This window comes from Centropristis striata, chromosome 5 (genome assembly GCF_030273125.1).
Source record: "Centropristis striata isolate RG_2023a ecotype Rhode Island chromosome 5, C.striata_1.0, whole genome shotgun sequence".
NCBI classification, from domain to species: Eukaryota; Metazoa; Chordata; class Actinopteri; order Perciformes; family Serranidae; genus Centropristis; species Centropristis striata.
The window spans coordinates 24,766,539-25,034,227 of NC_081521.1; the positions used below are offsets into that span (position 1 = coordinate 24,766,539).

The 267,689-nt window shown below is 40.2% G+C and overlaps 6 protein-coding genes across 9 annotated transcripts; 5 read left to right on the forward strand and 1 right to left on the reverse strand.

Annotated features, from left to right (window-relative positions):
- The first annotated feature begins 34,576 nt into the window (after positions 1-34,576).
- Positions 34,577-169,583, forward strand: prdm16 (PR domain containing 16). Its single transcript, XM_059333675.1, has 16 exons — positions 34,577-34,704; positions 73,078-73,125; positions 143,204-143,344; positions 148,478-148,580; positions 152,545-152,746; positions 152,850-152,997; positions 153,182-153,335; positions 154,172-155,813; positions 155,950-156,034; positions 157,868-158,040; positions 158,174-158,251; positions 158,965-159,134; positions 160,600-160,771; positions 164,094-164,351; positions 164,794-164,971; positions 166,186-169,583. The coding sequence occupies exons 2-16, from the start codon at positions 73,078-73,080 to the stop codon at positions 166,318-166,320; spliced, it is 3,687 nt and encodes a 1,228-aa protein (XP_059189658.1). The 5' UTR covers positions 34,577-34,704; the 3' UTR covers positions 166,321-169,583.
- Positions 169,584-199,714: 30,131 nt separating this feature from the next.
- On the forward strand, positions 199,715-205,572 carry tprg1l (tumor protein p63 regulated 1-like). The gene is made up of 6 exons (XM_059333662.1): positions 199,715-200,097; positions 200,271-200,362; positions 201,153-201,203; positions 201,291-201,416; positions 201,813-201,966; positions 203,816-205,572. The coding sequence occupies exons 1-6, from the start codon at positions 199,870-199,872 to the stop codon at positions 204,008-204,010; spliced, it is 846 nt and encodes a 281-aa protein (XP_059189645.1). The 5' UTR covers positions 199,715-199,869; the 3' UTR covers positions 204,011-205,572.
- An 18-nt stretch (positions 205,573-205,590) lies between these two features.
- On the reverse strand, positions 205,591-219,831 carry wrap73 (WD repeat containing, antisense to TP73). 2 transcript variants are annotated; one of them, XM_059333647.1, is made up of 13 exons: positions 219,673-219,831; positions 218,968-219,056; positions 218,687-218,824; positions 217,103-217,219; positions 210,100-210,172; positions 209,223-209,326; positions 208,986-209,072; positions 208,750-208,884; positions 208,019-208,096; positions 207,838-207,940; positions 207,598-207,723; positions 207,157-207,348; positions 205,591-206,408 (listed from the first exon to the last, which is right to left on the reverse strand). In XM_059333647.1, exons 2-13 carry the CDS (start codon positions 219,037-219,039, stop codon positions 206,296-206,298), a joined length of 1,338 nt encoding a protein of 445 aa, XP_059189630.1. In that variant the 5' UTR covers positions 219,040-219,056; positions 219,673-219,831; the 3' UTR covers positions 205,591-206,295. The 2 variants fall into 2 exon arrangements, with proteins under 2 accessions (XP_059189630.1, XP_059189629.1); XM_059333646.1 differs by having other exon boundaries at positions 218,687-218,839.
- A 3,417-nt stretch (positions 219,832-223,248) lies between these two features.
- Positions 223,249-247,441, forward strand: tp73 (tumor protein p73). Its single transcript, XM_059333635.1, has 13 exons — positions 223,249-223,375; positions 224,169-224,319; positions 230,886-231,134; positions 239,636-239,822; positions 240,315-240,430; positions 240,996-241,105; positions 241,232-241,374; positions 241,572-241,660; positions 242,303-242,430; positions 242,684-242,838; positions 242,996-243,128; positions 245,161-245,254; positions 245,539-247,441. The coding sequence occupies exons 1-13, from the start codon at positions 223,317-223,319 to the stop codon at positions 245,938-245,940; spliced, it is 2,016 nt and encodes a 671-aa protein (XP_059189618.1). The 5' UTR covers positions 223,249-223,316; the 3' UTR covers positions 245,941-247,441.
- Positions 247,442-248,194: 753 nt separating this feature from the next.
- Positions 248,195-255,829, forward strand: rer1 (retention in endoplasmic reticulum sorting receptor 1). 3 transcript variants are annotated; one of them, XM_059333667.1, is made up of 8 exons: positions 248,195-248,270; positions 249,800-249,881; positions 251,255-251,359; positions 251,701-251,797; positions 252,160-252,238; positions 253,124-253,259; positions 253,796-253,850; positions 255,307-255,829. In XM_059333667.1, exons 2-8 carry the CDS (start codon positions 249,801-249,803, stop codon positions 255,315-255,317), a joined length of 564 nt encoding a protein of 187 aa, XP_059189650.1. In that variant the 5' UTR covers positions 248,195-248,270; position 249,800; the 3' UTR covers positions 255,318-255,829. The 3 variants fall into 3 exon arrangements, with proteins under 3 accessions (XP_059189650.1, XP_059189648.1, XP_059189649.1); XM_059333665.1 differs by having other exon boundaries at positions 253,796-255,829; XM_059333666.1 differs by lacking the exon at positions 248,195-248,270 and adding an exon at positions 248,686-248,826 and having other exon boundaries at positions 253,796-255,829.
- A 124-nt stretch (positions 255,830-255,953) lies between these two features.
- Positions 255,954-267,128, forward strand: LOC131971937 (taste receptor type 1 member 1-like). The gene is made up of 11 exons (XM_059333623.1): positions 255,954-257,066; positions 257,369-257,666; positions 257,765-258,490; positions 259,206-259,418; positions 259,647-259,767; positions 263,529-263,631; positions 263,819-264,125; positions 264,291-265,013; positions 265,133-265,339; positions 265,683-265,803; positions 266,200-267,128. Exons 1-11 carry the CDS (start codon positions 256,837-256,839, stop codon positions 267,126-267,128), a joined length of 3,978 nt encoding a protein of 1,325 aa, XP_059189606.1. The 5' UTR covers positions 255,954-256,836.
- Positions 267,129-267,689: the final 561 nt, after the last annotated feature.

The window sequence follows — 267,689 nt, forward strand, 5'->3', positions numbered from 1 at the left end:
TCAAGATGATTGTGAATGAATGTTTATCTCATTACAAAGTGAAGCAGTTTGGAGGATTTATCAGGTTTTTGGCAACTGATGACACTGAAGTGGCCTGACTTTGTCTTTATCGTCTCTCAAAAATGTATTTTTCTGGTGCCTTCTCTTTATCCTCTTCACTATTAAACTCTTTTTTTCCCCCTCCTGCATCAGTACGATCTCAGAGCACAGATTTTAGACGGTTCATTGGCTGCCCATTCCCTATCCCCTGCTGAATGCAATCAGTAGACACCGCTGGTAATACCTTTAATGCACACACTTTTTCCAACTCGATCTTCTTGTCTTTGCCTCCCTCTCTCTTTCTGTTTCACATCCCCTACCTCTTTTTCCTCTGATTATATCCTGCCTACCTACTCTTTTGGACAAAGGTGGCCGAATGAATGGCTGCTAGCCTCAGTGTGATAAATCACTGCTTAAAATTAACTTTACATTCAGCAAACACGTTGTGAGAAAAGGAGAGAAAAGGAGAGTAGAAAGGTGCTGGCTTTGATGCAGAATATAGGAATTATGATTCAGGTTGGAGAGTGGTGCAGCATGCAAGATTAAATGAGACACACTATTGACTTCACCCACATCTGCTCGTATAAGCAGATTATTTTGTCATTTTATATTTTAACATGGAAATTGTCTAGCACTGAGGCATCTGTTTTCCTGTTGACTGTCTGACATGATCCAACTGATGTCATTAAAACAACAAAACACAGTAAATGCGGCTGCCTCTCAAGCTGCCATTTGCCCCAGCCACAAGATAAATTGCACACTCAAATTTAGCATCAACGCAGGGGGCAAAAAAGACAAAAGCGACCAAGGGCCCAATGGCATCAAAGCGATTAGTGGCTGCCCAGGTAACCCCCCCAATTCTGCCCCACCCTCGTCCTCTCTCCTCTTATCAGGCTAATTGAAGACAAGCTCTTTGAGACGGACGCACAATAGGGCCAACGGTAGAGTGGCATTTGAGACTCAACGGGTGGACCGGAGAAAGGGAGATGCCGGGGTATTCTATAAGCACCCCCACCCACCTCCCCGTCTAAATCCCTTTCTCTGTCTTTCTTTTATCCCATGGCGTCTCATTCAGCGGCCTACTTGACATAGCTCGACCTCTGAACCCAGAGTTTATGAACTGAAGCAGCAGCTATTTATTTGGTGTGGAACTAATGTGTGGCCGTACCATTGAGCGGAGATTTGGAGCAATGTTAGCATTGTGTTGAGTTGCTGTGTGCTTGGATAAGCTGGTGGTCAGCAGACTTGGGTGCTAATACCATTTCAAGACCGCTGACAGCTTGGGTTGAATTGTCATCTGTCAGAAAACCAATAAACTTAAAGCAAAAGGACAAACTTGAATATTTTTTCCGATTAGAAGAGTTGGAGAATGCAGACCTTGTTCATTTTTCTGGTTTACTTGAATTTTTCCAGTTGGGAACTCATTTTTCTGATTATTCCCGACAGCATATTAATGCCCTATCTCACATTGTTAGCGTAAGTGAAAAATAACTTACGTACATCTGCCCCATAATTTAGATCAGCTCCAGAATGTCCTGTTCTTCACCCTTCCACTAAGTTTAATGGAAATCTTGCCTGTAGTTGTCTGTAAGCCTGCGTACACACAAAGAGATAATTCCTCCTATTGGATTGCTGTTTTTAACATTGGGCCAAGTATAGGTCTTAGCTTTCTGTCTTTTAATCGATATACACATATTGTAGTAAAAAGAAACATTCAAATAGACACCTGCCTTTTTGAAAAGTGGAAGGCATTGCACCATTCTGTCACTTTCAGAGAAATGTAAGCCTCCACCCGCTGAGTAAACAGCGGTAATCTTCATAAAAGATCAGTGTTCATCATTCATAGTTCAAAGGTGAAATTGTCATTTCCTCTTGTGGGACTATTTATCAAATCTCTATGTGCTGTTTTGAGCCAAGTCAACTTTCTATGTACCAATTTATTTTGAGAGATATATCTTCACTGCTAAACTTTTCAACAATTAACAATACATTTTTTCCACCCACTCAGCTCTTTAATGTATACCGGTGTAGTTCGGGGAATTTAATGCTTTGACCCCAAGTTATCCTGCTGGTGACATATCGCAATGTGGAATAATTTTGGATTTGATTGCAATGTCACTGCAATTTTAGAAAATGGTGACAAAAGGCTGCAGCAAAAAATCTTGAAACCTTGAATAGTTGCCTAAAACCGTAGGAGGATACTCCTTGACAAAATCCCTGGGTGTTTATCAATAAGAAGGGTGCCTCAAAAAGACAAAGTCACAGATTAACAAGCCATGGCCTGTCTATGTGATACCTGCTTGTGTTAATGTGTAGTTGTAGAGTGTGCATGTGTGTGTGTGTGTGTGTGAGTGTGAGTGTGAGTGAACAGGTTAGGTTTTGAAGTGGTTGCGTTGTAGCAGTCTCTTTGGAGGACATGCAGCTCCAAGCAAACACAGAGCTCTGCTTAAACAAACAGGGGAGGACAGGAGAGCAAGACTAATGATGGGATCCACGCAGCTTACACACACATGTATAGACACACAGATGCACGTATGCACTCCCAAACTCGGTAGAGCAAAGACAAGAGGAATTTGTCCCCGGAAGAGGAGTGGTGGAGATAGACCTGTGATCTGAAGAAGGGGATGAAAAGAAGGAAAAGACACATCCCGCCTCTCTTTATTCACTTCTGGATGCCAAAGACATTACTATATCAATTTTTGTGCTACAAATTTAAAATATTTTCGCCGTTATCTGTACTCCTTTTGACGCCATGTGCTCAGTGTAACCTGCATTTGTGTGTGAGTGAGCATGTGTCTGCACGTGCACGAGCCTGTGGCTGCCTGCACGCCCTGACCGCATTGTGCAGCAGAGTCCTTGACAGAAGTGAATTAATCAGACCCCTCTGGCCCATTTGTCTCTATTTGGAGGGCTAATTGGAAAAGAAGCAGGTGTTAATAGAGAGAAGAGAGAGCCACAGTAAGAGTGTGTTTCTCTCGTGTGTGTGTGTGTGTGTGTGTGTACATGCGTGTACATGCGTGTAATAGAAGTCTCAGAGCTAAGTTAACCAGACTTAATTAGGCTTGTTCAGGCTCCAGCAAACCTTACATCTTTCTCTCTCCTTATCTGAGGTGAAGGCCATGCAGCGGGCGAGAGATGGAGGGATGTGTGTGTGTGTGTGTGTGTGTGTGTGTGTGTGTGTGTGTGTGTGTGTGTGTGTGTGTGTGTGTGTGTGTGTGTGTGTGTGTGTGTGTGTGTGTGTGTGTGTGTGTGTGTGTGTGTGTGTGTGTGTGTGTGTGTGTGTGTGTGTGTGTGTGTGTGTGTGTGTGTGTGTGTGTGTGTGTGTGTGTGTGTGTGTGTGTGTGTGTGTGTGGGAGGAGGAAATGAAGACTGCAGCGAGGCCTCTCGCATGTTGGTTGGCTACATGTTCACACAGATGCTGCAGTAAACCTACACAACCACACAAAAGTTTAATTCATGATGCCGCCTGCTGTTTAGAGTGGGCATCGTGTGACGGTGATGTATCGAGGATGGGAAACACCACTCTCCTCTCTGCAGATTTTACCTCTGCTGCTGGTGTCTGGGGTTGTTTGTTTGAGATGCTCAATTGCGAGTGTGTGGCAGGCCTGTGTACTGTCCCGCGGGTAGCTGCCGATAAAGCTTGAACCTGTTTGGAAGCTCAATCAAAGGCCCCACTAGCTCGTTAGCTCCCTGCATATTTAGCCGTCTAAGTGATGTCAGCAAGTTTTAATGGACGGCAGCTTTTCTCAATTATGCAGGAGGGAGGCAAGCAAACTGTATCCAGTGCTATATGTGTATGTGTGTGTGTGTGAGAGAGCGCGTGTGTGTTTGATGTGGTGTTTACTCAGTTGAAAGCTGTCTCCTGTGTGGTCTCGCCACAAAGTTATCCCCCTCCAGATCACACACACGCTCACCTGAGGCAGTGTATGTTTGTTGTGCGCGAGTGTGTGTGCATGTCTTGGAGACGAGTAGGTGTAGGTTCAACACGTGACGCATCTTTATGAATTTTTGGGAGTGCACGCTGCTCTTCCCACCGATGTCCAGTACACACATGTACACACATGTACACACACACACACACACACACACACACACACACACACACACACATATACAGAGATTCAAGACATAAACATACAACAAAATCTTCCATAATATTTAGATATTTCTTTATGCACACAACTCCAGCCATGTGCTCCCCCATGTATATACACACGAAGACACATTGTTCTTGCTTTTTTCCGCCTGGCTTCATATCTGTTTTTGTTTCAGTCTCACACACACTGGAGAGTTTGACTTTACAGCAGTTTTAGTGCTTCGTCAGTCAGAAGACCAATTCTCGATCCAGCCATCCATAAGGCTCTATTGCAAACATCATAAACACGATAATACATTTGAAGAAATGTAAACAATATCAAGTCCCATCCATCCATCAATTCATCTATCTTTATTTATGCTCTAAGGTGACAATAAAGCCTTTTTAAATCATTAATTCAGTGATTAGATTAAAGGAATACTCACCCAAAAAGATAATCGTTTTTATATCAGTCACTCAACTCATGTTAACTTGGATATTTCAAGAAAACTTTGTTATTGCCTGCACCGTGAATGAAGAAACTAATAACTGGAGTAAATTATTGATGGACAGGGGTTGTGTCTAGCAAATTCAAAACATTTGTTTACATCAATTTCACGGACAAGCAGTGCGCCTGCGCAAACGTCAAAATATTTATGCGGGAATGTTTTAAATCATAAGGTTTTAGCAGAAATGCACATGTTTGGGAAGTAGTGAGCATACGACTGGGGAGTTTTGTTTGTAAAAAGATGTTTGATATAGGCCCGTATTTACTTCAATTCATGAAGGATTTCTCTCTCTTTGGATTCTTCTGTAATTGTAGATGCATGTGAGAAAAAACAAGTTTTCTTTTGAAATTCAAGGTAACACAGGGTGAGTTATTGATATAAGTATTCCTTTAAGTGTTTAATGTTACAACCACTTTCAAACTCTCCCACATATCTCTCATTATTCCTCCCTTATCTTTCTCTCTGTCCATCTCTTCATCCCTCCCTTCTTCCCTTCCATCTGCCAAAGTTGCTTGCAGCTACTTTTCATCAACACAGACAAATCCAATGCGTTGAACACAGGCAGTACTTTATTGAGCGGAGTGGAGAAAGCTGTGAAGGAGGAGTGTTATGTTTATTTATGTCTGTGATTACACATTTATTTATTTGAGGGAAGTTTTGTATAAAATGTTCAAAGCTTGTGTGTGTGTGTGTGTGTGTGTGTGTGTGTGTGTGTGTGTGTGTGTTAAAGGGTGTGTTAATGTGGCAAAATATGCATCTATGTGAACATTCTGCCCTCCTGAACCTGGGATGCCCCCTGACACACACACACACACACACACACACACACACAGATACACACAGCAGTCAGAGGTGGGATGGCTGCAGGCAGGGAGGCAGGTCGGCAGCGATTAGAGGGGCTGTGTGTGTAATGGTTGCCATGTGCAGACCCATCTCATCCACCATTACACACACGCACACGGCGCCCACCTCCCGAATCCCTCCAAGATACCGTACACTTTTAAAAACATTAGCCACTAATGCTTTAATGCCCTCGCGTCGACGTGGGGTTTGACTGGAGCTAAAATGGCAGACACAGAGGAATGCTGGCTTGTGTTTGCTTAGTGTATGAGGAAGGGCTCTGGCTTACTTTTGATTCAAACATGATGGAGCTGTAGCCCAGCTGCATACTGAAAAACTGTCATGGAAACATTAAACACAACTATCAAGTAATTTATGTTTAAAATGACATTTGTTGTTTCATTTTCAATCCACTAACGCTGCACCTACTGAAGTAGCTTTTTCTTTGGGTTTGATCATTAATCACATGCAAAATGCCGACTGGACTAGTGTGGATATTTACATGTGAATGGTGGGGCCACGCCGCCCAGCCAGTGACGACTAACGAACGGTGGGCACGGCTAGTGGCCTGTCTCTGCAGCGTGCCAGGTGCTTGTTCCGGGCCAGGCTGCATGAAAAGCAGCATCTGACCTTGGGACGGGGTGGGTGAAACCCGAGTCGCCTCCACTACGTCTAAATGTCGGGCACCTGAGAGAGTCTGAAGCTCCTCCTCTTGTTTGTTCGCTCTTTCTCTCCTCTGTACCTGTCGTTCCGCCCTCCGTGATGTAAAAAAAAAAGAAAGAAAAAGAAATGGGGAAAGTACCAGGACCCTCCTCTGGTCCGCGTCTCTTCCCTCTTCTCCTCCCACTTCCACTGCACGCACATACAGAACCTTTGGCCATTGGACGCTCAACAGCTTCCTTGTCTGTGAGCTTGGTGAATGTAAACACGACCGGAGAGGGCGCAAAAACAAAAGTGTTATTGCGAGGGATTCATTGTGTCAACATCTTAGGTGGTGAGCTCCTGAAGTGAACAGGGGGCACAGTCTAGACTATTTACTGACAAAGGGAGCGTTTTACAAGGGAGTTATTTAATGTACACTTCACCTTTACATGCACCCGGCTAACTAATCAGTAAAAGCAACATTTTTGGCACGGAAGGGAGATTCTGCCCTGTAGGTTTCTTACAGTGATGTCGCTGTGTCACGTTTACAAGACAGGTATGAAAAAACACATTGTTCCTCCCAAGAGTGGGTTAGGAGGTCAGGAAATTGATGTTAGCTGCTGTGAATATCGGCATTGAGGAGTTAAAGACCAAGCCTTTCAGGTGTCCCCTCAGCTGCTGAACATTGTTGATCTGTTTGGCACAAAGTAGCATTCCTTTAAGCATGAATGCTTTTCTTGAACTTGTTCCTGGAAGGCAGGACAGCGAGATAGACATCTTGAGAGAGAGAGAGAGAGCGAGAGACCCCTACCCGACCCACGACACACACTTAGACACAGCAGAATGAATAAGGTGTGGACGAGGGTCATTATCACCACCACGTGTTTTGGCTCTCAGCTAAACTGTGAAAAGTAATTGTTTCTCAGATCTTGATTTGTAATTTAGAGAAATGGGTGATAATGAGACTGCCGGTAACTTGGCACTTGAGTGCAATTAGCAAAATCAGATGGAGGTTAGTAAAGTCATTACAAGGTGCTCGGTCAGTTTGTCAATAGAATAGACCGACTTCTCCTGAACCTCCTGTAGCTGAATACAATGGTGTGTTTACATTTAAAACCAATTAGCCGGCACACCTGTAGTTAAAAACACCATAACCAGGTAGCAAATCTGTCTGTCAGCACCAGCTTACTAATGGGCTTAAGCTATTTTAGCGCTTATAGCGCTTATAGCATTGTTTAATTATAGTTATAAAACTCATAATGTCCTATAACAAGAATCACAACACACTATAAAGCATTTTATAATGACTAAAAAGTTCAAGTGTCATAATACTTCATAATTTCTGATCACTCACCATGTCTATAATGCATTATAAACATACATACATGATGTGTCATAAAGCTACCTTAACCATATAATGACATAATAATTCATTACACAACAGTGATTATGTTGCATGATAAAATATCATATTTTATTACGACTATGAGAATAATAATAATTGTCATCTTCGCAAAAACAATGTCTGTAAGTGATCATAAATTATGTTATTGTATGAAGGTTGACCTTATAAGTCATTATAAAATGCGTTAAAATGTGTTACAATTATTGTTCTAAAGCATTATGAATATAGGTTATTTTAGCTATTGTTATGCAGTGCTATAAGCAAATTATAATGTATTATAAGTAGTAGCTGTTACCATTCTTTCAAATACTGTTGTCACTTTGGCCTGCAGGTATAAAGAATTATCAATGTTTAATAATGCATTATATCCACCATTTTCAATAATATATAAAGCCCTCATGCATGATTATAAACATTTAGTTTTATAAAGCTTTATAAGTGCATTATAATATATTATGAATGTGCTCAGGAGCAGGACCTGCACAGAAAGTGTTAAATTAGCAGCTTCATTTCATCTTTGCTCAGAGTTTAGTGGCCTACTGCGTTTAGATCTTCTGCAGCGTGATTTTTGATACATTAAGTGAATGAACTTCTCACCTCTCTCTCTGATCTTTCTACTGTTTGCTTTAATCTATCACTGTGAACCCTTCGCCTTTAAACATTGACCAAGTAGGGATCAACTTGATCAATATAGAAAGAGCACTCTCTTTGTTTGCCTCTGTTTCTCTCTCCTTCACACTTGACTTGTCCCCCGGGTATAGCAGATTAATAATGCTTGTTCTTTCACCATTCAGCGGAATGCGGAGGGAGACTTGAATAGCGGTCCTTAATGAACTGGGTGGCCAGTGTTGGCCTCAACACCAATTAACACAGCTTTTAATTATGGCTCTAATCAGAGCAGCTGATGGCGAGAGCGCCTGCAACCCTGAATGCGAGCGCCCTGCTGAGACATGCAGATGCACACGAGCACATGCACACACTCCGACTGCTGAAATACAAAAAAAGGCTTTATGAGAGAGTATGTGTGTTCCCTACCCAGCTTCCCTCCTCATTTATCTCCAACGCTCCTTCTTTTATTGGCGACCTTAGACCTGTCTGCTCCAGCTAAAGAGGGTTGAAAACATATCTGGCCCCAAAATAGCCCAAACACTTTTTATTTAGAATCTCTAAGGCAGCGAGTCAAGGGTACACGCTGCCCCCATCCAAAAACATGAAGCAACAGGAAGAGAATGTCTACTGGAGTAGTCTGCCAACTTCCCAAGCTGAGGGAAAAATTGGTATTTTTATTATGAAGAGAGGGCGCTGACTGTTTGACTTGAAGCGCAGAGAAAGGTTAATTCCTGTTACAGGGGAAAGACAGAGGACACATATGACATTAAAGAGGTCGGTTATTAACACCAGTCCCCCAACTTAAAGCACTGTTTTGTCCGAGTTTGCTTGATTTCAGTTTCAGTGTTTCAGCAGCTGTCTAAGGAGACGACTGGCTGCCAGCTACAGTGCTTGACTCTAGTAATACGGATGGAAGTAAAGCTCTTGAGAAAGTAAGTGCTGTTCTGGAATCAGTTTCTTTTGGATCAGGGTCTCAGCAGGGGCCTGGAAAGGAGGGACCTAGATCAGCAACATTCACGCTTCCCAGGAAAATTACAGGAGAATATGTCATTTTTGGCAAAGGCGAGAAAACAAGTAGTAATCGTTGCCTTCTCCCACATGCATTTGATTTAATACAATTATGCATGTACTGTAACACGCACAGCACGCTGTGTGGTTAAGTGGTGAAGGATAAAAAGTGAAAACACAATGCTTTATGGCAGTAAACTTTTTTTTAAATCAAGTTTCCTGTTGAGCTACAGAAAGTTTACTAAGAGTTGTCAGAGGGGCGTTGATATCACTGATGGAAAAACAATACCATGTAGTATGTTACAGGGTGTGATGCTGTGAGGGTCAGTATAACCAAGGTCATGTGGTCCAATTATTTCATCACCTTAAAGGCCTAAAATATGGACGTCTTTGTAGCAATCTGGTTCTGTGCATGTGTAGTAGGGGAGGCTGGGGGCAAGTGCAACATTTTTTCATTAGAAAAAACAACTAATTTAGACTTCTTTAAATACACGAGTTATCTCTTGAAATAAGAATTGTATATGTGTGCACTAATTAATAATAAAGTTAATATATTTTAACTAATAAGGACAAGGCTATAATATCAAATTTAATGTAGGAGGTCAGAGGGTTACAATTGCCCCTTTTGTTGGCCATGAAATCCCACTAAACAGACAAAGTGACCATGAAAGGAACTTTGCATTTGCAGACATACATAATGTTCAAACTTTCTGATTTCTGTCAATGTCTAATATTGTTTGAAGACATATAAAACGTTGTAATAATTCAGTGAAATACGTTCATTTTTTAACAGAAAAGTAAGTCCATACAGAAAACAAGGTGCTTACATTGGGCCATGTGGCTCAGGGGGAATTGTAACACAGTATTATGATTGCCCCCGATCTTGCAGCCATGATAAATTATTACATTTTTAACCAATAACTGAAAGATAAAATTGATGTTAGTTTGAATTCACAGTGATCTTAAGTTCAGACAGCAGAAGAAGAACATCTATATCAAAAAACAAATGTTTATAGCTGAAATTTTTTTGTGGAAACTTCCACTACAGAAAATCCGACTGAGCATGTGCAGAGTAGGTGTCATCACTCTATCCTGTGTCTGATTGGAGAGATTAAGTTGGTACAGTTTCCCCCGGTCTCCCTTACATTGTTTTCCCTACAGTGTAAGCTGTCTTGTATCTGTGTTTGCATGCATGTGTTTGTGTGTGTATGGGCCCGAGTTGTTTTGTGAAATGATGCCATATAAGGTCTCAGATCTCAGAGGAGTCGAGAGTGAGAGAGAGAGAGAAAAAGCACTGAGCTTGTCTCGTTTTCCTCTGGCTGAAATCTCTATGCATCCCTGCTACTTTTTTCCCCCTGTGATTCCTTTATTCTCCGTTTCATTATTTTCATCTCCACCTCTTTCTTTCTCCTGTCTCTTTTTGCATATTCACCGGGAATTGTTAGCAAAGCTCACCTACTGTTTCTAATCAGCTGCCTTTGTAGAGTGCCCCAATACCAGAGAATGGCTCACACTGGCAACACACACACACACACACACACACACACACACACACACACACACACACACACACACAGATTAAAAAAAAAACACTTTTAGAACATTTATAAGAATTGCTTTTTTTTTTCTCAGTTCGTCTCAACACTGGCACAGATATACATAGATACACACATGCTATCTTGTGCACATACAGACAGCCAGATAGCAGGGCAGACAGAATGGCATTAAGAATGACAAATAGAGGAAGATAGATAGTAAGGTAGACAGACAGAGAAAAGCAGAGCCCAGAAAATGACCCTCTTTAAAGCCTGTTAGAAATCACGGCCGTCAGCACGCTCGGCTCTGGCATGGCAAACTGTCGGGAAACAGCCCGTCCGTCTCTCCATTCTCAAAAGCGGCCCTTCTTCTTCTCTTTCTCCTTCCTTCACTCTTTTCCTTTCTGTGTCTCTTTGTCGCTCTCCAACTTGGTTGTACTTCCTGTAACCCTGGTAGCCTTTATTCCTTTCACTGAGAGAATTGGTTTGTAGTTGTGCTGCAGTTCCCAGCACATTGTCCCGCTTTAGTGTCTGTGGTTCCTTTCAAGCTGTGGGCAGGGAAGGAGACTCAACTGGACTCAGTGCAACTATCTTCCTCTTCTTTACCTTAAGCTACAATTGTAATTTACAACACGTATTAAATGTGAATGACGTGTATGTGCCATTATTTTTTCTCTGGGATTATATTGGGAGTTGTTTCTTGGTTAGGTTTAGTAAAAGATCATGGTTTGGGTTAAATATGTATGTAAGTTCATTGCATATGTGCCAACCTGCAGGGCTAATAAATAGATATATTCATGATCATTTTTTTTAATGTTTGTTTTAACCCCTGGCCTCCGGTCATTTTGCAAATGTGGCCCCCAGCCAAAGCAAGTTAAGTTTCCCTGTCCTATATTTAGATCCTTGGTTTAAGGGATATGAATAGCTCAAGCAAAAACCCTTTTTAGCAGTAAAAAAATAGACAGGGAAGGGCAACAGAGGAGGAATCTCTCTTATAGACAGACAAACATGCAACAGATGTTGTTGAGACTGGATAAAAGCAGCAGGAGAAGAATCACAAGAATCCTTACCAAAAAAATAAATACAAATAGGTTTAATATTGAATGCATGACGTATATGGAGAATTAAACTTTAACTCATGTAGAATATGTTTTAGAAGGCAGAAAACATATTGGAAGCACATAATATTTGTTGAGTCTCTACACAAATTGAGTTGGTTGATTTCAAAGTGGTCTTGATCTTTTCAACACCTGCTGTGTTTCATTATATCCGCTTGTAAGTCTACGGGGTCCTGATGCTGACACACACACACACACACACACACACACACACACACACACACACATCTAACCTAATTAAAGTGGCCTGGTTAAGCACCATGCGCCAGGGCCTAGCAGGGGTAGGTGTTAGGCATGTGGAGAAGGTGGAGGTGCTGCATGGTGGGGGCGCACAAATCTCAACTTAAACGCAAAGAGATTAGACAACTTTTGCAAGATATTAGCTGTTCAAAAATGAGAAAAATGTCCCTAAGCCTCTTGTACAAGCGCTGGACCAGGTCAGACAAGGCCTGCTTTTGTTTCACAGGCAGAGGCATGGGGCAGTGTGTGATTAGTGTGTGTCTGTGTGTGATGGTGGAGAGTCATCAGGCCTGTAGTGTGCAGGACGAGGGGACAAGACTGATCCTGGCCTGTGTGTGTGTGTGTGTGTGTGTGTGTGTGTGTGTGTGGTCAGGTATTAGCAGTCATATTAAGGTCTTCCCCACCTTTCATGTGCCACAAAACACAGAGGGAGAAAAAGATGTGATAGTGAGATGGGAAACAGAATATTTACAATGAATTAAGCTGTTTACATCATGTGACACCTTTGTGAATAATCCTAATAATCAGTTTTAACAGCGACATGTTTAGAGTGTATTTAGAAGTACAGTGTATACACGTTCTGATTAGCATCTATTAATCACTGTAAACCTGAAGTATGCGGCTTATGTTACAGTGTTAAAGCTTACTTTGACTAAGAATAAAAGTGGGCTAACTAGAGCAAAAGTTTGGTGTTTACATGAGTCTGGCGATCATGTGCTGGTCTGACTTATGAGGCCAAAACAGGATTGTTTTCATGTCAAAAAAATTAAACCTGGAGCACAGATGATGAGCAAACATGGATTTTCCAAAAAGAAATGTAACTCATCAGTGGGGGATAAATCACAATATACCAATTTTTGGATAGCGATACAGTGTTAAATAATATCACAAAGTCTGCCACAATAAGGCCTGCAATCAGTATACCCTTTTAAGAGAATCAATCAGTCCTTTTAAATGAAAAGTTTAAATAAAGGCATATTTTTAAGATGTTTATGTCTCAAAATTTTCACTTGTTCAGTGATATTGGATCATTCATTTTTGAATCGAGATCCAGATCAATGTATTATTACACCCCTAGTTATGATGGTTGCTTGGAACAACAGCTACATTTTTATAAATGACCGAATAGTTTTATGGCATTACATTTGCAATATTAGAGCAAAAGAGATTAACAGAGCTGCCACCCACAAGGCCAAATCCAACTAAATCTATTAGAGGAGGGGGAAAAAATTGATACAGCTTAGTATTGCCATATTTTGTGTGGCAATATTATATCGATTCATGGCCGCTAAGTATTGATAGTTAGTGTTCCGACTGCCCACCGTTTTTGCCATTCCAGAGGCCGTAGCAGGCTTACTTTGAAGAATATACTGGAATCATATTAAACTAGTAGATCTACCTTCTAGTAGAACCTCTGACGTCACGCTATCTTAATGAAAATAGGCTCTCTGGGTTCCCACAAGTCTCCTCTTAATATACATGGCTGCATCCCAGTTCGGAACTGAGAATTTTCTCTTATTTGACAAAAGAAGTCTTGATTGAATGCTTAAAATTAAAGTTAAATTAGAATATAATGTATTGCAATGCTCACCATATTGTTTGCAATAATATTGTATCTTGACCAAAGTATCAGAAAAAGTCGTATGGTGGGGCCCCTGCTGATTCACACCTCTACTATCTATCCAATGGAAGTGAAAGTTACGCTGCATGAAACATGAAAACATCACCCTCCCGTCTTACTTATTGAATCTAAAACACTGATACCATGATAGCATGACTAATTCTCCATCATTTATCATATTTTATGTGCATAGACATGCATCATATTGGATGATTTGTGGACCCACAGTGAGCGTCCTCAGCAGCAGTGTGTTGTTTTTGTCCCGCTAAAGAGACAAAGAGAGATAGGGAGGCAGAGGAGAAGGGTATTTGATGAAAAGCCCTCTCTGCGTGATAAGGAGAGCAACTAAAGTCCCTGGTGTGTGACAAGGCCTGGCCCCTGTCATCACAGAGCTCCTGTTGGGGCTGAGAAAACCCCACCTCCACCCCTCCCTCACCCTCACCCTCACTCCCACCTCCTCTCCCTCATCGTCAGCCCAGAGAGAGAGAGGTGGGGAGACAGTCAGTCAGACAGACAGAAAGTGAGAGTCCAGACAGAGGCCATGTGAGTGTGTGTCATATGGAACAGATTTAGTGCTAATGACCCCCTCCACACACCCAAACCCTTTTCCCCCCGCCCGCTCTGTGCCCACCCTGCCACCCATTGCTCCAACCCCCACCAAACATCACTCTGTCCTGGCCAGTATCATCCCTTCATAAGGAATGCTGGTCTGTTCCAGCTCCAGTGTCCCATGGCTCGACCCACCCAAGCACCCATTCACCCTTCTCTCCCTCCTCCATGCCTGGTCATATCCTTACACAGCTTGTACCTGATACTTGAGACTTGGACTTGAGTTGATAATTTAAATGGGTGAGTTATATATATAAAAAATCACGCCCTGTAAAGTTGTGATGAACCTTTTTTGTACCATGTTGAAAAAATGTTTATTTCTAGAGGTTAAAGTTAGATGTATTTACATGGGGTTCTATGGGGATTGACTCACTTTTGGAGCCAGAATCAAGTGACCATTTAAGAAACGGCAGTTTTTTGCTCTTCTGTGCCATTTTACAGCCCTGTAGGTTGCCACTTGGTTAAACTCTGACAGACAGACTGAAGCCAGGACTTGGTCTTGTCTCAAAAATACTCGAGGACTGACTTGGGATCATCTTCAGCGACTGAAGGCTGAGACCTGGACATTTCTCGAGTGACACGAAATTTGACTTCAGCTTGCCCCGTCTGCTGCCGTCACCAAAAGACACAGATATCAGCAGGAGCAGTGAGTGCAGACTATGTGTTGGAGTGAGCACATACTTTGTCAGGTGTAGATGGATGAATAAAACGAGAGGTGTTTCAGCGTCAGAGAAAGGAAGGATTATGGGAACGGAGGTGTTTCCAGGAGACAGTGATGAAAAGGCTTCAAATAATGTGAGAAAGTGACGACAGAAAGTGGATTTCACCTGAAAGTGCTGCTCTCACAGCTGAACAAACCTACTTTACTGAAAGACACATTTAAGCATTAAATATCAACAAAATAAATCACAATGTGAGGGTTGTCAGCACTTTGGAATCGTATGGCGGTCGCTGGAGTGTCCACCACTTTAGGACTTGACCTCGACATCAACCTTCACCCGGCCCATCGGCCCCCTGTACTTCCCGTATCTCTGTCACATTGACACTGGCATTCTTTCACGTTAGCGCATCGCAGCGCCGCAGATAGGCCTGCCAGACACCCCTATGCTCTCCTAGTATCTCTGTCACACACACACACACACACATTCACACACACACACACACACACACAGGGTTAATTGGTAACTAGAGTTTATGGGTAGCCGGGAACTTATAGTTTGACTACGCTGAAGCAAGAAGACGCGTGAGATAATATGTCGGCTTTTGGTGAGTTATGACCACACGTGGGTGTTTTAAGATGTGTGTCTGAAGTAGGGCACTGTGTGAGATTAGAGTCACTGAATGTGGCAGTTTGAATTTGAGGTTGTCTTGTCATGGCGTCGTCTTTGTCTCATGGCGGTGTTTGCTTAGAGAGGCGACTATTTTAAAGGTGGACAACTTTGGATAATGCTAAATATTTGTGTCTTTGTGTGTGTGCTTCTTTTATTCACACGTCGCACTAGCAGCTCTGTTGTTGCCAGCAGTCACCATTTCTTATTACCATTTATATAAAACATTTATCTTTATTTTTTTCCTCCGCTGAACCTAATCCACATTCATTGCACAATAATTCAACAAGGTTTTTTTTCGTTTAAAGGAAGTTATTTCCCCCCCTTTGACTCTTCAATCAATACCAATAAAGTGGTCTAGTTATCTATTTTACCCTCCTTCAACAACTAGCAGATCAATACCCATCTGTCATGGTTTCACCCGCTGAATGTTATCGCTTGTGTCGGAGATTAGCCCGCTGTAGCATCTTATCCTGACGTTTTCTGTTATCCTGAGTTATGTAGGTTAGAAGGAGAGGTCTATCTCGGTGCTTTTCAGACTTTACTTGCCCAGTCGCCTCATACCGAACATTTTGAGAGTTGTTGAGCAGGTTTGTTGCATGTTGAGCACAAATAGATTTATTTTAGAAAAGCTTAAATGTTAGTTTTTTTATGATTTCAAAATTAATATATTTGATTTTCTCACCAATGGTGTTTATACAGCTTGTAAGAAAACATTGCACTTCTTTTTGTCATTTTATGGTATTTGTGACAATAATGGGTAATCTTTGTTTGTACATAGAGTTGTAGTTTGAAATAAAACCGTATAATACATTGAACAGTTTGACATGTGAAAAAATAGCCCTTTTTGGAGGTGTAATATCTTAACACACACATTTATAGTTCATGTATCGCAGCCGGTGTTTTGGCCGAGTGTTAACTGTGCTGCATGCAGTTACTTGGTGTATGTTTATAATTATGTACCACCATACATTTTCAATTTTTGTGTTGTTTGAGTGGAGAGTTTAAAAATTTAGTATTTAATTTGGCTGTTTTCCTGTTCTATTCTCCACAGCCCTCTAAGCCACCACTAAATGAGTAATAAATAAATATATATCCCTTGTTAACGTGGGGGCCTTTCTCTGTCACATTGGTGTGGAGGGTCATCCATATCCCAGTCTGTCACAGCACCCAACCAGGTCCATCCTTCATCCCCCTCTCATCCTTCAAGTCCTGACCACTCTCCTCCATCTGTCTGTCAGGCCAGGACTTGACCTCTCACCTCGGGGGGCCCGCCCATCTTGTTACCCCTAGCCCTCAGTTGATTGTGTCACTGACCGGCAATGGTTAATGTGTCTTTTTCCAGAAAATGTATGGCCCAGGGTTCAGAGAAAATGTTTTGGAGCCACCTTTTAAAATTACACAAAGAGTCAAAACTAAATTAAAGGCACAATGAGCATGATTTAGAAAAAACAAAATACAATGTATAATATCTATACAAATGTAATCCCTATGGATCATATACAGTATGAACCACTATCAGTGTGGTGGTCTGTGTGCACAGATCCTGCTTTCTGTCTTTTAATATTGTGGTGTTTGGATCTTTGGCCATTTTGTTATAGCCCCAAGCCAGTGGCAGAATTATAACATCTCGACCAAGAAGGGACTATGAAAATGGCGGTTGCAGTGCTGAAAAAAAAAATAGTAGCCCAGTAGTCTGAAAAAATATTGTAGCTTTCTGCAAACCATATACATTGAGACGTACTGGAGTGGTGAAGTCCTAAACCCAGATTTCAAAAAAGTTGGGACACATAAAACGAAAATAAAACAGAATGCATTAAAATTCACAATGAGTGTATATATTTACAAAACGAATGTTTCCTAGTTTGAGCTAAGATATCATGTCTTTGTAGTCTTTTCAATGGAATGCAGACTGCAAATGATTTGCGAATCATTGCATCCTGTTTTAAGACATTTTTCACAGCATCCCAATTTTTTTGGACTGGTGACTGGGTTGAATATAGTGAGGTGAATGCCAAGTGGACAAAGCATATTTTACAAGCAGACTGAATCTGGACTTAGCCAACTCTGAGTGTTGCATTTACAAACTTCAACAGACAAATCCTACTCATTGTGCCTTTAAGGTTCTTGTAATATTTAAAAATACAGGAAGATAGGGCGAAGAATCTTACCACAGAATAGGATGAACTCGAACTGACCAGAGGTCAAACATTCATTCAAAGTAACAAGATAAAATTGAACTCAACAGCAGGACCTCTGCCACAATGTGGTCCACAGACCACTGATAGCCTGATATCTTGCATGTGTCGAGGCGTGAATTGTACCGCAGTCAGTTCTGCTCGCCACATCTCAAGCAAGATTCAGTCAGGAGTCAAAAATCCTAACATGAAGAGATCATCATTAACACAGAGGAGCATTATTCTCTCGAGAGGAATGACACCATTACAGAGGAGCATAAAAGTAAAATAGTGTAGATTTAAATGTCCCCCCCTCCCTCATCCTTCACCTTCCCTCCCTGTCTACCCCTCCCTCTCCCCGTCCTTGTACCTTGATGCCTGCTTAATGCCCAGACTGATGAGCCCAATTTGGACTGGTTCTGCAGCCGGCCCAGTTTGATTAATGGCTCTAGGTGAGGTAGCATCAGCGCTGCCTCGTCCTTGTTTCATCACACACACACACACACACACACACACACATACACATAGCCACTCATTGCCACCAGACCAGCCTTGTAATTGATGACAGAGGGCTAGCCATTTGCAAACCAAATGTGGAAAAGGGAGACAGAGCAAACTCTGCCTCTAACACCTCTCCACCTTCTCTCGCTCTCTCTCTCTCTCTCTCTCTCTCTCTTTCTCTCTCCCTCTCTCTCTCTCTCTCTCTCTTTCTCTCTCTCTCTTTCTCCCTCTCTATCTGTCTGTCTCTCCACCTCCTCTCACTGTCTATACACCCACTCTTTCATTAGGTATTTGTCACGTTGATATGAAGGGCCAGGGCAGCATTGTGACATGCTCAGAGGGCAGTATAAATATTTGATTAGCCCTAATGGAAATCGTCACAGCGCGCTAATTGCGCCACACATTATCTGAGGTGCGGTATCAGCGGCGGACATCCCCTTTGATCCTCCCTCCGTATCCCCCCCCCCTTCCCTCTCGTCTTCCTTTAGCCCATCTCAGCCTCTCTTTCTTTTGTTTATGCAGTTTATTTTGGGTCATATGCCATTATCTCACCCCAGACCCCCACCCCCTTCTCCTTCCTGCCTTCTCTCTCTCTCTCTCTCTCTCTCTCTCTCTCTCTCTCTCTCTCTCTCTCTCTCTCTCTCTCTCTCTCTCGTCATCATTCTCTCATCGCACTGATGTCTCTGTCTGCCTCTCCTGTCCTCCTCACTGTATGTCTTCTATGTTGTCCTCTGGTGCCCTGTTTGTTTCCTTCTGTGACGGAGCTGAGGCTAAATAGCTGCAAGGGCCGCATACGCACACAAATAGACGCACTCAAGGGACCAGAGGACAATACACAGCAGGGAAACCACATGCACACTTGTTTTGCACGTTCTCATCTGCAGCTCATGATGCAGCACTATTACATGTGATACACACATCAAATTACACCATAAAATCACTATAAAATCGACAGTTTGACTTAAATGAAACCAAATGAATACTTCTGTGAGTAGAATGACATGTTTTTGACTGGACATCAAATCATATTTGTGCTGATATTTGGGCCATTAAGTCTACAAACATCTGTGTTAAATAAGTTGGTTATAAAAGAAAATCCTGCTTGATCTCTTTACCAACTGTAAGGGAAACGGCCACACAGTTGCAGCGTGTTGGAAGTCTGTTGACAATTACTATTTTCAATCACATATTTGGAAAAGTTTTGTAGTAAGCTTTTCATCGCTGCAGTGTGCACCTACATTCTGCCTGCAAAATACTGCTCTGAATTCGATTCACGTCTCCTTCGCTTTTTATGATAAATGTGTATCCTCTAAGTAATCCTTTCTGATGTGCGCACAATGAGTTTTTCTTCCTTTTTCTTCCTAAAATGTCCTTCCTTAACCTCCATCCTGTTTGTGTTTACTTGTTGTTATTTACGGTGCGTCTCCCTGCGACATTGTTTGGTGTCGCTCCTCTTTTCTTCTCTCCCTCTCTCTCTTTCACCCTCCCTCGGACGTTTCCATTTAGCCAAAGACAAAACAAGTTAATTAGATCGGAAGTGCGGGCCTATCAATGGGGAATCAGTATTCAAATCAAGGCCTTGTCTGGACACAAACAGCAGGAAGCCAAACAAGACCCCGGCGCTGCTGAATGCGAGGACAGGAGAGCGAGAGAGAGAAACAGAAAAAGAGAGCGAGAGAGGCTTGCACTGGCCAACACAAACACACACTGTTTAGGTGCTGAATCAATTGTATTTCAGTGCTTTCCTTTCATGTCGGCACTTATTTGAATGTGTGCTGTCCCTTTAAGAAACTCCACACATAGAGTATTTTCTGTTCAAACTTGAAAATGTGATGTCAAACATTTCAATTATTTAATTCTTACTTTGGTTCTGTGTGAACTGCAGTTGCCTTCATTTATTCCAGCTTCGCTCTCTTATTATGTTGTTACAACTCAGTGTTGTAAATGAGAGCTCTCCACCGTCAACATGTTCTCTGTGAGTTAAATAAAGGTTAAGTTAAACTCAGGGGTCCATAAACTGGGCCACTTCCACTTCACAATTAGACAGTGCATGCCGCTGCTTCATAGACGAGAGATACGGGCACTCTAAATAGCATGTGGCTCACTGTAAAGGTCAAACATGTAGCATTTAAACATTGATGACAGTGAGTTAAATCATGATTTGTAGGGTAATGTTCAGCTTGGTAAAGTAGCTTTTACCAGACTGACTTACTGGTGTTGGTGGCACAAACAGAAGCTGAATCATATTTAACACCTTTACTTTTGTAGTAATGTAAAATTGAAAGCAAATGCATGCAAAGCAATGCCAGAGGAGGGAGGGGCTTGGTAGAAGTAGTACCATCCTGTTTGTAACAGGAAGCAAAGGAGTTTGTTCAGGGAAACATGATCATGGTAGAAACATTACTGGAGTGGGAGAGAGGACAGCAGTCCACCTGGTTTCAGTAGAAAACAAAGAAACACAGTAATCACAGTCACATGTGCAGTTTACAGATCTTTAAAAATCTTTAAAAATTTTGCATCTTTTAGGATCATTTTGTGCATCATCTTAATATACAAAACAAGAAAAAAGCACCCTTAATACGCTGATTTTTGTGCTTATCTGTGGTTATGGTTGTCTTTATGTAAATAAAGACTCTCTGGCTTTCCGTCCCTCCCTCCTCTGCCTCAGCCCTGTAGCTACTGTACTGTGGATGTGAATGCAGTATCCACTAGAATATCACAATATGTGTAACATGTTTCTGGCGGTCTAACTAATAGAAAAAGTTGTCTATTAGGGCTGCTCAATAAAAAGAGTGGCATGATAAAAAACAAGGGGAAAAAATTGAGATTATTTTTCACTGATATTGAAATTGCAATATAATTCATGAAATGTGAGAGAACGATCTTTGTATTCGACAGACTTATTTTCTTTTCAATTAAAGTGAAAATAATAATGACGTTTGTTGGACTGGACATCACCACAGCACTGTAATACTTAATTCAGAATGGTATTTCTCAACTTTTTTTTCCCTTTCACAAATATTGGGCCTCTTGTAATTTTACACTATAGTCCATATTGGGATTTTATGAAAATCATTTTGGGATTTTGATAAAATAATAAGATTAATTGTTCAGCCCTACTTTATATTGCTTTTTAGTGTTTAGTCACTTGCAGGGTGTCCGCATAGCTTTGTTTTTTTTGTCACATACAGCAGCAGATATGGAAGTCAGAGAGACGGACAGGAGAGGAGAAGCAGTGAGGAGGGGAGGGGAGGGGTGGTAGGGAGGGAAAGGTCCCATTATCTCATGTGGAGGGCCACCTGAGCTAAAGACAGCCATTTGTTCCCAAATCGACCTGTCGACCCCCGCCTAATTACCAGCCAATTATTTCCAAATGGACCGCATTCACCCCACACCCTGCACACTTAAAGAGGAGAGGGACAAAATTGCCTCTCTCCCTCTCTCTCTGTCTGCCTGTCTGAGTCATTCGTTCTTCTAGTCCCATCCTCTGTCTGTCTCTTTTTTTACCCTCTCTTTCTCTTGTTTCTGCATTTTTACCCTGTGAGAAAAACTTTTGCACTTATTGCTGCAGGGTTTGCAGTTCGTCCAACCAACCGCAATCACCCACTCAACCACACACACACACACACACACACACAAGGCGACACAAACACAGGGCGACAAACGCTTCATATTTATTCCTGGTTCTCTCTGTGGTTCTTTGGTTCTTAATTAAGTGGCCTAATTATGGGAAGATTTGACACTGAGCCTGTGTGTGGGTGTGTTTGTGATCATTGCCTCTTTCACGAACACACACACATTATGATCCAGCTCTCATACAGCTGCAAAATCTCTCTCTCTCTCTCTCTCTCTGTCTCTCTCTCTGTCTCTCTGTCTCTCTCTCTCTCTCTCTGTCTCTCTGTCTCTCTGTCTCTCTCTCTCTCTCTCTCTGTCTCTCTGTCTCTGTCTCTTTCTCTCTCTCTGGCACCGGTCAGTCTCAGCAGGCCGATGTGTATCGATGGGTCCGGCATGCAGGAGCCACCCGAAGGAGAAGAAGGCTGTGCCCCTGTTCCCAGAATTCTTTGTGGTTGGCCTCCATTGTTCGCCACCACTTGTATACAGTATTGTCAGACTGATTGTGAGCCTCCGCTCTCTCTCGCTCTGCGGACGGCTGCTAGAGAGCGAGCAGAGTGGAGGAGACGGAGGGAGCGGGGACGAGGAGGAGGAGGAAGGGAGCAGTAAGCATTGTGTCCCTTGCTCGCCATTCTCCTGCCTTCCCATCTGTTTCCCTCTCTTCCTTCCTGTTTCTGTGGGATAGTGAACAGATTAGTAATAGCATGGCCACGGCTCCTAATAGGGGAAGTCATGGTCGGGAAATACGATGGATCGGTTCGAGATATCATCTAGCTGAGTGGCGCAATAGTTTTGAACTCTGACACCTCGCTGCTCGCTGGCTGACTTTGATCACTTTGGTGCAGTGTGTGTGTACGTGTGTGTGTGTGTGTGTGTGTGTTTGTTCAAGATGGAATAAATTGCATTTTTATAATTCTCCATCTCATACTGTTTTACTCATCTTGTTAATGTTTAAATCAACCTTTTTTTGCACTTTTATGCAAAATATGTCAGAGCTGTCAGTGGATGTTTAAAGAGCCTGTACTTGGTTGCGTTCTCATTTACATGGAGGGAACATAATATCGCCCGCAATTACCATGCTCTTAAATAAAGTAACTTGAAAAAAGAGCACTAGGTAAGCCTATTATATTACTGATGTGTTGAGACTGTGCTGCTGATGCACTGATTTTAGGACTGCAATGAACAATTGCTTTCGTTACTGTGTTTCAGAAAAGTTTTTGACACAGGCCAATTCTTATATTCAGGCTGTGATCACGAAATGTTTTGACCAACAGCAACAAAACAAAACAAAACAAAATATCAGTTAACAGCACAAACGAAGAGAAGCATCCTGATATTTCTAAAAAGCTTTAAAGGATGTTTTGCACTTTTTGCCTGATAAATGAGCAAATAGCTGATTTTTAAAATGTTTTTGAATAATTATTTTATGACTTAAACAGCCCTGAAAACACCACAGAACCGAATGACTTAATCTTAACAAACCCTAAACAGTAAAATCTCCACAAAGCTAGTATTTACTTAAGGGCTATTGTGTTGCCTTGCCTTATGTTTACAGGTGTTTTTGTTAATGTGTCCACCCCTTTTATAGCCTATTCTTCTCCTATAATATATATCCTATTGAGCTCCAGCTTAATATCCCCACAGGGATCATTTAAGCTACATCTGATCTAATCTAATATACATATTCTGGAAAGTTCAGTGTTAAATGGCTTAATGTGTCCGCCTCAGATGTGTGTGTTCTGCTGTGTGTTCTGCTCGTTGCGGGCTGAGACAGGGCTGCGTATCGGCCTCCTGGCTGAGTTTGAAGCTAAGTGGATTAGCATATCTCCCATGTCAGCTCCATTCACTGTGACAGCCTGATGACATGGGACTGTGTGACGGCCGCGACCCACCTGACGTCCACGGCTCAGGCCTCCCAGCAGGTGGTCTGACTCTGGGAGGGAGGGAGGGAGAGAGGGTGAGAGGGTGGGAGACTGAGCGAGATGTGGGGAGTCACAGATGGGCTTATAGGAGCGAAATTCATGCTCTCAGCAGTTATAGGAGTTAAAATAGTTGTTTGGTCTCTGATATGAGATGTGGAGAATGGATGCTTTTATTTTGCCTTATTAAATTAAGCAAGAATCTTATGGAGTTTTACTGTAGGACTGCAATCCATCTCTGGGCACATTATTGGTTATGTTAGGCCTGAGAAAAAAATCATTACAATCACAAATGTCATACAAATGTGCATCAAGCATGCAACATTTTTAGTAGGTTGTTTCACAGGATCCATTTCATGCATATTTTATACTTTTTATTAAATATAGACATTTTCATGGCCAAAAGAATTATTGATAATGACATTATCTTGATATCTATTGGACATTTTTTGAAAGAAGAAAGAGGCTAAATTCATCATTAAATTTGTTTGTTGTACATTTTGTCTCTTTTTGTGGCAAATTAATTACACTCATAATATGACTATACTGAAATAGAGAGAGTCTGTAACCATAACTGTACAAAATCATACAAAATAACTGAAAATAAATAAATAAATAAAGGGGTGCTGGATTATTTACATTATATTATAATTTGTGAAATATGAACAAAATCTCAGTATTTCCTTTTTCAAATATCACAGTTATTACAACGGTATGTCATGACAGCACTAGCCAGATGATAAGAGTATACGTCGACAGTATAACGCCAATGTTTTGCATGTCCGTATGGAGCATGTAGGTAAAAGGCAATGATCATGTAAAACACAAAACCAACAATGGCTGCTGCTGTAACAACATACATACTGCCATCCATCATTTATGCATGTGAATGTAACCTTTTTCATTGGATTTTATTTTACTGGAAGTAATTGAAAAACTCCAGTTCTACACTGAACTAAAAATAAATGTTGCTGAGTGGTTCGCCTGAAAATAGGTTGTTTTATTTTGAGGCTGGAACTTCTAATTGCAGCAGCTCTGCCCATTGAACTCCACAAGGACACTGCTGGTCAACTGCTTCATTATTTTTGTTCACCTTGACTACAGTTTGCATTCTGAAACTATATTCAACTCCAAAATAAAATACACTCATGCACTCAAAAGACATTTTCCTTGCCTTTATTTGTTCGTGCTCACGCTGACCTTCCTCTTTCCTAAAGTACTTCTTTGTCTTCATCTCATCTCCTCATCTTCTCATCACTACCTTACCATGCTTTTCACTTCTCCTCTGCTACCCCACGGACCCTCTATAGTCTTCCATGACCCACCTCACTCTCCCCACCACCTCCTCCTCCTCCTCCTCCTCCTCCTCCTACACAGTCTCGTGCCGGCCTAGCCAGGCAATACTAACACTTTTGTCAGGGTGATTAATAGCACGCTGGATTGTCGTTAATTCACTGGCTAATGACTGGAGGGAGCAGGCGAGAAGAAGAGAGGAGCAGAGCGGAGTGAGGCTGGAGAGTAATAGACTGATGTATGGGTGGAGGCTGCTTCCAGTGGCAGAGGTGAATATCATCACCCCCTACCTCCTCTACATCCACATTAACAACCCCCCCCCCTCGTACCCACCGATACAAGCTCAGCTACTGTATAGTAACCACAAGAAGCTGGGGTGTAGCACACACACTCACATATGCAACCACGCATGCAGGTACATGTCAGTCAGGTGACATTTTGCTGGCATATGTGCAATTCACATAATTTTGCATGACTAAAGCCTGGTATAAAATACACATTGGGCTTTCTATGTTAATCTTGTTGCTGCAGGATCTCACAGCATTTTTTACGGCTGCTAATTTGTGACTTTTTCAGAATATTTCACCCAAAAAAATGCAATTAATTTGTGTTTTTTTTATCAATTGGTTTACGTTCAAAAGGACAGCTGGCAGCGAGAGTAAAACTGAGTTGTAGGAAGCTTCGATTCTTGAAGCTTTTTGCAGACTTTCATTTGACTATGATGCATAAAAGTGATTTGAAAAGAGTTACTGGACCCACCACTGATATTGCAGGGATACAAGATCACAAATTGCCCGATAGTTCTGTCAGACTGATTAATTTTTCAATGAAATTGAAAAAAAATAAAAAATAAATATGTGTGCAATCACACACTAGATATGCACCAATACTGATTATTAGAAATGTTTTTAAGTTGGTTAAGAGCGAAGACATACAGTGCGTAACTCATCTGGATGTGACAGGAAGTGATCAAGACGTCATGGCATTTTATTGAATTAAAAGAAAAAAATGCGTCTTCACATTTTCGAATTTCGACCATACACTAACACAAAAGATGTCTCCCTTACACATATGCACACTGACGTGCACAGAGATAGTCACACAAGCAAACCCTTTCTCCTCCCTGGTTAATAAGAATGGATGGGTTTGTTCTGAATGCTGTCTGCCTTAGTGCTCCCCTAGCTGGTTGTCTGGCCTCCCGAGTGGCTTGCTAAATGAAGTTGCACCAGGAGTGGGTGTAGACACACACACACTGAACAGAGAAGAGAAGAAACACACACTGAGGAGTAGTGCAGTAGTTTGTTCCTACATAGTGGAATGTGTTCTCTGTTCAGCCTGACTCTATCACTTATCTTTATATTGCATTAATGCTTTTGTGGGTCATTTTTCTTTTCCTTTCTTTTCTGTAATTATGCACCACACATTCGACTTCACGTTGTTGAAAAATTGTCCGAATAGTAAATTATGGTGAAAAGATCTTTATTGATTTCCTTCACTCCTCTGGATATTGACACATGGCCCTCTCTGTTCCTCCCCCTGACAGATGTGTTCATAAATCTGAGGTTCCACATCAAATAGTGAAGTAGGACAGAAACTATAAAATTGATTTATGAATTGTTTTACATCGGGGGAGAAGATTTGACTACGGTGGTGGACATTCAAACTCTGCTGCACCACCTTGTTTGTGTGGGTGTTTTCAAAGGTTGATGATGTCACTGATCTGGCGCTGCTGTACCACAAATGTTTCCCATGTTCAGGAGCGTTGCAGAAATGGAAATATATAGTATTTACTCTCAGTAGGTGACAGTGAAGATGGGAATTGTAGATGTGAAAGTGAGCGCCATGTATGAAGGTTTTAGTGTCTATCATCATGACGTCATGTAGTTAAATAACATTTTTTTTATTTCACTCTTCCCACGTGATGACTACTTTTCAATTTTACTTGCTTATCCCTTCCTTACCTCCTCCCTTCTTTCTGTTTTATCCTACTCCTTCCTCCATCCATCCTCTCAGTTCTATCCCTCTCCCTCCCTCCCTCCCTCCCTCCCTCTGGGTGATGTTTGCAACTCAATTTGGCAAATGTAACTCGATATTGATTATTATTAATATTTATCATGTTTGTGAACATGTTTTCTTCTAGTGCTATTAATCTGCCCTGTTAATAAATGTCTGCAGCAGCCTGGGCCCCGGGGCCTCTGTGGACCACAGGGCCACCACAACACACACACACACACACACACACACACACACACACCTGCTCTCAGCTGCAGGAGGTTGCCTGCTGTCTTCTCTTTGCCTAGAGGCTTCAGTTCAGCACACACACACACACACACACACACACACACACGCACAGGCAGACACACATATACATGCACGAACACACGCGCTATTGGAGGACAGAATGCCTTTAGGCTGCTCAGCACAAATAACACATCAATACATCAGCCGTGTTGTATTGGCACTACACACAAACACAAAAGTGCACACTCACAAATAAAAACACACACAGCGGCTGTGTGTTCCTTATTGAGCTGCAGAAGCCAAATTCTGTCCAGTTTTCTGTTGTTTTTATGTGGAAATGTCGAAATGTTCACAAGTGCTGTGATTATAGTTTTTTTTACTGTTCAAATACTTCAAGAGAAAAGGAAGTAAGAGAGAAACCAACTAGAGAAGAGAACAGGATAGAGACAGCACCCCCTAGCAGGTTTTATAGACTGAAACCAGACAATGACAGTAACTCGTACACACACACACTTGGCACACACACACACTGGAGACTATGCCCTTAATTCTGGCGAGGAATGCGTAGTACAGTTTGTATCAACCTTTGTACACATTCATGCAGTGTGTTTGTTCATAGATCATAAATCAAAACACTATTTCAGTTTTGTTTATGCGTCATTTTTGGTCATGTAAGCACTTAAAGTAATAAACACAGTTTTACCACACATAAGGACAGAAGCAGTATGAACCATGACTCACAATAGCATAAACTTAAATGTAGCAATAACCATAGTTAAAACACGCTATGGTTACTGTATAATTATTCTGCAGAGCAGCAGTGCAAGTCTTTTTCACTCCTTTCTTTCTATGCTCCTTTTCTGCCGCTGTGATCCTTCTTTACCTACTCTGAAGAAACCATGTTGCAGTTTTAAGTGTTGCTTGGAAATGTTCCCTGGTGCTTTTACAAGGGGAAGTGTGGCGTTCTCGCTCAGAGAGGCTTGCTGGTATTGTAGCTGACCGTGCCCCCATTGCCCACACACACACACACACACACACACACACACACACACCTTCTCCGCTGAACGCTCTCCTTTGGCTGCCTCGTCACATGCTTCCATTTATACGTCATTTTGAATATAGTACCCTCGTGCCACTGTGGAAAAATACACCATTGTACAGTTTTTCACCTCTGCTCTCACTCACTCTACCTTTGATTTGCACTCGTTTGATTTTTACAGCTGCCTCTCTCCTCCGCCCCTCCTGTTTTAAAGCAGAGGGTGTTTTGGGCTCTTTTGTGTGGAGACAGAATCATCAAAGGCCTACTTAATACAGAGGAACAGGTACCAATATCACTCTGTTGCCCAATAATGCAGCTAAGTGGGACCATATTGATGCAATATAGCGGCACAAACAGCAGATTAGGCTTGGGGTCTGAATGCCACCCCTCACACACATGTGCACATGTACGCACACAGCTCCCACATCAAAATGTTTGGTCATTTATTGCTCAACCAGCTACCCATTTTTCATATCTGTCATGGTCCACACATTCTCCCTCTGCCTTCCATTTTTTTTCTTTCACCAGACGATCTTTTCTCCCCATATTTGGAGACGGTGCAGAATTTTGCATAGTTTTGCCTTTTCCCTGGATACTGTCTTTTCATCAGTGGCTGGCTTTCCTTTTGAATTGAACCAGATCAATTTACGGGCCAGACAAAGATACAGTCTCTGTGTGCGTTGGAGGGGGAAGGCAGGGAGGGGAAAAAGGACGTGTGTGCTTTATGATGGCCATCATTGGCACACTCTTCCTATTTCCAGCTCTCTTTTCTTGTTATCATAGTCACAGCCATGGCTCCACTGTACTGCCTGCTCTCTACACCTGGCTCTGAAAGCTCAGGCTATTGTTGGCATCCATTATAGCCTGCAGTCTGCACGATGTGCATCCCTGTATACAAGCAAAAATGCTTCCTTAACTACAGTTTTACAAAAAAAATTCTCAATAAAGGCATGACTGCAGTATTTATAGGTTCCTTCCCAGAATTCCTACATGCAGGCAGTGTTGGTTCTTTCTACCCAGACTACATCGACAATACAGCTCAGTCTATATGCCACAAGGCACATGTGTTTGTGTGCGTCCAGGCAGACGGCAGAAAATGACTCCAGATCTCTATCTTTCTGCATTTAAGTCTAGAGTGCTCTGATTAAACACAACCACAGAACAATTTGCCTGTTGTAAGGCCCTCCGATTAAACCGCTGATTTTCAGCACCGTGTCAAGTTATTTTGCCATGGCAACGCTGATTACAATGTTATCAGCATTTCATATTTTTGTATTTTTTTTAAACCTTGAAAGGAAATGTATCCAATCTTTAAAAGCATGTGTTATGTGCTTTCCTTTTGATGTATTTGACATTGTTAAATGTGTATTTTAAAGGTTAGTGTCTATAAATGTCACATCTATGTCAAATCTTGTAATTTCACTGGGACATGCAGTAATTATGAGATATCATCTTTACCTACAACACCATCTGATCTCTTGCACATGTGTTTAGAGTAGAGTAACAGCTCCTGCAGTTGCAAACAGATGTGTGTTTGTGTGATAGCCCGCATCTGTGTTCATACGTGCCCTAAAATCTTTGTTATTGCAAGCCTTGCTACAAAGCAAAGAGCTCCGTTTATGGCACACATTTACAATTTATCAAATAAATGGGATGCCTTCATGTGGCCTGGGCCCAGGCTCTCAGGCAGAGCAGCGTAGTTTTCCACTGGAATAACAGCCGCTGAACAAGCAGCCCATTGTAGCGGCAGCCAGCACCGGGACCCCCAAGGTGCGAATTAATGATTGACCCCTGATGTAATCAGGATAAATAGCTCCCCGTAAAAGAGAAAGAGATGGCGAGAGGAACAGAGAGAGAAAGAACAACATAAGGAGCCAGGGAGAGGAAGGCACTATCTGGGCCGGGTGTTTTTTAAGAAGCCCTCGGGGAGACGAACCTAACATCTCTTTCTGGGTCTTTGGAGACCCAGAGCTAACATACAGCTGTTAAAAAGCACCTCGTCGTCAGTTTTTAGACTCTTCGCCTGAATTAACTAAGTTACAGCTGAGAGTTGAACTTGTTTAATCTCACACTGCGTTTGCCATTTCTACCTCACTTTACTGCTTAATGTGTCTCACAAAAGATGTTTTGTTCATTAACATTAAGAGGCTTTTTCTCTCTCTTTTTTACTCAATTACTTGACGTAGCAATCTGTGCATTTTTTTGTGCACAGAGGCTCTTAAAGCGAAATAGTATTTAATAGTTTTTCCGAGGCTGTCTTTCTGCTTGTCAAAATTGCTCTCAATGGGTCAAGTGCCAGTGAGAGTGGGGGAGTGAAGAGGGAGAGCGAGTGAAAAAAAAGTGTTTAACAGCCTGAAAACACTTTTGATTGTGCAGAGGGAGCAGCAGATAGGGCTGAGTTATAAAACTTTAATTGATCTGTGAAAAGTGGAAGCTACTGCTGGCTCACTTGTTCCTATGCTTAATTGCACGCCTGTTTTGAGCCCCTATGAAACAGTGATCATTAAAAAAATGGGTTCTTTTCCAGTCGAAATCACTGGATGACGCAGAATCAGTCATAAAAGGCTGGATTTTACTGCTGCAGCTTTATATGATAAGTTTCCCGGATCTGCGTGGACATGCTGCAGGTTTGCCAGCCACTGAAAAGCCCTTGTCACATGCTTTCATAGTTTCACATTTCACATTTAAAACGTACGTATGTCAGTTAATTTAACAAGTTTCACAGTCCACATCTGTCACTGGGCAGAAACCCAAATATTTATTAAGAACTGATACGATTAATGTGCTTGTTTCCAATTTCAGTGGTTACTTTCTGTACATTGAATTTTCAGTTGGCTCATTCAGTCTTTCTACAATTTACAAGCCTCAGTGTTTCAGGCCTCACCTTACCAAGCATATACAGAAAAAACCCTTAAAAAAGGTATTAATTGTTGGTTTAGATTAAGTTCTAAATGATGCATGTCCATTTTTATTAAAACGCAACCAACAAACTTTCATTGTGACCTAATAAACCTCCTAAGTACTAACAAGCACATTTTTAAAATGTCATGTTGCAGCTCCAGCTAAAATCTGGGAAGCTGTGGCAAGCTTGGCAGCAGGCTGGATGGAGGCTAACAGAGGGAGAGAGCTTGATTGGAACCACTCCTGCTGTAATTTTGGGCCTAGTTAGCCTGCTGATTGCCAGTCCCTGTGTTTAGATAGTAAAACTGCAGTGGTGCTTTGACTAAAGACACCAGTATCTGTCCTGAGAGGAAAACAAGGAGACACACATCGATGTGCTGAGGCTAACACACATACACAAACAAATAAGGACAGATTAGGACTGGGTATTGAACCTCTTTACTTTTTGGAACTGACTGAAGTGTATTATGGTTGCACTCAATTTTTAAAAAACTATTCTTTTACGGTTGGACCTTTTGTAAATTTCCTCGTCCAGACACATTTTAAAGTATGCAAAAGTACTCTGCTGTGCTTAATATTTTGTTTAACACAGTTTTCCCACATAAAAAAACTGTGAAAAGGGCTACTCTTTCTACCTCATTGAGAAATTCTGAATATGGGCTCTGCGCTGCCCACCACCGAGCAGTGCATATTAAGATGCCTAGCACTACAGGAAACATCGGAGAGATTCAGCCAAACTGACACAATGGGCCTCATTCACGAACCGTTCTTAAGAACAAATTTGTTCTTAAGTCCTACTTACGAAGATTTTACGAAGATTGTGGCATTCATGAATTTTTTTCTTATCCAGGATTTTTCTTAGTTAAGAACAAATCCTACGAACACTCAGGAGTACTCTTAAGCACATTTCAGTGCTGACATGTTGGCAACGCTTTAACATGAATCAAGTAAATTGGAAATAATGCCGTCAATTAGTGATACCACACATTCAAGGACAGTTTGATTTCACAGAAGTGTGATTGATTTGGAGTTACTGTACATTGTGTTGTTTAAGTGTTAGAACATCATTTTCTTCAATTTCTTGTTCATTTTAATGCATCCACGGCATGCGTAACTGCCTCCCAGGCCTCCTTTTTGTTTGTGTTGGTTCAACCTGCACTAAGGCTGCTAAATATAATCTTCTTCCTCCGAGTGATCTCTTGCAGCAGAACTTCTAGTTCTGAAGCTTTAGGCATTCTGTTACCGTTTCCTCGTGTGGCGCCCTGCAGTCCTTTTTACAGACCCTTTTATGGACATTAATGGGCGGTTACCTATGCTAATCCTATGTTAATTAGACTCACCTGGCACGCCCGCTCAATTTACAAGGAGATGGCATTCATCAATTTAAGAACAAGGCTGCGAACAATTCAGCGGCTTAAGAACACGTTGATGAATCTGACGTAGGGTCTTCTTAGAAATCTTCTTGAGAAGGACTTAAGAAAGAATCTAAGAAGATTCTTAAGAAGATATTGGTGAATGAGGCCCAATGTTTGTGCCTCCAGACTCAGATAAGGAGTCAGTTATGCACCAAACTTGGGAAATAGCTAGCTTGTTTGCTAGCTTGTTTGTTAGCTTGTTAGCCTATAACTGACTGTGGCTGACACAGTTCTAGTGGTTGTGAAACATGCAACTGTATCTGCTTTGATGTTACTGTGTGTTTTCTCTCTCTGTGCTGAGAAGTGTGGTTAAAAATCCCACATGCCCCACATGGCGAAGCAGCTCACTGAGATGCTTTTGCTCAGGCACATTTACAAACCTTCACTTTCCTCAAAAAAAAACCTCATTCACACAATAAGAGCAATGGGATGAAACTTAAATCCAAATGTTATGTATCAACACACGCGCATACACACTTGGAAGTACTCATCATCATTTTCACTCATGCTGCAATGGTGGGATGTTTGAGCACAAGCACAATCATATTGTCAATCTCTGGACGTGACAATAATGCTAGGTGACGAGGCTAACCAGGTCAGTGATAGACACAGCCATTATCTGTAAGATGAGTCCTGGCAGTAAGCAGTGATTGGATGGAGTTGAAAACTTTTCCCATCAACGACTTGGCTAACCGAGAGCTTCTTCTCTTCGTCTGTCTGGCTCTTCTCGCAGAGCCTCTGGAAAATTTATGAACTTAGCAGCTTGTAGCTGAAAGCCATGAGATGGATAGGTATTCTTTTCTGAGGACCCCCCAATTCTCTCATCACACAGAGTGGTTTTCTTACAGTTTAGAGGTTTGGCGATTGAAGTGGAGTGTTTTTTTAAATTCAGGGTCAAGAAGTCATTGAATATGTGTGTCTTCGTCTCTGTGCTTCAAGTTTGAGATAAATTGTATAAATTTGACTGCATAACACAGGACTTTTCACGACCTCCATGGTGTGAACTCCTGAGAAATGCTACCTTGTGTTGTACCCAAAGGCTAATCTCCAATCTCCATGCCTTAAAATATAAATAAATAGCCAGCAGGGGCTGACCCAACCTGTTGTAAAAAATAAAATAAAAAATTGACCCAACTTCAGTAAATTTTCCTAATGAGTTTATGGTCTTAATTGTTGGTTTCAAGTCTTCTTCAATACAGCATGATGTTAATTTCGTTTATTATTGTTCCATTTAGAGTAAAATAGACAATAATGAAGGGTATGCTTAAGGGTAATTGACAGGGTGCTCCTACAGTGCACTGCATGTATTCTGACCCTTTTAGAGCATGCTTGCAAAGTTCATGAAAGTTAGCTGAAACATTTTGGTTGCCTTAAAGTATCCTGTTCAGCGTTCGGTTTCTAACCAAGCTACAATGCTAAGGCTCGCGTTAGCTGATCTCTTAGCGTCTCTTCCCCAGCACCACCTTGCTTTTGTCCAAATTTGGTCACTTTTGGCTCTAAAAAAACAAGATTGGGATTTTCTGCCTAATAACAATTGTTTCTGTATTTGTGTTTTGTCTCATAGATGACAATGAGCCAGTGGACAGCATGTACGACACAGAGGCCGACCTCCCAGGTTTAGCAGGTGGAGGCGGAGCCGACAGCCCAGAAGACGACGCAGAAGACGGCGTCATCCACATGTCCCCCCTGCCCTCACCGACTCCCTCCCATCCAAACAATAACCACCACCACCTGCTGCACCCCCACATCTACGCCACCCACCACCACCACCACCTTCACAACAACAGCAACAGCAGCAGCAATGACCAGGACTTCACCACACCCAAGGAGGGCTCGCCCTACGAGGCACCCGTCTACATTCCCGACGACATTCCCATTCCAAGTGAACTGGAGCTGCGGGAGTCCTCTGTACCCGGCGCTGGTCTGGGCGTTTGGGCCAAAACCTGTATTGTTGCTGGTGAGAGGTTCGGACTGCACAGCACGCTGCATCATGAGGCCACGGGCAAAGACGGCTCCTTCGGATGGGAGGTAGGAACCATCCTGACTTCTCTTTACATTGTTTTTTTTTTTTCTCTTTTCCATTCATTGTCCATCACTTACACAATTGTACAGTAAGATATGAGATGAAAGAGTGATCGAAAAAGTGAACCAATGCTGAAGGGGATAAGTGAATTGACGAGCCGATCTCATTCATTCACATTTCCAGCCATCACTTTTTATCCACAGGCGATCTCATCATCAGCAAAGATGCTCGTTCCATTTGCATTCCCTGTGTGATTGGACCTCATCCTTTGATCCTGCGCACACACAAAGACATACACACATGTAGAAAACACACTCGTCCAGAATTCCAGCAGCACAGCGATGTCAGATGGAAAAATCTGGCTGATTAGTGGAGGTATCAGCTTTTCTGGGCGTCGATCCGAGCGAGCACACTCATTTGGTCACGCCACCCGATATGGAAATGGAAGAAGCATAGCCCAATGCGGTGGCGGCATATTGAACTATTAATTTTCATTTCAACATGACATTAGAGGATATTGAAGTTGCTTCAGTAAGCTCATTAGGAAGAAAAAAAAGAAACTCCCGATCTCTGTCTCTCTCTCACTGTCTCCATTTCTCCATTTCTCAGGGGCCTAATCAGTGATGAAATTTACTGGCCTGCTTTCCATTTCTCTGACTCCTGGACTCTTCATTTTTAGGGCGCCGGTCATTCACATGGTCTTATATTACATTTGTTTGTAATAAGGAATAGAGACTTTGACAAGTTAATCATTGGAACACCATGTTGGAAAGAGCATGATGTGCTTGATTTGGACACCACCAGCTGATGTACACAGTTACAAGATTTTAAAATTTTAGAGGCAAACAGGCCATGCAACAATTTTGAGATTTTTTTTTAAACTGTAGTTTCTGGTAACTCTAAATTTAGAAGACTATAAAAATTGGGGCATTTTAAGCAAATGAAGAGTTCATTCACAAATAATAAAAGGCTTTTCTTAAAATTGGTTAATGAATTCATTGATATTCTTTTGACTACACAATAAAAAAATATTTAAACATTATTTCTGAAAGTTATATTTTATAACATACTTTGCCAAAAATATGATTGAGAAAAATATCTAGGAAATATAAGTTGCCAATAAACCCTTTAAATATTTCATATTGCATGTTAGCATGGTGGAAATATAATTTGATGAGAAAAGAAGAAGTTTACTAGAACAAGCTAGAAAAAACTTTATGGTATTCATAACATCACTGATGCCTGCTACTGACCTTTTCTGTGAAGTTTACAAATTCAATTTACATTAGGCATCGATATTAGAAGCTATATAAAGGATGCAGCATTTTTTTCACAGTTTCTCTTGGGAAAATATGTGTATGTTTTGAATCTAATATCTGTGACAAAAACTAAAAGCATGATATCTTAGTGACAAGATTTCAAAGAAATCCCTTAATGGTTTCAGTGTGAAGAACTCCTGGTGATTTTCACCAAAGCCTTCATTTCTCTTTTCACCCTGTTTTTTTCCTAACAGTTGTAGGAGCATGCAGGCGATTAGAGCACACAGGCACACGCTATGTGGCAGTGTGCCAGGCTGAACATTTTCCTTTTTAAAGTTCATATTATGGCTAGCCGTTTGGGGTGCAAAGGGCACCTCTCCAAAAGCTACACTCTCCCTGTAGCTCTCATGTTTTCTCTCAGTTTTCCTCCTCCTTCCTCTTTTCTCCCCAGACACCCCAACTCATGCATATTCATCAGCTAAGCTTTAGCTCTCTGGCTGTTGGGGGGAAAAAAGGCCACCTTCAGCTCTAAAGAGATACATTCACACATGTGCTCACAGAAATGTTCGGGCATATGCAACCAAAAGAAGGACAGATTTAGCATATTGTTGCAAGTTGAATATGACTTGTTTTTTGGCCACTTTAAGATGAAATGAAAATGAAGTTTAATACCACGTGGTAAAGTATACTGCACTATGTACACAAACACAGCCCACTGATTTTAACTTTATCTTTTGGTGACAATATTTTTTCCTGTTAAATAGTGTGTTGTTGTAAGCTTGAGGTCAATTTTGTTTCTTCTCAAGGTAAAATGTTTGGCCTTTGCTTCCAAACATGTCAAAAGGGAACGATTGATCCGCCTCTTTTTACCTCCTCCTGCTGAATGGTCTTCAGAGGACTCACTCAGGGTTAGGCTATATTATTTTTTTAAGATATCCTGTCTGGTTTAGGGCTGGAAGGCTTCGGGGGCTCTCCTCTCCCAGACTCTTATCACAGATAGTCATAACAGTCAGCCTGTTGATAGTCATCAACAGACTCCCCTAGGAGTCCCGTACACCCCCTTTCTCCATCTACCCCTCTACTCATCTACTGCCTCTGGTCTTAGACAAATAGACAGGCGAGGGAGCGACAGAAGAAGTACTGAGTGAAGAAAGATGTTGAAAGAAACCAGAGAGAAACAAGGATTAATGGGGATGGATAGAGTAAGAAAAGAGGATGCAAAAAGACATATTTCACACAGTATTAGAAACACTGGAGGAGCATAATACACTTCATGGAAAGTCTGTGAATGTGTGTCTGTGTGTTACACCAGTCCCCTGCCAAAACAGGGGGATGTGTTATGAGAGATAATAAGTGAAGTCATCTGAGATCTCTGTGGTGTAAATGTGATCATATCCAACCAAGGCCTCACACATTTTGTCTGCCCTTCTTGGTTGAAGACAAAATTGGATTAAGTGCTCAATTTAGTTATCAGAGTGATTAGTGTAACTGTGCTTCCACTTTCTAATAAATTGCAGTAGACTGTACTGCCAGATCTTCCTCACAAAAAGAAACAGCCGTATAGGTCATCTGTGCAAGTAGCTTATTACGACCCATATTTACGTTTGTTGTAGGGCTAAACCCAACAAAGTACTTCAGTTTCATAATGTTAACCATGTGTTTAAAGGCTCCGTTTACCATTTCACAAAGTTAAAAGAACAGTCATTTATGTATTATTGTGTGAGTTATTGGCAAAAAGAAATATTTTGTTGTTTAGGTGTGAGGATATGCTGGTATTGCTGATGTTAGGGGAAGACATTTTCTCCCCTAAAATGCTCCAAAGGGCTGAACAGCCTGGTTTTGTTCTAGATGGCCACTTCATTTTAAGTTAATTGAATGATCCTAAAATCAGAAGTTGTAGACTATACTGATCATGTAGCCCTATAATCCTTAAAAACATGAAATCACCAAAATTGCAGTTAAAGGGTTTTTTCTCATCAACAATGATATATGCCGTCTGCAGTAGTACACTCGAATCCAAAACAGTTTAACTACGCTGACTGCATTTTTGTGGATTTTTTACTAAGACTGGCAATAACTCATTATGTTGGCTTTGCAAGCACCGCGGTCTACCAACGAAGCCAAGCGGCTCTAACAATCACATGGCGGAGGCTGTAGTGCTTTCTGGGTATCTGAGTGGAAGTGTAGATTGGTGGAGAGAAACAGGGGGAGTAATAGAAAGAGAGAGTGAAAGAGTAGCAGTGAGAGAAAGCAGAAAGAGGAAGGCAGAGAGGAAGCCTACTATTGTCTGTCCTGGGGCGCTGGGGACTGGAAGAGGTGTTAACTCAGACTCATTTCAGCGAGACGGACAGCTCAATCTAAGAGCTGCTTTGCTGCAGGCCATGGCCATTCTCTTCTGTCTCAGACTCCCTCTCTGGGCCAGCACCGAGTCATCCATTTAAAAACCATTATGCTCCCCCTTTAGCACAACATGATAGAACGCCAGGGCCCCAGGTCTACCATATGTGTGTGTGTCTCTCTGGTCGTGTGTGTGTAGGGCTGCCAGCCCCTCAGGATAGGAAGGCCTGAGCAAGCAGAGTGAGGCAAGGCCCTCAGAGAGTCCAGTGTGGGGATCTGCTGTCAGAGTGACTGCTGCTATTATCTGGCCGCTAGATTGGCCTGACTTGCCTATTGATAGAGACATGTCACCATACAATGGCTGGAGGTATTGTGCTCTATGCACTGACTGGCATTGAATGGACTCACTGATCTAACTCCCTCGGGTGTTCAGATGGCAGGAGAGAGGGCAACACATCTGTGGATGTGTTTGGAGGAAGCAGTGCATGTTAATAGGAACAAATTTACAGCTTGGATCTATGAGTTACGACTTTGCCTTTGATCCTGTTGGCTTGGGTGGTATCAAGGTATTATGGTATACTCGGATATTTAGAAATCCTGACTGTATGATTTTCAGAACTGTCAGAAGAAACAGACACTTTTTGATGATGTTGTGTCTAGGTCAGTCTCTGCTATTTTAACTTACTTAATTTACTGCAACTGGCAAGCTACCTAGCTAGTTTGACGACTTCCATAGCTGCCGTTGGCCTTCCTCCTGGTGAAGAAGTCTCCTAGCAGCGGGGAGTATAAGGACCTAGCCCGCTGATGGGCTCATTTTCTGTCACCAACGTAGCTTGAAAGCTAGCTAACTAGAAAAAAAAGCTGTCTAACATGTGCTTATGCTACACTGGTTATAGCCAATGAGACAACGTTGATAGCAATTTGATTTTCTATGCTTTGACAAGAGGGTGTGGATGAATCATTCTGTTGTTCATATTTACTAATTTAGCGGCTGGCTAGTTAGCTAGCTATCTTGCTTATTCAACCATGCTTTTCATGCTACACTGGATGAAGCAGAGCTCTTGGCTCCGTTTATATGCTTGTACGGTAAAATAGTATTTAAACATAGCAAGACTTGTCTTAGTAGCACAATTGCATATTAGACACACAACTGTGCATGGTAGACAATGCCATATGTGCTACATGACCTCTATCACCAGCGGCTCAGCTTTTATCTTTTTTTAAATGTATTTTTTTTCACAAATTAAGACATATCCCATATACCCTGATAAAAATGTAAAGAAGGGATATGAAAAAAAGATACTGCCAAAGTCTAATAAGTCTAAGTCTAATCCCAAGAGGAAAAACAAAATGAAATAAAGTCACGCTGTTATGTCTGCATTAAAAACATTTGTGAAGCAAACAAACAGTATCACCAAGCCCTCATGAAACAATATTAATGGTGTTTACTCTTACTTCTCCTTACCCTGTGACCACTGGGCGTGTCTTTGCACCTCTGAATCATGCCTTTTGAAACTCCTCGAGGACCTATTAGCTTTGTCTTTTCTCACTATCTTTTGTTTCTCTAGCTTGAGTGTTTGTTATCTATTCTTGCTTAGAGGTCAGAGCACATCAGGTGCACAATCTCACCAACCATGATGAGGAGACGGAGTCATTGCTTGTCATTTTTGAATGATATATTGGCTGCTAAACTTACCAATTGCGTTATTCTTCCATTGTCAAGTTATGGGATATAAATGTTACACAGCACCTTCAGGCCATGGTTTATTCTGAGGCATGATAAAGGGGATATAAGAAGGACATATAGTGCTTTTTGATTTCAGGGATGTGCATTGATGTAGACCCTTCAGACAAGGTTAACACAAACACTCACAAAAACATGTATCATAGAGTCCATGTCAGCCCTGCAGCCATATTTGTCTTTTTGCCGCAGTGGACCTTGGGATGACTTTGTTGCCAGGCAAACTTCTTTTTCTCTGTCCCTCATTCTTTTTCTGTTTACTTTTTGTGGGGTGATTTTCCATATCAGTATCATTCACGCAGTGATGTGTTGAAAGAGGCGAAAAGTATGCTAGCTCTTCTGTTTACCCTGTTATTGACTTAGTGATAGGCTAAGACGTCTGGCGGGCACTCTCATGTCGCCAAGGTCCTACGTGACAGATACCCATCTGGCCATGGCATCATGAAGCTCCCTCGCCCTGTGTCAGACGCTAAATCTCCAGCATGACAGCTCGCTTTTCACGCCGACGCTGTGCTTCTTTTGTTCTCTGCGTCCTTGTCTCCAAACGTTAGAGAGAAGAAGTCCTGGCGCACCCTGACACTTATCTGTCCTGACCCACCTCTTGCCTCCTAAAGTGTTTGCTCGCCTTTTGTGTTTAGCCTGAGGAGGGCGGATGGCCAAGTTCTTATGCTGCGAGATATCCCTATAGGGCATTCAAGGTGCAGCTTGGAACTTGTCTGATCTGTTTGCCTTCCACAGAAAGGTGTTCTTTATCTTGATGTTTGGCCCTTAAGGTGACTGGTACCGAACTGATAGGGCAGAAACTCCCTGGGACTGCCAGGAGACAGTAGTCACACCAAGTGAATGGATAGTATGAGACAGAGAGTGAAAGAGAGCGATTGAGATAACAAGAGATAGAGTTGTTTCCTGCATGATTTAACTAATGTGCTTTGCAGTGTTCTCACGGCGACAGTCATGTTCTCCCACCTCAATTATGAGTGTTGGTTAAGGTCAGAGAAAGTAAGCTTTCACCAGTCGAAACCCAGGGATCCTATATGAATCCATTTGTACGTCATCTAATTTTAGTCACTCTGTCCTAACATTACTCCTAGTTGACTTGAACCCCTACTGTGTAGACTATTGTATACCATGAGTGAAGCTCTTCATGTAAATGGGGTCATTATCATGTCTTTTAGTAATCAAATCAGGACCATGCTCTGATGAGCATGGTCTTGAGCTGAGGCTGCTTCTTAAAGCCACTTAACAGGAAAAACAGCAGGCCTTCGTAGTTGTACGTCCTCAGATCTAGTAGAGGATAATTGTATATTAAAGGGTCAGTTCACTTAGATTGTACACCAAAAAAACAACACAATTTTCCATTTCACCCTTGTAGCTATGCATCTAGTTTTGATATATCGAACACTGGGACTCCTGCTGCTGCCCTTTTATAACATATAGGGGCAGAGGTATAGTAAATAAAATTCACAAATAACGCAAAGACATGATTTTACATCAGCGCTGTGATGAAAGGAATCTTATAAACTTTTTTAATGGTAGATTACAGCTAACTGCATATTTTGCGGGATTAGTTATATGAAATTATGTGTTAAGGTAAGGAGTTCCTTTGGCACATGTGCGTATAGTCCCACATTGTAATGAAAGGGATATCAAACCTGTGGTTTCTAATAACAGTATTGACCAACAGCGTGCGGTTTTCTGTCATCATTATTTGACTTTGACAGAAACCCCAAGTTTACACACAGAGCAAAAACACCAGAGAGAGAGCGTAACACCACAAGTCCCGGGCCTGGGTGCTGTAATATCTTCCATTCACGTTCATTTTATGTAGGTTTTAAACATGCCATTAGCCAATTTAATCCAATTTTCCCAGCTTTCGGAGCACTCCAGTGGAACAGATTCCATCTAATATTAAACATATGGTCGTCGTTGCCCCTGGAAACACCACAGCAGCGCGGGGCTTTTTTAAGGAGCTGTTAAAGACAAGCCTCCTGTGTCCCAGTGCAAACCGTTGTCAATTATCTTCAATGAGCACGGTAATTGATAACGAGGAAGCAGGGCAGCAAATTAAATGCCAGGTTTGATTAGAAGCCTGATACCTTATCATTTGTTCATAACTCATTACCAACATCTGTTAATTAGTTAATAAATTAATCTGCAGGGCTCAGATGAAAGGTGCCAAGCTCCCGAGGAAGTACATCGGGCAAAGTCATCCATCTTTGAAGAGAGTGGAACTTGACAAATATTGTCCCTGGGATTTGGGCTGTTATTACTTGGTCATTGGTTTCAGACCTCAGCCACTCCAACCAGCCATTCTCAATGGAACCTCTTGTTTGCCTGAATAACCCCCCCACAGTCTCCTCACGCATCTCCACCACAATGCTGTCCTTTATTGCAGGGGGTTTCTCTGAGCAGACGTGCTTTAAACATTAATTTAAAAACCCTCACATTGGCCTATCAGTCCTCTGTGGCAAAGCGCAGGTAACTCCTCTCCGATCCCCCGCTCCCCCTCTCTTTCACTACATATCTTGTGAAACCCCATCGTTCATCGTTGCCCTGATGAATAGTCCCATCAGTTCGTGCCTCAGGGCAGGAGCAGACAATGACACTGCTCTTTGCCACAGTGGAAGATGATGACATTTGTCAAACGCTGTTTATATTGGTGATTAGATTTATGCTATTATGTAGACATACCCTTTTTCCGCCGTCCCAGCTCTCGCTGCTCGGCTATGAATTAGTCATGAAACAAGGCTCATATTATCTAAATGCTGTCATATCTTGTCAAATGTTTATAAAAAATGTATTTTGTGCGCCTATAAGCGCAGAGGTGCGAGCCCTCCAATGCCAGACTGTGCTTAGTCATAGATCACTGACTCTTTCTTCCATTTTCACTCACTTTCCCCTTGTCCCTCGCTTTAAATCTCAATCCCTTGTGCTGCTTAACATTTCTGTGACTCAAGCAGGAGGTGGTGACCTATTAATCAGGTTCCCGTGGCTGTTGTGATTGCCATTTTCCATAATCAGATACACAACACGGCCTAAAAGCCTTGGCTGTAGAAAGACTTATTTTCGTTAACTCCTTGCAGTTCTTGTGCCGTGCTGTGGACCTCAGTCCATGAGTGCTGGGCCCAGGAGGAAAGTAGAGCACATGGCTGCGCCTTTTAATTACTTTTTATTAGGTATAAGGGCTAACATTTCGGCACAGTGTGTGTCTTTGTCAGAGTCAAACAGTCATGGTACAAACACAGAGTATAAAGCCCTCATAAGCATATGATTGGTTTTAGAAGGAGAGGGAGGACTTGCTCCAACCAATCGTCTTATAAAAGTGCAGGTAACCTTCACATTTTCTGGTTTTTTACAAGTTTATCTATTATGTTAAAAGCTCCAGATAAATATGGTGTTAATGTACTGTATGTTTGTGTGGGTATATACTGTAATGTGGTTCCAAATGAACATGCACAGGCATATAAACTGTACATTACCACACGCACGTACGTCCGCACGAACATAAAGAGACACGGTCAGGCAGGAAAAAGATCCCTGTTATTCTTTCCTCTACTCGGTCATTTAGAATAACAGGGTAGAGTGAGAAGCTAAGCACGATGACGACATCAGATCTAAAAACAGTGTTGAATTGTTAAAGTGTCGAACACGCCGAGACGTCTTTACTTTGGAAAGCCTCTGGAATCGCTCGGGTGATTTTTGCTCATTTTCTCCACCACTGTCACTTGGAGCAAGAGCCGAGGTCTCGTCTGCATGAGACAACAAGGAGGTTTTGACAGAGTCAAGATTTGTATAGGTGCGCTCATGTGCGTGAGTGCTTATGTGTGTATCTTTGTGCACACACTGGTCCATATTTTGTCTGTTATTCATCTTGGGCACTGGTCTGCCCTCCACATAATCCTAAATCTGTCACATTTCCCCAAATAAAACAGAATCTCAGCAGGAGTTTGGTGTAATATCTTAATTTAGTACAAGAGCTTGTGTCAAGATGAAAAATAGCAGTTTAAACAGATGTTTCCCAGACCATTTCTTTTATGAGATATCATTGCCTCACTTTGTTTGCATTATTCTGCACAATAGTCACTGTGACAGTGCATTTTGATGTTTGATTGCTGTAGTAAAGCATTGGTGCAGTGGTATGTAGTTGATTTTTTGATGTCATTATTGCAGGAGTTACTGGAATATTTATTAATTAGGTTTAAAGATGGCTTGGAAAATGACAGCATGAAAGTCTTTGAAAGTTAATGAGACCTCAGACACCATATTAAATAATTCTTTAATCACAGCTCAGGAACTGCATAACATTTAAAGGAAGTGATGACATCCACACAGCTGGATGTACTTTGCCACTAAAGCTGTCACTAAGACGTTTATTTACATGAAGGTGTGAAAGAGACTTTTTATATTTTTATTATGCTATTGCTTCATCACTGCTGGACCCTTAAGAGGGGCTGACATGTAGTCACTGTCAAGATAGATATATGAAATATGTGAAATTTAAGCAAAGTTTGTGTCAAAAATTTCACTGACTAAACAAATAAATAAGCAAACAAACACAAATAAATGTAACTTTATTGTCACCATGGGGAACAATAACCTGACCATTACAAGGTCGCCCATAAAGTTGGAATACATTTTTTTTTTTAACCTTTTTTTAATGAAATGATCGTGACAGTGTGATTTATTCTTGACAGATAAAGTGTATATCTTCTCAAATATGTATTAATCAATCTCTGCCAACCATATCAAAATTAAAATTAAACCACAATTAACAGAGGATTGTGTCTGAACACAAAATTATTCAAACTTTATGGGCGACCGTGTAGTTCAGGTGTCAAGAAAAGAAGGGGTCTGCAAAATCTTCTTAACCCTTCTGTTATGTTTGTTTTTTCAGGAACAGCAATAACCCAGGGCATGTTTAAGTATCCAAATGCGTCAGAAACTAAAAAATCCCAATAAACATTGTTTATATTCATTAATAACTCCATTACTAACAATTTCAATTAATATTTAGTGTGTTTAGTGTTCTTTACCTTTCAAAGATCATGGTTCAATGAGGATAATTCACTCTTTTTTAAAAATGCAGGTTTAAACTTTTTTTTATGTACATTAGAAAGACCTACATATAAAATACAATAGTTTTACATGACTTTAATTTTAAATGTTATTTTACATTTTTAATTTTTTTCTTATGAAAAAATACTCTTAACTACTTATTTTTTTAGAATTTTAAACTTCGAAATGGGTCATAAGAGGAGGGTTTATAGTATGAGCAGTGCACTGCAAGCCCCTCAGTCATCCTGTCCTCGATAAACGTCATATGATTCTGCTCTGTGTCACTCTTTCTACTGAGGAGGTGAGCTGATGTTGGTGCAGCTGGTACGCAGCGGTACCCAGCATGCCACCCGGTACCACAGAAGGGTGGAGGAAAAAAATCCTCAAAATACTCTGTGAGACTCTTAGGCCTGAGCCATGTGATATGAAGTGATGCCAAACAAAAGAACAAAAGCATTGTCATATTGTGTTTGGCTGTGATTGCATATGCCCCTCTCATAATATAAGTGTTGCACTTTTATCTATCAGATCAACTTATGGTTATTTGCCAAGAAAATGTCACCATTATGTTGGGATGTTCTTTCCACCTTTCTTATTTTTTAATAGTTGAGCTCAAATGCTGGAAAAATGTCCTAGTTTATTATGAACCTCTCCATATGTCATGTGAGTGTTTCTGGTGACAAAGCCTGCTCCCCTCTGCTGGCCGAGAGCTCACAATGCCACTTTCTGAATCACTTCTTTTAATGTTGTGTGGCTGGTGATGTTTATCCAGGGAGGGAGAGACGTTCTAATACAACTGTAGAAGGAACATACAAGTGTAAAGTATAAGAGCACAACAGCAAACTCACAGTCTATCACACACTTGTAGCACGACGGCAATGGAAACTACTCAAGTGCAAACTTTACTTTTTTCCAACCTTTAATCCTCTCCTGCAGAGTAGATGTGTGACAGGCTTCTGCATCACTCTCTGTCTTCATGCCCATTTCCATTTCCTATTTTCCTATTTTCCTATTTTCCTATTTTTATCTCTTCACCACTGTTCTCGCACATCATATAATGCAACACATAATGCTCACAGATAGCAGACTTTGATGTGTTTTTCCTTGCACTGTGATGTGTCTGTGAATCAGACATTATGTGCTTTCTTGACAAAATACAGGCCATGTGCTTTAATTATACCCAGATCACACACTCAAATCTTTTCCTTTGTGATTCATTGATTTTATAACCTCCTCTCTCAATCTTCTGCGCCATTCCTCTCTATTTCTCCTCTCCCTCTTTTCTTTTTTGCTCCCTTCTCCTCTTTTCCTGGCCTCCGGGGTCCCAGTGCTTCTAATTCGGCCTTATCAGTGAAGTAATTTAGCTGCCACAGCTTGGGTTTCTGTTGCGCGGCGAGCGGCCCCATTGTCCTGCCCTGCTGTTGCTGAGATAAACCCTCAGATTGAACAAAGTCCGCGCTGACCTTTACAAACTCCCAAATCTCGCTCTGTACACCCCTCCAACAGAGATTCTCTCTGCCTCGAGCTCTTTTCTTAGGGCGGGAGGGGCGGTGGGGGGAGCATCAAGTGGGAGGGAGAAGGCGAATGAGTGTGTGTGCATGTGTATGTGTGTGGGGTCAGGGTGGATTGAGTGAGCGTGAGATGGACAGGGGAGAGGGATTAAGATGGCTGACTGAGCCTGTCTATATTTCCAATTGCACTTCGCTCTGAGAGGGAGGCCGAGGAGGAAGAAGTGCACTGCAAGCAAAGCATTCAAGTGTCCTTTTTTCTGTCTCCTTCTCCTTCTTTTGTGAGCCACAATCTCTGACCTCCCCGCCTCCAACCAGAAATATGATTTCTTTGACGTAAAAGACGGTTTGTGTCTGAGTTCCCTCGTACTTGATGTTGATGTCTCTGAAACGGCTCATTGAGAGAATCCTGACAAAAGCGCTGTTGAACCCCTCGTCTTACCTCCATTGTTATCTATCATGTCCTTCATTCCTTGGCAGAAGGCCCAAAAGGAGTCTGTTGGGATTGTTGCTTTGACACACACTGAAACGGCTAGAGAGGAACGGTTGAAGCCAAGTGGCTGAGGCGGGGGTCGATGCTGTGCCGGGGAGGTTTGGGGCACAATGCAACAGGAGTACCCTCACCATTGTGAACCACTGTCATCCTTCAGAAGCCACTCGACGAGCTCTCCACGCCGCAAATCCTCTCCGCTCTCTGTTCCAGCCGTACGCCAGTCAGGCAGGGAACCTCATCAAAAGGTCTTGGAGTTGGGGATTGATGCAGAGTGGGTGGAGGGGGGTAGGATGGTGGAGAAGAGTAGAGGAAAGTGTTGTTAGTGTAGAGTCAGGGTGGTAGTGTGTTGGTGGGGGAGACGTGACGGTAGACGTTCCAGTTCTAGTAGGTTCAGGTGTGGGCTTCAGAGTCAGGGATTGAGTATTGGAGAGAATCTACACCGCTCTATCCGTTGGTCAGGGTGGCCCGTGTTCATCCCACCCTTCATCCCTCCATCCATCCCTCCTCCCCCACCCGCCACCACCTGCCTGCAAGCCACCACCAGTGTTCCCAGGGAGATGAGCGCCACGGAGAAGAAGGCCCACAAGGGATTAACTTTTCACATGGCTGGGAGTCCTCGTCTCAAAAGACCTGACAACCCCAGACGGCTTGATTAAAAAAGAAAAGAAGAGAAGAGAAGAGGAAAGGAGGGAGGGAGGGAGGGAGGGCACAGGAGGAGGAGAAGAGGGGGAATTCTTCACATGATGGCCCTGAGAGAGGGATTTTGGATATTGGGTGTCTTTTTTTCCCTGTGTCCAAAGCCCCCATGTCTTGGTTGAGAATGAGCAAATTGTTCCTCCTGTTCTCTCGGCAGTCCCTGTGTTGCGGGGCCTAAGATGTGGGTGGGCACCAGCACACATTGTTGACTCCTCACAGGAAACCTAGAGATGTCTTCTAATTTACAAGAAAAAAATCTAATGTGGAAGTGATTCCACAGTTTTTTTCCTCTTTCGGTTGATAAATCCATCAAAAACAGAATATTTATTTCTCGCTTCCAATTTTCTACAATTACATGATTATGGCATGATGTTTTATTTATGACTTTGTCATTAATGTCCTATCAAAAGCCCTCTGTTGTTCTGTGTATGTCAGCGTTGCATTACACTCAAGGAAGACATTGGCAGAGAGAGTCGCCGAACCGTTGCCGGCTTAAAGTTCTAGTGTTCAAGTGGCAAGGCGCCCTATTTCCCCTCACTCTATCCCAGATAAATTGGGCCTCTCAGGTTTGTCTGTGAGAAAGAGAGGACAAAAATCAAAACAAACGCTCCCACTGAAGTGAAGATGGGAGAAGGGGTTGGCTTTCCTCTCTGGCTAGCGGATCAGCAACTCAACCTAGCGGGACAGCAGGCCACTTAATACCTCCCATCTTGTCCAGGTAACAGAGTGGCCCGACAGGGGGGTCAGGGAAGGTAGCAGGGTATCGTCTTACAGATCACCACTCACCCTCTGGCTTCCTCCACATGGCTCACTTACCCTCTTCTCATCTCCGCTGCTGGGACACACTCACCTTCTCTTCCCATACCCCTCAGCGAGGATACAAACATCCATTGAGAAAGTTTTCGTGGATGTTTACGCTCAGTTTTTCACTCAAGGTGCGCTGAGATGAAGCAACATTTATAAAAATTACAAACTCAAAAAAAAGTTTTACTTCAGCTGCCTGACAGCTTATTCCAAATAAATAAACATGGGAAACAGATATTTAATATTCATGTAATTCAGTTGAGTTCAACTTTATCAATTTCCATGGGAATACATACAGGCAGTGAAAGGAAAGGGGGGAAAGATCAAGCACAGAGAGGGAGAAACTACAGTTTAAAAAGGAAATATGAAAGCAAAAATACTACCACAGTCGTGACGAAGATTATAAGTCTGTGTAGTAACTTCTGCTGTCAACACTTGTAGTGCAAAGGACAAGAAACGCCATATACAAGAAGTGGCTAACAGCCAGTTAACCCTAATATCGGCCCAGATTTCTCATTAATCATGCTGCTTACCCGCCATATGCCCCCAGACTCCGAAGGAGGCTCCGAACCTATTTGCTGTGCACTTGACCTTGCTGATGGACCCAGGGGAACGCAGGAGTTGATTTCTGTCCTCCACAAGATGTTGTGGGCCTTCTTCCCTGGTCTGCTGGATAAATAGGTGAAACGAAAGATGAACAGAGCTCCAGCAATCTTACAGTGACCCACAGGTGGTTTGTGTTTTTCAAAACAAACATACAGAAGGAATATGAAACAGAGTAGACATCGAGTGAAGGATACGAAACAGTTGTAAACTATGATGATATAGCAGCTTGCAACTTGCAAAGCCATCATTGTGAAGTTGTGCTGGAACGATTAGCCAACTGATTCAATAGTTTATTAATAGAAAACCCACAATTCTCATCATGGATCGTGATTACATCCACTCAAATGTTGAGATTGGCTTTTCTCTGTGTTTTATATGAATAATAATAAAAAGGAATAATAATAAAAGACAAATTTACAGTATACCCTGGGGGATTTTCTAAAGATATTTTTTGATATGTTGTAGACTAAAGAAACTGCACTTGTATTGTGTTCTTCTACCTTAACGGACAAAGTACTTAACAATCATGTTAGCTGATAATTATAATATGGGACGGCTGTGGTCCAGTTGGTAGAACGGTCCCACACTGATCGGATCCCACCATGGCAGCCTACATGTCTTAGGCCTTGGGCAAGATATTGAACCCCAAAGGGCTCCTGATGCTACGTTCATATGTGTATGAATGAACTCCCAATGGTGGCAGGTGGCACCAGTGTGTCCAGCATGAATGTGTGTGTGAACGGGTGAATCAGTGCAGTCTGTAGTGTAAAGCACTTTGGATAAAGTACTATATAAGTGCAGTCCATTTACCATTTACAATAAATGTTATTTGCAGACGTAGAGACAATAGGGAAAAAATAAAGGAACCACATGTTGTAAACTTATGGAGATTCTAAAGGTTTCTACACGTGAAGAATAACACGCATACACACACACATACTATTGCATTTGTTATTGTTGGATAAGAAGTAAGTCCCTCTGGAGGTTTGGTACATGCATAAATGGTAGTCTGTTCCATAAAGACAGGTTGTGGAAGTTGTGGTCAAAATTGAAAAGCACATCCAGTTTCAGCGGGCTGCTCAGTGTGTTAATGTGACAAAAAGTAACAAAAAGTATGTAAGATATGTGATCTCTAATAATAGGCACTCAAAGCTGGGACCCCTGCTGTTCCTGAAGTGACAAAAGTGACAGAACTGATATGATATACTGACTCATATTCTTCTGACCCTCGCACTAAATCAGTATCCAATCAGTATTTCTTTGTCTGAGCACTCCTTCCCTGCAGCACGGCTATCATTAAGTGACTCATTTAGGCCATCACAGGTAGGCCCACATCATAGCCTGCTGGTGGCTTTTAATGGAGAGTGGAGTTCTTTCTTACTGTAATGCATGCTGAAGTAGCCGGGGCTAATGTGACCCCTATAGTTTGGCACTGCATTAGTGCCAGAGGACCCAGCAGTGAGCCTTTAACCTGGGGACGACAGGGCCATGATTATGTTCACCGCAGGGTAGGCTTGGCCAGAGGACACTCACAAAGGGGCACACGTACAATGACATATATGGACACCGGGGCAATTACCGGCTTATATTTTTTTTCACAAGTTGGTTACATTTTTAGACAGGTTTCCGTTTAAGATTTTAGGTTTGATTGCATTCGCACTTTCAATATTTTTTATTTTCAACAGTAATAAAATTAAATTCAAACAGTAGAATGACAAAAAAAGGACTAGAAAAACAACCAAAAAAGTGAGCTAAAGCGGCAGACACAAGTGTATGGAAAGTGGTTTGTACGCATTTATTCTGTTATAGTCTTTACCCCCATATTTATAATTGTTAACCATTGCTCTTAAAGGTAAATATCTATTGGGGACCAGTGCCTTACAAACACCTCTGGAATACATTTTAACACATGTGATAGTCTCTCTTATGGCAAAATGCAAATACATTTTCCTGCTAATCTAACCATTATTGTAATATTGTGAGGCGTGCAGTGTACAAAGCTGCTCTAAGAATGTCATTACATTCATAATTGGAGTATAATCTCTGTAAAATATATTGTGAGTTTGAAAGTATATCTATCCCAAATACTGTCTTAATCTCCTCTGGAACTGACCACCAAAGAATTTTATTGAAAGATTTGATTTGATTCTATTTTTGTTGTTATGTTACCAAGGTATCGTTGCTGCTGTGTGCAAGCAAAATTCCTTCGCTTCCATTGAATTGGTAAAGAGACAGAAATCTCTATGATGGATATCTCAGAATCAGGCTCACACAGACGTTATCTGCAAGGCTAGACGGCATTAGAGGTGTGAAAAAAATGTTGTTTTGTCTTTGCTTTTTTTATTGAGTGAAGTCATTATTTGCACTTAAATTGATTTTAATTGTGGGATGCTCATAAAGCAGTACATAAGCACAAACACACATATAAAATGTCAGGTTCAGACAAAATAGGCACACTTATTCTGCCTGTCCCGTTTCCCTCCTCTCGACTATATCAGCTCCAGTTACCATGTTTACTGTCTCTGTTCACTTACTGACTTTCTCTCAGTGTCTCTTTTGCACACACTCACTCACTCACACACACACACACACACACACACACACACACACACACAGACAAACACACACACACACACACACAGGATCCAGTCTTATTTCAAGATAATTCTCTCTCCTCTCGCTCCTCTTGTCTCAGTATCCTGAGCCACTAGACACTGAATGGACCACAGGGAAAGCTGATCGCACAGACACAGACAGACACACACACACACACACACACACACACACAAAACTGCGTGTGGTCCCACCATTTCAGTCCTCACCGTGTTTTCTAATGCTTCATCAGGTCCGAAGGTCAGGGTTTTTGACTTAAGACTAATCTTTTAAATTCCTCACTATTTCAGTCCCTTTTGTCTCATCAGAAGTCACCATCTTTATTGCTTTCACTTCTACTGTTCCTTTGTTTGCAAGATTTCACCTCTGTGCCACTACAAAAGCTTGGTTTGTTTTCTTTCCCATCTTTCCCTCTGTGTCTCTCCTTCTCTTTCTATTTCCTTCCTTCTTTTCCTTTCCTCCCTTTGCATAATTCAAATCAGAATCCCCATGTGAGCACCTTGCTCTTGACCTAGCTTAGAAAGCTCCTGATTGCTTTAATAGCAGTCCTTGGACCTGGAAGGTGGGCGTCTTTAAGGAACTCTGGTGAGAATGGTGTGTGTGTATGTGTGTGTACAACCGAAGGGTGGTTGATTAGAACTGACCTCAAGAGTGTCAGGAGAAAAAGAAGTACAAATATGCAAAGTGGATGTGTGTGTGTGCATAATTGGGGCAGAGAGGAGTGCAGAGAGGTCAAGTAGAACAAATGGTCAGCCGAGTGAATTCAAAGTCTATAAAAAACACACAAACACTCCCCACGTATATATATCTAAGGAGCACTGGTCACTTTGAGGTTAGAGAAGTGAGGCTGTGATGGAAAAAGTTGCCAGTTCCACTCCCCAGTCAGGGATAGCAAACAGTAGAGGCCTGTGGTTTGTAGTGGGAAGCTCCCAGATGGAAATGAGTGTACGCGTGTGAAGCATTACATTACTGAGAAAGCGCTTATGTGCTCCGTCGGCTTACCCTTAGCAAGTAAGATTTAAAATATCAGTTGGCACACACAAAAGTATAAATGCAAGCTGCCATGTTTTGCAGAAGAGGCACAAATGTGCACAAGGCTAAGTCCTTCAACAGTGGGATTGCCCTAGCATTAGCCAAAGTCAGGAGCTCTAAAGTAAGGCCAACTAAGGTTGGGGTGAGGCCTGGCAAACCCAAAGATTGAGTCTGAATTAGGCCCACCATTCAAAGCTAGTGAAAGGAGTTCCTGAGCCTCCTATTCTCTACCAGCAAATTGGGAGGAAATCTGGCTATTGTGCAGAGTTTTGAAGAGGCTGGTGGTGGGGAGGGGGTGCACACTGTGCTTACCTATAGATGAGAGGGGAGACAAAGGATCCTGGGACATCCAGGAGAGGCTTTGAAATCCCTCTTGGCTGGAGACGGAGGCAGCCTGGAGTAGCTCCTGGTGTAGAAAAGGTCAACAGTGCTTGGTCAGCATAGACACCAAATAGAAGGGGATTCACCTTTGGAAGGTTGGAAATATTGGAGTTAAAATTAGATTTCCATAATTTTAGAAGAGTTATGGTACTCTACAAAGAGCACAAAAAGTAGTGTAGTTTTGCTACTTTTAACGTCCTTCCTGTGGTCAGCTTGAAATAACTTCCCTTACAATTTGCCTGTGGAAACAAGTCCCAAAATGTCCATTGAAACTTTTTGCTCATCAGTATTGTTCAAACTATTTTGACACCATTAAAAATACCTTGATTTAATACTCGTTCCTTAACCAAACTTTTCTGATACCAATTTTCTAAAAATCCATTTGAACCTCTTCTGCTCCACCCCTCTTTTGACTTTTTAGACAGACAGGGGATCTTCAGTGTGATAGCAGGTCAACAGTAGTTGTTTTTAATACCATTTGTTACGCAGATTTGGTGCAAAATTACCATTTTTGACAAAAGCATCATAACACATGAATATAATTCAGCTAATTTAATCAAAAAGAGTCTTGTCTTTCCAGTCATATCCACACTGCTCCTCAAATGCGAGTCTACACTGCAAAAACCAACTGACAAAAAACAAGAAATAAATAACTAGAATTGAGCAAATACATCCTCGAAACAAGTAAAATTATCTGCCAATGCAGTAGGTAAATTTTTCTTTGTAAGAATTCTTTAAATAAGTAAAAAATATCTAGGCACTGAAAAAAACAATTATATCTTGAAATAATACGTCCAAATATACTTATTTTGAGCAATTGTGGCTTGAATAGTCCAACTGTAGTAACATTAAAATAGGCCGGCAATACTTGAAACGAGCACGTTTTTGAAATAGCATTCAACTACATGCTACTATATATATATACTACATGCAACTAAAACTCTCAATTGGAACCAATATTTTAGTTAACAACTGACCATATTCAACAGTTGAATAGCTTGAAAAGCATGAACAAGCTCACAATGTCAATTCTAAAAAGAAGTCTTGAAACAATAAGATAATCAAATAAGCACATAATAATACTAATAATTAAATAAGCACATAAAGCTGTGGTCAGTAGGTAAATTATACTCAAATCAATATAATTAAGATACTATTGCTAGATATAAGAAGGAAATACTTGGTAAGCTTCATGTTTCAGTGTATGAGTTATACAAGAGAGTTTTTATTTACATTTCAGAGTTCAGCTATCCATAGCAGGTGTTTCACAGCAAGTATGAAATATTATTTAACATAAATCAATTATAAACTTCAGCAACAAGTTCCATGCGCTGTAGAGTTCAGACTACTGCTGTTTTGTCTTTCCATGGAGCAGCTGAGCTTCTTAAATGTGTGTGACAACAAAGCGACTTCTAATGATGATGATGATGATGATGGCAGTCTTTTAGGAGCCCTGTGATGGATGAGGATTGATGTGACCTACGTTGAATTGTGTGTGACTACATGTGTTTTGTGTGTATGAGAAAAGACAGACAATCCCTCAGGCTATAAAGTCAGGGTATCACCACACACACACACACACACACACACACACACACACACCAACACACATTTTGTGATGGGTGGTGTTACACTGTTCCTGATCAGCAGTGCAGCCCGGGGCTCTTCCGGAGTCCCTCACCCCTACGAGAGTCCCCCCCCCCCCACATGTCTGGCCTACTACACCAATGCCACCCCTCTCTTCTTATTTTCTCTCTCTCTCTCTGTCTTTCTCTCTCTCATTAATCAATGTCAAGCCGTCCAACAACAAGGCCGGCATTCTTTCCCTGCCTGCCTCCTCGGTTCCTCGTATATGTCATTGTGCCCTGACCCTCCCCCTCCACCAACTCAGCGGCCACCACCATCCTTTCACATGGCCGCAGATCCCCAAACCCAGGCCCACACTTCCAACATGAAAGGTTGTTCAGAGGCAGCGTAAGGAAGAGAAAAAAGGAGGAGGCATTTCTGTAACTTCTATCTTTTCTTCCTCTCTTCCTCCGGCTTTGACGAAGAAAGGGATTCCATAGTCGTTTACATAATTCATGGGACACACAGGAAAAAAACAGGCTATTGAGTAGTAAAAAAAAGTTTGGATGGAGCAGTCGTGGGGGGGCGGAGGGACATGTATGCCAGTCTTTGTGCCCCCAGACCCATCTTCCCCGCTTCTCTCCATTCATCACTACTCCCACACACACAGCGATTGTCCCATGTTCGTCATTAACCTCTGGTAAAAGTCGGCTGTCTCTCTTCCGATCGAGATGTGTCTCCATGGGAAAGAAATCATTTCATAACGCCCTGGCAAAGCAGGCAAATAGATGTTTTATGGCCATTTTTTTGCTGATGTGGAAATTTTGATGGACATCGCAGAGGCAAAAGTCATTAACCCGAACGTACTGTAGCTATATAGGCGGAGAAAGGGAGAGGCGGGGCTTTGCTTAGATGAAATTGAACTTGATTAAGGTGAGGTGATGCTGACTTTCTCATTCTCAGACATGATATTCATGCGTGTAAGACACTCACATACACACACAAACCTTAAAATCAGCACCTTCAGCAGTTCAGCAGACGTCCCATGGGCACTTATCAGTTTACCTTCACTCCTGGGTGTCCGTTTCATTGTCACATGCAGCATTTACTCTTTTTTTTCCATCCTGCATTTCCACTATCAACCTGAAAATAAGAAAAGCAAATCACAGACCATCCTATCACTAATACCCTGTTTAAACACTTAACTGTCCAAGTTTACATTGAATAATGAGACCACTTCTCGCATGAGCTCCTCGGCATGCCGTTTGTTTACAAAGAAGCGGATTGTCTCCAAATCAGCAGTTGTTTTGGGGGGGAGCATGTGCTCAGAAATCCTTTCTCTCTCTGCGTCCTCCTTCCCCAAGCATCTGTATGTATTTGTTGTACTAATGAACGGAACAAAAGTTTCCGGGGGCCCTGTGGGAGGGGGGTGGGGGGTTTCGAGGGAGAACAGAACCATAGCTGGGCTGAAGTGGAGTCTGCTGAGTGGTCAGTCGACATGAGGTTGACAGTGAGAGAACAGAAGACAGTGAGAGTGATGGAGACTTGACCCCGCAACCTCTTCTCTCCTTTCTCTTGCTTTTTCCTCCAACCCCTCCTCAACCCCTCTCTTTAGATGATAGATGACCCTCCCTCTCATTCATGTCAAAAGCTCTTGTCCCCCCAAGACCTCCAAAGTCACACAACCGTTGTCTACGCATGTGCACATACACACATGCACGCGCACGCCACATACACACACTGCCAAAGCCGTCTAGCCAATCTCCTCGTCAACCCAAAGACAATCAGTCTTTTTCATCTGTGCCAGTGGTTACCGAGACTCCAACCTCTCAACCTTACATGCAGACCTGCAGACCTTGTCATAAACACACACACACACACACACACACACACACACACTCACTGTCACTCCAGCTGAGACCTTTACCTCCAGGCAGCAGGTATGGATTTGTAAAGACGAAGGAATGGACGGATAGACGGATCAGGAGAAGGGCAGGGAGAGAGGTGGAGAACGAGGAGTGCAGAATGGACACTGGGCAGTAAATTACTTTGCCAATCAATCTTCCCCCTGGGTGCGCTTGATGAAAGCTGTCCAAACTTTCCTTTACTACTTTAAGTAACCCTCCTACAGTTTGTCAGCAGAGGGGCTGGGAATCAGGGTGGACAAACAAGTCGCAAGATTAAATGTTGCTGGGAGGAGGAGAGAGGAAAAGACAGAGAGGACCTCAGGAAGCAGTGAGAGAAATTGGGAGGTCAAGTTCGGGAGAAAATGTGTGTGTATGTGTGAAGGGAGTGGGCGGGGGCAGAGTTTGGATTAGAGACGAGGGAGAGATGTGCTGTGGGGACGGAAAGGGGCACTCATGCGGTAAAAAAAAAAAAGTAAAACTGTTCGGGAAGGTTTGCACCGAGGAATGCGTCCTCTTCCTTCTCACTTTAGGTCCAGTAGCTTCTGACACACACACATAACTTGGCTCATGGGTCTTCATGGGTGGCATGACAGGATGACACGCTGCGACTTAAAACATGTGACACCTCCCTATTACAGCACAGCACAGTGCAGGGCTAAGGCTGCAGGGATCTGCAGAGACGCACTTTTTTAACTTCTTTCGTTTAATTTTCCTTTTTTTAGCAACAGAGTGGAGATCTCTCTGACCACACACGCATGCAAAACATGCATAATACACACAAACAGCCACATACACCCACAGAACGCTTTCTCTTTTACACTTGTTTTCTGGCAAGTTTCAGAGTGTCTCTGCCCGGAACTGTGAAGGGAGAGTAAGGGCTGTTGGGAATGTTAATTTGGTAATTTGTTGTTTTATATAAGCAGGGGAGGGACGGCGGCGATGGCGGTGGTGTGTTTGGGTCTATTGGGGAGGTCGTGTTGGAGGGCGAGGGTAATGCTGGGTGACAAGGTCCAGCTCAGTGATGCAGATGACTCCCAACCAAGTTATTTTTCTACGAGAGAATTGGGCAAAAATACCATGACGGTCGGAGAGCAAGAAGCGCCCCATGCCCATAGAAGGTATTAAGATGTCTCTGATACATAGCTGCCCTCCTCCTCCCCCCACTCCTCCTCCTCCTCCTGTTCCCCATGTCTCTTACTCTCAGCCACTCTCTCACTCCTAATTCTGGGATGGTGGCCAAGTGCCACCAAGGACACTAAGGCTAATAAATCATCCTCATTTCAACATCTGCCCAGTCCCAAAGGGCTGCCCACCGCCGCCGCCACCCCACCCCTTGTGAAGATGGGTCCTTGGCTTTATTCCTCTTTCAGCATCTCTCCATACTCTCCCACCGACACCCCCTCCCTGACTGACAAAACGTCTATTGTCCCATGCCCAAGTGAAGAAGAGACCCTCTTTTCCCCTCTTTGACAAAAGCCGTCTGAAGCCAAGATGGGGACTGCCAGCCGAGATGCCTGGGACCCGGCAGGGGTGCCCCTTCTCCCCCTTCTACTTTTCTCCCGCCTTCTGGTTCATCCATCCCTTGCTCTCGCTCTCTTTTTTACTTTTAATACTCCCCTCCTGTGGGGGTCACTCACTCAGCTCGCCCCCGCCCTTTTCATCATGGTGAACTCTCAGCCTTGCATAAAGACATCAAGTGACAGCAGCGAGAGAAAACAGCCAGATTTGGCAGAAAGAGATATTCGACATGGCTGTCAGTGGCCATTCTGCATGCCTTTTGTTCCCTCGGGTGTAGTTGAAATAGATAAATAAACAGTCATAGGCTGAAAAGCCGGGATCAGAAGCTTGTCGCATTTATTCATATTGAACGGAGAAGAAAAAGAGGCAAAAACCTGCTGCTGCCAATTAAGAAGAATGAGACAAAACTCAATTCACAGTGTTTAGATTTGTTTTCATGGCTGAGGGTAAAACTAAGCCATTCAATGGCTTTCTGTGGTTTGCTCTAAAGATGGGAGTAGGTCTTTAGCATTGTGGGTGTCTCCATGTGGCAGAGAAGATCTGGGAAGTTGTCTCTGGACTCATCAGTTAAGAAGCACTCTCCACGGTTACTCACAAGGCTTCATTTACTGTGAATGCACAGCCCTTTTTCCCAGCACCTCAAACTCACCCCCGACAACGGGGAGTACCGCCCATAACTGTGCACGGGCCAGCCTCTGGCCACATTCACAGGACCGTCTACTTTAAGAGAACAAAGTCACACCATTTTGACTTGTCAAGATACTTTGAGGATGATGCTCGCCAGGAAATTTAGCATTGCAAAGCTGTGTTTCCATTATTAGTTGCTGTTTAGGGTAAAGTTAGAGTAATTCTTTGTTATAGTAAGTATTAAGGGCAGACACAACAAGCCCCAGCTTTTTTTTTTTTTCGGAATACTGTGTTTAATGTTTTGGTTTTATTTGATACAATGATTTTTTATTATTTAACTACTTTCCAACTGTATAGTCAGTTTGACGAATTGTGTATAAATGAACCGAAAAAAAATATTTTAAGACATCACCTAATTATTTTTCTTCCCAATTTTGAACCATTTATCAAACAGACTTATTAAATGAAGATATAATATACATTCTTTGTGTCACATGTTGCATCTGTGCAACAGCAACATGTTTTATATTTTATGGCATTAATCCCAAGAAAGTCGCTATTTTCCTTAAAAAGAGATCCACCTATTTATTTTTTTTAGCTTAACCCATAACTGAATGATTAGAACAGTGATGTTCATAACTATTACACCAAGAAATGCTTCATTGTTTCACAATATTTTGTCTCACTTTTTAGTGGTTACTCTCGGGCCTCAAACCTTAACTTTATGCAAATGTTTTCATTTTGCTGAAACTACTCAAGCAGGGAAGAACATTTACCAACAAGGTCCTGTGATGAATTAGTCAATTAGTGTTAGTGGCATTTTTTGTTTCATATTTTATTCTGAATTATGTAGATGGAGGCACTGTAATTAATGCCTTTTTTTCTTTTTTGTGCTTGGGTCATTATGCATGGAAATGTATTTGCCTCTAATTCAGAGCTTTGAGTGTTTGCTCATTAAAAGTGGCAAGGATTTCAGGATGGGAATACGTCTCCACAAAGGCTTCTTGATAAACATTGTTCACTGCATTCCACTTTCCACTATTCACTAAATGTGTTTTGTTCTATGCAATTTCCCTCAACATAGCGATGATCAGAGTAAATTCAGATCAAATATAATATAATTGAATAGAAATATTGGAAAAAAAAAATCTCTAATCTGATTTTCCGCTCCCAGGCAGACCACATTCCTTCACAGCTCTTCTCTCCCCCTGCAAAACATTTAGATTTCCAATTAGCCCCTGAGAAGAATGGCTAATTTACCACAGAGAGCAGGCGCCTGATGTCTCAATCTGCCGGGTGTCAGCACTGTGAAAAGGAGTACTCTCATGTAGGCACACACACACACACACTTACAGGCCTATAAAAGAAAGCATGCTGTACGGAGTGTGAGGGGTGAGAACAGATCAAATCCAGCATGGAGAGTAGAAGAAAAAGTCATTTTTTGAAAAATGAATGCAAAACAAATAAGGGAAGCACTTTAAAAAAAAAGGAAAAATCAGTGAAGAGGGGTCTTATTGAGGCACTAGAGCGGCAGGACAGGCAGCAGTTCAGCAGTGGCCCCAGATTGACTCGTCTGTGAGTGTACAGCCAGCCAGCTCCTCCACACAACACCCACATTGTCCGCTGTGCCAAGGAGCCAGAGCCGCGCTCCGCTCCTCAGGGGGCTTCCTGAGACGAACACATTATAGATACATGTTAGCCTTGGCCCGACCTTCTGTACACTGTATGGTGCGCTCAGTGGAAAGGAGACAGAGGAAAGAGGGAGTAGATGAGAAATGAAACACACATGGAAGTTATTGAACGCTACAGAAAGGATAAGCCTATCCGACAGCTTAACAGCCTCAAAAAAGTCTTAAAAAGTCTTATAAAGAGAGCACTCCTGTCACTCCTGCATCTAGTGAATTGGGAATGCTGTGAAGCAATATATAGTGTATCTAAACAGCGGGTGAGACGAGATAAAGCAAGAGAGATGAGATGAGATGAGATGAGATGAGATGTATGAAAGACTCCGTTGGCTTCATGAGTTAGTGGTTTTGGCTTTGGTTATCTGTCAGACTCAGCTCACTACATCTTCCATCTTTTTCTTTGTTCCATATGAGGTCTCCTGCTTGTCCTGATGGGAAACCTCAAAGCTGCAGCACTATCATGCTGCGTAATGGTCACGACTACTAGCCAAGGTACCTCCCTCGGCCCTGATAGGGAGAGGGGAAAGAGATTCCTGTCTGGCCTCCAAAACCCAAACAACATTAGTGGCACTGTCCTTTTTCTCCGGTTCTGACTTTCCCAGCAGCCTGCTGTTAAACACACACAGTTCCCCACAAAATGTTGTTTCAGCTTCTATCTCTCCACTGTCATTAACCAGAGGCAGGCTGACTGACACTCCCCCTCTGTCTATGTGTCTGCAGCCAGTCCCTCATTCACTTAAGGACCATCAGCGGCCACAGTCTTTATCTTGCCCAGGGCAGCCCTGTGATAACACTGTTAACAACAGTAATGTGTGGCGCGAGGGAGCCACTGGAGCTGCCACCGTCAGGGTGAGTAAGTGAGGTCAAGGGCTTTTAACATGTGGTGACGTTGCACCAAATCTACTCCGGCTCCACTTAATGCTCCACATACTTTCTGCCTCTTCTTTTCTCTCACTTCAAAACTCTTGTCCATCATTTTAGTTTTCCAACCCCTTCCCCCTGTTCTCTGCTCTCCAATGTTAACAGTGTGAGGCGAAAAAAGAAAAAAAAGGAAAAGCTTGATGGACCTCGGCAGGACTGAACAGGGCCTTCTCTCCCCACGTGCCTTAGGGAAAACACTGGTGTTATTTTAGAAATCACACTGTTAAAGATTAATGTGGGCCTGGAGGAGTGTGTCATCGTTCCTTAACGACAGGGCCGAGACGCTGAATAAAGCCGGCACTGTGTTCTGTCCCACAGCCCAAGGACAGATAAGTTTCCTCTCACCAAGCTCGCCCCTCGCCCTCCCTCCTCCTTTGTCCAATAACTCTCTCCCTAAGTCATTTATTACAACCGCAGGGGCCAAAATAAGAAGAAATTTAATGAGTGAACGGCTCCAAAATCAGTTTCTTCTCTGCTCTTAGTTTGTTTTTGTCATTTTTTGTGTTATTTAAATAGACTATAGGCGTGGGTGAAGGATAGCGTACTTTCTGGCTTTGCAGATAAAAACACAACAACAAAAAAAAGGGGTCGAGAGGGTGTTCGCAAACGTTTTCCATGCTGATTGCTCTAGTTAGATGACTAATGGAAAGTCCCGGCTCCAAGTGGTGACCATGCAACTCCCCCAATAAAGTCATCTGTCATCATCCCATGAACTGGCCAGACAGACAGACAGCTATAAACCAGGGTTCAGAGACCACGGCGGAGCATCCTATCTGTACACATCATACCGTTGTTATTCTAACAGCCAGGATGGTGCCGATAGCTCTACATTAAAAAAATGAAACTGCTATCACTGACACCAATGAAGATAATAATGATAAGAGGTTTTAATGGTTGGTGATGACCATGATAAAGAGCTGTGAAGTTTGATGAGTCTCAAGTCTGAGGTGTGCGAATGGGACTTAGTATCCATTGCTGAAGGTTTTTGCTGATAACGGAAGCACTCGATAAGCCGGGGAACATCAATCTTAGTGACAGAGATAGTCTGCTTCTAACTGTGAGGGTTGTAAAGAGCCTTCACCTTATATGGCCCGGCTATAAACTCATTTGTGATGAGCCCGAAGTTCAACTGAATGGATATTTGCATTATCCTGCATATTAGAGGTGAATTTAGTCTTTGATAAAAGTATAGAACAGTTGGCAGAAAGGTGTGATGGAGTGCTCAAAGTTGTAATCTACAATATTGGGGTAACAGATCTAGGTTTATGTGTCATCCGAGAGATTGAACTTTGGAATGACATGAGGTGTCTGTCAGACATTCAGATTCTACTTGGCAGTGTCTTGCACCACAAAGTCCACTGTTTTTCCATTCAGTGCCTCAGGACAGCCAGCAGCATCATATCATCGCTTTTGCAACATCATTGCCACCATCATCATTACACAGTCTTTTGAAGTCTGAGACCATCCCTGAAATTATCAAAGTCAGTGACACTTCAACTCATCTTGGGTTTTGATGGCCAAAACATCAGACAATGGCCTTTGTACAAGGGAGTGAAACTGCTACATTATCTCCACTCCGTTATATCTTCTCCGAAGAGTCCTCAAGGCCAAACCATAAAGAGTGATGACAGGCTCCAAAGATGTTACTGTATCATTGTCACGGTAGCTGACAAGATGTCTGCTAAATTGTGTTTACCACCCAGTGCTGGTTTCATCCTAGACACACAGATGTTGATGTTGAGTTGAGTTGAGTAAACAGGACAGTAGTGAATCACGCAATTACAATGTTCTGGGACATTGTAGCCGTCTAATCAATTTCATTAGCTGCATAAATCATGACAGCTTGACATTTATTGTGGAGGTGATGGGTTGATCCTGTGGACTTGGAGACAGCTCTCGTGGTGATAAATGTTGCTATCTCTTGAGAGCCAGGATAAATAGAGTGTGTGTACAGAAAGACAGAGGGAGGGTTGGAAAGAATAAAATGGACACAGAGCATGAGAGCCCCAAAGAGGTTGCTGTGCAGCAACAAATGTTATACTGGGTGAATCAATGAGAGCAGAATGGTGGAGGATTCATTTGCACAATGGGTTCGATCAATAATTACCTCCAACAAGGTTTTCAGTGTGGATAGTCTGTCTGTCAGCAGATTTACAGAAAAATTACAATCCCCGTTTTCTTGAAACTTGTTGGAAGTTTGCAGCAATGGAGGGTCAAACTGATCCATGAATTGGCCGCTATGGCTGCAGGTTTTCCTTCCAACCAAGCAGACACACACCTGACTCAATTCTTACAATCGCTTGAACTCTCTATCAGGTGTGCTCTTGCTTGGTTGGAACAAAAACCTGCAGACATATTGAGCTGCCATGGATTATCTTCACACTCCAGGTGTAGCATGAGGAAGCCGAGGAAGAACCCAATACATTTTGGAATGGATGCGAATCACAGAGCGGATATTAATTTTATTTTTCACTTTTTGTTAGCATTGTGCTGCATTCAAATGGTGTAAGAATAATCTGAAAAATGTGTGTTCCAATCCTATTTCATGGCTTAGCTGATCCATTTGTCTGAGCTTTTTGTAATAAAACCATCCAGGGAGCATGTGAATGCACCATTGGCCTTGGCGGAAGTTTCTCAATATTACTTTGGTGTTTTGAATTGTTGCTGCGCTTCGAATAAGTGCATTTTCCTGTAAGAGTGTGTCATTTTGTTTTGGTTGTTGAGGTTGGCAATCTACAACAATATTGTAGTCTTTGTATTCTTCATAATTCATCTGTTATACATCTATACTTCCATGACATTATTAAGAATGTATTACAACCCTGATTCCAAAGAAGTTTGGACGCTGTGTAAAATAACAGAATGCAGCAAATTCAAAATTCAGTGTATATTCACAAAAAACAAAAGTGTATCAATATGATATATTGTCTTCCCGCTAATATAAATTAAATATATGTCAAAAAGGATTAGCACATGATCACATTCTGTTTTATTTTCGGTTTAGACTACAGTGTTGCACTTTTTTAATGGCTGGTGGAAAAACTGAATCTGAAAATAACCAGTCATCATGATTTAGGGACCATTAAATGCATTTTTCCTTTGCATAAAAGCCATGCAAAATGTGTTCCTCACTGGCCACCAAAGTGAAAGAAACCATTTGAGGCCAGTATGTCCAGACAGTATCTTTTGGCAGTAGCAGCCGGCTTAACTGCTCTGGTCTTTATATGTTTCCACCGTGCAAGTAATCTGATTGGCCACCAAAAGAAATCACAAGAATAAACAGGGCACTAGTTACAGTCCATTTGTGAAACATAAACGCTTTTTTGTGTTTTATCTCCACATCATACTCAGAATAATACACATGCTAATCGCTGCCATTACAGCTATTAGTCAGTCATTATTATTGTTGGTATTTATATGGTGTACGTGCTTCAGTTAGTGGTACTTGAGTTTTTTCGATTGAAGTTTTTAACTCTGCTTGTTGATGACATTGTCGGACGCCAAAATAATCACATTATGCAGAAACACACTCTGTATTCATACAGTTCAAGTAAAAGAAAGGACAGTGTCATGTTTACCAGATGCAGTGTTTAGTATGTCTCAGTCATCTTAGTTACATGTTTGTTGTGGTTAATAAAACATTTGGGAAAGAGTGTGCGTTAAAGTGTTATGGTGCAATAAAAGCAACCAAAAACAGACTACCTACCTAACAAAGAGTGTCTTATAAACATTGGGATCTGTTTGCTCTTTCCTCAGCACACGCCACGCCATTCACCTCTGTCCTACTGATGACCTGACACGCTAAGCTCTAAGTCTTCCTTGTAAACACGAGGCCATACCGATACAAAAAGACCATTGAAAGAGTTAAGACAGGCTAAAGAACTAAGTGCATAGACTCTACAGAGGACAGAGGAGCTGTGGGAGGTGTTTGATAGTCGATAACTGTTACTACTGTTAATATATAATGGTTGTGTGTATAATGTGTATAATTCGTCTCAGATCAAACTCATATCTCCAAAGTGCCCTGTTGCATACAAACACACTCATACCCCAGAGCAGGAAATCCATGGTAAGGCCTTGTTTATTTATCTGCTGGAGAAATCTCATCAGCGAGTCACTCGGCATGGCTTCGGCCTTCTCAAGCATCATCATCATCATCGTGTGTAGGGCTTGACCTTGGTATAAACCCTTCGGAGCCCTAAAGAAAGCCCCTGCTTGTCCCAAGCACTGACCCATATATACATGCACTTAGCCTCCAAGTCACTAGAGACTTTTCACTTCTATGTTTGGGCCCGCGCCCAAACTCCTAGTATATGTGTGTGTATGTGTGTGCGGTCAAAACTGCAGAAAAGCCACAGGATGGCTTTGCAGAGGGATGCCTGACCGACTAACACACTCAAGCACAGATACCAGCTTTCCCAAAATATATTTTGCTTTCTCCTAATTCCTCTCCGTCTTGCTGTCTGTCCATATTCAGTCTTCTTGTTTGAGCCAGCTTGTCCTCTTTGTACATATATTGGATTTGAAGAAAGAGGGAGAGTAGCGGAATGAAAAGCTACCAAAACCCCTCTGTTTATGTTGAAATATGCAAACAGTGTAAATATTTAGCCGGACCCCGATAAACGATATGCAATTTACTCGCCAGTTATCCGTCGTCACGTGACAATATCTCAGTGGCTGCTGTCCAGAAAAGCCCCGATGCGATGAGAGATCCCCCCTCTCTGTGTTTCCGCGTCCTTTTCTACCTACCTAAAGGAATTCCTGGTTTGAATTAGGGATTCTTATTGGCACTAGACAGAGGGACAGACAGTGTGGTCTGGTGTATGTTTCTAAATACACAAATTCAGTTTGCAAGGGGAAATGGAGATATGAAACATATGACATTGCTGAGCTGAAAAGCCAATATCAGATTTATGTAGTGCATAAATGTAAACATTCATATATGCAGAGGCTGCGCAGGCATCTCGCTCAGCTGAAGTATGTGAAATGAAAAGTATCCGTGGCGTGACCTTTGATTCGATCTATATGCCCTCAAGTCAAGACCCTAAATCTTACTCCCATAAGCCCCTGCTTACTCAGAGGCAATATGTGTCATGGGAAGAATAGGAGGTCATTAGACATAAGGCGATATTATTTTTCTCCCTGCTGTCGATAAACTGCAACCTTTATCAAAATGAAGAGGGAGGACGTGATATATCATTATCCGAAAGGCATGCGGCGGCAGCTGCCGATGCTGTGTAGGCAATCCTCTTAGGCCAAAAGGAAGGGTTATTTATTGGGCCTCAATCCTGCGGCTGTCACAACATCTGCTAGCAGGAGATCTATCGGCACACCCTTATTCACTTATGATTATTACTGATCATCTGCCCAAATGACTTATCAATAAAGCGAAGGCCAAGCAGATAATTTATCTGTATGGCTCTGTCGATATCAAGTTCAGAGTCAACGGCCTTAAAAGGATAAGGGGCCTTGGATGCCAGGTGATGGATGGTCATACAAGGCCCCCATGAAAATATGACCCTTTTTAATACATTTGCAGAATCCAGCTCTCTTCCTCCTCCCTCTACCTCCCTCTGGATTCCTCTCACTCCTTTTTCATGAAAGTGAGCTTCTTTCCCAAGGTTTGTTTGCTGACTTCGTGCAAACCTCACCTTGTCACATCACTTTCTTTACAGAGAACCGGGTTCAAACGCTGCAAGATGTATGAATACAAATAATCTGCCCATTTGTACCATAATGTGTGGCACCGATCGCACATGTCTATGCAAGACCTGTGAATCATACAAGACATTGAAATGATGAGACAAGCCTGTCCCGAGTCAATGCGAACCCTGCCAGGATATCTCACTATGGTATTTTCTTCATAAATCAAACAAAGACTCTTAGGACATACGGGGTCAACGCTCGTTCTGTAAATATCAGCCGTTTGTATTTGACAAGTGGCCGTGACTTTCCAGAGTCGCACAATAGTTCTGAGTGTTTGCCTTCCAAATCTAACCTTTGTGCGCTAAGCTCTATCTCACCAACAGTTCTCAGTTCCGTCACAGGCCGCACCCTGCATAGACCCATCTGGATGTAGGGTTGGGTAACAGTGTTAGCTTTAGCGTGGTGTGATAAGTGTCAAGCTAATCTGATCTCTCCTCTTTCTTTCAGACAATGGCATCTCTTGCATTCCTCTGGCCTCAGCTTTTTCTTTTTCTTTTACTAATGAACTGTATCATTTTCTCACATTAAGCTTCACAGCAAAGTGGAGATGGAGATAAGGAGCCAAACAGCGATTATATTCATAATTACCTTCTCTATCAACTAAGACAGAGAAAGAGAGGGAGCAAAAGAGAGAAAGTTTCCTATCAGCACTCCCCTTGGTGTTTGCTTTGGCCAAAGCACCTCAAGTCTCCTGCTTATTAAAGTCATCATGAATATATTTTATCTGATGGATGCCCGGTTTCCTGGTATTTAGCAGTGCAACTTTGTGCCCTGTTTCCTCCTCTCCTGCCTTAGTCTCCCCACCTCCCTACTTAAGCTCTGTGGGCAACCTCATTGTTGAGGCATGTTTTTAAGAAATCATAGCTCTGGTCTTGTTTTGGGTCAGCTGTCAAGGCCCCTATCTCTGGGAAGTCCCGAAATAGCCCCATTTTACACCCTTTTAAAGGACAGGCTAGGGAGAGGACTTGGAACTACAACCAGGCAGCGTATGACTTAATGCTATAAAGCAGAGTGAATCAGACGTGTATCCTTAGTCAAACAGTCTCTAACAGATTCTGGCAGGAACGTGTAAAAGGTTTGTTATCAGGGAGTTCAGATGATAGCAAGAGACCTGTGAGAAAAACACTGGAGACTTGATGTATCCCCACTTCTTTTTCTTCCTTTTTTGGAGCAGTCATGCTGTTTCATTGATTGTGAAGTGTTCCGATCAGATTTGCCAGTATCTGGGAGTCGGAGGAGTCAGATCCATTTGTTGAGATCATGTTTGACATAATGGTTAGCTCTTATTTTAAAGGCTCAAGCAATGAGAAACAGAGCCTCCCCTTTCATTTTTCTTTCTTTTTTTCTTCTTTTCTTGCTCTCTGACACAAATACACTTTCTCTGCAGTTTATTATTCAACACGACCCACAGTGAAACACCACTTCCTTTCCCATCTATACGTCAAAAAGATCAATAACCCATCCAGGACATTGCCACCACAATGAAATCCTGTCAGCGTGCCAAGAGGCTGCAAAAGTTCCCAATAAATGCGTAGCAAAACTTTCAATTTGTGGCTTTCTTGGTGTGGCTCTTGCAGCCAATGGGTTGTCAGTCAGAGTCCTGGTTCAAAAAGCCCTGAGGTTTGTTTGCTGCTGGTTCTTTTTGGAAACTTGTGGCTTTGTGACATCCGCAGCCATCCATTGGGCCATGTTGCTGTATTGCCTCATATTATCCAGAGTTGAGGAGAATTGTTTTTGGCAACAGAATGCTAAAATTTTCCTACGGCGCAAACGTCCAAGTGGGGCCCTCTTCTTCTCCTCGCGCCCGAGGATGATGATGAGCAAGCTTTGTAACGTCCTCCTCTTGTTGCTATGGCTACTTGCTTGGCCATAGTCATTCTATGAAGGTTTGACTTGAGCTGTAAATTCAAATCCACACATATGCTTTACGGGCCCCTCTTGGGGCATTTCTGCTGTTTTTTCATGTTAAATGAGTTGTGGAAATAAACTGAGCGGGATTTCGCTCCGTCATGTGTTTTAGGCTGTGACAGGTCTTGTAAAAACAATGAGGCAGTCCACTCACTGAGTGTCTCTCCCCAAGTCGTGTTTTCTTTTGTCTGCTTGGTCATCATGGTGTGTCAATACGAATGGTGCTAAAGCGGTGTTGAAAAACTCCTGACTCTGTCCAATAACAAAAGCTGTGCTATGAAACACTAATAATGGTGGGGCTTTCCCTCCCGCCTAGTGTGAAAGCACACACCACACTCGGTGGGATACACACATTCGCACATACACAAACACACACATTTACGCACACCCCTAATGAGGGTCTGGACAGCTCTTGGTGGAAGATTTCTGCAGGTGGCTGCACTTTCATCAAGCCACGACTGGATTTGTTTATGTTTGAGGTCATATGGGCCAGAGAGAGAAGTTTGTGTGCCCAGACACACTCTTACACACACTTTCTAATTACCCTCGCTTCGGTGTTTTCTCTTTTCCATAAGACATATTGACATGTCAGCATTCAGCAGGGTAGATACAGAACAAATGGACAATTTTACCTCTCCCTGTGTAGTGGAAAATCTATCCGTCTCAACATAGGCCAGTCTCTATTTGGACCTGTCTCACCAACCCAGAGTAAAAGTCACTTTGAGATGACGGTGACACGTGCAATAAATCATAGCACCGCCAGTCAGTGGCCAATCACATTTTCCTTCCCTAATTAATAGCTTATTTATTTGCTTGGCGGGATCCTGCTGCAAAGCTAGGCTATTCTGTGTGTGTTTCTGTCTGGTATAGTGTATATATGTGTGCAATACAGTATGCCAGTGTTGAAAGAGCATCTCCACCTGCCGTTGTGTTATAGTTATTGTCATCATTGCACAAGCCCTTGCTTTTCGCCACTGGAAACCCTATTGGCCACTGATCTTTAACCAAAAAAACAACCTCATTGGGTAACTTTTCAACAGACAAACAATTTGGATTACAGTTGCATAGAATTCAAAGCCAGGAAGCTTTATAATTAGCATTTTCCTGACAGTCAGCTCAGTGTTTCTGGACCCAGGACTGAGGTTTGGACGACAGAGAGCCCACGCTGTCCCGACCCCCCACCTGAAGCTGAAAGACATTAAGGCTTCAGTAAAACCACTGATGTCTGCTTGCATGTCTTCTGCAGTTTTAGGTTACTCTTGCACAATTTGATACACACACATATTTACACTTGGCATGTTGCTGAACAGAGCGGGGGGAAAGTCCAGAAATTGTCCTATAGTTGTTGAACGCCTGGTAGCATTTTAGACGACCCAGCCAAACTGTTGGTTTTGTAAACTGTTGCAGCTGGTCTTGTGCATTACAAGAAAGGGGAAGTCCTCTCTCTCTCTCTCTCTCTCTCTCTCTCTCTCTCTCTCTCTCTCTCTCTCTCTATTCCACTATCTGCTCTATCACCCTGTTTAAAGTTCATGAGCACACTTTTACTTACAGAGCAGATAAATTAACTTGATTTGTTTTTACTTCTGCTCAATCAAGTAATCCTGAAACCCCTTCCACTTTCCCCAACACAGCAAATGCACTAAAGGCTTCTACAATGTAATCCGTAAAATAAATAAGTAAGCAAAAAAAAACTGTAAAATATTGTGTTTTATGCAAATGACCACTTTGTCAGTCTCTTTTGTTCGTTCAGACACATTACAATCTGTGGCTATTTTTCCAAAAAGCACAGCCATAACACCAACATAATCAAAGATTCCTGCAAACTTTTGATCACTTGTACCCACTTTATTACCACTCTTTTAATTATCTGCTGTCAAGAGTTTCCAACCTAGTCACCAGCATAAAATGTTGGCATTGTATGTTTCTGCAAACCCCAGATATGTTGAATGTCTTCTGAACTGCTGCAACTAGTTCTCCTTCCCTACTTGTACCAACACTGTCATGACCCCTTGGTGTCACTTTTTGATGCTAGTTTGGATAAAAGATAGGTTATTTATTTTTACGTAAATAAAGTTTTACTTTCACTTTCACACATCTGGGGTCTGCTTGAACCAATCATCCAACCCAACCTACCCCACATGCGGAATTTGTCACTCTTTATACTATGTCATCTGACTTCTGGAGCACTTGTCCTGAGTGTCCAATACAAATGTGAATAGTTTTACATTGGAGTTAGTTTAAAGCCTGTGTGTCTCATACAAAAGATAGAGGGTGCACATATGTGAAATATCAACATATTTGGGGTTTTCAAAAATATGCTCTTCCCTATGTGTGTGTAACTTAAAATGCACAATAGAATCATGAACACACACTATGATGTATCATAGTGAGTGTCATAAGAATGGAGAAAAGCTGACCAGACTGTTCATCTGTCCATATCATGGACACACACAGATTTTGATGAAACTTACTGCACCTCACTCCTCTATTAGCATGTTTTTTCAAAATATGGGCGCTACAGTTAAAAGTCAAAACGATGTGACAAATTTGATTGGCCATGAGGGACCAGCACATCTTGTGGTGGACAACATGTTGTTGCCTTGTTTGAAGCTGATTTCAGGAACAGGATGCTTCTGTAAAGGTTTAGATGATGTGTAAGTAGGCTGAGAACACTGTTGTAAGTATCTGTGGTGTAATTGCTCCCATTTGCTGAGGCTGAGAAACAGATCCCTTGACAGCTTAATGTAGGAAACCACTCGGTACGGCACACCAGTGCACACATGGCCCATCTGGTTCACTGTTTAGTGAGAAGAGAGAAGAATTGAGAGTGAACTTGTATGTGCTGCTATGATTTCAGATAACTGTTTTCTCTATTTCACTGACGAATAATTAGTCTTGCGGATACTTGTGTGAGCACACATCCGCAGGCTCATACTCACCATTCTTAATCACGTACTGTGAATTGAGGCCTTGTACAGAAAGGTGCATAAAAGAAGTTGCTGTATGCCAGAATTGAAAGAATGGCTCCACAGTTTCCATGGCAGATTCCACAGCAGATAAATGTCTCTTTCCCAATCATGGTGGGCCACGCTGGTTTAGGAAATACAAACTTTAATATGTCAGCTCCAATGTAAAGGCAGCCAGTCTTGTCACAACACCCAAACAACACACCTACTGTGAACGGGCAGATGGGGAGGATAGGGTGCAGGAAAAGGGAGGCTCAGATACGCCGTGTGTCTCTGCTTGAGGAAGTTTTATAGGCCTAATTTCACTTAAACTCACTAAAGTACCGCACCGATCCCCAACCCCACCTAAAACTGCTCTGAAAACAGTCTGCATCTCGTCTTTGATCCTCAGTTGCCATCAATGGGCTTCAGAGAGGGAGAGAAAGAGACGGACAGACGCAGGGAGACTCTGGGTTGCCATTATATGTGAAATGCCCCCTCATTGCAGCAGGACAGCCCCATCTCTTCATCATTCCCCCACTTCCTTCATTTCCTCTGGCAGACACTGGGAGCATTCTACCACCCATCTGCCCCCAGTAAATATTGCTTGAAGGCTTAATTATACACACACACACTCACACACACGGTCTCTGCGAAATTTCCTGCAACGCTGAAGCGGAGAATTAACGTCAAATCTGTGGGGCATTCATTCATCTGTGTGTCTGTGTGTGTGTGTGTGTGTGTGTGTGTGTGTGTGTGTGTGTTATGTTTGCTTCTGTGTGTGTTTTTGTGACCTCTCAGTCCATTATTATATCCCTCTGGTCACATTTGTAGCCCACAGGGTCTGTGTGATGAACTGTGAACACCCTGTGCTTGTGTCATCAAGTGGCGACGGTCACAACCCGCGACATAATCGCAGAATCAATATTCTCTTTTCATGCTTTGATACACATCTCCTCAATCAAGCCAAATGTTGCCTTGTTTATTCTTGTGTTTCTTTATGACTCATGGGGGTTTTTTGTACCGTTAAGGGCTTAACAAATGTTTATCTCTTTGTGTTTTCTTAGCAGATGATGAATGACCATGATGAAGCCTCCCCTGACAGCTGCATCAAAAAGGTAGCAGAGTCACACCTGTTTGTTATATGTTACGCCTCTTTTCACTTTGCCTCTGCCTATCCTGTTGGTTTACCTTCACATCAAAGATATCCAAAGTCATTGTAAGGGTGAAGCAATAAATTGGCAGTTTATCGCATACAGAGTAGGACATTTATCCTACATTCATAACTACCAAAACACTTCCTGGGGTTTCATTTCTTTCATTTTCTTTCTCCCAGCGTGCTCATGTTTTGTTGTTTCTCCCAGAAAACTGACAATGTACATGGCCACCAAACTTTATTATTAGTAATCATAGTGGATCCATAAGTTTTCTATGTTTGTCTGACATCACCCAAATTGCCAGATTATCTATGAAACACAATCTATCTTTCGTAAAGATGTCTCCCTTCTCTTGAATATAATGGAACTAGATGGCTCTTGACTTTTGGTACTCAAAAATACATTTTAAAAACAGCAATGTCTTTTACCATAAATCATGAGTCGATTACTCCAGATAATCCAGAGACCTACAGGGACTATACTATAAAGGAAATAGTTACAACATTAAACTGCTCACAAAACAGTCACAACTGTCCCTTTAAGCAGAATTGGACTGACATTTCTATTTATATCTAAGTCACCAGCATTGTGTCCTTTTATTTTGTAAAGCCAAATAGATAAAAACAAGGCTTAGTCTTTAGATATTGTAGTGATAGCCCACATTTCCCATCATGCCTTGTACTGGACTAAACAGTTTGTTAAGTCTGGTGGTTTGGTATTTGTCATTTTTGTGCTGTTTTGTTATCCATCAGTGAGGTGGCTGTTACATTGGTTTATTTGTGACTTCAATATTAGGCACGGAAGGGTACAGCGGTTAAATTGACCTTCATCATTATTTATTAACCACCCCGCCAAAAAATCTTGAAATCTAGATGTGGGCAGACCTTTTGTGGTTAATCTGCATGCTTTGATTGGTGCTGTTTTAAATACCTATAATAATCTAACATCATGTTTTTTATCAGGATTCAGTTTACTAAAAAAACTTTAGCAGAGCATCAAAGGCTGGATTTAATAAATAATCTTTTAAACTGGATTAATTGCCAGGTGTTTCCGTAACTTATCAAAGAACAGAAAGCCTCTCTTCACTGACACATGCACACACACTGTGACCGACACGTCCCATTGACCAGTCACTGACCACTTTATGAGGTGATAAATTTATTGAAGAGGCTGGGCAGTTTGCTTTTATAGCCAGTGTCGCCGGGTCAAGAAAGGACAGCGAGAGAGTTCATGTCCATCTAATGGTCCATGAAAGAACAATGGCTGCTGCAGAGTGGACATTCTCTGAGAACGACTGAAGCCATGCAGGCGGAGCTCCACTTCAACTCAATAGCAGGGTGAAAACTAAATCAATGGTTGAAAATGGGAGAGCAGTAAATTATGTTGGGTTTTTTTTATCAGATTTAAGTTTCAGAGAAGAAATCCATATTTGCAAAATGGCACCAGTATTTCAAACACTCCAAAATCCTTTAATGGTATTGTCTTGATTTTTATTTGATTTTTTTCACTTGAGAAGTGATTCAGTAAAAATACACTACAATAATGGTTAAAAATGTGTTTTAAATGGAAACATCTGTTTACAGTCTTAAGAGGATAAACAGGAAGGCAATTCAGGCACAAAAATAAGAAAGAATATGCATATATAAAATGTTCTATATATATATATGCTGAATTAATGCAGAAAACTAGGTCATTTCAAAGGGTTCACATACTTTTTCTGGCCACTGTGTGTGTATATTTATATATATATACAGTCATGGAAATAATTATTAGACCACCCTTGTTTTCTTTAATTAATTGTTTATTTTAATGTCTGGTACATTTGTGACTTCAATTTCAATTTGTTTTAAGATTTAAGAGCTGATATCTAGCCATTTTCCATGGTTTTCTTGAAAATGATTTTGGTTATGATCAAGAAAACCATGGAAAATGGCTAGATATCAGCTCTTAAATTGAACTGTTATGAGCTATTTTTGTTGTTATCATTATATTTTTCCAAACAAATGTACCTTTAGTTGTACCAGGCATAAAAATGAAGAAAAAGGGTGGTCTAATAATTTTTTCCATGTATATGTATATAAAGAATAAATGTAAAATTTTGTATATTAAAGTATTTTTTTTACTTGTTTTATTGTATGGTTTTGTCATGGAATATAACCAAACAGTAGTCTAAAATTTAGTTTTTTCTTGTTTTTTATTTAGCCATTGAAATAAAGACTTGTTCATATTTATTCGCTCATTTAATGTTTTTTCTTATATATTAGAGTGCTTGAATTTCCTTCCTGCTTATTAAATTTTTCCCCCTGTTTTCAAAGAGCACCCAGCAAATTTTTGATCCACTTTTGGTTTAATACACAAAGCAACCAGTCATCTCTTTCTTCAATTCTTAAGTGAACTTTGATTAATGCTGGTTGACAGAACAGAGCTAAAAACATTAATTTTTATCACGACTAGCATTCATCATTGATTTAGCTACCATAGAAACTGAACTTAAGATCTGGAATTTGTATGTGCCTTTTGTCTTATCTTACATGACAGGATGGTCAAAACATCAGGAGCAGAACTAATGTGGAACGGTTTTTCATGATATAATCCAGCTCCTCTTAATAAAAGCAGTGTGTGAATGGAGACACCTCGTGAGCAACCTCAGCAGGACATATTTCACGTTAAATATATTTTGGCATAATTCACAGTGATGACCAATTTGGCTCTTAGAACAACAAAATCACTTTAATTTCCTCATTTGCATTTCAGGTCAAGGGTCCTGTTGCTGTACCCTCTATAAACAGGCCGGCATGCAAATCACCGACTGCTTGGTTGATTTGAAATCCTGCATTAGTCAATGAGCTTATTTTAAGAGTTGACCGCAGGTGGTTTGGGCTGGTCCCTGTTCCCCACATGTTCGTACAATGTGGAAAAACCTAGATGGTTTTATAAACTACTCAACCACCTTCCATATAAGAGCGCACTCCACTCTGCACGCACACACATTTACACACTCCCGGGTACAAAGACATGCATACACACATGCGTGAAGTTGCAATACACACAGATGACAGGATACAGACATACAGTATGCTTACCTAGGGTACATAAAATCCAAACACACACACACACACACACACACACACACACACACTGGCCACATCTCATTATGCAGAGTGTGAGTTGCGGTGGGCCCTCATCGGGCGGTGGCAAACCACAAGCCTGTTATGAATATGAATGAAATTATGCATGAGCCATTCCTTATGACATGACTCATTCATCCACATCGTGCAGTCACACACACAAACACAGGGCATGGGCACACACACACACACACACACACACACACACATAAACATTGACTTCTCCTTTCTCCACCATGTCATTAACATCGCTATGCTTGATTAAGGCAGAATGTTAATTGAGTTGTAGCTCGTGAATAAACTAGTTCACTGCTGAAAGGTGTGTGTGTTTGCATGACTGCAAGTGTTATTAGTTCTTATTTGTTGCTGCACTTTATGTTAAAGTAAGAAAGATGAGTTGTGTTGTATACTATGTGATGTAATATATATATATATATATATATATATTATATTATTATATTTTTTTATATTTTTTATGGTGGCAGACGGACAGCTACTGCAAAAAATCTGGCAGAATACGTGGATGGATTATTGGATGAGATGTATAATCACTGGAAGACATAAAGAAGACTTTTGGCTTCTCTCTCTGTTTGAATGAAATCCAGAGGCACTGACGTAGATATTTCATAAGTAATGGAATATTTAGTAACCTCATCAATACATGTCAGCGTCATAACTTATGGGGTTTGCGTACAGCAGTGGTATGTTTGACACAAGAAAAAGTATTTCATTCTCAACAAACAGATTGTTTGGTGGATTTTGTTGCTAAACCTTTTTATATAATACTGAATTATAACAGATACACAAATTCTATATTCATGAAAGAAATAATAACATATTTAAAAGGCAATTCAAAAAATTTGCGGAAAAAATCAGGATATTCTTTATGATAAACACGTTTTAAGAAGAGATTGATATGGGTTATAAATGTAGTAACCTACAGTAATATTGTAGTTATTATAGAAACATGTGTTCACACTTCTATGCATTTACACATTCAAACTGACAACAAACTAGGGCTGGGTATTGTGGTACTAATACTAAAGAATTAGTTAATTTGAGACTTTTTTTCAACTTCATTTTATCATCATTTAGTCGTTTCAGTTGAAACCTTTAAGGTATTGAGTACCGATATCCAGCCCTGCTACAAACACAGCTTCATTCCACATTGCTGAGTCAGTCTAACAGGAGCATAAAGGCAAGTGGGGGTCACTGGCAGAGTCGGGGTTAAGGCAAGGGATAAAACGAAAGCAAAGATGTTATTGTAGCTTCTCCAGTCCACTTACTGAAAGCTGCCCGGAGCTTACAGCTTTGTGTGTGTCTGTGTGTGTGTGTCTGTGGTTTCAGGCTCTTGGATTCATATCCAGCGCTTGCTTGCACATGGATCAAGCCATATTGGCTTACACATGTGCATCTTCACACCCCACCCACGGACAGAAAATAAAAAAGATGTGTTATCGGAATTCCTTCTCTGTTTCTTTCATTCATGCTCTCCCACTCATTTCATCCCCCCGTCTCTCTCTCAGCAGACGGTATGGTGTTTTTGAAGCTATAGATTGCTATCAGTGGCTATTGGTGATAGGATCAGGGATTGTTTGGTTTGGTCCGGTCCAGCCATACAAAACAGGACTATCTGTCTGTTTAGCTGTCTAGGCGCTGCTTATGTATATACTCATTCACACACTGCACATACACTTAAGTCTGTGTATGTATGTGTGTGTGTGTGGAAGTAAATAGGGTATTGGAGGACTTGTGTTTCTTTTTGGATTTAAAAGTGGTAGCCAGATAGGGAGCAGGGAGGAAGAAGGCAGTCTCTGCTCTGTGTGTGTGTGTGTGTGTGTGTGTGTGTGTGTGTGTGTGTGTGTGTGTGTGTGTGTGTGTGTGTGTTAATCCTCATCTTCAGAAGAGCGCCTCTGTCCATCCCAACGTGTGTAAACACTCCAGCAGATCAGATGGCAGATAATGACTTCCAGATAGACACCCTCCATTCAACCAGCAGCGAAAATCAATGAGCACTGATTGCTTTTTTCCCAAGACGATCATCTCCCCCCGACAGCTACTATCTATCTATCTCTCTCCTTCTATCTCTCTGTCTCTCTCAATTTCTCTCTCTCGCTACAAGCCCCATTCATTCACCTCTCAATACCACTGAGATTGAATCAATTCATGCTGCTTTTCACCGGGGATTACTGTGAAAAGATACAGCAGAATATCTCTTTAAGACGATCAAGTCTCTGTTACTCCGTCTGTGTCACTCTTCCTCTCTTCTTTGTGTGAGTGAAGGTGCCTGCCTAACATATTTCTCTTAAGCACTGATGGTTTACAGATAGTGTACATGCGTTATTTTCCTGTTGATGTACTTTCATGTTCTTTTAGTTGTTGTTCCATCTGCATCCTAATGCAAAGTAAGTGTGTGTTCTAGCTGCAGCAGTAGTTGCAAATGGGAAAATGAGAGGGGTTGATATGAACTCTGACCTATAAGTAGATTTTTCCCACTCCATGTTGAAAGACTGGGGAGCCAAATGGGGGTCAGCTGCAGTTGTGAGTCGACGAGTGTGTACGTGCATGCAGTTGTGTGTGAATGTATTTTTTTCCCATATCAACCTGGGGAATTGAAACTCTAAATACGCTAGCTAAATGACCCTAGATGTATGAGGGCTATTATGTGGACAGAGGGAGGCTCATGGGTCACTGAAGTGATCCAGTGCTCCGGGCCATAGTTTACCCCCTGCCAACAGCACCACACTCCCCCATCCCTCCCCCTGCTTAAATAGGCTCATGATTGATTGATAATTATGATAATTTGTTTGAAATGATTATCTGGATATTATAATCACTGCCACCCCGGTGCGCCACGGGGGCAAGTCATTTTTCATAATGCTGAACGTCATAAATGCCCCCTGGTTACAGGGGTGGCTCTGTGTGTGTGTGTGTGTGTGTGTGTGTGTGTGTGTGTGTGTGTGTGTGTGTGTGTGTGTGTGTGTGTGTGTGTGTGTGTGTGTGCACAGATAAACACACACACACACACACACACACACACACACACACACACACACACACATAAATAGAAAGGCCTCTGAAGTTGGATTTAACCAAAACATCGGTTGCCCATAAAGTTTAATAAAATATTTATTCTTCTTTCCATGAGATGATTGTGACAATGTGATTTATTGTTTCATTGATTCATATATTTATTACATGACATATCACTATGAAAATGAAAACAAAACAACTTTATGGGCAACCTTGTACATGTTGTTCTCTTTCACTGTTCACACATATACCTAAAAAAAAGTAATGAACTGCAATTTATATATAACCTATGTAATTGTCAGCCAGGAGGTGCACTATGCCCCATATTGATGTTTGTTGTTCAGCAGTAATTTCCAGTGATGGAGGGAGGAAGTCAAGTGTTGTATAAAGAACAACAAAGTTCACAAAGGGAGGACCAAAAGTCTCTGTTGTTGTGTAGGTGTAACCAAATAGTTGTGTAGATTTTCAACTAAATCAACTAAATGAATAATAAAGAGATACATCGTCATTGAAAAACTGAGTGAGAGGCAGGTAGGTACTACATAGATACATGATTGTCTCCACGAGGTGAGAAAGACATGTAGGATTTACTTCATGTCTCCTCTTGAAAACATACAAACCGATGCATGATCAGGAAGTTCCCAAACATCTTCTTGTCATTCTCAGGCAGTGAGCAAACACACCACAGCTCCAATCATCCCGTCTTCTCTGTCATCTGAAGGAAAAGAAGGGGAGGAGTGTGCGTGCGTGTGTGTATTGAGGGGGGTGCAGGAATAATATTTGCGGTTTTCGCTTCGCTCCGAGATGACTTAATGATGATATGGGTCCCTTTCTTCTGCTGGGCAGGGTTACGTTTTAATGGGCCCTGAGTGACATGTTTTCATTTGGCTCCGTAACCTGCCCCCCCACCCGGCACCACCATCGGCACCACCGTCACCACATTCATCCCCATCCCCCCTTCAAAATATACACCACAAAATCCTGCACTGTGTCAGGTCAGATGAAGAAAAAAAAAGTGGTTTGAAACCGGAGGCAGTCAGCACTGAGCTTCCATGTAGTGTTTGTGTGGTGGGTTACGGAGGGATGGGGAGTGGTCCCTTGCAGACAGACAGACAAATATGCAGAGGCTGAGCTCACATGGTCGAAATCATGTATGTTGGGGAATGTTTGGATCCTAAGGCAGGATAATCTTTCAAAGCATACCGTTTGCCTCCTAACATCGACCTGAGCTCAGAGAAGGTGAAATTGAAAATGAATACTCTCTTGAAATGCTCAGTGTGTGGAGGTTTAAAAGGTGGTTTTGAAAAGTTTGTAGCTTGCTTCTTTGCGGGGGATGGATGGCTGTCACCGGCAACAAAGATCCATCTCAAACCACTCCTGCAAATCTGCTATTAATGACAACATGGCTAAATATACTCCTCCTATTTCAAGTAGCGATCCTGGACTCAAAGAAGCCCATCGAGGCCGACCAGTGTGTGAACGTTGTAAGTCTGACAGTTGGAGGTAGCTAGCTGACTGTCCTAACGCTATCCAGCTTTCATACAGTAGCTAGGAGGGGCCACACTTAGGACATTTTTGTGGCGCTGGCGGGGCACTGTATAGTGTCTTAAGCAAAGGGGGTTTATACTGGAGTTGTGACTAAAAAATGAGCTAATATTAGGGGCCATAGCAGGCCTCTTTTCCCAATATTTTTGAGCCTGGTTGCCTCTCCTGATGGTGCAGCCCCATAGTTTGAAAGCTTAGCCTGAGACATCATATTGAGCCATTTATTAATTCATTTTGATTATGATTGTGTTTCTTATGTATTGATTATGCTGCAGGATTAAACAAAGCTTCTATTTCTATTGCCAGCTACAAACTAACCACCAAGACATTTTTTTGTATTCCTTTCAATTTTTCTGGTTACATTTATTATAGAAAACCAAGTCATCTGTCCAGACTTTGCTAGCAAATAATCAATCTCTTTCAAACATTCATACAGTAGCTAGGAGGGACCCTACTTAGGACATTTTTGTGGCAGTGGTGGGGCACTGTATCGTGCCTTAGCCTGGGTTGCCTCTCCTGATGGTGCAGCCCTGTCTACATCATGCTATTGCCTCCCAATAGTTCAAAAGCTTAGCTAGAGACATCATATTGATATGATTGTGTTGCTTATTGATTATGCTGCAGGAGTAAATATAGTTTCTATTTCTATTGCCTTCTTGAGTTTCAGCAAGCTACAAACTTACCAGCAAGACATTTTTTGTATTCCTTTAAATGTTTCTAGTTACATTTATCATAGAAAGCCAAGTCATCTGTCCAGACTTTGCTAGCAAATAGCTTAGATCTGTGTAAGGTCACATGGTCCGGACAAAGTCAGGGTTGTTGGGGAGGAGGTGGCGAGTAGGAGGAGAGGTGAAGACAGAAATAAATGGTCTTTCTCTCTCTCTGTCTGTCTTGTCTGTGGGAACTGTCCCAGTTATGGTCACTGCAGAATGCTGTCATTATGTCTTGTGAGGAGCATTCAGTCAAAGGCCACTGCTGTGTGTCACTGTGTTCATGTATGTATGTATGTGTGTGTGTGTGTGTGTGTGTGTGTGTGTGTCTGAGTGCCACTTTTAACTTGCAGTGGCACTTTTAACTTGTGTGTGTGTCTCCAGTGTGTGTGTGTGTGTGTGTGTGTGGGCCCTGACTGACGCATCTCTGTTGTTATCGCAGATCAAAACCCAACGTCACAATGGAGTGAAGCGCTGGGAGAGGAATTCAAGTGGGAACGAAAGAAAGAAAGAGTGGAACAGATAGAGAGAGACATAGCGAGGGGGCGGAGGAGAAGCACGAGGTGATCGGAGGCACTTTCACATCAGCTGGCTCCCTGACCCTCTCTCTCCCTCTCACTCTTTCTCTCCCTCTCTTTCTTTTCTTGTGCCTTTCACTCTCTCTATCCTTCTCTCTTGCAGTCTTTGTCTCTCCATAATCTCTCTCCCAGTGGTCATTCCAACACATTCTCTGGGGTCACCCAACAAAAGGAGGAGGGCGATAGTCTGACAGTTGCGGGGGCTGTCATATGAGTTTCCTCACACACACACACACACACACACACACACACCCTCACATGTTTGTTTTAACTACAAGGACATTCTGGTGCTCCCTAATTCTCCACATGTCAACTTCAGGTCTAAAGAAACACAAGTCCTGTCTGAAAGTTTGGGTTTATTTTGTAATACTTTACGACACGTATTTGTTCTGTTCATATGGATAACCTGTCAAACATAAGCGTGCGTACCATCGACAAAGTACCTTCATCGTGAAATATTTTAAAACTGAATTTAAGTCAGAAGTGAAGACTTTAAATGTCTTTATTTGTCAGTCCCAACCCAATGATACTCATCTTAGCATGATATAAACAAAGAAAAGCATTAAATCTCCATAATTGATAGGCTGGAAACAGTATTCTGTCATTATTGAATGAAAAATGACTTTGATGATTATCCGATTATCAAAATAGTTAATTAATCAACTAATCAATGAATCGACTAATCATTGTCATTCTAAACACAAGGATGTGATATTGTCAAAAGAAGTGTTTAAATAGTCTTTGAACATGTCTTTTGTGTGATGTGATTGTATAAAATGCTTTGAAATTTTGGAAGATATTTCACTTGACATCTCTTGGACTTGCCAACACTTACCGGTAAAATGTCCCCACTTTGGAGGATTACAGTCATCATTCCATCTTTTAAGGACATATAGTGCTCATACGTTTCAAAATAGACACAAACACACACACAAAAACTGAGCACACGCACACAAACACACATTCTGTCTTGTCTGTCAAGAAGGCAGCGAGTCCATTAAGGCAGACAGAGTGAATGCAGAAGGCCGGCTGGTCAAGAATTGGTGATAATAACATGACGACCCGCATGGCGTTGCCACGGAGACTTAGAAGCCAGGGGGAGGCAGCGAACAGAGAGTTGTGTGGTCCTGCTCTTCAAAAATATTTTCATGTGTCGGACAAGGATCTCCCTTCATCTGTGCGTGAGAACAGCCGGGTGCATTTCAAACTCCAGATCGGAAGGAGGAGTATTTCTTTTGTGTTAGAAAAGTCCTTTGTCACACTGTACTGCAGACATGGATACCTTTTAATGTCAATTTCAGCTTCTGTAGCGAAGAATATGTTGTAAATATTTTCTCTATAGTTTGCACAGCGAAGAATATTTATACTTTGTGCTGTGTTTGGGCCTTTGGACACACCACAGATAAGTTTTTATAATGTTCCTCTTTGATGTTATTTCTCACAGTAACTCATTTATCAATTTGAGAAGAGGAAAACAACAAAAATCAGCCAGAGAAACAGAGATGGCGTGGGAGATGGGGAGGTGTTGACACACTAAATATCTATAGATAGACGGGTAAAAGATGGAGTTCAAGCAGGAGAGTGAGAAAAGATGGAAACCCTCAGAGGGCAAAAGACAGCCGGAGGCAGGGGGATGGGGGGCATGACAGGGAAGGAATGCCAGAATGCCCAAGAGAGGCAAGAACTGCCAGCCCAGTCACAGACACAGCCCGTCTGGGGAAGAGAGACAGAGAGTGGGGGGTGAGAGACTGGCCCCGCCAACACAAGGTCATGTGAAAAAAGTTCCCCCTTTCTCCACCCACCCACCTACTCATCCATCCATCCATCCATCCCTGTGTCCACACATCGCTCTGCCCCCATGAATACTTTAAGACATGTGAAAATTGTTCATAAATGAATAAATGAGGAGAGATTTGACTCTCGAGTGAGATAGAAGTAAAGGAAGAGGCGATGGCGAAGACAGTGGAAGTGTGTCTGGGGTGTAACAGGTCTTTAGGGAGCTTTTTGGCCACGGAGTGGTAAGTGAAGCAGGCCATGTGTTGAGGCTGTCCTCATACCTCGAACGAGGGCCTCAGACACACAGAGAGGCACATACACATGAGTATATTTCTGCTTATGTGCTGGTTGGCCATAGATTCACTTAATCATGTATAGTGACTGGAAAGTTTTCAAATTCATCAGCTACTTTCAAGGCAGTTATTTTTGTTGAAAAGTGGTAAAGACATGAAAAAAAATGTTTTAAATGATCCTAAACACAAGGTAGAGGCATCAGAGGTTTGCATAATGGAGCATCAAAATGACCACCTAGACTTCTGCACAGTTGTCAATGTGTAAATGCTATGAATAAGTATCTGTTTCATCTATATTTACATTGAATTGCATGATTTTTTGTGCAAATGTACCTTTCTTTTTAGAACTTCTACTTTTAGACAGTGATGGGGGCAAATACATACAGTCAAATCTGGAAAAAGTTGATTCTCCATATGAACTAGATATGAAGGTTAGCAGAACAATAGTTGTAACAACTTTTAGACTTAATATTGAGCATTGATGTGAGTGTTTTTTCTTGTTCTTTCAGCCTGTAATGGCCAATTTCTATTGTTGAAATCCAGTCCACTCTTGACTCCTTGACATGATTTTTATCATTCCAGGCAAGTCAGAAAAAAAGGGGCATTTGAAACGGGACTCAAATGAATTTACCAAATCTCATCCTGAGGAATGTTTTTGTTGTTCTTAGTTTGCACTTTGTGGCTGGTTGAATGCAGAATGGTGATTTTTATAGCGGTTTTTGTTTCACTGAATTTTTCTATAAAGAGTTGTGGTTGCAGGGAAGGTTTAAGAGGAGAGCACTCCAACAGCTTGTAATGCAATCAGCACATTGTTGACAAAAATCTGTTTTTGTTCCCAGCTGTTTCAGAAACGTTGATTTAGAATACAATAGAAGAATATGGGTTTATATCATTCTTTAAACAATTAATGACAGCATTTAGTGCGCTCATTTTTTTCAATAGTTGCCGGTATCAGTACCTGTTTCTGCAAATTAGGATAATCCAGTCTCAAACACATTCTGAAACCAGGTTTCTGTCCTCTCTATCCCTACTTTATCCTTTATCCTCACTTCCTTCCCTCTCCCCCTCCTTCCATCCCTCTCTCCATCCCTCCGATCTCAGCTGAACAGTATGGTCTTTGACTGAGTCTTAATCTTCATTACAGGGCATTAGTCCACTGGGGAGGCCCTGTCTCGTCTCCCCACAGCGCAGCCTGGCACTGTCCCGCAAGGGACGTCCCGCAACGGCACGGCACAGACACCCTGCCAACCCCCCTCGCCCCCCACCTCCCCCCGCCGGCTTCACCTTGGTCACCCCCTCGCTCAAATGAACTGTTAAATAAACGGCAGGCCTTAATCCACATGAAGGAGCCGGGGTGGAGGTGGTGGAGTAAGTGGCAAGACTGGTCAGGAGAAACAATAGAGCCAGCCCTGGACGCCTCCATTTAAAGCAACCATCAATCATACTCACCATGAGATTTCACTTTCTTTCTTTTTTTTTTTTTGACGTAGATTTTATCATTAATGACTAAATCTCTGGGAATCAGAGCGACAGTAATCTGAGGCATGTGGCTCAGCACTCATATGCAATCTGTGAGCATGGCCTAGTGTCTGATGATGCATATGTGTGTGTGTGTGTGTGTGTGTTGACATACACACTATTTTACATGGCTCTAGCTTCCCTTTTCTGCATTTGGCTTTGAACTGTCCTGTCGCTTGCTGTCTCATTTTACAAACATTAGAAAAAGGAATAAAATTCTCACACATATTTCTGATAATGCGTACATATTTAAACAATCACTTGCAAACACAGCTGCATCAGCATATCGCTTCTTCACCGCACTCACTAACAAGGACAGTTGACTTGCTGTGAATTAGATAATTAAGGAGGATGGCTAATTGAGTAAACAAGCATCGGGGCCGTCACCCCTAATTAAGTGATTACAAGGAAGAGCACCCTCAGCCGGCACAGCTCTAATTAACACATACACAAACAGACGCACAGACACGTGTGAGGACATGGAGAATTATCTGTTAGAGAAACAATGATTAGGCCGAGTGGGGGATCCCAGGAGAGGCAGGCAATGAGAGGGGATCCCACACACACACACACACACACACACACACACACACGGAGCATCATCCCGAGAGAGGGGTTTCTCTGTCTTAGCACTAATTCATAGTGGATAATCCTTTTATTCAGCGAGCAACATTGAAACTGATGGAACAGTTTACTGCAGTGACCTGCACTCTTCTCATTCAAAGCCTCTCAGACAATGCCTGTGGCCTGGACACTGAAAGAGAGCGCGACTCAACAACCAACAGCACTGAGATGTTGCACAAAGGCTCAATTTAAATGCAATTGCATCTCCTTTCTTTTCCAGTTGCGATTATTGACTTTCACAGAAAAATTCTATACCCGAACGTAATAATCCAATCAAATCTTGTATATATTTACATATTTTGTTGTGCTTCTTCACTCCGCTACATTATTACTGAAACCCATTTCTTTTTTTTTCACACTCCATGGGAATACACCGCGAGTCGATCCCGTTCATACTCAGCTGTGACATTTCAGATCGAGATGCTCATATCAGGGTATTATCATAGAAAGTGTTTCCCCAGGGAGAATTATCCAGAACATTAACCAGGGAGTCAAAGTGATTATTTTACCCCAATTCTCATTGGGGAATATCGCAGCATGTATGTGACATGATTTATTGTAATATAAACTATATCTAGTCAAATATTTATTTGGATATTAATGGCTTTGCTCAGTGAAAAGGGATTCTGCCGTGAAATATGGGGGAAAAAGGGTCAGCCTGCAATTGAAACTGTACAAAATTCAAAATGAGCTAGACAGCTAAATTTAATTTCACACAAAAAGAGATTATTACATGTTTTCATAACTCATTTTCAATCAGCTGTTTTTCCTTAATGCACCAGGTCAGATGTAATATTTTTCCTGAGTGTACAGGATTTTCACAGCAGAGCACAAAAGCAGATCAGCTTGGCTTAAAATCCACTTACAATGAAGGGGAAAAAATGCATTAATTAAGAATCGCTCCAGGGATGAAGTCTAATTATTTTTGGAGCAGAAAAGATTTTCCACATTGGTCAGGATAACTGTGGTGTGGTGTTATCTGCTAACAATAAGGCCAGCTTTTCTACTCCCCTCCACCATTGTGAGGTTTGATTTAAGATCCCCAGCTAATGGGCATACCTGCCTGACAAACATGACTTCTTAGCAGGTGACTCCTGTCAAGTTTATCTGAAATAACAGGTAAATGAATTAGCAATAAAATGGACTTAGGGGTAACAGGCAGGGGTGCCCATTATTACCGCTCCTAATCACTAAAGAGATGCCATTCACTTGCCTTAAGAAGGCAGCATTTTTCACCGCTTGCTAGCCACCGGCCCCCTCAGAGCCACAACACATTTCTAATGGAAGGCTCGCTGCTTGAGCTCCAACCTCCCGAAAGCCCCCAACCATTTCTTTCTTTCGCTCCCTTTTCTTTCCTCCACCCACACCCGCTCCCCACGCCCCCCTTTCTCTCCTGTAAGATTATCAGTTTTGATTACCGCCGGCAACAGGCTCTTACCAGCGGTCGGAAGCGGCGTCTCACAGACCTGAAAGGCCCTCAGCAGGTTGCAAGAAGCTTTTGAAATTATGGGGCTGGGGCTCAGAGGGAAAGTGCTCTGCGTGCTGCTTCGCGGCCATTTAATCAACTCCTGACTTTTGATAATGGCTAATTACAGTAGCACCTGCCCACGGGGTTAAAGGGTGGAACAGATTTAATGAGAGAAAGAGAGGAGAGAGACAAGAAAATGAAAGAGAGCGAGGAGTAAAGAAAGACGGAGAACATGTGTTATTATCTTCATGTCTTGCTGATTGGGTGCAGCGATTCAGTAAACCCGGGGATGCTCTTATGTGCCGCCACGTCATTCTCACAATTAGGAGTTGTTTTTCTCACATATAGCGCATGATTGACAGGGGCGGTGTGGCAGAAGGGGAGAAGAATGTGAGGTCGGAAGATTGACTTTGATGAACGGTTTTTGTTTGTGTAAATATGGAAAAAGGTGATTATCTGAGCCTCCGTTTTCTTTCTCTAAATTCAAGTGTTTTGGCTCAACATGAATGATTTTGTGGCTGCAAAATGACGATAAAAATTATCTTCCAAAGCCAAAATAATCCAATTATATGCATCGAATAGGTCAGAAATCAACAGAATTAATTTCTAATTAATACCTACATAAAATTGCTTGTGTCACATCTTCCTTAAATTATCAGTCCATCTCCCTCTCCACATGTCCAGAGAGGCAGTTAGAGAGATAATGAGTGAAGAAGAATGGGGCTATTAGAGGGACAATTTGATAGTTCACACACCGTGTCCGGCATCCTAAAACAAGACGCGCTTGATAGAGCACATCCAAACACCCCTCTGAACACTGAACACACACACACACACATACGGCCCAGCTGGGGTGACAGATCAAAGCATATTAAAAATGACCTATGTGTCAGTGCATTGATCTAAGACCAGGTGGCACCCATACATGCAGGCTGAGCTGCTTGTTTGCTTTTTTACCCCCTCCCTCTCCCTCTCTCTCTCTCTCGCTCTCTCTCTCTCTCTCTCTCTCTCTCTCTCTCTCTCTCTCTTTCTCTCTCTCTCTCTCTCTCTCTCTCTCTCTCTCTCTCTCTCTCTCTCTCTCTCTTCCTCCTTTCTTGTGACCAGCGACAACTTAGTCCTGGCATTCTATTGTTCGGGCACAAAGGCTATGTAAAGACACGTCAGCGATTACAAAGCTGCAATGGCACAGCTCAATTACTCAAACGTTGCTTTGTACCGCGTTGGGATACATGTGTTTGTAGGTGAGCGTGTGTGTGTGTGTGTGTGTGTGTGTGTGTGCTCATGGTGAGCGCGTAGCCCCTGTGAGATATTAACAGGGTTGTGGCTGTGTCAGCAGCGCCGCACTGTGTTTTTAGTCTTTCATGTTCCATTTATCTGACCCCTGACCCTCAAGCACACCACGGCTTCACTTCAGCCCCCTTCATACACACCTCTGCACCTTCATTCGCAAACACACACACTCATCCACAAACACACCTCTTTGTGCTATCACAAACCATATTTGCCCCATCCAATCAGTTTGATTAATCATGCACCCGGCCGCAGTCCTGCAATCAGATGACCAGAGCATTGTACCCCTCTCCACACGTAAACACACACACACACACACACACACACACACAAGCGCTTGTGGGGAAGTATTTCCCCATAGACATCCTCAGTGTGACAGCACCAAAAACTGGCCATTTATCAAAGTGTCCCCCCAGTACACGCACATACAAAGGCACTCACACACACACACACACACACACACACATTAGAGGAATTGTCCCTGAGTATTTTCTAAATGGTGGAAAAAGCTGGTCAGAAAAAAGTCTTTGGTCAGAGCAAATTGTCATTTGTTTTGAAAAATTGTTGTTCAATTTAAGGTTTGCAAGCTTTTTCCTTTTTTCTTTTTACCAAAAGAAGTAATGCATATTTTTTGTTTTGTTTTACATGTGTTAAAAAGTTTTTTTATCCTGTGCATATTCCCTGGATATTAATGGCCGCAGTAATGTGTATGTGTTTATTTGTTTGTGTGGCCGTTGCCCTTTGGTGGTAGCCACATAATCCCGAGGCTGGAGTAATGCAGAGCCCCTACCGTTCTTTATGGCACATGGGTCAATAGTAATAATAGAAGAGATATTCATAGACATGTGGGGGGGCTCTCACTCTGCCATATCAGCTGAAGATTTAAAAGCCCTGCTTTTTTTCCTCCTTACACACAGTCTCTCTTACTCTTTGTATCTTTCTCTCACTCTTTTTATGTGTCTCCATCTTTTTCTCTCTGTTCTCCCCATCAATCTTTCAGCCTGGTTAGACAAAGTGGAGGCAGCGGTGGAAACAAAAAGCTCTCCGATGTCCTTGCCGCAAAACCATTGTGACCGGTCCTGCTCCGGCTCACTATCCTATCGATTTCTATCCACATGCATATTCACTTTCAAACTTAATTTTTTCTTTTCACATTTTTTTGTAGGTGAGTCTGCTGTTAGTAGCTAAGACGGCACAAACATACACATAAAGAAAACACAGCACAGCATCACGTTTTCTCTACAGTAGATAAATCTCTCTTCATGGTTACAGCTTCGGTCCCACTCTCTGGCAGTGCAGGCGGGTTTGCAGCAGCTCATTGAAGCCTTTTTATTGCTGGCCTATGTTCCAGAGGGCACTCTGTGTCAGTAATCAGGATATGGGGGTTATCCTGGCTGACCTATGTATTGAGCCTGCTAGCGAAGCCATTTCCAGTGCTAACACAAGTGAAAAGCAGCAACTCTCACTGAGAAGGAAAGAGACCAACTGGACTGCTGCCTATAAACAACATGGTAGATCTGGCACCTGGCATCAAATGTTCGAGCAAATGTTGTGAGAATTTTTTAAAGAGGCACAGTCAACATAGTAAATGTGTGTGAGTTTACAAAACTTAGCAACGTCTTGTGACAGAGAAATTAGATTCTTCATGAGGTTGTTTTTGTCAAAGGGTCAGCTCACTCAAATTACAAAAAGCTTATTTTGTCCCAGAAACTGAAAATCAACAGAGAGCATTATCAACAATATATAGGGACTATTTCTTCTATAGAGTAGTAGTTCACATGAACACTTTTCACAGTTATGGCTGAAATACTGGCATGGAGCACAGACTCTTTGTGGCGTGAGGTTGCTGCCAGCTTCACTGTGTCTATATTGATTATATATTATATTGATATTGAGCCAAGTGATAATGCAATGGGTTATGCAGGTTTGGAAGTGTAGGCTATATTAACTGGTACTGAATTAATTAACTGGATCATTTTAACTACAGGATCATGGATACACGTTGATTTAATTTATTTATTTTAATGTTAAATGTTTGAGTGCCCACAAGGTTTAAATGCTGCACTGCATTGCCTCTGGAACAATGAGATATTAATTTTAACGATATTAAAAGAGACAATACTTGGGTTTTTTTACACGTTTCTATGTAGTTTTTACCTATTGGAGTGGCAGCACATGGAGAAAACAAAACAGACGGAAAAAATAGCAGTGTGATTAAAGGCCTCAGTGTAGCAGCAAAAAAAAAAAAATAATGTCATATTTTTAAATCCTTGATCATTGCAAATGATAGGTTGATCACATATGGCTTGCATTTAGAGATAAGTGTCAAAACCTGATAAAACAACCAAAATATCTGCTACCAACTACTGGCTAGCACTAGTGGTAAGTGAGATTATTGCTTTCTTATTTGGGTGAACTGACCTCTTTAACATGTCATTTATTGTATTATTCTGCTAGTAATCTAACCCTTGACTTTAGTAAAGGTAACGGTTTCCAAAATGTCCATCAGTGTTTTCAAAGCAAAAGAAAAGTCAAGACAGCTGCCGAGGGAGAGAACGAGATGGCAGCTGATTGTTTTCCAAAAGAATTAGCTCGACCTGACCCTCTTGAGCCGAGCCATCTTTTGAATGGCTGACACTTTATTTGTTTTGTCCCTATAACAACAGAATCTCTCGAGCACCGGAGCGCCCGTTCACCCTGGTATTGTCACATAGAACTAGACTCACTTTTCCTCTCCTTGTCTTTGTGGCGTGGAAAAAAAATCCCCAGGCTTTTTACACAATCACAGGAGGCACTGCTGAGGTATGTGTGTGCTGTGATAAGACACAGCGATGGGAGACAGATATGGGAAGGGCAGTGGTGGTCACGCACTTACACACACAGAAACACACACACTGGCACAGCAAGTGGCCGGAGAGCATATCCAGGAAACATTATGTTAGAGGTATTAAAGCTGAAACAGATTGGTCAACGAGGAAATGTTTTATTAATGTTTGAATATATATTTGATCAAAGACAACGAATGGCAAAGGGTTCATATACACAACTTTCTCTTGTTGCAGGGTGTGTGTGTGTGTGTGTGTGTGTGTGTGTTTGCCCTGTGTGTGAATGCAGTGGCATTACTTGAATGTCCAGCTGTGTACAGGCGCCCCCTATTGCTTATTACCTTTCACTTTCCTCTCTGCAAAAAGCAAACAAGGGAAAAGTTACACATGTGAGTGCGCGCACACACACACACACACACACACACACACACACGTAAACACACGGGCTTTCATAAATGCATAGCAACGGTTTTGTTATCATATAACATATCTCAGATCATACAGTGATCAAATCTGTCACAGTGGATCATCTTTATCAAAATAATATCAGACTTTATAGTGAAACAAAAGGTGCTTAGCTTGCATGATCTCATAATAGCTCCTCACAACACTTCCCTTTCCTGCACACACACACACACACACACACACACACACATAATTCTCACCCATCAATCCCAGCGTGACCCCGTTTCAAATTCATTAACAAGGCTTCAAAACTTGCAGACACAGCAATCACCCGAAGCAAAATAAATTCCTGCGCCGGAGGAAAGAGAGAGCCTGTGTGTGTGTGTGTGTGTGTGTGTGCGTGTGTGTGTGTGCGTGTGTGTGTGTGTGTGTGTGTGTAAATTATAGCAGTGCCGTGTCGTCCACTGCAGAGTGTAGCGAGGAATCTGTTTGGACAACTGCTGAATGTTTTGGTTCCCCCACAGCGCCTTGGAAAGCCATGCAGCCGCTGTATCTTTTACAAATTAGCCTGCGTCGTCTACCAAGCACTTTCTCTTATCCCCGGCCTAAGCCCTGTCTGCCCACCGCAGGACAACCCCGGGTGTGTTTAGGGTGGGTGGGGTTAAGAGGAGGAGAGAAAAGGCACCATAATAGACATGATGATGTTTAATGCATATCACTAAACAGTTACAGATGTTTAATGAAAATGATAACTGCATGTCAAATGCTGATAATGACATTCAGGCTTTGAATTGTAAACATGAGTACATTATGAATGGTGTTTGTGTTTCACAGAATATACACATGAAACACATTATTATAAACATATTATTTATGCAAACTTGTGAAAGTAGGAAGAAAATGGGAAGAACGTGTCACAAACTTTCACACAAATGCATTTTTATTTTATTTACATGACGTTTTGGTCCCCAGGCCTTCTTGATTGTTGATTTTGTTGAAGGCCTAAATAAAAGAAAACGTTTTTAATAGAAAACTAAGGCTTTACATGTTGCCAGGCACGGATACTTGTAGAAACACAAACATGTCACCATAGTCGAAACTACAGCTACAAGGCTTGTTTCAGTGTGTGAAGTTCTTTCCATCTGCTGTCAGTTGTAAATATCCATCTGTGTCTGGTTAGCAGCACTGCTAAAGGCTACAGTAGGCCGAGGTGGGAGATATTTGATGGAGAAGGTCAAAGCTAGTCATGTGACGAGTGGAGCTGCTACACGGAGCGATGTTTTTACTACTGATTTATGATGTAAAAGCATTTGGGCTGGGGAAGTGATGGAGGAGAACCCATGTGTGAGTCAAATAGTCGATTTGATGGTGATGTATGCGGAAAGAGTAAGGGTGTGTGTGTAGTGAGGAGTGTCTGTCTGTCTGTCTGTCTGTCTGCTACTTCTTTACAGTCACACACATACATTCTCTCCCAATAACTGCCATTAATGGTCAATGGCTCAGTTTTTTTAGGGAAATAAGAAAATAATATCCTACAGAGGCCAGCGTCATGAAAACAAGCCCCAGTTTTTGACAACACAAGTGGCAAAGCTCTGATTTTGTGAGTCGACACAAAGTGCATAGAATGTACCTCAGTTTCTCCTTTCCCGTTTTTTTTTAATGCGTGTCTCCTTTCCTTATGATGTAGCGTGTCATATAGTATTAGGTGGTCCAGGGTTGAGGAGGAAATCCTCAGGGCCGAGTTAAGTCGCTGCTCAACAGTTTGGCCATTGTTCACCGTCTCAGACACCAACACCCCCTCTCAGAAAAGAAGAAGAAAAAAAAGTGAACCCATCAGACAGACGCTCTCTAAAACTTACAGCATGCCACAGTCGGAGAACAGAGTAGAAAGGTGTGTGTAAGAGAGTGTGAGAGAGAGAGACATGCAACTAACCTGATCATATTTGAACCTGGGATATTGACTTGTGCATTAAACCTGCATTATTTCAAAAGACCACCAGGGGGTAACTACACTGGCTGCAGAAAAAGTCCAATCATATAAAAACAAAATCCATTCAGTGCATGTGTTGATTACAAAAAAACAAACCAAAATGGCAATGATCAAAATACCAATCTTGAGGCCACAAACCAATGAGTGACTTCACAGTGGCTAGATTTTTTGTGTGTAATACACATCATATTCTACTAATGAATGCAGTTGAGACCGGTTGGAGCCTTCTATAGCTTGGCTAGCAAACCATGAATCTACACAAATCTCTCTGTGATCATTCATACATATGTGCAACAGCCAGTGCAGTACATCCCAGCCCATACATAGCTAACCTTCACTCCTTATCAGTGTGACATTTATTAAAATGAAAATGTCACATAGTTTTAAGAGAAGGAGGAGGTGGAGGAAGACATGATGAAAAATCCAGTTATACAGCCAGAGTTTCTCTTTCACTAAATGATAATGTCAGCAGCTCTCATTTAAATGTATGTGCCACATGATCACAGCAAAGATAATAATAAGCACTTTTTCATTTATTTAGGTGATGGATCACTACAAAATGTAGTGCTAATTATCTGATGTATGTTCGATTGGGAAGAACACCTACATACATTCACACCCTCATTACACAGAGTTACCCTGACTTAAAGATGTAAATAATGGAAAACATTCAAATTTTTTGATTGTTGACTGTTAAATACCAAAGTATAAACTGGCTCCTGCTGCAGTGTTTGTAGTCATAGATGAGGCCTCATAACTAACTCAAGCTTCTCTGTAATTGTAACCAGCAGTAACATGAAAATAACATGAACCAGAAGGAGAATTCTGTCTGCTCTGTGTTCATCCACTTTATTTTAAAGGGTCCTGATGAGTAGTTGTCAGCTGCCCTCTTTGCCAACACATGGGCCATGTGCTGCCAGCTGTTATCGTGGGCACTGAGTGAATATTTGTGGCAACTACTGGTGCTGTTATTAAATCCCAAGAAGAGTTATAAACTGGGATTTCTTTTTTTTCCAACCAAATAAAATAATGTTTCCAAAAACAAAGTAATAATCTGTTGTCCACTAATCCACTCATTTTCTCACTAATTCTGAAGAACCACCCACTCTGATTTAAAGGCACAACAGAGAGGAGAGTGGGCCGATGGCAGAGCAGAGAGGATATGTAACAGGCTGAGAAATAATAGGAAGACCAGAATGTGTTTTTATGCTAAGCAGGTCACTGAATGACCGGCCAACTTGTCACTGACCCTGGGTTGTCAACCACTGCACACTCAAAGCCTGATTCGCACTCAGTGCAAACACATGCATACGCAAGCACACATACACAGAGTCAGACACCCGAGGGGGAATGTTCTCTCACGGTGGTGCTAGTAATTGAATCAAGCCAAAACCGAACGCTGCTTCGTTTTTTCCCCCGCCCGCCCTCGCCTCTGCCTTAAAAAGGTAAGCCTTGTGGTTGATGGGAAGCAGATGTGGACTGAGCCCTGCATGGTAAAGGTGCAGAGTCAGTGCCCCACATCCACCCCTGGCCAGGAATATATCTTCATTAAGGAGAATAAGGGTGTCCACTTACATCTGCTACAGCACATCAAATCACACTCATCTGTGTCTGTGTCTGTGCGTGTGCGTGTGTGTGTGTGTGTGTGTGTGTGTGTGTGTGTGTGTGTGTGTGTGTGTGTGTGTGTGTGTGTGTGTGTGTGTGTGTGTGTGTGTGTGTGTGTGTGTGTGTGTGTGGACCCCTGGGAAGTGACTGACACCTATTCCTATCACTAGACCCTGACAGCTCCACACGTCTGGCTCCAATATCCCCCCAGTGTTCATACAGAAACGCCATACAACCATTCGATGCATAATGATACTTGTTAGCGCAAGTTTGTGTGTCTGTGTGTCTCTGTGTGTCTGTGTGTGCATATTACTACTTCAATTCAGCAGTAAGATTATGCTGCAAAACCATGATTGGCAACTTCAGGTTTTACCAAAGAAACAGGAAGTTGAGAGTTGAAGACCTGGGTGATATACGTATCTGTCACAAAAAGTAAAACTTGAACTGAACTTTACTGAAACCATAATAAGTCCTTATTTTACTCAATATTACACATCTACTGAAAATCTATTTTTTGCAAAGTCACTATGCATTATGCCTAAAATAAATGAATAAACAATAGATTTTACTCAATAAGTTTTTATTTAAAATAAGTAAATTAGTCAGACACTATATGAAAACAAAACCTGAATGCAAATAATGCAACCTTGTTTAATAAAGATTAAATATCATACATGATTTTTTAAAAATATGCATATATATATCAATTGATACTGTATTCTTCCTCCTGTTATTGGCAGCTTTTTTCTGATTTTATTTAATTTTAAAAAGTGATCAGAGAGCTTTTTTTCCGATTTTTTCCCCCCATCATTTACCTAACTATCATCAGTTCATGGGAAGAATCATCCGTCATCAGCTTAACCCAGTCACTAAAGTCTGACTCCTCCAGTGGCAAAGGTGGTGAATTATAGCCACAGTGATGACACCCAATGCTGCTAAACCATATTCTGTAAAGGATTCTTCAAGCCATTCACTCACCAATTCACTCAATTTTCCAATAACCTTTTTCCAAAAGGGGAAAACCAATGATCGTTCCTACAGTTGGTGTCCGAAGGTTCCTGTTACATTTCCAAGTTTTTCTAGAACAAGCGCATTTTATCAAGTCTAATAAACAATTGTTTTGACTCCTCTTCACATGGCATTTATTTTTAGCTTTATAAATCACCAAATAACCACAACCAATAAAAAAACAATCACCTCTTTGCACCACACGCTCCAGCTCAGGCTCTGTCCCCAGCAGCAGCAGCACTTCTTCCTAATTATGCTTTTTACCACGCATTTTCTATTTTGGACCATTATACGATACGTATGTAATTATGGTCTAAAACACTATATGTTATGCCTAAATCTGGCTTGTCTCTTCAAAACCTCTGGATCACTTTCCAAGACTTTACATAGCTCTAATTCTCTCCAGCTGTTGCATAAAACATATGGAGGACGTGAGGCGTTGGGGATGGATGGCATTTAAAGATGTCCAAGATAGAGATATTTGCTCCTTCTGAGCCCATATGAATTCTGTATGAGGCTAATACTACTAAAGTAGTCTTTTTTACATTTGATTGTACAGTATAATGTAAAACAAAATTGTTATTTTTTTTACAAATCCACATTTATATGATATACTGTATATGTCTAAAATATTGTGCTTTATCAAATCTTTATCACATTGAATTCATTGTGCAGTTAGTAGCAGTCATTCATGTTCATTGTTTCTTTCAAATGGTGGCTATTTCGTATATTTAATGTCCGTGAGATTTCCCTCCTTCTCCTTTTCACTCTCTGTCTAGCCAGTCTTTGTCTCTTCCCATCTATGCTCTTATTGGATCCAGCAGACACAACACTAACTTTAGGACTTTCCCTCCATCATCCCCTCCCTCCACCTTTTTACCTCTGAGGATTTGGCAGTTGCCATAAGCAAAAGGAGAAGAGTGCAAAAAAACCCACTTACACACAACTCACACACACACACACACACACACATACTCACACTCACACACTGCTGCCTGTCAGTCTCATCAGTTTTTTAGAAAGGCGAGAGAAAAGGAGATGTTGGGAGGAGAAAGGAAGGAAAAGAGGTATTTGTTTTCACTGCACTGTTGTAAAGCCCTGGTCATATCACAAAGGAATTCACGTTGCTGTCACAGAGAAGACTTTTAATATGTATTTTACATGTTTTTATTTGAGTTGACAGTTGGTGCATGTCATAGGTGAAGCTGTGAATCCTATTCAAAGCCAATGAAGTCCTGAATTGCCTTTTTCTTTTTCACTTCATTCTTTAGCTTGGCATTGAGTTCATGTTCTTCTGTGTGGAAGGAGGGGGTTATTTTGTCATGTTGATCAAAGAAACAGGCAGATTAGAGAGATTTTATTTCTGCGACTTGACTTTAAAATACCTGTATAGTTGTGGTTTTGTTACCAAAGCTGCTAGCCATTTTTCTGGCAATTTACATTGTATCTATCACTATTTTTTCTGGCACAGGAAGGAGGCATTATATCTCTTAAAGCTCTGATTGGGTGAGTTGTTTTCCCAACTTGGGAAACAGCCATGAATGAGCAAAGCAACAGACCTATTTGAACCACTGAGATTTGCGAAGCTTTAGTTGTCTGGATTCGGGCTTATTCCTATTCAAAAGACATGCCAGAATTTTAAAAATGCTTAGACATGAAATTGGAAATAATCCTGTTATTCTAAATTCCACAAAACTGGCTTTGGATTGATAAAATTATTTCACAGAACAGAGCATCCTTCATTAGACGAGAAGCGAGCATGTGGCCAGAGAGAGAGAGAGAGAAAACTGAGACATGACAGAAAAGACAACAAGTGGAGTTCTAGGACCAGCTAGGGTGAGACAGGGAGGGAAAATACAGACTGAGCTGAAAGACTGAGAGCCAAAAACAAGGAAGGAAGGAGACGAGGAGATGCAGAGGCAGCGCAAGAGGAGACGTCCCGAGAGAGAGAGAGAGGTAGGGTAAGTTAGCGAGTGAGTAGCCCAATGACAGACAGACTGAACCGGAGATGAGTGGGGAAATCCCCTCTGTGCACACATTCAATAAAATCACCCAGCTGCACTGTGTGTGTGTGTTTGTCTCTGTGTGTATGTGTGCAGTGTAATTGAGACAGTCAGAGGGGTGTATTCAGTTTATACAGTGTACTCTACCCCGAGGACTCCCTGTCTATATTATGTCATCCAAAAGCACTTATACAGACCTTCTGCTGGAACACACACACACACACACACACACACAGGCCCTGATATATTCAGAGTCATATAGGCCTCCCACTCTGTCAGATGGCCCGGAGCACTTCTGTTAGTTTGGATGTATTCTCGCTGCGGCTTCCTGCCTGATTTTTGTCTTAATGTTGTTCCACACTATATCTGATGGCCTTAACACACATGTGGTTTTTATGTCTCAGACACAAACACACACTTGCATCCTTGCGTATACACCTACCCTCCGAGGATTGCACTGCAGATGTCCAAAGTCCTTGGAGTATTCTCAAAGTATAATTTAGAAGTGTGTTTGTACAAGACTTTATATTGGACACATTAAGATTTTTCTTTCTTTTTTCTCTCTGTTGACAATTTTCTGGTTGGAAATTTTGTTGAAGAGACTTTCAAATATTTGTTATGACCCTGGCAGAGCAAGACTAATTCACAAATGGGTATTAGTCTGGAACCTCTTAGTTATTTTTTTTTCCAATGGGCGTTATCACTGATAGTGAAAGTCTGACGTAGCACTAAGCGAACAAATGTGTTTCTGAGAACATTTGAGGTGAGAAATAGGCTATGCAGTAACAGAATCCTGATTCATATTTGGTCAGTGCTGCTTAGTTTGACAGTTTGATCTGAGTTTGGTTAGGTGTTCTAGACCAGTATCAACCTGCTTTTTATTAGATAAACAGTTGCGATTGGCCCGTCCAGTGCCAGGACGAGTGGAAATCTGTCTAAATAGGAGAGGGACCAGATGCATCTGCCAGAGCAAATAAAACATGAGCCCAGCAGATTCATCTGGTTTCCAGGCTGGCTGGGAGGATAAATTGTCCAAAAATATGGAACTAACAAGTGTGACACCATTGATTCATTAGGCGTCTAAAGGGACGTTTTGTTTCTTGGATTTGGGTTCTCCCAAAGATCTCAGTTGCAACTCTGGGCTGTGAGGGAGGGTTTGGCGAAGAAGCCACACTTGGTGTATCACAGAACACACATTGGCCCAAAAAGCAGTTTCCCCATACACAACCAAAGACAAAGAGTGGCTGCAGAATGAGTCTCTGGAATGTGACATCAAAATTTGATCCATGAAGTTCAATAAAATGTATAAAGTCTAAAGGAGCTGAATGAGTCACTTATTTTATGCCATTCATTTGTGCAAGGAGCCAACAGGAAATCAGCCCACTCAGCTAGGTCAGTGGTTTTCAACCTTTCATGTCAAGGACTCTAAAATGGATACACATTAGGTCACAGAGCCTCATTTATGATAAGATTATACTTGGGAAACCTCCATCTGAAAGGATTTTAGTTGTTAGATAAGACCAGGTGTAATCAGCGAGAGTTAAGGAGGTAACTGTGGAAGAAATGAAAGCCATGATTGGAATAGTCACTCTTATGACTCTTGCTCACAGTGGGCTCACTTCTACTGTGAATTAAATTATTCCCCATTTTTCTGTGGACCCCCTTTTGAGAGTCACTGGGCTGCAGGAAAACTTTGACGTACATTCTCTCAAAGAGATCTGCTGGAAAAAGGACTCATGTGCTACAGGCTCAAAAATGCGTCACTATGAGGAAGTCTACAGACTTTTTAATGACAAACAAAGAAGTGCACTAAGTGCAATGACACTCAATGCAGTCAAGTGTAGGACATTAAGTGAAGGGCAGACTTCAAAATCTTAAAGCCAAGAGAGCACATGAGTGACAGTAGACATGGCGGAAGAGAGAGGAGCAGTGACAGAAAATATCCATGGCTTATTGTGTTAGCCTCCCACAGTGCAGCAGAGGACTAAATATGACACCTCTTCACCCTGACCCTGTCTTACAAGAAAGGAGTAACAGAGAGAGAGAAAGGGAGAAAGAGAGAGAATGCTTGGTAGTGACCCGCCTCGACCCTGCCAGCTCTTCCTGACCTCCCTTGTAGCCCCATGCCGCTTAATTCTCCCTAATTACATTCCTCACTGACAGAAAGTTGGCCCCTGACCACCCCTGCAAAGGCCCAGGTAGCAAAACCCATCATAGCATGGCCGGAGCACAGGGAGGATCCATCTACTGTAAAGGTGAAGGCAGGGAGAGGAGGAGGAGGGGGGATAACAAGTGATGACAAATTAATTAATGCAAGTGGAAAGGAAAACGCACACACATACACTGTACATGTTTAGGTGTGTGTAGCTACTGTGCATGTGGTCTGCCTGGCCTCCACTGGTGTATCCAGTGAGCTCTGTAGCATGTTGATATGACAGGCAGTGATGGATGGTGTTTAGTGTTGGACTCAGCAGTAAGTGGGGAAGTGGGGGCAAACCTGTTCCACATTCGCTTTTTTAGGAACTGCAGCATGTGTGAAACAGTGCGAAAGCCTGAGGAAAGAACTGGAACATGGTAACATTACTGGATATCTGAAGCAGCACATATAAGCTAGATTTTAACTCTCCTAAAGTGAAAGTATCAACAGTCATGTAACATTAACATATCTTTTGCTATGGAAAGAGGAAATGCATGTTGAGATATTTTGTTACGTGGCGCCTTTAATATAAAAGCACTCCCTGGCTCATTGTTTTTATCAAGCAGTGCAGTCTCTGGCCAGTGGTGAGTTCAGCTGCGTGGGATAGGGTTACAGGAGTTCGCCTGCATTTGTCTTTACAATGTAATTAAGGGATTTTTGGGGCCTACGGCTTCGGAATGACAAACTCCTCTTGCTTGGAGAGCTAAATAGGAAATCTATTAGCAAATCAATTGTAAAAAAAGTTAATACTTTTTGTAGCCTCCTTACAGGTTGTTGCTTTTGAAACAGTCTGGATTGTTTTTTTCTGTATGTGTTGCCCTTTTGTGCCCCTTGCATTTAACTGTAACATTAGTAACATTTCTGCTCAGCGGGCCACACAACTTTATCTCAGACTATTAACCAAAGTTCAAATGTCACCTCTGAATGAGTGGATTGTGGAAGAAAACTTGTGCATCCCTCTGGTAATTACAAAGGCTCAACTCAATACAACAGTGTTGGCCTGCATTTGATATTCCATAAACATAATGGTCTCATGTGACTGTGTGTAGATAAATATCATGGACTTAGCCTGAGGCAGAGAAAAGGGGGGGACGTTCCATTTTTTTATATCACATAATACAGCTCTTGTGTTCCCACAGAATACAAGGGGGCCTTCTCTTGGCCCCCTCTGCTAAATCCCTTAGCTATCTTTCAAACAGTGATAGTTACGGAAATTAGCGGCGCAGAAATCCATAAGCGTCCATCATCAGGGGGCTTATTAGTGTCTTTGTGAGGTTATGAGGGGAGGACAGAAGGCCCGGAGCACCGTGGGGGCTCGGCCGAGACGCTACCTTCACAGAAAACACATGCACAAGGACACGTGCATTCAAAGTGACACACACACACACACACAGTCACATACTCTTATAAGCAAAGACACTCATGTCTAAAATATCTCACTTTTTTACTGTGCCTGCTGACTGCAGTTTTGCTCCAAGGGGACCTGAGAAAGTGAGACTTTCCTGCCACCAGGAGGTGTAGTGATTTTTTGTTTTGTGTGACAGAAAAGATGACTTTCTGTGTCAGATGGTGATCTGGAGTACCATGTAATTGTGATCAGTTGCTTATCAAGAAACATGTAATTAAATGACGTTTACTTATCAAAATGCTGGTGAATACAGAGGAGTTAATTTTGAATGTATTCTATATGGTAAAAAAAAAAAACCTCATATCTTTATGTTCATTCCGTTGTTTTGAATCTTTTCACTGTGTAGGAAGGCCTTTTTTGTCATATTTCCAGACAACACGGGTCAAAGAAGCTGGTGAATATTTGGAAGTAAATAAAATAGTTAAGTGTTTTATTTAACATAAGGATAACTAGTTAACCTATTACATTTCAAAAGCTTTCCTGTCCACTGTCCTGATAAATCATGCATAGAAAACAATGCTTGAGCAGAATTATGAGTATTATCAGAGCAGTTGATCATTTCAAGAGGAAAATATTTACAAAATCACAAATTTACTTCTTGCTACGGAAAAGATATTGTGTCAGTTCAGCTGAATTCATAATGTCCTTATTATCAGTAAAGATGTTCTGTGATCTTTTTATTTATATTCATAAAATATGTTAATGTAAAAAAAAATTGGTTTTCATTAGTTCTGCTCATTAACATGTGTTCCTTTGGCCTTGGTTATGATGATCTCATGTTATTAGAGACAATACAACAAGTAAATTACGGCCCACGCATACAGAGCAAATTAAAGCGAGAGAAGGAAACAGGCGCCATGAGACAAATAACATTACTTACTTCTCAAAATCTGCAAACCGTTGCTTGTCTTGGGGCAATAGCACACACACTCAAAGATTCACAAGCCCAGCAGAATTTCCATGCTATAGAACTTCCCAATATTCCCCTCCTCATCTCATTTCAGTGTGTGTGTGTGTGTGTGTGTGTGTGTGTGTGTGTGTGTGTGTGTGTGTGTGTGTGTGTGTGTTTGTTTGTTGGGGGTGGAGGTGGGGTGGGGATAATAAATGGCGGCAGACATGGACATCGATTTCGGTAATAACACGGAGAGCAGAGCAGAGGCAGTGGCAGACGTCAGCCTGAGGTCCATCCATCTATGAAACAGGACATGCCAGTAATAGGAAAACACCACACACCGTTATGGCCAGGGGCAAAGCACACAGGCAACTTATCAAAGCACTGAACTTTGATGCTTCGCCGCGCGCAGGGGAGAAAATATATATAATTCCATTATTTCTTCACAGATGATGAGACACAGGCTCTGTGTGTGTGTGTGTGTGTGTGTGTGTGTGTGTGTGTGTGTGTGTGGTGTGTGGGGATGTTGTACCCTTGTGAACTAAAAGGAATCTTGCACACAGACACACACACACACACACACAGGAATATACCATTTTTGCTGACTACATATATACACTTGTTTATTTATTGAATTATTATAATTCCCTTTTCCCCCAGAAAGGTGTGCTCTCTGGGGGCATGGCCAATTGATTGGTATGAGTGTTTGAGCATCTGTGAGCTGAAGTATACCTTATACCTTTTTTGTAATAGCACCTTAAAGCACATGTCATTTAGCTAGATTGTGCATTTATTTTCAGGCTTGTTGAATAAATCAGAAGCAACCCCCCCTCCATCTAAAGATGAGAACACAAAGCTTTGAACACACTAGGCGTACCGCTGGAAACCAAGCAGACCACGTAGAATCCAAGTCAAAGCGTGTCTTACTGCTCCATAAAATAGAACTTGGTTGAACTTCAAACGCAGCACTTCAGCATGCCTGCAGACCAAGCTCGAGTTGGAAGCTCCTGTGTCCAAAACAACAGTCCTGCTACTAAACTTAATCAAAGCCTAAATCTTTTACCACTCTTACTCTTACTGCATGAAATACCCATCACTCCACTGTGTAGCAGTAATGATTATAGTTTGAAAGAAGAACGCTATGGATTCTATTTGCATGATGTAAATGCTGACAGAATGACAGCCAGGTGATAATGAGAGAAAAAGTCTTAGTATTGACCAAATATTTCGGGTTTCCTGGTGGTTCATTCTCCCTTTATTTGCAGATTTTGTTAGAAATATTCATAATATCCAAACAGTTACATTTTGTTCAAAAGATGTATGTTTCAGCATCAAAATGCTATTTTCCCAAGCTCTTTATAAAAACTTTCTCTTTATGTGACTTGACTTCGGTTTCCAGATGATGATGTTGCTACATACAGTCATGGAAACAATTATTAGACCTACAGGTACATTTGTTTGGACAAATATAATGATAACAACAAGAAATCTGGAAGAGTTTAATTTCAGAGCTGATATCTAGCCATTTCCCATAGTTTTCTTGATAATGATTTTGGTTATGATCGAGAAAACCATGGAAAATGGCTAGATATCAGCTCTTGAATTAAACTCTGATGAGCTATTTTTGTTATTATCATTAACTTTGTCCAAACAAATGGTTAGTTGTACCGGCATTAACATGAACAAGAAATTGAGGAAAACAAGGGTGGTAGCCAGTGTATTTCCAGTGTCACTCTCTTCAAAGCCACCAGACCCCTTTGACAAAAACATTAATTTTTACTTAACATTCATTTGTTGGAATACAATACATTACTAAGCTTTTGTAGTATTATTTTTGAAACATTACATAGCATATGTAACTGCTTTTTGCTGAGGCTGAGTGGGCGTTTCCATTTGGAAAACCCAGAAAGAATGCAGATGGAGTCGACCTTTAATAACAAGACTGTTTGTAGGTTAATTTACAGCCTGCCAAGTGCCTCAAAGAATCAGTGGGTGTGTATGGTTAAAGATAAAAAGATTCAACAAGAGTACAGCTTGCAAGCCAAGTCAAGACCACAGTTTGATATAACCAGTAAAACAATATTTTTATCCTTCCTGGATCTTTTCCAAGTCAAAATGTTTAACAATACTTGCCACACATGTGCTGTATATAGTGAAGAGCGAGTCGGATTTACTGAGCAAACTTTGCACTTGATATAGGCTGAATTGCACCTCGTTATATGCATGTAACTATGCTCTTGTATTATTAAGGTAATGAAATGCAAACAAGCACAGTCTCCGGTCATTATAAAACAAGAAGTTGGCAGTATTTGACCTCCATTTCAGGCCAGGAAAAAAAGAAAACATGATTTCATTTCTTGTCTTTTCCCATCTCTGGGCTTTCCTAATGGTGCAACAACTTCTTAAAACATTTCACAGGGTTAAACAGAGTGAATCATTGTTATTTGGGCATAATATTAGCAGTGCTTATGAAAACACATTTATGCAGAGATTTGGAGCAAAATTGTGCGAAAAGCAGCATTTTATTCCCCATAAAATCATCATCAACTTCACACACACACGCACACACTCACGTACACAAACTTATGGCAGATAACATAAAGGGGGTTCATCTCCCTGATAGCCATCCCTTTTACATTTTCCAGCCATACCACACACACATATGAGCACACGCACACACCTCCTGTGTAATGAAAAGCAGATCAGTGCTGAAACAATCCCTGTTCTGTTACAGCCTGTCACTCACTCTCATCCAGAAGAGCCTCTACCTCTCCTCTTTCATTCTTTCACCCCGTGCTGTCTCACTTTCTCCCCTTATAGTCCCTTTCTCTTTTTTCCTCCTCCTCTGAGCATACAATTCGATTAAACAGTCAGATAGTAAAATAAATGGACTATATTCTCAGAGGGGCTTTTAGACAAATGGATTAGACAGAAGATGCTGTCCGTCTTTGTTGAAATTTTGTTTTTGGATGACTGAATCCTCAGAGTGGTGATGTATTTGCTCAAATGTATCTCCTGTAACATTTGTGTTTTCGACCTAAAACGGTCTTAATCACTTCCTCCTTTACTTTTTTAATCCGCTGCCCCTATACCTCCCTCCCTAAACCTATTAAAAGTGCTGACTTCAGCTAAAGGCTGCAGACGGGATGTGTTTGAGTCTGTGTATGAGAGAGAGAATGAGAGAGAGTGGATGACGAGTGGTGGGGTAAGGGGATCTGTGAATGGTGTGAAAAGTATTAAGTGCCAGTAATAATTGGAAGCGAGCCTAGAGAATCCAAATATAATCTTACAGCGGGAACACTTGTAATACATTGGTTCTGGAGATGGGCCCAGAACACACACACACATACACACACATACACACACATGCACACAAGGACCCAGGGTGGTTTCTCCTGGCGTCCTAAAACAAGAGAAGATGCTATGCCAGACGCTGATGGTGCTTGCAGATGCGCCGGCCATTGCCCCCCGTAAAAAACCTCCAAATCCTCCATTTGGCCAAAAGAAACAAGGATCATATTTTACCTGGCATGTTCCACAAATTCCCCTGCTTCATTCTCCCTGTCTATAGCCATATAGTCTATATTAAATTTCCCATTGAATCATGTAAAATAATGTTTCACTGAGGTGCTTTTGCATAATCTCTGTGTAGTTTTCTGTGTATCAGACAGCAACTAATAACGTCATTTAATTACTGATTAGACAATTAATCATTTAGTCATTAAAATGTCCTAAACTAGAAAAAAACATATTGTTCAGGGAACCGCATTGTCAGACGGCTAATACTTTAACGTAGTTGGTCACCAGCTGAGCAGGTTTTATGTACAATATGTGATCTACTGTTTTTATATAAGAGAGGGTGTGAAATTGAACTCATACAGTCTTTTAGACACACAGTGCAGTCTGTGAGTACCTTTTCTGTACTTCAGCACATTTTATGAGAATGAAAACAATGTCTATGAGGTCAAAGTACTCTCAGACTCTCAGTTTGAGGCTGATTGTATTCATAGCAGATGAACTGTGAATGACCTTGAGCAAAGTTCTTTGTGGTGTATTTGTATTTGTATAGATATATAATACAAACATATATGTTTGTATATTTTATAGGTGTTTTACAATGTTGTGATGCTTTTATTTTGAAAAGGTGCCCTCCAGTGTGAAAAAGGGTGTTTTATTTTGAAATGAAGTGGCAGGAAATAAAAGGTAGAACGGTAAAACGAAAAACAAACGGTGAATAATGATGAGTGCGTCCTAATCCAAAAGTTCATAAAAAGTATCAAACAGGCTTCTCTAGTGCCTGGCTGACAGGGACACAAGGTTTGTTAAAGTTTATTTTCTTCTGTCATATTTATGTAATTATTATTATTGTAAAAGTGTTTATTTGCTAGTGATAATGCAAATTTTTGCTATCTTGTGAAACATCAGTTAAAGAGTCGAGCGTCATTCAGCCAGGGATGCTACATGAACTGTGAAGCAAATCTTGCCCTTTTTATTTGACTGTGCTCTGGTTATTTTCCCTGTTATATAGAGTTAGTGATACATAAAATATAATCTATAATTGTAGAAGAAATGTATATGTTATCTTGTTATCAGAAGTGAGAAATGTAGAGGAGAGAGTTACTGTGTTACTGTCCCTCAGGCGTCCCTAGCAGGTGCCAGCAGCAACTTGTCAATAACTGTTAGGAGGAAGCCGGTGGTTGGCCCAGGCATTCCAGCGGCTAGCCTGCCTTGGGTCCTTTGGCTCACGCTTCATGGCCCGCCACAGAAATGCCAGCCTCTCTCTCTCCCTCTCTCTCCCAAACTCTTTTTCTCTCACACACATACACATACACAGCTGCCGGACCTCACACTCCACCAATATTGTATTTTTAGCCGTTGCTGTTTTCGGAACCCCATTTTAGTACTCATTTTTGGATGGTGGCAAGAGTTAAAGGTTTATTTTTGGAGCGCTTGTATTTCCAGTCCTGGGAAGCAGGTACTGCAATCGTGTTGTGGCTTTTGCCGCCATGTCGGCGAGGAAGAACATCTTAAGGAAGTGTTTTTTCTGTCTTCTCCATACGTTGCCCTCTTTTATCCCCCTCTGGGAGTTTCTGGGAATTTCTCTCCAACAAAGCAAGTCTGTGGTTTGTGAGGTGTTCCTATTTTAATCTGTGTTCCTGTTAGGATTGGACTACAAAGTTTTTATTGAATCGTTTTTTTCTTTTTCTTCGCTAACTGTGGAGCATGCAGTCAATGAAGGACACATTTTAAGAAAGATGCTAGAGAATTCCTCTGCATGGTTTTAATGCCCACACTTGTATGTGTGTGTGTGTGGTTATATGTGTGTGTCTGTGTGTGTGTGTGTGTGTGTGTGTGTGTGTGTGCACGTATGGCAGGATGCTGCTGGTCTTGCTAAGGCCTGCTCTTTGTCACCGTAATTCCCCCAAATGAGGAGGTGGAATGAGTCTCCCTCCTTTACTGCTCCCACTTACAGACCCCATATCAGATGCCTCTCTCTCTACACACCGGCCACAAGCACTTCATTTTAATATCGGCCCATGGAGCAAAACCCGGCCAGCCTCGATCCAGCTGGTGCACAGTTCTCCCCCCGTTCGGCAGACTGCAGTAGGAGTGAGCCCCCTCTTGTTCGAGCAGTAAATGTTTATTGAATTACCTTGTGTTTTTCCAAGCAAAAAAGGGGGAGTGTAGCATAACAATAGAGAAAGGTTTACGTTTAGTCTCCCCGCCTGCTTTGCTATTCCAAAGTACCCCCGACGCTAGTCTTTTCCCAAGAATGTGGAATTCCTCCTCCTCCTCTGCGTGAACCCGTTTCCCGTTTTCGCAAGTGCTACACTAAATCTTCTCAAACACCTGCCGTTTATTTTTCTCCCGTGTTGTTTTCTGTGCTCTTCTCTTCTCTGCACTTTCCTTCTCTCCACCTCTAAACTCGGCCCGATTATTTTCCCTGCATCTCCCATGACACCTTGTTCCTCTTTGGAGAATCATGTCGGCGCTTGTATGTTTGTCTGAGGGACGGCGGCTTTCAATAAACGTGGCCCCTGGACACTGTGCACACACCTACACACACACACACACACACACACACACACACACACACACACTCTTCTTCCTACAGACACACAGGCCTTGGTAATTAATCTAAGATAAACACACAGCCTCACACATACACATGTGTTAGGCAGAAGTACCCTGTAGGAAAATAATCACGGCAGAGAATGCAAGTTTTAAGCAACGTAAGATCCTGCCACCGTGTACTTTGGATGGGAAAACGTATTGAAGCGATCTGGAGGACAAACACTGGTGTCTGTTCTATAGACAGACAAGGCTGCAAGCTGATAGCAGCTGCCACATATCCTGTTACCTCATATGTCCTGCTATTGCATGAGGCGGATTCAGAAAGTGGTAGGAAGAAAGGTTAAAGGTCACTGAAATAAAATATATGGTGAAGGACATTGAGTAAATCAGATGTGGAGAATTGTCTTTAGTGAAAATGTAGTGTTTTGCATGAACATAATATAACACTAATAGGAAGGACAGGTCATACAGGTGACTTAAGGGGTGAAGGGGCACCTCTAGGGAGGAGATCAGACTTCACACACACACACACACACACTACCTGAACAGAGAACAAGCCGCATCTGTGAACTGTGAACGAGTCATAGCGGGAGGGAAAGAGGGGAAGAGACAGACAGAGAGAAAGAAAGCTGAGCTGGTGGACCACACAGATAAAAGAGCGTGCTCTGTTCTCTTTCCTCCTGAAAGAACCTGAAGGAGGAAACTCCACCTCTGGGATTAAGGCTTGTGTTTCCCCAATTTACTGCAATGGCTGCCTCAGACAATATATTTCTGTTCTGCTCGTCTTGTCATCATTTCTCCTCTTCTCTTCTCTTCTCTTCTCTTCTCTTCTCTTCTCTTCTCTTCTCTTCTCTTCTCTTCTCTTCTCTTCTCTTCTCTTCTCTTCTCTTCTCTTCTCACCAGAAAGAAAACCTCCCAAGTTGAACCCTAAAGGCAGCTATAAACCAAATATTTCTATTCCCCTAAAAACATCTATAAATATGATTTACAGTACACCCCGCTATCTGAATCTTTTTCTGAATATTCAGTCGACTAAACTACTTTGATATAAAGCAAAAAAGGCAGATTTTTTTTTCCAAAAACTGCTGTTTTTTCTTCACTGTTCTATTGATTTATTTTATTTCTGTTATTCTACTTTATTTATGTGATTTTTGTTGGTCTTTAATATTTAAAGCCTCTGCACTCAAGTCCTAAACATTGAGTTTTAAGTCATAATCCACTCCTGACCAAATGACAGAATAATAGTATACTAAATTGACAAAAATCACAATTAAAAAAGTATATTTATGTAAAACAACTTTGTTAAAACTGAACTTAATCATAAAAAGAAGTGCCGACATTGAACTTTCATAGCATATAGCATGGCTGCAGTATCAAATCCAAGTGATCATTGGTCAAGTCCGAGTCAAGTTGCAAGTCTTTTTTAAAAATTTGTCAAATCTAAAGTAATCCAGTTCATGACTTGCAAAATAGCGCTCAAATCATCAGAAAAATGAACTAAGTACCGTAAGTATGCAACCAAGCCAGTTATGTGGGGTAATTATGATTTAACTTTGGAACCCGTTTGTGTTTCACTGTGAGTGTAACAGATGAACTGTATTGTGATGCTGTATGGGATAGCCGTGATATGAGGGCATGCTCTGGCCCATTTGGTGGTGGAATTATCGAATTTGCTGTGCACTGCCCCTGAACCAGCCTACCCGACCACAAGAAAGACCCAGAGGAGGAGACGAAAGGTCTACACAAACATGGACACACACACACACACACACACACACACACAGAGCCTCCCCCAGCACAAGGGGATGCTCTGCACATTCCCCCTAATTGCTTGTTTCAAGCGGAGGCTGATTGTGGAAAATTATACCCTTCGCATTTTCTTCTGCGCTCCCCCTCTGTCTTTTTTTTCTTTTTCTTTGTGTCTGGACATATGCATACATGTCGAGCGACCAAATGTACAATATGCGTTCAGTCATGTGGATGGGTGTGCATGCTTGTACTGTATAAGTGTGCCTCTGTAAGTGTGCCTCTGCTCTCCATGTGTTTGATGTGTTGCTGTGAATGTGTGTGTGTGTGTGTGTGTGTGTGTGTGTGTGTGTGTGTGTGTGTCCATTTGTTGTTAACTATTCTGTAGGTTTGCAGTGAGATCAGTGTCTTTCTACCCTCACACCAAAGGCCCTTTGAAAATTGACAACTTTTAATTCATTCTATAATGAACTTAATGTAAGTTGTCGTTGCGTCATAGCAGTGTTTATGGGCTTAAATTTGTCTCATTAATTCTTGTAAACACACAGGGGGTGATCTACAAATATTTTTGATTTGCACACGTGTTTTGCTATCCACAAATACAAATTTCTAATTTGTAACTTGTATTTTGGTTTTTACAAATACGAGTGTACTTGTAAATATATTGTGTTTTTGTAAATACACAATTTTCCATTTGTAAAAACAAAAAAGCCATTTGTAAAACTGAAAATTCTGCTTGTGAAGTGTGACTCAGCATTTGTGGATCATTAATCACGCACACGCATCTCTTTCCTCACTTACGCATTTTTGAGACGTTCCTGTCGCAGATCCACACAGATCCACAAGCAAATAGCTCGTGATTCACAAATGACCTGCCCTCCTCACCAGTAGGTGGCAGTGTTGTTGTATGCATACAAATATTCCTTCCACAAACACAAATTTAGGATTTGTAACTTGTGTGTTGGTTTTTACAAATAAATGTCTATTCGTAAAAAAAAGCCATTTGTAAAACTGAAAATTCTGCTTGTGAAGTGTGATTCAGCATTTGTGGATCACCAATCACACACACGCATCTCTTTCCTCACTTGCGTATTTTTGAGACGTTCTTGTCGCAGATCCACACAGATCCACAAGCAAATAGCTCGTGATTCCAAGTAACCCTGGCTGCAGCCTGCAGATCGGGGCGGAGCTCAATGGACGTTGAAGTGGGTGGAGTCAAACGTTGAGCTGGGTGGAGTCAAATATAGAGCTGGAGGAGTATGTTAGATTTACTCAACGGCACCACTTATTAATGACAGCGCGAAGCACCGTTCGGTTGTTATTACTGGCCGCATATAAACAAATAAGGAGCATATATATATTTATATTTTTGTTTGTAATGACTCAAGTAAAGAAATGAGGACTATTAGTTTTATATGGAATGACTATTCAGCATTCACAAGTATAGTTAATTTTGACTGACATGACATAAGCAATGATAATGTTATAAAACAGCAGAGAGTTGTATGAAAGCAATTCATGCATGTCCAAAAGCATTTATAATTTGTTGTAAGGAGAAACTGCTAATATGATGAGCACAAATGACTAAATGTTGAGGAGGTTGAACTAACTGTTGTGCAAATGTTAATATTGATGTGAGAAATGCACCAAATGACAAATAAGGGAGTTTGAAGCGCCATTAAAACTTTAAAAAGCTGTTGTCATTCCCATTTTCATCATGCTAAAATAGTTTGCATCCTTTTGAAGTCTAATGTCGAGTTTTTTTTTGCCTTTAGTGAATTCTAGTAAAATATGGGTCATCGTTTATTTTGATAAATGTTAAAACTTTATCTATCCTAATTTATAATGCTATTATGATGTGTCATTTGTAACATTTTACTTGTACTAGAAAAATTCTGTCAGACACACTGACAAGGTGAATGTGCTTTGTACATAACGTTATACCACTTACGTAAGAGATCAAAGACTGAGGTGACTTTAACATCATCTTTATTGAACTGAACACAATTAAAAATCAAAGATAACATATTTAAAAAATAACATAAATAACTGAATAAAATAAAAAACACAATAAATTCAAAAATCAAAGCAAAAAACCCCTCTATTAAACAACATAACACACTACTAAATTCAAAAATCAAAGCAAAATAACCCCTCTATTAAACAACATATCACACCAATAAATTCAAAAATCAAAGCAAAAAAACCCTCTATTAAACAACATAAACCAATAAATTCAAAAATCAAAGCAATACACAACACAGTACAGGCCTAGAAGCCCATGTAGATAAGTATCCAAAACATATGGAATACAATAATGACAAAGTATGAAAAAATATACTGTACATATGATGTAATACAGAATATATGATGGGTATTTAAATATAATACTTAAAAAATATTAATATAAATAATATTTATAAAATATTAAATATCGAGCCACATGCACACATTTACTTACAGTTACTTACAAGTGCATATCCATACAATTAAAAATATATATACAGACAATGGCCCTTTTAATATAATAATACAGAATATATTTTATATTATTTCATATTTGTTTATCATTATTTCATAATTAAACTGTCACATGCATCAAGGAAGCAGGCAGTCCTCTGGTGTTGCTGCTTCTCAAACTGTATCCTCTGACAGAGTCGTATGGAGCTTCACAAGATGGACCAAATGTTTTCATCTACAAAATAAGATAGCATAAATGAAAAATCCAGTCATCACAAACCTTTTGGGCTGGCTAAATCATATTGAATCATTGTTGAATGAGGCCTGATCATTTCTGTATTATTGCTTCAATATGTGTATTCACTGATAGACAGACTGTAGCACAGGATTCAATACAGCCCCATATTCAGAAACATAACATATTCACCATACAGGTTATGATTCACCATATCAGATCTTTTAAACAATACTTTTACTATACATTAACCATACTTTAGGCTGTTTATTTTGTTATAGCCTAAATATCTCCTCATCTTTGTGTCTCACAGCAAACCTGGTCTCCTACAAATTATGTTTGTATATTACTGTTTAATAATTAGCCTCAGTTGTGTGGTGATAAGGTCATCACTGCCTGGATTATGTTCAGAAACAACACTTTTTTGAGTGAATGAAACTGTAATTTATAGGGAGACAGTAGACACCTGAGTACACACACTGGGCTAACGTTACACAACACTATAGTTATCACACAGCATTATTAGCTGCTTTCTTAACCTGCTCTAGTGATTTTATTAGCCCTTACTAACAGAGAAAAAGAGGATCGTGTAGATAAAGTATAAGCACGTACCATCAGTCATCTCTTTAACTAGGTGGCGTCTTCTCACGTCTCCGGTGAACAGCAGCTAGCAGGCCCGCTGTTGTGAAGTTTGCGGCTCCACTTGTACTCCCGAGCTATCGCAGTCTCTTTAACATTGTCCTCGTTTAGATAACTAGTCAGAGACATTGTATGCTACCATCGGCTCATCCATGAGCGCAATATCTTCCTCCTCATCTTCCCCCAACTCACTCTCTCCGTCATTATCTTGGCTAACGTTAGCCGGACCGTTAGCGTCCTAGCCGGAGGTCCGGCTGTCTCTCTCTCCTCTCGTCTCCTCACCTACCTGTGCGGTGAAATAGTCCATAATTAACTCTGTCCAGTTATCATCACATGTAGCACCTCTATCTCTGATTAAATTGAAAAGTTTTGCAATGTTCTCCTCACATTAATCCACCGGAGCTAAACGACTGAAGTTCCACTGCTTTTGACTCCACCCAGCTCAACGTTTGACTCCACCCACCTCAACGTCCGTTGAGCTCCGCCCCGATCTGCAGGCTGCAGCCAGGGTTACTTGGAATCACCAGCTATTTGCTTGTGGATCTGTGTGGATCTACGACAAGAACGTCTCAAAAATACGCAAGTGACACACATGTGTGTGTGTGTGATTGGTGATCCACAAATGCTGAATCACACTTCACAAGCAGAATTTTCAGGTTTACAAATGGCTTTTTTTTACGAATAGACATTTATTTGTAAAAACCAACACACAAGTTACAAATCCTAAATTTGTGTTTGTGGAAGGAATATTTGTATGCATACAACAACACTGCCACCTACTGGTGAGGAGGGCAGGTCATTTGTGAATCACGAGCTATTTGCTTGTGGATCTGCGACAGGAACGTCTCAAAAATGCGTAAGTGAGGAAAGAGATGCGTGTGCGTGATTAATGATCCACAAATGCTGAGTCACACTTCACAAGCAGAATTTTCAGTTTTACAAATGGCTTTTTTGTTTTTACAAATGGAAAATTGTGTATTTACAAAAACACAATATATTTACAAGTACACTCGTATTTGTAAAAACCAAAATACAAGTTACAAATTAGAAATTTGTATTTGTGGATAGCAAAACACGTGTGCAAATCAAAAATATTTGTAGATCACCCCCTGTGTGTTTACAAGTATTAATGAGACAAATTTAAGCCCATAGTAGTTGACGTTAGTATTCTGTGAGATTGATGATAGATTAGAGAAACTTATTATCAAATAATTTTAAAAGACAATTAATGGTCAAATTTTCACAGGTTCCAACTTCTCAAATGTGACTCTTTGCTTTTTGTTGTCCGATTTATGTCTTTTTTGAATAATTGAATATCTTTTTGATTGTCGGTTGCACAAAACAAACTATTTGAAGATGTCACCCTGCGGTTAAAAAGAAGATCGCCTTCAGAAACACAAACCATATCAACCAAATATCTGAGAAAAAAGACTTTTATATTACTGTGTATCTCCTTTTCCCCTCAGTAGTTCTGCCTGACAAAACAACACAAGCCATCATCTCAGAATCTTCTCCACCTCCTCTCCACACTCCTCCTGTCCCTCCCTCCCTCTCTCCACCACTCTTCCCACCTCTCCCTTTTCCAAATGTGTGGCTTCCTTACAGTGAGTGCTGCCAACCTCGCTCACACAGTATACATTGGCTGAGCATTAGCCAAGAGCAACGTATAGGTCTGGGAAACCCACTTAGTGTGTGTGTGTTTATGTGTTTGTGCGAGGCTGTGAACTAGGTGCCTCTCGCCACAAGGTGGGCTTTGCAGGAGAGGCTGTGGTGGTCCCACTACTGTAACTACATAAGTGAGGAAATGAATTAAGTGGACTGGGGAGAAAAGGTGTGTGTGGACAGCGTGTGTGTCGAGGCGGCTGCTATATTCAAATTAAATTCACGTGGACAAAGTATCTCACTGCTGCATGATTCTCACAAACCAAGTGGTAATAACAGAATCAATGCATTGGTTTAAAACAATAAATGGATCACTTGAACATGCACACACACACATGAACACACAGTCTGGTCTGAGGGGCCTCGTCTTCTTCTAACAAGGCCTCTCTTACAGTATATCCAGCCCGGCCTGTCTGCTGCGTTTAAGGGGCCAAGTAAATCTGTCATTTTAGCCCCTGAACATTCAGTCACACACACACACACACACACACACATACTGAGGCTTGCAGCTGGAATGAATTAGGCTGTCTCTCTCTCTCTCTCTCTCTCTCCCTACACCAAGGATGATAACCTCCACCGCTCACCCTCAGTGATTGGAGAACCATTTATTTTAGCCATTAACAACATATCTGTTGGCCCCTGGGCTAATAGTTGAGAAGACAGAGAACCTTTAGTGTTTAGGTGAAAGGCAAGACTTGTCTTCTGTCTGGGAGTTCAGCTACTGTATCCTTCAACTTGCTGCTCAGTCAGTGTGTGTGTGTGTGTGTGTGTGTGTGTGTGTGTGTGTGTGTGTGTGTGTGTGCGTGTACCTGTGCAGTTCCACGTATAATATGCATCTAATTAATACAAACACGCTCAGAACAACTTCCTCATTTCCAACACGCTCCTCTTCATCATAATTTTGTTTTAGAATTTAAACATTTTGCACTGTCTGGATTATGATGTCACTGGTGTGCGTGTGCACGGGGTGTGCGTATGTGGACTCCAGGTGCCCCTCTGCAAACATGTCAGCTTAATCTGTGATGGCGTCTCGGCAGTTTCACAGATCCCCAGGCCTCAGTAACAAACTGTCCAGTTTAGATGGCTGGTTATCATGCACTGAGCCTCTCATATTTGTCTTTATTTGGTACAGAGCTGCTTTGTTTTCACATGAACTTGAACATGAATGTGCACATACATGAACATAGGGAGAAGAAGAGAATATAATGGCTTCCAGTGAGGTGGATGTTAATCTGCATTATGAGTGAGTACTAAAATTGTCTTGCCTTGACTTAAAAACCGAGAGATCCACCTCAACAGAAACAAGGTTATGTTGTGTATCCACTGAAACACTATCCCCCATTACAACCCAGACACAAGTGTGTACTGTTGGCATACACACACACACACACACACACACACACACTCACACCTTGGTTAGTATCCAACAGGCAGAGCATGGCTGCAGAATGAGGTGTAGATTATAGAGCTCTCTGTGAGAACCAAATTGTCACTTCCTGCATAATGCTTCTTCAGGCACTCAGATCCTGCCTTCAGCTCTCTGCCACTCATTTACCACTTTCTAATGCATCTTCATATGCCTCCTCTGTTTCTTTATGTGTTATCATCAATGTTATAATGCAAAAGATGGAGGTCTTTACATGGTTGCATACATTCATTTCATTAGTGCTGAAAAAACTATCCCTTGATTGTGCAGTTTACTGTAAATAGAATTGTTTTTTCACAGCATTAACTTCTCCTGATGCCACATATCTCCAAAATTGAAATTGGCAAATATTTGACTCCTGTTTACTTCCATTGTATGCAGGTAAAATACTCAACAGAGGATAGTCACTTGTTTGCAAGTAATAGTAACAAAAATATTAATACTTTGTTTTTGAAGAAAACATCTTCATAGTGAAATGCATTAATCTGGCATAAAATTTGAACCATTTTTAAATTTAAAAGGTCTTGGGCATCTCTGCTGAAAGCATCTCTGCATTGCAGCCGTGTTATGACTGCAACACCACAAGAGCAGCACTTTCTATATATATAGTTGTGACATCCAACCTAACACAAAACACAACGGCTCGTTAAAAGGCAGTTTCTGAAAAACTGTATGCATTTGTCTGTGGATTAAGCATTTTTGATACTTTTCAGTATTTATGAAGCACCTATACTTGCTTTCTAATCAAAAAAGACATGGAAATCTCACTTTTTACAATACGGGACCTTTAATCCTGTGCTGCTCTCTTCGGCATCGTCAGTGTAGCAAAAACCTTCAGCCATGTTGCACTTGCAACTCAATCTTATATATATAAATAAAAAAATAATCAAATACTTTGCGATCAGAGAAATGGCGTGCCACTCAATGAAAGCTGTCTCACAGACACGACCCCGCTCTTTTCTGTCAGTCCCCACTCTATCATCTCTCATTGTGTACTTTGCTGAGACTGGGTGAAAACAGCAGGTAGACACAGTCTGTAAACAGCTTGTCAAAAATGAAAACCCCTGTAGGTAGACGAGAATGAACAATGAGCTCATAACTGCTTTTTAAATTCAGTTTTCAAAAAAGGACCTGACATCAGACCTGAAGTGAGGATGTTTTGTTCCAAAAAGGGCAACTTCAGTAAAGTTTTGAGAGCAGCTGTAATGTCTTGATCGTCTGTCCTTCTCGTTTTGATGTGATGTCATTCTCTCACTGTAACCTTATAGTATGCCTTTAGGGTACATCGCCAGCATTACAGACTGGATGATAATACCTATAAATACACTCCGCAGCAGCAGCAGCAGCCAGGCCCTGTCTGTCTATCTCTACCCATCTCACCATTTTGGAATGTATGACCTTAAATAGTCATATATGAAGACACTTTAGCTTTTTTGTCCAAAATGGACTTAGATTTTGTGTAAAGTTCAAACACTTCCACACTTCCATGTCAGCAGTTGTTATAATATGTTAAGCTTTTCTGTTCCAGATCATTATTTGGCAGTTGATCACTTCTTGATTTGTTTAGAAGCTTTCAGTGTTGAGCTTGGGGGTTCATTGTATTTTCAATACCCATTCATATCATTCTAGTTCCTATATATTCCCTCCGGTGTCGGTTTCTTTCCTCCTCTTCCATGCACATTTTCTACATTGTTCTCTCCATTAATCAAAGTGTGTGTGTGTGTGTGTGTGTGTGTGTGTGTGGCAGGTGCTCTCTCTGGGGAGCTCTATTGGCCAGAATAGAATAAGGATATGAATATAGGATATGTGCCTGTGCACCTGCAGAGACTGTGACAAAGACCACACACCAACACAAGCATGCACACTCACAAACAAGGGACATGGGGAGAAAAAGTGAGATTCTACATTAACACTGTGTTTTATTGGCTCTTTGACACATGATCAAAAAAACCCACACCTCAGTAAGAAACACTTTCAGAGCAAGTTATTAAGTTTTCAACGTCGCTGTTGATGTGAAATCCCTGCAGCTCGTCTTTAACCTGCTCAGTGTCATGATTGATTAATCACTGAAGTAATTTATTGAGCAAAATGCCGACATGTTTTGTTTCTTTATCAATAAAATTTCTTTCGGATTTGGATCATCAGTTTGAGGATTTTTTCTCAGGCAACTTGTGACATTTTGTAGACGAACCAATACATAATCGATAAATATATCAATAATGAAAATAAATGTTAGCTGCAGCCTGAGGTTTTAGTTTCACTCCAGCAGCATCAGCACTGTCCCTGGAGTACTGTAGTCTACTCCTGCACCACTTTATGTTATCACAAGTGTTTAGACAGTTGGCCAGTAAATAGACTGCTCTAATGGCACTGAACTCAAACACACACACACAAGCACACACACACACCTCGGTCCCGTTGTCCTCCTCCCGAGGGAGCTGTGGTCTCCATTCTCTCTCGCTGGCTGCTGCAATGACTGTGGGGTCGCGGGGTCTCCCAGATAAGACCGCAGGGGTTTTGTAAAGGCGAGCTTGACTTTCAGAGCACAGGAAGGAAGGATGAATAACCCAGAGGAAAGGAGGAGAGTAGGGAGTGAGGTCGAATGAAACTCCAAACCACCTGCGCATCTGATAAGGCGGCGCACACTAAGGTGAGCGTAAAAGAGAAGGTTAGCAGGGAAATGTCAATAAGCGCCAAGAGAGAAGAGAGTTAGGCGCTGGAAGGAGAGAAAATGAGCGAGAATTATAGACAAGGGGAAAAGAGAAAAAAAGGTATCTAGAGAAGAAATATCACGCACACCGAATATGAGAGGCTGGGGGGAACAAAGAGAATGAATTATCAATGAAAGAAAGACTACTGCCGCAGACTTGAATAGGTGATCTTTGACACAACACAATGCTGCTTTGAAATGGAGAAGTTCACAATCATCGGAAAACACCAAAAAGATTTACACCCACCACGCTCGCCAATAGCCTCCTGACTGAAATGTGTTGTAGTTTCTGCTCATTGACATATCGAGCGCTTATGACAAAGGAAGTGTGGGGGACCTCAGGTAGCTCTGTGTGGAACCATCGATTTTCACTGTCCACATAAGGCCGCTGATTGATAGGGCAGCGCTGGAGTCATTAGATACATTCTCAACCAGCATCTGAATGCACACACACTCAGAAGAGAGACGGGAGGGGAGAGAGAGAGAGAGAGAGAGGCAGTATGAGGTAATACATATCTGCCAAGTTTAAAATGCAACACTTAAATCCATAAAATGATCCAACAGGACATAGCTGTAAAAGTCTTTTTGAAGAGTATGCTGTGAATATTGGAAGTAGAGTTTGTAATAAGGGACGTAAGAACTTTATATGGCTTGAGGATGTTCTCTGACAACTACCGCTCTCTTCAATCTTGTCTGACCCTTTGTGTTCCGTTGTCATACGCTCGGTATTTATGGAGGTGGCGTGAACCCAAGGCCAAAGTGGAGGGCTTATTTTACACATCTTGCCATAAAACGGTCAGCTTGAAAATATGAGAGACTTGGCAGAGGGAAGTCGACTACCTTTGGGATCCTATTGCAAATTGGCCTGCTTTAACTGGAGATGGACAGGATGTGCTCCAAAGACAGATACGCAGGAAGGGGGGAGGGCATTCGTTGACAGACACGCGTCCTGCAAAGAAGACTAGCTGGGTGCATTAGGAGGCAGCGTTTTTGGTGTCTTTAGGTCAGCCTGTTCTCCTGTTAAAAACGTCAATATAGGTCTAGTCTACAGGCAGCGAAAAACAAGCTATGTCTCCATATTTCACCGTCTGCTGTAATACGTCTGCCACCATCTTGCTGACTTAGTAGTGATTGACAGCCAAGCGAAGTTTAAAAGGGGTGGATGAGTCGAACTAAATGGCAGACTTTTCACCCAGGAAAGTAAACCATTTTTAACTTACATGAATCACATTTTTGAACGTAACTTACGTTTTTCCGGAATTTATGTACATTTATTTACTGTTTAAATTGTCTTTTATAACACCTTACCAGGAAGTTTTTTACCCTAAACCTCGGTCAGTGGTTTTATAGCATAAATCCACAGAAACTGCAGTCTTTTTTACATCTCGGGCGGTACGTGTGTGCTATTTTTAGAACGCGCCATTCTAAACAGGCTGTGATACGAACATACAGTCATGGAAAAAATGATTAGACCACCCTTGTTTTCTGTTATTTCTTGTTAATTTGATGCATGGTACAACTAAAGGTACATTTGGTTGGACAAATATAATGATAACAACAAAAATAGCTCATAAGCGTTTAATTTAAGAGCTGATATCTAGACATTTTCCATGGTTTTCTTGATAATGATTTTGGTTATCATCAAGAAAACCATGGAAAATGGTCTAATAATTTTTTCTATGACTGTATGTGCAATAATTTGTGGTACTGACACATGACTCCTCTGCCGTTTATGTTGGAGAACTTGTTGCTTTTGGTTGTTGTAGGTTTGTTATTGAAAATACATTGATTAGTGGTCATTTTAATTATTATAATGCTGGTAAAAAATATTGATTAAAGGTGAAATTTGTAATGCCTGGCCACATGCTCCATCTTTCACCTTGATTCCAAAGAAGCTGTGGAGGCTGTGCAAAACACACATAAAAACAGAATGCATCAAATCCATTAATTATTAACAAAAAAAAAAAAAAAAGTTTTACTGTATTCCGTTGAATGTAGGTATTTGTAAATCGTTCCACCCTGTTTTTCTTGATGTTTTTCAGTGTCTTTTCAGTGTTTAAAGGTGGGTAAAATTCTTTCACATTGCACCTGAAAAATATATATTACAAACATTGGGGTTTGCTTTGTTTTTTACTTATAGTACTAAACAAACATTAGAGATCAGCTCTGATTCTCTCAGATGTCTCTTTCTAACTTACTTCTGTTGCCACAAACACATCTCTCTGTTAAAAGGAACAAATTGTCCTGAAGTTGATGCTGACATTTGACATTTAAATAATGATGGAGCCAGAGGGCCATCCTGGCCACTGAGCTGGAAAATGTTACCTTTTAAGAGGGATAAGTCAGGATTTGAGATTTTCCTCAAGGAAAGAGCCACTGTTTACTCATGAAGGCGATGTGCGCTGGAAATGAGCAGAATTAGTGGAAAGTGTTGAAAAGCGCTGCAAAGACAGAATGTTTGCTTTGTGAATGAGATGAGATTTTGACTCCATCATGAAGCCCAAAACCCTGCAGAGCCATAAGGCCTCTGAATGTGTCTTTATGAGTGGACACACACACACACACACACACACACACACACACACACACACACACACACACACAAACACAAACACAAACACAAACACACACACACACACACACACACACACACACACACACACTCACAAACAAACAAACAAACACACACACACACTGGCCAGATGTCTATTTGGCCTTGCAGATGATGCAATTTCATACAATTTCTGGACATTTTGAATCTCACAATCAGATTGGATTTCCTGCCCTCCCACATTCTGTAAAATTATTTTTTTCATACATTTGCAGATTCTGTACAGCTTTAAGACTCCAAGCAATTCAGCTCTTCTTAAATTAAACACAGTAGATATAAAGATTGTATACTTTTAGGCCTCAGAGAATTTATACGGGGCACCATCCAACAAGTCTGAAAAATAGAGTACATGCACAGGCAAACATCAGACCATATTACATCTGACACACTGTGACTTTAACGCCTTGTTTTGCGATTATGACATGCAGTCCAGAGATGTATTTTTGTGTGTCTAGGAGCTAAAGTTTAAAAGTTAACAACTCAGTTTTGAGGCTAAGCGATCTCATTCCCCCTCAGAGTCACACACTAACACACATGCTACACACCCGAGGTCACAATCCAAATTGTGTGACTTGTTGGCCTTTCTTCCAAATGAAGCGTTCCACGGATCAGCGAGCCCATCAGCCTATACTCTCTCCTCCTCTTTGCTCAAATCTCAGCAATTATATTTGACATGTAACATCAATAATCTCATTTATTTTCTCGCCCCCCCCCCTCTCCCCTTCTCTCACCCAACCAACGACACACACATACACAAATACAGGGGCAGGTTCTGCTCACTCCCATTCTCTTATCTATGTCTGCAGGAAATGTGAGCCACGCAGCATTCGATAAAAACAATTTTTTGCACCATTGATCCCACTTGCACTAGTTTTTTTCTCCTTCTCCTGGTCCTTTTCTATGAAAATGTTATTTCTGGGGGTTTGTTGTTAAACGATGAAGTAAATGTTAGGAGATGGCTGCATTTAATAAAGAGCAGCAGGGGAAAGACCGTGACGATTCATACTGAGATGAAATGAATTGCAAGAGGAATAAACTCCACGGGCACAACCTCTGGTGGAGAGGGGTCACTCACATGGGCTACGGTACAAATCACAACCGTGTACAATGTCCGTGTGTGTGTGTGGTTGCAGGTATGAGAGAATAAGAGCCTGTGCACATCTGTTTGTGCCCGGGACTCTGTTGCCATTGTCTCCACTGAGCAGAGAAGCCATGCAGGCTCAGTGGGTGCCACTTTCAGCTCTCCCGACCGCAGTGCTACGGATCAATATAGCTGATTTCACCCACCTCCACACACTCGGCCTGTGTAATCATTCCCTACACTGTGTTCTGCTTCACTCCTTCCATCAGCTAGGTTGTTGTTTATCCTATTATAGCCCTAATTGCCATGCTTATGGTAACCTTTCTTCAGCTTGCTACCCCCTGCACTAAACTAATGGGTAATGGCACAGGAGGGCTAATGCAACCAAGCTAATTTGGCTCGGCTCATATGCCCACATGGACACCTCAGTGTAGCACAATGCCCATGTCCATCATTCTCTCACTGTGTTTTATTCCCTCTGTCTCTATGTGGCTTACCTAGCATTAGCATTGGAGCGCTGTGTGGCTCGGAAGCAGGTTGTGGCTAATGAGTTACCTCAGTGCTATGGCTTTTTAATTAGTGTCGCGGCACTAAGTGTCCCACATGGACCCTTCCCAAGCCCCCTTTCTTGTCATCCATCACCCACGCCTTTTGTTTGCCTTTCATTTACATATATGCACAACCCCAAATTAGCTAGTGGCTCGTTAATTGCACGTGTGGGGAAGTAAATGGATGGTGGTATGGTGGGGTAGAGGTGCAGTCAACATGTTTACTTCCTAAATACCCCTAAGGACCACTGAGCTCCAGCACACGGGGAGGTCATAGTGAATACGCCCCTTAGGCTAAAAAGATCCATTGTGCTGTTTGGAGTAATTAGTACAACTAACAAGCTCAAGCCCACATTAATAGAAATATACTGTAGATACATACAAACACATGCAGAAGTTGTACATAAATTCATTCCATTGTGTTCATTTTATTATGCTTATAAAATGCATTTAAAATGTATGTTCATGATGCCTTCAAGTACTGAAATATTGCCAAAACAAAAAAAGAGTTAGAAAAGACTGTTGCTGTTTTTCTTCATTCTGAATGAGCCAACCCTTTTCTTTCACGTCATCAAATTAAAGTACTTTCTATTGACTTCATGAAGTCTATCAAATTAAGTCTGCTCTGGTCGTATTGACTCCTTTTGGCTGAACTGTTCGATAGCAGGTCAATAATAGATAATGATGTCTAAGTGCTGAGCGATGACACGCTGCACCTTAAGTGTCCCCAGTATTATTGATCATACTCAAACAGCCTCATAGATCAGCTTCTGTTTACTGGCATCCGTTTTATTTATTTCCCTGTTGTTGGGTAAAAGCCTCATATCTCCAGTTTTACAACTTTTCATAGAATCAATTAAAAAAGAAGCAAAAATGACAACCAGATTTGAAGTTTAAAGTTTCCTTTGCAGGTTTTGAAGGTAGCTCTTTGACTGAAAAATTGGAGATCTTTAAGCGGATGATTGACATTATATCTAACACTAGTTTGATCACTTTCTTGCAACCTGTTGAATGAAAACAGTGACCACAATGTAAACGAAAGTATTATATCACCATGAAAAAAAAATTACATCTGTTTTCAAGTCAAAATGAATGATAACAATACTTAGAGGAATGCAAAACTACATATGAAGTTGTGTCATATACCACTTATGTGTATATGATATTATGTGTATATCTCTGCATATATTTAAATATATTTATTCATTGATGTTCATACTACTACATGCAACAACTTATTTAACCTATTTAACATGCTAAAATATATTTTCTCCAATTTTGCTGTAAATATCTGTAAAATGTAAAATACTCTCAGGAAATAAAATAATAATAAATGCCAAATAGCAAAAATGTATGTATAGAATGTATGTATATGTCTTATTTTTTAATATTCTTATTCTGGTTTTTATATCTATGCGTCTGTATCTTGAGCTGCTGTGACAACTAAATTTCCCCACTGCGGGATAAATAGTAATATCTTTTCTCAAACAATAAGGCTTTTCATATATCTGTCAGAATTAGTTTTATATATCTATATATGGCTATACTGGTAATTTCTATGGTTGGTGTGTGGAAGCATGTGAATCCAAATGTGTGAGATGCAATGATCTCTCCACTGTACATATACCTGAGCATATCCATACTTAAGGAATAAAAAATGTTGCAAATACTTTTTATCAGCCAATTTTCAAACATCATGTTTATTCTATTCTTATATACTTATATTCCAGAAATACGGTGTTGTGTCCTTTTCCTCTTTATCTTCATGTTTGACGTCTTGTCCTCTTGACTGTATCCAACAGCCTCACGGTGTGAGGTATATCGTTGTGTTTGTTCCCAATGTTGATTGGCCAATTATGCCTGATTGTGTTCCTTGAGGGAAGCATTCTCCAAGAGTTGTTAGTGAATGGCCAAATTATGCCTTAGCTTTTAATGTGACCGTGGGGAGCCCAGCACCACTCTAAAAAGTTTTTTTTCTGGTCTTTGCAAAGCCACAAGTAACATGTAGTGACAGCATTATTAGTCAAATGATAGTTTGAAAGTCATTGTTGTTTGCTGGTGTGACTTTAATGGCGACTTGGATGCCATGGGCCGTTTGAGCTTTAATGAGAAGTTTCCAGGTGGGAGTTAAAGTTGGAATATTGCCCTTTCTTTCGTCCTCCTTGACCTCTCTATACCCAACTCTGAATATGTACTGCCTGCTGGAGCTCCTGCACTGAAATGAATAATATATAATGAATACTATATAACTACATACTGCATTTTGATATGCATGCACCCATTAAAACCCAGAAGTGCTATGCATTTATTCACATTTACTGTATGCCCATTAAGAGAGATTTCCTTCTGCAGTGGTGACATATCTCATAACTAACCCTGACTTAACGCTGAGACAGAGGAGCACGTCAAGGAGAGCTTGACTGTAAAAAAAAACAACCAAAAAAACACTTTTATATGCATCAGTCTGCTCCTCAGTTTAGTTTGTTTATAGACTGCAGCCTGCGCACAGTCCACAGTCATATTTGGAGTCCAGATACACTGCAAGCATCAAGTCTCTGATGCCGGTTAGCTCTCCGTTCTGCAGCTTCAGAGTGTGTGTGCTTCGATGTGTGTGTACGTGCATGTGTGTGTGTTTGATGAGCTGTAAAGAAAAGGATGTAGTCCGACATGCTTGAAGCATTAATAGAGCAATATGTTGTGTCACCACGGATAATCCTCCTCCCTCTGTGTGTGTGTGTGTGTGTGTGTGTGTCTGTATGTGTGCATGTGTGTGATTGATGACACTACTAATGGTGCGTCTAAACACTGGCAGCCCAGTTATCTCTTATCTGACAGCGGGGAGAAGGCCTGTGTCGACAGCTGCTCCTCCTCCTCATTTATCTCTCTCTCTGTCCTTACCGCCTCTCTTCTTCCTCCCTTTTTTTCTCTTCCTCGCGAATTAATAGCTCCTGAAGCTAATCATCGTGCTGATTACTTTTTATTTGCTCGTTGAGCAACTTATAATTCTGTAAATTATTGATAAATCTGTGACAAATGGCAGAGTAGAGTTGAGTTTTTGAATTGCTTATTTTTTTTGACAAAATCACTCAAGTGATGAATCAATAGAGCTGTTTAATTGACTAATTTTAGCACTATTTTTATGTTTTTAGCGCTACACTTCACCTACCCTTTCCACTCTTCTGCATTTTTTCCTCTTTCCATCCTCCGACACATTCATCCCCAGAACAGCTGCCCTGTAGTTTCCAACAGCTTTGAGGAAATAGGAGATAGGAAGGACCTCAAGCCTCCTTGTGTAGCTCCACTATGGGCCCCGCCTTCACCGTGGGCCTCAATCACCTTAATGCGCCCGTTTAGCCATTAGCTTCTCTGAGGGGGGCCCATATCCATCCATCCCTCCATATATCCCATCATACATTAAAGGGCAGATTGATAGCCATCAGCCAGGCCTCGGCCACTGACACACTCTTAATATTGTGTCTAACACAAACCAGATGGCTGCAGGGTTCTTCTGCAACACACACATATGTGATACACTCACACACTGCTACCCCCAGCCTTTTCTACCGTCTCTCTCAGAAGAGGGGATGAGCGTTCTTAATTAAAAGTTGGATATATGGGCCTCTTGGTGGAGGTGGTCAAGCGGGATCCATTACCTGCACACTGGGGCCCTCCTGAGCAAGAGTTAGGGTGAAGGCTTAAGATGACAAGATGGGGGATGGGGGTGAGTCTGTCTGTGCAGCATCCTGACTTAAAACAGAAATTAAGGGAAGAAGTAGTTATGGCGCTTTGAGCTAGAGGTGGTAGCTGCGAGCGTTAAAGCAGCTAGCGCTGAGGCCGGCTCAGGCCAGGAGGTGCGAGCCATGATCTCAATAGCTGTATTGTGTTCACACTTGAACAGGGGCCAAAAACCCTGTGAAATATCAGAGCAGAAAGAGGGAGGGAGAAGTGTGGAAATGAAACAATGGTTTACACAACAGTGAAATAGGTCTTTTCCTCTGCTTCTCGCCAGCAGGCCCAACACTCAGGGAGCAAGCTTTATTGGCCCTCCTGTCCTGGCTAGTCTCAGCCTCTGGTAGGGCAGCGGAGGGGAGGGCTGGGCCAGGCCCTACATGTGTGTAGACAGACGTAGAGGCTAGTGTTGGACTCTCAGATAGGCAGCCACACACGCAGCACAGATGAGGACACACACATTAAGCTATCCTTTGGTAGAGATGAGAATAGCCAGATATTCTTCTAATCCTGTTCGAGGAGAGCAACACGTCTCAGAGCATCACGTTCGCCTCTATGGCTGCAGCTAATCCTTCTGGGCAGAACACCGCTCCTCACATACGCCTGGCAGAGCAGTCAAGAGTTAGAATGTGTTTTTATTATTTTCTTCTCATTTCTTCAAAATATCAAAAGACCAGAAGTCTCTGGTTTGATGTGTTTATTATATTTCAAACAAACTTTAATGACTTTAGTGACCAACATTAAAAAACATATCCAACCACCTTATTATTTTGCTTCTCATCTTCAAAAAGTATTTAAATAAAAAAATGGTCTCACAATATGATCTTGGAATGATGTTATTATTATTATTATTATTGTTATTATTGAGCCTTTAAGGTATAATATGTAACATATCCACACTGAAATGTCTAAAAATGACTACATCTGTCGTATATTTTGTTGAGTTCTCCGCCTACATTATCCCAAGTGCACAAATACAGAGAAATCTGTCATTAAATCAAGGACATTTTCATCACCATCACCTTTCAATGGCATCATATCCTCCTTTCCATCATATCCATCCTTTGAGCATTTGTCAGCATTGTGGTTGTCTGCCAGAAACTTTTTTATCCAGTTCTATTAAACAACATTTTAATTATACACTTTTTAGATCTTGGTTGTCTTTAACTATACATTGTAATGAGATGAAGGATTTTAGTCATCGGATGTCTGGATCTACAGTTAACGGAGAGACAAGCTGAGCAAACATTAGCAGCAATTCAATGAGCAGCCCCTAAGCTGACAAACCAAACAGCATTGGAACACACATTTTAGGGTGAAACTGCTTTATTGAGTGTCTTTATCAAGTTTAATCACCTGGTGATTTGTTTTGAAGAGGAGGAAAACTCTGCAGATAATTCGGCTCCAGGTAAAAAACTCCTGAATGATGAACACTGATGGAATCGTAACCAGGAAAAGCTGACTTCAGTGAAAGCATTGCTCCGTCCATCATTATTGTTTTGATCGAGAGAAGAAAATGACATATTATAGTCATGGAAAAAATGATTAGACCACCCTTGTTTTCTCTAATATCTTGTTCATGTAATGCCTGGTACAAAGGTAGATATCAGCTCTTTAATTAAACTCTTTTGAACGACTTTTGTTGTTATCATTATATTTGTCCAAACAAATGTACCTTTAGTTTTACCAGGCATTTAAATGAACAAGAAATTGAAGAAAACAATGTTCTAATCATTTTTTCCATGAATGTATATACATTTACAAGTATGTTTCTTTTTCTAATTCATAAGTGTTTTGATTCTGGAGTGGAGTAAAGCCTGAGCACTAGCTATACAGGTGAGGAGGAGGTGCTGAGAGGAGACAGTGGAGTTTGGTTGTTAGAGTAAACTGAGAGTTCTACTCAGATGGTTCCAATAAGTCCCAGGCCTGCAGCCACACAGGGGTTCTGCCACATGCTGTCCATGTTAGCTGCTGCTTTTTTCAGGTACCACTTTACTTCACAATGCATTTTTGGGGGGGCAATTTGAGCTCTCGAAATCAGAACTCCTGCAGAAGTCCATGTGGGTGATGATGATGATGATGATACTGTGAGAAAGAAAGAAGGAGGAAGACTAAAGGACAAAAGAGGAATGTGTGATGGTCTATCTTTCTCTTGCTGGTTCTCTTCAGTTTGAATGTTGTGTACGTCTCATCTTGTCTCAGCTCTCTGCTGTCCTGCCAACTCATTGATCTCATAACGCACAAGGACGTTGCAACTTTGTACAACACAGGGAGCCAGTGACATTGCACCAAAAAATTAAATCTAAAGAAGATTGTTGGAGACAGACATGACATCCTCTGTTTTGTGTCAGTCTCCTTCTCTGAGATTCAAGGAATGAGGTAGTCGATGGGATAAATGTTGAGGCCAACGTTGATTTGATACTGAGCAGGAACCGACATGCAGAGGGAAAAATTCTCTCTCTGTTGTCTGGTTTAGATCACTACAAATATGATTGTAAATGAATAGTTTTTGTCACTGTGTTTCTTTCGTTCTCTGCTTCCCTCTCCCTCCATCATTCTTCATTGTATCTCAAAAACAAATGTTGCTGAAGGAAGTATTCCTTTATTTCGGTGTTAATAAATAATTGGTGGTGTTACGTGCTCTATAAATTTGTACCAAGCACCACTTCCCTATTTGTGTTTGCACAGTTCCAGGAATTGTCCCATTTTGTGTTTCACTTCCGATGTCAGTCGATAGAGTGGAGGTCAAGTTGTGTCAGTGTTGAATGCAAGCTTCCTCTCCTCATTATTATTTGCCATTATTCTTGGCATGGATGCATTACACTTGATTGATTTAGTTGCTTTGCTTGAGCTCAGGAAGTTTTATTTCATATCCCAATATTATCTCCTTAAAATCTGGAGATAAAACTTTCACCCTCATTTTGATGTTTCATTGCTTGAATACTTGGTTTGCAGTTCGTAGAAAAATTCAGTACACAATTTTGTAGGTTTACATGTATCTGTGTGTGTGTGTGTGTGTGTGTGTGTGTGTGTGTGTGTGTGTGTGTGTGTGAACAAGCCCAGAGGCACCATCAAACATTAGTTTCTGTCGCCAATAAACAACCACTTTGCTCACTGTGCGTTTCTTTCGGCCAATAAACATGTACTTCACTAACCCTGCCCCCCTCTCAGTTAATATTCAACTAGTTTACTCACTTTGTTCTCCTCCTGAGCCTGTTAACAATTATTGTTGCATGCTATAAATGTTTTTCATTGATCGTATGATTTCTTTGACAGAGGGCCGGTATGAGAAAATGTTTCCTCAGTCTGGCTCTCACTAAGTTCAATGTGTGTGTGCTCCTCCTGTTTGTCACACACATAAGTCTAGCTGTTAGCCTTCAAACAGCCCAGACAGAGTGTGTGACCCTGATGTACTGTTCATATATTTCCCCATTTACACTGCACCTGCTTCGCTATAATGAGCCAATATATCTGCTCACTAATTGCCCTAAATACATATCATAAATGCCGGCCTGTAAAAGGCTGTCCGACAGTAAAACGGACATAGCGGGATGGTAACCTCTGTGCACACACACATGTACAGTAAGCACATCCCACATACATAAAAAACACACATGTACACACGCAAAAAACTCATGCACATAAGCACACACGCCTGCACATATAAGATGACATACACAAGCATGTGCTCGAGCACAAACACAGACACTTTTACACATACTCATCCAGACTTTTAACAAGGGGCTGTAAATAACACAAAGCCATTTCATTAATGAGGTCCAGCCTGAAAACCTACTACCTCTCCTCTTTTAAAGTGTGCACATTTCCTGTTTAAAGTTACACTAACCTGGCAACCCGGCACATGGCAACCTGCTCATTCAGATGAGCTGCAGGGGAGCGGAGGTGGACACGGTGGCGTGATACTAAAAATAACATAGCGTGGCTGCTAATGTGTAATCACTGGATGCACACATGAAAAGCTTTAATCAGAGATATTAGCAGCGCAAATTTAAATCTGAAAAAATATTCTTGTTAGATTTTAAAAGCATACTTGATGGCTGGCTGGAAGAATAAGTTGCAGAGAGCAAAAAATGTATGTGCTACTACCAATATGATGATTCAGGAATAATGCTGTGGATGGGAGTACCAGCAAAATGTCTTTCAGGCACCAAAAAAAATAAAATCAGTTTAAGTGTCTGCTATATTTAGAATATTTTCACTTTACCACTTTACCTTGCTGCCGAACAGCCCTGTTTAAGTTTATACAGGGGAACTGAAGTTATCTATGCTCTCTTCAAAGCCACCAGACTCCATTCACAAAAACAGTAATTTTACCTATCACAAAACAAAGTTTCATCACTGCCTCAATCGTTTATTTAGTTTTTGTTATTTTGTGGCTTTGGTGAATCTCACTACTGAAAAACTGATCAGATGGTAATAAACTCCTGTGTTCTGTGAGGTAAAATTACTTCAGTTTCACATAAACTTAAACAAAGTGAATGAAGTATTCTACATATCCCGACACTTAAAACAATATGAGTTTTAGGTGCATTTACTATGGATAAGTACCTCACAGAACCCTGTTTCAATAAATCCACTGTAACCCTAAATGTCTAACAAATTCAACAATTCTGAAATGAAATCATCATCATAACTCACAACATCCAGCCTGTATAGGAACTGTTGTTCAAGCCTTACTCAAAAGGAAAAGTTCAATGGGTAAAACTCAAACAAAATGAGATTTGACTCCTCAATGATTTTGCGAGTGTGGGAGAGGGACACTGGAACTTTTCACATACTGGTTTCAGTGTGGCACATGCACACTCACCACAAATGATAGCTGTGTGACGGCGACTGTAGAGATGCTGATTTAAGAGAAGCAAGTTGGGTCATTAGTGAGCCGGGCCACATTCTGACACTCACAATGCATGTAGACACACACACACAGACACACACACATACATGCACACACACTACAACCCAGATGGCTTTTACAAGGCCCCAGGCCTTCCCCGGCCTGCCTGCCTGGTTTTTAATTATGTCGATGGCTGCCCGGCCCAGATAAAATGGGTCACATTTAACACGCCTTCACTCACCTTCACACACACCACACATCCACTTATACACTACCAACACACACTCCAACACCTTGCATACAACTAATGCTCGCACACAGTACAGACACACACATTCATATTCACTTGTGCCTTTGACAGAGACAAACAGTAAATATGTTATTTTTAACAGAAGAGCTCTTGCCTCAATAAAAGGAAGTGTGTGTGTGTGTGTGTGTGTGTGTGTGTGTGTGTGTGGATTTACAGCCTGTTTCCTCTTTAGCTGTCATTAGACTGCCAGACATGGCTACACAGGTGTACTATTACCAGCATCAGTAATTGGCCTTACACACGCCCACGCACACGCACACACGCACACACACACACACACACACACACACACTTCATTTTTAAAGGCCCAATCTATACTCGCAGTATGGCTCCTCCTGATGAAATATTTTTGCTCTGCTCCTGATTCTCTTTATTTGGACTCGTGAAATCTTTCATTTTAATTCAAGGATGTGTGAGTGACAGCTAAATCCGTAATTTAATGATTCCAACGGTTTGATTTAAAATAATAAATGTTTAAAAAAAGTACAATTTGAGGGGCTAAGCACTGGGCTGAGCTGATTCATGTTTTCTCACATTTAATCTCTTTGAAGAACATATTTGAATAGAATTTGAATGTAATTTGAATATAGCTGGATAAACAAACTCTTTGCTTCCACATCTGACAGTTACGTATTGTAGTGTACAGGTGGTTTGGTGTCCTTTTGTGTATTTAAGTTATGAGAATGAAAGGTCAGGAGTGAGGAGATGCTGTGGTGGTGACAAAGAGAGAAAAAAGAACATTTACAGCATGGAGAAATGGACTCTTGGCTGGGAAAATGTGGACCAAAAATATAATGAGTCATGCTTAACAAATAATGTTAACTTCACTCTCAGAGCAGAGCTGAAAATATCAAATTTTCCTGGATTGATAAATGTTAGACTCATGTTTTATGTGATTTTAATCTGTTTTTACATTAACTGAAAACAACTGAAGTCTTATCGAGACGGATCAAATTCTGCAACTGTTCTGGTGTGTGGTTTCCCACATCATTTTTGCATTTTTTTTCTTCTTTTTTTATGTGTATATAGCAGACTGGCCTCCTGTATTCTGTTTCTTTTGGCTCATATAAGGGTTATAAGCAGGATTTTTAATATTTGAAATAATGTCCAGACATAATTTCCAGCCTTTTGTTGTATTTCACATTTTGTAAATCTGTTTAAAAAAATCAATAATAATAATAATAAAAACATTTTGCATGAGTTTGTGACTGTATGGGAGATTTTTTTGTAGAAAAAAAAACTACAGGGTAAATTTAAATTTTGCATAGCTTTTTTGAATGTGAATCTACATAATTACTGATAAATAAGAGCTGCTTTTGTTGACGCACGAGTACAAAATCAAATCCAAAATTAAGAGTTAGACTCTTCCATCTGTTTGTATTTGCAACTTTACACCTTCATCTTTCTCTCCATCCTCTTGGGTTTCACTGCTCCCCAAGTCCTTTACACTTCAGAGTCTACTAAAGCTAATAAAATATGAAAAATCTCTTTCTCTCTGTTTCTTTGTGTCTTTTATTCCCTGTCTTTTTCTTTCCTGCTCTAAGAGAGGGCTTACTGACAGGACCCCTTGTGTGCCTGTCCACCTCTCACCTCCACACACACACACACACACACACACACACACACACAAATGTGGACGGACACACACTAATTTAGACTGTTGAGTGATGTGGCAGGGTAGGGTCATCTCTGCAGGCCCCCATCCATCACACACACACACACACACACACACACACACACACACATACATGTGAATGTGCACAGGCACATCGGAGGCTGTGGGGATCTGTACTCTGTCAGCCGCTTTATTAGTTTGCCTGTGTGTGTATGTACATGTGTGTGTGCATGTTAAGGGACCTCCCAACTGGAAACAGACGCTTTTCCAGAAAGGATACACACTCTCACACACACTTCTTTATTTCTTGTTAGTCGTGCTGCACCTTAATTTGCAACACCTCTAACAACCAGCTCTGCAGCCCACTTCACAGCCACTCAATCTGTCACTGTCACTGCTCTGTTTCCACGACTGGCCCTCTCATCAGGTTAAAACAGACTGCGTGTGTGTGTGTGTGTGTGTGTGTGTGTGTGTGTTACTCAGACTACCATTTTTATATTATATTTTTGTATTTGGATATGTGTACAGCTGCAGAGAGGGAAGGGAAGTTTAATTTCCACTTCTGCTCCTCTACCTGGAGAGATTTCATTCCATGCTGCCCCCTAGCTGCTTTAAGGAGAAGTGCATTAGGTCCCCTCTTCGTATTCCTCGTCTCTCTCTGTTTTTTCTTTCTCTACATTTTCATATATTCTTGATATAGATAGATTAAAGGCTGGATTCATATTGAGAGGCAATCTCTCCCCTATTCTTTACTCTTTCTGTTTGAAACAGACTTTTTCATTTGTAGACCACTTCCCCAGTCAGCCTTCTCTTTACATGTTCACAGTGCTGCTTTCCTGTTTTCCACAGATGGAAAAACCTTCAATTCAGAAAAATATTTCAGCAAACTTCAGAGTCAGCTTCTGTATGTGTCTTTGTGTGATTATTACTTGACTACCTGAATCCAAAACCCAAAAATGTTTGTTTGACCGTCACAGAGACGGATGGCCTTCGTCGCTCGTCTTGATTCCCTCTGTTGTGAAAAGATAAATCAATAGATGATTGTTGATTATTTGTCTTGAAGGAGGAAATAATTTTCCTCAAGTGAAACATGCAAAATTATACAGAGACAAAGACATGGATCAGCACCCTGCACACCACAGACTGGATTTCTTGTAACTTAAGAGGTTACTTATTTAAATCTTGTATGACTGTAGGAACAAAGCTCTTGCTAAATGGGGCTTTCTGCACATATGTAGTCTATACCTGCATCCAGGAGGAAGGAGGGGGGGCAAAGTGCTGGTAGAGTGGCTGATCTGGGTCATGTGTAATTGTGAGCGCTTTGCCGATCAGGGATGAGTTGGTGATGGGGAAAAAAGAAAAAGACTTTGGATTTCGATTTGCATCCCTCAATTAGTGGTGATGGAACTTAGAGGTGCTGTATTTATTTGATTACCTGATGTGTTTGTGTTAAAGATAGTGCTAAAAAATGACTGAAAGAAGTCTGCTTAAAGTTTTGGGTATGTCCCGGTGTTGTAGCAGACAGTGCAGGAGTGAAGCCATTGCCTCTTTCTCCAAGATTATTCACTGTTTGTGCTTTTACCCATGTCCATGACAATCCATGACAGGAAGAGATCAGGTTGGATGGGTAGATTCAAAGACACCAGACTTTGACCCAGGAGAAGTTGTAATTACTACCCAAACCATGATTTTTTTGTCAATATTTAGCTGAGTAGTTTTGGTGCCTAAACCTAACCAATTAGTTCCATTTCACAATGTTAACCAGTTGTTTAAACAGTGACCGTTTCACAACGTCAACTAGAAAGATCATATTCCGTATGATATCATAAAAACATTGTGTGCAAGTTTTTGTAACATATTGAAACCCATTCATGAGGATATGTTCGTTAGGTCAGAGCCACAGGCCTTTAGTGGTTTAGCTCTGATCGGAGTGTTTTCTTAGGAATATAACTGATGGAATAATAACTGATGTCTTCCATATGACAGACATTGTAGAAGTACTTGAGTGATCTGTGGAAGAGAGAGAAGGATGGGTGTAAGTTCCAGGGAACAGTGTTCTAGAAGCTTTATTGAGTTTTCCCCTGGTGTTAGACATCCTACCTGGTTAGGAGGGACTCATAATCCAACTTATAAGGGCAAAAAGGCAAAGCAATGTCACTGATCACTGATTTAAAATCCATTGAAGCAGAAAAACAAACCTTTTTTTTCTGCTTCTCAACATGTAAAACAAGTATAGGTAAGTCAGCATGAAGTTACTACTTTTCTAGAGTTTAGAAACTTTCTCAGGCACATACAAATACATGCAAACTAGGGTGTGTTCACACATTGAAACCCGGGACAGTGCAACAAAGCACTGAGATCACACTTCATAAAAATATTCCCTGAGAGACACACAATAACCCAGCAGTTATGTCTCACATGCTGTAAGTCTGCTTCTATCTCCATCTCACATCAAAATCGCAATCACCACTGCGCTCCGAGCTGCCATTTCCATTTTCTGCCCTCCGTCAAACAGAAAATAATATGTACCTTGTCACCAACGTCTACCCGTACAAGCAACTTTCCTCTACTTATTCAGCCCTGCACGCCACACACATCCGTCAGACATAACTGGCGGAGGAGAGGGCATGCCGAGACATCCATTAAAGGTTCCTAGCTGTCAAAGGTTCCCCTTTGTGTTGTGAGGAGCGATATAAGTGTCGTGCTCTTATCAGAGCTTCCTGTGGAGTTTGCTCTGCATCCTGTCCACTCAGAGCCGCTTCTCTTTCACCGAAGTCTCATTGTGTCTTTGCGCGTCCATGTGTCGGTACATGTGTGCCTGTGTGTGTGTATGTGCTGTCATTTGAGTCACTTTGTGATGCTTTATTGCTTATACAGTAGTAGCAGTCCAATGTGACTAACCAGATGAATCCAGGTTTTTAGTATATTTTTTATTGCTACATGGTAAACAAGGTACCAGTAGGTGCAGTAGATTCTCAGAAAACCAACAAGACCCAGCATTCGTGATATGCACGCTCTTAAGGTTGTGCAATTGGGCAATTAGTTGAAAGGGGGTGTTCAAAGAAATAGCAGTGTGGCATTCAAATAGTGAGGTCATCAATTTTGTGAAAAAAGAGGTGTGAATCAGGTGGCCTCTATTTAAGGATGAAGCCAGCACTTGTTGAACATGCATTTCTCTTTGAAAACCTGAGGAAACTGGGGCGTTCAAGACATTGTTCAGAAGAACAGCGTACTTTGATTAAAAAGTTGATTGGAAAACTTATAAAGAGTTGCAAACAATTATACGCTGTTCAGCTAAAATGATCTCCAATGCTTTAAAATGAAGAGCAAAACCAGAGACACGTGGCAGAAAACGGAAGACAACCATCAAAATGGATGGAAGAATAAGCAGAATGGCAAAGGCTCAGCCAATGATCAGCTCCAGGATGATCAGAGACAGTTTGGAGTTACCTGTAAGTGCTGTGACAGTTAGAAGACGTCTGTGTGAAGCTAATCTATTTACAAGAGTCCCCCGCAAAGTCCCTCTGTTAAAAAAAAGGCATGTGCAGAAGAGGTTACAATTTGCCAAAGAACACATCAACTGGCCTAAAGAGAAATGGAGGAACATTTTGTGGACTGATGAGAGTAAAATTGTCCTTTTTGGGTCCAAGGGCCGCAGACAGTTTGTGAGACGACCCCCAAACTCTGAATTCAAGCCACAGTACACAGTGAAGACAGTGAAGCATGGTGGTGGAGCATCATGATATGGGCATGTTTCTCCTACTATGGTGTTGGACCTATTTATCACATACCAGGGATCATGGATCAGTTTGCATATGTCAAAATACTTGAAGAGGTCATGTTGCCTTATGCCCTTGAAATGGGTGTTTCAACAAGGCAATGACCCCAAACACACATAGTAGTAAACAAGCAAAATCTTGGTTCCAAACCAACAACATTGATGTTATGGAGTGGCCAGCCCAATCCCCGGACCTTAATCCAATTGAGAACTTGTGGGGTGACATCAAAAATGCTGTTTCTGAAGCAAAACCAAGAAATGTAAATTAATTGTGGAATGTTGTTAGAGAATCTTGGAGTGGAACAGCTGAAAGGTGCCACAAGTTGGTTGACTCCATGCCACACAGATGTGAAGCAGTTATAAAAAACTGTGGTCATACAACTAAATATTAGTTTAGTAATTCACAGGATTGCAATATCCTAGAAAAACAAAATAGTTTATACAAAATAGTTTTGTGTTTGTAAAGTCAACCTCAGACACTGCTATTTTTTTTAACATACCCCTTTCAACATTTCAAAAATGCTGTGTCTTGTTGGTTTCTTTTCATGGATTTTGTCATCATTTGTACCAGTTATAGGCTAATATATGCTGCGACAATAGGCCCGAAACACAAGCAGTCCAATGATGAAAAAAAGTGTAGCCACATTATCTGAACCACTTTATTTGGAGGTAAAACCAAAAATGAACACCCCTGAAAAGTTGACATCGCTACAGCAAGTTCAGTCGGTCAAAGTTGAACCAGGAAACATGATGGATGTTTACTGTGTTTACTTTGGTTAATCACTTTACTGCTTGCCTTCATTTCTTTTTCAGAATATGTTTGGCAAATCTGGGTGTATGTTTTAACCTGTTAAATTTTTTTTTTTTTTTGCAGTTTCTCGGATTTCAGCAATTAATATGGCAAACACAATTTTGTTATAACTGAAGTCATCAACCCTATGAAAAAGTTTTGAATGTTATAAAACCAGAAATTCTCTAACCAGAAGGTTAGAATAAAGTAAGTAGTTAGACAGGAGTAGTGCTTGATAATATGATTATTTGTGTTAGCAAAACTAAAAATGTCTATCATATATCTTTTTCTACATTTCTTTTATTGCAATGTAGCAAAAAAATAGCGACCGAACTGCTTTACGGCAATATTTCCGTCATGTGGTCTTTACATTGTGATCCTGGCATGTGGGAGGAAAGCTGGTTAGAAAGCAGGTTATAGCTTGCAGTCTACCTAACTGTTCAGATAGATGCTGTTCTCTGAAAACAATGTTAATATGATGAGTTAATGACACAAATCTGTGAATATCTTTTCAACTTTACCGAAAACAAAAAGTTTCTTCATTCTCGTCGTTTCGTCTTTTTCTTCGAAAATCGTATTTCAACTTTATTCTCGACATCTCAACTTTATTCTCTTTATTTCGACTTTTTTCTCGAACTGCATAGTGATGAAAAAAATCCTCCTCTCATTATTTTTTTCTCCTACCTGGTCCCAGTCATCTTCTGTACTCTATTGTGGCTAAATCATATAGACTAATTTTTATTGAATTACCACAAAAAAACGCTATATTATGATATATATTGTTATCAAGATATAAACCGACCTATTACTGGACAGAAGAATTTGGCCTTACTGCCCAGCCCTACATCAGATATTAGTAAATTGGCTTGAGAGTTAAAATTGTTAGTGAATATCTGATTTGCCCAAATGAACAGAAAGAGAATGAGTCAGTGCAAGAGTGTTTTTGTTAGACATTAGTTTAAAATATAAAAACCGCATTCCCAATATTTTTACTGTCATCGTTTCTGTTTGTAGCCTCTGGTCTGAAGGAGGAGAGAACTTTGAGCTGCCTTGTTTGTATTATTTTGTTGCAACCCTTTTTGCACATGGAGCTGATGATTTCCACCGGGGTCTCTCCCCCCACTCCCTTGACTCAAGAAGGGGGGGGGGTGAAAAAGAAAGGTAAATAAACAAACAATCAGCCGTGGGCTTGTTCTGGCTCTCCTTCTCTGTTGCACCTCATTTGAAGCCTTATAAATCAGGCTTCCACCCGGAGACAGGGTGTTAGCAGGCCTCCCAGACAACACACACACACACACACACACACACACACACACGTGCACATCCAAACACACACAGGTCTGCAGCTCATTAAGCCTGCGATCAGACCCTTGGGTGTGTGTATAGGAGAAGGGGGGGGTACTACCATGCCCAATACATAGGCATTGCAGCATTCATACATGTGTGTGTCAGTCTCTGCAGAGCCCACCTCCTTTCCCACACCCATTGCCCCTCAAAAAGAAATAATCCCACCTGGATTTCAGCTTTTCTCCATGTGTTCATAAAACATGTACCGTACCTGTCGCAGCTCCCCGGCAGGGCAGTGACAAGTGCACTCTGACTCCAACGCCTGCAGAAAAGATATTGGGTGGAGTAGCAGTGGATGTGTGTGAGGGGGTATGCCTGGTTAGTTTTCAGTGACTGTTTTCACACATAAAATAAAGGCCTGGACACGATCAAGCTGAGTGTTTTAGGTTGTAAACTGGAAGCAGAAGAGGCAGTAGCTGTAGATGTGGAGAGTTGGGAATGTATAAGATTCAGTTTATTTTTATTTTTAAGGTCTTCCAGTGGTCATTATCACATTTTATGCTTGTGAGTATCTCAGTGTGAATCACAGAAAATACATACTGATTTCCTCTTTTCACATTCACACAATCAGCAAATACATAGTTTTTATTTCGGGCCTGTGGAACAGGGTTTTAAAACATAGGTGACGGTTTTGATTATTTTTAACAAAAGCAATAACAGGCATTGTTATTCTAAAACAGGCGCAGTTAGTGAGGACGGTACACTCACACCTTGGCTCAAAAAGTAGAAACATTTCTGTTACCTAAGCGTACGTGCATTCGCCTGAAACGGTTGCCGTATTTGAACAAACAAGCACATGGCAGTTCTTCCACACCTCCGACCAGACCCCTTTACATATTTACTCACCAAACTTGGCACCTGCACCCCCACCCGCGAAAATACACCTTCTGCACGCCCTCGCCCAGACAACAAGAACATGACCATTCACACTTTACGAGCTGGGGGAAAAAAAACACGAACATGCCTTTAGAAAAAGCAGCCAGTTAGAGAGGTTCACGAACTTTGCACATCTAAAAACGTCAGATGGCTTGTTGGTTCTTCTCCATCACACCTCAATTTCCTTCAGCAGACATTTGACTGTGATTGGAGCGGGGAGAGTCAAGCTGGAGGTCAGCGCTGAGCTCAGGCCAGGCTGATTGGGAGTTGTAATTAGAGTAGTTGCTCTGTCTCAGGCCAGTTCTCCCCAGAGGATTCACACAGGCTCAGTATCACATGCAGTGCTCAGGAGAAATCGAAGCTTCACCCCCAGCTTGGTGGAGAGGGTGGACTTCGGGTTTTTGGCCGAGCCGCCCCCCAGATTCAAGGAATCACCAAAATCCACCACACACACACACACACACACACACAAATACACACACACACACACACACACACACACACACACACACATACACATACCCATACACATACACTCAACGGAGCCAAGAAATTTCTCTCCTTTAAAACATTTGCAGTCTTTCTCCAATTTCCATTTTTTCATAAATGCACTAATTGCTCTTTTGGCAAACTTGTAATTATTTTCATTCCCTTTAATCCAAATAAGTCACGATTTACACTTTTGAGAAGAGTGAGGACCCATTTTTATATGCATACATAATACATTACGGCATCCTGGTTTTCCCCTCACTTTTTGCTCCACAATAAGCCCCTCTCCTCCTCTTCCTCCTTCACCTCTACCTCCATCCTCCTTCATTTTCTGTGAAAGCGGGTAACATGAAACCTGCTCTTGGAGTCTCAGGGGGGCGTAGGGGTTACAAAGGGTGATCAATATGTGCCAGAGAAAGTCTTTACACAAGTGAAAGAAGCCACAGTTTGTCTACTCCCTCCTCCTTTCTCCTCCTTTTCCCTCTTTCCTCTTCTCGTTGATGGGATTGACAGGGTTAGGTGGCCCTAACACCCACTGACATGTTGCCTCTGTGTGTCTTAAAGTTGACTGACATCAAACTTCTGGCAGAGCTTTCTTATAACCTGATGTGCAGTTTAAAAATGTTGCATTTTTGTTGACGAAAACCTTCAATTACAGAAATATTTTAAGTGATTTGCTAGATGACTGTTTGTGTGTTTTTTTGTTGTTTGAAAAGATGTTTTGCCCCTTTAATAATATGTAACCTGTTGCTCTTTAACAGGTGGTAGACGACATGGGCAACGTGAAATTTGCGTTGGACACAGGCCTGGATGCCACCGGCAACAGCTGGCTCAAATACGTCCGCTCTGCCCCGTCATTTGAGGAGCAGAACCTCGCCGCCTGTCACCTCACCGGAGACCAGGTGAGTGACATGACAGAGGTGTCCGGGTTGAATTTGTGGTCCACATGTAAGAAAAACAGCACCATGTTGTCAGCAAGAGTCAAGGAGGAGTAGCTAAGAGTTGACACTGGGTTGATGTGTGTGTATGTGTGTGTGTGTTTACCATTGTGGTAGCAAAATGCGTGCGCTGGTAATGACCAGGGAATGGCTGTATTGTGCATCTGTGGCTGGGCCAGTTGCCAGTGCTGTTAGGAAATGACCCATGTAAAGAGGCTGAACAATAGGCTGACACTCCTGAGTCCCATAATAACCATTATCCAAGGCACGGTCTTCTTCTGTGGAGGCAGCAGTTTCTCCCCCTTTTCTGCTTCTTTTTCCTCTCTCTCCCTCTCTCTGAAGAAACCTGGGTAAGGCATCGGATACTTTTGGAAAGATGCCCAGCCAGTGCCCATAAAACCCCAACTGCTTAACTAGGCCCTAACCCCAACCCCATGCAATGTGTGTGCCACAACTTACTGCTGCAATATATTAGCATATTTCTCTGTTTCCCTTTATCCCGCAGAGGCTGGGCTTTTTTTTTTCTTCCTATTTTGCTTTGCTGACTCTTGTCCCAGTTTCTGTAAATGAAATACCAGTGGTGTTACTGTGCCATTACTTGACACACATTTCACTCTCAGTGCAGTTTGGACTGTTATGATAGCTCACATGTACCGGGATATTTAAAAAAAAAAAGAGCATGAGAATGATAACTTGCCTGCTAAAGACAAAGACAAAGACGCAAACCATGAAAATATGACAGAGCTATGACAGTGGCCAAATGCATCCACATGACTCGCCTGTGTGTTTCCACATTCCTGTCACTCCACTCTTATTTGTTTCCTAATCCCTGCCTACATGGCTCTTTCCCCCTCCTGTCTCTGTCTCTAGCCGCCTGTTCCTCACAGTCTTTGTCTCCTTTCTCTGTCCTCATGTCTTGATCTGCCACCTGTCACTCTGTCACACCGAGGGGACAGGCTAGTGTGTCCATTTAAGCTTCAGACATTAAGCCTGACCGGTAGAGAGAAAGGGGGCTTGGGCCAAGTGAGAGAGGGAACACACAGGGGCCTCCGAGATTGACAAGCACCAATTGGCTGGCAACACCAACCCGTCTAATCCTTTTAAGATTTTCACATCAGTGCCCCCTGCCACTGCCACACAATGTCAAAGAAAGAATCAGGGCATCGCCGAAAATTGTGGAGAATTATCAGACCCAGAGAGGCCACGTGCATGATTGTTTTTTGATGTGTTTTGCAGTTGTTTGTACTTAGCGAGCAGCTTTGCTTTTGTTTGCCTTACCAGTTGCTTGGTATAGTGGCTCGCAGGTATGACCCTATCATTTATTTACTAACACACACACATGGCCACTCAGTGCTAAAATGTATAATTTAACAGACTATTCAGTGATTTTTATTTCCTTTTTGTATCAGCATGCACAATGCATGAGTTTATGGAAATATGTGCACACGGGGCAAATTCAAATGCGGGCAGTAACCTTTTAAAAAGCAAGTGGATAATTTATTTGTTTATTTGTTTGTCATTAATGATGTAAGATGAACAACTGTGTGCAAGATCATGCATGATTTAGATATTTATGGCCATGCAATAATTTGCTATTATTTTATATATTTGTTTCCATCAGCAGCAATAAATATGTTGTTGGGTTTTTGTGTATTTTTTTAGAATGAGAAATGTCTGTTTGATGTACTAGTGCTTTGCATCTGCAGACAGCCACATTATTTTCTTAAGTTCTTCTTCCAACCCCTTCTCAGTCCTCAACACACACACACACACACACACACACACACACACACACACACACACACACACACACAGAGATTTCCGGTAACTGTTCTCACTTAATCCTGCTTGCAATTTCATCCTAATGCAATATTCAGGCACCTTAAATGATTGCCTAACAAAACAAGGCAAATCAACAGTTTCCCGTGTGTGTGTGTGTGTGTGTGTGTGAGTGTGCATCCATAGTTCCCATTCATTTAGAATGCCAACAATCACCCAAAACCGGTGTGTGTAAGCGAGCCCATTCAATGATTCTAAAACCAAGTTGCAGAAAACGGCTGTGAGAGCACAAGGGTGATGTGTGTGTGTGTGTGTGTGTGTGTGTGTGTGTGTGTTGTGTGGGTAGTTGATGGGGGTTTGAAGAGAAGATGAACCTTGTCCACCTTCTTGTCAGTCCTTCATCTTTTGTGTTTTGGAGTGGAGGCCTTTCTATCGCTGTTTGATCTGCCCTTCTACCCCCTGATGGATCCATCAATAAACGGACACTGGTGTGTGTGTGTGTGTGTGTGTGTGTGTGTGTGTGTGTGTGTGTGTGTGTGTGTGTCTGTGTCTGTGTCTGTGTGTGTGTGTGTGTGTGTGTGTGTGTGTGTGTGTGCGTGCGTTTGTGAATGTGTGTATATGAAGCCACAGTGGGGGATCATTGCGGGCCCTACGGCTGGCAGTGATAGATGAGACATCTGTCCCCTGAACACTGGATAGAGATGGGAAGAGGTCAAGACAGGTCTGAGTGTGCAGGCCTTACTGTAGAATACACACACACACACACACACACACACACACAAAGAAAGATTCATGAAGATTTTTAAAAAACAAAAACTACACACTACAAATATTAATTATAAATTTAATTAAAATGTCCTAATTGATCAAATGCTGCATTCATTAAAAAACTAAATATTTATTTTTGGCTGATTATGTGTTTATCTATAATCCTGTCATAATAATGAGGAAGATCTATCATCAATATTGCAGTAAAGCTATTTTTAAAATACTTAAAATAAATAAATGACAAGATATAATTCATATAAAAATGTGGAATTTCTTAAATGGGATATTGCGACTTTGTTCATCGTTTATAATTTATTCAAGTTTTTTTCTTGCACATTTTTGTGTCTCGTATTGAACGTTTTTTCTTTGTAATTCCCATTACATACATTAAAATGACTGAAGAAAATCAAATAACGATGTTAAATGAATAGCTTTTGATGATGAATGCTTAAAAAAGAGACATTTCAATTTTTGACGAGTAGTATTAAAATGTCATAATAAAACATTAGTTTATCTTATTATTCTGACCCCTAATAAATCCAAACTTGACCTCAGAGTTTAAATATTTATGTGTTAGTGTATATTGTGGTCAGTGCTAAAAGAAATAACATTTTAAATAAATAAAATGAATCAACAAAAGGCCTTCTGATACATTTCATGTTTTTATCTATATATTAGTGTGCACACGCGTGTATTTTTCACGTGCGTCTGAGAGTGACAGTGACCGACAGAGTGGGCGCAAGTCTGTCAGGGCTGCTTTATCCATTATTTACATCAATAATAGATTTATCAAGCGGCCAAAGCGGCGGCTGGGATCGGAGATGCGGGGAGGGGTCTCCGCCGCAGATCCCTCAATCCTTTTGGCTGGAGATAAGACGAGGAGGAGTGGCCGACGGGTAACCGAGAGAGCACCGAGGGGCAATAGGGAATCACTAATGAGAGAGAGAGAGAGAGAGGGAGAGAGAGAGAAAGAGAGAGAGAAAGAGAGAGAGAGAGAGAGACTCATCATCATCATCAAAGACGCGCTCACTGACTAGATTAGAGAGTAACCCAGCAGAGGAGCATCGGGCTTCATCCAGCCAGAGGGAGCGATCACCGACCGTCTGCATCGCGCCTGGCCGCTCCGCGACCTCCTCTCCCCGGCCCTGTCCGCTCCAGTGCCGCGCTCCACTCTCCGGTAGACCTACTATGGGTTGCGTCGCCAACTCCTCCGGGACTGAAGTGCTACTGCAGCTGGAGGCTCTCCGCAGCGCCGCGCAACTTTCTCAACTCTTCCGTCTCACGGAGAAAAAAAAGGTCAGGTCGAAACATCCAGAGAGGTCCGCGTGGAGCCTCGTTGTTTTAATACGTGTAATAATTAGAAGAAGAATCCGTGATATTTTCATTGATTTTTTTAGGCCTTTGCTCCTTGTCTCGTCTTAAGAACAATAAGTCTTGGAAGTTAGTTTCACCGGCCTCAGTGTGTGTGTATGAGTGTGTGCTCTGCTGTCCTGGTTGTGTTGACATCGTTGAGTTGGTGCAGAGCGCCCCCATGTGGTGTGATATCACAGCGTCTGCATGCAGTTTGGAGTGGTTGTTTCGCGGTGGTTTATTGGGATGAATGCATAAAGCTCTGAAATATTTTATTGCAAAATTATGCAAGTTGTGATCCAGTTTGATTAATTTTCCATATAATAATATGTGTAAGATTAGTTTTTTTTCGGGATTTTCTACATGTTGGATAGAGACCCTGACAGAGGCCTCGGCTCTGAATGGCCTCGAATGTTTCCATTATTCCTTTTTTCTCACTTTTTACTTGTCTTAACTTCTAGTAAAAAAAAGAAAAATAAAAAAAAACAGAAAAAAAGAAAAGAACATAATCCAGCAGTAATTTATGCCCGATCACACAATTTAAATGACCTTAGTTGTACAGTTGTGTGCAGTTAAAGAAAAGACATTTCCCGGTTTGCTGTAGTTGTGAATGAAACACGCACCAGAGCAGCTGAGCTGTTTGATGTTTATTTTCGTTTCGCTCACCACTTTTCTTCCAGACTGTTTAGACTCATTACAGCAATATTTGTATCGTCTGGATTTCTTCTGCCCCCCCCCCCCCCTTTTTTTTTTTATTTTTATTTAAATGTTTGAGTTATTCTTTGTAGAAGGACGCAGAAAATATTTTGTTATTTGTATGGGTGGAATATTTTTTTTTCTTTTAATTGTGTTTATTTTACAAATTTTGATTAAATGTAGAATAAAACAAACCATTGTCTTTATGATAGGCTATATTAAAATAGTCTAACCCCCGACGGCCCGTCTTTCATTAGTACAAATAAACCGTGAATTATCGCGATCAAAATATGTTTCCATTACTCTGCTGCAGCCTGGATAACGTGTCTAATTTTAGACATGAATGTTGTTTTATTTTCTTAATTTTAAAAAAGCATTCATATGCTAATATCATCGATTTCACCCTTCTTTTAACTGCGACAGTAAATGAGTGGGGGCCCAGACTTATTAATTCCATGTTGACCTTAAGTTAAAGTCTCCCTCTGTCTTTCTCCCTCTCCTCAGATTTATTATAAAGCTGTCCGGGACATTGAAGCAGGGGAGGAGCTCTTGGTGTATATGAAGGACGGTATTTTCCCCGAGGGATCCATGGCACCCAACCTACAAGGTAAGATTAATGCGCGTCATTAGCGCACATTTTAAACAAACTCCAACCTGCATCCTGTGCTGCGTTCGCGGCCAACACACTCCATAACCTCGCTAATGTGACGGGGAAAAAGACACCACCTCTCCTTCCAAGTATTTTTTTTTTTTTTTACTTTTCCTCAAGAAATGTGAATTATTCGAATCATAAATTTCCAGGATAGAATTAAATCCCGCATTAAAGCATCTGGTCGAAGCCGTTTCTGGAGCTTTCATTTACAATAGGCCTGCCAATAATGAAGGCTACTTTTAAGGGTCTGGTCTGAATTGTGCGCACATAATGCTGCGATGTAATGTGCCTCTTTGCCTGTAACACCGTATTAGGGCGTCAATTGGCACTTGTCATATTCCATCCTAAGTGACGAGAAATTTTCTGCTCATGGAAAGCCAGGATCAAACAGAAATTATTAGGAAGTCGTATCCTTAAGAACATGTTATAATGGAGCACTCAGGGCCTTTAAGCCGAGAGTTTGGAGTCATATTGGTTACATTTCGGCCAAATAATAATAATTGATAATAATACCTTATTATTCACAAGTCAACGCTCCACTTTGTCCCCAAAAGTCAGCCTAAGCGTTTTAGGAATTTATAGTGGCCATAGTAGTGTTAGTTTTGAGGTCTAGTGATATAGTATTAGACCATACGTTTAGTGACTTGATGCCCATGGGAGGCGGCCCGTGTTCCATATGAAAATTGTTGTTGCATTTTTATTATTCCAACAAAAAATATGTGGTCAAGTATTGCTGAGAAGATATACATTTCACTTTTTTTTTAAATTGATCCAGGCAATTTTAAATCCAAATTTTAGTCAAATTCATGTGTTAAAGATATTTGAAATTCTAATATAATATTAATATTATTAATATTAATTAAAATAAACACTGGCTGTTGATTCAGTTGTGTGGAATAAAAAATCTATCTATCTATCTATCTATCTATCTATCTATCTATCTATCTATCTATCTGTTATTATACTAAAAATCTGTAAGATCATGTGTGTTAAGTGCTCCTACACCTCACTGTGCACTGTTGTCTGCGCACTGGCTCACTTTTCAAAGTGCGTCATGTTTTAGGTGCTCTCACCCGCCTGTCTTCCCTCTGAGTGGGTAACCTGATTCACTGTACTCACTACCTTTCAACCGTGCCTCCATACGTCAGACTGAATATATCCAATATTTTATCTCATAATCTAACTTGGACAGCTGTTCACTCTCGATCTGGGCTTTTCTTTCAAAGTTCACTTAAGCGGAAAAGGGGCCGTAGTTCCGCTGTATTTCTTGAAAACATCTTGGACTTATTGTGGTGAAGTGCTGTTGTCAGGTAACATTGTTTTGTTGTTTTTCCAGTCTTTCTGGAACCACAGATGAAAAAAGAAAAATCTGATTACTCTTACTTGTCATTGACTATAAAACGATGAAGGGAGAACGAGATGTTCGTGAGATGTTCTGCAGTTCATCAGTTTTTCCCCCCTGCGTGATGCACAGTTTATGCACAGATCTCCATGCCAAAGGAACAGGAGGAAACAGGAGCTCAAAGCAGGCTTAATTATTGAAAAGAAGCAGATTGGCATGTTGTAGGAGTGTGTCAAAGATGGAGCAGACTTGTAAATGATTTGTTCAATTCCTCTGTGTGCATGTATGAGAAATATAGAGAGAGGGAGGCGGACCGAGCGAAAAGAGAGACACTCCACCTGCCAGAATGTGTGTGTCAGAGCCAAAGTATTTGGGGTTGTGTGTTGGTGTGAGAGAGGGATGAAGGCAGATAGAGTGTTACAGTTCGTCTGCTGTTTGAAGATGTTTATTTGCGAGCTAGAGACAGAAAAGTCGAAGGAGAGAGGACAAAGAGAGACAGTCAAAGTCCACCTTTGTAGGGATGAGTGTCTCTTTTGTCTCCATGTGTGTGTGTGTGTGTGTGTGTGTGTGTGTGTGTGTGTGAGAGAGAGAGAGAGAGAGAGAGAGAGAGTTTGCAGGGCTGAGTGGGAGCTTGGCAGTGCAGCCTGGCTCTCTGTGTCTGGCTTATCGGAGAAGGAATTTGAAGTAGAGGACTTGAGGAGTCCCCTGAGACCTCACCCATGCTCCCAGATTAGCTGCTAAACTGCACATAATTGTGCTTCCCTTCGTCTCCCAGAGAGCTATTAGTCTCCCCTTTATATCCCCCCCACCCCACCTCAGCCCACCCCACCAGCCCAGACCAGACTAACTGAAAAAGCACAGGCACGCTGATGCACACACCCAACCACCTTTATTTATATGCATCCTCACTGAAACAAATTTATTGAGCACAGAGCTTTTCTCAACACCCTCTTCCTGTTGCAAGAGGGGTTTGCAACTCATACTTGTTATTATTCAACATATTGTAGTTGTGTTTAATGCCACAGACAGATGTTTGCACTTCAGAGAAGATGATAACCAAATCTCTCACAGTAAAACACTCATGAAATATGTGCAAACTGGTGTCAAAGTGAGTGAGTTAGTTTAGCATTTGAGCTCAGTTTAATGGCCCATTGACCAGAAGGTCATTTATCCTTCTCCCCAAGGTTAGACACATTGATGTTGCTACACTAATGCCCTTTTAATGTGCCCAAGAAGTTCCAGCTGGATAAACGGTCACATGCAGTAGAAAACAGGTGAGCCATGCACTCTAAGTCATTTTGGATAAACTCATTTAGTGCAGCATGAAATGATGGATGGGTGTGTATTGCGTATTTGGACACCTGGGGGGGGAGGCCGACTCAGGCGTTGGCTGCTTGGGTCATGGCAGAGAGGGTATGGCAGGTTGGCGCTGAAATCACCATGGGGTTGGCGCCAGTGTGCCCCTGCTTACCTCTGTTCCTTGTGGCTCGTTCTTTTTGGAAAACGTTCACATAAACACACGCACGCTCACGCACACACATTAATGAGCGTGCATCTAGACTCTCCGCTGGGCTTTCCCCTGATCTGTTGAACTTGGCGCCTGACTCAGGAACTTGCTATTGAAAAAGCTGGCCTGAGTTTTATGTATTTGACCTTGGTGGTGAGAAGTATTGTAAAGGTTATCAACATGGAAGGGGAAGACCAGCCCCTATTGTTTCCCCTGTGTGCTATTACACTTACAGTCTCAAGCAAACACTTGCTTTAACAAGCAATTAACTGTGTTAATGAAGGCTACATTTCACTGCTAATTGATTTCCATTTTATGTAAATGTCAATTGCAGGATTGTTGCTTTTACTACATGGGCAGGAGTCTATTTAGCTGTAAATAAGAGATTTTTCTTCCATGTTTAGTATTATCAGCAGTTTTTATATGCAACTGGATGTTTGATTCTGCATCTTCAGCGAGATGCAACCTGTAGGAGTTTGTAAATTGTATGATGCACAGCAGCAGTTATTTGTTAATTGTTTGCATACATTAAAAGCCAGTAGACATAATTAAGTGGCTTCCATTAACACTGTGAATTGTCTCAGTTGCTGCCTAAAATGTGGCACACAAAAAAATACCACAAATAAACTTTGAAAATATTACTCAGAGTTTGGGTTTTATATTTATGAAGATGTTGATGAGTTTGTTTTTAGTTTATGTATTTATTTAGTTAAGATAAAGGTTTACATGTCTTTTTTGTAATTTAATACATTTTGTAGTTGATAATATTATATAAGAAAGACATTTTCTGCAAAGAATTATGAAACTGGAAAACGCAGTCTGGGATAAGGAATGAATAATGAGTTTTGTATTTTTTGTTTAATCCATTAACAGGCAGACTCTAAATATCAAATAATATCACAATAACAACAACAACAATATATATATATATATATATATATATATATATATATATATATATATAATGTATTATTCATATTAAATGGGTGAAAGTTCTATAATAAAGTATCACATTTTTTTTAGGAAACGTAAGTGTGTGATGCTAAACAAATCTGTGTTTGTGTGTGCAGACGAGCAGATGTACCGCTGTGAAGACTGTGATGAACTGTTCTCCTCAACACTCGAGCTGCGGCGGCACCAGAAGTACTCTTGCTCCAGTACCGGCTCCATCTTTGAAACACTCAGAGAGGACTTCAAGCAGGAGCGCGAGGACAGCGATGAGCCTGTCCACGAGTGTAAAGACTGTGAAAAGATCTTCCCGAATGAGTACAGGTACACAGAACACACTTTTGTACTCATAAAGATATACACATTCAAGACTTAGACTTGGATGATTTACTGATTTCACTGATGGTCTTGTGCTCTCCTTATTAAGTCTGGGACAACACATGATAGTCCATACAGAGGAGCGGGAGTATAAATGCGACCAGTGCCCCAAAGCCTTCAACTGGAAGTCCAACCTCATACGTCACCAGATGTCACATGACAGCGGCAAGCGCTTTGAGTGTGAAAACTGTGATAAGGTACAGCATACCCGGCACGTAAGTTGTGCACAGGACACACAGGCTTTCACCTGCTTCAGAAATTCTACTGGTCTTGTTTTTTAGGCTTCATTCATAATGGTACTGGACATAGATTCATTCTGAAAGAACAGCATTTTTTTTCATTTTGCATTGTTAATTATGATGCACTTCTTTCAAATTTCAGGTTTTCACAGATCCTAGCAACCTGCAGCGCCACATCCGCTCCCAGCACGTGGGGGCACGCGCTCACACGTGTCCTGAGTGTGGCAAGACCTTTGCCACCTCATCAGGCCTCAAGCAGCATAAGCACATCCACAGCAGTGTCAAACCCTTTATCTGTAAGTGAGAGCTTTGGGAGTTAATGACCACCTAATTCTTAACACTCCATTTATTTATTCTTTCCACCCCATCACCCCCATCGTCTTTGTCCCCTCCGTGTGAAACAACTTTCTGATCCTGTTCATATCATCTGAACCAAGCATACAGGTCCAGAGATAATATTTGTGTTGCTGTTCGTTTGATTATTTGCTGTTGATAATAGATTTTTACCTCATCACTTACTTTTTGTTTCCAGCAGAACTTTATGAAATGTACTTTAGATTAGTTTGGACTATGGCTACTGTAATGATAATGAAAGATAATGATACTTTATTTATAATTATACATCAGAGACCTATTTGTTGCTCTCTTTAAGGAAATGCCTATGTATTTTAGAATTTTTCTTGTAGAGCTTTTCTAATTTACCGATTGGCTGATTTTACTTGCAAATATTGACCTATCACAGATATATTGTTATTGGTGTATGTGCCGTCTGATGTGCCCCCTTATGAAAACTTTTTTAAACAGAATATAATGCAGAAAAGATCCTTGGGTAATTTAAAAATAGTGCCATCACATATTATGCATTTGTTATTAGCCATAATATCCACATCAGCATCAGCCCCAATAATCCAGTATCCGTCGGGCTCTACTGTCTTGAATATTTTCAGTTATTGTTTGCCAGTAAAATACATACAACATAGTTACAGTATATCAGGAACAATTTGTGAGTTTCAATTTGCAACAGTTTCCATTTAGGTTCAAGTGTTGCTGTTGATTTGGTATACAAAGTTAGAGACAGTGTTAAAATGGGTTTAACCAGGCCCTGATGGGCTGCGTCTTTTTGTTCCCCCAGGCGAGGTGTGCCACAAGTCCTACACCCAGTTCTCCAACCTCTGCCGCCACAAACGCATGCATGCTGACTGCCGCACCCAGATCAAGTGCAAGGACTGTGGGCAGTTGTTCAGCACTACCTCCTCCCTCAACAAGCATCGCCGCTTCTGTGAGGGCAAAAACCATTACGGCTCTCCAGCAGGGATGTTCAACCCTGGCATCCCCATGAGCTCTAGCCCCATCATGGCCAAGGCCAAGTCCCACCACCCCCACCTTTCAGGTCTAAGCCAGTCAGGTTTAGGCTTCACTGACTACTTTCCCTCCCGACCTCACCATCACGCTGGCTTGCCCTTCTCCCCAGGACCCCACGGCTTCCCCTCCCTCCCTCATGGTTTCCCAGGTATCTTCTCCCCGTCACTGTATCCGCGACCACCTTTATTGCCGGCTAGTCCGTTGCTTAAGAGCCCGCTGGGCAGCAGCAGTCAGGAGGTGAAACTGCCTCGGAGTCCACTAGATGCCCCTCCACTGTCCCTGGTTAGCTCCACAAACAGCAATGGAGGCAACAGTTTGAGTCAGCTGGAAGACAAAGAGAAAGAGAACAAACTGGATTTGTCTTCTGGAGAAGCCAAACCAAAATCTAAGATGGCAGACATGTCTGATGGCAGTGACCTTGAAGATGTTAACACCACAAGTGGGACAGATTTGGACACCACCACTGGTACTGCTTCAGGTGATGGTTCTGACCTCGAGAGCGATGGGGAGAGTGAACGTGAGCGAAGTGGTAAAAGGAGGAAGCCGTCTGGGGCCATATCAAGTCAAGAAGGCCACCAGTTAGAAGACACGAACAGTGCGTTGTTATCAGCCGTGTCGAGTTCTGGGAACTTCACTATTGATCGTCCCTTTTTTTCTTCGGCAGCATCCCAGCACTCCTTTTTCCCTCCCCCTGATGAGCAAGCCCTCCCGCCCACCCACACAAATGCCAATGCAGCCACCACAGATTCCATCAAAGCCATCGCCTCCATTGCTGAAAAATATTTTGGTCCAGGTTTGATCGGTCTCCATCAGGAGAAGAAGATGGGTCCATTGCCCTACCATTCCATGTTTCCTTTTCAGTTCCTGCCCAACTTCCACACCTCCCTCTATCCCTTCAGCCCTGATCGACTCAACCCTAACATGCTCTTTAAGGCAGAGCCCAAGTCACCTCGCGAACAGCTGCACAAGATGGTTTCTGGTCCCCCAGGAGCTCCTGCTTCCACAGGGGAGTCACCATTTGACCTCACCACAAAGTCCAAGGAGATCAAGTCAACTCCTCCCACCCCAACAAACCCCTCAAACCCCAACAGTAGTACTGGCAGCAGTAGTGGACCTTTAGCAATATCTAGCAGTGAAGAACAGCCATTGGACCTCAGCATTGGTGGCCGGAGCCGAGGTGGTCATAACGGTGTGGCAGCTGAGCCACAAAATAGAAAGAACCACATCTTTGGAGTTGGAAAGGGGGTCTCTGTCAAGGACGAAAGCCCAGTTGGGTTTCCACACCCCCATTCCCAGTCGTTGCACCAATCCTCCCTCGCCCAGCACCAGCAGCAGCCCCAGGCACAGCCACACCAGCCACCACCCCTGCACTACGCCAAGCCCTCAGCATTCTTCATGGACCCCATATACAGGTATTTCAGCCCCGATTAGACTAGTAGCTGCTTTTATAACATAAGCAACTTTATGTCCACACATAGTAAAAGGTTGAGGTTGTAGATGAACTCTGACCTTGGTACGTAACCCTCTGCCTTGTTGTTGGTCCAGCAGGGTGGAGAAGAGGAAGCTACTCGACCCCGTAGGAGCTCTGAAGGAAAAATTCCTCAGGCCCTCACCACCACTTTTCCATCCACAGGTAGGCTAACTGCACTCACACTGACACATTTCAAGTCGAGGAAAGCACTTGGTTTAATGTTCGGTAGAAACAACAAATGGTTCATGCACTTTGAACAAAAACTACAGCAAGAGAATATCAAACAGGGTAATTGACGTCCAGGTATTGCATACAGGCTGATTATTCCCAGATGCAATCGACTATTATTCTCAAACCATGTATTATGTGAAAATACCTCACTCCTGCCTCCCACGCCGCTGAAACCTGAATTGATAGGGCCCTATGCACCATCATTCCACAGTGTTGATGTTATTTTCTCAAGGGTTCTGTATGATTTCTTCCTTTGTTTACTGAGTGGCGCCTGTGTACCTCGTCACTTCTACCTTTTTCAGAAGACACAGTCTGTTATCGCAGCTCCTTTGATAATCAGTCACATTGTTCGACTGTCCCCAGACCCTCCCTGCCTCTACAAATCTTGATTACAAGCAATGATAGTATTAATAAAAGAGAGAATAATAACCGTTTGAATTGTAACAAACTGCCTCTCTTGGCCACGCTAATCTTAGTCGTGGCATTGTTTCATGTACTGGGAGCCCACAGGCCAGCTAATAACTCAACCCCCTCCAAGTTTTTCTCTGTGGCTGGCTGGCTCGCTAGATAATAGCACCGTGTCCATCAAGGACATCCTGTGTTTGTCTCCAGGAGAATGGGGGGCTCTCGTTGGGGAAACGGTTTAATCTGACCTGGAAATCTGTGTCCTCTATCAACTGTGACTTTGCAAAACACTCATTTGGTGCATAGACAGATACATTTACACATAAACATGCATTTTCATACATGACACTAAACAAACAAGTGTTACAAGAATAGTCAGCATTCATTTTTTTTCTGTCATTTTCAAGCAAAATATGATATAACGGCACCTTTCTTAATTACATTCACCCTGTACTCATAACATTGTATTATTCATCACTGGATGAAGAGGCATCATCACATACTTGATGAATCTCCCCAGAATGAAAAGTTTACACAGGCTCCCATGTAAAAAACTTCTCCTATCAGAGTGTCTCAGCTGTGATCCTCCCAACGATCCAAACACAATGCCACCTCTAATTCAGTCGCATGACGAAATCACCCCGCTCTCCCTCCACCCGTTCTCAGACTGTGAATAAACACATCGAGACGGAGTGTCTGTCCCTGTCTCTCCCGTCCCGTATTCACTAAAAAAGGAAGGATGTAAGCTGTTTTTGGCAAATAAACTCCTACATAACTGGCCCCCCTTTGTTCACAAGCTTCTCGCGGAGGGGAAGCCACTATCGGTTGGGGGTATCTCAAACTATATTGTACAGCTCCAATCAGGGTTCTTGAATGCCTCATTTAGCCAGTTGGCTGGCCTGCAAAAGTAGCTTCGGCAGAAGAAGGTAAGAGGTAGAGAACAAAGCACTGAAGCTGAGCTGGGGGTGGGGGGGAGGGGGCTGGGGGAATGGTACTTGAGCGTTTGTGAATGTGTTATAGGTCATGGAGGTGACTCGCTTTAGCACAAACAACAAGGCTAACCTCTGATATAGTGCTTCCTCACAGCTTCCGCTCTCTGTCTCTTTCCCTCGCTCCCTGTTTTTTCTGACATTGTGTCTTTGTTTTCAATGCTTCCTTTGCTCTTTTAACATACACACACACACACACACACACACACACACAAACATACACACACACAGTAGAAGATTCTGTGATATCCGAACTGCTGCATTGACCTTGTTATGGTTTCCAATTAAACCCTTAATACACAAACAACACCACAATCTGGTTGAAAAAATGTGGTTCACTTTAGGAAATAAAAACTTTTTTTCGTCTCAGATGTCAGCGATGGAGAACATGACAGAGAAGCTGGAGAGCTTTGGCGCTCTAAAACTGGATGCGCCACCCAATTCGCTGCAACACTCAGCTCATCCACTGTTCAACTTCCGCTCACCGCCACCCTCTCTCTCAGACGCCATCCTCCGCAAGGGCAAAGAGCGTTACGCCTGCAGGTGAGGGCCCTCTGATGCAGCGTGTTGTTTTTAGTGTTGTGCAAATGTTTACATGCATGAAACTGCATTATGTTGCATAAAATACTTGCAGTGACTAATTTTTCCCTGCCTTTCTGTCCATTCTCCCGTCCAGGTACTGTGGGAAAATCTTTCCTCGTTCGGCAAACCTCACCAGACACTTGCGGACTCACACGGGGGAACAACCCTACAGGTATTCTATTCTAGTTTAGTCTGCTCTGTAAACCTTCTGAAAGGCTCTTTCTGGTCACAGATGCTCTCATTGATGTATTTGTCTTTGTCTGCTTGTCTTACTGGTATATCCACACTTGACATCTCTTTACTTGGCACTGCTTTTATTTGCTTTTTTCTTGGCTGAATCAATTTCTGGCTAATTTTACTTACACAACAATGATCCCAACAAGCTCCACACACTGTGGTATGATTTTTTTTTATTTTGGGAAAAAGAAAGCTCTGGGATCAGAATGGAAATTGCTTTTGCCAGATAACCTGATTCAAAGTATCAGATTGATGCATTCTTGTCGAAAACTGGATAAAAAACCAAAACAAAGTAAACAATAAAATCTGGATTAAGTAAACGATATGTAATTTAAATGATTATCTTATTATTTACTCTGGAGAAGTATTGCTGCCAGTACTACTTATTTCCTTTGTCTTCCCATTATTTTCTTCATTCCAATTTCTGAAATATTTTCTTATTTGTGCTTTTCTACAAATTTCTAAAACAAAGATGCTCCTTCTATAAATATCCAGAGGTGAACCTCAAATAAGGCTGGGAATCGTTAAAAAAAATACCAGTACCCTTAAAGTGATAATGATAATGAAGTGCTATTGAAGTCCTTACTCACTGTGCAACTCGGCTGCTCTTTTAACCCACATTCCCATTCTTCTGTTCTCCTTCGGCAGGTGTAAATACTGTGACCGCTCATTCAGCATCTCATCCAATCTTCAACGCCACGTTCGCAACATCCATAACAAGGAGAAACCCTTCAAGTGTCACCTGTGCAACCGCTGCTTTGGTCAGCAAACCAACCTCGACCGCCATCTCAAGAAGCACGAGCACGAGAACATTCCTGGTCAGTGTGCGACACCTATGACTCAGTTTTCTCTGAGAAAAGTGAGGGTGTGAGAACAGAAACATAGTTTTTAAACAGGGTCTTGGTATTTTGTTTTATGTTCATGGACTAAATAATGAATGGCTCACATTAATCATTTGGAAAATTTTAAATCTTCTCCTGAAAAAAATGTTTAGCTTGGTTTGGTGAATTATTTAAAGTGGAAAAACCACTTAATTAAAGAATTCACACTTGCTTTTCCAACTGCATTGCCAAAAACAGCCTCTTTATATCCAGTGTGGAAGTATGCCACTGAATATAGATGGAACAGAACTGAGCAATTGTGTATTTGAGCATTTACATTCAAGTGACCCATGCTTCACAACTGAGCTAACATTTCTAAATTCAAAATGGCACCCTAATGAAACAAGGCAATACACTTGGTTTCCACCTTGTGCAATTTATTATAACCCAGCGGAGCAATAAACCGCTGTGACATCACCAACATACAAATTAACTTTCTCAAGTACCAAGGGATGCCATTGTTTGACTTGATTATGTTAATAAGAGGCAATTCATACACAAGTTCCTTGTGGCAGAGTGCCCAACTGTTTCTTGACGTATCCTTGATTAGAACACTAAACAGTGATTCCTAATTGAGTCGAATTAAAGTAAAGCAATAACATCTGCTAGTATTCAGTGTAAACTGCAAAGATACAGACTAAGAAAAGATCCTTAACTTCAACACAAACACGGCTATTCTTATATTTTTGTAAATTATACCATCCTGTCCCCTTAAATACCACTGTGATCCATCCAAGAGCAATGTTATAAAATCTGTAAGAATAGAGAACAGAAATGAAATAACACGAAGGGATAATATTTTTCTAAACCTATAAATGCAACTTAAATATGAAGTCTAAAGTAAGCTTTGAGTTTGACTGCACATACACAAGCCAAATGTGTCTTCTAGGAAAAATAGAGTAACCCACACTGCTTGGTTCAGTTATTGTCACATCTTTTCTTATCATTTTAAGTGGTCCAGGATGAAAAAAATAGATAAAATTATGGGTGTCCCTAGTTATTTAGGGGCCAGGGACCTTTGGTGCTTTTTTAACTTCCTGGTTTCCTGTCTCTTCTCCACTATCTCTATCAAATATAAAATAAAAGCCGGGCATTTATTCTGTCTTTTATCAGTTTATTATCTACACAAAATTCCATGAACATTATCCTGTGTGACATAATGTGTTGAACAGTCTCACAAAGTTTTGACCAAAAAAATGCACAACCGCAGCTCTTTGGTATGATATTAAAAAGAGAACAATGTGTATAGTAATCATTATATTATCTATTATGTATGCCTGACGCTCATCAAACTAATCCTTCTCTTGTGTTTGGTTGAATGTGTCTTTGTGTGTGTGGCTGGTGGCATGTCCATGTGTGTTTATGCGTGTGGGTGTGTATGTCTGCACGCTTTCCCCAACAGTGAGCCAACAGTCCGGGATGCTCTCCAACCTAGGAACCACCATCTCCTCCCCAAACTCCGAGCCAGACAATCATGCACTTTTAGATGAGAAGGAGGACTCGTACTTCTCAGAAATCCGCAACTTCATTTCCAACAGTGAGATGAACCAGGCCTCCAGCTCCACGGATAAGAGGTAACAAGGAAACTTGCTCACATGGACAACATTTGTATTAAGATTTTTGCAAAGACCTCCAGTGATTAGATTTGATCCATGAGGCTAACCCTCCAATCCTCATGCCAAGCTCTAATTCATACCCAAACCTCATCCTAACTGTAATCCTAACTCTAAAGCAAAACAACTGGTGAAATGTCCTCACTTTGAAGACACTTTTAAAACCCCTCCTCTTATCAGGACATTTAGTCCTGACAGGTTTGGAAAATAAGGGACAAACACATTGTGTTGAACAAACACAAAAGGTTGTGCTCATAGTTTAGCCCCTTCCTTCTTCCTGTACACAATAACATACATTCGGGTACTTGTGCACAGTGCCCTCTAGTGGCTTGACTTTGTATGGCAAAATCAGAGCAGTGATTTTATATATTGCATACTGACACTAGTTGGATTAACTAACACTTAATATTTACAATGTATCTAACCACAATGCCACTGCTAATTAATGTAATAAACATAAACCAGCACAATGATCTTTTGTGCACTGCATTGGGAGACAAAAGTGTATTTCAACAACACAGAAAACTTTCAGGTGCATTTAGTGTGCATGCTCAAAATTTTTTTTTAGATATAGTCATGCTTTTTCACTTTACAACCTGCGACAAATTGAGACAAAGCTAATTTCATATATAGAGCCTGGTTATCAGTGCTCCATTCCTTTAGTAACCCAATACAAAGTAGTATTAAAATCTCTCCAGTCAAACAGTACCTGAAATTGCGTATCCGTATGCTTTTCCTTTCAGTTAATCACTGCAAGCATTTGTTTAATGTAACATGAGGTTGGATTAGTCTACTACTGCAGCAACAAATGCAGTTGGCAGCTCAGTTTGCTGATCTATCATAACTTTTGATAGATGCCCTGCCCAATTTATATAGCTATCTCAGTCATCAATGTTTTTCCAGTTTGGCTGATTTCAGCTTTTTTTAAGGTTTTACTAGAGTTGTCTTAGTGAAGAATTGTAATCCAAAGTTGCTGCAGTTGATAAATTAATCTGCTAACCAGTAACTCTGTCAGGAATGTGTGTGTTTTTCTCTCGATCCAAAAATTATATCTTGTAAAATGATGAAGGTGCTATGTGTATTTTTTAAACTAAACAGCCGCTCTGGTCAGTGGATGAAAAGGTCAGCTCCCTGCTTTAGATCCTGAAATGCTTTCTTCGTTAGCAGCTCATTTGGTGGGAAGCTTCAGAGGTTTCAGGCAAGAAGAGAGTGTCAGAAAAGAAAAAGGGGGATAAAGATTTTTCTCTTTCAGTCAGTCTTTTTTGACTCTATGCACTCTTCTTCTAACTCAAAGTGAATTCCTTTCTGGTAGTCTCACTTTCTGTCTGTCTCTTCCTCCAGCATCCCCCTCTCTCTTGTCAACACGCATTATGACCAGCAGACCCGGTGGCAATTTAGCCCCTCTGCCATCTGGGATCAATACTGAGTCTCATCCACAACAGGCTGGCTTGACATTTTAATATCTGTAATTCAGAAGTATTATGTCTTATTCTGTCCTCCCACCAGACAGCCTGCTGTTTATTCTCCCTGAGTGACTGAAGTCAAACGCCAAACACAAACACACGTTCATGGATGACTATCTGGAATCGCTCTTAACCGCCCTCGCAACATAGTTTCTTCCCTTTTTCAGCATTATAGCCAGTCAAAATAAAAGTCACTGGTAGCTCTTGCTTTCACATGAAAACTTTGTTTGACCAGTTTCCAAGCTGGGAAACGATGCTTGGGCACCGCTGCTGCTCCCAGGGTGGGAAGTTTCAAACAAACAAGTGAGGGGGTTTAGATGAACACAGATATTTCCAGCACTGCAGTGTTGAAGGACTAAGAGGTATCTGTCTCCTCAGGACCCAGAGCCAGGTCATAATTAGGGCTGGAACGAGGACCATGGCCATGGCTCGAGCTCTATGGTTTGGATTAAACTACAGTTGGAGCTGGTTCCTTGTCTGGGACTGGGCTACAATGGCTGGCAGTTTGTACCCTGAGGGGGACTCAGGTTGAGGCATTTATCTAGGAGATCCACTGATGATGGAGCTCTTCCCCCATCCGCCTGCTATATCCATACCCCCAGCCCGCTAACACAAACACCCAACTGACGTGTTTAGACTAAATGACAAAACCCAGGGCCCCCTATGTCAGAACTACGCTTCTTTCTCCGTACACAGGCATGGACTTTTCCCCCGTCAACCAGCACTGCAATTTGATTATAGTGATATTTAATCTAGATTGAAAGAGGAGAACTTTTTCTCCCCCAAAGTCCCCCTTCCCGCATTTACCCACCCACTGTGTGTGACCCAATCCTGTCCCTGTGCACCCCTTCCCAGAGGTAATCCTGTCTGAGTTGATAAATGTCCACTGTGTGGCAAAAAATGGAAGGGGTAAATTTGCCGTCCCAGAGGAAATGATATCATGAGCCATGACATCGTGGTCTGGGGGTGTGGGGGGGGGGGGGGGGGGGGGGGGGGGGGGGGGTGCAGTTGGGGTGCTGGCTGGAAAATGTACAGATGGCAGGTCGTAATGGTGGTGTGCTGATAGCCTGTTTGCAGATCAGCCATCGTCTTCCTTCAGTCACACAAAGTATGTTCCACCATTACGGGGTGTATAGGAGCCGGTCTGGAGCGGACCATCTCCTGCTCTGTTTCTGAGGAGCTGGACAATTAATCATGTGTGGGCCGTTTGAAAAGCGCTCCGGGCAGACTTTCAGCACACATGTTTGTGCGGACACTGGAGTTGGGCTGTGCATGCTGTCAACAGATTATTTATGTTTCGCTCTCTGCTTGTGATGACTCATGTCTTTTAGATTGTCAGGAAACAGCCACAAAGCTCTGGACTGGACAGAGAACAAACTAGAATAAGTCCTTTCAGTTTCAGTTACTGTTGGTAAAAAGTAAAAAAACAACAACAGTGATTTAAATATGCAGATAAGGTTTGGTGTTTGAAGTTATGTTTTGATGGTGCATGGTCACACTCACCTCATCGTCCTTTAACTTTTCTCGACAGTTTTAGAGGAAAATGGTCCGAAAAAAGTTGTTTTATGCAGCTGGGTACTGGTAACTACATTACCCACAATTCAGATTTCTACCATCTTCTTCCTTGAAACCTCCCTAAATAATAAGGTAGACTATTCATATGTTTTTCAAGAGAGCTGGCTAAAAGTTGCTTCAAAACAAGAAACTCCCATAAGCTCTAAATGGCTGTTTCTTATTCTGAAATGTCACTAATCGTTTCACAAACAGTGGCCACCCTCTCTAACACTTCCTCTCTACTTTGACCTTTGATCCCTCTGCAGATCAGACCAGGCTGAGGAGGAACGCCCACCCAGCCACAGTTTGTCCAACTCCAAGCTGAGGCTCCAGGGGCTGGAGGAGGAGGAGGAGGAAGTGGAGGGTGACGATGAGGAGGAGGAGGAAGGCAGCCTGACGGAGAAGAGTCACGACGAGGCGCCCGAGTCCCCGTCACCCGTCACAACAGGAGTGTATGAGGAGGACGAGGAGGAGGAAGAGACGGAGACGCCTCCATTAGCTATGAGCTATGAACACACTCGCAGGTATGCATTTTGTTAACTATAAAGAAAGCCAAATAAGTCAATGTGGGCACTCTACAATCTACAACCACAGCAAATATACACCACATATTATATCTAATAACAAACAGATCCTTTATTACAACTAATGAACAACACGGCAAACAAAATTAAAACATACAGATCCAGAACAGAAGAGAAAGCTAAAAAACAGACTGTTGCGGCTATAGCTTCTATTCTTTCTTTTTCCTTCTTCCAGTTTATTCCCTCTCCCTGTCCTTTTATTAATCGTAACTCTCCTTTTCTCTTCTCTTCATGCTTTCTTCTTCCACCTAAACTCCTTCTCATTGTTTTCCTCTTCCTCCTCTTTTGCATTAACTCTTCATCAATCCCTTTCCTACCTCTATCTTTACAAACCGACCCCTCCATACTGCCCCATTTCTGCCATCCATCCCTCGGTGTGCAGGTGTATAGAGGAGGGCTCTCTCTTGGACCTGGAGGGTCTGCCCAGCTTTCCCAAGAGCCTGGAGGGGTTACGTAAAGCAGCCAGTGAAGAGCAACCCTTTGATGTTAAAGACATATTTAACACTTCACTAGAGTCGGAGGCATTGAAAGAAACTTTGTACAGGCAGGCTAAAACCCAGGTATGTGACTGGTTTTTGGATGTCCACAAAAAAAGCAGGGACAGGAAAGACATGGTGTCCTGTGGATACAGAGATAAGGGATCAGATGGATCCTTTCACATGTTTCAGAAGCTTCAGGAAAGAAAAGGTTGTTAATTCGGTTAACATTTACTGAAACTGTAGATTGCCTCTAATCCTGCCCTCTCCTCTTTTCCTTTCACTTAATCTACTAACATATTCCTTGTAAACTGCTTTTATATTTTCTGTGATCTTAGGAATTAAAAAATTCTGATGAAACATTATTACAAGGTATAGTGTCAAGAAATTAAAAGATAACTAGAAGGCCTAGAAGACCTCTGCAAAGGCACTCCCTATCTCCCAGTGGCAACAAAAGTGAAAAATAATTTGTATACATAACCTCTTTGGAAGCAATGTGATAACAGGGTATACTGTGGAATCGTGGAGGTACATTTCCAGGATTTTAGGGTAAAAGTCATAGTGTAGTATGCCAAACAAATGTCATAAAACATAAAAAAAGTAATTTAAAAAGTCATATTATAGTCATATTATGTCATGAAAAATGTCACAGTATAATATGTCCTAAGAAAAAAGTCATTAAAAATGTCAGAGTACAGTATGTTCTAAAAAAAAATAATTAAAATAGTATGCCATAAAAATAAAATAATTCAAAAAGCATCATAGCATGGTATGTCATACAAATGTCATTAAAACGATTATAATATGCCATAAAAAATGTAATAAAAGTGTCATAGTATGTCATTTAAAAAAAGTCATATATAAAATGCTAAAGTGTGTCATAAAAATGTTATAGTATGTCATTAAAAAAAATCATTAAAAAATGTCATAGTAAAGTATGGCCCCCAAAAAAGTCATGCAGAAAAAGTCACAGCATAGTATGGCAGAAAAATGTCATAGTATAAGATAAGACAAAATAAAGATAAAGATAAGATATTCCTTTATTAGTCCCACAACGGGGAATTTTTAGTCTAACAGCTGCAAAAAGTTTACAGCCAAAATAGAAAGAAGTATCAATGAAAAAACAATAAATAGAAGCAAGCAATATTAACAAGAAATATAAAAGTGTTAACAATTTAGCCCAGAATAAATATTAAAAAGTGTGCCTTTTATGTGTTATTGGATGAAGAGAAATGTTACTAAAGATGTGTTTAAAAGCAGTTTCCTCCAATTAAAAGTCATCTGTCTTCTCCCTACAGGCTTATGCAATGATGCTGTCTCTCTCGGAGAACAACCCTTTGCACGCGCCCTCCCAGAACTCTCTGGACGCTTGGCTGAGCATGGGAGGTGGACCGTCTGAGACGAGCAGCTTTCACCCGCTCAACCACATCTAGACGACAGAGAGAGTTAGAGGGGAAGTGGGAGGAAGAGTAGGAGGGACATTAGTTTCGCAAATGGATAGAAACAAGAGAGTGATTGGACATGAGTTGTGAGAAAGGTGGAGGCCGGAGAAGAATTTAATGTCACATACATTCAAGATAGAAAGAATATGTTTGTGTGGATGTGTGTGTTCATTGTGTGTGTGTGTGTGTGTGTGTGTGTGTGTGTGTGTGTGTGTGTGAGAATGAGGAGGGAGAGATTGTCATTAGGTGAGGCGACTCTGTCAAAAAGAAAGCACTGCTAAGCTCCTGTTGATGTGAAGGACATGATGAATGCTTCTCAACAGCATTAAAACTCTGCATTACTCTGATCCTCCCCAAGTCCACAAGGCTCACTCCAGCACCACGGAGACCCTGCATAAGGCTCTCATAAAGACACTTAATGACTAGTACGTCTCTAAAGTCTGTGTACACCTCCGACTACAAGCACTGCAGCATCAGCACTGCATTAGCACTGCATATCCACAAGGTGGTGCTGTTTCACCAGGAACATAGTGGGCGCGTGCACTATTGTCTCCAGGTTTCCCCCACCAGTCATGGATCTGACTGATCTTGTTTCAGTTTTAACTGCAGAATCAACAATAGCACCACACTAAATGTTACTTGAGGAAATGACGGTTCCTGATGATTTTTGAATGATTACATGGAAAATGATGTTCAATGTTCAATTGTGCACAGCAACTGGTGATTTTGATGAGCTATCTGGGACACTAGCCATTGTAATTGGTTACCCAATTTGATCATGACGAAAATTAATTTTAAATCATACTCAAAAAATGAGGAAAGTCTTTCTCCGCTTGTTTATTTCATCGTCATTTGTTAATTTTATTTGCTTTCTCTCCTCTTAGATACCACAGTATTGTTTTGTTGTAGGCACCACAGTGCTAAATTGTTAATATAATTATTTTAGAGAAGGACCAAAATTGTATGATATTGTCATATGATGTACAAAATAACCTAGGTGTTCATAGCAAGAGTGGTATGTGCCAAATAACCCATAGAAAATGTTTTGTTCTCTGACAATCATTTCATTTCCAAGGGGCTTGCATTTGCTGTCATAGTTGTTTTTTTTCTTATACGCTCTTATATATTTGATTTCAGAAGTGTGTATGTATTTATTTTTGGTTGTTTCATCATGACTGGAGGAGTGACAATGAAGACATGTCATTTTATCCCTCTTTTCTTGATACTGAAGGAATGAACGTCTATCAGAACACAAAGGAGATTCTGAATCTCTGGTTTTGATGCGTTAGTGTGCCAAAATGGAAAGAACCCATGAAATTAATTGTTTTTATTTATAGTGAAAGATAGCTGTAGTTAGTTTTAGATCCTATTTGGCATTGTAACGTCCTGCAGTGTTTAGTTTTTTTCCCAGTTCAGCCATTTTACCCAGTATGCTGAATGTGACTTGTTCAGATTGGTTCAAGTATTATTGGGGAGGGGCAGACTTGGACAACTTTCACTATATGAATGTCAGAAAAGGGCATTATGTTGTCATATTATTGAATCTGACTAGTTTCTACCACATCCATTTCCTCTCTGTTTTTCATTTCATACATGGAGTGTTAACAATGAATATTCCTTTTGAAATGAGCTGGTCCAAATGTCTAAAAACACACAGTCACTTCTGCATGAACATCTCATTGTCGCTCCATTGCAGCGACAAAATAGCTGGTCATGCAAGCATGAAGGCAAGGACTCATCAAACAACAAAAAAAAAGAGAGTAAACTTAACCACAGATGGTGGTAAAAATGGATTTTGTAATTATGCTGATTGGTCCAATAATGTCTAGTTAATCCTGGACACAGAAAACAGAAACACTTGATCATTTAACTTTATTTTCCCCGTTCTTCTTCTGAGATGATACTAAAAACTCATTCCATGAGGTCTAAAAGGTAGCTGTGCCGTGGAGGGCATGAGTCATTTACTGTAGATAACTGTAGATAGCTGCAGGAGCGGGGGGGTGAGCACTGTTGATCATTGTTGCCTTGGTCCTCCCAGCGTACTGGGACTCTCAGAACTAGGCCTGATGCTGTATTATTCTTTCAAACTAGTACTTAAACCAAGTGGGTCCAAGCCATAAATTGATCAGGCTTAGGTCTCTAGATCGTAGAACACAAACCTTTTCACTCTAGTTTCACTTTCAGTAGATGAGCAACTCGAGCTCGACATTGAGAGAAAAAGAAAAATCTGAAACAGAAGCACTGTAATTTTTACTCACGACAGCAGGTGGTAGTGTGATGCTAGGACTGCTGCATCATCTCATTTTTCTAAAGACAGAAGTCTTTTTTATAATTCTACTGAATGAGATTTCATTCATGGTAAACACATTGTTTTCCCAAGTCGTGGTTATGAAATGTAAAGACTTGGGTTGCTACGTTTTTAGGTTGACTATATGTAGTAATTCATGTCATGGACTACTGTAATAAGTACGCGCTGTGTAAAGCAAAGGAATTGAAGGCATTGAAGTATTCCATTTTGCCAACTTTAGAAAGTATTCTGGCAGATGGTCGCTGAAATATGTTTCAGCATAATAGAACATGGTTGCTGTTTTCCCCCCACTGTTACAGGAGAAAGTAAAAAATATACATATTGTTTCTTTTTAACTGTATAGTATTTTAAAGAATGAAAACAATGGTGCATTTGTCTGAAGAAAAAAAAATCATTGAAAAATATGGGTTTAAATGGATGGTGCTTGTTTTGTTTGAATCTGAGTTGTATATCGCCTCTGTTATGTTTATTGAAAACAAACAAACAAAAAAAAAAGATATTGTGCATGACGTGTTTAGCAGTCATAATGATGTCCATTTGTGAAATGTGTATCAAATCAAAAAATGAGAAAAAAAGAAAAGAAAAAATAAATCCGTAGATGCACTTATTGTACATGTGGTTAGTCTGGTAGGTTTGACTTCAAGTTCTTGACTGCCTTACAGAAGTTTGGGCAGGCGGCTCTGAAAGACATTAGAAAAGACTTGTGGGAGAAGACATAATGAAAAACAATAAAGGATTGTAGAATAATATTGAACAATTCTGAAAATTGCAGTTCTTTTGATGCTTGTGATTATTGAAGATGTACTTTAGAGAAATTTCATTGAAAAGATATGACTCTGATGTTAATTCTGTAGAATAGCAATGTATACCAAAATGTAATCTTTCCAATGCTATGAAGAATTTATACATGAAATTGATATGCAATAAAACCTGTGTGCTTTTTAAATTATATGTCCACTGTTATTTGTGAGTCCTACAATATGTCAACAAAAATTGGTAAAATTAGTATTAAAGTATTGTATGCCATGGAAAATGTCCTTAAAACGTTTGTTGTATGCCGTGAAAATATCTTATCTGATGTCATCAAATATCTAAAAATGGCATTTTAGTATGCCATTAAAATGGTATTTGGGGAGAAAAATACATATTTTAGTATGTCGAAGATGTGGGGGAAAAAAAAAACGCAAATTATAGTATGCTGAAATATGTTAAACTTTAGTATGATTTTTTTTATTTTAATTTTGGACATCTCATAATATGGTGTTTTTCAATCATTTCTGGCCATGTTATGCTCTAATATGTATCACCAGATCATAATTGAACAATTTGAAGCATTTTTAGGTATTTTAGAATTTGACGTTTCTTGACAAAAATCAACATACTTTTGACTTTTTTATATACAGAGAATAATTTGGCCATTTCAAGCATTTTTAGCCATTTTAAAATTTGTCAATTTTTTACAAAAATCAACTATTTTTGATGGGGGCGTTTTTTTAAATCCCAAAATACAGTGTTTTTCTGTCATTTCTGGCCATATTATGCTCTAATATGTATCAACAGATTATAAAAAACCATTTTAGAATTTGACCTTTTTTGATAAAAAGGGACATAATATAGAATTACTTTTTTGTGAGGGGGTCATTTTTGGATATCCCATAATGTGGATTTTTCCCCGCTATTTTTGGACAAACTATGCTACCACATGTATCAACAAAGTATAATTGGGCCATTTCAAGCATTTTTAGGCATTTTAAAATTTGACCTTTTCTTGACAAAAATCAACATACTATAGTATATCTTTTTTTTGAGGGCGTCATCTTTGGACATCCCATAATACAGTGTTTTTTCGCTATTTTTGGAGAAACTATACCACCACATGTATCAACAGAGTATAATTGGGTTTCAGGCATTTTTAAAATTTTACCTTTTTTTAATTTTTTTTTAATAAAAATCGACCTGACTTTTTTTAGTTTTTGGACATCCCATACTTAAGTGTTTTTCTGTAATTTCTGGCCATATTATGCTCTAACATGTATCAAAAGACCATAATTGACCCAATTGAAGCATTTTAAATGACATTGTAGAATTGTAGAATTTTAGGCATTTTAAAATTTTACCTTTATTGACAAAAATAAACATTCTATAGAATTACTTATTTTTTAGGGTGTCATTTTTGGACATCCCATAAAATAGTTTTTTTTTTCTCGCTATTTTTGGAGAAACTATATGACCACATGTATCAACAGAGTATAATTGGGCTATTTCAAGCATTTTTTACATTTGACCTTTAAAGACATACTATAGTATGACTTTTATTTGACTTGTTTTTTTATCATTTCTGTCCATATTATGCTCTGATGTGTATCATCCGACCATAATTAAACCATTTCTAAGCATTTTTAGGCATTTTGAAATTTGTCAATTTTTGACAAAAAATCAACATAATATAGTATGCCTTTTTTTAGGTGGGGTCATTTTAGGACATCCCATAATATGGTGTTTTTCTGTCATTTCTGGCCATATTATGCTCTAATATTGTTACACCCCAGTCAAGGGGTGCCTAGGATGTAATATGAAAGGCCCAAATCCCAAGTAGCCACCAAAAAGACTTGTTTTAAAGGAACACTCCACCGTTTTTTCATATTAAAACATGTTATTCGGTCAAGTAAGACAAGTTGATACAGACCTCTTGCGTCTCAATGTGTGCACTCAATCGCCCTGGCGCGCGGCGCCACTTGGCCATTGTTCATTCATTAGGATCCAACCAGATGGACAGTTAGAAGCGACCAAACTCCTCCATGTTTTCCCTATTTAAATACAGCTACACGAGTAGTTAAACGACCAAGTATGGCGACACAAAATAAAACGTGGCGCTTTTCTAAGCGGATAAAAAGGATAACTATAATGTATGGCGGAATAGCACTTGGGAGCACTTCGACTCGGCGCAGTAATATCATCACTCCTGAAAAATCTTCTCCCCCTCCCTCTCCCTCTCCCTCTCACTTCCGTCAACAGAACCAACGTGAGCTGCACCAGGAGTAGTAGTTCGAGCAGAGCTGACGAAGTATCAGGTTGTAGGAAGATATTTGTGAACAATCATGGTTATAACGTGCATCGTAAAGGGTTGCGATAACAAGCAGAAGGTATATAGTGCCGTTGTCGTACCAAAAAGTGATTGCCTGCCAGAATCTGATTTCTGGCCGCGGGAGCGCGCACGGCAGCCCGTTGAGCGGTCAGATCTTTACATTATGAAGTTCATGAATGAGATCAAGTCATATTTAGGCAGAAATAACCTTTGAGTAACTGTATCTGGCCTTCGATCAATTTTTGGCAGGTGAAAATGCCTATTTTGTGTTGTAATGGTGCTTTAAAGGGATTCCAAGCTGTCCTGTGAGCTCTAGTGTTTACATTATGAAGCTCATGAATGAGATCAAGTCATATTTAGGCAGAAATAACCTCTCAGTAACTATACTATGCCTTCAATCAGTTTTTGCGAGGTGAAAACTGAAATAGACGTGTCTATCACGTAGTTGCCATGTCTGATTTCGCTACAAACTATACACTTCTTTTGGCCACAGTTGTAATAATTACGCAACAACAAACGTTAAACTTTCGAAGCCACATGCCTTTGCTATAATTACATTATAATACAGTTGTGTGTATCTGCATATTAAGACCGTTTAATCCAGAGAAAAGCAGACGTGTTTACGCTACCGCTCAACGGGCTGACGTGTGCACTCCCGCGGCCAGAAATCAGATTCTGGCAGGCTGTCACTTTTTGGCACGACACCGTCATGTTTCACAGAATTCCAACTCACCACAAACGGCGGAAAGCTTGGTTAGCTGCTTTGGACATGGATCCAACAACATCGGTGGATATTCTGAAGAACTGGCATGTTTGCTCCGAGCATTTCACACAGGAGGACTATACATCCACAGGATTACGCCTAAAGGATGCGGCCACACCGACAATACTCAAATCACGAACACAACAAAGTGGATCACCCAACACTGTAAGTATCCTTTTGTATGGTATTTGGTTGTCCTGGAAGTGGCCATAACATAACGTTAGCTTATCCAACTTGAGTGTTCAGCCCGGGGAGAGGGGGAGAAGATTTTTCAGGAGTGATGATATTACTGCGCCAAGTCGAAGTGCTCCCAAGTGCTATTCCGCCATACATTATAGTTATCCTTTTTATCCGCTTAGAAAAGCGCCACGTTTTATTTTGTGTCGCCATACTTGGTCGTTTAACTACTCGTGTAGCTGTATTTAAATAGGGAAAACGTGGAGGAGTTTGGTCGCTTCTAACTGTCCACCTGTTTGGATCCGAATGAATGAACTGGGCTAAGCTAAGTGCTAGCCAAGTGGCGCCGCGCGCCAGGGCGATTGAGTGCACGCATTGAGACGCAAGAGGTCTGTATCAACTCGTCTTACTTGACCGAATAACATGAATGATTTAATATGAAAAAACGGTGGAGTGTTCCTTTAAGGTACGGAAAAAAATATTTATTATCAATAATACATTTTAACAAATACATATTTTTAGGCTTTGGGGTGGACAAACAAATAATCTGTCTAGAAAATGACAACTTTAACTAACCAAAACAAAATGACTGGGTCCTACTTCCCTACCTAACTAAACAGGAGAAAAACATGGAGTAACAAAACCGGGGAGTCCACCCTTATTAATTACAATAAACTAAACTAAATCGATCGGAACCAAGTTTTACAATGTTGAGGTATAGCCGGTTGGGAGAGGAGGAGGAAGTGCCTGCTGCCGTGTCGTCTCTGACAGCCACCATCTTGGCTATTAATTTGGTTCCCGGCTGCAACCAATCCCGGCCAGAGAGAGGAGCCTTCCCACCAATCCTCCTATGGCACACCCCTATCTGCATATGAATATGACTCCAAAAACACAGGGCACTCACACACACACAGCATTCTACAAACAATGACCTCAGTCGTAACAATATGTTACAACAGACAATAATTGTACCATGTTAAGCGTTTTAAAACTTGACCTAAAACAAATATGTTTTTCTGTCATTTCTGGCCATATTGTGCTCTAATATGTATCAACAGTTCATAAGACCATTTTAAGCATTTTGGGGCATTTTAAAATTTTATGACTTCTTTTGGAAAAAAAATTGACATAATGTACTGTACTACATCTCTCCCTGTTGGAATTGTTGGTAGAATGCAGGCTTAAGGCACTTCCTGGTTTGCCTCACTACTCAGATCCAGAGATTGCCGATTGTTTGGAACAGCACGTTGATTATGGTGATGGTATAGCATGTCCAAAAATATAAAAATACATTTTTATATAATGTCCAAAATGTATAAAACACCATAGTATAGTATGAACATAAAGTAAAAGGAAAAAAACGGTCAAACTGTAGTTTGTCCAAAAATGTCTATTAACACTTTAGGATAATCCACCAATCATGGTAATAGTATGTGCAAAAATATATTTTTAAAAAATCCCGCATATTACATGTTCAAAATGTGGTAAAAGAAAATAAATGAACACCAGAAATGGTCAAACAGGAATTTGTCCAAAAATGCAATAAAACACTATAGAATAATTCATTGATCATGGTAATAGAACAGAATGAGCAAAAATATGTTTTTAAAACATAACGACAAATAATAATATGTCCAAAATGTGGGGGAAAAAAACGTCATAGTAAAAAAGTAAAAAAGTCAAACTGTAATTTGTCCATAAATAAAAATGCTTTAGAATAGCACACTGACAAAATGTGAAAATAACGCTATGTCGAAACATGCAAAAAAAATAGACAAACTTTAGTTTGTCCAAAAATGTCTAATAACACTTTAGAACAATCCGTTGATCATGGTAAAAGTATAGTATGCTCAGAATGTGATTAAAAACAAAAAACGCCATAGTGTAGTATGTCAGTAAGTAAAAAATGTAATTTGTGAGAGAATGTAAAAAGCCCCTTTATCATTGTTATGGTGTAGTATGTCCAAAAATATTTAATAAAACACCATTTTATAGGATGTTCCAAATAGTCCTTAGTCGTAAAATGTATGCGATATGTCCAAGAATGCAAGACAAAAAAAACCCATTAAAGAATAGCACATTGATCATGGTAATAGTATAGTATTTCCAAAGACATAACAAAAACAACATATTATAGTATGTCCAAAAAATGCTGTTTTAAAAAAAGAGTTAAGTTGGAAAATACTAGAGAATAATCCATTGCTCAAGGTGAAAAAATAGTATGGTCGTTATAGACTGAAGCCTGGACCGAAATGCACGACTCAGGATGCCTTCTGTTACCAGTGCAAACACAATCTTTTATTGCTGTTAGCAGAGGTAATGCGCAGGGGCAATGGGTGGAGTGTCCTCCCACGTTCCAACGGTGGCAGGTGAGGTGCCAAATGCTCAGGAACAGGGGAAACAAAGCCTTTTGTTTGGTGTCCACCATGTGGTCATGTGATCAGTAAAACACAAAATGATTAGCACACAAGCTAATAAACACCAAGAGATATGAAACACACTAAAGAGGCCAAGGTGCGCGGCTCTTCCACGCTGGGTGACGAAACAATCTGGCCAATGTGTGAAGAGAAGACCGGGTGATTTATACTGTGAGGGTTGATTGTTGGAATAGGTTCACCTGGTCCTGTCGGTGAAACAAAGCCACACCTGTGCACTCACACAGACAGAACAGACAGGGGAGGAGACACAGGGGGATCAGACAAATAGGGAAAGACAACAACAAACAAAAGAGGAAGGAGGAGCTGCCAGGCACAGAACCTGACAATAGTATGTTGAAAAACGTCCTAAAAAGCTCACAGTGTAGTATGTGGATAATTACGGTATGTAGAAGTATTGTTTGTCCAAAACTAGAAAAAAACAGCATGTTGCAGTATGTTTAAAAAAAGGTCATAATGTAATCTGTCCAAAAAGCACCATAGTACATATAACCATATATTATGTTCACAACTATAAAAACAAACAAACACCATTTTATAGTTCAATCAAGAAAGACTAAAAAGTGAAGTAAATGTTTATTATAACATATTATGTCATTTTACACATAACATGAGAGGCTAATCAGAGAAAATTAGATTATTATAACAGATGAGATGTGATGATTGAAACAAATGATGTGTGGTAATTTACACCAGGTGATATGATATTATATCGTCTTGATAGAAAGTCTTTGTTGCTTAGGCTTTTTAGGGAGATTTGTAAATGAGGGGCATCTGCCCCGTCAAACAGGATCCTGCAGGTTGGTAGACTGATTAGGCTGATGGAATGATAAGCTAGTGAATCTGTGAAGACGCTGCAGTAATAAGGAGGTAGAGGGGCGCGTGTAAAAGCAGCATTAACTGCTGAGGTAGAGAGAGAATTATTTTGTATAATAATAGATATTAATATTAATATTAATATTAATTATTATTATTATTATCATTATTATTATTATTATTATTATTAATAGTAGTAGTAGTAGTAGTATTGTTGTTACATTTTTGAACCATAAGACCCACACAATGGGAACTCAGGGTTGAGGCATATGTAATTCCCAACAAAAGGAATTTAATACATGAATGTAAATTAACAGACATAAAGAAATATTACAGGGATTTTGTTTTTTTAAAGGTTAAGGTCAAAATACACTGTGTACCACAGAGCCATTTTAAATAGCATTTAATTGCTAAAGCCAAACATACAGTGGCAAGAATAAGTATTTGAACCCTATGGAGCTCTACACCTCGATTAAATCTTGTTTATTTGATTGGACTGCAGGTTTGCTAACTCCTGACTCCAATTAGCTCTTGTTCGATAGTTGTGACTCAGATGCAGATCGGATTAAATTTTATAACAAATAAAGGAAGAAAACTAGTTCATTTCAAAAGGTTTATATAGCTACTTTTTCTTGCCTCTGTAAAAACAATTTATATTTGGGTAGTGGGTCTTATTACTCAAATGTATGTTTTCAATTAAAGAAATTCATATTTTTGTATTATCACTGTCAATGTAACTTCATATGAATTAAAAAGACATTAAATTTTTATCAAAAGTATTAATAAACTAGCTGCAGTGTGCACTGCTGTCATATAGCTGAAGAAAAAGAAGTCCTGCTTCCCTTTCACATGGTGAAAAGCAGATGGCCACTGAAGGTGCTGTGATGATTTTCATTGTCATACACTTTTGTGTTAATCCACAGACGCAAATACACAACATCTCCTACTTCAAGTAGCAGTGTGACACCATTAGAAGATTTCCCAAAACCGGACGGCTGATGCTCATATGCAATGACAATATGCTCTCCATTCTTGACCAACACAGCACTTGAAGCATGTGAAGCATCTCCATGTGCAGCTATGTAGAACTCAAAGTGGTAGGCTCCTCTCACTGGGGCAATGAAAAAACCTGTGGGACAGTTTTTGTCAGTGAATGATATCAGATAATCATCTAAAGCAGGTTAAAGTCAATATAGCTCAATCGAAATTCAATATTAGTATTTAAATTTGAGAATTCCAGTACCTGTGTTTGGGTTGTAGGCATTTCCAATGTTTGTGACGACGTGTCTGAAGACCAGAAGAGTGTGTGCGTTAATTGGTCCAAGAGTTTCCGTGCCTGAAGCCAACAGAGAGGCTGAGAAAGCCACCTGTTTGACTGAGAGAGAGAGAGAGCAATGTCATTATTCTAAACATGGTGTGGATACAACAATGGGAACAAGACTTTCTTTATTTTTTTGCTACCAATCTTTTTTTTAAGAGTTGTAATATTAAATGGATGATTCAGAGCTGAGCCTGACCTTCTCCATCTCTCATTAGAGCCTCCACCTGGTTTTCTGTCACATTTGACCTGGCCTTCACAGTGATCAGCTCTGCTGCTTGTGCTGGAAAAATAAAAACATAATCACATATTCAAGTGTGATGAAAACAATGCTACATGTGTTTCACCATCAATGTTCCCATTGTCCTAAGGCCAAATTTGACCACAATCACTCTTTACAATACCTTGAAGTTGTTGCCTTTGCATCTCCAGCTGAGTCTTCTGTGTCTCTAGTTCTTTCAACTTAGCTGCTTGTGCTGAAATAGACAAGTATATGTCTGTTAGATTTTATTTAACTGCACAGTTTGTTTCTTTTGGAAATTATCTCCTGTCATTGGTGCTGAGGAACATTATCACTATTTGCAAGTAACGCGCTAAATACTTCAGTGTGACAACATTTTAGCGATATCTCCTGTAACAAAACATTGTTGTTTTTTTAAATAATAAAAGTGTTGAAATATTAAATGGCTGATTCATTGCTGAGCCTCACCTTCTCCATCTCTCTTTAGAGCCTCCACCTGGTTTTCTGTGACATTTGACCTGGCCTTCACAGTGATCAGCTCTGCTGCTTGTGCTGGAAAAATTAGAAAATCATCTATATGTGTGTGTAATTAAAACGATGTTACATGTGTTTCACCATCATTGTCTTTATCTTTCCCGTTGTCCTCGGGCCAAATTTGAGCGCAAATATGTTCTGCTTACAATACCTTGAAGTTGTTGCCTTTGTCTCTCCAGCTGAGTTTTCAGTGACTCCAGCTGAGTTTTCTGTGACTCCAGTTCTTTCAGCTTAGCTGCTTGTGCTGAAATAGACAAGTAAATGTCTGTTAGATTTTATTTAACTACAAAGTTAGTTTCTTTGGAAATTATCTTTGACTCCTGTCATTGGAGCTGAGGAACATTATTATTTGTAAATATATCGTGCCAAATACTTCAGTGTTACAAAATTTTACAGAAACCTCCCTTTACAAAGCATTGGTCCCTATTGCTATCACTTCCTCTCTACCTTACATACTACTGTACCTTCATTCTCTCTCTGTAAGTGCCTCATCTCCACCCTCTGCTCAGCCAACGAGGCACTCATCTCTCTCAGCACAGCATGGATGTCTTGTGTGCAGCTCTGTCGCTGGTCAGAGCCGTTCGTTGGTTCACTTCTCTGGAGTTCACTTTGTGTTTGTGGAATAATTTCGTTGTCAGACTGTGTCTGAAGCTGAGCCGTGGAGAGAGCGCAGATCAGCAGCAGCAGAGGAAAACACATCGTCATCTCCATTCTCACAGTGGCAGTCTATCCAGTTCTCCTTTGCTGTTTCTGTCTTAATCCCAGCTTTATATAGTGTCTGCTGCTGATCAATCATTAGCAGAAATATTAACCAGAAACACGTGCAGGAGATTATTTTGATAATTATTAGTTGAAACACGTCACATGGAAACAACACTGAAACACATAGTACACAAATGCCTTTATGTTGGAAAATAGCTCCAAATCCTCCAATAATCAGTTGAGAATAATTCAAAAAGTGTATTTTAATATGTATTCTCAATGGTGTGAGTTTTGGGGAAATCTCACTGTAAGTTTAGGAGTTGCAGTTACACGTTAATAACTACAATGTGGATTATTAAAATCATTGTTTAAAGTCACCTCTTGGCTGATAACACTGACAGGCTGTGAGACAAACAGTATGAGATAGATGTGATTGTCATCCTCAATGATATTTAAAATTGTAAATATTGAACAACTTGATATAAAAACCAAGTCATTGAAGAAAAATTTAACAAAAACATCATCACCTCTACCTGTTCAAACATTAATGAGACAGTCACATATAGTGACCTCTCTGAGGTTGTTAATTGGCTGAGATAAGCAAACACTTACCAGAAACACAAGTTAGAGGAGAGATAAGGAACACTTTGTCTTTTTGCTTCCTCAATAAATCCAGCATGGTAATAAAGTCAGACTTTTGAAGAACAACAACACAAAGTTACAAAAACATTCACTGGCAGGCAGCAGCCATGTGCACTTTACGTGATTGTGACCACAGCCACACTTCATCCAAACTGACATGAACATATTTGTACCAAACCAAACACAAGTGCTCAGTCATAAAGTCATAATATGACAAAGTGTAGAGCTTCTCCACTGAAAACAGATCAGTGACTTTGTTCTCTGAGCTTGTAGTCTCATCAACACCTGTGACAGCAGCAATTTAAAATGGGAATAAAGAGACAGAAATAAATATTAAAGGAACATTATAGTTAAAAAATCAGAGATGAAAATACAAATACTGTACTGTATGTACTGAACAACATGGTCACTATTATCTCACTAATGAGCACAACTTTATCCCATTATATTTATTTACTGAGTGGAGAAGAACTATGATTTATGTATAATTAGTTGATTTAATTATTGCTAAACCAGAAAATACTTTTGTTCAGTGTAATAGTTTGTTATTGTCAAATAGATATGACAATATCTTTTTGTTTTTAGACTGATTTCAACATGTGATGAAGAAAAGTCAACAGGTAGTACTGCAGTGATATTTCAATGATTTTATTGAAATTAGCTGAACATAAAAAAATCAGTACATTACACAAGTACAAACATGTTATAAATCTTTGTCGTTATGCTTTCCTACACAGAATAAATACTAAATTTATTTAGCTGCTACTGATACATACGGAGCCCCTAAAGGGACATGGTGAAAATAAAAAAAAACTTTGGTATCTCGTGAGCACGAGAAACATTTCTCGTGCTCACGAGATACTTTCTCGTGAGCACGAGATATTTTCTCGTGAGCACGAGATACTTTTCTCGTGAGCATGAGATAGTTTCTCGTGAGCACGAGATACTTTTCTCGTGAGCACGAGATAGTTTCTCGTGAGCACGAGATGCATATTGCATGCGCGCATGGTGTCTGTAAGAACACCCTCTGCTTTTCAGCTTGTTTCTGTATGAAAATGACATTACAGGAGTTAGTTCGGCTATATTTTGACCTGGGGCTTCAATATAAGGACATTGCTGCTTTACTTGAAAAAAAACGACAGTTGTTTTCCGGAGATAACGATATAATTAATTTGAGATCTTGAGAAAACAAAACAATAGTGTAGTCCTGACACATAGCCAGTAATGTAATGTATTTGTAACCCGGCCCGTGTGGGATGAGCCTCTCCACACCCTGGGACTCTTCGTTGTGTTTGCGTTATATTGCGGCTCGGACCGCGTCATGCTTTATTTCTCACAACGGCTGGCAGCTCAACCTTAAACAGTACCAGTAAACACTGGAGTGAGACAACAGAAAGATTAAAGGCTTGTGTTGTGTCCTTACTGATTTCCACAGTAACTGGTTGCCGTAGATCTGCGCAGTTTCTGTTACGCATGAGCTGTCCGTGGTACTGAAACAGCAATCGCCGTTAATGTGATCATTTTCTGTCTGATGCAGGTCTATGTTATGCTGTACGTTAACACTTTATCGAGCCTGCTGATTGGGTTCATCTGTAGTCGGCACTTTGTGCAATAAAATGTTTTGCTGTCATTTCCTTTGTAATGCATAATGTTGCAAAGTAAAATAGTCACTATTTTTCCAGTTTGTCTATATTTGTCATTTTTATAGTTCTACATTTTTACGAGTCCTTTTTCTGGGAAAAGATGGTCCATCCACTTTTGTACTGGCCCACCCGAAATATTATTTCTGCCTTCGCCACCGGGTGTCTCCATGGATATCAGATGATGACTGAGAGATGCAGATCAGCAGGATTGCGGGTCACTAGAAACTTTGTGTATGTAGTGCAATCCGTTTTGGACCCAGAGGGAATACTACCAATGGCGAAGGCAGAAATAATATTTCACACAAGCTCTCCCAACAGAGCTCTATAAAGGCTGTACACAATACAACAGGAAAGACAAAACATGCGTATCGGCTCTATCGCACGGCACAATAAATCATTTTATTGCACAAAGTGCCGACTACAGATGAACCCAATCAGCAGGCTCGATAAAGTGTTAACGTACAGCATAACATAGACCTGCATTAGACAGAAAATTATCATATTAACCGCGATTGCTGTTTCATGACGCGGCCCGAGCCGCAATATAACGACCACCCGTGTCCGACTGGTCCCTCCTCCGCCCTTCATCATCATAAACAACACAACGCAGAGTCCCAGGGTGTGGAGAGGCTCATCCCACACGGGCCGGGTTACAAATACATTACATTACTGGCTATGCGTCAGGACTACACTATTGTTTTGTTTTCTCAAGATCTCGAATTAATTATATCGTTATCTCCGGAAAACAACTGCCGTTTTTTTTCAAGTAAAGCAGCAATGTCCTTATAATGAAGCCCCAGGTCAAAATATAGCCGAACTAACTCCTGTAATGTCATTTTCATACAGAAACAAGCTGAAATGCAGAGGGTGTTCTTACAGACACCATGCGCGCATGCAATATGCATCTCGTGCTCACGAGAAAAGTATCTCGTGCTCACCAGAAACTATCTCGTGCTCACGAGATAAGTATCTCGTGCTCACGAGAAAAGTATCTCGTGCTCACGAGAAAGTATCTCGTGCTCACGAGATAGTATCTCGTGAGCACGAGGAATGTTTCTCGTGCTCACGAGATACCAATGTTTTTTTTTATTTTCACCATGTCCCTTTAGGGGCTCCGTAGATACATTCCTCTTGTATGTCTAGATTTTTATACTGACTAATAAAACCAGTACAGTAACTGTGTCGTGCATTTGATGGTAAGGGGATTTTCCCTCTCACATTAACAGCAAAAGACCATTTAAGTTTCTACAGAACAAAGTAAAAAACTGTCAGACAGTAAAGTGACGTGGTTTAGTTGGATGCTGCCAATGAGTGAGTGAGTCGTTTCTGGTGATTTTGTTTAGTGTTTCTTAACAATGTCAGATAACAAAAGTAATTTTTTAACATTTAAACCATTTTGTCATGAGTTTTATGCACTTAATATAAAAAAATATATATATCACAAGTATTCCCACACTTTATTTCATTATGTATTTTGATGTGAATTCGGACAGAGACACAGATGAAAAATTTACAAATCTTTCATTATTAAAACATTTTGCTGTTGTGCAGCATTGTCAATCAGCTTTAGTATGAAGAAAAACATTATAATCAATAGTACTGACACTCTGCTGCAGTGTGCACGGCTGTCATATAGCTGAAGAAAAAGAAGTCATGCTTCCCTTTCACATGGTGAAAAGCAGATGGCCACTGAAGGTGCTGTGATGATTTTGATTGCCATACACTTTTGTGTTTGAATACAGGAGCAAATACACAACATCTCCAACCTCAAGTAGCAGTGTGGCACCATTAGCAGAGCTACCATAACCAGACGGCTGATGCTCCCATGTAGCGAAAATGTGCTCTCCTTTTTTGACCAACACAGCACCTGAAGCATGTGAAGCATCTCCATGTGCTCCTATATAGAACTCAAAGTGGTAGGCTCCTCTCACTGGGGCAATGAAAAAACCTGTGGGACAGTTTTTGTCAGTGAATGATATCAGATAATCATATATAGCAGGTTAAAGTCAATATATATCAATAAAAATTCAATATAATATTTAAATTTGAGAATTCCAGTACCTGTGTTTGGGTTGTAGGCATTTCCAATGTTTGTGACGACGTGTCTGAAGACCAGATTGGTGTTTGCGTTAAATGGTCCCACATTTCCTGAGCCTGAAGCCAACAGAGAGGCTGAGAAAGCCACCTGTTTGACTGAGAGAGAGAAAGAGAGAGAGAGAGAGAGAGAGAGAGAGAGAGAGAGAGAGCAATGTCATAATTCACATATTAGTGTGAATACAACAATGCTGACTAAATGTTCTTCATTTTTCTTTCATCGATCATGTTTGCTGTTTTCTGTTTTTATAATAAAAGTGTTGACATGTTAAATGACTGATTAAGAGCTGAGCCTCACCTTCTCCATCTCTCTTTAGAGCCTCCACCTGGTTTTCTGTGACATTTGACCTGGCCTTCAAAGTGATCAGCTCTGCTGCTTGTGCTGAAAAAGTTAAAAAAAAATTATCACATATCTGTATGTGATAAACACGATGCTGCATGTGTTTTACCATCAACGTTTTTATTGTTCCCATTGTCATCGGGCTAATTTGAACCGTTTTCAAATGTTATAATATCAAAAATAAAGCTTTCTGTTGCCTAAATAGCTAACAAAAAACAAACATGGACGGTTCCTTACCATGCTCTACACAAAAAAGTGAATCAATAAAAAAAGTTGATCAATAATTTTATAGAATTTTCCAAGTTTTATTCAAGTTTAAAACAATTGTGGTCTTTTCCACAGGACAAAGTAACAGGTGTGTGACATGATTTTATCACAGCTTTTCCAGACACAAACACACACCTCAGTGGTATAAGGGAGCTTGTGATTTCAGCTAATTTACTCAAAAATAAGAGGCCTGAACAGCATATGATAAAAAATGTCTTGTTTATTTTTTCTCATGATACATTATTATAAGTCACTTTAAGCATTCATGTTCTGCTTACAATACCTTGAAGTTGTTGCCTTTGTCTCTCCAGCTGCGACTCCAGTTCTTTCAGCTTAGCTGCTTGTGCTGAAACAGATAAGTAAATGTCAGTTAGATTTGATTTGATTTACAGTTAGTTTCTTTGGAAATTATCTTTGACTCCTGTCATTGGAGCTGAGGAACATTATCATTATCTGCGAGTAACGTGCCAAATAATTCAGTGTTACAACATTATACAGAAACATCTTGTAACAAAGCATTTGTCCCTATTGCCATCACTTCCTCTCTACCTTACATACTACTGTACCTTCATTCTCTCTCTGTAAGTGCCTCATCTCCACCCTCTGCTCAGCCAACGAGGCGCTCATCTCTCTCAGCACAGCATGGATGTCTTGTGTGCAGCTCTGTCGCTGGCCAGAGCCGTTCGTTGGTTCACTTCTCTGGAGTTCACTTTGTGTTTGTGGAATAATTTCGTTGTCAGACTGTGTCTGAAGCTGAGCCGTGGAGAGAGAGCAGATCAGCAGCAGCAGAGGAAAACACATCGTCATCTCCATTCTCACAGTGGCAGTCTATCCAGTTCTCCTTTGCTGTTTCTGTCTTAATACCAGCTTTATATAGTGTCTGCTGCTGATCAATCATTAGCAGAAATATTAACCAGAAACACGTGCAGGAGATTATTTTGATAATTATTAGTTGAAACACGTCACATGGAAACAACACTGAAAACACAGTACATAAACATAAATCATCTATCAGTGCTTTTATGTTGAATCATAGCTCCAAATCCTCCAATAATCAGTTGAGAATAATTCAAAAAGTGTATTTTAATATATATTTTCCAATGGTGTAAGTTTTGGGGAAATCTCACTGTAAGTTTAGGAGTTGCAGTTACATGTTAATCACTACAATGTGGATTATTAAAATCATTGTTTAAAATCACCTTGTGGCTGATAACACTGACAGGCTCTGAGACAAACAGTAAGAGATAGATGTGATTGTCATTCTTGCTGAAATTTAAAATTGTAAATATTGAACAACTTGATATAAAAAACAAGTCATTGAAGAAGAAGCAAACAAAAACATCATCACCTCTACCTGTTCAAACATTAATGAGACAGTCACATATATCTCTGAGGTTGTTCATTGGCTGAGATAAGCAAACACTTACCAGAAACACAAGTTAGAGGAGAGATAAGGAACACGTTCTCTTCTTGCTTCCTCAATAAATTCAGCACGATAATAAAGTTGGACTTCTGAAGAACAACAATACAAAGTTAAAAAAACATTTACTGGCAGGAAGCAGCCATGTGCACTTTACGTGATTGTAACCACAGTCACACTTTTCCAAACTGACATGAACACATTTGTACCAAAACAAACACAAGTGCTCAGTCATAAAGTCATAATATGACAAAGTGTAGAGCTTCTCCACTGAAAACAGATCAGTGACTGTGTTCACTGAGCTCGTAGCCTCATCAACGCCTCTGACAGCAGCAATTTGAAATGTGAATGAAGAGACAGAAAGAAATATTAAAGGAACAAATTAAAGGAACAATATTAAAGTAATTTATTGGAGGCACCAAGAAATTTCCGGCATGGTGTGTCAGGGATGCCTGGGCCTTGGCAACTACAGCACTAAGAGCTGGGCAAAAGCCAACAAACAAGGAAGAAGGGAGCTGGTGGTATAAAGGGTCCAGACGACTGCAGAAGAAGACCTAGGGCTAGCCTCCCAGGCCCGCTGGATGCAGTGGGAGGAGGTACTCGAGAGGCCGCTGTCTTGGGAGGAGCTCTGGGGCATGGACCAGGGCAATTTGAACATCCTGTTGTGTGCTGTGGCTGATGTCTTACTCACCCCAAGTAACTTGAATATTTGGGGCAAGGAGGAGGATTCATCCTGCAGTCAATGTGGCACCAGTTTTTGCACCCTAAACCACATCCTGTCTAGCTTTCCAAGGGCTCTTGCAGACAGCCGATATAGGTGGAGACATGAAAAGTCCTCACAGAGGTCGCCAAGTGGACTGAGTGGCAGAGAGTCATTGCCAACAAACAGCTGGCACCACCACCGAGATTCACAAGCAGAGCAGAAAGGCAAAAAAGTCCCAACAACCCACCATCCATTCTGCATCAAGCAACAGACTGGGAGCTGTGCGTGGACCTAAAGAGGAAGCTGGTCTTTCCTCAAGAGGTGGTGACAACCGCGCTCCAACTGGATATGATCTTTCTCTCAAGAAGTTTGAAAACCATTGTCGTAGTTGAATTAACAGTGCCACGGAAGACAGATTAGCCATATCACACTAGTTGAAAAAGGCTAGGACCTGATTGAAGAGGCTGTCCTTGCAGGATGGCACACCACCTTATTTCCAAATGAGGTTGGCTCTCGGGGTTTACCCGCGACCTCGATGCGCTAATTCCTGCAAAAGATTGGGCTGGATCCTAAACAACTGCGGAAGGCCACCTGGGAAATAGCAACAGCAGCTGAGACCAGCTCTAGGTGGTTGTGGCTGTCAAAGAGTCGTAGCTGGACCCCTTCTGCAGGTGAAGGCTAACTCAGCTTTTGCTGCCCCACTCAGGAGAGGTGTACAGGTTAAGGGGCGAAACACCTGTGACCCTGAGATACCTGCTGAGGATTCCAGAAGGGGTTTCCAGAAATGCAAATACACTCCACCAAAATTAATCTTACTTTGCCACATGCCTTAGTTGCTCCTGCAGTCTCTGCTTGTAGTAAAGCATCTTGTATGTTTATTTTATCTAGTTAAAAAAGCAGATATGAAAATTTGAGAACTGTACTGTATGAAGTTAATAACATTCACTATTATCTCACTAAAGAGCACAACTTAATCACATTATAATTACTCAGTGTGTGGAGAAGAAGTACAATTTATATTTAATTAGTTAATTACGTTTTTGCTAAACCATAATAGCAAACTATTACATACAACAAAAGTAATTTGTCAAATAGATCAACAATGTATTTTTCTTTTTTAAGTAATTTTACCATTTAATGAAGAAAAGTCCACAGGTAATACTGCAGTGATATTTTTATGATTTTATTCAAATTAGCAGAAAATACAAATTCAATACATTGCACAAATACAAACATGTTATAAATCTTTGTCATTAAGCTTTCATACACAGAATACTACATTTAATTAGCTGCTACTGATACAGTCCTCTTGTATGTCTAGATTTTTATACTGACTAATAAAACCAGTACAGTTACTGTGTCGTGCATTTGATGGTACAAAGGGGATTTTCCCTCTCACATTAACAGCACAAGAACATTTAAGTTTCTACAGAACAAAGTAAAAAACAGTCAGACAGTAAAGTGACGTGGTTTAGTTGGAAGCTGCGGTTCAACGAGTGAGAGAGTCGTTTATGGTGATTTTGTTTAGTGTTTCTTAAAAATGCCAGATAATTAAAATGTTTTTTGAACATTTAAACAATTTTATCATGAGATTTATGCACTTAATGTTAAAAATCATGTATCACAAGTATCCCCACACAGTATTTCACTATGTATTTTGATGTGAATTCAGACAGAGACACATATTAAAAATCAACAAATCTTTCCTTATTAAAACATTTTGCTGTTGTGAAGCATTGTCAATCAGCTTTCAAATGAAGAAAACCATTATTATCAATAGTACTGACACTCTGCTGCAGTGTGCACTGCTGTCATAGCTGAAGAAAAAGAAGTCCTGCTTCCCTTTCACATGGTGAAAAGCAGATGGCCACTGAAGGTGGTGAGATGATTTCCATCATCATACACTTTTGTGGTGGCCAACAGACGCAAATACACAACATCTCCGACCTCTAGAAGTAGTGTGGCACCATTAGCAGAAATGCTATGATCTGAATGCTGACGTTCATATGCAAGAAAGATATGCTCTCCATTCTGAACTAACACAGCACCTGAAGCATGTGGATGTCCAACTCCATGTATGTAGAACTCAAAGTGGTAGGCTCCTCTCACTGGGGCAATGAAAAAACCTGTGGGACAGTTTTTGTCAGTGAATGTTATCAGAGAACCATCTAAAGCAGGTTAAAGACAATAGAGCTCAATCAAAATTCAATATAATATTTGAATTTGAGATTTCCAGTACCTGTGTTTGGGTTGTAGGCATTTCCAATGTTTGTGACGACGTGTCTGAAGACCAGATTAGTGTGTGTGTTAAATGGTCCCACATTTCCGTAGCCTGAAGCCAACAGAGAGGCTGAGAAAGCCACCTGTTTGACTGATAGAGAGAAAGAGAGAAAGAGAGAGAGAGAGAGAGAGAGAGAGAGAGAAGAATTCCTCACCAAATGTAAAAAATATGAACTAATTAGAGAAACATATTTCCAAAAATTTTAATCCGTCAAAAAAGGTTTTTTAAAATGGTCAGATGAGGAAAAACTGCCGCTCCTCCTCGGGGAAGAGTCACAGAGCTCTAGATTAGCAGCAGTCTATGTTTCTGCCTGTCACACACTGAGAGACAGCGAGTCACACACAGCTGTTGGTTGCTTTATTTTTATTTATTTTTTCTTCTTTTTTTGCTGGGACAGTTAGATTGTATAAATTATATGTTGATTGTAATTCAATGATTGTAAATATTGCTTTCTTTTATTGTTATTAGTTTTTCTTTTCTTTTAAAATGAATAACAGAATCATAATAATCTATTGTAAATATTGCTTTCCTTATCTTGTTATCTTTTTTCTGATGCTTGCTTTGGCAATATATACATTGTTACGTCATGCCAATAAAGCCAATTGAATTGAGAGAGAGAGAGAGAGAGAGAGAGAGAGAGAGAGAGAGAGAGAGAGAGAGAGAGAGAGAGAGCAATGTCATAATTCACATATTAGTGTGAATACAACAATGCTAACTAATTGAACTAATCTTAATTTTTCTTTCATCGATCATGTTTGCTGTTTTTTGTTTTTATAATAAAAGTGTTGTAATATTAAATGGATGATTTAGAGCTGAGCCTCACCTTCTCCATCTCTCTTTAGAGCCTCCACCTGGTTTTCTGTGACATTTGACCTGGCCTTCAAAGTGATCAGCTCTGCTGCTTGTGCTGAAAAAGTAAAAAAAATATCACATATCTGTATGTGATAAACACGATGCTGCATGTGTTTTACCATCAATGTTTTTATTGTTCCCATTGTCATCGTTTTAATATAAAAAAAATAAAGCTTTCTGTTGCCTAAATAGCTAACAAAAAACAAACATGGATGGTTCCTTACCATGCTCTACACAAAAAAGTGAATCAACAAAAAAGTTGATCAATAATTTTATAGAATTTTTCGAGTTCTATTCAAATTTATAACAGTTGTGGTCTTTTCCACAGGACAAAGTAACAGGTGTGTGACATGATTTTATCACAACTTTTCCATCAATGGGAACCAGAGAGACACAAACACACACCTCAGTGGTACAAGGGAGCTTGTGATTTCAGCTAATTTACTCAAAAACAAGAGGCCTGAACAGCATATGATAAGAAATGTCTTGTTTATTTTTTCTCATGATACATTATTATAAGTCACTTTAAGCATTCATGTTCTGCTTACAATACCTTGAAGTTGTTGCCTTTGCCTTTCCAGCTGAATTTTCTGTGACTCCAGCTGAGTTTTCTGTGACTCCAGTTCTTTCAGTTTAGCTGCTTGTGGTGAAACAGATAAGTAAATGTCAGTTAGATTTTATTTAATTTACAGTTAGTTTCTTTGGAAATTATCTTTGACTCCTGTCATTGGAGCTGAGGAACATTATCATTATCTGCGAGTAACGTGCCAAATAATTCAGTGTTACAACATTATATAGAAACATCTTGTAACAAACCACTGGTCCCTATTGCCATCACTTCCTCTCTACCTTACATACTACTGTACCTTCATTCTCTCTCTGTAAGTGCCTCATCTCCACCCTCTGCTCAGCCAACGAGGCGCTCATCTCTCTCAGCACAGCATGGATGTCTTGTGTGCAGCTCTGTCGCTGGTCAGAGCCGTTCCTTGGTTCACTTCTCTGGAGTTCACTTTGTGTTTGTGGAATAATTTCGTTGTCAGACTGTGTCTGAAGCTGAGCCGTGGAGAGAGGGCAGATCAGCAGCAGCAGTCTATCCAGTTCTCCTTTGCTGTTTCTGTCTTAATCCCAGCTTTATATAGTGTCTGCTGCTGATCAATCATTAGCAGAAATATTAACCAGAAACACGTGCAGGAGATTACTGTGTGGAGAAGAACTCCAATTTATGTTCAATTAGATTTTTTAACTATTGATAAAACATTAAATCATTTTGTTACATGGAATAGTTTGTTATTGTCAAATAGACTTCAGAAAATATATAATATATATAATATATAGAATAGACAACAGTTGGTACTGCAGTGATAATATAATACTTTTATTCAAATTAGCAGAAGATAAAAATGCAATATGTTACATAAGAACAAACATGTTATAAATCTTTGACATTATGCTTTCATATACAGAATAAATACTACATTTAATTAGCTGCTACTGATACAGTCCTCCTGTATGTCTAGATTTTTATACTCACTAATAAAACCAGTACAGTTACTGTGTCGTGCATTTGATGGTACGAAGGGGATTTTCCCTCTCACATTAACAGCAAAAGACCATTCAAGTTTCTACAGAACAAAGTAAAAAACAGTCAGACAGTAAAGTGACGTGGTTTTGACGTGATTTGTTTAGTGTTTCTTAACAATGTCAGATAAGTCATAGGATTTTTGAACACTGACACAAATTTTGTTTAAAAATATATATATATATCTCAAGTATCCCCACACTGTATTTCACTATGTATTTTGATGTGAATTCAGACAGAGAGGCAAATTAAAAATCCACAAATATTTTCTTATTAAAACATTTTGCTGTTGTGAAGCATTGTCAATCAGCTTTCATATGAAGACAAACATTATTATCAATAGTACTGACACTCTGCTGCAGTGTGCACGGCTGTCATATAGCTGAAGAAAAAGAAGTCCTGCTTCCCCTTCACATGGTGAAAAGCAGATGGCCACTGAAGGTGCTGTGATGATTTGTACTGTCATACACTCTTGTGTTGGCCCACAGACGCAAATAAACAACATCTCCGACCTCTAGCAGCAGTGTGGCACCATTAGAAGATTTCCCAAAACCAGGCGGCTGATGCTCCCATGCGATGAAAATGTGCTCTCCATTTTTGACCAACACAGCAGCTGAAGCATGAGAAGCATCTCCACTTGCACCTATGTAGAACTCAAAGTGGTAGGCTCCTCTCACTGGGGCAATGAAAAAACCTGCAGGACAGTTTTTTGTCAGTTAGTTTTATCAGAGAATCATCTAAAGCACGTTAAAGTCAACATAGCTCTAAAAAAGTTGCAATATTAGTATTTAAATTTGAGAATTCCAGTACCTGTGTTTGGGTTGTAGGCATTTCCAATGTTTGTGACGACGTATCTGAAGACCAGAAGAGTGTGTGTGTTAAATGGTCCCACATGTCCTCCGCCTGAAGCCAACAGAGAGGCTGAGAAAGCCACCTGTTTGACTGAGAGATAAACATACTTATCTTAAAGTCTTTTATTGATTAATCATTCTAAGTCGATATTTACATTTTGTAAATAATATTCATGAGAAACAGTAAAAAAAACAAAAAACTAAATGGCTAATTTACTTTGGACTCTCACCTTCTCCATCTCTCTTCAAAACCTCCACCTGGGCCTCTGTGGCATTTGTCCTGGCTTTCATGGCGATCAGCTCTGCTGCTTGTGCTGAAATTAATTGAAAAAGCTTCAATGTTTAATAACCAATGACACATATTTGCATAAAAAAAAAGTTGACAGTTGAAAATATTTAATTATCACAAGTGTGCTTAGAAAATGAAAAACCTGGATATTATGGGATTGGATGACTTCATACTGTAAACTTGAGCAATATAAATCAATAAAATCCCTTGTAAATATATTTAGGAATTGAAAAAAAAAACTTTTAGTGTTCTTATCGTCATCAGCATGATTTTTTGATAGATCACTATTCATCATTGCTCAATGTACCTTGTAGCTGTTGCTTCATCATGTCCACCTCAGTCTTCTGCAGCTCCAGTTCTCTCAGCTTTGCTGCCTGTTCTAAATTTAAAAAAGTGTAATGATGAGATATATTCTCTGCTGACACATTTCTATTCGATGTGTATGAACTTCTACAGCAAGTTAATTCAATAACTTCCTGTAACAAAGCATTGCTTCCTCTTGCTATCACTTCTTTTGTAGATTTAAAGAATGTGTAAAACTTGTGGTAATGAGTTAGAATGAAGGTTGCCAAGAAGGCGTAACACAGAATTCGGTGACCATTTATACTTTATGCTTTATAAACAGTCAAACCAGACTGGGTCCATTTTGACCGGGGAGGACAAAGGTTGAAGAAAATATGAGCGTTACCAAGATTTAGTTTTACCAATGAACATTCAGAAATTATATATTTTTTTAAACTCTTACATTTCTTTTGTTTTTTCTCCTGACCAGTATGTGATAAAAAAAATGTTATTTTTTTGTCATGATACACATAAGTCACTTAGAGCCATCATGTTCTGCTTACAATACCTTGAATTTGTTGCCTTTGTCTCTCCAGCTGAGTTTTCTGTGACTCCAGCTGAGTTTTCTGTGACTCCAGTTCTTTCAGCTTAGCTGCTTGTGCTGAAATAGATAAGTAAATGTCTGTTAGATTTTATTTTACTGCACAGTTCATTTCTTTGGAAATTATCTTTGACTCCTGTCATTGGAGCTGAGGAACATTATTATTATTTGCAAGTATCATCCCAAATAATTCAGTGTTACAACATTATATAGAAACATCTTGTAACAAACCACTGGTCCCTATTGCCATCACTTCCTCTCTACCTTACATACTACTGTACCTTCATTCTCTCTCTGTAAGTGCCTCATCTCCACCCTCTGCTCAGCCAACGAGGCGCTCATCTCTCTCAGCACAGCATGGATGTCTTGTGTGCAGCTCTGTCGCTGGTCAGAGCCGTTCCTTGGTTCACTTCTCTGGAGTTCACTTTGTGTTTGTGGAATAATTTCGTTGTCAGACTGTGTCTGAAGCTGAGCCGTGGAGAGAGAGCAGATCAGCAGCAGCAGAGGAAAACACATCGTCATCTCCATTCTCACAGTGGCAGTCTATCCAGTTCTCCTTTGCTGTTTCTGTCTTAATCCCAGCTTTATATAGTGTCTGCTGCTGATCAATCATTAGCAGAAATATCAACCAGAAACACGTGCAGGAGATTATTTTGATAATTATTAGTTGAAACACGTCACATGGAAACAACACTGAAAACACAGTACACAAACATAAATCATCTATCAGTGCTTTTATGTTGGAACATAGCTCCAAATCCGGCAATAATCAGTTGAGAATAATTCAAAAAGGGTATTTTAATATATATTTTCAATGGTGTGAGTTTTGGGGAAATCTCACTGTAAGTTTAGGAGTTGCAGTTACATGTTAATAACTACAATGTGGATTATTAAAATCATTGTTTAAAATCACCTTGTGGCTGATAACACTGACAGGCTCTGAGACAAACAGTATGAGATAGATGTGATTGTCATCCTCACTGAAATTTAAAATTGTAAATACTGAAAAACTAGACATGAAAAACCAAGTAATTGAAGAAGAAGCAAACAAAAACATCATCACCTCTACCTGTTCAAACATTGATGAGACAGTCACATATAGTGACCTCTCTGAGGTTGTTAATTGGCTGAGATAAGCAAACACTTACCAGAAACACAAGTTAGAGGAGAGATAAGGAACACGTTCTCTTTTTGCTTCCTCAATAAATCCAGCACAGTAATAAAGTCGGATTTCTGAAAAACAACAACACAAAGTTACAAAAACATTCACTGGCAGGCAGCAGCCATGTGCACTTTATGTGATCGTGACCACAGCCACACTTCATCCAAACTGACATGAACACATTTGTACCAAACCAAACACAAGTTCTCAGTCATAAAGTCATAATATGACAAAGTGTAGAGCTTCTCCACTGAAAACAGATCAGTGACTGTGTTCTCTGAGCTTGTAGTCTCATCAACACCTGTGACAGCAGTAATTTAAAATCTGAATGAAGAGACAGAAATAAATATTTAACATTACAGTTAAAACAGCAGAGATGAAAATACAAGTATTGTACTGTATGTACTGAATAACATGTTCACTATTATCTCACTAATGAGCACAACTTAATCACATTATAATTACTCACTGTGTGGAGAAGAACTACAATTTGTTTAACTAGATTATTTAACTATTGATAAAACATTAAATAATTTTGCTACATGTAATAGTTTGTTATTGTCAAATAGATTTCAGAAAATATATTATATATATAATATATAGAAAAGACAACAGTTGGTACTGCAGTGATAATTTAATACTTTTATTCAAATTAGCAGAAGATAAAAATGCAATACGTTACATAAGAACAAACATGTTATAAATCTTTGACATTATGCTTTCATATACAGAATAAATACTACATTTAATTAGCTGCTACTGATAGTTCTCCTGTATGTCTAGATTTTTATACTCACTAATAAAACCAGTACAGTTACTGTGTCGTGCATTTGATGGTACAAAGGGGATTTTCCCTCTCACATTAACAGCAAAAGACCATTCAAGTTTCTACAGAACAAAGTAAAAAACAGTCAGACAGTAAAGTGACATGGTTTTGACGTGGTTTGTTTAGTGTTTCTTAACAATGTCAGATAAGTCATAGGATTTTTGAACATTGACACAAATTTTGTTTAAAAATATATATATATCTCAAGTATCCCCACACTGTATTTCACTATGTATTTTGATGTGAATTCAGACAGAGAGGCAGATTAAAAATCCACAAATATTTTCTTATTAAAACATTTTGCTGTTGTGCAGCATTGACAATCAGCTTTCAAATGAAGACAAACATTATTATCATTAGTACTGACACTCTGCAGCAGTGTGCACGGCTGTCATATAGCTGAAGAAAAATAAGTCCTGCTTCCCTTTCACATGGTGAAAAGCAGATGGCCACTGAAGGTGCTGTGATTATATTCATCATCATACACTTTTGTGTTGGACCACAGATGCAAATACACAACATCTCCCACCTCCAGAAGCAGTGTGGCACCATTAGAAGATTTCCCAAAACCAGACGGCTGACTCTCATATGCAGTAACAATATGGCCTCCGTTCTTGAACAACACAACAGATGAAGAATGAGAAGCATCTCCATGTGCTCCTATGTAGAGCTCAAAGTGGTAGGCTCCTCTCACTGGAGCAATGAAAAAACCTGTGGGACAATTTTTGTCAGTGAATGATATCAGATAATCATCTAAAGCAGGTTAAAGTCAATATAGCTCTAACGAAATTTAATAGAAATATTTAAATTTGTGTATTCCAGTACCTGTGTTTGGGTTGTAGGCATTTCCAATGTTTGTGATGACGTGTCTGAAGACCAGATTAGTGTGTGTGTTAAATGGTCCCACATTTCCTGAGCCTGAAGCCAACAGAGAGGCTGAGAAAGCCACCTGTTTGACTGAGAGAGAGACAAATGTCATAATTCTAAACTTAATATGGATTCAACAATGTGACAAAACCTTATTTATTTTTCTTCTGTTTGGCAGTTTCGGAACTTTTATAAAATATTGCATCCATTGTTTACAGAATACACCTCTCAAAATATTAAATAGCTGTTAAGTTCTAAGCCTCACCTTCTCCATCTCTCATTAGAGCCTCCACCTGGTTTTCTGTCACATTTGACCTGGCCTTCACAGTGATCAGCTCTGCTGCTTGTGCTGGAAAAAAGCGTCATCAAAACATATTTGTGTGTGATGACAACATTACAGTATCATCGTGGTGTACTTTATCAAGGTTTAGTTTGGCCATTGAGCAATAAGATATTACATTAGAAAAAAACATTGATATTATAGTTGTGTCTCAATTTTCCTAACCAATATATTACCACAATTTTTGTAATATATCTGCTCAAACCGGATTTGACCATTCTACATGTATTTTATGTTATGAAATACCTAGAAGTCACATTGAGACATGATGATCTTTACACAATGACTTGTAGTTGTTGTTTTAGCTCATCCACCTCAGTCATCTGTAACTCCAGTTGTTAAACTTTAGCCGTTTGTGCTAAAACATGATATTAAAATTATATGTGCGACACAATTGTACAAGCTTTGATTGATCTTGTTGTTAATTAGTAAATGTATTATTTGACATTGCTCACCACACTTTATCAGAGCCACAATGATCTCCACATAATACCTTGAAGTTGTTGCTTCAATCGCTCCACCTCAGTCTTCTGTGATTCCAGTTCTTTCAGCTTAGCCGTTTGTTCTAGAAAAAAAACAAAAAAACAGCTGTATGTTAACTCTTATTAGACTGCACCATCCAACATTGCTTGGAAATTGATCCAATGCAAGTAACATAAAATACACTTTGCTTTAACAAACAACACAAAGATGGTGGTAAATTACTGAGTAACAAGCATTCATGCTCCCTCTTAGGATGAATTGTTCCACTTCTGTGATCCCGAAAATAATTACTTCAGCCCATCATCAGCTCAACAATGTAATAAGGCCATTACTGCTTCTTTTACTAAATGCTGCCATCAGCCTTAGCCCAACTTTGCATTTGTGCTAATTAGCATATGTTAACATGGTAACTTTCCAAATCTTTAAGGATTACTGCCTTTTAGTGCTCCAATTGTCTCGAACATGTAATTCTGACGTCATTGTCCAATGAACAGATATACCTTGTAGCTGTTGTTTCAGCATTAACACCTCAGTCTTCTGCAGCTCCAGTTCTCTCAGCTTTGCTGCCTGTTCTAAATAAGAAAGATATAATTATACGATACATTCTTTGCAGACATGATGACAGTAACCTCCAGTAACAAAGCATTTGTCCCTATTACTATCACTTCCACTCTACCTTACATACTACTGTACCTTCATTCTCTCTCTGTAAGTGCCTCATCTCCACCCTCTGCTCAGCCAACGAGCCGCTCATCTCTCTCAGCACAGCATGGATGTCTTGTGTGCAGCTCTGTCGCTGGTCAGAGCCGTTCGTTGGTTCACTTCTCTGGAGTTCACTTTGTGTTTGTGGAATAATTTCGTTGTCAGACTGTGTCTGAAGCTGAGCCGAGGAGAGAGAGCAGATCAGCAGCAGCAGAGGAAAACACATCGTCATCTCCATTCTCACAGTGGCAGTCTATCCAGTTCTCCTTTGCTGTTTCTGTCTTAATCCCAGCTTTATATAGTGTCTGCTGCTGATCAATCATTAGCAGAAATATTAACCAGAAACACGTGCAGGAGATTATTTTGATAATTATTAGTTGAAACACGTCACATGGAAACAACACTGAAAACACAGTACATAAACATAAATCATCTATCAGTGCTTTTATGTTGAATCATAGCTCCAAATCCTCCAATAATCAGTTGAGAATAATTCAAAAAGTGTATTTTAATATATATTTTCCAATGGTGTAAGTTTTGGGGAAATCTCACTGTAAGTTTAGGAGTTGCAGTTACATGTTAATCACTACAATGTGGATTATTAAAATCATTGTTTAAAATCACCTTGTGGCTGATAACACTGACAGGCTCTGAGACAAACAGTAAGAGATAGATGTGATTGTCATTCTTGCTGAAATTTAAAATTGTAAATATTGAACAACTTGATATAAAAAACAAGTCATTGAAGAAGAAGCAAACAAAAACATCATCACCTCTATCTGTTCAAACATTAATGAGACAGTCACATATAGTGACCTCTCTGAGGTTGTTCATTGGCTGAGATAAGCAAACACTTACCAGAAACACAAGTTAGAGGAGAGATAAGGAACACGTTCTCTTTTTGCTTCCTCAATAAATCCAGCAGGGTAATAATGTCGGACTTTGAACAACAACACAAAGTTACGAAAACATTCACTGGCAGGCAGCAGCAGTGCACATGCATTAAGTTATATTAATTAGTTAACTAGCTAGGTAACACAAGTTTACAACCTACAGCAGAATTTTGCAGCCCTAGTCAAAACTCATTTTCAGTTCAGGCAGTCCTGTTTGAGCAATTTCTTGTCCAAACAAGATATAATAAAAGAGCTGTTGACATAAACACAGTTAAAGTAGGCCTAGAAAAGGTGTGCCACTTTAACTGATTAGCCACAGAAAGAGACAGGGGCAACTGAAATTCTGAATAAACACATCAGACTGCAGGTGGTATGGTGATGTTTGAGATTTGTGAATATGCAAAAGACTAAAGGACTCTTTTAAACAGAGTTGACTCAAAGTTATGACCTGTCATTTGAGCAGACAACAGATCACCCTGTCTAAACTCACACATTAGTGTGCACATCCTGATATTAGGAATATTTTCTGAGAGAGGGCCAGAAAAAGCCCTTGAGAGACGTTACTGATACCAGCAAAGCTCCACAACGCTGCACATTACCCAGTCAGCAGAAATTGTCCAAAACCTTTCCCTGTGTTTTTGGCGCCCCCAAATGACCTCCAGTAAAGAAGAGCAGCTGTGACTGAGGCAGCACTAACTGTTTGGATGCAGCTTCAGAATGAGCAGAAGGAATTCTCACTGACCCCTGCACCTGAATGTTTTAACTATTTGAGTTTGAATTTAGAATAAACATTTCTTCTCTATCTTTTTCCCTTTTAAATCCCATACAATGCTTAACAAATTTATTAGACCTCCTGTCATAAAAACGGGAAAACAAATATGTTCGAAATCTTTCAAAAGTTTGTTTAAAACAAAAATGTTCGTTATTTATTGTTCAATAAATAACCAACTGAATTCACCTTTTTCAACCCAGATTTGATCCATCTCTCTACTCTACTTCTCTGAGAAGTCAGAAATTAATCAAGCAGAACATTCAACAACTAAACTAACTAACTCATTTTTATGTTCAGGAATGCAGGTAAATAACTATAATTTGACATCTCAATCATAAATTTGTTAAGCGCTGTGTATAAAAACACAGTAGCATCAGACAACCTTTAAATGGATATTCTGGACTTATCCATATTGACTATTTTTATGTGCTCTAATTAAAATGCACACATTAAAACTGAACATACAAATGTATTTTCATTTTCAGTACTTTTTCATGGAAATGTTTTATATTTTGGAATAAGATCAACTGGTTACAAAGAAAATCATAAAATGACATTAACAGGAGCTGACAAAAGCATTAAAAAAATAATTGTCACAATTTTGTCGCATTTGGAGTCACAACTGGTGTCAATCAAAGATAGTCTTTAGACTGAATGTTTGTTTTTCTCAACAAACTCCATGAAGACTGAAATCAAGAAGGAATCAATTAAATTATCAATGAAAGCCTGATGTAGCCAATTCTAACAATACATTTATAAGCAACACTGTCATTTCTTTAGACTCACTGAATTTTCTTACATGCGTCTTTGAGAAAATTAACTAGCAAAGTAACATTAAAAGAAAACTAATTGTGGAAAAACATTTTTGCCTTAGAGCTTAAAGTGGACAGGAGGTGATAAAAATACTCAAACAAGCTGAGGAATTGGGGGTTACATAAAGAGACATCGCAATAACGGGTTACTAAGATGCGTAGTCAAATGATTACATGTCTTCAAATAATTTATTTATCATAAATCTGATTTTTAAAAGTGGGCTCGTCCACTCTAAACACCTGTTTGTGGTAACAAATAATAATACAATATGTCCCTTTAAGAGGAAGGAAATTAAAGGGGGAAGTGAGGCAAGGGGGCACTGCTTCCTTGAAGCCCTCACAATCAAAACATTAGGCTATTCGTGCGCAATGGGTGAGTCTGCATCTTCGAAACGACATCGTTTAATCTAACACTCGGCGCACATTGTCGGGGAGCTCCCCGAACAGCGTTTGTTGCACCATGCTGCAGCTGAACGACTCGGTGGAGCCGGAGAGTCCGGGCGCTGCGATTCTCCACCCTGCAGAAACTGAGGAGGGGGTGGAGGTTGCCTTCACGCCGCCGGAGGCCGGACGAAGCCTCGGACACGGAGCTTCCGTGGCCTGCTGCCCCCCGCTACAAACGCTGACGCCTTTTCATGTGCATAACCCCACAATGCAAGCGAAAGTGAAGGACTATTTTGTGTTCAGGGTAAGTAATCGGCAACGAGGCCGATCTGTTTACATGCCTGTTAAAAAATGTGGTAAATAACTTGTCACGCTTTAGCAGCAGTGCGTTACAGTGCACTGTCAAAGCTACAGCAGCACATCTCAGGGAGGGATGGGTGAAGCTGATGACAGACGGTTGTGTGATGCTCATCTCAGCCAGGTACCATTGAGCAGGCTGTGAGCGACATCAGGACTGTGGCACTCCCTTCTGAGGATGGAGAGGTGCTCAGCGTCTGGCTGCTAGCTGAGTAAGTATCCCAGCAGCACGTCACTGTTTTATTATCAGCCTGAAACATGAGAGGACTGCTGTGTGCACTGCAGTCTTTCATATACATACAGACACCAAAAAGGTGTGTTAAAGCTAGGCCTGTCACGATAACACATTTTTTTGGACGATATATTTTCCCAGAAACTATCAAGACAAATGATAATATCGTTATATCAATGTTTTAGTTTTTGGCGATATTAGAGCATAATAAGTAAATCCTTTTCCACAGCAATATATTTTAAATCTCGAGAATATTAAACATTGGAATTGAAATGTGGAAAAGAAATATTTAAATTTCCTAGATAAATAAAACTTAAATAAACTACCAGCAAAACAAATAAAATAGACTTTCAGGCTCTGTTAACAAAACATTGCAATGAGGTAATCATTATGTATTATATTATTTTATTATTAAAATAACAAACAGCTGGAATGGCTGCTTGGGAAATATAGTTTTTTTTCGGCAATTCGTACTGCCTGTCAAACATTTGCAGCATTATTTTAAACACAATACAAAAAAGCGCACAAATCATGCATGTAAACGACAATGTATTGTGTCCAGAAAAAAACTTTTGTGTCCGTTTTTATATATTGAACAATAAGTTGACATAGCAATTATCGTGACAGGCCTAGTTAAAGTTACAGGTAATAAAAGGTTGCCAAAGGTTTGAGAATCAAGCAACTTCATCAACGACCAGGTTTCAAACTGTCCTTTAAAACTGTCAAAAAGCAGCTGGCATATTCATCAATTTTGTGTGCGTCTTCTGCAGAATTGACCACTGGAACAACGAGAGGGAGAGACTTGTGCTCATAACTGATAGGCAAGTCAAAAAGTAAATTTTCTTCATCTATGTTTGAGGAAACTTTTCACATTTTACATTGACACGATCTTTTGGTTGGACACGCAGGTCGCTGCTGGTGTGCAAGTACGACTTCATCAACCTGTTGTGTCAGCAGGTCATCAGGATCTCTCTCAACGCTGTGGACACCATCTCAGTGGGCGAGTTTGAGTTCCCACCCAAATCCCTCAACAAGTACGACAGCACGTCTTAGCCTGCCAAAAGCCATTTAGTATATTCATGTGGCAGGAGAAATTATCAAATATTGCAGCTGAAACATTGTTGGTTTAGTTTTAAAAAGTATTAATCAGACATTTTAAGTTCTGTATTGTTGGTAGTATTAGCTTGTGTTGTTTAGTAAGCAATAATAAGCTTAATTTATTCAACCTGTATACAAAAAAGTGTACAGGAAAGACAAAGATTCATAAAGTACAGAATGAGAGGAAATAAAAAAATGAATGACTATAACTATCTCTAAACATACGTGGCTCAGCTTGGTGTCAGTGTTCTGGTGTGCTATTGGAGCTATTATGTAGCTGGTTGATCCTTAAAAGTCACACTGATCCTAACACGTTTGTTGGGATTTTACAGGAGGGAAGGCTATGGCATTCGTGTCCAGTGGGACAAACGTCCTCGGGCTTCCTTCCTAAACCGCTGGAACCCCTGGTCTACAGACATGCCCTACTGTACCCTCACAGAACACCCCATGGCCCACGCTGATGAGAAGGTGGCCTCTCTCTGCCAGGTACAACTAAATAAGACTAAAAACTACATTTTAAATCATCATCTAATGCATTAGTTGACATTTAAAGACAAGATTAAGTGCTTGAAATGTATAGTAGTTGAGCATTTTTTGTGTTGGCTCTCTGCTTATCTCACAACACAGAAACAATGGTGACCACTGGTGCAGTTCATTCATGCAAAACAGGCAGCAAGAACAGCTCAAGCAGTCACAGCTCAACACATAACAATAGACTGATTGCTGCCATCCCTTGAGAGAAAGCCAGTTATTACCTTATGACCTATATAAATAAGAGTGTATTAATAATTTGTTTATGTACAGTTATTTATCAAGTTGTTTGTTTTGTCATTGGTAAGGCAACAAAAGTGCCCAGGGTAATTTTCTGGAGATATGACTGTATTTTCTCCTACACAACCGTTAGCATTGATACATGTAATAATTGGAGCATTTAATTTCAGCTGTATAGTCTCAATCATATCCATTATTCCACACTTGAGAGCAGCTCTCTGAGATGTTTTAATCCTATATATTGAGTGTTAATAGATACAATTAGACCATTGTTTTCTTCAATTTCTTGTTCATTTTAATGCCTGGTGCAACTAAAGGTACATTTGTTTGGACACATATCATGATAACAACAAAATGGCTCAGTTTCATTTAAGAAAACAAGGGTGGTCTATGATCCAATATTGTTGATGAAAAGTTTTTAAAAATTGATACAATTCACCATCTTTTATTAAAAAGGATATATTGTTATATATTTTAATTGTCTGGGAGAGCTCAGTAAGACCTATAGATTAGCTATCAGTCTGACAGCGATTTAGTTTCTGGGGACAAGGCCCAATATTTCTGGGGTTCCAGATGAAGGATATGCAGGCCAAGACTTCTTCTTCATTGTGCAAATCATCATTTATAGTAGGTTTGGGCTGTTGTACTTTTGTGGTTTCGTCTGAAAGTGGGCACCTGGGCTGTCACGTTTTCCCCAAAATAATGTTGGATAAAATCCATTACTTAATACTAACTAATCAACACTTTTAGTACCTTTTTATAGGACTGTTGACTAAAATCTTGTCACATTGACTACAGATTTGGCATTTCTATACAGATATCTGTTTATAGAGAATATTATAAATATAATTTGTATACTAGGGATGGGCATTTGGAAGAAACCTGCCAACTGGATCTATAACGTTTACAATCAATTAATCGATTAATTGCTGCATGCATACATGGGCAAAATAAAAGATACATATACAGTGCAATGCAGAAGCCTGTTTTGATAATGGACGCTTTTATTTTGAAAGGACGAAGAGAAACCTTGATCCTGTAAATCTTAAAACTAAATCAACTGAGATTAAACTGTTAAGATAATGTCAAGGAGTTCAATGTTTTATTTTCTAGCCCCCGAAGAGGTATGAGGTTAGTTTTCACAGTAATCTTGAATATTTAAGTGTGTTTTGTGTTTAAATAAGTTTTGTATCAAATTACTAATCTTGAATTTCTGTGTGTTTTATAATTGTTATTGCAACTTTCAGTTTCCAAACTGTAGCTTTATCCAACTTAATACTCAGCTCATTGTCTTATTGACGTATGGCCGCAGAGCTGAACGCTCTGCCATGTTTGAGTTCAGTGAGTACTGATACATAGTCATAGATAAAATTAAAAAATACACAGATCGATTCCATGTGATCGACCAAATTCATAACGACCATTAATCGATCATCGATTAATTATTCCCATCCCTATTGTATACTATGTAGAAAACAAAAAAAAACATTTATTGGAGGTTTTTATTTTGTTCTGATTTACTTTTTTGTTGTTGTTCTGATTGAATGTTTTTTCTCTTTTCAAGTTGGACAACTTCAGGACCCAGCTGGTGCAGGCAGTGAAGAAAGCCCATAAGGAGCACCCCATCCCTGGTCGAGCCAACGGTGTCCTGATCCTGGAGAGACCCCTGCTCATTGAGACCTATCTGGGCATCATGTCCTTCATCAACAATGAGGCCAAGTTGGGCTACTCCATAACCCGTGGCAAGATCGGCTTCTAAAATCCACAGCTTTTTCAAATTACAACAGAGTTCAACTCATGTGTCTGTGTTGCACTGCTCTGTCTGAGGGAAGCTGTTGCTCTACTACAGTGTAATGCGCAATCTGTGTGTCTAAGTTGAGCCCGTGAGATGTCCACACCTCCTTCAGTTGGTGTTACAGACAAGTGGTCGGCCTACTGTAGGTAAATGATGCGCAGCACTGCATGGACTGTCTTTGTTTTTTGTTTGTTTTTGGTGCCCACGGTCCCTTATCCCTGATCTGCCGTACCCACCTGGGCCTCCAGGAGTATGTCCATGTGGCGTAATTTGGAGAGAAAGGACACAGCACTTTGGTCAATTCATCGCCTCTGTAATTATTCCAGATTGAGCTTCTTGTTGTAATCTCATGCTCCTTGTTTAACCATTGATTGACAGACGGAAGTTCAGATTTTGGTCAAGGAATGCAAACATTAGGGTCATTATTTCAGGAGTAATGGTGTGCTTTGTTTGGGCTCGTTTCTGCAGCAAAAAAAGGCCACCCAGAAATAAGCAGTAAAACATGCAGTAAAACTGAAACCTCAGTCAAGAATATGTTCCATGTTTGTTACATTAATACGGTTTGAAAGGGTTGCATTATTGAGATCACAAGGCCATAGGGTAGCTTGACGGACTGGAATAGCAGCTGATATTTCGAGATGGTGGAGTCACATGATTATCGTAATAAGTGTTACTAACAGGGAAACTGTTTCAGGATCTGCACTGGTAAACAGAAAAGCTCTGAGCTCAGCTGTGTTGCATATGGAAAATAACAGCTGGAATGCACTCTTCAGCGTCTATGAAACTTGTTCAGTGGAGATGATAAATTACATGTTGTGACCTTCCTCTCTTATTGGCCAATGTTGTGCTCTTCATGCCTATTTGTCTTTACTCAGAGTAGGGAGCTCATGAACCAAGTGGAGAGCTACATTAGCTGCTTAAGTTAAAATGTTCTTGTATGTTACAGATGTTTTATGCAACATGAACTTGTGAACTGTGTCTTAATGTTTGTTTGTAAATTGCCTTAGAGGTCCTGCATAATGGTTGGGTTACAAAATGAGATACGTGCAGACAAAGCTTTACATCAGTTCATTAACCACATACTTCATCCATCTTGCAAACAGGATTTAGGTGATTTTTTTTTCTCCTTAACTGCATCCTAGAATACATTATTGTGCTACCAAAGTAACATGAGATATTTTCATGCTGAACAATGCCAATGAATAATCGTGTCCCAAAATGTCTTTCTCTGGTCTTTACTTGTGCATGTTCCCTGCACGTTGAGTTTGCATGACATATGTTTTAAAGGAATAAGCTAAATGGATTTTCAAATACTAATTAGGTTTTTATTTATCTGCTGTTTTTTATGCAGTCAACTCATCAATGCTTCTTGGAAATAACTTTCATTGCCAGTTCTAAAGTATTTAATTAAGAGATTTTAAAGAGATTAACATGGTTATTGCAAACATGTGAAGGCTTACTTTTTGTTCTAGATAATTGTAGCACAGGAGTGAAAATGGAGAGTAATAAATGCCTACATGTTCTTGTCAAGGTTTTGGCTCTGGTTATTATTACATTATGTTTTTACTGTCAAGGGCAGCAACAAAGTGATTAAATTACAGTTACAATCAATTAATTAAACAATCTGATTCCATGAAGTTTGAACGCTGTGTAAAAGGCAAAAAAACAAACCCAAAATGGATCCAATGAAGAATTCAGTGTATATATCCAAAAAAAACAAAAAAATCAACTTAAAATATACTGTCTTTGTACAGTTACAACATCCCAACTTTTTCAGAATTGTGGATGTGGAAATTTAGTTCTGCTTGGGCTGAGTGTGCCAAGTGTTTTGATAAGAGGGACATATTTAAGGAATTCACCTTAAACTGTATTATTTATGACAAGATTTATTCAAAAATAATAACACAATTTCAACACATAGAAAATGCTACAAACTAAAAGTACATAGCAATCTATAAAATCTTCTCACAGTGTTTGAAACTAGTGCTTCAGTACGCATTTGGTTATTTAAAAAGCAATATTAATTTATTCTATGTCTCAAGAGGAATGTCATCACATGCTTTCAAAAAGGAAGATCCCAGTTACCTGCACTGAGAGCCTAAACAACTTGGAGAACAGCTACAGTTCAACATGTTAAAGTTGTGATTTGGAGGAGGAGTGTTTCCATAACACATTAATGTCCAAGTGTGCATGGTTAAAACAGCCAGATCTGTAATCCAGTGAATATTGAGACCTGTGTTTCTGTGCGTTTACTTGTCCTCCTGGTCAGTGTCCATGTAGCACAAACACAGCTGCTCCTTCCCAAGCAGGATCAGAGAGTCTCCACTGCAGTGCCAGGTTAGTGACAGGACTTGAAAAGCACCTGGCAGGATAGAGAGCAAATGACAATTAACATTTTAGTTGTTTTCTACTTGGGGTTTCTAAGTTATATACACCCACCTTTCAGGTAAAATCACAATGAACCTCAACAACACAGATCCCACAGATTTGTTCCTTTTGCATTTTAAATTCTGAAATTGGATAACTGGTTGGATATCTTTAATTTGCACAGGGAGTAACTATTTGATAAGCAAAACTTGCATTAATTGAGTCAAGCCAGAGGCATACAGTATGAGCTCTAGGTTAGTAATCAAACTGAAACAGTGACCTCTTGCTGCCTACATGCAGAAGTTGCCTTGTACCGTTGGCCTCTTATACAGGTGCATCTCAATATATTAGAATATCATGGAAAAGTACATTTCCAGTAGTTCAAGTCAAATAGCCCCAACCAAGTATTGAGTGCATATAGATGGACATACTTTTGAGAGGCCAACATTTCCATATTAAACATACTTTTTAAAATTGGTCTTTTGTAATATTAAAATGTTTTTGAGACCCTGAATTTTAAGTCTTCATTAAATGTAAACCATAATCATGATAATTAGAAGAAGTTAAATTAATTAAGACATGAAATGTTTCATTCTGTGTGTAATGGATCTATATTATGTGTTATTTACACTTTTTGAATTGAATTACTGACATAAATAAACTTTCTATGATATTTTAATTTACTGAGATGCACCTGTGCATCTGAGAACATCATAATGGCTGTTAGTGGCTGCACTTGTTACCTTCAGTGGGGACTTGGACAGAGACACAGCCTGCTGGGGACCAGAGATAGAGTTTTGTGTTGCCTGTACACAGTGCCAGCCGCGGGCGTCGAGGGTCCCACTGAAAGCAACGCACAGCCGATGTCTGCTCAAGCACAGCCACCAGGCTCATCTTCTGCATGTCCCACACCCAGACAACACTGGCCATGTTATCTACAGTCAGAGAAACACAGATACACATTCATTCAGGGCTTAAAGCAAGCATTTGTGAGCCTGAGAAGTTTCTCACAGGAAATGTTTAATCTGTATTGAATTTAGCATTATATGATTTCAAGACTGCTCTTTGTTTGCAATCAGGCATGGTGCCTGATTTAAAGCTCAGCTACTATCACATTATTTACATATAATACAGCCATCTTGCATTAACAATAAAGGTAGAAGTGAACAGCTGTGAAGTCTTACCATTTTTTGTGGCTAGATAGCGACTGTCTGAGTTGAATGCCAAAGTAGAGACACCAATCTTGGGGTTGGCTCGGTCTGGGTCTGGTTTGACAATAGGAATTTGGACTGGCAATGGGCAGATCTCATCTGGAGTTAGCAAAAACAATAAATGAGACTTTACGGTCCGGCCAGTTGGTTTCTCGACTCCAGTCGTTTAAGTCAATTACTTCTGTTGGAGATTTTTTTAAAAAGCTGACATACATTTGCTCTGGGTGTTGAAGAGGGTGGTGCCAATTGTGATGTTGTGTAGCGACAGGTCATCACTGCCAACAGTTGGCCTTTTCTCCACTTCCTTATAGACAAGCTTGAAACACAACAAATAAATTTTATTATTAGACTAGTAACTGAACAACAATGCCTTCAAGAGCTGGAAAATACTCACTGCTTTTGTGTTGTTGATGGTTGCTAGGTGCTCAAACTGTGTGATTTTCTTCCAGGTGATATGATTGAGGATGCGGACCTGACATGAGAGTAAAAAGGTCATGCCATTTACTTTGTACTGATTTTGATGCTGCGACAAATGTCAACATATGTTAGATATTTTAAGTTTATACTATTCTTTATTTGCTAAAAAAGAACAAACGCATTTCTTAAAGAGAAATCCCACCACACTTCAAAGTCTGTTTGCAGGTCTCACACAGCACAACTGCATATCTAAAACAGTTGTATGAGGCCTTTTGTGGCTCAAGATACGGTCATAGAAAAAAATATTAGACCACCCTTGTTTTCTTCAATTTCTTGTTCATTGTAATGCCTTGTACATCTAAAGGTAAATTTGTTTGGACAAATATAATGATAACAGCAAAAATAGCTCATAAAGAGTTTATTTAAGAGCTGATATCTAGTCAATTATTTTTCTTGATAATGATTTTGGTTATTTCTAAGAAAACCATGGAAAATGGCTAGATATCAGTTCTTAAACTCTTATGAGCTATTTTTGTTGTTATCATTATATTTGTCCAAACAAGTGTACCTTTAGTTGTACCAGGCATTAAAATGAACAAGAAATTGAAGAAAACAATGGTCTAATATTTTTCAATTTCATTGACTGTAGAGCTGTACATGGGCGCTGATATGAATAGCAAGAGCTTCAGTGCAAGAGTTTGTCAATACCTTTTCATCATAGCTGCCAATGGCCAGGAACTGGCTGCTGGGGCTCCAGGTTACAGACTTGACACCAAGCGACCACTCATAGGCACTGTAGGTGGACAGCAACCGTCCGTCCAAAGAATACAGCAACACCTTGTACTGTGGGGATGAAGCACACACATTAAATAACATATCATCGACCCGCATGTTAATCTTACCTATTCTCGTGTTAAATCTTAAGTTTGTAAGACAAGACTCACCTCCAGACAGCTGTCCCACACAGCCAGCACACAGCCATTAGGAGACCACTCCAAACCTGCCAGGTCTTGTGTCTCAGTCTCAAAATGCTGTGACAGAATAAAGTTGAATTAAAATGACACTACATACGTATATCTTCTAGGTCACCTACATTTAGACTGCTGCTTACTTAGCTTACTGTATGTCAACTGTATAATCATGGTCATAAAACTCAAGTAAACTTTGAAAGTCCTACTTACCCTGAGTAAATGCCAGTCGTCACACACAAATACACTGACATAGTCTTTGCAGTCACGACGTTCAGCCAAGGCCATATAGCAGCCATCTCTGCTGAAATCTATACCTGTGTTTAAAAGATGATGGGAGAAAGCTATAATTAACCAGTAATGGCATATAATCACAAGAATGATAAAGATTTTATCATAGCATTAACATTTTAACAGCTGGGTTGAACTATAGTATGTGAAAAAAACACCAACTAGAAGTGCAAGTTAGTACATTATAGTCCTTAAAAGGGCATATTAAGCAGTCCAAATGGCTTTAATATTTAGTTTTTCTAACACAGGTTTAGTAACAGCAGCAGCAAGCAAGAAATAAATACAAATGACACACTAAAAATGTTTGATCAAAACGATCTTTATATATTGGCTAATAAAAGTCAAATTGCTATTGAAAATATGTTATCTCGTGGCTCCCTGTTTATCTCATCTTATATAATTATCTGGCACTGTGGCACCATTAGGTCGGAGGTATGCAACCATCCTGGCCATATTATTTATATGACTGTTTAGAGAATACATCGGTCGCAGAGGGACATAGTATTGCATGCAGAAAATGGGGAGAGTCATGGACAATCATTTTTCCCCAAGCTGCTGACAGGCCTGTTATGAAGAGCATGCCCCATTTACTGAAGAGGGGCACAGCTGTCAGCAGAGACGACCATAGTTTGGCCTCATACCCAGGGTCGCGCCACAAGGTAAAGAACGGCATGTGAATTATGGGGCATGCTGAGACACTCAGACCACCAGCCCTGCCCCTCAGGTACTCTTGGTTAATACATGTTCACTCATATAATCCATGAGAAAATAAATAAAACAATATTATTCTGATACTGACCCTTCTGACATGCTTTGGGATACTTGATGTAAGACACAGCTTTGGTGCACAGGGACCAGACGGTGACTCTCAGCTGTTAGGGCACAAGAGGATAGAGGGGGAGGGGGGAGGGGGTCATTGTGGATTATCTCGCAAGTGAAAGTATATCAAGCCCACTATACTGCCAGGCAGCACACAGGGCATAAATACAGCAATCAGCAAATATCTAATCATTGTCCAAAGAATCGTTTTAATGTTGTACAACCCTGATATCAAACTAGTTGGATCACTTTGTAAACCCTAAATAAAAACAGAATGCCACACATTCAGAATGAGTGTATATTTTTTTACAAAAAACAAAAGTTTTAACATCAAATTGAACATTACTTAGAACATTAAATATATTGTTTATGCACTGTATGCAATTGAATGTATTTTGAAAAGGATTTGCAAATCATTACATTCTGTTTTTATTGCGTTTTTCAGAGCATCCCAAGTTATCTAGAGTCAAGGTTGAAACTTGTAATTAACACCCCTACAGCCAATATTATTTTAACATGGACACAAAACACAAACCATCATTTTGATAAGAATCCTTTAACTGTCAAATAATTGAGACCAAGATATGTTCTCAGTGGGAAATTTTACAGCTAAAAAGGAAGATTCAGTGCACTCTAGTGGACAATTTGAAGTACTTTCGACAGTGTTGCCATTACACAAACACATATGAGATTTTTGTCTATACCTTCCTGTTTCTTACCCATCGACTAATACAGGGATAGTGATATCAGGTAATGGGACACCTGGATTATTCACGGAAGATGAGAACTGAGCAAGTTTTCATTTTGTATCAAGCATGAAAAAAGTTGTAGCATGATGTATTTGAGTTAATTTGCTGCACTTGACATTACATGTCCTGCGATCATACTATTATGCATATGTGTAATGCATTATCGATGTTGAGGCGATATATTGTGCAGCCTTACCATATAACATTAGCAGCAAAACACCTAACTGTATAAACTATAACTGAATTATATTTCAGAACATATTTTGCCTTGAACAAAAATTGCGCCTCCTGCAACTTGCCTAGTCCATAATGCGATTTCAATAAAATTCCAATTAATTGTTCAGCCCTTATTTGCAAACAGTGGTTTTCCAAGCTACCTTTTAGAAAACCGCATGATTATTTGGACCAGACAGCCTCTCCACTAGACTCTAGACTATCAATTCAACCACTATTCTGCAGTAAGATGATCTTGGTGATCTAAGAAGTGTTCTATACGGATGCCAACAGCGACCTAAGAGCTCAATCATCCAGGCCACTAGCCTAATGAGGCCTCCGAGTGCTCCTTTACACTCAAGAAGACAAGACTTGACAGATCCAGACTACAGTCAATGCTAGCATGGTCCATCATGTCCTTTAACGGCTGTGGACAGAGTGCCTCATGTCTTTGAAGAGGTCAATGATAAATCTCTGCCAGGGATAAGAGACCCCGACATTGAATCCATCCATCATTAGACAGATGCCCCCGAGTGTGTGAAGTGTGTTTCCACAGGGAATGAACACATATGTTTAAGGGCTGCAGTCACTGACAGGGATCGAGAGAGATAATACCAATTAAATTAGGACTTGAGCACATATTAAATTAACAAATCCAAAACAGCATCTCAACACAGCTGGAAAACAGGATTTGTCCGTTGATGTAATGTTAGACAAGTGTGACAAATTAACAAGTTGCATAGCCAGCAGGTCATGTACATTCCCACAAATGAGAGGCAGTACCAAGGAAAAAGTTATCTGGCCACAACTCAGCATAACAAAGAGACCACATGTGTTAATGCTCGTTTTGACATCAGTCACTCAAATACCCACCAGTCTCACTTCAACAAGATTGATGCCAACACAAGCAGGTGGCACTCAGCCAACAGAGAGGCATATTTTGACTCGAGGACTGTATGATATGTGGTATCTTGCCCTTCAAGAAACAAGGAGCACATGGCGGTCTTTGGGACGCTGTTAGAGACAATGTGGTCTGTGCCCACAAATACATTACATTTATATGACAGATACACATCTGCATTCATTTCCACAGATCACTGAGGTGTCAACAATTTTGTAGTTTGCACTACAGTAGATCAATACTTGATGGCTGCTTCACAAAGATTTGTTTTCTTTGTTTCCTCTAAAACCCAACCCATAACAGTAGTCATTACCAATAATCCAAATATCAAGGGCATGCAAGCACAACACTGCGACATTAAGGGTGTTAAATGCATGGCACTCATACCTTCCTTTATAGCTTAGAGTAAGCCAATATAATGTGGGTGCATAAAGCCCTGTCTGATCATGCTTTGAATGTTTAAGATGTGAAAACTTAACTATTTGTGTATGCTAGGCCTGAAAAACTGTTAAACACATTCCTTTTCTCATAGAGAAATCAGGCTGCCTCAAGAAAATGACATTATACACATGATATTACAGGTTGAAAAAAATATGAGAATTATAGTTTTTTTACCACTATGTTATCCTAAAAACCGACCTCTGCACACACACTATACTATCACTTACCCACTTCCTTAAAATAAAAATATTTGGCAATTCAAATTTAAGCCTACCCATAATGCCATATTTTACATTTGAGAATGTGCAGAGCAAAAACTACTGAGGTGACAAGGTTTTCATCATAGTGACCAGACAGACATTTGAACTGGGCCAAGTCTGTCACCTAACTGAGCTGAAGTGTTGACCCTCCAGTTTGGTCAAGACATCCAGCTGTGTAGACCCTGTAATAACACCTCACTGCACGCTTCCTGGACATCCCCTCCGACATGGTGCCATGGCAACCACAATCAACACTGCTCAAACACAAACAGACTTGCACTTCTTAGATGCCTTGAACCCGCCACATAGGGGAACCGGGGAGATCAAGACCCGAAAGGCAGTGTAACTTTAAACTGGGTGGAGGAAGGGTAGCATGAAGAAAATAGGTGGGAAATGCTTTTCCATGTGGGGTGGTATGCAATAAGATCCATAGTTGGTAAAGCTACACTTTAGACGGAGTATCCTCACCAAAGGTGAGCAGCAGCTTGGGGATCGGGGCTAGGGACTTGAGGGTGGCGTGAAAAGTCAAAACTCCACTACAACAGCTGCTGTTTATCCATCAGAGATGGAAAAATTCATGTCTGTGCTGGGGTTAGCATAACTGCAACTGACGATCAGTAGCACCAGCTGTAATTACAGACAAGTAAATTTTAGTATTGTTCTGCTCATCACATACACAAGGATTCCTCATTAGAGATGTTTTCCAGGCTTCCTTAACATTTTTCAAAGAAAATTGAGTGGTTGTTACGGTATTCTAAAAAGGGGTGGAGGGGCTACAAATTACAGTTTCATAATATGGCAGTTGTGAAGCCCTTTGAGACTGTAACAGTGATTTAGAGCTGTACAAATACATTTCATTTGACATGTTATGACAAGACAATCTTCTAAAGACACTGCAACATGGGACAATTGTAGCTCATTTTTACCATCACATCCACTTAGCAGCTATTAGTAAGTATTCATAACAAGAAAACCACAGAATTCGGGAACATTTCCAACAGGACAGCCTGTGGGAAACATGATAACTGATCAGTTGTAAACCAAAGTTACTGACAGCAACCTGGAATAAAACCTATCTATCAGCCATTCTTGTGGCGCGCCTATGCAAGTGCGAGAGAATGGGCGAGTGCATTTGATGCCGTATAGGCCTATCTGTCAGCAGAGGATTAGACTGCAGGCATTCCACATAGGAAGCCATCTCAAACCAATATAGCCTATTTCTCCTGTTACAGCCTCATGATTCTACCAAGGAACTGGAGCCTCTCGCAGCCCACACATAGGTATGGGTGAGCTATTGTCCTGTGTTGCAGTGTGGCAGCTGCCTGCGTTTGCAGTTTAGTCCGGTAGCGCCGTTGCCAACAATGCTACATGTTAGCAGGGCTCCAGCAGTACTGGCCAAGAATGCTATTGCTAATCCGATCCCAACAATGTAAAAACCATTAGAGAAGTCAAGCTCAACGATGTCCTTGGCTGGATTTTTTCCACCCTCAGTTTATTGCCCCTCAGCTGGTAAAGGTGGATTAGCATCGATGTGAGAGCGGCATTTTGTGAGGTCCGAAGATAAACGATATAGATAAACGAGACAACTTGCATGTCTCACAATACATGGACTAAGTTTCAGCAGAGAGACTTTCTATTAAATCTGTAACACGGCGCCATCCCATATTATCCCTTGTCTGCCTAAAAACACATTGTAGTTCTACCTTGAAGACTTTAAGGCTATAAAAGAAAAATAGGTCTGCAACTGTAGTACATCTAGGGCCACCCTGTTAGCACTAGAGACATAACATTCCTTGTCATTGTCCTACTGTTATATTATTATGTACCAGCAAATTAGAAATCTCTGAATATATTCCGTTTGTGTTTAAAAAGAAAACACACTTTAACAGCTAAAGACACACACACATACGCACGCAGCCAGCTAAGCAGATTTACTGACACATAGACAGACAAACACACACACACACACACACACACAGTGGCACGATCCACACCATAGGCAGCTGTCCCTAAACAAGTTAATATAGCAGGCTGTTTATGAGTGGGGCTGAAATTCAAACCCGACACGAACACCCGTCTGGCACAGCCTTAATGAAATGTTGGGCTGGGGTGAAGGTAAGTTCAATGGGCCCCTTGGCAATGTGGTAGCCAGTGCCTACTTTACCTCCGTTAAATTCGTTCTTTCATTCTCAACTTCTCAAGGATGTTTATTAACAGGACGCTTCCTGCTCTTATTTAGCTGGGTGGTAAAGGCAGTGGGTAACACAGTTTCTGAATACGCAACAGCACAGGTGACATACTGACGTGCAACTTTAAAAGCTTATCGTTAAACCATAAATACCCATCTACAATAAATTACAAAGGAATAATATGTCCATATTATTGTATGTAAGGGTTGAAATCTATTTTCTCAGAACTCTGTAACGGAAAAATTGATTTGGCCACTAAGGTTGGGCCCTATAGTTTCTGAGATAACACAATCAAAAATGGAATTGAGTAACAGTTAGTGTCAGTTTGGCTCACTAGCTACCGTTGCTAGGTAATAATAGTGTGAGGGTTAAGAAGACTGATCTCAGACCTGCTGTTTCTTAAGTGTGTTCTCCTTTCGAAGACCTAAGCTACATGGCTATATGTTCTTAAAGGAGCCTCTTTTCATTTCCATCCTATTCCTTTTTTTTTCTTCTAAGGATGCAGACAGACACAAAGCAGACATGCCACAGACACTTGCACTCCCTGCACCGTTCTCCAGACCAGACACAGTTGTGTGTTGGGCCACAACACCTGTCAAATGATTCCTGGAGTCAGGTTCAGCATGACAGACGCAGCCCACCATGGTGCCCCCATCATATTCCACATGCCCTGAGGGTAGCTGCTATAGCTTCTCACCCCTTACAGCACGTGCATACTATGAAATTAATTTAAACCAGGAGTCAAGAGGCATATAATGTAACTAAACACGTATTTATTAGTCTTGGTTTCATTCTGTAGACAACATTCAACATCGCTGGACTCTTTCAAGGACTGAAGGAATGAAATTACACATTTCTGGTGGGAAATATGATGTTTACTTTTGTTTATATAAGAGAATCAATATAACAGAATAAAATTATTTCCACAGGCATATTTGAACTTCTTAAATGATGTAATTATGTGGCTTCCAAACTCAGAACACAGAATTTCTATCCATGCCTATGCCACTGTAGTGGCTGATATTTGCCTATCACAAATATATTTGGTGAACATTTAAAAGGAATTCAGTACAATAATACAATATTTTATAATCTCTCCAATATCAGCATTCTCAATTTCTCCATGGATTGAATAAAGTATCTATCTATTAGCCTCAAACATCCCGTATCAGTCTTACTATAATACATTAGTTGATTTATTTACTGACATGAGGGCCAAAAACACCATCAACCCAGTTCTGGTCAAGTCAAGTTCACCACCACATACTGAGAAAACCCAAAGGTATGATTTTCAGTACCATCAAAAATCCAGAAGTCGCTCTTTCTATTAAACTTACAAAGCATTCCACCTGAGCTCAGTCTCTACAGGTGGAACAGACAGAGAAGCTGAGAAAGACGGGGACTGCGAGTCACAGGACTAGTAAAAAAGGAAAGGTGCCTCTGCCTGTGTTTGGTAGTATTTTGGGTTTAGTCATGATGATATTTAATAATATTTATTTTTCAAGATTAAGATTCCCTTATTATTTAATCTGTTGCCAACAACACCGGCTCATAATTTCCATTCAGCTTACTTATGCTTCTATATCTGCAGCAGCAACAAGTATCATGGGGTCCCCCAACAATCTATAGAAGAGGGGCACTTATTTATTATTTTCCTATCTATTCATTATTCTATGGGTAATCCATTTTGAAACCCAGAAAGACTTGCCTAAGTGCATATTAGACACACAGAATTATAGACTAGACATGTTACACTTCTAGAATTACTTTTAACAGCAGCACCTCTGATTTAATTAATTTGTGGAACCCTCCCTTTTTAAAAAACTTTTAGTGAGTTTTTGTTAAAGACCGCCTGCTTTCATCTCTTTTGAGGGATTTATCCTTTTTCTTTACCGCTATTAAACTCAGAACATCATTAAGAGGACTTGCTGCCAAAGAAAATACCAGACCAACATTAGAAGGGAACATACACATTGCACCCATGTTCCAGAGGTAGTTGAGACCCATGTATGACAGGACGCTAACAGGAAGAGAGCTATGAAATCAGGCTGAATACATGCAGCAGGTGGGGGGGTGTAGGGGTGGTCAAGACAGGCTCTGGTGTCCGGCTATTTTCAGGTCCCCCCTTCCTTACAGGCCAGCAACAGTTGAAACCAGACAAGCATATGCATAAACACACTTCCGTGCACATGAATGCATGCACCCATGCACGCACCAACTTCACACTTACATGGAACTCAGTGGTGTTGAGAATGTGACGTCCGTCTGGACTCCAGCGCGAGGAGACTAGTCCTATTGAGCCCTCATCAATCTTACAGTGCCAGTCTGGCTGTTCGAGAGACCACACCTGAAGAGAAAGACCGAGAGTGACAGAGGGACAGCAATCAGGCATCATTGATGAATTCACTCACACACATCCTGCATCTCCCTAAACTTGATTTAAAACATTAAGAAACACTTGAGAATCAGAAACCATGAAAGACTGGCGCTGGATACCCCTTCAAAGGTAAGCTACTGGTTCTGTGACTAACATTAAACTGACACTGTACTTACATGCAGAACCACTGCTGCTCTTATCAAAAAATTGTAACCATCTCAAGCTCTGTCTGTTGATTAGTATAGATGATTATGTAGTTTAAAAAATATTTATGGACAGAAAGTCACAAGTCTTCTTGTTGTGTTAAATGTGTAATTTTCATTTAACAGCAACAGGTCTTAGATTTCTGGTGTGCATCACTTTTACATATTGTCTACATGTTTAATCATTGTAATGTTGAAACACTAACAATGTGACTATTTAACTAGTAAACCCACAGGAGCCTGTGAAATTCATTCAAATAAGAAGAGTGATTTTCTAAACTCCAAATGTATCTACGGTGCTGTAAAGTAATAACATTGTCAGTTAGAACAGGGCAATATTTAAGTTGAACTGAAAAAGTTATTCAAACTCCAAACACTACCAGTGAAGACACCAAGTGTTTGTTTCGATGAGAACTTTTTTCGTTTGATGAAATATTTTCTTAGTAGTTCAATGCAATTCAAATGAAAATAACATCCAAACACAAATTAATTTTGTGTTTCTGAAGGCTTCATCTATGAGACAGAACTCCAGTGCATAGCCACAAAAAATAAATCACATAGATGTACAGTCCAATCCTGCCGTCTAGGTTATAATATCTTGACGGTACTATATTTATAAATAAAGCATTTTCATACTTCCTTATCATTGTCTCAAACATTTTACTTTATCTTAATAATTATCACACATAGGAGTATTTGAATATGTCTGCCAAACATGTTATCGGACAAATTAAAAAGTTCCTTTTGCTTAAGTCATAGAATTGTGTTTTGCTTGGGCAATACTTTATGATAGAAGTATTTAAAGGCTGTAACAAACCATTTTAGTTGTTGATTCATCCCTCAATAATGTATAAGATCATTTAGTTCATTAATCAATCAATGAAGTGTAAAAAATAACTCAAAAATCAATGACTAATGTTATTAAACTTATTTTAAATAACAATTCATAACCATATCACCACTAACAGTATAAATCTAGCAGAGAAAGAGAAGAAAGCGACCTATCAAGTGTGTGACAGACCACCAGCATTTACAGCACACGTTGAGACAGATTCTCACATTACAGTCCTCTTCTAGATAGACAGATAGATAGATAGATAGATAGATAGATAGATAGATAGATAGATAGATAGATAGATAGATAGATAGATAGATAGATAGATAGATATAGATAGATAGATAGATATAGATAGATAGATTAAACATTTGCAAAGATGACCTTCTGATAGCCTACCTGTACCAGTCCTCTCTTGTACATAGCACAGAGGATAAAGAGAGAGTCAGAAGACCACTCCATGTGGGATATCTGGTCCAGGCAGGTGTAGAGCTGCAGGATCTGCAGGGTGCTCATGTCTCGCACCACCACCCTGTACTGTACACAGGTAGCCTGACAAGTACAGTCAAAGACATCAGCCAGAAGGGAAAAAACTTCTCTATTTTAACTTGCAACCTAACATGGGAAGTTAAAAGTGTTATTTCTACTGCATTGCACTACATGTAAACTTAACCACTTACCAAATATTTCCCATCTGGGGAAACTTTACAGAGCTGGTTGGATTGCTTGAAAACCTCAGAGAAATTCATCATAGCACCACAAACTTTTCCTATGCAACAAAAACAATAGTTATCATGACATTTTTTAAAGCTCGTCTTCAAACATTTTACTACATGTGGGATGGACACTTTTTTTTGGATGAACACTCTTGACTGACTGCAACTGGTGTAGTTTCCAAATGTTAACACGTGATGGCGCCACTAACCATATAAAAAACACGCATCATACAGTAAGCATAAACAGACATTAGGCATAGGCAGAGAAACAGTTCTTCTTGAGCAAGAAGAGTCATTATATCCCGAAAGCACTGCATAAAAACGGATGAAGTCCGTTTCGAAAGACAACCTAAACAGAAACAAGCTGTACAGGTAGCGATGTTAGCCGAGCTAGCTAGCTTGCAATTAAAAGTAGCTAACGCAAAAATAAAACCACACATAAACCTTCTTCAGTTCACGACTTCATTGCCAATTGTCACCTTGCTATCAATATATTTTAGTTAAGCTGTGAGGCAACAGATACGAGAAGAACATGAGCTTAACTGTAAGATGCTAACAGTAAAGTTAGCTGTCACTTGTCTCATTCAACAATAACGTTAGCATGTAACGCTATTAGCAACTTAGCGGGTAGCAACCTACACCATTATGACCCTAAATGATCAAACTTACCTCTATTGGCCACTATGGTGCTTTCATCAATAAGATGAGAGACACTTAAAGTCTCACGAGCAGTTTAGAAAAGTTTTTTTCTTCGCATGATGGTCTTCGGGACAGAGGCTTTTGGTTGCTAGTCTGTTTGTTGGAGCCGATGACGACATATCGGTGCTGTCCAATCAGCATGCACCTGTTGTGTTTTGCCGTCTGGGAAATGTAGTTCTTTATTGTATTTACCCGTTTTTGCGTGTATGCTTCAACATGTGCGTGTGTATCAAATTATTATTGTTGATTGGCAACTATATTTTTATATTATGGTCTGATCATCTTTGGATTTTGCATTTTGTAAACTTTTATATTTGGAATAATTTTATAGCATATATTTTCCAACCTCCTCAGACTAATTTAAACTTTCACGATTAATTGTTTCATAGTGTGTGGATTACGTTTTATTCACGCACTCATGTCTTTTAGTGTAAGTTTGGGACAATGATTTTTATATCTCCCACATACTGGAAAGGGTTTCCCGCTTATGTGAGCCCAAACCGCGCTACCACCTCCTTCTTCTCCCAGCGCAAAAAACGCTTCACCTCCTCCCTATTCTCCCTCAGCAAAGCTCACACTTCCCTGAACAGCATGCAAATCAGTTTTTCTCCTGTATCTTCGCAGTTAATTATTTTTCTCCGAAAAGTCAATAATCTCGAGCCGCTGTTATCGTACTCTAAAGTCGGTCGATTTTTCATGTTTTGGTTGTTGCTGTTTGTTTATGGAGGGTCACTCTCTTGGCATGTTCGATAATAAACAGGCAGGTGCTCGGCGCAACATAATTCTTCGGTATTTGGATTGGAGTAATAATAACCTTCAGGTACGTTGATTTATTTTAATGGCCTTCAATATGAATATTACTTTAGATAGGCTATTTATGTTGTGTTTTTATTTAGCAGTCCTACCAGTTTTAAGGTAGGCCTATTTCCTATTTTGCAAAATGTGACGAAGAAAAAAATAAAAAATAAATAATGAGGCTGTTCACAGAAAAGGCCCATCTTTTTAAAAACAATTTTCCAAGGCTGAAAAGCACTCTGGATATTTAAAAAGTGTCTTAGTTTAAAATATTTCTGGTTATTTTGTTATTGTGATTTTGCATCTGATCGTAGTTTAGGTACCTCCGGGTCTGCGTCATGTATTCAGTTTATAAAATAGGTCTAACAATGAAATTCTCAAAAAGAAAAAGAAAAAAAAGAGGTCTTACAACGAGCCCCCATAGTAGAGTGTAATATTATCATCATCATTTGGGTTTTTTTTTTTAATTTTCAAATTATTACATTGGGAAAAAAATTGAAAGAATTACTTTGATAGCTCAGTCTAACTCCTTAATTGAATGCCATCCACACGCGCCTGATTTATTTATATTAACCTATACTATTACTTAAGTTTCAGGCCTGTATTGTTATTATTATTGTTTTTTAAATAGGCTAAATGCTTTATGATTCCTCAACAACCATACCATTGTCTTATGAATCCTCACATGGCGTATGAAATATTTCACTTGGGGCTGTGGAGGATCGAACCGAAAACATTTTTTAAATTAATTTCTCCTCAGTTGGGACAGCGTATTTTCTTGCATAAAATGGCCCTTGGGAAAGGCTGTGTGTGTGTGTGTGTGTGTGTGTGTGTGTGTGTTGTCATGGGTGCTGTAACCCGGGAGGGGAGACACAAAGTAGAGACAGGTATATCAATGAGGCACAAACTGTCAAACTTTAAAGTACGGTGTGCTGTTTAGTGAAAAAAAGGCCGTTATACGTTATATGTATAACACCGGCGTGTTTGTGTAGAAAATTAAAAGAGCAGAAACAAGTGTTTTTAAATAAATTAATATTAGCCTATAAGAGAAAAAAATATTGGCAATGCATGGCAATGCATCTAGGCTATGTTTTTAATGTACAAACAGTGATACAATTTGTTTTCCCCAGTTGGAAAATGAATAACAAAAGTCAAACCTAACGTTCGGAAAGGCTAAAGCCTATATATTATAGACCATACGTAGGCTTAATAAATAATAAGTGTAAACCTTGTAGGGCAGACTAGATTATTAGCTGTGATTAAGAGCCGCACACTATGTGAGAAAGGGTAGGCTACTTTGTGTCCAGGTGGAATCCCAATTAAGCAGCTAAAGTACGGAGCAGAGCTCAGTGGTCAACCTGTGTGCTTCTGTCTGCTGGTCCTGCACTGACGCTGTGGGATGTGACAAGGTGTCGCTCAGGGGCGAGCTGGTCTCTGCGGCGGCAGCCACCTCAGGAGCAGCGGGAACCTGCAGCCAGACAGCTGCTGCTGCTGCTGCGGAGCTCCGCACGGCCAGATTATATGTGCATACTGCAGGCCTCTTTAACATCTATGCCATCTTGTTTAATAGCCTATTACAATATGTCATAAATTAAAACTTTGTTAGACGAGCCGAAATAAACAAGACCAGCTTGAACAGTCTTTGTTCAATAATAATGAGATCACTTTAGATGTTTACTGGGATGCATATCTTCAATCGATTCAGTGCAGAATGTGAGCCTACACAACGATAAGATTACTGTATAAACGGAGTTATTATTTAAACCAAGAGGCTCACTTTTACGCAACAACCAATGCAGAGAAAAGGTCAAATCAAGGCTACATGCAGCCAAAAAATATTAGTCATCGATTCCAGATGATTTGTTGAGTGCATCTTCAGAGCCAGCACCTTTGCCACACTTTCTCCTGTGCGCCCCTTCAGAGGGGTTACTAAGGAGATATGACGCTGCTGTGGTGCGCAACTGTGAATATAGTAAACTTTGGGACGAACAACTAGGCCTTTGCCTGACCGGATTTTGGGGCTGGATCTGATCATTGACAAACTGGAGAAAAGATGGCAACGATCTTTATCAGCTTTACACGATAGGCCTGCAACAGTCCAGAGTCGTTGAGGTTATGTTATGAAAAACACGGATTTAGTCTATTTCGACTCAAACCATCGCAGTCAGGCCCGGATGTCCTCCTCCACAGGTACATTTCTAATCTTTCAAGATAATTTCTTTGTCGTGTTCTCTTTTAAACATAAGACGCTCCATTTTCTCGCATTTAAAGTTGTGATTGTTCTGCAAAGCGCGGAACCTCGACAGGTTATAATACACCTCAGCTTGATGCTATCTGATGTAGCTCCGCTTGCTATTCGTTTCGGTTGCTCAGTAATGTCTGAGCACATTTTGGAGTTGCAGTGCAATGGGTTATTTTGAGACAGAGGTGGAGGGGGTGATGCTCAGACTCTGCAGAGTGGAAGGAAGTTTCTCCTTAGAGTGAGACGGTGATGAGGCAGGCAGGTCTGGGCACGCCCAGGCCCCACGACACCCTGCGCCACCTCACTGGGACTACATTGGTGTGATCACACCTGGATGGATATATGTGTGTGTGTGTGTGTGTATGTGTGTGTGTGTGTGTGTGTGTGTGTGTGTGTGTGTGTGTTGCTTCCTCTCCTTTTTGAACACTGAAAATAATCATCTAGTAGTTTGTCTCCACTTAAAAGAAAGTTTAAAGTTTTTCAGTAACTAGTAAATGTATTTTTTTTCCCATTCTAAATCATTTGATGTGTGTGCTGCAGAGTGATCTGCCCCTCACCAGACTACCCACCTTGTAAGATGTCCCAGTCCACAGTCACTGAAGAAGGAGGCACCTTCGAGCACCTGTGGAGCTCCCTGTGAGTGTCAACAACACCTGCTGACGATTGTTTTACTTTCTGTCCAATGGACATATTTTCCAAATGATGTCATTGTTTTATTTAAAGCTTCAGACAATAATCACAAAGCACATGTGATTCATCTCTCTAATAGATGACTTAATCAGTAAATAATGGGTTATCCCTAATTAACACAAGTGCTTTGGCATTTTATTTTTTTAAATTGAAATATTTTGAAGAGCTTTTGGTGTGCAGACTTATTTTAAAAAAGAGTCAAAGACAAATATCTGCCGCTTACGGTCATTTCTTGCTTTATATGCTGTTCTGTGCACATAAGACACTATTGAATATTGTTTTTTCCAATCAAGATGCTTCCAGTTCTTTCTTAATGTTGCACTGAAACTTCTGGGAGTTTTCTCACTGCATTTTATGAGGATAATATTTCTGAATAAAATTATACCGTACAGTGACAGTAGTTCTAATCTTTGTTATTTTCGGATGTCCAATATGATGTCTAATGTTGGGTAAAATCTGCTTAGATATTCTTTTCTTTTGTAGTATCGAAATACCAGATTGCTTCCTTGTGAGAAAAAAAAAAGAAAGAAATAAGAGGAGAAGATTTTAAGGGTAGTAAAAAACACCAACCTATTTCTCCTCTTCACTAGTCTGATAACTTAAAATGTCTGTCTCTTTGCACATCGAGATTTAGAATCTCGATGGAAATAATCAGATCCAGATTCAGAATCTGGCCTAGACAGAAGCATAAAAAATTTCACATTAAAGACACAAACACAAACTTGTGGTGTGTTCACAGGGAACCAGACAGCACCTATTTTGAGCTCCCCCCAAACAGCCAGCCAGGTGAGCGCCCAGTGCCTTCTACCAGCACCCCGGGGAGCCACCGCAGCGCTGCCGAGGTCTCCATGGACGTCTACCAAATGAGGGACATGAACGACAACGTGATGGTAGGAAAATGAGCTTTTATTACAGTGAGGTTTTTGAAAATTTCTGTTTTTGAAAAGCAGCTTATTTCTACCTGAAGGTTATTATCCTCGTCTGTGTCACATCTGATGGTTTATCTTTGTGACACTCATTGACATAATTCACTCCATAGCCTCTTACCCTAACCCTAACCGTCACAACTGAATGCCTAACCCTAAAGCTAAACTAAACCGAAATCCAATCTTAACCTTCAAACCAAGTCTAAACCCTCAAACAGGCCTTTGAAGAAGTGAGGACCAGCTGAAATGTCCTTACTTCCCCAAAATGTTCTCATTCTGTTGGTTAAAACCCTGTTCCAGTCCTCACTATGTAGGAAATACAACAGCACACACACAAAAAGATTGTTTCTTTTCACATTTGTTTTGCTTTGTTTTACTTTTTCCCTCCAGTGTTGAGGAAATTCCCTCCTATGTAGTTTCCCTCTTCTCTGCAGCCTTTTCCCTCTCTCTATCTCCCTGCCGAGCGGCCTGTAGGGACTGTGAGGTGGTGTGTGTGTGTGTGTGTGTGTGTGTGTGTGTGTTGGGGGAGGACTAATTAAACCCCAAGCCAGGACCCCTTGCTGCTCGGCTGCAGAGCCATCTGTAGGCAGGGGGGTGCATTAACAAACATGCACATATGTTTGCAGGTGTATGCATCTGCATATTTTTGGTCCTTGATGGAAACTTCATATCCAGAGAAACCTTTTTATGAATGGAGACAAACAGCCCTGTTTTTAACTCGGCCACTATGACTTTTCTTGACAGGAATTTAGTAGCAAGTTCTTGAAAAAAAAATTATTTTACTGATGGTCACGTTATTGCAGGATCCAACTGTTATACGCAGTTCATTTGTACTTTTTTCCCACTCTGTCTTCCAAAGATGAAGTCAGATGTCACTCCCAAATGTGTTTCCTTCCTCTTCTGATCTGGGATATTGGTCGGATCTAATCTTTACCGTGGGCAAGCCCGGGCCTGCCTGACTGGTTAATGAATAGTCATGACAGAAATAAAGGGGGCGGAGTGAGGATTTGTTGTGAGGCACCTATGCAAGCAAGTTGAGAAGGCCCAGTCAGGCAAGGGAAACAAGTGGAGAAGAGGAGAGGGAAGACGTCTCCTGTATCCTCCATCATGTCCCGCTGCACAGAGGGCTCATTTGGCTGCAGGGAGCTTGACTCGTAAAGTCACACTTGACTGCAGAAGACTGTGAGACCTATGAAAGCCCGGTCACAGAGTCAACATAGGAACACCTCATCTTATCTTTCAGGAGCCTTAAGATGCTGTGCGGCGTGGTGAGTGAACCAGAGGAAATTGTTTTTGTTGTTGCATATTCAGGCCTTCTTAATGTTTGAAAGTGGTGTCTATACCGGTGTGGTAGTGGAGGCAGTTTGTGTTAAGGGGTGTGAAAGTTTTAGTATCACTTTGGTTCAAGGTCACTGTCACCTGTACATCCTCATGACTCATCATGACGTTTAGGAGTGAGTTGAATTTAAAAGTCAAACCTGTGTCATCTTGTATTTTATTTGTGCATGCATAGGTGGCCATGGCTGCTTGAATTTGAACTGTGCTTATTATGGTTCCATATGTCTCCTGGTATCGTTGGGAGTGGTGGAAGAAGTACTTAAGTTTGTTACTTGAGTCAAAGTACAAATATTAAAGTGTTATAGTATATACACCATTACAAGTAGAAGTCCTGAATTTAGAATGTGTCTTAAGTACAAGTGAGGATGTTTTATCAGCAAAAATAAAGTATCAGAAGTAAAAGTATTAATTATGCAGAATAGCTCATTTAAAAGTATAAAGAATATTTGTTAATGTATGTTTTTATCACAAATATACGTAAGAGTATTTTTGATTTTTGTTGCTGGATTCACTTTATTGTCACTTCATTGAGAATTTAATACACAGAAGAAACAAAATATAATTTTTCCCCAGCTCCAATCAGTGCATTAAAACACAGTCATGCATATTCAACATTGTCCATCCCTAAAATAAAATAAAAACCGGAAAAATTTCAGACGCAGAGTTAAGTAGCAGAGCTGACACATAAAAAACAAAACAATAGTTAGCAGCAGAAGACAAGCACATTTGTGACCATGTGAAGTGCATTAGTTGACAGGTGCTTAGTTTGTGTTTGTGTGTGTGTGTGTGTGTGTGTGTAGGGAGGGAACACAGTCAGTTCACCATCTATACAGCTTGTGGAAAGAAGCTGTTCAGCATCCTGCTGGATCTGTGGCAGATGCTCCTCTACCTCTTCCCAGGCAGCAGGAGGGAGAACAGGCCGTGGGAGGGTTGGTGAGGGTCTTTAATGATGGAGGAAGCTCTGCCAACAATACTGCTAGCAGTCTTCACTATCCTGTTTAACTGCTGTTGTTCATTGGCCTTGCAGTAAGTGAAGTTGTAGATCAGAATGCTTTCAGTTGTGCCCCTGTAGAAGGTGGTGAGGTGAAGGGTGGGAAGACCTGCCTTTCTGAGTCTCTGGAGGGGGTGGAGCCACTGCTGGGCTTTTATGATGACTGCTGTGGTGTTGATGGTGAAAGTAAGGCCGTCAGCTAAGTGAACTCCCAGGAAGTAACATGGAAATATAGATGTCAAATAAAATTTAGTGGATTAAAAGGTACAGTATTTCCCAGTGTAATCAAGTATAGCAATACAGGTGCATCTCAATAAATTAGAATGTAATAGAAAAGTTTATTTTTGTCAGTAATTCAATTCAAAAAGTGGAAATAAATAACACATTATATAGATCCATCACACACCGACTGAAACATTTCATGTCTTAATTAATTTAATTTCTTCTAATTATAATAATTATTGCTTACATTAAATGAAGACCTTAAATTCAGTGTCTCAAAAAAATATTACAAAAGACCAATTTTAAAAAGTATGTTGGCCTCTGAAAAGTATGTCCATCTATATGCACTCAATACTTGGTTGGGGCTATTTGACTTGAACTACTGGAAATGGACTTTTCCATGATATTCTAATTTATTGAGATGCACCTGTATATGGAAATACTCAAGTAAAGTACAAGTATCTTAAAGTTATACTTAATTACAGTACTTGAATATCTACCTGTCAGTATGAATATGGGAATGAATGACAAACCCCATTCCTGCACTTTGCCAAATATTCCCAACAGGGGGCAACCTTCATACACATCACTCCAAATTTCACCTCTTCTCCTCAACTCTATTTAGCATAGCTGGTGTCGTTTAGACATGCTGCACTTTTCATATGACACTATCGTTAATTTATGCATCCTGATGTTTCGTTTTGGTCACGCTATGCCATATGTGCATCTGTTTTGTGATCTGTTTAATGAGTAGCTGTAAACAGAGCTCATTAGCAAGGTGATGCTCTCCTTATACTCAGCCCACAATGTTTCACTCATCCTGACAAGTGAGGGTTGTTGTGGCTGGCTTATCTACCTTTCTAAATGTTTTCAGCCTTTAAAGCTCGGCTTTGAGTGGCAGCTACCAGGATAGCTGCCCATAGGGGACATCAGATGCTGTTGGGATGGGAAGCTTAAATACTTTGAATACACACACAGTGAACACACACACACACACACACACACGCACACACACTTGCTCACACAGTGGCAGCAGCGGTTCCAGCTCTGTTTCAACTTGTTGCAGATCGAGTTTAGGTATTAAGACCAAGCACACCTGTGAGCACATGGGTCTGTGTGACAGTGTGTGTGTGTGTGTGTGTGTGTGTGTGTGCGTGTGTGTGTGTGCATTTGCAAGTGTCAAGTGTTTTTTTGTTGCTGATACATACACCTGGGCTTATATTAAAAGGAGGACAGCATTACTCTTTTCACAAGCAAACAAACATCAGGGCACATCTGGCTGCATATATTTTTTTCGTTTTTATTTTTTAATTATTAATTATGACTTTTTAAACATTTTAATTAACTTTTAATTTATTTTAATTATTATTTTCTATTTTTAATGAAGGTCAACCAATTTGTATGCCAGCAAATCTTATAGCAACCTTATTTTCTACTGCCAGACATGAATCATTTAAAGCAATTAAGTTTGCCACTAACATTTTTTTTAGTTTGACAATTATTTTTTTAATTCATTCTACTGATTTTGTCTTCAACATATCATTTAAATTGTAAAATAAAAAAAGCTATGCATCTATAGATTCCTTCTTTAATCCAAACCAAAACTGAAGAAATGTGTCATGACAAAGAAAAGCTTTTTTGCTTTTTTGTTTTGAACCCAGCTGCCTCCTATATGCGCTGCATGTACCTGAGTGAGCGTCAACGTATAGATCCAAACACCCACGCATGAGTGCATCCTCATTTAACCGACACAGTTTGCATCAAGTCTAGGGCATTGACCTGTCCCTTTGCTTTCATCAGATGAACCATGCATTGAGTTCATATATCCTTGTGTAACTTTGTCTCAGTATTTGTGTCAGTGTCTGATAGTATGTTGTATATCGCTACAGGTTGGGGATTTCTAACTAAGAGTTATAGTTACGATCATAGGTGTTATAGGTGAATAATTCCAGCACGCCCAGTCTAAATGAATGTGAGATGTGCAATGCAGCTGGCATACTCATGTTATTTGTTATACTCTGTCTTCTCCAGATGCAAGGTGAATGGAAAAAAAACAACTTTTTTTTTGCAAGAGGTTGTTTCTTTTTTGTGTGTGTGTTTCTTTCCGAACACCCTATGAGTCTGGTCTAGGACTGACAAGTCATTTTCAGTAAATGTACCCAACTAGTGGTCCTCTTTGATAAAGTTTGAGCATTCTTCTCTTTTTTTAGATATGTTCTGATAGATATGTGATATGTTCTGCGTATAAATTCAATATTAATATCTGAATCCCCTCAAGATGATTGATTTTTTAATGAAATAATATTCACTATAATTACAGCTTTTTCTTGGTTGGATTTTAGATGTTGATTTTGACTGAAAATTGAGTAAAAAAATCAACAACCTTAACCCATGAACATCCATAGGGCATAACGTAAAAGTAAACATTTTATTCAGATATTTTTACTCCAGTTTCAATGATTTACTGAAAGTGTTGAAGAAGAGTCTCTGTTTTTAAATAACATTCAGCCTTGACTGCTGATTTAATGCTGTATTGATATACAATATTGGGTGGGGGGATCTGACCCTTGAACTCTTGTTCTTTCATGTGTTTTCCTTCTTGCCTCTCTCTCTCTCCCAACTCTCCGTCAGACCAGACAGTGTTTACTTAGTGCAGGCCTTCACAAGGTGTTTTGGAGCATGTGTGTACATGTGCCTCGGCATTGCCGTCTATGTCCGGACTTGCCATAATTAGAATGTTGTACCATTTTCTGGGTTCCCATCCCTCTTTCCCTCTCTCCTTCTATCCCCTCGTCTCAGTCTGCCGTCTCTCTCTCTTCATACCAGTCCTCACCTTTCTGCCTGTCCTGGCTGTACATGTGTCTCTGTGTGTGAGAGTGTGTCCATTGATGCACACCTCACTTGAACTCTGTGGTTAGGCTATGGTCCCTCACTCTCTTTGCTTTGCTGTGTTTGGACGTTTCTGACTGAAGAGTTGACAAATGAGACTAAAGCACTAGAAGATGTACTACGTTAAAAAGAAGGTAAAACATTTTTTTTTTTAAATAATTTTCCTGCTCCTAGGGTGATTTTGTGCATTTCTAAATGTGTATGTGTGGCTATTTCAGTGTGAACCTGCTATCAGTGCTATTTGACACACATATGTACAGAGCAGGCTGCAGCCTTAAATCTGTGTGGTTTACTTTTTTTAATTTTTATTAATAAGTTTAGTGTTTGTTTGTATATGAATAAATTGATGTTAAATTGGTTGGATGATAGATTTTTTTGTTTGTCAAAGAAAGTAGTTGTCGATATTGATGGTGGGTTCCTGGACTCAGACTACTGTAGTTTGGTTGATTGTGCTTTCTTTTTGTCACTTGACATGTTTTTGTTGACAGAGAACCAACAAATTAACATAGATTATCCAACAATTAATTCAAAAGTTTTCCCTCAACAGTAGCTTCTCAGTTTGTGTTCAACTGTATATGGGCCTCACAGAATGCGTTAATTTTGACAAGTGTGTCACCGCACACACGTCAATGCAACAAATCTCTCTACTCAAACACAGTGGGGAGGACAAGAGGGGAATGGTAGGCAATTAGGCAGCTTATGTCTGTGTTTTACAACTTGTCTCACATAGCCCCAAGGAGGCTACTGTGAGGACCTCACTGCAACTGAGCTCACTTACACTCACTCATACAAGCTAACACATAGGTTTTGGTCTCTCCATTGATTTTATCACTAAATATCAGTATTTCATGCACATATCACTCAAAAAGTGCTGAGCATTGATCACAGACACCTACCTGGACTGTTCCACAGGCACCAGTCCCACACACATGCAGCTTCACACACACTCACTACCCATAACCGCCTGTAATCCGACCTTCCCTTTAAGCCCCTGTGTCTCCGGCACCTCTACCTGTGCCCTCCCTCCGCCTCTCTCCTCCCTCCCTCCCTCTTCACCTCCTCATTCTCTTCACTCTTCTTTTCTCCCCAGTCCCAATACAACTTGCTGAGCAGCAGCATGGAGAGCCTGGGGAGCCGTGCGACGTCCGCCAGCCCCTACAGCTCCGAGAACGCCTCCTCATCGGCCGTGCCCACCCCCTCACCCTACTCCCAACCCAACTCCACCTTTGAGGGCCTGTCGCCTGCCCCGGCCATCCCCTCCAACACCGACTACCCCGGACTGCACTCCTTCCAGGTGTCCTTCCAGCAGTCTAGCACCGCCAAGTCCGCCACATGGACCGTGAGTACACACACTTTCTTGGCTCTGGCAGTGTTTGTGTGTGTGTTTCTCAGTCTTTTTCTTTCTCTTTGTCTTACTGAGAAACAACTGAGCGCGCACATAAACATGCTCACAAAGACATTATTTCACACACACTCAAGTCAGCACATGTGCAGGCGTGTCGGGTGCAAGAGAAAGTAGTGCATCATTCAGTGATTCATCATTCACCTCTCGTAGTCAAATCTGATGCGATGAATGCAACAGGTAAAGTTTACTACATGGTTGCCAAAATTTTGGTCCTTTGTGTGGTTTTTTTGACAATTCGGGCACTCACTCTCAATTAATGTTTTTGTGCCTTTTTTTCATTTTATCTTGTAAAGCACAAGGTCAATATCAGAAGTTAATAATAATTTCTACTAGACTATCACTCAATATTTCACACTTTATGTATGAATGTGAGGTAAGTCTAGGAATTGTCGCGTCACATATAACTACATTATATGAGCCCAATCCAGTAATAACTTATTGTAAATATTATGCATTATTACAGTAATGTTTGAAAATATTTTGGTCAGTTTTTCCCTCTCTTCTTTTATGTATGATACTGGGTTGGTCCATAGTGTTTTTGTGTTATTGAAAGTCAACATCTGTTATTTATTTTTTTAACTTCCAGGTGTTGAAAAGAAAAATGAATTTATATTTATTGCTACTTTAATGAACAAACATAGAGAAAAATTATTATTATAGTAGTAGTTGTACTGTTCACTACTGAGGGGATACATTTTGCTATTTCATGGGGTACAAGAATAAACACAAAAACCCGAACTTAGGGGAAAACATCAAACAACCACACAACTACCTAATGATGGTGTTGAGAGACAGGTGAAACGGGAGCTGTGCAATTTGTCATGACCCGATGAGAATTCTCCCGCTGGAAAGGTGTCACCTCCGACTGTCACACAGTTGACCTCCGTGAAACAAGAGAACCAAGAGACAAACTGCACTTCCTTCACTCTGTGTGTGTGTGTGTGTGTGTGTGTGTGTGTGAGAGCGTTTAAGCCTGTGAATATCCCTGTATGATCGTTTGAGGGGCTCCTGAGCGGCTGTGTTTGTAGGAATTAACCATGCATGGTGGGCTTTACTCAGCCCTCAGTGATGTAAGAAGATCCCCCTCTGGACATTAAAGCGCTGGTCTTTGACCTCCTGCTTTTCTTTCTCTGTCTCTTTCTTCCTCCGGTCTTAACACACACTCATGGCTGTCACCTCTGGCGCCTAAAGTTTCGTCCTGTCCTCTCCTAAAACATGTCCATCATCACCTATCTGCACTTCCATTCTCTGACTCAGGTCTTTCTTACGGACAAACTTCATAGACAGAAATCAAGAAAAACATGAACAAGAATTATTAGCTTGTTTCTATGAAGAAATTACTGCAATGAAATGGAGTCCTGAAATATGTCAGAAACATGTTTCAACCTGTTTGGTTAAATGTGATCCTTACTACCCTGCCCTTCAAATTAACCTGCAGTTTGGAATATTCCTAATAACCTAATTAAGGAAATACATCAAATCCAAGCCCCATAATGCCCATAATTTTCTTTTCTTTTAATTGAAGGGGTTTCTGCCAACAGATCTTCTGCCTCTTTACTCTATGCTTCATCAACCCAGTTGCAGAATAAAATGTTGACATTGTATGTTTCTGCAAACCACAGATACGTTGAATCTCGACGTTTATGAACGGCTGCAAGCCGTGCTCATACCTGTCACACACCAACACATTGTCAGGACCCTTGGTCACACTTTTTATGCTCTGGGCAGCCGAGTTTGATGGTTCCACAGTCACAATTTTAAACTCCTGGTTAACGATGTCGATTCAATTATACGGAGGAGGAAAGGGGCCAGGAGTATATATTTTTTCATAATGCAGTTTGAGAAAAAAGTCGAAATGACGAGAATAATGACAATAAATGACGAGTTATCAATAAGTCAACTTTTTGTGTTCCTTAAAGCTGGAAAGATATTCACAGATTTGTTGTTCCTGTGTCAATAAGTCATCAATGTTTTCAGAGAAACAGCACATATATCCAAACAGTACTGCAAGCTACAACCTGATTTTTGTGTAATCAATGTCATAAAATGAGCAATAACCACAATATTTAACGGTGTAGTAGTGCTAAAATCCCTCTACACATAAATTAGCTATTCTTGGTAGTAGGCTACCTCAAGTATTGTTTTGGGAAAGTTTGCTTTTTCTGCTAATTTATGGGATTTTTTTAGACATATATATTGGACGTATTGAGGAAAGTCAGGTTGTAGCTTGCAGTCTACTTTACCGAACTCAAAAAGTTGACTTTGACATTTTGACTTTTTTCTTGAAGTGCATAATTTTTTTTCCCTCTTCTTCTTATTTTTTTCCTACCTGGCCCTAATCCTCTTCTGTACAACTACCATAGGTTAGGTTTAAGAAAAGATTGTGGTCTGGGGGATTTGATGCTTGTTATACTACATACTATCTTGACTTACAGAGCATTTGCTGTGAACATCTAATATCAACATGGATCTTGTAGTTAGTTGAAAGCCTGGTGCGTCACATATAGATGCTAAATCTATTAAATAAACATATAAACGTATCTGTGCTTTGCAAAAACCTACAATGCCAACGTTTTTTCTGCCATCCATGCTAACCCCTGCACTTTTATCTACCACTGGAACAAAATTAACTCCTCTTTCCGACTTTTTGTTTTTGTGGATATTACTTTGAAAACAACCTCAAATTTATGAACAAAGAAGAACTCTTTGAATTCAACTTTCCTGACCAATTCAAGTCAGCAGTTTTTTTGTTACCAGGAGAGGAGAGACAAAGGCGTTTTTAACTGGCACACGACTTAAGATTCAGGTGATGACGCAGCAGAAAGCGGATTTTGAGGAAACCTGTGATTATTCAGATTCCTCTGCTGCCATTAAACAGGAGGGATTAGAATGTGAAAGAGAGACTGGCTGATTGCTCATATAGCTTTTATGGAGTTTACCGTAATGCTTTGATTTTATCTTGCAGGCCTGATTATAAGATTGGAGAAGAATCAGGAGATGTATTTAAGTGTTATTATACAGTAGCTATGGAACAAGAAAATGTTTCATGTGTGAAATGATGTAGTATAATCATGTGGGATTCTGTAGGATAATATATGATACCATTGATTGTTAGTAGACTATCTGCAGTATCTACCATACATGCAATTGTTTGCTTTATAAAAACCATTATAAAAAATAAAACATGCAGGAATGTATTCATGTTTTAAGTGTACATAAAGGTTATCCAGTCCATGTGTGAGGCTCACATCATGTCAGCGAGTTTTAGAAGTGTTCATTTTGAAAAGGAAGGAGATTACAGCCAAGCCTCTTGGAATGAATACGTTTCTACTAATAGGAGGGGATTTCCCAAAAATGACACCAGGAGTGCATGAGGATTTGTGTGTGTCTAATGTGCATGCACATGTGGGTGTCTGTATTTATGCAAAATTCAGCGCAAGGCCCGGGTTTGAACATGACTGGAAAGAAACGGCATGTGGACCAGACTGGGTGACTTTGTTTGAATAAAGGAGCCAACAGTCTCTGGATTTCTTTCTGATTTCTTGTGGCCTCAGGCACTGGGGAATGCCGAGTGCCATAGGGGCATATTGACTATAATCAGTTACCCAGCCACCCCTCTGCCTCACACTAAGAGCGGGTGGCATTCAGAGCTTTGGGAGGATACGAGAAATGCAGCTGCCTATTGCATCAAGCATTTCTCATTAAATCCCCTCTTAAATATCAAGCTGTCAACTGAATGATTGACGGGAGGTTTGTGGCTTCATGCTACTGGCTACCAAGCCACTCCACATCAGCTCACCATTCAAAAAGAGAAGAGAAGAGAAGAGAAGAGAAGAGAAGAGGAGAGGAGAGGAGAGAAGAGAAGAGAAGAGAAGAGAAGAGAAGAGAAGAGAAGAGAAGAGAAGAGAAGAGAAGAGAAGAGAAGAGAAGAGAAGCTAGGAGGAGAGATTGGGACAGAAGACAATCCTTTTTCTTTTCATCTATCATAATGTTTCTACATACTTTAAGTCCATTCAAGTCCATGTTAAGCTACTCTGGTAATCCTCCAGTCCCCCTCCTGTCTCGCCAAGACATTGTGCATTAGTGATAATAGCTCTGAAACTCTGCCGCTCTCTTGGCTCTTGAAGATGATTCCTTGGCTTGGACGCAGGCAAGCGTCATCGTGGCTGGAAATGAGATCTAACACCTCTGCTTTGTCAAATAATAAGACCTTTCCGTACACTCAGACCTAAGTTTGTGTGTGTGTGTGTGTGTGTGCGTGCGTGCGTACAGTATGTGTCAGGGGTGGGAGGGGATGTGATGCGGTGGGTGCGGGCTCGAGCATGCACTGCAAGGCGGCTTGTCAGAAGCTGCTCTTCCCAGCTATTAGCCTCTCTCCGTTAGGACACAGGTCCCAACACGCCCTGCATAATGCATCCTTCCCTTTCTTTCACAATGCATCATCTGTGGCCACATCACCATTGGCCTTCCTGCTGAGCATCAGATCTGGGAAAACAGATCTAGGAAAACACACTCGATGAAAGGAAGGTTTTTCACACACATTTAGATGGTTTTATTATTAAAATTGCTTTTAGAAAACAGCATTACAGGCTTTATATCTTAACTAATTTAATCTCTGGTAACAGTGTACATTGTCTAGTATCAACATTGGGAATGTTTTGGATTTTGGGATGCCATCAATAATATTTATTATAACTTCTGTGTGTCCCTTAACCCTCTGTGTAACACTGCTTGTATCCCATCCTGTCTAGACGACTTTAACAATGTCCACGGACTTTACCTGTGCTGTGAATGTATACATTGTGGTGTAAAGCAGTCAACTTTCCAGTAAAATGACTCATTTATAGCTATGTGAAGCGAAGATGTTAGAAATATTAGGTTTGAATTACTCATTAATTATTTCAGGATTAGATCTTTAACGAAACAGAACCAAGTTTAGATAAAAGCTGTTAGCTAGCAATTACTGAGATGTCAAAGAAAGGGAAGACGATTCTCTAATTTCTATTACTGACTTGAATAGAATATAACTACAGACAAAAAGAAATGCAGAACGTGTGTGTGTGTGTGTGTGCCTTTGTGCGCACGTGTGTGTGTGTGTGTGAACATATTCGATATTTGGACAGTTAAGCGAATTTGCAACGGGCAAGCTGTTGCTTGTGTATATGGATGACGGTCTGACAATTATCACCCTGTCTCTAGGAGCCTGTCAGGACCTGCCTCCACTAGTCTACAACGTAGAGCCAGGGATGGATGGATGGATGGATGGATGGATGGATGGATGGATGAATGGATAAATAGATAGATGGATGGATGGATAAATGGATGGATGGATGGATGGATGGATTGATGGATGGATGGATGGATGGATAAATGGATGGATAAATGGAATTGCAATAATAATGACAACTCAATACTTAGATGCAGCAAAATATAGTGCTCTTGTCACGATCACATAATAACATTTATTTGGAGGATTTCTAAAGTTATAGTGGTTCTTTGCAAAGCTTGTGTATACAGAACATCTGTTTCTTTTGGTAGATTAGAAATCTCATGAAATTATCAACAAATAATTGATTGAGTTTAGCCAATCAATTGGTCAAGGTTTATGGTCAATTTCAGGACATTTTAAAGGGTTTCATTTTTGAACATTTACATCATCTTTTTCCACTTACCTTGAGGATTTTCATTAGATCATTGACAAAGCAAATAATCTCTTTAGCCTTTAGTCATGTTTGTTCTCTCTCTATCCATCTCTTTCTTCTTACTCTCCATTAATTCATTCTTCTCCATGTCCTGATACGAAACCCAGTTTATACATCACTCGGCATCATCGTTTGACCAGGAACATACACATCAGACACTGTACTTTCCTTTATGCTGCGCTTCACTTCTGACAATGACACACAAGCTGAACTCAGATTTGTGTGTATGTGTGTGCACGCCTATGCCTCGCTGCTGCATGTGTACACTAGTCTGTGTGGGTGACGAGTTGAGACGTCTCCCATGGCATCTGCACCCCGGAAGACTGAAAACACAAAAAGTAGTTTTTCATGCACCGTGCGATGTTCAAAAACAATATCACCAAATGCTGATCCCCGCTGATCCTACAACTTATCAAATTATTTTCTTTTCTTTTTTCGACGGTGGATACAGAACCAAACTTTTCCAGTCCATAACAGTCCCTTTTACAGTAATTCTAGGCCAATAGAATTTTAGAGTGGAGGTGGAATTCAGAACAATATTGACCTCCTATTAAAAGTATATAAAATACTAGTCATAGCTAGGGTTTGACTTTATTTGTGTGACATGGTCTCAGGCATTTATCCTCTAAGTTAGTCTCTTCTTCAAAACACTTTTGTAAATGATTATTTGACTGTAATTACCTCAAAGGACTGTATATGTTCTTCAATATGAACAATGTAATAAGGGGGTATTTATTCTTTCTGTTGTGATTATGCTGAAAAGTGAACATTGGCCATTGGTTTTTGAGGTGTGAATAGTCCCTCAGTCTGTAAATAATGAAGTCTGTCTGACTTTGGTATCTCAGACAAATTATTTATTTATGGTATGGGTGGACTGTTGAGACTTGTCAGGAAAAGCTAGGTGGGAAAAGGTAATGTTGTGCACAGGTATTTCCATTGCCCTCAAGGAAGGGCTCATGGCAAAGGGCCTGTGTGTGTGCGTAATAGTGTGAGAGAGTTGGTAATGTGTGTGTGGCTGTGAGGGGCTTAGTAACGGTGTCACAACAAGGAATCCAAACAGTTGTTTGTGTAGGAATGATTTTCCCAGCCTTTTCCCCATCTGGCCCAGAAGCAGTCAAATCACAATCTGGGTCATCAGTGAGAAATTTAAAAGAAGTTTATTACATTTATATTTGAGGAATTAAACAGATTTTATGCAATAGAATGCATACAAATTTGTTACCTTCCCTGTCAGCAGGCGGGGTCACGTATCGCATGAAAATCCATCTTGTTAGGCTTGCGTCTGTGTCTGAACCACTCATTCAGGCTATCATTGCTAGACGCAGTTGGTTAAGTTTAGACAACAAAGCCACTTGGTTGGGCTTAAGAAAACATAGTTTAGTGTGAAAGAACTACTGCCCGACATGAGGTAGTTACAGGAGATAATAGTTACATAGGTTATGTAAAAATGACGCAGAACGTGACGTAGCTACGCACGGAAGTTAAATTATATACGTAGCTTAAATTGTCGTTAATACAATGACAACAATCAGCACTTAAGCCGTTAATACAGGACAATATATTATAGTCACATTACAGACTGATGATTGATGGATGACACTTGGTTGACAGATCTAGTTTACAGAGTTCAGCGTTACACTCAAAACACACTCATCTGTGAAAATACCATTAAGAAAAACGTATTATGAAATGAATGAATGATGAATTATAAATGATGCTTTAAATGGGATTCTGGTTTAAGAAGCAGACTACATAAAAGGTCAGATTCTGGTAGAGCCATTTATGAGGAAGACATACAAGGCAAAAACACCATTCAAATTTCATATGCATCCTGAGGTGTGTGTACTGTATTTCTGCCATAGGGTTTGCTGTTGCTGTTTGTATTCAAGCACATTGTAGCAAGTCCACACAGGACAAGTGTCTTTTTTTTACTGGAAGGTCTCAGTTTGATTTCCACAGGGAAGATTTTTGAGATTTTGTGATTGAGTTGGGGCATGTTAAGGCTTCTCAATCCCCTGTCTCAATGTCTTTTGATGCATCTGGCATTTATACACATACATGCGCATATGCATGCATGTGAAAACTCTCATAAATGGAGGAAACACTTGAGACTTGGCTAAAGAACAGCTCGGCATATTCTCATTTAACTTTACTGTTACTGAATGAGTGACAGTAGTAAAAAGACATTTATTGTCATTCATTTTTTTTAAATTTCCAAACTGCTTCTCCTCTGCAAGCCGTAACATCTCACATTACTCCTCACAAACCCAGTCTTCTGGATAATAATCATTTATTCATTCTAATAACATGGTAAATACCTTTACTACACAGACGTCAATTTACTGCTGACTGCTTTACAGTCTTTGTGTATTTTTCCTTTCCCCTTCCTTTTATTCTCTTCCTTTCTTCAAATTACTAAATTTGTTCTCCATAATTTGATGTGATAATTACAGTGTTCTGTGGTCGCCACTCACTATTTTATCATCATATTATCATCCAACTCTTTATTTGTCATCCTTGTCTTCTGTTATTCAAAAGTACCTTTTTGACTGCCTTGCTGATAGATGACTTAATGGCTTAAATCACATGTTATTTCAGTTGAAAGCACCAATTCCACCCCTTGAGATATTGTTTTTTCTATGATGTCAGTGGTAGCACAGCTTTTGAGATTAACCCTCCTACCTGACTCAAGCCTCTCTGGTCCTGTGTGTGTGTTTTTCTTCTCCTACCCAGTACTCTCCCTTGCTGAAGAAGCTCTACTGTCAGATTGCCAAGACCTGTCCAATCCAAATCAAGCTTTCCTCCTCTCCACCTCATGGCAGCATCATCAGAGCTATGCCCGTCTACAAGAAGGCGGAGCATGTGACAGAAGTGGTCAAACGCTGCCCCAACCACGAACTAGGACGAGACTTCAATGATGGTATGATCAACAAGTCAAAAATATCCCTAAATAAGATTACTTTGTTGTTGTTGGAAATATTCTGGTTTATGAAGCCGATATCAGATACATAATTAATAATAACAGCTTCTGCATTAAAGGACCAGTGTGAAGGATTTTCTTGCATCTTGAGGATTGCAACCAACTGAACTCCTTTCCCTCACCCCTCCCTGTCCAAGCATGTAGTTAAACCTACAGTCAGTATTTGATTTGTCCCTTCTGTAGCTCCGTGGAAGAGGTAGATATGAATGGCTCATTCTAACCTAACAAAACTAAGATTCTTAGTTTCAGGTGATTATTAACTAATGAGAACGTAATTAGGAATACTATATCCATGCCAATAGATCCCCCTTAATCCTACATATTGCTGCAAGGTTCAATAAACAAGACTAGTCTAGTGTCTGGTATTTGTAATGTTTTTACTTCAATCAACTGATTTTGTCCTCACCTGTTCTTCCATCTTTCTCTCCACAGGGCAGTCAGCCCCAGCCAGTCACCTGATCCGAGTGGAGGGGAACAACCTCAGCCAATACGTGGATGATCCTGTCACTGGCCGACAGAGTGTCTTCTTGCCTTATGAGGCGCCACAGGTTGGTGGTTCATCAGCTGCTGTTTATCATAGAGATAAACACAATGTATTGTATTAGGTAAACTAAACACATGGCTTATAATCTACAGTTAATGATATGCTACTTATTTTCATAAACAAGATTCAATGAGTGGGGGAGGGTGATGGTGCATAAAGGCTGACAGAGAGAAAGCCTATGAAAAATGAGATGTGCTTGTGAGGAGTGGATTGATGTCCTTAATATTTTCACAATGATGTTGTTTAAGACACACAATGGACCAGTTGAGCTGACACCAAAGAAACAGCTAATTTCAGTGAGGTGCTTCACAGAAAGCAGGTCTATAAATAAAGATGCCAGGCATGTCTTAACTAGCACAAGAGTGAGAAATCATCATGTCTGTGATTGCACCTGAAGAGCTTATTGAAAAGCACAATTGTGCCACCTCACATCAAACTACACTACAATACAGCCCTCTAGTGGCAGCATGCCATATTAACTTTAAAATGTGAGGTTTGCTCTTGTGAAGATGTGCAGATTGAAAGAAATAGTTTGGGTTAGTATTGGGATTCACTGTTTTGTGTTTTAGGTGGGGACTGAGTTCACCACCATCCTGTATAACTTCATGTGCAACAGCAGCTGTGTGGGCGGCATGAACAGGAGACCCATCCTCATCATCATCACTTTGGAAACCAGAGAGTAAGTCAAAAATTCACAATTAATACACACAGACAGTTCAAGCAAGGTTCTTCTTTCTAATATAACAAGCAATTCAAAGCTCTATAATTTTCTCAACAAACATCACACATTATATCATCACTGCAGTGGTCAAGTGTTGGGCAGAAGGTCGTTTGAAGGCCGGATATGTGCATGTCCCGGCCGAGACCGCAAAGCTGACGAGGACCACTTCAGGGAACAACAGGCCCTGAATGACAGCGTGGCCAAAAATGGCAGCGCAAACAAGCGCAGTGAGTTCATGTTAACTACACATTTAAATAGTTAAGTTACTTTTCAAATGTTGTGATACTTCCTCTCTGGCTTTTGTTATACGTGAACAATGAGCACTGACCAAGATGTTCCAAAATCTCTTGATCCTGAAAAAGATTGTGATTGTGGAATGTGTAACCAAACTGTTTGATCATAATTCTGTTTTTGCCAATTGCAGACTTCAAACAGAGTCCGCCAAATATTCCCAGTCCAAATATTAACATGAGGAAGAGGCGGCATGGAGAAGAAGAAATTTACTATATTCCTGTAAGAACTTTTCACACACTTATCATTTTACATTTAAATAGTATTAAAACTGTAATACAGACATAAGTTAGAGACGATTTAGACTTGATGTACAAGATTTTAGCTCTTCAAATTGTTAAATTAATTCATGTATCAATATGTGGGAATATTAACACTGACTATGCCTGTCACAATAATTGTAATATATACTCATTGAGCTAAGCCAAATATATTGTAGTTATGTCCATGCATTGTACGATATCACCCATTCTGTTGACATAAGAATTATATAGAGACATGTTTTGCTGTCATTTTTACTGCAGGCGGGGCTCAAGCAGCTCCTCTACACACACAATATATATATATATAAGTTCATTGCTCTTTGAACGAGTGTACTAGGATTATAATGCTATTGTCGTAACATTATATCAGTGATATTAAATATTGTTAAAATGAAAATATAATTTATCACAATTCTTCCTGGGACAATATATCATCCAACAAAATGTGGTTATCATGATTGGACAAACATTGACTACAAGAGAATGACATTGCATTGTAACAAACAGTTAAAATAAATCTACTATTTCTAAAAGCACATCCTCAACAGCCCTTATTCCCTGACTGCTGAATATAATGTTATTGTGTTGTGTTCCTGTGTAGGTTCGTGGTCGGGATAACTTTGAGCTGCTCATGAAGATTAAAGACAGTTTGGAGCTGGTGGAGCTGGTGCCGCAGCCACTGGTGGACTCCTACAGACAACAAACACAACAGCAGCTTCTGCAGAGACCGTGAGTCAGCTGCTGGTACTCATACAGTACATACTATACATAAAAAGAACTGATAGACCCAAAAACATGCATACACAAATCAATCACATAACATAATTTTTTTTAGCTAATATCTGAGCAAATTAAAAAGGAGAATTTAAAGTTAAAAATGTAATAACCCTCACAAACAAAGCTAAATTTAAAATCTTGTTGACTTTATCAAACTTATGTGAATGTTTTTGTCCATTTATTAACATTCTGCTCTTTTCTCTAGGAGCCATATAGCCTCCCCCTCCTCGTACTCTCCACTGCCCAACATGAACAAGCTTCATGCCCATGGAAGCCTCAACAAACCGTCCTCAATCAACCAGCTGGCGGGGCAGCAGCCCCAGCAACATCCCACTGCCCCCACCTCCATAGCTCATATGGGTGAGTACTGATTCAAATAAAACCAGATGATCTCAAAAAACACATTTTGAGCCAATTTGTTATTAAGATTTCTGATCCAATCTTTTTATGTCATCGAAGTTTAGTTTTCTGTGTTATTCTGCTGCTCCTTATTTCATTGACCCTCCTTTTTTCACAGGTTCAAACATGCACAACAGCCACCACATGCAGGGAAATGGTGATATAAATGGGGGCCACAGCAGTCAGACTATAGTGTCTGCCTCCCACTGCACCCCACCCCCTCCGTATAACCCTGACCCCAGCCTTGTCAGGTACCTCACCCTCCAATGACACTCCTTCTTTATCCTCCTGTAAAGGGCCAGGAGACAATCAGATGCACTTGCTGGGTTAAATATAAATGGGTGTCAAGTCGATGCCAAAACAGCTAGTTTGTTTGTCCATGTTCGGACATATTTTGGTCAAACAGGTTGTTGAAAAAGTTCCTAATTTGCAGCAAAATGTGTTTAGATGGAACTGTGTTATGCAGCAAATAATTTGATTTGATTATGGCTTTGTAAAGGCTTACAATTACATTAGGAATCTCCTTACAAACATGGCTGGTGCCATAATGAAGGTCCACTGGAAAATTGGCTGCAAGGAAAGAATGTCTATGCATGATTGGGGGGGAAAATGGAAAGACATTACTTTGAAAGATTGTGTTATGGGAGTAGGTTAATTTAGTAATGTTTTAAGTAAAAGTGAAAGTTGTGTAATGGTATGTTTTTTCCCCAAACTTTGCCACTTTGATATAAAACTGTCCTGTCCTGAGTAGTGTTAGATTTCTAAAAGTGTCTGTTTTCGTCAGCCAACCAAAAGAAATTCTTGCCTAAGCTAGCTTCTATTAAAAGGACAGTTCAGAAAGTTTGAAGTGGATTTGTATGAGGTACTTTTAGTCAGGTAATCATCTTCAGTAGATGGTGGGTTAGCATGCTGTCAGTTGTGAGAATCCGGTGGAACTACTAGCACAGAAGATAAGCAATGTTCTGTACTGTGGATAGGAGCAGCAACTAAATGAATTTTAGCCACCTAAGAAAAATCTGTTCATCGGTTTAACTGTACACTATATTTAGAATATTTTCCCCTATTTACCATGCCGTCAGCCTCTTTCCCTAATTTTTATTTTCTTGTTTTTGTTGTCTCTTCCATAAACCGCGGAAAGTTTGACCCAAACAGCTAATCTGCGTAGTAAGTTCTTTCTATATTAAGAAAATGTCATGCCAATGGAAAAGGCTGTCTGACGGCAAGGTAAAGAGGTGAAAATATTCTAAATATATATTTTTTTAGGTGGGCTGAAGTATAATTGTCTGCTTTCCCCCTCCACAGCAGTAAACAGCTTAGCTTCTGTGCTAGTACTCCAGCCTGCTTCTCCAAACTGGGGGCGTGCTGGCTGCCATCTACTGTAGGTAATACACTGACTATAGAGAAGTACCCCATATAGCCCCACTTCAAAAAATCAGAACTATCCTTTTAAGCGTCTAAATCAGATGTGTTGCTTAGATTCCATTAAAAAAAACACATTTATTACATCTATTTTCTCTGCATATACAGCCAAACTGCTCAAGTTGTAGACCTCCACTACAGCTGCCTGGGGGTTTATTATGTTACCAAAAAAGCCCAAACTGTGTATCCTACACTTAGATCTAAAATCATTCACACCCTCACTGTATATACAGCCATGCCAGTGCACTATAGCAAATTTTCTTCAAAAGAAATTTCCATTTTAAGTTCTGTTTAATTTAAAAGTTTTAAGATAATGTGTCAATGCGGGCATTTTGAGACTTCGACTTTGCTTTTGCAATTTTACCATTTTTTGATACAGCAGACTTTGTACACTTTTTTGGTTTCTAGATTGTTATGTTTATTGTACAGTTAAATTGTACAGTTAGCTTCTTTTTCGATTACACTGTATGTTTCCAAAACGTTAACATTTCATGTATTTATAATAAAGGTTCTTCATCAAAGCAAGAATGGCCTTATGAATCATTAATATAAATGCATGTTTATGGTTTTACTTTCTTTGCATCTATCAAGATGTATCATTTCTTTACACTTGAGGATAGATCTATCCCTTAATTCTTTCACACCGCTTTGAACTAAACTGAAGAAAAAAACCCAGAATGAGGTGCTTTTCTCTTCAGTTCTGACTGAAAATAAATGCTTTTTAGGATATTCTTTATTCTACTTCAGCACAACTCACTATTCGTCAGTGTTAATGAAGTGGATTTTTATATTTTTAGTCCTTTTTCCATTTTGTAGCTGTGGTCTAATGGCAATCTAAGCAGCCCTGCTTTTGTCCCCTTACAGTTTTCTAACCAGTCTGGGCTGTCAGAACGTCATTGAGTACTTCACCTCTCAAGGCCTCCAGTCTATCTACCATCTCCAGACTCTCTCCATGGAGGTAACCTGAATAATCCTGAACTCACAATCACACAGTAAAAATAGCATTTTTTTTTTGTGTTTAGAGCTTGACTGAAACCCAAAAAGGGGGAAAATATTCAATAAAACAAACAATAGTGAACATAAAACAGTTCTTTTTAGGTAAAAATGTCTCAGAGGAAAGATTTTTGAAAATTTTGCTAAAGGTACCCATGAGGATGCACATGCAGTCTTATCCTTTCCATCCTCTGTTTATAGTTTTCTCCTACATTCTTACACCAATGTCTTACTTTGTGCCATCACCAGGATTTAGGTGCACTGAAGATACCGGAGCAGTTCCGCCTTGTCATCTGGCGAGGTCTGCAGGACATGAAACAAGTTGCTCCCCTTCAACTGCCTGCCTCCACTCATCACCATGACTATCATGGCCAGCAGCTTCTGCGCTCTAGCGGTAACATGACTGCCTCTGCCATGGCGGCCATTGGGGCCGCCAGCGGAGAACTCCAACGTCAGCGCGTCATGGAGGCTGTGCACTTTCGTGTCCGCCACACCATCACCATCCCGAACAGACCCGGTGTCGTTGGGACATCAGGGATGGCAACAGCTAGTGATGAGTGGGCGGATTTTGGTTTCGACATGCCTGACTGCAAGTTATCACGTAGCAAGCACTCCATCAAAGAGGAGTTCATGGAAAGTGATCTTCATTGAGCCTGAAGAGGATTTTTGAACTGTTCTTCCAATTAATTTTCAGCATCAGCCTATTAACTAAGTAAAAGCAAGTGGATATGGTACTTTAAATGTACCTTTAGGTGTTGCTGTCATATTTCAGTCAAAATCAAGTTCCATTTTAATTGTGGGACATTTCAGTGTGTTAATGCACTATGCCGGTTTTCATTTTGTGCTTGAACAATTGTTCCACCAATTAGGCTGAACATAAGATGACAGCAGCAAATTCCACCAATATACCATTGTATTTTTTTCTGGAAACAGAATGTTGATTGGTTGCAATGTGCAATAGTACAATAACACATTCAGTTACATTTATTGAATATGACATGTAGCAACTGCAAAATCAAACAAATGTTTCAGTTTTCAATAAGTTCACAGCTGACGTATTTATTGTTCCTACAGTTTTTCTTCATTTGTACAAAAAATGTATATACTGTATCTTGTAAATGTTTTGGACTAGATGTGGTTGAAAACTGGTATTTGGGTTCAAAATGGTGTATCTCCTGTTGGAAGCAAATGTAAAGAATTGAATGGCAAAACTGGTAAAGTCTCATAGCTATTAAAACACAGTCATGTATATTATAATGGCTTAAATAATGTTTTCATTTCACTGTTTAAATATTGTTTAATGGACTTTGGTATTAATAGTGTGTATTCATGAAAAGTAATGGAAATCACATTCATAGCATAATATCAGAAGTTAGACATTGCATCCATTATGTTATCATTAAGTCACAGGAAGCACTGTAATTCTTGTATAGAAACACATTGCAAAAACAGATGACTCTCAAAAACAGTATTATATCTTAATAGCAGGGTTATTAATCAGAATTGTGAATAATAAATTAAGAATAGCATCTCTGTTAACCAAGACACTAGAAAAGATTGTAGCATTTCTGTCCTTCTCTATGTATTTTGAAAAACCTTGCAGGGCAAGGTCCTCATATATTGATTATAGCTAGTTGTGTACATCGCATGTATCTTCATGGCACTTGTTTGTGGATATGTAATAGCAACATTCCAGTTTAATTTCTAGATTGCCATTAAGCATAATTAATTATGGTGCAATTGTAAAGGTGTCAAACTTGTCTGTAGTAACTACTTGACTTTGTATTATAATTTGTACCTGACTTACTTCCTTCTTCCTTATACACGCCTTTTCACTGACAAAGACAGACGTACTTTCAACCACTAACCACTAACTGGTCAAAAAAAGAGCACTTTAATGCTTTAAAAGTAAAATAATTTAGGATTATTTGTGCTTATGATCAGTATTATGAATTACCACAATGTAAATAGAAATAATGCTTGTTTTGATATACCTAGTACGTTTTTTGTTATCAGTTTTGTAACAATTGTTAAGATGCTTACCTATATAACTATTGTTGTTCATGGATGTCCATTAGTTCCGGAGGTTGTTAAGTTCAGTGTTTTTTTTCTTAAAATCATGGATATTAAAATATTTGCCCTCTCTCTTTCTCTTTATCAAAGTAAAAAAGGTTTTAAACTAAATTGGTCTGACTGTTTTATTTGAATGGACATTTAAGTTAACTATCCCACAGACATAGATTCAGGAAGTATTTAAGAAGACATATATTGAAATGATTTAATGTTTTATGATTTATTTAGATTACTCGGGTAGTAGGAGTAGTAGTAAATATATATATATATATATATATATATAGAGAGAGAGAGAGAGAGAGAGAGAGAGAGAGAGAGAGAGAGACACACACACGCACATAAATATGCATTGTATTACATTGTACTGGTATATAGGGTATACTGCACAGTCGTGGAAAAAAATTATTAGACCTCCCTTTTTCTGATAGCTGATATCATTTTCTTGATTTCTTGATTGGCTAGATATCAGCTCTTAAATTAAACTCTTATGAACTATTTTTGTTTTTATCATTATATTTGTCCAAACAAATGTACCTTTAGTTGTACCAGACATTAAAATCAGACATTAAAATGAACAAGTAATTGAAGAAAACAAGGGTTAATAAAGTTATTTTTTCCATGACTGTATATACCTAGTGAAGTGGATGGGCGGTATATATATATATATAAAGACAATAATAAAATATTTACAAAAAGGGACAGAGGTTCAAAATAACAACGGTCCATAAAAAAATTAAATGATATGGGAAGTCTCCCATCAGGACTCAGGGGTTTCGGGGCTCTACTATCCTGCCTGCCGTCAGCTCGAATCATCAAGGAAGTACTGACGTGTTCACACCAGTTTGCACGAAAAGGGGCTAGTTTAGCTAGCTAGGTAGAGCCGGGTAGTGACACAGCGGCCGTATCAGGTAAGAAATGACTGCCATTGATTATTTTCACTATACTTACCAACATAACTAAGAGACACAGACAGGTATTAAAGCAAGGAAACACATTTAAAACGATTTTATCATTTAGTAACGACGGATGTGGTTAACGTTACTAAAGAAGGTTTGATTTCGAACCGGGCTAGCTGGCTAGCTGCAGAGCCGCTGCAACGTAGTCCTCCGGAAGTGAGTTGTCAGATTGTAACCTACCCTGCTGGTACTTGTAGTTCAACGTTTACCTGATAGGCATACATTATACTGGAAGGAGAGTGAGCTACGAACTACACTTTATTTTTCCAGGTTTCAATAGGCGCAACGATAAAGTTGTGGGAAATGTAGTTGTATGCATTCATGTAAGGGCCGACAGGGGTTAAACTGAAGCGTTAGTAAAACTACATAACCCATACAAGCGGAAATTTGGGCCAAAGGGCAATGTACATTTGGATGGCTAACGTTAGTTAGCTATTTCTAGGGCTAATTTGTACGCTAACGTCGGTACATTTAAAACATTATCACTGTCGATACGTTTTGGTAGCAGGTATTGCATAATTTCTTTCAATTGTATCCTTGTTATTGTTTTCGCAGAGAGCCTGTTGTAATAAATGTGCTTTATTTGGTGCCATCCTGAGTGTCTAAGCCTGTAAGCTAGTTATGTAGCTAACGTTAGCCACAACCACGAACAGCTCTACACGATCTTACCTTTTTTAAGCTAACGTTGCATGTCAAAATGAGTAATTAAAGTACCTTGCAATCACTACAGTTACACATTGCAAGCAAATATCTGAAACATAACCCAAAAATACAATGTTAAATGAGGACAATGAGCTAAGTTCACCTTAACGTTACCTCGAAAATTCATGATTCAGTCGTCTCGATGTCAATGGGTCTCTGAAAAGTCCAAAGTCATTGAAAGCAGCCGAAATATGTCACCATTCGTTAAGTGTAAGTTACAAAACGTTACTTAGATTGTTGGTTTCAAATTAGCGAACAATTTAGTAGATCTCCAGGCCATGCACACCATGTCTGTATTATAACTACATGGATATCATTCTGATCTCCTCAGATACTATTAAGGTTAATGTAGCTGTCACACAACTGCCCATGTGGACTTACTTCATTACGGCTGAAAGTGTACATAACATCGAGACCATCGCAAGATTCTGCTCTTCGCAGCTCCCAACGGCTGGTTCTTTAATACCCTAAAAAGGCATACATATCACACTTACCTCTTCTTAGAAGTCAAACGATACCAAAAGAGAAAGTATACAAAAGGTGAGGTGAATGTTGACATGTATGCCACGTCTCTTTACAAAATCTATGGAGTTTCACATTGCTGTTTAAACTAGTTTGCAATTCCTGCCAAAATACCTAGTAATGGGAAATGCTAGACTTGTGCATACTAGATAATGGTGGTGCCCACTGCAGCATATATTGTCTGTTTCATTCAGACTACCCAAGCATCCCATATTTAAGTGCCACTAATTAAAATGTGTTTTCATCTTCACTTGCAGAATGTCAGAAGGGGACAGTGTTGGGGAGTCAATCCATGGGAAACCATCTGTAGTCGCTGCCTTTTTCACACGGATTGGACAGGTAATGCGTCTATAAGCCATTTCAGACATATTGAAGAAATTAGGGATTAAATAGAGCCTCTGGCCTAAACACTGGATTGCGTATGTCATGACTGCCAGTGGCAAGTTTTCAGTCAGTGGTCATTGTGGCGTCACCCTTTTTACTGGTGATAACAGTAAATGCAGTTTAAAATAACAGGCTTTAGAAGACTGGGGGAAGCACAACAAACTGTTGTGTTTAAAAAGAAGTTGAGCAACAATTGGCCGATTTTACACCATGGTCTGACGGAAGTCTGCCAAAAGCGAAAATGATAGTAGTTGGTTACCTCGGGGAGAAGTTGGAGGTGTGTAGCCTGTCACCTGCAGCTCAGCATCTACAGCTCACTTTGGCTGCGCCCTCTTGTTCCATTACTTACTACTGCTGTTAAAAAATGCCAAACATTTTTGATGAAAGATAGCTGTCAGTGTCAAGCTCACTGATAAACACATTGCATCCTGTAAGTACTTTATAACGAAAGTCTGCTTGTGTTTCGTCAGGTATATGCTTTTAATTTGAAGAAGATGCACTTGTAGGAAATGTTCAGTTTGCATTGGCAATGACTTAATACAGCATTTCTTCTTGGAATGTGGCCAGACACCCTGTGTGTAATACTGTGAAACATATAGATACTGTATTGCACGTGAGTGACTCAACAGAAATTAAAATTAAAATCTTTCAAAATATTTTTTTTAAAGTAACCAGTTTATTGAATTTGCCAGTATAAGTTTTAAATATTCAAATATTATCCTGAAATGTTAAATTGGTACCAGTTAAAGAGAGTGATTAAGATTCCCTTAAAAACTGGTGATGATTAAAAGTAACTTCTCTGAAATGAATTTGCTATGCAAGTACCATTTTACCATCTTAAGCATTCTTTTGTAATGGAATGTTACAGGACCAGTGCTGCCAAATTCAAAACTATTCCACTTACAAACATAGGCTTATTTTTAGGCTCAACATGTCCTATGAATGATTTGAAGATGGGCAACACCGTATTCCAGGGTAGTACTTGTATGATTTTGAGTTTAATATCTCTAATTAAATGTCCATTTTTACTTCACTGTTAACGTAATCACTCAGTAGTAGTACTCCTTATCTCTGTTATCAGCTGTGGTATCATTGCATTCTGACTGTTAGTGGGAAGTGACTTGTCTTATTGTATTGGTCAATCAGGCAGAAAGACATGAGTTCGATGGTGAGGGGATGATGAATTAAAATATATACCATTACAGTAAGTAGAAATTAGGGCAATGATAGTCATGGTATGCTCAGTTAATGTCTCTGTATCTGAAAAACAAATGATACTCTGCCTCTTACTGCTACACTTTCTTTTTTTCCTCTATTTTATTTAACAGGTCTATCAGTCATGGCTAGACAAGTCAACGCCATTCTATGCAGTGCGATGGGCAGCCACTCTACTACTTACTGCTGTCTACATGATCAGAGTGTACATACTACAGGTAATTGGGGTTGTTTAAGGTTGTGCTGTTGTTGTACTGGATTGCGTTACATTAAAGGCTCTGTTTTTGTGTTTTTGCTGATTTTCACCCAAGTTGAAAGATTGGCTTAGGGGACGCTACAAGAGGACAGTTAATGTACATCTTCTTTTGTTCTGTTCTTCTCTCACTGTCAAACTTGTCTGTGGGATATGTGTTTTTTGTCATTTGTCTATTGTCCGTTTCAATGAAAATGTTCTTGCTTATCTGTGTATGGAATTTTCACTCACAAAGGTGCGCATTCATGTTTCCTGGCTGCCCAGAAAGCCTTTTAATGTGATCATGTTCCTTATGTTGCTTTTCAGGGTTGGTATATAGTAACATATGCTTTGGGAATCTACCATCTCAACCTGTTCATTGCTTTTCTATCGCCGAAAGTGGACCCCTCACTGCTTGACGAAGGTAAATTGATTCAATTTCATCTGAGCTGTTTTTTGTAAGATGGTCATATTGTGTAGTTTGCAGTAGGTTTACCTCTCGAGTTATTACTATTCACACAGAATGTTCATTATCAACACGGATATACTTTAGCTAATTACTTGTTATGAAAGCTTTCTGAGTGTATACAGTCATCTGCACAGAACAGAATAATATAGCTTTATACATTTGAGGATGGAGTTGAACTTATTTATGTAAGTGTTTGGTTGGAATTGTCTAATGCTTCTTAACACTGAGATGGATAGATAAAAATATAAAAGTCAAATTTGTTACAACATCCTTTTTTATTAACTGCTACATCACCATGTAACCTGTCTCTCCTGCAGACGAGGGCCCATCCCTTCCTACCAAGCAGAACGAAGAGTTCCGCCCTTTCATCAGGAGGTTGCCTGAATTCAAATTCTGGTGAGTCCAGCTCATGGCCCTGGCCATCTACCATTTTCATCCACAGAGTGATTGCAAATTATATTCTTGCAAAGGAAGTGTGTGGTCAAAAATTAGGTCATGCAGAACTAATTTGTAGAGTAGGTGGCATTTCAGCATAAACCCAAGGTATTCGATGGAATTAATTTGGATGCATTTGCTTGTGACCTTAGTGATTTAACATACCTGCCATATATAGGCCATCCCTATTGTATTACCATTAAAGCATTAAAACAATCTTTAAAAAGACTTTCGTAAGCCACTTTCACTGTGACAATTAACATCTCTGAGCAGTTTCAGCCAATGTAAAAATGATGCATCAATGAAAAACACTAATAATTGAGCATCAATTTCACTTTTCTTTGTGACCTATTTACAGGTCGTGTTAAACCTTCTCTGACTGTTGCCATATGTTTATGCAAACTGTGTCTTGTGTACTAAAGCAGGAAGAGAAGGACGGTGGTTTTGCATCAGTCATGTAGCTGCCATTTGCCTAGTCTATGAAAAGATAATCTTTGGTTCCACTGCTCATGTTGGCCAGATAAATGGCTGTGTTTTTAAAATTGGGAGATAACTGTTATTATACTGAAGAGAAAAGTTAATTCATCAATTGTTTTCAGACTCATTGCGTTAACTGAAACTGAGAAAATAAGATACATCAGAATAATAAAGATCTTAAGCTTAGCTAACAACCTTTTGTTCATATTGACAAAAGCTGTATGTCAAATTTCACTTTACACTTCCCCTTCATCACATTACATTAAATGACTGTGGGGATGAGTTAAGGATGTTGTTGATTTATGCTTCCTCAATGTCATAAATATGGTTAAATTGTTCTAACTGGGGTTATGTTACTTTTCTTGTCAGGCATTCAGCGACAAAAGGCATCGTCATCGCCATGATTTGCACATTTTTTGAAGCCTTCAATGTGCCAGTGTTCTGGCCTATACTTGTAATGTACTTCATCATGCTCTTCTGCATCACCATGAAGCGGCAGATCAAGGTAATAAGTTTACATTGACTGATGTATAAAAACACTGCATACATTGACATTGCAGCTATACTGGAGTCAGAGTGTAATGCAAGCATTGCAGTTTTTCAAAAAGTTTAGGGATTACACAGAAAATCTTTTGCTAGTGACATGCAAAAGTCAAGGAGCAAATCTTGCCCTCTTTTACCATGGACATGAGCTGTATAGAATATCAGAAGCCCAGACTGAACAATGCAATAGAAAAATTAAAGTAGACATAACTCTAAGATCCTGAATAAAATTAAACATTTTAACTATCACAAAGTTCTTATGTTTTGAAGGGATATATTTTTTGCTGCATTATTGTACTGTGTAGTGTTTGTCTGAAATACAGCCATGATATGCAGTGCATTTGTTTAATATACAGCATTTAATACCTTATGTTACGTGCAAATTCCTTATTTTCCCTAATCAAACTAACAATCATTGTGCTACTTGATACCATGTGATGAGTTGATAACAAAATACCTGTTGCTAATGCTTCTCTTTTTCTTCCCCACCTCTTCTAGCATATGATCAAGTACAGATACCTACCCTTCACACATGGGAAGAGGACATACAAAGGCAAGGAAGACAACACAGGGAAAACTTTTGCTAGTTAAAATCTCCCCATTACCCTTCCCCACCTTCCCATTTTAAATTTATTGATCACAGCTAGTGGGAATGACAAGGGTTAGAGATTTTTTTTTTTTTTGTAAGCGGGACAGTAACATTATTATAAGATTACATGAAAAAAAAGAGTTTGATCCATGGTTCAGTGTTGGATGAGGATATGAGCAGCATGGATCAAATTAGTCTTTGTCTATTAAGCGGTAGGATTTTTTTCTTGAGGACCCCGATCCTCATTTTAGGATTGGTCTGCATTTATTCAGTAGTAGGTGAGACTCTGCCTTTTGCCTTTTTAACCCCATGGGGTAAGTATAAAGTCACCAAGAAGGATCCACACTGAAAAAAAGTTGCAGTGAAATTTGTGGATTTTTTTTTCTTTTTTCATTTCTTTGTTAATTATAATTTTTTTCGATGATGGTGATTCCAGTACATCTCCTTCTCTCAAGCGAAATAAATCTGCCAACTTTTGATCAATATATTGGTACCTACTTATTTGTAACGAGTTAAATATTGAAAGTCAGTAGTGTTAAAAAAAAAAAAAAAGATTAGATGTGTGAGATGAAATTTGAAAGTCTTCAAGATGAATCAATTCATCTTTTGTGATAAAAGTGTGCAACTGCCCTGGCTCATAAGTGTCTTAGACAGTTGTCATCTGTACCAAATGCAGACACTTTGGAGAAATTAGTCACATTTCACTTGAATATGCATTCATGACAGACAGAAAAACACAAAGCATAATTGTTGTTCTGAAATGATTACACTCGGCACACTTAATTTTTGATTGATGTTTATCTTGAATTGGCAACTAATTCAATGCTTAGTATTACCTGATTTTGACTTGCATAGCCCAGCATCAATATGGATGATTAACAGTGACTTGACTTAAATCTTGAGCCACCCACAACATTGAATGCATAATTTGAAGCGAGTGTCACTAATCCCAACCCATTTAGTCTCCTGTAGTCTACCTTTCAGTTCTTTTTACTTTTGCGCCTTTTGTAGAATTCAACAGATTGGATATTGTGTTGTTGAGCACCCCTATAAACCAGATAATTTTGCATTATTTTAGGGGCTGTTTAGCTTGAAATGGCAAGTCAAGAACTGTGTTTTTGTCAGATTTTTACACCATTGTTTCCTTAATATTCAAAATATACTTTGTCTTTAAAGTGTAAAACCAGTATTCAAGTCCAATTCCTAACAAGGTCTAATCTGAGATACTAGTTTAGCAGTTACATGATTATCCTGACGACCTTTTCACTTTGAAACATTTAGTCATCTGTGTTTCAAAGCCTGGGGTCCATTCGATTCATGTAGACTAGCCTTTGTAGTACTTTATAATCTGTGTTTCTTTGAAAAACATTATGGTAAATATAGTCATTCCAAGCAAACTTTTGTTCTCTTTCTTTTTCAGAGGAAACATAAGAAAAGAGAGCTTGAGAGCTTTTATTAAAACAAATGGATGAAGTGGGTGGCGATCACACTTTCTTTTCTCTAAATCTGTTGATTTTTTTTCTCTCCATTTTTATCAGACTGCTGGAGATTATCTGTCATTATTAAACTTTGATCAGCACTGTAGTAAGGGATCAATACATTTACCTGTAAAAAGTTTGTGTTTCAAAAGGGTTGTCTGGAGGATTTGTATATATATATATATATTTTAAAATATGAAATTTTCTTTTGAGATTATTTTTATTTTTGTTTTTTCTTCCAACCACCATATTGTTTCCAAGTGTGTAAATCCATTTCAGTTGAAATTGATAAAAGCAGAACTGGTTAATTGGGTTCTTGATTTGATGAATTAAATATGTTTCTCATGGATTGCATGTTATTGTTTTCTTGTGCTACAGTTATAAACAAAAACTTGATTTTAATAACTTAAATGTAATTTTTTCACTCCAAATGCTATTAAAGAGGCTGTGTCCCTTCAAACAGTACATGAGTGTCTCAGCATCATACTTTGTAGATATTCCTGGATGAGAGTTAAAGGACAACTACCTAAAAAAATTGATCTGGGCCAAAGCTTTCACTACACTTGACTACCTTTCAATACAGTCCATGAATCGCTTGTTTTCCACACTCAAATGCCCAAAGATTAGTATATGCCATACCACACAATGAAACTGTAATATGAACAGAATTAACATGCACCATTTAAAATTGGCCACATCCAGAAACTAATGCAAGCTGATTTGTTGCTGTTTTAACACACTTTCATGTGGTTGTTTTCTGCATGTCCTTTTCCATATAACTTTCCCTTTGAGATATTTGAAAATCACTCATCGCACTATTGGCCTTACTTGTTTAAACCTGGGCTCCTATAGAAAATGAGAGAAAGTAAAACCCCCAAATGTTCTAGCAGAGATCAAGTGTCTCTGATGAATGTTCAACATAAGTATATTTAAAACTATTATTTGGCTAAAATGACACAATATCTGGGACATTTTCTTATGTTGCAGCCTTGAGTTAAAATTCCTTTTCCCCCTCAGCTACACTCAATACACGTGAGAAAAAACAGTAACTGTCACATGCTACACACAGGTACAGTGTTCCCTTTGGAACCTTAAAAACACCAGAAATGTTTTTGTAGCCTGCCCCACATATTTGCCTCAACACGATCCTGTCTCTGAGCTCTGCAGGCAGTTACTTTGCACTCGTGGCTTGGTTATAGACAGGCGTTTACTTCCAGCAAAGGTTTAGAACTATATGAGATCAAGAAAAATGGGAGGCGTGTGATATTTCAGTTTTTCTTATTAAAACCTTTTCAAACAAAAAATCCTAACACTGTAATTATAAGGTATTGAGTGTATATTTGGGGGGGTGGGGAGGAGAATTTAAACTTTTTTAGATTAAGCCTGGGACTGCAGGGACACTTCAAATGAGTTTTGCATACTGATTTGTGTATTGTCCTTCAGCCATTTATTGCTAGGTTTTCTGACCAGGCATGCACTCTGATATTCACATTTCACATCAGCTTGGTAAACCGACAATGATGAAACATTTTCTGCTTTCTTTGTGTGTCCTGGGAGCATTTCTGCATGTCTTGGCTCAATGCACTGCCCCGGGTTCAGAATTTCATCTGGAAGGAGATTATTTGTTAGGAGGACTTTTTGATATCCATCATGATAGCACCCCTGTTGACCACGAGAGACCAGAAGCCATCGACTGCTCCAGGTGAGTCTTAAAGTTAATCTGATTGAATTGAAATTGTAAATTATGAAGAAAGTCTTGTGTAAAAGATGAAAGATTATAAATTAAAGAGTTCTGCTTCAAGCTTCAGGTAAATGGATACAGCTAGAGGCAAATTCCCCTCAAATTTCAAGTAATTGCTATGTTATCAAACTTGAATGACATCAAGTCCACATTATTGAAGTCAGTCCTCTTTTGATATCCATGTCTACAAAGACATCACAAACCACTATACTTGAACAGTAAAACTAATCCTGACTGCCTCACTGTCCTTCCTCTGTCCACAGTAAACCCTTCATTCTTTCCAGTTATCGGAGGTTTCAGGTGATGAGATTCTCTGTAGAGGAAATCAATAACTTGACCAATCTCCTGCCAAATGTTTCTCTCGGCTATGAGATATTTGACCACTGCTCAGATACACACAGTTTCCCAAACACCTTCAGCCTCATCTCAGTTGATGGCTTGATCCAACCTTGGAGTGAACCCCAAAAGAATCTGTCCAAAGTGATGGCAGTGGTTGGCACTTATACAAGCCCTATGGCATTAACTGTAGCCCCCCTCTTGGTTATGAATCTCATTCCTATGGTAGGTTTCTCAGACACTTTAAGAGAACAGTTTTTGCCTTAAAAAACAACTAAAACAGCTTATAACTTCCACAACTGTGTCTATTACTCTTTCAACAGGTCAGTTACGGAGCTGCTAGTTCTGTCTTTTCGAGGAAACAGAACTTTCCCTCTTTCCTCAGAACAGTGCATCCAAATAAGGATGTTATAGAAGTGATTTTTAACATTTTGCAGCACTTCAACTGGCGCTGGGTTGCTTTCCTTAATATTGATGATGACTATGGCATAGATGGCCAGGATTTATTCATAAAGAGGATAAAGGACACTGAGATCTGCCTGGCGTACACAAAAAGCCTCAATCAATATACAGAGTACTCCCAAGTATTCAAACAGATAGAGGCACATAAGATAGGTATCATTATTGTTTTTGCCCCTGAATGGACAGCTGAAGCTCTCATTGAGTCAGCAATACAACTAAATGTCACCAACAAAGTGTGGATAGCAGGGGATGCATGGTCCTTAAACAAAAGGCTCCCCAAGAAGAAGGGAATAAAAAATGTTGGAACGATACTTGGGGTTTCTGAGCCAGCGATGACAATACCTAATTTCAATGAATTTGTTTATTCTTCCAAAAGCCAGACTCACTGTGAAAATACAGGACAGCAGGAGTTATGTAATCAGGTTTGCAACTGCAGCGGCCTGAGTGCAGAAGATATAATTGCTGCGGACCCATCTTTTAATTTTCCTGTTTATTCTGCTGTGTATGCCATCGCTCATGCCTTACACAATGCCTTGCAATGCGGATCTGGCAGATGTGATGGAACTAGAACAGTGTACCCAGAGATGGTAAGTATAAAAATTATTTAATCATCATTTCATTTATTCTCACCATCTAATACATGAATATGGTTTATTAGTCATATTTATAATATCGAGTAGGATTCTGAATCCGTCTTTCAATTAACAATTAATCCATTAGCACTTATACAACTCAAACCTTTTCATGTCAAGGACCCACAAATTGATATATAATAGGCTGTGGATCCCTATTTAAAAAGATTTTAGTACTTGGGACCCATACCTGAGAAGACAGCTTTTAGACATGATTTAGCAGATAGTTCCATAACTGTCTATACTGTAACTGGGGACATAACTTGCTCACACACAATTATGTACCTTGTGTTTAAAGTACATGGGGAAATGAAAACTTATGAAAATACAAACCCAACCAGCATAACTTTTTTACCTCATGTTTCACAGATGGGATTTAGAGATTAAATTATCCTGACAATTGTTTGTCTTGAGGACAGGAGACAGACCAATTTAGAGCATTTAGATCAGACTTAGAAAATAGATCTAGCTTCTCAGGGCTTCCACACTGTGAATTTGAAGCATTGCTGTCATTTAATTTACTATGAACTACCAGCACAGTGTGCTAAAGTTTGACCTATTTCTGCCCTCGGTATAAAGTTGGTGGATCTGGCGCATGGACCAGCTTGCTATCTCATTGCCTTGTTAACATTGCCATTTGTTTATTTATTCATTTATTTACCCACACCAGGTTCTGGCAGAACTGAAGACGTCAAACTTTACACTTTTAAACCAGAGTATTCGGTTTGATAAGAATGGTGACCCCAACTATGGATCCTATTCTATAGTTTTCTGGAACCACAGTGGTGATGCGGAGGAGATTGGCTTTTATCATTTTTATCGATCGTTACCTGTTCATTTCTTCATCGACAACAACAAAATTCAGTGGCACACAAAGGGAGAAGTGAGTCGTTTTTTTATATACCAAGAGTTTTTACATAATATGATGATAAAAACATACTTTGCTTTAGTTTTCCCAAGTATTCAGAGGTGTGAGTGCTTGTGTGCGTGTGCATACTCAATGTTTATTACAAACCCTGTTTAGAAGTTTTCTCCATCATTTGACCCTGTCCCTTACAGTCTCTTTCCTGCACTTGCATTTACTTTTCTGCTTAATAATTGTCTGGTACAGGCGCCTACTGCACTGTGTTCTGAAGAATGTCCTGTAGGACATGCAAAAAAGCAAGATGGAATCCATAAATGCTGCTTCAACTGTGTAATCTGTCCTAACGGAACTTATGTCAACAATACAGGTATGTAATATTGAAGTTTATAAGACAATGTTCACTTGCTAAGGGAATTGCATAATTTCATACATTAAATGATAGCTATCGAACAGAATAAGCACTCTGGATATATTAAGATTTAAATTAATATGGTTTTAAGTCATATTTATGAAACAGGATTGGATGCTGTTCGTTCAATATCACAATTATAGTGCACTACTGATTCTGAATCAGTCATATACAGAGGCCTCCACTGTTAAGATTGCACAGGAGCATAACTTATTAGTAATGTTACAGACCTTCAGGGTGTTTCAGAGTAATCTGCTAAACAAATTTGACATGATAGAAAAGCTCAGTGTCTGAGAACAGGGAATCACCAGAACGTCTAACACTGCTGAGGACTTTATTGACAACTGGTTCTTTTGTAAAACAGATGATCCGTACAAGTGCGCCAAGTGTAATGAGTCAGAATGGTCTGCAGGAGGAAGTACATCCTGCAATCTGCGGGTGGTGGAGTACATCCCATTCACAGACGGTGGCGCTATAGTCATCATGGTTGGAGCTTTGGTCTTGGTCTGCCTCACACTAGCCATGTCTGCTCTCTTTGCCATCAACTACAACACACCTGTTGTCAGATCTGCAGGGGGACCAATGTGCTTCTTAATTTTAGGCTGCCTCAGTTTATGTAGTCTCAGTGTATTCTTTTACTTTGGGAAGCCAACAATTTCCTTTTGTATCTTAAGGTTCTTACCATTTCTCCTGTTCTACACTGTTTGTCTAGCATGTTTTGTTGTGCGCTCTTTTCAAATTGTATTCATTTTCAAAATAGCTGCCAAGTTCCCTAAGCTTCACAGTTTGTGGGTGAAATATTATGGACAATGGCTGGTCATCACTGTGGCATTTACTACTCAGGCACTCTTACTTCTTATTGGCTATATCTGTGCCCCTCCCAAGCCTTACAATGAAACATTTTGGTACCCAGATAAAATCATACTTGGTTGTGACATTAATCTAATAGCATCCTCTGGTCCTGGAGTTTTACTTTTATCTTTGTGTTGCCTTTGCTTTATTTTCTCCTACATGGGAAAAGACCTCCCCAAAAATTACAATGAGGCCAAAGCAATAACATTCTGCCTGCTCCTGCTGATCCTCACCTGGATCGTCTTTGCCACTGTGTATGTGCTTTACCATGGCAAGTACATCCAAACACTAAACGCCCTGGCTGTACTCTTAAGTCTCTACTGCTTTCTGTTGTTTTATTTCCTCCCAAAATGCTACATCATCATTTTTCAGTCGTACAAAAACACGCAGGAGTACTTCAAAGATCTCATTCAGAATTATACCAGAGCAATCAGCCAGTAGTTGCTGGGTATACCCAGGCTACTATTTACACTACAGCGCACAGAGAGTCTGATGGCTAATGCTGCGTTCAAGGTCTACACGAATATCAGAATTTTCTACATTGTTCCGAGCTCCAAGTTCCAAATTTCAAGTTTTGACTTTGAGTATAAATTGAACACACCATACAGCGTTACGGTAAGAACGTGTTAGACCTGCCTTCAATAAAAGCAAACACATGTAGCTTTCAAAATAAGAGCACATGGATGTGTTTGCGGAGTCCACCTCATAATTCACAAGAAGACTGTCAAAATAAGATGCCTTAAAGAAAACATAGAAGAACCCTTATTCTTACACTGGTCCTGAAGGCTTGACAGACTGTACAGACAAGAAATTGCCCAGCAGTATGTTCAGGGTAATGAAAGGAGGAGAGATGTTTTTGGGTCCTTCATTGAGTCAGCTTCAAGTCAGTAAATTTGTTTGGTTGCACTGGGAATTTCATGCACAAACTTCCATTAATTTATGTTAATATGTTGGTTGTTGTTTACACTATATTTTATTGAAAAAAATGTTTCAATAAAACATTTTTGGGTGGAAAAATAACTCATTGAGTTGAAATCATTTGCTGACAGGTTTGTTCCCCCCAGTTAAAACAATCCCATCTGCGCCCCTGCATTTCCATTGCCGGACCAATGGTGGAAAATCATGTAGAGATGGATAATCACAGTTTCCTCTCACTCCCTTAGGCCTAATGTAATCAATTCAGCTCAGCATTCAGCCTTTGCTTACAACTTTAGCATAGTTGGCAAGCTCAAGGTTAGTAAAAGGGTTACTACACATTGTTCTGCCATCCAATCTTTCAAATGACCCAATATTCTCAAATGAACACACTAGAGTCCAGACACTAATGAAGTGATTCTTAAAAAGTATTATGTTTGGTGTGACAAAGCTTTGGTTAAAGAATGGTCAAGTTTAGGCAAAAAACAAACAAACAAAAAAACCCCACTTGGTTAGAGTTAGCAAATGATCATAGTTGGGTTAAAAAGATATCATCTTAGAACTACTGGCCTGTCGTAATGATGAGACATCCGAACAATTGAATTGTTATTTGCTGCAGCAAAACGCTCAATATGATGTTCCCTAACTTTATACATTCTTGACAGCAAAATATTAACATGCTATTCTTTACCATGGTATTGTTGGTGAAGATTAGTGTGGCTTACTCAAACTAATAAACATATGATATCTGTAACCTGGTGTAAATTATCTTGAACGTCAATTTCTATGTTCCCTCAAGCAAAAATGCCACTACCTGAGCATTAAGTCCACAATTCTCTGTGTTATACTATTTACAGGTTGTGTTCTTTTTTGTATGACCGGCATACATTTATGCAAACTCACTGTCTTGTTAACGAAAGCAGGAAGAGGGGAAAGAGGTTTTGCATCAGTCATACAGCTGCCATTTGCATAGTACAAAAAAACATCATCTGTGGTTCCCCTTTTCATGGTCAAAAACACGGCTGTGTTGTTTTAAAAATGGGAAATGGTGTCTGATATTAACTGAATAGTATACTCTTGAGAATACATAAAAAATATTAATTGTAGCCAACAACCTTTTGTTCATATTGACAAGAGTTGTCAAATTTATTACCACTTACCACATTACTCTACCCATATTGATCCCAAAATGTAATACACTTTAGTGCATAGACATACATGACTTATTCAGTAAATGTGGGGGTGAGTTAAGGATGTTGTTGGTTTATGCTTCCTCAAGGTACAAAAATAGTTACACTGTTTAAACTGAGGTTATGTTACTTTTCTGGTATTCAGCTACAAAAGGCATTTTCACAATTTGCAATTTTTTTCAATGAACCAGTGTTCAGCCGTTTACTTATAACATACTTCATCATGCTCTTCTGCATCACCATTAAGAGGCAGATCTAGGTAAAGAGTTTACATTGACTGACGTATACAAGCACTGCATACATTGACACTGCAGCTGTCTCCCCTTAATGTTCAACATAAATATACATCATTTTTCTACTTCACGTCACAAATTCTACGTTTAAAACTAGTTTATTTGGATGAAACAAGGGACGTGTGATTTCCAGTATTACCACAATTATTCATGATGGAAGATTTAACCTGTTTCTCATGATTAAAGATAAACTCAATGCGTGTACATCACCTGGATCCTGGAACAGCTGTTGATGTTTTTTGCATACTGATTTGTGTATTTTCTTGCAGCCAGTTATTTCAGTACTATCTACTTTTAACATCTTGTATACATAATGTAGCCATCACCAGTGCTTACTTTAAACAGAGTCTGGTCACATTAGAGCTCACATGAGATTGGTAAACAATGAGAATGAAACATTTTTCGACTTCTTTGTGTCTACTGGGAGCATTTCTGCATGTCTTGGCTCAATGCACTGCCCTGGCCTCAGAGTTTCATCTGGAAGGAGATTATTTGTTAGGAGGACTTTTTGATATCCATCATGAAAGCACGCCCGTTTATCGTGACAGACCAGAAGCCATTGACTGCTCCAGGTGAGTTTAATAACAAATTCAGGTACATAACTTCTTAAGTTGTACTATCTAAGTAAATACTACCTTATCAAAGTTGCTGGATATCATTGCTAGTACACCATATGACCTCAGCCCTTGTTCCATGAAAACCACTTTTGTAACGTCCATATCTGCGATGTTTAAAGACTACTGTCCATTCTGTTCACAGTCAAACCTTCATTCTGTCAAGTTATCGGAGGTTTCAAATTATGAGATTCTCTGTAGAGGAAATCAATAACTCTACCATCCTGCTGCCAAATGTTTCTCTTGGCTATGAGATATTTGACCACTGCTCAGAAACACACAATTTCCCAGATGTTTTAAAACTCATCTCAGTCAATAATGTGATCCAACCTTGGGGTGAACCGAACAAGAATCTGTCTAAAGTGTCCAAAATCATGGCAGTGGTCGGACCTTTTTCAAGCACTGACACCCTGACTTTAGCCCCACTGTTCATGACGGATCTCATTCCTATGGTAAGTTTGACAATTATTGTGTTTTAACATTTTTCTGCAGTCATTTAACATAAGGTATTAAATTTTTTTACTATAAAAATGTTTTTAACTTTTGAACTTAACATTCAACACTTGAAAATGTATTGTTTATTTTTGGTGACAATTTGCCAATTATTCCTTTGTCAGGTCAGTTATGGAGCTGCTTCCTCCGCCTTTGCAGAGAAATCAAAATATTCCTCATTCCTACGAACAGTGCATTCCAATAAAGACGTCATAGAAGCGATTGTTAAAATCATACTGCACTTCAAATGGCGCTGGGTTGCTTTTCTAAACAGTGATGATGCTTTTGGAAAAGATGGCCTAGATTTGTTCATAAAAAGAATCAAGGATACTGAGATCTGCCTAGCATACATGAAACATCTTGGCACTACAGATGACTCACTAATGTTCAAAAACATGGAGTCACTGAAGATACATGTTGTTATTGTTTTTGCTCCAAAAATAATGGCTGAAGCACTCATTGAGTCAGCAGTAAGACTAAATGTCACGAACAAGGTGTGGATAGCAGGGGACACCTGGTCTTTAAGTAACAGGTTCAACAAAGAAGAAGTCATTAAAAATATTGGAACTGTACTTGGAGTATCTCAGCCAGTTCTGGAAATACCTGGTTTCAGTGATTTTATCTATTCTTTCAAAAGCCAGACTCACTGTGAAAACACAGGACAGCAGGAGTTTTGTAATCAGGTTTGCAACTGCAGCAGCCTGAGTGCAGAAGAAATCCTTGCTGTGGACTCATCTTACTCTTTTCCTGTTTATTCTGCTGTATATGCCATCGCTCATGCCTTACACAATGCCTTGGAATGTGGAGTTGATAAATGTAATGGAAATATTACAATGTACCCATATATGGTAAGTATTTAGATATAATATGCTTTGTCATTACATATCATGGTTATCATATGAAACTTTACATGCTCAAAGTATAATTAAGAAGTAATAGTGATCTGAACTTTGTGTACCCATACCAGGTTCTAGCAGAGCTGAAGAAGTCAAACTTTACACTTTTAAACCAGAGTATTCAGTTCAATGAGAATGGTGACCTCAACTACGGATCCTATTCTATAGTTTTCTGGAACCACAGTGGTGATGCAGAGGAGATTGGCTTTTATAAATTGAACCCATCAGTCAATTTTTACATCAATAACACCAAAATTCAGTGGTACACTAATGGAGAAGTAAGTACTTTTTCAAAATATGTATGGTGTAATGCAATATCACGCCTTAAAAGGGTATACCTTCCATTGTATGTGTATGAATAGCATATTTGTTTTGATAATAATTAGAGTGAACACATCAAGAAAACAAACTGATGGTGGTTATTGAAGTTGAAAATTTTGCCGATGACTTTAACATATTACTCAGTGCCTCCCAGGATGCTAAAATTTTAACAAATAATGTTAAAAATGTTTTTTTGATTTTAGTAACCATCATTTTCCTCTTGTCTTCCTCCACATTTTACAGTATTCCTTTTGCGGCTCTTTAAGTTTTTATTTTTTGCTAATTTATTGTCTTGTACAGGTGCCGACTTCATTGTGTTCCAATGAATGTCCTGTAGGATATGCTAAAAAGCAAGATGGAATTCACAAATGCTGCTTCAATTGTAATATCTGTCCAAATGGAACTTATATCAACTCCACAGGTAAATTGTTGTAAATGAAAGGGAATTAATGAGTAAAATCAATGGCCTTGATGGGGGTTCAGACTGTTAAGAGTTTTTTTATGTAGCTGAGAGGAGTTACCCATTATTTTATGTGGACATATCTATATAAGCTTCAATTTAAACTCCTCTGACTAATAAAATAACAACTAACCTCAAGCCAGTAAAGATGCATTGCATTGATTATTTCATTTTATCATGAAGGCTGTCTTAACTGTGAAAAACAGTTTGGAGCACAAACAAATTTTCAGATATAAATTAATTGACAATCTGTCCATCTTTAGGCTTAAAAGAAAGGACATGTAACACTGCCTCCTCAACTGTCTTATATTTTCAGTTGTCCTTAACTTTGGTGGTCTGTCCTCTTGTTTAAAACAGAAGATCCCTCTATGTGCATCGCCTGCAAACAGACAGAATGGTCCACAGAAGGAAGTACATCTTGCAATCTGCGGGTGGTGGAGTACATCCCATTCACAGACGGTGGCGCTATAGTCATCATGGTTGGAGCTTTGGTCTTGGTCTGCCTCACACTAGCCATGTCTGCTCTCTTTGCCATCAACTACAACACACCTGTTGTCAGATCTGCAGGGGGACCAATGTGCTTCTTAATTTTAGGCTGCCTCAGTTTATGTAGTCTCAGTGTATTCTTTTACTTTGGGAAGCCAACAATTTCCTTTTGTATCTTAAGGGTCTTACCATTTTCCCTGTTCTACACTGTTTGTCTAGCATGTTTTGTTGTGCGCTCTTTTCAAATTGTTCACATATTCAGAATAGCTGCCAAATTCCATAAGCTTCACAGTTGGTGGGTGAAATATCATGTACAATGGCTGGTCATCATTGTGGCATTTGTCACTCAGATACTCTTACTTCTTATTGGCTATTCTTATGCCCCTCCCAAACCTTACAATAGCACACGTTGGTACCCAGATAGAATCATACTTGATTGTGACATTAATCTCACGGCATTTTCTGGTCCTGTGGTTTTACTTTTATCTTTGTGCTGCCTTTGCTTTATTTCCTCCTACATGGGAAAAGACCTCCCAAAAAATTACAATGAGGCCAAAGCAATAACCTTCTGCCTGCTCCTGCTGATCCTCACCTGGATCGTCTTTGCCACTGTGTATGTGCTTTACCGTGGCAGGTACATCCAGATACTAAACACCCTGGCTGTACTCTTAAGTCTCTATTGCTTTCTGTTGTTTTATTTCCTCCCAAAATGCTACATCATCATTTTTCAACCCCACAAAAACACACAGGAGTACTTCCAAGGTCTCATTCATAATTATAGCAAAGCAACCAGCCAGTAGCAGCTTCAAGTTAATATGTCTTACTGTAAACAAATTAAGTGATGTGCTTCAGGTCTTTGGAATACTTCAATGAAATGAGTTTGGCACTTTCAAGCACATGGTGAAAAGAAAAACCTTAGTTTCAACAAACTACTGTTATTAACTTCAACAATTGACATGCTTCATCTCCTTGAAGCAGATTGTACATTGTATCCACTTTAAAAAAGCGAAATTGCCTAGAATTTACCCAAATATGGTCCCCACCTGTGATTAATGTAAGTCATCACCGGCTACATGAATGGTTGTACCCTTGTCTGCATGTATACTATGGGCCAATTTTTAAATCTTTGAGTGAAGCCTATAACACATTAACAGATCCTCTTACCACTATGTTTAGTGTAACATCAGAGAATGCTACATGATCATGTAATAATGTAGTTGCCTGCACTTGCCTGCTAGCTCGTCATCTTATCCTGTTTAACTGGAAAGAAACTAAACCGCCTTCCCCAGCTACAAAAGATTAAATCATAAAAGCATGGGCCCCAATTATATCTTAGTTCACTACTGTTGCTGTAAATAACT

Excerpts from the sequence above, each read along its gene's own strand:
- tprg1l (XM_059333662.1), top strand. The coding sequence starts at position 199,870 with ATGCTGCAGCTGAACGACTCGGTGGAGCCGGAGAGTCCGGGCGCTGCG. Across the intron at positions 200,363-201,152 it reads AGCGTCTGGCTGCTAGCTGA|AATTGACCACTGGAACAACG; the intron begins GTAAGTATCCCA and ends CGTCTTCTGCAG. Across the intron at positions 201,417-201,812 it reads CCACCCAAATCCCTCAACAA|GAGGGAAGGCTATGGCATTC; the intron begins GTACGACAGCAC and ends GGGATTTTACAG.
- rer1 (XM_059333665.1), top strand. The coding sequence starts at position 249,801 with ATGTCAGAAGGGGACAGTGTTGGGGAGTCAATCCATGGGAAACCATCT. Across the intron at positions 251,360-251,700 it reads TCAGAGTGTACATACTACAG|GGTTGGTATATAGTAACATA; the intron begins GTAATTGGGGTT and ends GTTGCTTTTCAG. Across the intron at positions 252,239-253,123 it reads TTGCCTGAATTCAAATTCTG|GCATTCAGCGACAAAAGGCA; the intron begins GTGAGTCCAGCT and ends TTTTCTTGTCAG.
- tp73 (XM_059333635.1), top strand. The coding sequence starts at position 223,317 with ATGTCCCAGTCCACAGTCACTGAAGAAGGAGGCACCTTCGAGCACCTG. Across the intron at positions 241,375-241,571 it reads TGGCAGCGCAAACAAGCGCA|ACTTCAAACAGAGTCCGCCA; the intron begins GTGAGTTCATGT and ends TGCCAATTGCAG. Across the intron at positions 243,129-245,160 it reads CCTGACCCCAGCCTTGTCAG|TTTTCTAACCAGTCTGGGCT; the intron begins GTACCTCACCCT and ends GTCCCCTTACAG.
- wrap73 (XM_059333646.1), bottom strand. The coding sequence starts at position 219,039 with ATGATGAATTTCTCTGAGGTTTTCAAGCAATCCAACCAGCTCTGTAAA. Across the intron at positions 209,073-209,222 it reads ACGACTGGCATTTACTCAGG|CATTTTGAGACTGAGACACA; the intron begins GTAAGTAGGACT and ends ATTCTGTCACAG. Across the intron at positions 207,941-208,018 it reads CCATCAACAACACAAAAGCA|CTTGTCTATAAGGAAGTGGA; the intron begins GTGAGTATTTTC and ends TTGTGTTTCAAG.
- prdm16 (XM_059333675.1), top strand. The coding sequence starts at position 73,078 with ATGATGAATGACCATGATGAAGCCTCCCCTGACAGCTGCATCAAAAAG. Across the intron at positions 148,581-152,544 it reads CATGGCACCCAACCTACAAG|ACGAGCAGATGTACCGCTGT; the intron begins GTAAGATTAATG and ends TTGTGTGTGCAG. Across the intron at positions 164,352-164,793 it reads AGCTATGAACACACTCGCAG|GTGTATAGAGGAGGGCTCTC; the intron begins GTATGCATTTTG and ends CTCGGTGTGCAG.
- LOC131971937 (XM_059333623.1), top strand. The coding sequence starts at position 256,837 with ATGCACTCTGATATTCACATTTCACATCAGCTTGGTAAACCGACAATG. Across the intron at positions 259,768-263,528 it reads AACTTATGTCAACAATACAG|AGTTTCATCTGGAAGGAGAT; the intron begins GTATGTAATATT and ends CCCTGGCCTCAG. Across the intron at positions 265,014-265,132 it reads TTACAATGTACCCATATATG|GTTCTAGCAGAGCTGAAGAA; the intron begins GTAAGTATTTAG and ends TACCCATACCAG.